Here is a 232,897-nt window from a genome sequence, read left to right as displayed (position 1 = left end):
CCTTTCCCAGTAGACATTGGGACTTACCAGTTTGCAGTCATTAATTTCTCATGGCTCTGTGAAGAAGCTGGGCTCCTCCAACACCAAGGACTTCGTCAGTAACCTCATTTCCCAACTAATAATCAGGACTTTTGAATTTTTTTCCTAATCTATGATTTGTATCTACATATTCCTACAGATGTGAAATAAGATTTAATTTCATGACTCACACCTGTAATCCCAGCCCTTTGGGAGGCTGAAGCAGGCAGATCACTTGAGGTCAGGAGATTGAGGCCAGTCTGGCCAACATAGCAGAATCCCGTCTCTACCAAAAATACAAAAATTAGCTGAACCCGGGAGGCGGAGGTTGCAGTGAGCCGAGATAGCACCACTGCACTCCAGCCTGGGCGAGAAAGCGAGACTCCATCTGAAAAAAAAAAAAAAAGGTAATAAAACTGTTTTAAAGAAAATTCAGCTCTCTGTGCCATCACAAAGAAGATGAGGAGGAAAAAAAGCTCTCCATACAATTCAATTTTTAAAATTAAGATCGTCCTTTTCCTTAGTACCTATAATACTTTTTTTCCTTCTAATCATTCTTGATATTTACCTTCCCATAACCTGACTCCAGCAACTGAGTACCTTCCACGTGCCCAAATCCTTCCTTACCTTGCATTGGCAAAAAAGAGCTTCCGATGTTCAAGAGGATACGGTTTCTTATATGAGAAATTCCTTTAGAAGATTTATAAGAAAAGAACACAAGACTGGAAGCCAAGGAACATGATTTCGAGTCCTTCTTCTGTCCCTTAGAAAGTAATTTTAACTTTAGTCCAGCCAAATAGCAGTTCTTAAACTCCATGCCCCCGCCCTCACCTCTATTCACCTTACTCTTCTTTATGTTTCCCTACAGCACTTATTGCCGTTTAGTATTACTTCTGTACTTGTTGATTTCCCTATTGTCTTTGTCTACCAGAATGCTGAGCAACAGTGAAACCCTGTCTCTAAAAAAAAAATTTTTAATTAAACAAAAGAACTTCAGCTTATTCCCTTCCTGCTGTATCCCTGATTCCTAGAACAATTCCTGCTACATCTATTAAATACCTGTTGAATGAATGAATCTGAGGTGAGAGGCACCATACAAGTGTTAAGTCATTAATATTTATGTTTAAATGGCAAAAAAAAAAAAAAAAAAACTAACTTTAAGTATTGTCAATAGTTTCAGAATCCAGGAGAATGTATAAGCTTGCTTTTGAAAAGAGCCAGGTACAGTGGGTCACTCCTGTAATCCCAGTATTCTGGAAGCCGAGGAGGGTAGATCACCTGAGGTCAGGAGTTTGAGACCAGCCTGGCCAACATGGCGAAACCCCGTCTCTACTAAAAAATAACAAAATTAGCCAGATGTGGTGGTGGGCACCTGTAATTCCAGCTACTCGGGACACTGAGACAGGAGAATAACTTGAACCCGGGAGCAGAGGTCGCAGCACTGAACCCCAGCCTGGACAACAGAGGGAGTCTCCATCTCGAGAGGGGATACAGGAGAGGAAGAAAAGAGATAGCATATGAACTGTTTCTTGAAATTCTTGAAGGAGTAGGGTGGAGGCAGTGACTCTCTAGCCTCAGGAGTTCATGTTGCATCCACCTGTTATTTACACCTAATATAGCTGGCAGTTGATAAGTGTTAATTAAAATGTTTATTATTATAATACAGATGTAATTCATGATTTGGGGCTTTTTTCCTTGAATTTACATAATGAGCCCTCTGTGCCTTATTAGAGGAAAGTGCATAACAATTAGAGCATCCTGGCAGCCCAAATGGAAAAAGTGTAGTCCTTACAGAAGGGGCACCGTCTTTGGCAGGTGGGGGTGGTACAGGGAGGAGAAGATCCAGCTGTTTAACCTAAATTCTCAGCCCAGAGAAGCAGATAGAGGAAGAGAACATCTACTCTGGGTCAGGGCTCTATACACAACATCTGTATTGGGTTGGTAGACACCGTATTCCCAGCACTTAGTGATGGAATTCAAACCTGAGAATCTAAAAGCTGTACCCCTCCTCCTCTGCTGTGCTGGCAGGCCCCTGACTGCCCATCGTCCAGCTCATTGTCACACCTACATCCTGCCTGACTTGTGACTGGAAAGTACAGCCACCGTTCTTGTCTACGGAGTCAGTGATCCTGGCTCCCTGACCTGCCCCAGGGGCCTGGGAACACGGGTAGTGGCAGGAGGAAAATGCTACAGGAGACAGCTGGGGCTTCCTGAAAAGTTGGTACCTTTACAAGCTCAGACACCACCAGGCAGATGGGACATCTTCAAAATCAGGCCGTCTGCTTCAATGGCTTAGCATTATAGCAAAGACTACCTGAGGGAGCAAGATGAATGAAGCTGGGGCCACTAACTGGGTTCAATCTGTGTGTAGTGGGTGTCCTCCAGTTAGCATTCAATGGCCTCTATCATCTGACCTCACCCTCCTAATCCAGTCCTATCTCATTTCACTGAGGCTGCTGGGTGCCAATCTCTTTAGGGACGAAGCCTTTCCTGACCCTGCATTCCGCATTCCACCCCTCATCTCCCCTCCACAGATTCCTCTCAGAGCATCCATTAAGCTTCCCTGCACTCATTGGATCACAGGTCTGCCTCCTACTCTGGGACTTAAGTCCCTCAAAGACCAGGCCTTCTGAATCTCCCCTACTCCCCCAAGCAGGAGCACCTAACAGAAGGTTGCTATCCCACTCACATTTTCGACAAATACAGACTGAACCTTCTCTACTAAGGGACTCTGCCTTGAGTTATTCTCTGTCCCTTCAGTCCCACCTCCCCTCCCAGGTCCACCTGAGACAGGCAGAGTGGAAGCAACTGGGGGAAGGCACCTAAAAAAAAAGGCATCTAAAAAATGCACAATGAGCATCCTCTTGGGGCTAGAATGTGGGATGAAGTAAGGGAGGTGAGTTAGAAAGGATGACTGAGGCTAGGCAATGAAAGAACCACAGTGTTATAGCTGGGAGTCAGGCTTAGTTCTGTGGGCAGAGGGAAGGCTCAAGAGTTAAGTAATCAGATTTCTGCAGTGGCAGCATCTAAAATCAGCCATTTTCCCACTTAGTTGGGAGAGTGGCAGTGACTTTCCCATCCCACCCAAAGGCCCCCAAAGGTCCCCTTGAGAACAATAGACACTTTTCTTGCTCTGCATGTTCATGCCTATTTATTTAGTTAACACATGTATTTGGTGTTTCCTTAACAACTGGCAAGTTCTTCCTTATTGTCACTGAGCCTTTTTTGAAGAAGAGAGGAGGAGGGTGTTGTATACCTCTTTGAGAATCGGCTGAGAGGTATGGCTTAGCTTTTCCAGAAGAAAATGCACTTATGCCCATCCACAAACAACTTTACCTGCACTTTCTGGGGGGCCTCAACGTTGGCTGTACAATGGGATCACCTAGGGAATTTTATCAACTTCTTTTTTTGAGACAGAGTTTTACTATGTCACTCAGGCAGGAGTACAGTGGCACATCTCAGCTCACTGTAATCTCCGCCTCCTGAGTTCAAGTGATTCTTCTGCCTCAGCCTCCTGAGTAGTTGGGATTACAGGTACATGCCACTATGCCTAGCTAATTTTTTTTTTTTTTTTTTTGGTAATTTTAGTAGAGATGGGGTTTCACCATGTTGGCCAGGCTGGTCTCAAACTCCTGACTTCAAGTGATCTGCCTGCCTTGGCCTCCCAAAGTGCTGGGATTACAGGCATGCATCACCATACCCGGCTCATTTTGTAGAGATGGGGGTTTTGCCATGTTGGGCACGCTAGTCTCAAACTCCTGACCTCTAGTGATCCACCTGCCTCAGCCTCCTAAAGTGCTAGGATTACAGGCATAGCCCAGGCTGCACCCGGCCATAAACTCTTTATGCCTGTTTCTCACCCCCAGTGTTTCTAATTTAATTTATCTGGGTGCAGGCCAGGTGCAGCAGTTCATGCCTCTAATCTCAGCACTTTGGGAGGCTGAGGTGGGAAGATCTCTAGAGGTCAGGTGTTCAAGACCAGCCTGGGCAACATAGTGAGCCCCCGCCCCTATTTTTGTTAAAAAAAAAAAATCAGAATAATTTATCTGAGTGTAGTCTGGACTTTGAGTTTTCTAAACTCCTCAGGATATTCTAACGTATGCCAAGATTGTAAAATACTGGGATTCATGGACAGGTTAAACCCCCTGTCAAACGCTCTTCAGTTCCAGGTGTGCTCAACTCACTCCACTTGGTGAGCAGCACCTATCTGGGTAGGGAGAGGAGAGGACAAAGTGGCCAGTTTGAAAGAATGAGGAAGTCTTGAAGTTGTAAGCCAAGAGAGGAGGTGTTCACATACATTCCAGAAAGCTGTAGAACCCACAAAAAGAAGAGGTTCTGAATAGAAGACCCAAAGCAGGAAACTTAATTGCCTTCCTGAAAGATGAATGCAAGTCCAGCAGACAATACCCTTCCCACCCACATACCTCACCTGCCCCAAGAAGAGACGCAAACAGCATCAAAAGGCTGACAGCATTGGGCTTTGGGGGAGAGTCAACCAGTTAAACATGTGGCTTGATTGGTCAGTGACAGGGGTAGGGAGAGGATGGCATTTGTGGGAGTCCAGCACCTGTGAGGGTGTGGCGCTTTAGAGGTAATGGGCAGCAACTGTCGGCTGGAGGAGGGAAAAAGGTTTGTGTCTTGGTCAGGGAGAGGCATTCCTGCGGTGGGTGAGAGCGGGGCTGCAAGGCCTTGCAGAGAGGAACTGCGCATGCGCCGGAGGCAGCCGCGTATTGCCAGGCACGTGACACTGGGCAAGCCCCGCCTCAGTTTCTGATCTGGGACTTGTGTTGTAACTTCGGAGGCGCCCACAATCTCAGGTGATGATCGTCAGATCATTCCTAAGTCTTTTTCCTTTGCGATGTCACAGGAACCTGAGAGGATTTTAGTCCTCCTAAAACTCTGATATTTTCAAACATGATACCCGTGAGAATCACCTGGGGTGCCCACGGCCAGATAACATGATTCAGTGGGTGGAGAATGGGGGGCGGCTAGGGGCACTTTGTAACGCTCACCGGTGCTCCTGATGTTCCGTGTTCCTTGAGAGTCATTGTTCTAGATCACTGTTTCTCAGCACCTGGGGATGGAGTTGAAGGGCAGACTCTGAGCCAGTGGTCTGAAGTGAGGCCTGAGATTCTGCACCTCTAACAAGCTCTTTGATGCTGCCAGCTGTACATCCTGACTACTAAAGTGTCATCCAGACCAGGCGCGGTGGCTCACGCCTGTAATCACAGCACTTCGGGAGGTCGAGGCAGGCAGATCACTTGAGGTCAGGAATTGAAGACCAGCCTGGCCAACACGGTGAAACCCCGTCTCTACTAAAAATACAAAAATTAGCCAGACGTGGTGGCATGCGCCCGTACTCTCAGCTACTCGGGAGGCTAAGGCAGGAGAATCGCTTGAACCCAGAGCCCGAGGCTGCAGGAAGCCAAGATTGCACCACTGCACTCCAGGCTCTGCGACAGAGCCAGATTCCGTCCCCAAAATAAAATAAAGTGCAATCCAGGCAGCATCCCTAGCAGCAACGCAATATTATTTGGGAGCTTGTTAGGAATGTTGAATTTCAGGTCCCACCCCAGACCTACTGAATGAGAATCTTTTTTTTTTTTTTTTTTTTCCAGACAGGGTCTCACTCTGTCACCCAAGCTGCAGTGCAGTAGTGCAATCTTGGTTCACTGCAGCCTTGAACTCCTGTGCTCAAGCAATCCTCCTGTCTCAGCCTCCCGAGTGCCTGGGACCACAGGCATTTGCCACCATGTCCAGCTAATTTTTGTATTTTTTGTAGAGATGGGCTTTTGCTATACTGCCCAGGCTGGTCTCCAACTCCTGGGGGCTCAAGCAATCCTCCCACCTTGGCCTCCCAAAGTGCTGGAATTACACGCGTGAGTCACTGTCCCCAGCCAGAATCTGCATTTTAACAAGATCCCCAGATGATTTGTATTCACATTAAAGTTTGAGAAACATCGTTATGGAAGAAGTGACTTATGATTGGAGAACCAAGACTGAAACTTGGCAATGAGAGAACAAGATTCAGTTCCCTAAAATAGAGTAGAATTTAAAGAAGGGCAGACATCTTTTTTTTTTTTTCCTTGAGACGGAGTCTTGCTTTGTCACCAGGCTGAAGTACAGTGGTGCAATCTCAGCTCACTGCAACCTCCACCTCCTGGGTTCAAGTGATTCCCCTGCCTCAGCCTCCCGAGTAGCTGGGACTACAGATGCCCGCCACCACACCCAGCTAATTTTGTTTTCTTCTTTTCTTTTTCTTTCTTTTCACTCTTGTTGCCCAGGCTGGAGTGCAATGGCGCCATCTTGGCTCACCACAACCTCCGCCTCCCAGGTTCAAGCAATTCTCCTGTCTCAGCCTCCCGAGTAGCTGAGATTACAGGCATACACCACCACACCCGGCTAATTTTGTATTTTTAGTAGAGACGGGGCTTCACCATGTTGGTCAAGCTGTTCTCAAACTCCGCACCTCAGGTGATCCGCCTGCCTCAGCCTCCTGAAGTGCTGGGATTACAGGCATGAGACTTCGCACCTGGCAATTTTTTGTATTTTAGTAGAGACGGGATTTCAACATGTTGGTCAAGATGGTCTCGATCTCCTGACCTCATGATCCACCCGCCTCGGCCTCCCAAAGTGCTGGGATTACAGGCATGAGCCACTGCGCCTGGCCGGGCAGACATTTTTATCTCTTTTAGTTAGTGCTCTACTTGTAGGCCTAGTACAGTGTCTGACATACAATAGATGCTCAATAAATATTTCTCAAATGAATGGATGAAGTAAGAGTCCAGTTTCTAGAGCCAGAGCATGAGGCCAGCCTGGGGCTGGCCACTACCATGACTTGATGCTAACTACTAGGGCAAAGGTCTTTTTAGCCCCCCTGTCCAAGACAAGATTGGTCCTGATGCTGGCACACAACAGAACTCATGGCCATGTGAGGCAGCAGTGTGTTAAGTTGTCTCATGTGTGAATATTAAAAGGCTGTATAGAAATGTAGCCAAGAAGATACACTGGCCTCTCAGGAAGGTCTTCTAAGGACCAGGGGCTGAGCCAACCAGTGGGGAGGCGGGCGCCCAGAGAAGCCCCAGGCCCAGAAATAACTCATCTGGTCTATAAGAGTGATCCCATGAGCTGCCTCAAACACGGCTTATAGTGGGTAGAATTTAATTCACCCAGTATCCATTCTAGTACTCCATTCTTCCCTCCATTCAAAATAGATGTCAGTAAGCCCTATCCCAGGGTCAAAGGCAACCAGTGTGTGTCTTGTGGGTTCAGTCCAAATTCCATGTGCTATAAGCAGGTTGGGCAAATGTTAGATACTACAAAGAACAAACAATGTTAGTTATTAACTAGCCTTAGAGGAATGGATCACTCACTCATATGTGAAGTGATTATTATTCCTAAGTCTCAGGGGTGCCAGTCTAGGAAAGAAAAAAAAAAATCTGTTCGTTTTTCCTATATGTAGCTTAGCCAGACTTTCTGAGTAGCCCTGAGAGTTGAAGTTAGAATTTCAGCCAAAATATACCCATTTTCATCATCCCCTAGGAACAAATTGGGCTGAAGATTTCTGACATTCTTCACATTGCCAGGCCCTCTTTCCTAATAATTATTTTAAATGCACTGTGAACATGACAGAGTGCTTCTTAAGGCAGTGTTGTTTTTCTCATCAGGCAATTTCATTTGCTTGATTCCCACAGTGAACTGAATGAATAGTAATTGTGCATTCCCAAGGATTCATCTACTTCTGCCTTGGGCTGGATCCCATGTTTAAGGAAAAATGACCACATTCGGAGCCACACCAGCCATGGCAAAATTCCCAAGAATTATTTCAGAGGAGTAATAATTTTCGATTACTCTTTCCTCTGCACTGATCCTGATCCTCAACCTCATTTTTTCTTTTTTCTTTTTTCTTTTTTTTTTTTTTTTTTGAGAAGGAGTCTCTGTCACCCAGCCTGTTCCTCTGTCACCCAGGCTGGAGTGCAGTGGCACGATCTTGGCTCACTGCAACCTCCACCTCCCGAGTTCAAGCAATTCTTCTGCCTCAACCTCATGAGTAGCTAGGACTACAGGGGTGTGCCACCACGACTGGCTAATTTTTTGTATTTTTAATAGAGACAGGGTTTCAGCATGCTGGCCAGGCTGGTCTCGAACTCCTGACCTCAAGCAATCCACCCACCTCAGCCTCCCAAAGTGCTGGGATTACAGGCTGAGTCACCGCGCCTGGCGCGTCCACCTCATTTCTAACTGTCCCAGAGAGACTGTCCTAGAGAGGGATGATCCTGTGAGTGCCTCTGCAGCTTTTCCAGGGGCTTTGAAAGATGGTTCCTGCCCAGTGTGCAGTTCCCCCAAAGATGCCAGCTGCATGTGAATAGGGAACAAGAATCTGACATTGTACTCCCTGGGGGATAAGTGATTTAAACTCCTTGTACTCAATGTTCCTGCTATAGAGAGTATAAATGTCCTCTAGCACCTCTGTTGGCTTGTGGAAGGGAATGGCTAATTAACTTTCTTGGTTGCTTTGGAATGGCACTCAATGGCAACAATAATCATGCACGTTCTTAGTTTTTTTGTTGTTGTTTGTTCGTTTGTTTGTTTGAGACAGAGTTTCACTCTTGTTGCCCAAGCTGGAGTGCAATGGTGTGATCTGGTCTCACTGCAACCTCCACCTCCCGGGTTCGAGAGATTCTCCTGCCTCAATCTCCCCAGTAACTGGAATTACAGGTGTCCATCACCACGCCTGGCTAAATTTTTTTATTTTTAGGAGAGACGGAGTTTCACCATGTTGGTTAGGCTGGTCTCAAACCCCTGACCTCAGGAGATCCACCCACCTCGGCCTCCCAGGGTGCTGGGATTACAAGCATGAGCCACCACGCCCGGCCACGTTCTTAGTCTTTTAAGGCCATTTTCAAATGGATCTGTGTCTCTTTTTGTTGACCTAGAGAGACAGCAAGTTGTCATGTTCACAAGAATGACCTAACTTGAGCTTCTGTGGTTTGGGATCCTGCCTGCCTGTATTTCACCCTGTTTTGCCTCCAAGGCAGGAGCTAGGTCTCAGAGCCAGGAGATTGTGGTTAGTTTCCTGGCCTCCAATCTGAGGTGGGGACACACCTGCACCCCTGAGGGAGGGAGAGTCTGTGGAGGGTCCATGAGGCCAGGGCTGAGTCACTCAGCAGGAGACATGTCAAAAGGCATTAGAACATCAGCTTGGCATTTAAGGAGCAAGAACCCACACAAAAATTCCTCTGATTGTTAACAATCTAGTCCATTTTCAAACTAAATCCAAGAAAGAAATTAAAGTTTGGTGTCCCCTGATACTGGGACTTGTTCTTCATGCAAAATCAGGCCCAAAAGAAACTTTAGCTTCACTCACATGTCCAGTGGAGGTGAAGCCCCCCATCTGATAAGACTGCACCCCACAGGCCTCTGCTTCCTACACTTTACAGTCCTGTTCTAAGAACATGAGAATTCAGAAAACCCCACTGTAAGTCATCATCTTAGGGGTTTCTACCCAAACCCCTTTCCTCCATCAGGAAATTATTTGAAATGTAAGTTGAATAAGCCTGAGCCTTCTTCCTCCCTTAAGAAGGTTCATCTTTTGTGGTGTCCTATTCCAAAGAAACTAAGTTGAACTCCAAATGCCCTAAAAACAATGTAAGTCTTTACTAAGCGTCTTGGACAGGTGGCCATTTTTCTTACCCAAAGTCCACGCAGCAACTGCACCCAGCCCATTATCCATCCAGAAAGTAGCTTTATGCCCTGTCTTAGGTAAATTAATTAGCCTGTTAGATTTCTCTCATCATTTCATCCTAGCCATTACTTTTTTTTTTTTTTTTTTTTTTTTTTTGAGACATAGTCTTGCTCTGTTGCCCAGGCTGGAGTGCAGTGGTGCAATCTCAGGCTCACTGCAACCTCCACCTCCCAAGTTCAAACAATTCTCCTGCCTCAGCCTCCCAAGTAGCTGGGATTACAGGTGTGTGCCACCATATCTGACTAATTTTTGTATTTTTAGTAGAGACAAGGTTTCATCATGTTGGCCAGGCTGGTCTCGAAGTCCCGACCTCAAGTGATCCACCCACCTCGGCCTCCCAAAGTTCTGGGATAACAGGCGTAAGCCACCACGCCTGGCCCTAGCCATTACTTTAATTCAGCCACAAGAAACGGGGAGCCAAGAAGTTCAAAATCCTCCCATCAGAAGGCTGGAAAGAGAAGAAAGGCTGTGTCTACTTAGGCTTCAGGGTCTGGGTCTTTGTCACCGTTTTGTGAGGGCTTCTATCCCAGAAATAAGAACAGGGAATTGAAAACAAAAGGATGCCTATAGGTCTATGAGTGCCAAGGAACTATCTCCATTTTCAAGATGGCAGCCTCCTGAACAATCTGGGTCCCAGCATGGCTCCCTGCAGGTGAAAGGTCAGCAGTGCTATCCTTAGGGTGACACCCTTCATAGGGTCCTGGGACAGCTTTGCCCAAACAGGAATAATCACACCGATCTGCATATATGTGTCTCTTTGTGAAGCAAGAGCTTTTGAAGCATTCAGATGGTTTTAACACAATATGGCATGCAGCTAGAAAAGGAAATCTGGGTTTTCATCAAGTATGATATTCATCCCAGCGATCCATTTGAAATGAAGGAGGCAAAGTCTTTCAAAAGATGTCTTCCATGATTTGGAATAATTGGGTCCAGTTTAATTTGGTGCATGGCGAAGTTAAAGAGCTACATGATTGCTTCAAGTGTGTTTTGCAGTTCCCAGAGCCACTAATTAGCTCTATGACTTAAAGGTTAATGAGATAAAACATCTATAAATCAAGTTGATGGCTAATGCAAGAAGAATGCCCCCAACTCCCGCTCTACCACACCAACACTATAATCTCATTCTTTCAGGCTGTCCATTTGATTCAATTTGATTATGCATGAATATATACAAACAAGTGTGTAATTAGAAGATTCATACTTAAATTATAAACCACCTTGCCTAGGCTTCTTTCTAAATGTGGTTATTCAATACCAATAAGAAAATAATCATTCATTATTAACAGAATTAATCATATCAGAATTAACCGACTGGGTGAAAGGTTTAGATGTGTGCCTTCCCACAAAGCAAAAATCCATATGTTGCATTCAAAATGTATGTTCCTTAAAACAAATTTCAGAAAATAAAATTATGGGCTGGGCACAGTGGCTCACACCTGTAACCTCAGCACTTTGGGAGGACAAGGTGGGCGGATCACTTGAGGTCAGGAGTTTAAGACCAGCCTGGCCAACATGGTGAAACCTCATCTCTACTAAAAATACAAAAACTAGCCGGGCATGGTGGCACATGCCTTTAATCCCAGCTGCTTGAGAGGCTGTGGCAGGAGAATTGCTTGAACCCAGGAGGTAGAGGTTGCAGTGAGCCAAGATGGCACCACTGCACTCCAGGCTGGGCAACAGAGCAAGATTCTATCTCAAAATAAATTTAAAAAGAGAAAATTATGGTGGTTTTTTTGTTTGTTTGTTTGAGACAAGGTCCCACTTTGCTGTCTAGGCTGGAGTGCAGTGGTGCCATCTTGGCTCACTGCAGCCTTGAACTCCTGGGCTCAAGCAATCCTCCTATCTCAGCCTCCCAAGGAGCTGGGACTGCAGGCATGTGCCACCACACCCAGCTAACTTTAAAAAAATTTTTTTGTAGAGACAGGGCCTAACTATGTTGCCTAGACTGGTCTTGAACTCTGGGCTCAAGTGACCCTCCTAGCTTGGCCTCCCAAAGTGTTAAAATTACAGGCGTAAGCCACACTGCGCCCAGCCATAGGTCTTATTTACTGAAATTATGGGGGAATTTGGGGTTTAGAGAACATTCTAGCAAACCTTTTGTATTTTTAAGGATTCTATCCCCCTAAATTCTGTATTTGTGTATGTGAAGTTTTCAGCTGGTTATGAGCACAGGCTCCAAATCAGGCAAACCAGCTCAATACCATGGCTCCATCACTTACTATCTCTGTGTCCTTGGACAAGTTGTTTTTGTTTTGTTTTGTTCTGTTCTGTTCTGTTCTGTTTTGAGATGGAGTCTCACTCTGTCGCCAGGCTAGAGTGCAGTGGCACAAGCCCGGCTCACTGCAAACTCTGCTTCCCTGATTCAAGCAATTCTCCTGCCTCAGCCTCCCAAGTAGCTGGGATTATAGGTGCGTGCCACCACACCTGGCTAATTTTTGTATTTTTAGTAGAGATGGGGTTTCCCCATGTTGGCCAGGCTGGTCTCCATCTCTTGACCTCGTGATCTGCCTGCCTCGGTCTCCCAAAGTGCTGGGATTATAGGCATGAGCTACAGTGCCCTGCCTGGACAAGTTATTTAAACCTCTGTGCCTCAGAGAATCACTTGGGCCAGGGAGGAAGAGGTTGCAGTGAGCTGAGATCGTGCCACTGCACTCCAGCCTGGGCAATGCAGCAAGACTCTGTTTCAAAACAAAAAAAAAACCCTCTGTGCCTCAGCGTCTCTATCTGTAAAATTGGGATAATAATAGATTCAGTCTCATAGGGTTCTTGTGAGGATGAAATATGATAATTCAGGGGGCCGGGCGCGGTGGCTCAAGCCTGTAATCCCAGCACTTTGGGAGGCCGAGATGGGTGGATCACGAGGTCAGGAGATCGAGACCATCCTGGCTAACACCGTGAAACCCCGTCTCTACTAAAAATACAAAAAACTAGCTGGGCGAGGTGGCAGGCGCCTGTAGTCCCAGCTACTCGGGAGGCTGAGGCAGGAGAATGGCGTGAACCCGGGAGGCGGAGCTTGCAGTGAGCGGAGATCCGGCCACTGTACTCCAGCCGGGGCGGAAAAAAAAAACCCCCACAAAAAAAAAAAAAAAAAAAAAAAAAAAAAAAAAAGAAATATGATAATTCATTTAAGTCACCTAGTACAGGGCCTGACACATGATAAGTGTTCAGTAAATTATGATGATTATAACTGATGTGGGGGTCTAAATATACTTGGCTTTTCCTTATAAAGCCTTTTGAGTGAATATACAGTGTTGAAGTATGGATTTAGTATGACAAAGTTCTTTGCAACTTATGATGAAGGTACAGTTGTTCATTATCAAGCTAGTTTGAGTGTAATATTTAGCAAATTTCCTTTTGTCAAGGACTTGATGTGCCTTCTCTTTTCCCCCTTATAGAATCTTTTTTTTTTTTTTTCTTTGACTGGGTCTCACTCTGTTGTCCAGGCTGGAGTGCAGTAGTGCAATGATGGCTCACTGCAGCCTCAATCTCCCTATCTCCCTGGGCTCAGATGATCCTCTCACCTCAGCCTCCCAAGTAACTGGGACTATAGGCATGAAACACCACACCCAGCTGTTGTTGTGTGTGTGGTTTTTTTTTTTTTTTTTTTTTTTTGAGAGATAGGGTCTTACTATGTTGTCCAGGCTGGTCTCCAACTCCTAGCGTCAAGTGATCTGCCCACCTCGGCCTCCCAAACTGCTGGGATTACAGGAGTGAACCACTGCACCTGTCCCAGAATCTTTTTTTTTTTTTTTTTTTAACTTAGAAGATTAAAAGAATTGTTGTGTTCTAGGCATCCAAATCCCTGGGAGATGGGAAAGTAGCCTAGAGTCCCATTTCTATTTGATGGATGGAGCCCTGAATAGAAATGGCATTCCCCAGAATAGAATGGCATATTTTGAGGCTTTGGCCCTACAGAGGAAGTTTCCAGATCTTCTGACACTCTCTGATCCTTCTGGCTGGATCCATTTCCTCTTGGAAGAGCACACAGAAAGTATGGTCTGGTGGGAGCAGAGTCTCAGAACAACCCACACCTGGGTGCCCTCACTGCACGCGTTCCAGCAGCCAAGGACATCTTCTTTTGTCTTTGGCTGCAGGTTAAAGAGCAACACAAGTGGATAGTTGTGGGTAAATTCTAACACAAAGTATCAGCCGCTGGCTCTGGTGCTCTGAGAAAGAACCCCATTTAAATTATTAGGAGAGAGTCAAGGAGAGAAGAGGAAGCTGAAACCCTGCAAAGAGCAGGGCCTGCAGCTGCAGCCCAAGTTGGCCCAGCTCTGTTGACCTTGGCTTTGCCTTTGAGGAACACACGCTTGTGTCTGCCTATTTCATCAGCTGTCCCCCATCTGCCCTTTCCTTTCCCACCCTGGGAAGTGGTGAGGAGGGTTAAGTGACAGCCTGTGAGGCAACCACTCAAGCACAGGGGGAGTCTGAGGGAGGCTGTCTCACTCTTTCTAGCCAGGACCCACCCAACAGGCTCTCCTCAAATCCAAGTCGATGAAGGAAAAGTACTCCTCTGCCCCAGGGTCTTCCCCACTGTCCTAATACTACATGGACTCTATCCTATATCCTCACGGCCATGTGTGGGGTGATGTGCAGCACCTCTGAACCTGTTTTGGCCAGGGTGACCCCCAGAATCTCAGAATTTTAGAGGTGGAAGATCTCAGAGGGCATCTAAAGCAACATTCCCATTTTACAGATGATAAAACTGAGGCCCAGAGAAGTAAAATGACCTGTGGAAGGGCCCACAACTAGATTGCATCAGTATGCTGAGACTACAGCCCATGTCTCCTCACTCCTGCACAACAGAGAGCTAAAGGACCAGCATGTTCAGATGTGGCCACTCTGTGAGTAGAAGACAGCACCAGAGATGAGTGCTCAGTGTCTGTGAAGTCATAGGGGCTTGGCAGTGGGAGGCTTAGGAGACTCTAAGGAGTTGAAATACATTTTGAATATATGCAGAAGAATTTTTCGATCCAAGTCTTGGAGGAAAGCAGGCCAGTTTCAGGCTGAGATGGGACAGGCGCTGACTGTGGGGAGGGGGAGAGGCCCATTCTGGAGCAGTCCAGGAATCCTAATCCACACCTGGGTGGTCCCCAGGCTTCCAAGCCCCCTGGGATCCTGGGAAGTTCCAAGACTGCTGAGGTAGGTCAGCAGATTGCCAGGCCCACTTTGGGGTGCTCAGAATGGGTCAAGAAAGCAGCCATCAGCAGAAGGTGTTGACATGGGACTCCAGGGTACTAGGTTGAGACAATGTGTATTGATTTAACAGGCATAGAAACCATAACTGCACACAACTTTACACATATATTCTCTTTTTTTTTTTTTTTTTTTTTTTTTTTTTGAGACGGAGTCTTGCTCTGTCACAGGCTGGAGTGCAGTGGTGCGATCTTGGCTCACTGAAACCTCCACCTCCCGGGTTCACGCCATTCTCCTGCCTCAGCCTCCTGAGTAGCTGGGACTACAGGCTCCCGCCACCTCGCCCGGCTAATTTTTTGTATTTTTAGTAGAGACGGGGTTTCATCGTGTTCGTCAGGATGGTCTCGATCTCCTGACCTCGCGATCCGCCCGTCTCGGCCTCCCAAAGTGCTGGGATTACAGGCGTGAGCCACCGCGCCCGGCCTCTGCACACATGTTCTTATTAACATGTTGTTCCACTGATCATCTAAGGGGTGGCCAGCTTCCCTGGGTCACTTGCAGCTAAGAAATGCAGCCTCAGTGACCTTCAACTGAGGAGGAGTCGACATTGGCTTCCAGTCTTCCCAGAGCCCTTGTTTAAGAACTACCTTCTTTGGTTTTTCACCCCAGGGTTGCTGGGGACACCTGATTTTTAGGCTTTTCCTGGCTTCTGAAAACCTTGTCCTGAAAGTCTCTCTGAGAGCAATACAGATTGAACAGACACTCGGGTTGTTTGACATGTGTGGTTTTGCCAAAGGCAACATGTTCTTTGACCAACTTCTGAAACTCCCCAGTTCTCCTAGTCCCTCTGGACTTGAGTATCAGCCATGTTCTTATGTTGATACCAAGCACCTGGGTAATAACAATTCTTCTAACCACCTTTCTGATTCAGGGCTCTACTTTGACAACACAATTGCTTTTTTGGGATTTTTGTAAACATCTCAAAAGGGCAAGAAACATTCTTCCTTCCTTTTAGCCCAATGTAGACCCGAGGTTTTTCAGCTGTCAGCTGAATGCTGGGCCCCACCAGTGCCTTGTAAGTACAGTCCCATCCACTGTGGGGTGGGCTCCAGGGAGGGCCCTTGGGTCCATGTGAAGACATTAGGAGGGGCCATGTGAAACCAGTGTCTGCGGGGCTCCCCATGAGGCCACCAAGCCCCTGTCAAACCTAGTAAGTCACCCTGACACCGGCCCCACCTTCCTCAGAAGAACAGTGAATAAACAAGAGCCTGTGAATTGGCAACCCCAGGTGGGGGAACAGGGAAAGTGCTCAGGCTCACGGAGGTGATCGAGAGGGGCTGGTAGAGTCACAGCGGGGAAGCAGGGGAAGGAGATGGGTCAATGAGAGAGCTCATATGGGGGAGCCTCCAGACAGTGGAGGAGGGTCCAAACCAACATTTTCTATTCTTTGCCCAGTAAAGTTTCATGAGTGAACTCAGATGTCTCTCATCTCACCTTCTGCCCCTGAGGAGGAAGGTGGGGGATAGCTGGTCCAAGGATTTGGACTTTGGGGCTCTCCATTTCTAAGTAAGGAAAAAGTCAAAATGAGCCATCATACTCTGTCTTCATTTCATCCTTGGCACAGACAACATATTATTCCGAAGGAGAGCTGATAACAGAATTTAAAGGGAAATTAGAGATGAGAACATTTAGTCATCATCCTCATTTTGCAGATAAGAAAACTGAGGCCCAGGGAGGTTAAACATTAAATAATGTGCTCCAAATCACCCAACCAATAATTGCAGAACTTGCAGGACTAGAATTTGCCACCTAATTCCCAGTTCATGCATTTTCTTGCCTTCTGCCGTGCCTGACAGGTTCCCAGCGGTGAAAGTTGGCCTTGGAGCGCCCTCCCATGGCTATGGACAGCTACTGGAGCAGCTGTGGCACAGGCCACAGAGCCCTTAAACAAGGGCTCTGTCTCAAACTTGAGGACAGAATGACCTGCAGGGTTGGTTAAAACAGATTGCTGGGCCCCACCCTTGGAGTTTTGGATTTTCTAACAAGTCCTCAGGGGATGCTGACCTACTGATTCCAAGACCACTTACTGAGACTCTCAGATGTAGATAAAAGTTTTGCAGCCAGAATACCTGGTTTCAGGTCCCAGCTCCACCATCCAAGTGCTGATACCTTGAACATGGTACTTAATCTCTTGGCATCTCGATCTCTTTATTTTATGATGGTAACAATAACAACCACCCATAGGGTTAATGTGTAAAATAAATAAATCAGATGTAAAATACCTGAGACATGACATACTGATGCTGTGTGAATACACAGACTTACAAATATGTGACCTTTGTCTGGAGAGATGCCACTGGAGGCTAGGGAATGTCCACAGTGACAAAAGCATTTTCTTAATGCTACTCAAAAATACAACAAATCCAGAAGAAATTGTGTTTATCCTGCCACAAATATTGGCTGAGGAATTACCAGGGCCTGGCACTGTGCTGTATACCACATTTGCAAAGGTGAATGACAGTCCCTGCCCTGGAGGAACTACTAGAAGGAAGATAAACATGCAAATTGTAATAATTACCCTAATCCAAAATGAGCCGGGGAAGGAACCCTGTGCCTAGAGCACAGAGCATCCAACCCTGTCTGGGAAGTCAAGCAAGGCTTTGAAAAAGAACCTGACTTTTGAGTAGGGTCTTGAAGGATGAATAGGAGTTCTTTAAGAAGAGAAGTGGTAGGGGGCACTCCAGGCAAAGGAAACAGCATATGCAAAGTAGTCACAAAAGCATGAAAATGCATAACATGTTCAAGGAAATCGCACATGGTTCTACGTAACTGGAGCTCAGTGGGTCTGGGAAGAGGATTAGCAAAAAAGGCTAAGAAGTTTGGGCCTGATTGTGATCTGGTGGGGAAACCATTGGAAGACACCCGACGAGGATTCCTTGGAAAGAATTCTTAATGAGTCCCCAAAGGCGAAGATTTCCAAGCCAAGGGCTTCACCACATACCCTTAGTGGCCCCAATGCCTGACAGCCTCCCCTGCCAGGAAGCCTAGCCCGGAAACGCCTCCCAAAACGGGTAGTGGCGCTGGGGAAGAAGCTTCCCTGGAAGGCACAAGCAGTAAACGGGCAACCTCTTACCTCTTACCTTCATCAGATACTGGCGGGAAGCACCCTCCTGGCAGGTTTCTTCATCCCCCTCTCCTTCTGTGGGTGTGGAGTCACTGGGAGAACAAAGGGATGTTATCTGTAGCTAATAAGTTATGGGAGGGGGAGAGAGCTGTAGGCGCCTGTGGGGGTGGGGAAATGAGTCCTGAGCAGCTCTGATGCAATCCAGGAAGAGACAGGTGGAAGCCTGCACCTGGGGAGCAAACCCCCTGCCTCTCCAAAGTACATAGAGATTTGAAGCTGGAAGAGGCACCTCCAAGACTTGCCCGTGATCCCACAGCTAGCTGACGCCTGGCCCCCTCTCCCCACATCTGACTCCAAGATAAAAGGTCTCAGTCTTGGAAAAACTGGCGGTTGCTGTGTTCATTGACCTCACTCCCTCTTCCTGAGTCTCTCCTGCAGCCTTCCTTTCCCAGCCCAGTCCCTGACCCTCTTTCAGACAGCCTTTGGTTTCCAAACAGGCATAGAATGTGGTGTGCAAAAAATGGCCTCCGCTATTTTTGAAAAAAGCAATGGCAAGAAAAAAAGAGCAAACTGCTATTCTGAGCTACATGGGCTTGGGGTTTTGATTCCAATTTCTTTGTCTCCGGTGGAGGTGGAAGCAACTTGCTCTTGTGGGAATAATCCCTTTTGTTTTTAGGAAAAGATTTTAATAGGTCTTTGGGTTATGCAAGGATAAAACGTGAACCTTTTCTGGAAAGGAGACAGTGCAATGCAGGACAATGTGAGGCCACAGGCTCCTCTTAATCACTGTAAAAGGTGGCTTTCTTTGAGAAAGAATGGCATCTCTGCAGGAGTTATGGGGAGTTTTGTTAAAGCTGTCCTTGGGGAATTTAAGAGAGGGGCCTGGGCTGGGCATGGTGGCTCACACCTGTAATCCCAACACTTTGGGAGGCCGAGGCGGGCCGATCGCTTGAGGTCAGGAGTTCAAGACCAGCCTGGCCAATATGGTGAAACTCTCTCTGTACTAAAAATACAAAAAATTAGCTGGGTGTGGTGGCAGGAGCTTGTAATCTTAGCTACTTGGGAGACTGAGGCAGAAGAATCGCTTTAACCCAGGAGCAAGAGGTGGCAGTGAGCTGAGAATGGCTCCACTGCACTCCAGCCTGGGTAACAGAGTAAGACTTCATCTCAAAAAAAAAAAAAAAAAGAGAGAGAGGGCTCTGTTTCTGCAGTGGGCACCAGCAGGACTGAGCTGGTGACTGGCAGGGAGGACACCCAGGATATGTATGAATTCTCAAGAGTCCTTGCAAACAAGGGGAGAGGAAATCCACGCAGGGCTGAGCTGTGCTTTTCCCATTTGGTGACTTAAGGGACTGATTGTGAAGGCAGGTGACAGGAGGCTGGGTGGGGATTGTGTCCTATTCCTGTCTCTGGCAGAGCTACCAAGGGCATCCATGCCAGTTCAACAACCCACTGAGCTCTTCCTAAAAGGACTACAAAGTCAGGTCAAACAGGCACGGCCACCCCTGGTTCCCCTGCCACAGCTGGCCTGGAGTCAGAGCCCCTCCTGAGAACAGAGCCCCACCCATCTTTCCACCCTCTGTGCTGTGAGGAGGCCTGAGGTCTAATGGGGCGCCAGTGTAACCTCTTAGCTCCTAAATGTTTTACTTTGAAATGTTTCTTTTTGCTAAATACCTGACTTTGAAAAGGTAAAATGCTTTCTTTTGAAAAAGTTGTTATAGGAAACCGGATTAAGGAGTTGGGTTTAAAACTGGAACCAAGGGAAGGAATAATTGGGCATCTGGGGCTTAAAGCCCATTATATTAATGTAAAAATTACATGAATCTATTATTTATATAATAATATATTAACATAAACATATATTATGGTACATATTTATATTATTATATAATGTATTATTTAAAAAATTTTTTTTCGAGACTGAGTTTTGCTCTTTTTGCCCAGGTTGGAGTGTAATGGTGCCACCTTCGTTCACTGCAACCTCCACCCCCAGGGTTCAAGTGATCCACCCTCCTCGGCCTCCCAAGTAGCTGGGATTACAGGCATGCACCACCATGCCTGGCTAATTTTGTATTTTTAGTAGAGATGGGGTTTCACTACGTTGGTCAGGCTGGTCTTGAATTCCTGACCTCAGGTGATCCACCCACCTCGGCCTCCCAGAGTGCTGGGATTACAGGCATGAGCCACAGCGCCCAGCCTAAAATATTTTTAAAATAATAATTTTTAACATCAAAATCCATTTTGGCTTGGCGCAATGGCTCACTCCTGTAATCCCAGCACTCTGGGAGGCCGAGGTGGGTGGATCACTTGAGGCCAGAAGTTCGAGACCAGCCTAGCTAATGTGGTGAAACCCTGTCTCTACTAAAAATGCAAAATTTAGCCAGGCATGGTGGCACCCGCCTGTAATCCCCACTACTTGGGAGGCTGAGGCAAGAGACTCACTTGAACCCAGGAGGTAGGGCTGCAGTGAGCTGAGATCGCACCACTTCACTCCAGCCTGGGTGACAGAGTGAGACTCTGTCTCAAAAAAAAAAAAAATATTCTGGCAGGGCGCGGTGGCTCATGCCTATCATTTCAGCACTTTGGGAGGCTGAGGTGGGCAAATCACTTGAGGCGAGGAGTTAGAGACCAGCCTGGCCAACATGACAAAACCCCATCTCTATTAAAAATACAAAAAAAATTAGCCAAGTGTGGAGGTGCACACCTGTAATCCCAGCTACTCTGGAGGAGGAGGCATGAGAATCGCTTGAACCTGGGAGGCAGAGGCTGCAGTGAGCTGAGATTGCACCACTGTACTCCAGCCTGGACGACAGAATGAGAGTCTGTCTCAGAAAAATAAAAGAAAGAAAAAAATCTATTTTAATATAAATATAATAAATTTGTAGAAAATATAAATAATATGTAAATGTGCAAAAACCATAGATGTCATCATTATCCCACCACCAAAAATTCATTGATGTCAATATTTTAAGATACTTCTTTCTGATCTTAATGCATATAAACAAACAGGCAAACATACAAATAATCTAATATACTGAACATCCACCTACACTTATTCTACAATCCTGACGGAGAAAGAACACGCTTCTTTTCTAAGAGTTCTAGCAAAAATCTCAGGACCCACTCACATTGGCCCAGAATGGGTCACATGCCAATTTCTGAGTGAATCTCTCTGATGAATTGTCAGGCCTGAGTGATATACCCAGTCCCATCCAATCACATGGACTGAAAGTTGGGTGTGGAGAAATAGCTCCCCTGAGGAAAATCAGTGAATTAATACTCAAAAAAGGAGGATTCTTTGTTGGGTGGTAACAATTCCCATGTCTGCTACAGGGATGCCACCCTTGGTTTGTCCATATTAAACTATTAACCGTGCCTTCATGTGTTTGTTCATCACATTCTCTGCAAAAATGCCCTACGCTACCTTTTCTGCTGGACAGATCCCACGTCAAAGTTCTGGTCTATGAACCGTTCCTTTGCAATCCCTCACTGAACCCTTCCTTTGCCATCCCTCACTGAATCTTTCCTTTGCGATCCCTCACTGAACCCTTCCTTTGCGATCCCTCACTGAATCCTTCCTTTGCAATCCCTCACTGAATCTTTCCTTTGCAATCCCTCGGCAGAATCGGGTACTCTCTTCTTAGACCCACTCGTTGTGGGCAGGAGTATCCCTGCACTACTCATCTTTACCTTCACCTCGGCACTCAGCACCACAGCTGGCTCAGAGGAGACTCACCATCAACCCCTGTGGAATGAGTCCTCCCTTTTCAGAGAAATCAAGCTGTGCCTTCGTCTACTCAGGCAGCCCTGAACTTCTACACGGTGTATGTTTCCATTTATAAATCATTGTTTGAAACTTGGAGCAAATTTCTCCGAAAGAAAGTCATAGATGATCATTATAATTAAGTTCTAGAACTGAACCCATAGATTGAACCCATAACGTAGTTTATAGGGACTAAGTGTGTACTTTTTTGTGTTGTTACACATAGTGAATGAAACCATGCATGTGGAAATTCTTGACAAATGCAAGTAATTATTATAATAATTAATTACAAACCTTATTATGAATATTATCGCCATCCTTTCCCCATCGTCCTTCTTGTTTTGTCTGTTTTTTTTTTTTTTTTGGCTTTCTCCTCTTTTCCACCAAGTCTCCCTTACATCTGGGTTTACTAGAATGTGATGGACTGGTGAGGAGCCCACGTGCTAATTATAGCAGTGTTCCCTTGGGCAATGTGGTGCGTGGTGATGTGAGAACACACCATTTAAGGGATACTTCCTTGAAGCCAAAGTGACTTCTGAGAACTTTGTCCACAGTGAAGAAGAATGTGGAGAACACACTCTCCCACCAAAGGCAAGCCCTGTCTTTTACCCTGCCTAGGCAACCACTTAGGGCAGAGATATTTGTAGAAGAGGATTCCGTCACCCAGGGAATACCTGGGATGCCTGCATCTCTTGTCAGAGGACCTCCAGAAGGACAACTGAAGGGAGGCCAGAGAAAAAGAACCAGAGAACCCGGAGCCTGGCCAGGACATCAACATGAGAACTGAGGTTTTAGTTTGGCAAAGTGAAGGCCGGGAATAGATCAAGACTTGTAAGGAGAGGGTGACATAAAGATTTTTATGAAATCTTGGATGCTTGAATTACATGTTTAGGGAACATTTAAAATAAATTCCTACTTTAGAGAGTAGAATGGTGGTTACTAGAGGCTGGGAAGGCAAGGAAGAAGGAGAAACAAAGGGTACGAAGTTTAAGTTAGACAGGAGAAAAAGTTTTCCAGGTCTGTTCAATAGCATGATGACCATAGTTAATAATCATGTAGTGTACATTTTGAATCGCTAAAAGAATTGATTGTAAATGTCCTCACTACAAAAAATAAGTTTGTGAGGTGATGAATGTGTTAATCAGCTTGATATAATCATTCCACAACGTGTGGGTATGTGTACAGTACTTGTATATACATGTATTGTACTATATATATACACACACACATGCACACACACATTGTACTTGAGGGGTACAATGTGATATATATATACACACACACATATATATAAACATATGTATAAACTATATATATAAATCACATTGTACCCCTTAAGTATATATGATTATTTGTCAATTTAAAAATAAAAATGTAAATTAAAAAATAAATTCTGTTTTAAAAGTGGGTGGCTCACAACACGTGATGTCAGAGATACTGGAGATAACAAATTGACTATACATCTTAATCTCCTTTTTCTCCAAAGACCCACAAAAGTTTTTAAAGCATAAACCCGTGAGAATTCTGAGAATGGGAGTGAGGACCTCAGTGGACAGAAGAACTTAGCAAATTTGGAGATGATAAAAAGTGGCTGCCATGGGGTAACTGACTTGAAAGGGCCCGAGGATGGCACTGATGATGAGGACTGAGCAGATGCTCCCAGAGAGCCCTGAGAGCTGGGAACTTGGAGGCAGCAGGTTCTGCAGGAAGTGAGTTTGAAGCATAGGCTAAACCCTAGGGAAGCAGTTGAAAGACTTATATGAAGAAATTACAACTCCAGATCCCCTTCCAATCCCAAATAGTCAGGCAACTACATCCCTGCACTTGATTGCAGGGTTTTTTCTCTAGAGAAATAGAACCACAGCACCCCCAAGTTTGGGGATCCCAGCAACAGTACAGCAGGTGTCTGGCTGAGACCGGAGGATTATGTTTAAGTCTACATGTTAATAGTGGACCCCAATGCCAGGCTCCTTCCCTTACCCCATTCCCAGAAAAGGACTATCGGGTATATGTTCCCTGGCTAGAAGACTGGAGGATTCTTCACTGGAAAAAAATTGTTAGCCCCAGAGAAAAGTCCCCTTAAGATTGACTTTATGTATATGTGTACACATTGGGTTTTATTGTAACAAAGCAACTTGTGTACTGTTAAGTTTGAAACTGAGCATCATCTTTCTTTTCCAGTGAAACACAAATAAAATTTAAAAATAAATAGGAAAGAATTTACAATAGAGAATGTCAATTACAAATGAGATCCTACAGGCTCTGCTGAATCTCCCATTGAGTGACAGGGCCCAAGTCATCATTGGGGGATAATTTATTTTAAAAGTGTCGGCTTTGACTACAAGGATGTCTGTCAAACATCACAATTAAACATGCCAAAGGAGGATCCATGCTGTCAAAATGCTCCCCCACCCAAACATCTCACACCTACCCTTCGCTGACCTTAAGGATATACTTTTATGGTCTCCCAATGAAATAGTCTGAGATTGAGACCTGCCAGTCAAATATTTGCCCATAAAACAGAGTTGCCAATTGTTGAGATGCTTCACTATTACATATGACTGGATAGCCCAGGATCACCAGAAATTTGCAAAAAGTATCCCACATGAAAGAGAGAGACCAAAACAAACAAACGGAAAAAAAAAGAACTCAAAGGAAATAGAGGTGATGTAAAAAGAAACTTAAAAAAAAATTTATGTGTATTTTTAACTGATAGTCGCAGAGATTTAAAAGAAGATACATATCCATGAAAAAGGGCAGGATGATGTGAAGTAGAAATAATCAGAGGATGATAAAGAGCTCTTACAAATTAAAAATGTGGTCACTGCTGGGTGCAGTGGCTCATACCTGTAATCCCAGCACTTTGGCAGGCTAAGGCAGGAGGATCACTTCAGCCCAGGAGTTTGAGGCTACAGTGAGCTATGAGCATGCCACTGCACTCCACCCTAGGTGACAGAGTGAGACTCTGTCTCTAAAAGAAGGAAAAAAAAGTGGTTAAAAGAGTAGGAAAATAAAGTTGAAGAAACCTCCCAGAAAGTAGAATAAAACAAATGAAAGCTAGGAGAAGAAAACAGTGTTAAAAGAATATTCAAAAAGTTTCAAAAGTTTTATTCAGCTTTGAAACAGAGAAAACAAAGGATAGAATGAATAGATGATTGATTGATAGATAGATGGATAGATGATTGATAGATAGATAGATAGATAGATAGATAGATAGATAGATAGATAATTTTCCCAGAAGTGAAGGACATAAATCTCCAAATTGAAAGTGTCCACTAAATGTGTCCATTAGAATGGGGGAAAATTCCAAGGCAATAATTTTAAATTTCAGAATTCCAGGAAAATGGGAATAAGCTAATAACCTCTAGCAAGAAAATCATGTCACGTATGAAGGAGTACAACAGCAGTGCAGGAGGAGAGTAGTGTTGGGCACCCAAAGTTCTGAGTGAAAATTATTTTTATCCTGGCATTCTATACTTAGCCAAATAAAGGATAACTGTGGAATAAAGACATTTCCAGATATGTAAGAACTCAAAATTTTTACCTCCTACACACCTTTTCTTAGGAAGATAGTGAAGGATATGATTCAGTGAAATGAAAGACGAAGCCAAGAACAAGGAACAAAGGGATTCGGAAAACAGAGAAGCAATGCAAAGGAGAAGACTGATGATAAGAAGTCCTAAGATGACACCTGAGCCCCAGGTGTAAAGCGTAATACGTCCAAATTGTAGCAAGATGACAGGGCAAAGAAGGGAGATCTCTGGCAGTAGAGGAAGGGATAGTGACCAATTATTTCATACACTTGGACATTCGGAAAAAAAGCATTGCTAGATGTTTAACAGATATACATAGAACATTTGGAAAATATTAGCAATAGGTATTTTTTAAAACTAAGCCAAAGAAAAACTATGGCAACTCTTAACTGCAGGAAAAACACAAAGCTGGAGGGAATGTCATTATGCAATACCATGTTCAGTAGAGCCATAATAATATAAACATTGACTACTGACTTAATTTTTTAAAAATCATACTACATTTATATGAGGGAGGGAAAATGTAAGAAAACTAAAACCTTAATTATCATACAAGAAATCAATAGATCATGTCTGTCAAGCTTGTGCCTACAAGACAAGGCAAGGCCAAGACCTGACTGATTCAATCAACAAAGATACAATGAACCACTTTGGATTTAGATAGTTTATTATTTATATAGAGACAGAAAAAATAAAAAGAAGCCAAAAGTGCTAGCCCCCTGTGATCCTTTTCTCACACATCAAAAAGGATGACACAAAAGGGGCCAATGACCAAAATGTGAGTTGTTGGATACCTATTGCTGAGGAATCAATCTTAGACTGCGGCTAAGTAGTTATATTCTTCAGCTCTATTCTGAGGTATGGGGGCTTTAGTGATTGTATTCTTTTTGGGTTTTTTCCTTTTTTTCTTTTATCTTTAGTGATCTGAAAAATCAAAGTGAGAAAGTCTTCTAGATCATAGCCAGAAAGATAAAAGAGACAAGATTTTTTAAATGTGTCAAGATTCCTATAATAAGAATTCTGGGAGAGAGTGGACTGGATGACAAAAAGTCTTTTTTTTTTTTTGAGACAGAGTCTTGCTCTGGAGTGCAGTGACATGATCTCGACTCACTGCAACCTCCACCTCCTGGGTTCAAGCGATTCTCCTGCCTCAGCCTCCCGAGTAGCTGGGATTACAGGCACACGCCACCACACCCAGCTAATTTTTGTATTTTTAGTAGAGACAGGGTTTTACCATGTTGGCCAGGATGGTCTCGATCTCTTGACCTCATGATCCACCCACTTCGGGCAGGCATGAGCCACCGCGTCCAGCCAAAAAGTCATTTTCTTTTCTTTTCTTTTCTTTTTTTTGAGATGGAATCTCACTCCGTCGCCCAGGCTGGAGTGCAATGGTGCGATTTCGGCTCATGGCAACCTCCGCCTCCTGGGTTCAAGCAATTCTCCTGCCTCAGCCTCCTGAGTAGCTGGGATTACAGGCGCCAGCCACCACACCTGACTAATTTTTTTTATTTTTAGTAGATACAGGGTTTCACCATCTTGGCCAGGCTGGTCTTGAACTCCTGACCTCGTGATCCACCCACCTCGGCCTCCCAAAGTGCTGGCATTACAGGCATGAGTCACCGCGCCCAGTTTTTTTTTGTTTGTTTGTTTGTTTGTTTTTTTTGAGACAGGGTCTTACTCTCTCACCCAGGCTGGAGGGCAGTGGCACCACCTTGGCTCACTGTAAGCTACGCCTTCCCGGTTCAAGTGATTCTCCTGCCTCAACCTCCTGAGTAGCTGGGACTACAGGCATTTGCCACCATGCCTGGCTAATTTCTGTATTTTTAGTAGAGATGGGGTTTCACCACATTGGTCGGGCTGGTCTTGAACTCCTGACCTCAGGTGATTCACCTGCCTTGGCCTCCCAAAGTGCTGGGATTATAGGCTTGAGCCACCGCCCCTGGCCCAAAAAGTCATTTTCTCAAAGAGATCATGGTTGAAAATTTTCCAGAAATGAGGAAATATAAAAACATTATCGTGAAACTAGAGAACATCAAAAATAAATGGGGCGGGGAGGGAGGATTAAGAGAAGCTATTAACGGGCATAAGTACACAGTTTGGTAGAAGAAATAAGACCTAGTGTTAGATCAGAAGGGTAACTATAGTTGATGATAATCTGTTGCACACCTCAAAATAGCTAGGAGAGGCCAGGCGCAGTGGCTCACGCCTGTCATCCCAGCACTTGGGAGATGGGTGGATCACCTGAGGTCAGGAGTTCGAGACCAGCCTACTAGTCAACATGGTGAAACCCCATCTCTACCAAACAACACAAACAATGACCGGGCACAGTGGCTCACGCCTGTAATCCCAGCACTTTGGGAGGTCAAGGCAGGTGGATCACAAGGTCAGGAGATCGAGACCATCCTGGCTAACATAGTGAAACCCCGTCTCTACTAAAAAATACAAAAAAAATTAGCCGGGCACAGTGACGGGCACCTGTAGTCCCAGCTACTCGGGAGGCTGAGGCAGGAGAATGGCATGAACCCGGGAGGCAGAGCTTGCAGTGAGCTGAGATCACGCTACTGCACTCCAGCCTGGGCGACAGAGTAAGACTCCGTCTCAAAAAAACAAACAAACAAACAAATAAACCACAAAATTCGCTGAGCATGGTCGTATGCATCTGTAGTCCCAGCTACTAAGCAAGCTGAGGCACGAGAATTGCTCAGACCCGGGAGGTGGAGGTTGCAGTGAGCTGAGATTGCACCGCTGCACTCCAGCCTGGGAGACAAAGTGAGACTCTGTCTCAAAAACAAACAAATAAACAAAATAGCCAGGAGAGAATAATTCAAATGTTTCTAAAATGAAGAACTGATAAACACGTAAGCTGACTGATGCTCCAAGTACACTCATCTGATATTTACAAACTATGAGTGTATTATCACATGTACCCCGAAACTATGTATATCTATTACACATCAATTAAAAATTGTTTTGAAAAAGAATAAATTAAAAATTTTCAAAGCCAAGAAAGAAAAAGAACAGATGACCTAAAGTGGGGAGGGGACAAGGCAGAAAGCCACATACCTCCTCAGAACCCAGAAGGCAATAAATAACTGTCTTATGACAGCCTCCCAGGGGAGCTAAGAGGTGGATGGAAAATGGTTTCTTAGCAGCTCTTTACAAGTCTCCCGTACTGTCTTGTGTTCTGAGAGGACTGCAGGCATTCTGCCAAGACTCGTATTCATTGTGGTTCAAGCCTTTGCCTTGGTGTCCTATTTGGATATATGCAAGGTCACCAGGTGCCATGGCAGAGCTGTGTCCCTACAGTATCAAGAAATAATAGTATAAGCATATCACTTAAAAATAAGGAGATGTTGGGAATGGTGGCTCTTGCTTGTAATCCCAGCACTTTAGGAGGCCCAGTTGGGTGGATTGCTTGAGCCCAGGAGTTTGAGACCAGCCTTGGCAACACAGCTAAACCCTATCCCTCAAAAAAAAAAGTCAGGAATGGTGGCATGTGCTTGTAGTCCCATCTAATGAAGAGGCTGAGGTGAGAGGACTGCTTGAGTTGAGCCTGGAAGGTGGATGCTGCAGTGAGCCGAGATCATGCCACTGCACTCCAGCCCTGGCGACAGAGCGAGACCGTGTCTCAAAAAATAAAGAAAAACAACAACAACAACAAATAAATTATCAGGGGAAAAACCAGCTAGAAGATTTGAAGTAATAATCTCTTGGGAGGGAGACTGCAGGGAGGGAGTGAGGGGTAGATGGACATTCGCATTCACTGCATATCTTGGCTACTGTGAATAATGCTGCAATCAATTATTATTCTATTCATGCCTAATTATCCCATTTTTGGCCTCTTCAAGTCAATGTTGCTCTTCTTTTGACAAGACTCTCTCTGGCAACTTCCTTCTATCTGAGTTGAGAAATTTGTATCCTCTAACACACAGGTTAGGATAATGTACAAGACACACATGGAAAATTTTTCCCAAGGAGACTTGGTCCTTTTAATGGAACATGGTAGTTAGAAATCACAATCTGGGGTCCAGAGGTGCTCATTATTATTGGATTGATTATTGCTTCTAGGCCTTCTCAGTTGACTCTGCTAGGAAGTAGATTATTTTAAATTAATCATAAGTCCATACTTAACAATAGTTCCTATTCAGGCTGGGAGCAGTGGCTCACACCTGTAATACCAGCACTTTGGGAGGCCGAGGCAGGTGGATCACTAGGTCAGGAGTTCGAGACCAACTGGCCAATATGGTGAAACCCCATCTCCACTAAAAATACAAAAATCAGCCGGGCGTAGTGGTGGGAGCCTATAGTCTCAGCTACTCGGGAGGCTGAGGCAGGAGAATCGCTTGAACCCAGGAGGCAGAGGTTGCAGTGAGCCAAGATCATGCCACAGGACTCCAGCCTGGGCGACAGAGTGAGACTCTATCTCAAAAAAAAAAAAAAAAATTGTTTCTATTCAAATTTAGAATTTTTGTTTAACATATTTCATTTTTATGTTTGTGTTTCTGTTCTATTATACTGAAAATCTTGGATCCTAATGTTAACATAGTTGCTTATTTGCTTCATCCTACCTATGTATAATGTATAATAGTTTCAGAATAATAGTATCAATTATATTACTAACAATATGATTACCAGAGGGAGTTTATTTTCGCAGAGTGTTCTGCTATTGTTGCCTACATAGAGTATATCTCTCAGTAGTCATACTGTTAAATGCTATATTTTAGAGTCTCTTGAAATAATTCTGTGAGCTTTGCCACCAAACTGATACATAGTTGTTATCATTTGTCTTGTTTTAAGAAGTGCTTTCTCCATTTTAATTTTGTTTTATAACTATGTATAATATTTACATTCCAAAATCAAATCTAGCAAGTTGTCTATTCAGAGAAGCCATGCTTCTATTCCTGACCCGTCTGCCCAGTCTCTCCCTCTCCCAAAGGGAATATTTTTATTTATTTTTACTTTATTTTATTTTTATGAGGATTTTTTCTTTTTCTGTTTCACAGGACTTTATTTGACATATAATTGACAAATAAAAATTGTATGTATATAAGGTATACAATGTGATGATCTGATACATGTATACATTATGAAATGATTACCACAATCAAATTAACACATTACCTCATATCACTGTCATTTTTGTGTGTGTGACAAAAACATTTAAGATCTACTATCTTAGCAAATTTCAAATATATAATGCAATGATATTAACTATAGTCACCATGTTGTACATTAGCTCTCCAGAACTTTTTCATCTTAAAACTGAAAGTTTGCACCCTTTGACAAACATCTATCCCTTTCTACCCCATTTTATTAATTTACTTTTGATGGAATGACTTATTTTTCTGCCTTTTTTTTTTCTTTTTTCATTTTTTGAGACGGAGTCTCACTCTGTTGCCCAAGCTGGAGTGCAGTGGCGCGATCTTGGCTCACTGCAAGCTCCACCTCCCGGGTTCATGCCATTCTCCTGCCTCAGTCTCCAAATAGCTGGGACTACAGGCGCTCACCACCACAACCGGCTAATTTTTTTTGTATTTTTAGTAGAGACAGGGTTTCACTGTATTAGCCAGGACGGTCTCAATCTCCTGACCTCGTGATCCGCCTGCTTTGGCCTCCCAAAGTGCTCGGATGCAGTGAGCCACCGCACCCAGCCATATTTTTCTGCATTTTAATATATAAGCAAACATACGCACACACGGATGAATACTTCTCTTTCTTAAACTGTAGCAAACGATACGTATTTTCTCCTTCCTACTTTTCCATCTTCACAATATATCCTGGAAATCACTCCATAACAGCACCTAAAGATGGCCCTCATTATTTTTCACAACTACATAGTACTTTATTGTGAGGATATACCATAATTGATTCAACTAGTCCCCTAGTGATGGGCAGAATAAAATAGAATTTGAGGTAAAAAGTTACAAGGGTCAAAGAGGGATGGGCATTCCATACTGATAAAATCAACAATTCATTAAGAAGATACAATAATAATTCAATATAGTTAACAACACAGCCTTGAAATAGATGAAGCAGATCAGAGAGAGGCCTGCTGGCCTCGGGCCTTTTCTTTCTCCCTCTAGACTGAGTTCCTGAAAGGCCAGGATTGCAGCAGTTTTTCACTCCTGCCTCCCTAGGGCCTACCACATGCCTGGCATGGAGAGAGCCCCAATAAATGTCAGTTAAATAATGCATAGGTGCTAGAGATCAGAATGTTACAAGCTTTATGTTACTGGGAAAGAACAGAAGCCCAAAGATGGTCAAGAAGCAAGTGAGTATCAGATGGAGATAGGCTCCCTTTCAGCCAGGACTCTGACCTCATGGACCCGTAATGAGCTGTCAAAAGCAAATAAAACTGACCATGTTCCTCACACATAAAAAGCAAGTGATCCCTGGGAGTTCGCTAAGGAAAACAGTACGAATGGGGGGCTGCTTGGAGTTCTTCATTCGAGGCGTGGGTCAGACCAGAGCTGGCGGCCAGAGCATGTGGGGTGGTGGGAGATAACTGTGCCACTGGCTCCTCCCTCCTGGGCTTCCACCTGATACGCCACACTCCGCTTGTGTTCAGATGACCCTGCTAAGGGGTTTATGCTTTCCATTCCTCTCCATGTTGCCCTGCAGAGTGAAAGCTGGCTTTTGGTGCAGAATGCTCCATCATGGGATAGGGAGCAGGGAGGGAAAAAAAAAAGAGGGTGCTGGGGAGAGAAAGGACAGTGCAGAAGGGCAGGGGGATAACAGATGAGGCTAAATTAATTTTGGAAACCATTAAATCTTTGAAAAGAGAGCGTGTTTTCAGCAGGGACAGTGAATCACTGTGATTTGCAGAAACAGGCACAAAGCAATTAGCCATCTGGATGCTGTGGCTTCCAGCCCCCCAGCGGAAACTTGAAGCAAGCGGAAGGCTGGTCATTACACAGCCCAGGCCCAGTACTCCAGGCCCCACAGATAACTCTGTGCCTCCAGCCGGCTGGGAGCCCAGAGGCCTAGGACAAAGGGCAACTTGGCAAGAGATACAAAAAAATAGGCAGGAAACGCAACACCAGCCACAGGGGGCCGGTACAACTTCCTTCTTCCTACAAGCTTCCTTCAGAATTCATCATGACTAAGTGAATAGTTCACTCACTTGATAAGCATTTATTAATCACCTACTATCTCCCAGGCCTTGTGCTGTACATAAATGATGTCATTTCATCCTCACAACATGTATGTGAGGAGTTCTGCACATTGCACAATCCCAAGAGGACCCATCACGTGGCATTCAATGTGAATAGCACTCCCAGGAGTTAGAAAGCAGAGTAGCTTTGCCTGAAAATACCTTAAAAAGAGAGTATTACCTTGTTTTTTCATCAATGAGGAAATCAAAACAGAAAAAGACGAAGGGAATTTGCTCAAGGTAAGTTTGCAAATTGCTCCTCTGTACAGCTCTAAAGTTGTATGAACCAAAGGAATACACAAGAGTGTGAAAGAGTTTTATAAACTGTAGAGTACCATATACAGCTGAACTATTCTTAGAAGGCAGTTACCTTAGCTTCCTCCTTCCTCCAACCCCCTGTGACCGTAAGGTACTGCCCTTTGATTTTCATTTCTAGAAATTGCTAGAAATCTTGGACAAGCCTGATCAGGAAAAGAGTTAGCAAACCTTTCCGGGGGAGAAGGCACAACCGAGCAGAAAGAGCTTTGCTCAAGGAAGGCTGACTGTAATGTACTGTGATTTATGCACTAAGAAAGTCTTGGTGCTAGTCTCCATCAATTGCCCCCATGTGGGGCAAGAAAGCCACATGGAGCAAAACACTGGCAGAGGGAGCCCACTTCCAGCAAAGAGAGAGAAGCAAAGAAGAAAGAGCACCCCCTAATTGACTAGAGGCCAACACCCCCACACAGAGGTGCCCATGTCCTTTCGCCTGCCTGAGTTTACTGTGGGACCATGACCAACCCACCCTGCTCCTCACTTCGGTGGCGCCACTCCAGAGCCCCAGCCAAGAGCTGTGTAGCCCAGCTCAGCACTCTGTGGTGGCCTAGAAGGCCCCAGACTACCATGGCCAATGGCTTTCCATTTGCTGTCTACATCTGCCGTCCACCCAGCTGCTGCTGAAGACACCACATCTCCTACAAGGAAACAGCACAGGAGAGTGAAGAGAGCATCAACCAGGGAGCAGATAATCTGGGGGAGAATCCCAGCCCTACCTCTCCCTGGCTATGACCTTGGGCGGCTGACCTCTCACCTTGCTTTCTTCCTGTACAAAATGGAATCAGCTCCCGCCTCACAGGGTGTGGTGAGGATTGAGTGAGCTCACACGTGCCCTTGGGGAAGAGGCAAGTAATGGAGCTAGTGTAGAAAGTTTAAACAATAAGAAGGGGTGGGTGTGGCCACTGCCAGCTCCAGGGAAGGCTCCTGATTCAGCCCTGGCTGCCACAGGAATGCAAGCTCGGTGTTGGCAGATCTTTTTATTTGTCAAGAAAAATCAGATATCTGGATTTTTATGTGAACTTTTCCAATTTTCAAAAGCCTGTGAGGACAGAACAAAGCATGTCTGCAGATTGTCAGGGTGCAGGCTCGGATGACTACGACGTTCCTGCAACGCTCTTGGCCTGGCCCCTGCCTGGTCCCTTCCTCCTCTCCCCATTCTACCTCTTCCTGGCTAGCTCCCTAAGGCCTTGCCTTTCCCTCTGGTGTCTCTCACCCTCATTGTAAAGTGGGCAGAGGCCAGCTCAGCCCTGGAGTGGCCAGAATTCAAGGCCCTCGGGCTGAGGGAGAGCAGGTCGGCTGGCATTATGAGGATAGGTGTTCTCAGCAGAAGCGGGGTAGGTACAGGACTGTTACCTGGAAGCCCTACCGAGCCTCTTCCCCGACAGGGATGGGGAAAGGTGAGGAGCAGGCAGATACCTGCAGCCACAAAATGAATGAATGAACGAACAACGAACAGCCCAACCACCGATGCCTCAGGTGGAATTTGGCAGCTGTGCGGTAGGATGGGAGATTCTCTGGGGCTCTTCTCAATAATGTTGAGGGAGCACCCAGAAAAGTCCTCCTGCAAAAATTGGTGGAGCCTTTGGGAGTCACAGCCCAGCAAACCGGCTCAGGGCCAGGGCCCAGTGAAGCCGGCTGCCTCCCAGCACCCAATCTCCATCTTGGGCCTTGGATTAGAATCAGCCACCCCCTCTCCGCGCCTTCCCGAGAGCCCCGCCGGGGCTGCCGGAAGCGGGGGTGCAGGGCGCGGGCACGGGGGTGGGCCCTTGCATCAAGGCCCTTCCCAGAAGGGGCAGCGCCTTCCCAGCACCGGCCTGCTGGTCTCCCCCGCGCCCGCCCTTCCCGGATATCCCGGCGACGCGCGCTGCAGCCTTTCCCGGGCGGCTCGGGTCGGCGAGGTCCGGGAGCCCTCGGTGCCGCGATGGGAAGTGCCTGCCCACGGCCCGGCCTGGGGACACACTCCAGCGCCCTCCACGCCCCTGAGCTGTTCCTGGGAAAGGGTGTGGACGAAGCCCCCGCACAACCCCTTTCTTTCTCTTGGCACTTCCCAGTAAACCCTCCAGGTGTCCGGGTGGGGCACTTTCAACGGCCGGGCCCCGCCCTGGGTCCGGGTCTGCGGCCCGCACCTTCGCTGCAGAGCGCGGTGCAATCGCGGTGGGGTTGGAAGGGGTCAGGGCTCCTGCCGAGCCAAGTCTCCTCCTCTGCCTGGGCCTCAGTGCCCACCACATGGACAAGCCTTGAAACTCATCCATCCAAACATCAGATAAACCTAAACTGAGGGACATTTCACAAAACTACAGAAAGATGAAGGGCTGAGGAACTGCACCAGACGGAAGCAAAGGAAAGAGACAGAACAACTAGATGCAGTGCGTGATCCCAGCTTGTATCTTGGTGGGGGGAAAACTGCTGTTAAGGACATAATTGGTAAAATTTGCATGTGGATTATATAACAGTAATATTGTATCAATGTTAAATTTCCTGAATTGGATCACTGAAACGTGGTTATGAAAAAGAATGTCCTTGGTTTGGCTTCTCTGAGGTATTTAGGGATAAAGGGACATGTCTGCAACTTCACCTCAAAATGGTTCAGAAATAAAATATAAGTACATTATTATTCCCAAACAATTAAGCATATGGTTATTGTATGGCCCAGAAATTCCACTCCTAGGTATATGTCCCAGAGAAATGAAACATATGTCCACACAAAAACTTGTACGGGAATGTTCATAGCAGCATTATTCATAATAGGCAAAATACAGAAACAACCCAATGTCCATCAAGTGATGAATGGATAGCCACAATGTGATACTTCCCTATATTGGACTGTAATAAAGCCATAAAAACGAATGAAGGGCTGATACGTGCTACAGTGGACGAATCTTGAAAACATGATGCTAAGTGAAAAAAGTGAGTCACTAAAGACTACAGATTATATGACTCTGTTTATATACAATGTCCAGAATAGACATTGTAGTCTATTCTGCCTGTATAGAGACTACATATTATAGTCTCTATAAAGATGGAGAGTAGGTTAGTGGTTGCTTAGGGCTGAGGTGAATTGGGTTTAGGGAGGTGATAGCTAAAACAGGTACAGGGTTTTGTTTTTTGATTTGTTTTTCTGTTTTTGGGATAGGGTCTCACTCTGTCAGGCTGGAATGCGGTGGTGCAATCATAGCTCACTGCAGCCTCAACCTCCTGGGATCCTCCTGTCTCAGCCTCCCCAGGAGATGGGACCAAAGGCACATGCTACCACACCTGGCTAATTTATTTTTTATAAAGATAGGGTCTTGCCTTGTTGCCTAGGCTGGTCTCGAACTCCTGGGCTCAAAGAATTCCCCCCACCTTGACCTCCCAAAGTGCTGGGATGATTACAGGTATAAGCCACCACCACGCCTGGCCCAGAGTTTCTTTTTTAGGTGATGAAAATATTCTAAAATTGGCTGTGTGGTAATGGTTGCATATATGGTATATGACTTGTATCTCAACGAAGCTGTTATAATAATATGTATTTATGTAGACAGACAAAAAAAAGAAAGTGGTTGATAAAGCAAATGTGGCAAAATGTTAATGACTATTGAAACTGGGGGAAGGATATTCAGAAATTAATTGTAGTATTCTTGTATCTGTCCTGAGTGATATGGTTTGTCCCCACCCAAATCTCATCTTGAATTGTAGTTCCCATAATCCCCACATATCATGGGAGAGACCCCGTGGGAGGCAATTTAATCATGGGGGCGGTTACCCTCATGCTGTTCTCATGGTAGTGAGTGAGTTCTCACGAGATCTGATGGTTTTATAAGGGGCTTTTCCCCCTTTTGGTTGGCACTTCTCTCGCTGCCGCCATGTGAAGAAGGACGTGTTTGCTTCCCCTTCCGCCATGATTATAAGTTTCCTGAGGCCTCCCCAGCCATGCTGAACTGTGAGTCAATTAAACCTCTTTCCTTTATAAATTTCCTGCTCTCAGGTATGTCTTCATTAGAAGCATGAGAATGGACTAATACACTGAGATTGAAATTACTTCAAAGTTTTAAAAGTTTATTATTTTATTATTATTATTATTATTTTGAGATGGAATCTCACTCCATTGCCCAGGCTGGAGTACAGTGGCAAGATCTCAGCTCACTGCCACCTCCCGCTCCCTGGTTCAAGTGATTCTCCTGCCTTAGCCTCCTGAATATCTGGGATTACAGGCATGCACCAGGATGCCCGGCTACCTTTTTTTTTTTTTTTTTTTTTTTTTGAGACTAAGTCTCACTCTTGTCCCCCAGGCTGGAGTGCAATGGCACGATCTCGGCTCACAGCAACCTCTGCCTTCCAGGTTCAAGCGATTCTCCTGCCTCAGACTCCCGGGTAGCTGGGATTACAGGCGTCTGCCACCATGCCCAGCTAATTTTTGTATTTTTAGTAGAGACGGGGTTTCACCATGTTGGCCAGGCTGGTCTTGAACTCCTGACCTCGGGTGATCCACCCACCTCGGCCTCCCGAAGTGCTGGGATTACAGGTGTAAGCCTCTGCGCCTGGCCTAAAAGTTGATTTTTTAAAAACAGAGAAATTTACCTATCTACCCACCTTCCATCTACAGGCTGGTCATGGAAAGGTTGCAGTACAGGTTCAGGAGCATGACAATCTGGACTCCAAGCTCAACTCCATTGTTTTCTCAATTGCATTACCTTGAGTTAGTTACCTGACTGCCCTGGGTCTCAGTTTCCTTGTCTGTAAAATGGTAATGACACCAATAGTACCTACGACAGAGAGCTTACAAAGGATTAGAGATAGTATACATGAAGCTGTTAACTTTTCTCATGTGGTAAGTGCTTAATAAATGTTAGCTATTATTGTTCATTTGAAACAATTTTAAGGCTGGGAGCAGTGGCTCATGCCCACTGCTTTGAGTGCTTTGAGAGACTGAAACAGGAGGATCACTGGAGGCCAGGAGTTCAAGACTGGCCTGGGCAACAAAGTGAGACCCCCCCCATCTCTACAAAAAAATTGAAAAATTATCCAGGCATGGTGGCGTGTGCCTTTAGCCTCAGCTACATAGGAGGATCTCTTGAACCCAGGGGTTTGAGGTTACAGTGAGTGAGCTGTGATCATATGACTGCACTCCAGTCTGGGTGACACAGTGAGACCCTGTTTAAAAATACACACACACACAAACACAAACAATTTTAAAATAATTTGTCATTTCCTTTTGTTATTACAAAAGTAATACTTTTTTATTTATTTATTTTTTTTGAGACAGAGTCTCGCTCTGTCACCAGGCTGGAGTGCAATGGCGTGATCTCAGCTCACTGCAACCGCCTCCCGGGTTCAAGTGATTCTCCTGCCTCAGCCTCCCGAGTAGCTGAGACTACAGGCACACACCACCACACCCAGCTAATTTTTACATTTTTAGTAGAGATGAGGTTTCACCAGGTTGACCAGGATGGTCTTGATCTCCTGACCTTGTGATCTGCCTACCTTGGCTTCCCAAAGTGCTGGGATTATAGGCATAAGCCACTGCGCCTGGCCCTACAAAAGTAATACATGTTCATTATGGAAATTTTGGAAAATGCAGATATACAAACAAGGAAATAAAAATCACTATGCCCCCAAATTCTGTGAAAATTGCTGTTAACACTTTGGCATGTACCCTTCTGGGCTGTGATATATTTACAGTATATGTAATACAATGTTTAGCATATTGTACATATTATTTTATAACTTGCTTTGTGCACTGTACATGACAGACATTTACTATTTACCACATGCCAGGTGCTCAACTTAGTGCTAAGGGTTCTGACACGAATAGGACAGTCACCTAGCTCTTGGGAGCGAGTGAAATCTAGAAGTAGGAGAGACTTATTAGCCAATAATTACAGGGGACAATTTGATAGAACGTACTTTGATGAAAAGAAGGGTTTGCTCAGTTCAGCTTGAGATGTTGAAATGGCTTTTCAGAGGTTCTCAGTGGGTAAAGAGACATTTCAGACAGAGAAATGGGGAAGTCCTACTTGGGCAGAGGAAACGCTGTGCAGACCAGCTGGGGCATGTTTATGGCCTGTTTCAGGAACTGGATCATAGCAGGAGGCAGGATGGAATAGCAGCATGGCTGGGACCAGATCCTAAGGGGCCTTCAATGGCATGCCAATGTTTCTGAGTACTGCGCAGTCTTCAAGGGTTAGAACAGATCGCCAACCTTCCAGTGCTTCCTCTCATAACACAGTATTTAGATTCCCAGACGTTGGAGCTAGATCGGCTGAGTTCAAACCCTTGTCTGTGCAACTACCAGCTGTGTGACCTTGGGCAAGTTACTTAACCTCTCTGAACCTTGATTCCGCCTGCAAACGATGGGAAAAATAATAGAACCAATCTCTCTGGGTTGCTGTAAAGATTAAATTAATTTACAGTGCATATAACATGCTTACAGCAATGTCTGGCACACAGTAAGCACTAAGTGTTTGTTGTCCTCTACCATCACCTCAACTCTTTCTTCTAGCAGCTGAATCTTCTGTAATTTAACCCCAAGGATGTCTACGAGCAAGGTTTACCTAGAGCCCTGGTTTGCAGGAGCAGGTTGTCAGAGCTGGAGCTGGGGAGCTTCCAGCCAAACCCTGAGACGTGGGGAGCGGTCAAGAAAGGAGCTTCCTTACCAACCACTTCTGGGGAGACCCTAACTAACATCTCGTCCCTCCTCCCCACTGTCAGGAAGGCATCCCCAGGGCTGGGACCGGGCACATACAGCGGCCTTCTCTCTTGAGGAGAAAGCTGTGATGGAAACCCTTTTCTCTAGGGAGGAAATGGGCAGGAATGACATTTGTGTCCCCACCAGTATGCAAATCATCTTGTGAGACAAATGATTTTGCAGGAAAACACATCCTATTTCCTCTAGAACATTTCCCTTGATGTCTTAGGGGAACGGGTTGGGATGGTCAGAGTGAGAGCAAGTGTCCAGAAAGCTCCTGACCACTGGCCCCTGTCCCAGAGAAGCCAGGGGGTGGTAGAGAAGGGACTAGGCTTGGCAGCCCTAGGTTTGGCAGCTGAAAAGGAAACTGGCCCCAGGCACACAAGCTCCCTCGCCAGGTTTTCCCAGATGACAAGGGTGCAGGGAGGCCTAGTGGAGCAGCATCTGGGGAGCCAGGGGTCCCGGCTTCTAGGGCTAGCTCAGCCCCTCACAGGGAGGCCTGGTGGAACAGTGTCTGGGGAGCCAGGGGTCCTGGCTTCTAGGACTAGCTCAGCCCCTCACCCACAGCATGACCTTTGACAAGTCATTTCCCTCTGTAGGCCTGAGTTTCCTTATCTGTAATATGAGAGGGTTAAATGAAATCAAGTGTTTATAACTTGGGGTACATAGATCCCTAAATCATCAATGGGCTTCAAGGGATTGCTGCCACCCCTCAAGTGTATGCAAATATACAACTGTGCATGTGTATATTTTTCTGCAGAGGTGTGCAAAGCTGTCATCAGTTCACAGAGGGATCTATTATCCAGACAAAAGTTTAGGTGGTCTCTGGGCTCCTTTGAGCTGGATGCTGGGCAGATGGAAGTTTCTCAAGGCCAAGGATATGCCTTTAACACCAGCAAGGCATGGTATCTGGCACACTGTAGAGGCTCAATGTTTGTTAAATGAATGAATGAATGACACTCATCAAATGCTGGGTCATGAGCACAGCAAAGGGCGGAGATGGATATTGGCGCAGGGTCTCAGCTTTGGGAGTAAAGTGGGCCAGCGAGAAGGCTAGTAAGGGGTCAGGGTTGGGGGAGAACAGGAGAGGTATCAGAATGTATCCTGAATCTGCTCAGTCCAGGGTCTGTCTGGCTTGGGTTTCTAGTCACTACCAGGCGTGCACACCTCTCATTCCCCTTTGTTCCTTATGGAAGACTCAGCCAAGCCAAACCCAGCCCCAGGTTCAGCAACTAAATCAGTTTGTTTGCAGCAATTAAAATTCTCAAGCTTCTCCAACCAGAAAATCCATCAAACTTGAAGAATGTAGCCTGGTCTCCAGGGGTCACTGGAACTGGTATGGAAGTGAAAGTAAAAGCAGGAGTCAGCCTGTCTGCCTGCCAAAGATACCTACAGCCCTAACAGCCCCCTATACCCTTCATTCGGACGCTGCCCCCACTTGGACTTTTGGCTGAACTCTGTCACCCTCTAGTACCTTTGAGCTTTTCCTGTCCACTCATACCTTCTGTTGGCCTACAAATATGCACTGGTTTCTACGCTGGTCTCTCTTGTCCTTAAAATGCCTTCACCAGTTTTTTTATGATCTGGGAAAATGCTTGTGATTTGATGATTAGGATACACACATACACACACACACACACACACACACACACACACAAAATTGTATATCTATAGTAGTCTCAACCCCAAAATATAAAACATGTAGAAATACATATACACAAACATAATGTTTTGATGTTTGCGCTATATTAAGACCATTCTGTTTCTCCCCTTCTGTTATAAAGGAAATGTGCTCAGATGAGAGGGATTCTGAGAACTCAATAGCAGAGGCGGCACAGGGCCTGAGGGCATCTGTGTGGCAGGGGAGGCCCCCCAGGGAGGACAACTGCATGGTCCAAGACCCAGAGGCCCCCAGGCAGGTACAGGCCTGGCTAAAGGAAGCTCATGTAGTTCCCTGGGAAGGCCAAGCTTGGGAAAAACGGTTTCAGCTGCTCATGCCCTTTGAGGTAGGACCTCAGCCCATTGGAAGGAGTAGGGGGATGGGGTGGGTACACGACCTAGCAGAATCCATTCTCTTGGAGACGGCTGGCAAGGGCTGGGGCCAGGCCTGGAGTTCCTGACTAAGCCTGCTCTGCCTGGAGAACTGAGGCAGACCAGCTTTCCCCCAGGCAGAGGCCAGTACAGGGGAGGCAGATGAGAGATGGTAGGGATTCCCAGTTAGTCTCCCCAGGCCCCACCTCAGCAGGCTAGATAACTAGTCAGGGAAGTCAAGCATGGGGGAAATGCCTCCTCTCATTTCTCAAGGGAGAACTGGAAGCTGTTTCCCCCTTTGCACTTTTCAGTCTGGCTTCCAGCCTCATCTGTTTTCTGGAACCATCCTCTTTCCAGAGCCCCAGAGGCCTCCATCCAATAGAAGTAGTGTTAACATTGCCAGTGCCCCCTTCCTGGAACCCTCTGCATCCTTGGCCTTTCTGGCCTCAAGTTCCCCATTGTTCTTCCCCTCAGGTCACCCCTTCCTCCTTTACTGTGCCCTTTACAAGCCCTTCCTTCCCTGCTGTGGGAACCCCCAATGCTCAGGCCTTGGGATTCTGCTCTTCCTTCTCTACGGTGGGCTCCCTTAGAAAAGTTAGCTCTCTCCAGGTTTCGACTGATGCTTCCACATCAATGACATAATGGACAGTAGAAAGACATGGTCACTACTGGATAGGGGATAGATTTTTAAAAAAATAATATCCTCCATTTTGGGAGGCCGTAGGCAGATCACCTGAGTTCAGGAGTTCAAGAACAGCCTGGACAACATGGCGAAACCCCATCTCTACTAAATATACAAAATTTAGCCAGGCATGGTGGCACATTCCTCCCAGCTACTCAGGAGGCTGAGGCAGGAGAATCGCTTGAATCCAGGAGGCGGAGGCTGCAGTGAGCTATGGCGGCACCATTGCACTCTAGCCTGGGCAACAGAGCAAGACTCTGTCTCAAAATAATAATAATGATAATAATAATAGTAATAATATTCTCACTTTGCAGAGAGGAAAGGATTCAGATGAGTTAGGACACCCACCTGAGGCAACCACCCTTTTTACCACCTTCTCTTCCGTCATGGCCCCATCTCCCACAGCGACCTGTGAGGCTGTAACACCACAGAAGGAAGCCTCGCTTAATCAAGAGTGGCGGGGCCAACTCCTCCTTCCCAACCCCATGCCACGGCCAGATCATTGTCAAGCTGTCCAGGCATGTGTCATGGCCACTCCCTGACCTGACTTGAACATCGGCCTTGGGAGGAATGTAGAGCTGTCAGTCTGACTTCCTCTTCCTTTCTCCCCTCTGTCCCTGCTGAGAGCATTAAGGGAGGAGTCATAGTTCTCTTTGTTTCCAGAATAAGTATTAAAATAATAATAGGCAGCTAGGTGCAGTGGCTCACGCCTGTAGTCCTAGCACTTTGGGAGGCCCAGGCAAACAGAGACCTGAGGTCAGGAGTTCCAGACCATCCTGGCCAACATGGCAAAACCCTGTCTCTACTAAAAATACAAAAATTAGCCGGGCATGGTGGCGCATACCTGTAATCCCAGCTACTCAGGAGGCTGAGGCAGGAGAATCACTTGAACACAGGAGGCAGAAGTGGCAGTGAGCTGAGAGTACACCATTGCACTCCAGCCTGGGTGACAGAGCAAGATTCCAACTCAAAAAAATGTCATAGGCTATAATAGTGCTGTTGCCATTTGACCAGTGTCTATTACACTGAACATCTACTATATACCCAGAACTTTCCTGGCTTCTAGGGATATGGCAATGAGCAGAAAATTTTCTTTTTTTTTTTTTTTTTTGAGACAGAATCTCACTCTGCACCTAGGCTGGAGTGCAGTGGTGCAATCTCAGCTCACTGCAACCTCTACCTCCTGGGTTCAAGTGATTTTCGTGCCTCAGCCACCCAAGTAGCTGGGATTACAGCCATGCTTCACCACACACAGCTAATTTTTTTTGTATTTTTTAGTAGAGATGGGGTTCACCATGTTGGTTAGGCTGGTCTCGAACTCCTGGCCTTAAGTGATCCACCCACCTCAGCCTCCCAAAGTGCTTGGATTACAAGCATGAGCCATTGCACCTGGCACAGAACAAATTTTTATCCTATATATTGTAATAGAACTGTATTGAAGGAAATATTTCAGTCTTGGATGACACATACTTAAACCCATAAAGATGATAAGGCCCAAACATTTTCACTATCGAGGAGACCTACTGTTTTGTCTGCCCAGAACAGCACCTCCCTTCTTTGGGGGGAACTGCTTCTTCACCAATTCAGCTGTAATTATGGAAGGAGCTGCCAATTATTGTGTATTGCTGCAGTGTTCACAGGAATGAGCGTGGAACCCAGGTTGGGCCAGTCACCGAACCCTAGGAGCCTCCTGGCCTCAGTGATTGGTCTAGGAAGAGTCACATGATGTGGGTTGAACAAATCAGAATGCTTCCCCATAGCTTTCTCTTTAAAATTTTTTGAGATCGAGTCTCGCTTCTGTCACCCAGGCTGGGAGGCAGTGGCCGGATCTCAGCTCACTCTAAGCTCCGGCCCCGGTTCACGCCATTCTCCTGCCTCAGCCTCCCGAGTAGCTGGGACTACAGGCGCTTCGCGACCTCAGCCTCGCTAAGTTTTGTATTTTTAGTAGAGACGAGGGTTTCACTGTGTTAGCTAGGATGGTCTCATCTCCTGACCTTGATCCGGCCTGCCTCGGCCTCCCAAAGTGCTGGGATTACAGGCTTGAGCCACTGCCTCGCTTTTTGAGACTGAGTCTGGCTCTCTGTGGCCTAGGTTGAGGCAGGGCTTCTGGATTTCAGCTTCACTGCAGCCCGCCTCCTGGGTTTACTTATTCTTTCCTGTTTCAGGGGCCTCGAGTAGCTGGGACCACAGGCTCTCGCCCACCTCAGCCCGCTGTTTTTGTATTTTTTTTTTTTTGAGACGGAGTCTCACAGCTTGTGTCACCCAGGCTGGCGTGCGGTATGCCAAGGTTTCTCGCTCACTGCAAGCCCGCCTCCCAGGTTCAGGCCATCTTCCTGCCTCAGCCTCCCGGTGAGCTGGGATCAGGCCTCGCCACCACGCCTCCGCTAGTTTTTGTATTTTTAGTAGAGACGGGTTTCACCATGTTAGCCAGGGATGGTCTCGGACCTCCTGACCTCGCGATCCGCCTCGGGCCGGGCCTCCCCCAAAGTGCTGGGATTACAGGCTTGAGCCACCGCCACCGCCTAGTTTTTGTATTTTAGTAGAGGCGGGTTTCAATTGTTAGCTAGATGGTCTCTGATTCTCTCGACCTTGTGATCCGCCCGTCTCAGCCTCCCAAAGTGCTGGGATTACAGGCTTGAGCCACCGCGCCCGGCTCCTTTAAAATTTTTAAAATTAATTTTAAGTACATAAATTATACATGAATATGTTATCATTGAAAAAGTTCAAACCTGATCATCTCCCTAAATCTCAACACCTAATCTTAGCTTCACCAGAGACAACTAAGGTAATTTAGACCTTTTTCTATGCTTTTTTTTTTTTTTTTTTTGAGACAGAGTCTTGCTCTGTAGCCCAGGCTGGAGTGCAGTGGCGTGATCTCGGCTCACTGCAACCTCCATCTGCCAGGTCCTGGTTCAAGCAATTCTCCTGCCTCAGCCTCCTGAGTAGCTGGGATTACAGGCACCTGCCACCACGCCCGGCTAATTTTTGTATTTTTAGTAGAGACGGGGTTTCACCATGTTGGCCAGGCTGGTCTTGAACTCCTGACCTTATGATCCACCCACCTTGGCCTCCCAAAGTGCTGAGATTACAGGCGTGAGCCACCATGCCCGGGCTTTCCATGCATTTTCATACATTTAGAAATATGTTATAAGCATATATAATTATTACTTCAAGGTTTTGTTTTGGTTTTGCTTTATGCTTGAGTGATACTGTAATGTACCTATATACTACAAATTACATTTTTCATTTACCAAGATGTTTTAGGGGTTTATGTCAGTACATACTTCATATTTTTTAATAGTTTCCAGATTTTCAGAGTATAAAATATACCATGGTTTAAAGATGGACACTTAGGGTATTCCTAATTTTGCATGACAAATAATTCTTCAAATAACACCCTGGCCTATGTTTCCTTGTGCATATATATGAGAGTTACTGGTCTGGATTTTGAGACATGGCATCATGAGATCCACGGTAACCACATTTCAAATTATAATAGATATTACCAAATTTCCCTCCAAAGAGACTGGGACAATTTATGTTCCCTGCAATAGTGTATCACAGCATTAGGGTCTCCGTTTTCCATTCCTTCGTCAGTCCTGGAGAAGAACCAAGTGTAACATTTTTGAACTGTGACGACTGCACACTGGTATGCTGCTGTTGCTGTCCTCTAGCCGGAGCTGGTATGGAAGACTGCTTTCCTCTCTGGCCAAGGGGCTGTGAGGATGGGTGCAGAGCCTCGCAGCCTTGAGAGCTGGTGGAAAAACCAACATCCAGAGGGGAGGGGGAAGTCCCAAGGATGTCCACTTCTTGAAGCCAGTTGTTGTATCCCCATCTCCACAGTAGTTTATGTAAGCCAACACCTTCGCCTTTGGGGCTCAAGCTAATTAGAATTTTGTTTCTGTTACTTTCAGCCGAAAGACTGAACTCATGATTAAAATGTATAAATGACCATTGTTTCTCTCATTCCTGGCCCTGAGATCACAAAGTTTACGCTGATTATTCTTTCTTACTGTTCTATTTCTCCTCTCCTCCCCGTTCCTTACTTTCCTCATGCCCACATTCCTCTCCCCAGGCACCTGTGGGGTCCTTTTCAGAGAGGGCAGAGGAGAGCAGGAAACAAAGCCCCCAGGGACAGGAGACGACAGGAAGGCCATGGGCCTGATTCCCCTGTGGAATCTTTCCAGAGTGAACACATGCACTCTCAGTTTCTGTGCCTCGGCCTTAGGCCAATGTCTCTGTTTCAACAGAAAAAGAAAAAAAGAAAGAAAAAGGAAAAGAGCAAAAAAAGCAAAATCTAAAAGACACAGTGGAAGAATCTGCCCTCCCTTTTTGTTTTGAATTATCATACCCCCCAGCACTGAGGGAAAACTCATTTTGTTAAAAATCGACATAGCAGTTGCAGCTTCTCAAACACAGACACAACATAAACACATAAACACAGGCTGTCAGTGTTCTTTTGATGGTATGTGTTTATTGTTTTATTTTATTAATAAAAGAGTGAGAACAGTGTGCTAAATTATACCCAATCCAAAATAAAAGGAGAGCAGTTCAATATTTACTCCCATAATGACGCCAGGCCCCCCATTTGTAGGACGCTGGGGCCTGGTTCAGAGCAAGATGCTGTCTCCAGTTGCCACGACCCAAGGTGCTAGAGAGTTCTGAGTGTAACCCTTCTCACATATGAGCTCATCTCACCCTGGAATGATTCTAAGAAGTAGGAATGGGATAGGGACAACATCCCCATTTCAGAAAGGAGGGGCCCTGGGGAAAGAGGCTGTGTCCTTCAGTGCCAAACAGTGAGAGAGGAATGGGACAAAAGCCTCCCCTCCCAAGACTACATGTCTGTGAGAAAACTGCTGGAGAAAGGCTAGCCAGGCAGGGAGCCTGGGTGCAGGAGGTGGAGGGAGGGTGGCGAGCCTCCAGCATGGCTGCATGGCCAGGAGAGCTGGGAGAAGGGTCATGTACCCTGAAATTCACAGAGGGGATGGCACAAGAGGATCCACTGCAGCCTCTCATTATGACCTAGTAAATCTTCAGTAAAAGCCTCTGCCCCGCCATGTTTGGCGGGAAAAAACCGTTTTCTGGAAGCTGCTAAGGGGGCTGAATTTTGCATTACATTGGCTGGGGTCAAAAGAATCAACTCACAAGTGAGTTGTCTACGAGACCCCTGTACGCGCATATTTGCTTTATTCACTGCTGTATCCCCGATGTCTACAACGGTGTCCGGCACACAGTGGATTGCTCAGAAAATTATTTGTGTAATAAACACATAGAACTCTTTACATCTGCAATCTCTGTCACACCCACCTCTGTGTCTCCCTTCTCCAAAGTCTGGCTTAACATTCACAGAGACTCTGCTGTGGCTGACCCACTCCGTGCCCAGCACTAAACCCTTGGTTCCCTCCGGGGACCTGAGAGGTCCCTGAGCTTCTGGAGCTGCCTTCTCAGTTATTGCAGGTTTCCTCCCAACCTAGAGTATGTGCAGCGCCCTGACCTGCTGCCCCAGCAGGTCCTCATTAGTACTCCACAGCCCACTCCAAGTGTGGGCCAGGGTAGAGTGAGGACGCTCTCCCAGCAGCACAGTGAGAGCTAGCAGCCTTGTCTTTTGCCTGTGGCCAGGGCAGGAATGTGAACTTTTCATCCCGGTTCTTCAAGCAAGGATTCAGGCTCGCCCCCTACTGTGGGAGTGGAGGAACTTCATCCAGAGCACAACTCTCGGGCTTAGAGTTCAGCATCCTTTATCACCTTTCTCTGAGCTAGGGCTGAAGCCTCAAGGTTCACTTGGGTTAGGATATGTGACTACAAGCAAAGCTTCACCTCTCTCAGCCTCAGTTCACTCATCATAAAGGGGTTAGGAAACAGCTGAAAATGCCATCCCTGTTCACCTGACAACAATATGGTGAGGATTAAATGAGGGCAGATGGCCGGGCATGGTGGCTCACACCTGTAATCTCAGCACTTTGGGAGGCAGAGGCGGGCAGATCACTCAAGGTCAGGAGTTCAAGACCAGACTGGTCAACATGGTGAAACCCTGTCTCTACCAAAATACAAAAATTAGTCAGGCGTGGTGGCGGATGCCTGTAATCCCAGTTACTTGGGCTGAGGCAGGAGAATCACTGGAACCTGGGATGCAGAGGTTGAAGGCGGCTAAGATCATGCCACTGCACTCCAGTCTGGGCAACAGAGGGAGACTCCATCTCCAAAATAATAATAATATAAATAAAATAAAAATACAAAAATCAGCTGCACACGGTGGCTCAGGCCTGTAATCCCAGCACTTTGAAAGGCTGAGGCGGGTAGATCACTTGAGGCCAGGAGTTCAAGACCAGCCTGGCCAACATGGCGAAGCCCTATCTCTACTAAAAATAGAAAAATTAGTGGGGTACAGTGGTGCACATCTGTAATGCCAGCTATTTGGGAGGCTGAGGCAGGAGAATCACTTGAACCCAGGAGGTGGAGGTTGCAGTGAGCCGAGATCACGCCACTGCACTCCAACCTGGGTGACAGAGTGAGTGAGACTCCTTCTCAAAACAACAGCAACAACAAGAAAAAACTACAAATTAGGGCAGACGTGACAATTCCTTGCCTTTGTCAGGCTCTGCAAAGCTGTGGGGTTGCTGTTTCCTAACAGTAGGCCAGTGAACAAACAATAAATATCCATACCTTCGTTGCCCAGACCCAAGGCAGAGCAGGGGCCTTTTCCTCCATACGCCTTAGCCCAGGCTGCTCTGTGTAAGCTCTTGCTGACTGAAGGCTGCAGGCTCCTGGGCTATCTAAAGGACCTGGATATGACACCCTGGCAGATCCTGCTGGCTAGAGATGGGGAGCCCTGGTCCCCTCCATTCTTAGGTCTCGTGATCAGAGGCAGCAGCTATTCATCTATCCAAATGGGGAGCCATTGGCATGTGGAAGGCCATAGAAACTCGGGTTAGACGCCTGCTGGGCTGAGACAGAAGCTGAAAGGCCATCAGGGACAGAGCTTGTCTCCCCACACAATCCTGAGCCCCACATGAGGACCCAGGGCAAGTGTGGGGTGCAGAGGCTGCTTCTCACTGTGGTCTCAGACAAAGGAAAATCCCCAAGGCCCTGGCAGGAGTAGTGAGGCACCCCTTGTGGGTTGCCAAATTTAGCAAATAAAAATACAAGACAGGGCCGGGCGCGGTGGCTCAAGCCTGTAATCCCAGCACTTTGGGAGGCCGAGACGGGCGGATCACGAGGTCAGGAGATCGAGACCATCCTGGCTAACACGGTGAAACCCCGTCTCTACTAAAAATACAAAAAAAAAACTAGCCGGGTGAGGTGGCGGGCGCCTGTAGTCCCAGCTACTCGGGAGGCTGAGGCAGGAGAATGGCATAAACCTGGGAGACAGAGCTTGCAGTGAGCTGAGATCCAGCCACTGTACTCCAGCCTGGGTGACAGAGCGAGACTCCGTCTCAAAAAAAAAAAAAAAAAAAATACAAGACAGATGTGCCACTTAGATGTGAATTTCAGATAAGCATCAAGTACTTTTAAAATATAAGTATGTCCCATGGAATATTTGAGATATACTTATACCAAACATTATTTGTAATTTATCTGAAATTCAAATTTAACTGGGCATCCCATATTTTATCTGGAAACCCTCCAGACCCTCCAGGGCTCGGGGGGCCCAGCCCCTTCCCACAGCCCGCAGCCGCACCCCACAGGAGGTTCTGGACACTCTCGCAAGAGGATGCTTCCTGCTGCCTGCCAGATGGTGACCCCAGCAGCCCAGCATGGGTGGAAAGAGGAAAGGGAACACAGCAGTCCCCTTAGATTTCACCCTTGAGTCTCTGTGAGGTGAGTCACTTATCACCTTCACAGGGCCTTGTCCATATCAAAGGAGGTCATGGTGGCGAAGTGCTTTCACATTACAAATGTCCTTCCCCTGCGTGGGGTGTTGTGGCAGGGCCTCCACTTGCCTTTGCTTAGCTCTTAAGGGTTGGCGTCCCTGGTGACCCTCCCTTTTCCCTGAGTCATCTCACCCACTGCCTGGCTCCAGTCACATCTATAAGTGGATGGCAACCCACTTAGCACTCCGGCCCCCTTTACAGTAGAATAAATATACACCACTTCTTCAGGGGAAACAGCCTCAGACCCCTATTTTCATGTGCCTACTGGACACCCTCCTGGGAGCCTTTCTGTCCCCGTCCCGCCCCCTCTGCCGCTGCCCACAGGCGGACTCTGCCAGCTCTTCTCTGAATAACGGAGGCGGCCCCCAGCTTGCCCTGCCCCAGTTCCCTGCCCACATCACACCCAGGGGTGAGTTTCTAAAATCCAATCTGACCGTGGCGCTCCTCTGCGTAAGACCCTTCCATGGCTTCCTCTTGGTCTTGGGATAAAGTCAAAACACCTTGTCTGTCTTCTGCTCTCATACAGACATATTTCTTGTCATGTCATCAACTGGCCAGCGCTGTCACTCTTCTCCAGCCCACTGTCCCACTAAATGCCTCCAGGCCACTGTCCCACTGTCCCTGCCCAGCCTGCCCTTCCCAGCATTCCTTGGCCCCTCAATGCCCTTCACTTCCTTTCCTTTACTAGTGAAAGGATTACTGGAGCTCCCACGTCCATCCCTGAAGAATGGGGATATTTGCCTTCCTCCCAGACTTCCTAGGGTCTGGGAGAGAATCAAATAAGAAAGGGGATGTAAAACTATTTTGTAAACTGAAAAAGGTAAGAGATGAAGAAGAATAAAATGACCAATGGTCTGGGAGAGCCTTGTAAGCTTCCTTATCAGCTGACCTCAGAGGTCCACAAGAAGCACAGGGGACAACCATGTGAGGGGACTGGGGAAACTGTGGCATTTGAGCTGGGAAGCGTGATTGGTGGGTAATGCTTTGGGTTGGGATGAGAGCGTCATTCATTACTGCAGCAGCCATAACCTACTTGTGAGGTCTGTGTTTGCATGAGAACCCCTAGGGAGACAGGGGTGGTTATGAGGGGGTGCAGGATGGTGGGGCTTCAGCCCCTTCCTTCCAGCTTAGCCAGGTGAGTCATCCGGAGGTGCCGGCCCAAATCTCACCTCCTCCACTTGAGGCTGAGCTGAAATGGTCCAGAGGATGTGCCCAGAGGATGGAGACAGTAATACAGTGAATGAGTCATACAGCTGAGTCAGAGCCCACTCAGCCCCTTTCAGGGCTCTGACGAAGGCTGTGCCAGCACAGAGGCATTCTTCCAGCCTTGCCCCTTCCCTGCAAACACACACACCCACACACATACACACACGCCCCCCTACAGACCAGTGACCTCACAACATGCTTCTCTGACTGCTAGCCTTACTTACTTCACAGGTTCAGTGAAATCCTACTGAGTCTCCCATGTAACAGGCTTTCTTCATGCTCACACTCATTCATCCATTCACTGTTCAGGTACTGGAATAAAAACCCAGTCCTTGTCTTCAAAGAGCTCTCCACCCAGCAGAGGAAATAGTCTCCAAACATGCCTTGTCACTGTAGAGGGAGCAACGCACGGCCATGGGAGAGCCTCACACACCATCAGTATCCGGGCTGATAGAGGAGGGAATGAGGGACACAGCCCCTCAAAGTGGGATGGGTCAAGAAGTCACTGTTCTAAACATCTGGTCCCAGGACTCCCAAGCCTGGTAGCCTCTACTTCCCAGTGGGAACACCAAGCCTAAAGGTGCAGCTACACAGATTCAAACAACATTGTTTCCGTTTTCTTCCAATTAATGTGGATACTTTGACATATGTAGGAATAGCCTAAGCTAATGGTCACAGAACAGGTTCTGGTCTGATCTGTTTTCAATGTGAAGACTGAATTTTGGCTTTGAATCAGCAGCAGAGCCACCTGATTATATAAGAAAACATACAATATCAAAACTGGGATAACTTAGAAGTCATCTAATTCCAGGCTCAGTGCTTCATTTCATAGGAGTAGAAACTCAAATCCAGAGAGGAATAAAGGAAGCAGAGTCTTCTGATAATTTCCATCTATTTTCTAGTTCTTAAGTAAATATAATTTTTACTACAAAAATAAACCACATTAGAGGCCAGGCGTGGTGGCTCATACCTGTAATCCCAGCACTTTGGGAGGCCAAGGTGGGCAGATCACATATGGTGAAATCCCCTCTCTACTAAAAATACAAAAAATTAGCTGGGGGTGGTGGCGGGCGCCTGTAATCCCAGCACTTTGGGAGGCCAAGGTGGGCAGATCACAAGGTCAGGAGTTCGAGACCAGCCTGGCCAATATGGTGAAATCCCCTCTCTACTAAAAATACAAAAAATTAGCTGGGAGTGGTGGCGGGCGCCTGTAATCCCAGCTACTCAGTAGGCTGAGGCAGGAGAATCATTTGAACCTGGGAGGTGGAGGTTGCAGTGAGCCAAGATCGCACCACTGTACTCCAGCCTGGGTGACAGAGTGAGACTCCGTCTCAAAAATAAAAACAAACAAACAAACCATATTAGAGAATAAAAAAGAAAAACCAGGCTAGGCGCGGTGGCTCACGCCTATAATAGCACTCTGGGAGGCCAAGGTGGGCGGATCACGAAGTCAGGAGATCGAGACCATCCTGGCTAACATGGTGAAACCCTGTTTCTACTAAAACTACAAAAAAATTAGCTGGGCCTGGTGGCGGGTGCCTGTAATACCAGCTACTCGGGAGGCTAAGGCAGGAGAATGGCAAGAACCCGGGAGGCAGAGCTTGCAGTGAGCAGAGATCTTGCCACTGCACTCCAGCCTGGGCGACAGAGCGAAACTCTGTCTCAAAAAAAAAAAAAAAAAGAAAGAAAAACCAGCTGGGCACCATGGCTCATGCCTGTAATCCCAGCACTCTGGGAGGCCAAGGCAGGCGGATCACCTGAGGTCAGGAGGTCGAGACCAGACTGGCCAACATGGTGAAACCCTGTCTCTACTAAAAATACAAAAATTAGCTGGGCGTGCTATTGGACTACAGTAGCACCTGTAGTCCAAGCTACTCAGGAGGCTGAGGCAGTTGTATCTCTTGAACCCAGGAGGCAGAGGTTGTAGTGAGCCAATATTGCACCAATGCACTCCAGCCTGGGTGACAGAGAGAGACTCTGTCTCAGAAAAAAAAAAAAAAAAGAAAAAGAAAAACCACATTAATCTCAATACACTAACATAACCATTGACATCATTTTGCTACTATTTCTTTACAATTTCTGTTCACACAGCTGTAATCATAGAATATATACAATTTTGTATATTACTGTTTAAATTTGACTTTACATTCTAAGAACTTCCACGTTTTTGCAGTTCATAACCATAATTTTAATCACTATATAATATTCCAGCAAGGAAATGTTCTTAATTTTTTTCATGACTTACTTAACTATTTCTTTATTGGAGGACATTTAAGTGATGCCCCAAATATGGCTATCATAATGCTAAATATTGCTGTTTTCATTTATTTATTTCTCTGGGATAGAGAGACTTCTATAAATGGAATTGCTATGGGGTAAAAGGTGTGAACATTTTAAAGTCTCTTGGTACATGTTAACAAATTGCTTTAGGACTGTACTAATTAGGCCGAGCACAGTGGCTCACGGCTGTAATCCCAGCACTTTGGGAGGCCAAGGTGGGCAGATCGCTTGAGATCAGGAGTTCGAGACTATCCTGGCCAACATGGTGAAACCCCGTCTCTATTAAAAATATAAAAATTAGGTGGCACGCGCCTGTAATTCCAGCTACTCCGGAGGCTGAAGAAGGAGAATCGCTTGAACCCGGGAGGGGGAGTTCGCAGTGAGTCAAGATCACGCCACTGCAGTCCAGCCTGGGCAACAGTATATGATGGCTTTAAATAAAACAGTAACTTCTCCATTTCAACATGTGACCAAAATGTTTATACCTTCTGACCCACCAATTCCATTGCTAGAATTCTGGAAATAATCATCAGGTGTGCCCTGACATGTCAGGATATCCACTAAAGAATATGATGGTATGATATCAGATATCTTAAAATGTATACATGTATTAAAATCTATGAAGAGGGGGCTTATGGGAGAGACTTGTATATTTTATTATATATACTTCTGTGTTGTTTTCATGTTCACAATGAACACCTATTACTTTCATAGTTTGCCAAATGACAAAGATATTTCCATTCTGGAGACAAACACAGAAACCATAACACCATTTTTCATTTGCAGTGAGCATACTGGTAAAGTGCACCAGAATCTCAGCTCTAAACCTTACATGACCCTGAGTTTTCTGTCAAATGCTGATGATATCAATGTCATAGGGTTATTGTGTCACTTAACTGAAATAATTCCTGGAAAATACTTAGCACAAAGCTTTGCATTTAGTAAGTATTCATGAATATTAGCTATATTATTATTTTATTCTGACATTTCTTTTAGTCTGTGGAGGCCTCTACTCCCCTACTCACAATCTCAGCCACTATTTCTTACTGCTTATCCCAACAACAAGCGGCCTCCAGGAAGCCAAGCCTGCGTGATGCCACATCAGCCACACACCTCTCCTTACGATTCTGTTTGGCAAGTTAGCTGTTAGCCCCAGGGCAACACAGAGGCAGGAGGCAGGAGGGAAGGAGGGCAGCACATATGTGTGTGGGCAGGGCCCTGGAGCACGAACGAATGCGATGAGGACGCACAGCACTGGGAACCGGCAAAAACGAGCGAGACAGTTTTCAGGAGAGCAACAGCTGGCGGGGGAAACACCCAGAGAAGTAAAAATGAGACTATCAGAATTTTAAAAACTGAAAATCTCCAAGCACCTGAAATGCTTCATGCTTACTTTCAGAAAAAACAAAAACAAACAAACAAAAAAGATGAAACTCACTTTTAAGAAAGAAGAGCCGGGTGGAAGAGCACTAAGCTGAGAGGCAGTGGCTGGTGAGGAGTAAGAAGAGCCGCGACGCTGCAGACAGGGTCTGGGTCTGGATTCTGGCTTTTCCACACTCTGGCTCTGTGAACACGGCCAAGCTGATTCATCTTTTGTGTCTCAGTTTTGTCATCTGTAATACGGAGATAATAAAAGTGCATAGCTTACGGAGTTGTGAGGCTTGAAGGAGCTAATAATGCACATATACACGCTCTGTAAGGGCCGCCCTTTATCATTTAAGTACATGGCTGTTTGCCCTTGACGGGGCTGTGTAGCAGGGCGCCCAGCTGGACGAATCTCCTGGCCAGTTGGGGAGCCCCTCTGAGGGTCATCCTTGCGGATGTGGCCGTCGGGAGGACCAACCCGGTTTGCAGACCAAGATTTTGCTTCCTCTCATCCCTCCTGAGGGAGACCCTGGGAAAGGAACGCCCCTCCTGCGGGCCCTTTCTCAGACACCAGGCAAATGTGTGGGGAAGATACAGAGGTGGGTGGTGAGGAGGGGCCCCTGCGGTAAGCCAGGGCGAGGCTGACCTCCAGGGCTGCAGCTGCTGGGGGGGCCTTTGGCCGGGTTGACCAGGAAGGCAATGAGGGCTCCCAGGAAGCTTATTGTGTGGGGCCCGACCCCAGCATAGGGGCAGGGCCTGGTCAGGGGCTGGAATGGGAGAAAACAGAGGGGCCTTTGGGGAGGAAGGGGCCCAAGGAGGGAGGCAGTAGGGTAAGTAGGGGGCTGTGAGGAGGCAGGGGCAGGAGGCTGTAGGGGAGGGGGGAGACTAAAGGGGGGCGGGGCGGAGGAGAAAGAGGGATTACAAGGAGGTGGAAAGGAGAGTGGGACGTGGGGAAGAGGAGGAAGGAGGACTAAGGGCAGGGGGGTGGGTACACGGGAGGGGTGTAGGAGGAAAGGGGGTGAAGTTGAGATAAAGGGGTGGGGAGGAGGGGAAGGGGGCAGGGAGGGAGCAGGGAGGGGTGGAAGGGGCAGGAGCAGCCCAGTTATGTGGGGAGTGGGGCAGGGGGAGGGAGGGGAGAGTTGAGGGGGTGTGGGAGAGGAGTGGATGGGGGAGGACCAGCCCAGGTGTAGGGGAAGCGGGTCAGGGGGAGGGAGGAGGAGGTGGGGGGCGTAGGGGAGGGAAAGAGAGGAGGAGGGAAGGGGTGTGGGGAGCAGGGGAGGGGGCGGGGGGGCGGAGGGGCGGTGCCCTGCTCTCAGCCTCCTACCGCCCTGCGCCGCCGGGGCCTCTCGGCCCCTCTGGCCGGGCGCCACCCGCGCGCCTCTGACGCCGCGTCAGGCAGCCGCTGGGGAGGACGCGGCGGGAGCCTCAGATGCCACCTACTCCCCGGCCTCTCTCCCAGTTGATGCTTCTATTTTAGGCAGCACATTATTTCCTGCTGTGATTTTTTCAGCCTTCTAATTTGGGCTCTGAGGTAAGCCGTGACATCCGCCGCGCGCCCGCAGCCCCCTCCCGGCCCGGCGGCGGCGCGATCCTGCCCGAGCCCCGCGCCCTCCGGCCGCGCCTGCGTCTTAGAGGAGCCACTCGGCCAGGCCGGCCCCCAGACAGGCTCCCGAGGAGGGCTTCTCCCCGTGCAGGGTGAAAGAGTCCAGCCACGCGGGATTTCTAGGCAAGGATTTAGAAAAAGTGACGGGGACGGGGGATACATTGCACCATAGCGTCCCGGATCGGGGCAGGGGACTGCAGATGCTTCCATATCGGAGGTTTAACACGGTTTTTTTTCTGGACACGGGCCCCTTTGAGAATCTGATGAAAGTGTCCAGAGCAAGCCTTCGGCCCACACAGACACTAGGATTCTGCCTGTAGCTTCAGGCCCGTCACCTCCTGACACCCTAGGGGCGCCAGGACCCCAGGCTAAAAGCCCAGCTCCGAGGTCGAATACTGTGTGTATCTGCCTGCTCCTGCCAGTTTCATCCCAAACCGACTCACTGCTCCCTATGTCTGGGTCCCCTCTCCCTCTATCGGCCTCATTACCTTTTTTTCTTTTTTTTTTTTTTTTTGAGACAGAGTCTTGCTCTGTCGCCCAGTCTGGAGTGCAGTGGCGCGATCTCGGCTCACTGCAACCTCTGCCTCCCGGGTTCAAGCGATTCTCCTGCCTCAGACTCCCAAGTAGCTGGGACTACAGGTACCCACCACCACACCCAGCTAATTTTTAAATTTTTAGTAGAGACAGGATTTCACCATGTTGGCCAGGCTGGTCTCAAACTCCTGACCTCAAGCTATCCGCCCTCCTTGACCTCCCAAAGTGTTGGGATTACAGGCATGAGCCAGCCTGCCCCAGCCCCAGGCTCGTTACATTTAATCAATGTTTTTAAAACTGTCTTTGTATGGGTAAGGATCTCACCCCCACGTGGGCAGATGGAGGTCACATTGGTAGCTGTCCTGCTCTTTAGGTCTCTGGCCTAGTTCATTACCTGGGTCCTGCAGGCATCTAGTAGTGGAAAGGACACTGCATTTGGATTCCAGGAGACTTGGGTTCCAATTACATACTTAGTAGTTTCATTCGCTTGGCCTCCCTGAGCCCCAGCTTCATCTGTGCAATGGGGAACTGTAATAAAGCTTCCCTCACAAGACTAAGTGAGTCAGTGCACAGGGAGGCACCTTTCACATGCACCTCCCTGTCAAAGAAGAAGGCCTAATTTACTTCTTTTGAGTAACTCACACTTGTCTGTTGCCCCTCAGGGTGGGCAGCATCCAATAAAGTTTTGTGGTTTTTAAACTAAAGATGGGTAAACTGCGACTGGGCACCTGTAATCCCAGCACTTTGGGAGGCTGAGGCGGGCAGATCACTTGAGGTCAGGAGTTCAAGAATAGCCTGGCCAACATGGTGAAACCCTGTCTCTACTAAAAATACAAAAATTAGCCAGGTGTGGTGGCACATGCAGGTAATACCAGCTACTCAGGAGGCTGAGACATGAGAATTGCTTGAAGCCAGGAGATGGAGGTTGCAGTGAGCCAAGATGGCACCACTGCAGTCCAGCCTGGGCGACAGAGCAAGACTTATCTCAAAAAAATAAATAAATAAAAAATAAAGATGGGTAAACTGACTCCAAAATAAAGCAGTGATGTGAGAAAAGCCATCCTATCTCCCGAATAATGAGTGAGCAGTAAGAGACCACCCCAGGCAGATGCAGAACAGCTAGCTTGGCAGTCAACCTCGGAGGCCAGCCTGCTCTTCAGTCCGCAGCCCCTTTTCCCACAGGTGTTAAAAAGGGTTCCTCAGTCTCATCCACCCCACGGACTCCATCACTACCACCTGCAAACTCGCCTTCCTCCGTCTTTATTAGAGTTTGCATTTTCTCTGGCGCACCCTCTGGTTACTGTCCTAATGCCTTCTCCCCGCCCTGGGAGATGTCTGCAGTTTTACTCCAGCTTGGTTCTCTTCCTGCCCCTCTGATTGCTCCTTCTCTAGTGCTGGCTCCTTTTCCTTTCCTGAGCTTTATTTTATTATTATTATTTTTTAAGATGGAGTCCTGCTCTCTCAGGCTGAAGTGCAGTGGCATAGCTCACTGCAGCCTCCACCTTCCATGTTCAAGTGATTCTGCTGCCCCTCAGCCTCCCAAGTAGCTGGGATTACAGGTGGTGCATGCACCACCAGTGCCGGCTAATTTTTGCATTTTTAGTAGAGACAGGATTTTGCCATGTTAGCCAGGCTGGTCTCGAACTCCTGACCTCAAGTGATCTGCCCACCTTGGCCTCCCAAAGTGCTGGGACTACAGGTGTGAGCCATCGTGCCCAGTCCTGGGCTTTCTTTTTTTTTTTTTCTCAAGGGTGCCTATTATCCAGCATTTATCATGCTGCCTTCAGTTCCCTGTTCCCGGCCTCCTGCCTCTGGGAGAGGAACCTCATTGCTTTTGGTGGTTCCAGTTGTCTCCTCTAGGTTACCAGCTCTGACCTCCTGATTCCCAGTCCCAATTTCAGCTGCCCATTGGACAACTCTAAACTTAAGCCCTGTTGTCATCTCAAACTCAACATATCTAAAAATGAGTTCCTCATCTTCCCCCAAAGCAGCTTTCCCAGCTGGTTTCCCTTTTCTGTTTGGTACATGACCATTCTCACCCAGGCACAAAGCTTTCATCAACTTTGGCTCTTCTCCTTTCCTCTTCTACCTGCATGTAGGCACCAAACCCTATGCATGCCTCCTTTGGGGTGTTGCTCTGGTATCCAACTCTTCCTTCCTTTTCCCATCTCTAGTCATCTATTCCTAGCCCTCAGGTCCAACGGTCCCAGGAGCTCCGTGGCTGTTTTCTCTGCCCATAGTCTCTCCATCCTCTAAAATGGTTGATATCTGAACCAAGACCCACCTCCATTAGAGACTTCCTTTGAACATAGACCCTTTGAGCTGCGTTAGCACATCTTGCCTGTTCCATTCACTCTGCCAATTCCCCCAGTCTTGCCAAGTGACATCCCTCCTATGGTTATTTAACTTTTCATATTTTTTACCCAAATGAGAAGCTCCTAGAGGTCTTTCCCAGCCCCTGATCTGAGCTTGCTCAGGGCCAGCTGGGACCCCTGTTGCTACAGCCTGGCACTTAACACAAGTGTTTCTGATTCCTCATGGTGTCCCCTATTTTTCAATCTGGCTCACTTGAGCTCTCCTTTTAAAAATTAACCAAGGAGCACCCTTCACCCAGAAGCAGAGAGCCCACATTCCAGTGCCTGCAGGGTCCAGGCAGGTCGTGACATGGGTGAGGCAGGGCAGGTGCATAGTGATAGGGAGTGGCAGGACATGGCGTCTAGACTCCAGGTCCCCAGTCTAGAGGATTTGTTACTACTTAGGCCCCCTTTATTGATATCAGGCCCAGTGTGTCCAGAGTTTCCTTTTTTTTTTTTTTTTTAAGAAATACCAAATTTGGATTTTAGATTAAAATTGCCAACTTCTAAAATACTGTGCAAACCAAACAAAATACCACTGCAGGCTAAGTTTAGCCTGCAGGTAACCCTGGATATAAAGATTTCCTGCTTTGTGATAACTCTTAGGTGACAGAAAGCGCTTTGGATTGGGAGTTTCTAGTTCTGGTTATACCAGTAATGAGCTAAATAATCTTCAATAAGTTATATCCCTTCTCTGGGACCTCAGTTTCCTCATCTGTACAATGAAGGATCCCATTAAATGATCCCCAAGGCCTTTTTAAAAAACTTGGTAATTCTGTGGTTCTGTGGCTTATTCTAAATGGTGGGGAAATCCTGTTTAATTGAATTGTCTGATGAATGAGAATTACCATAAATACACACTGTATGTGGATTACTACATTTCAGAGAACTAGAATACAATAAGTCTTTGGTTAACTGAAATTCTCCAGGGTTAACTGGAAAATCCCCTTTTAATCAAGGTTATTGTTGAGAGGCTTTCTAAAATACCAGAGTTCAGTTTCCTGCCTTTCTAAGCACAGGAGATGTAGCAATACTGGGCAAGGGGAACTGATGAGTCACTGTCTGGGGATGGCTCTGCCACCTGAGCTGAAGGCGTCAACAGCGGAGTAACCCAAGAGGCTCTCCCAGCCACGGCGCTGCTCACAGAGCAGAGTTATCTGTAAGGACCACCTGGCTGGTGCCACAGATAACTATACTGAGGACCTCACCAGTCTTTTGCAAGACTTGGACACCCAGGTTTGACATCCACTTTTGGAACATACCTCATTTCTAAGATGAGGAATAGTTGAAAACTGGCATTACCTGGAATGTGTATCAAGGCTGACTGCCACCCAGAGCTCCTTCCCACTGAAAACAGCGAGCACTCTGGAACCCAGCAGATCTTGATTTGAATCGAGTCTTACACTTCCCAGCTGTGCGACTTTAGGCACGTGCCTTAACCTTGCTGAGTCTTAGTTTCCTCATCTGTAAATTGGAGACAATATGCTCTCATAGAGTTGTTATGAGGACTAAGTAAAATCATGTACACTAAATGGCTGATGTGATGTTTGAGATTTAGTAAGTGCTGGGTAGGTAAATGGAAATCCTTCCATTAGGAATTAATACCTTTTATCATGTAAAATCCTATCTGATTCTCCAGAGTTTTACTTAGTAAATAAGGTCAGAAAGTCAGCAGCAGTCACCTTCCACCTCAATAGCCATTTGAGAAACACACTGTGTGCCTAATTAGATCTCCTGCTCCATCTGCCCTTCCATTCCACCCTATCGTCTTGCAATAGAGACACCAGACTGAAAACCAGAACCAAGGTCTTGATTTAGGGCCAGGTGTGGTGGCTTACACCTCTAATCCCAGCACTTTGGGAGGATGAGGCGGGAGGATCATCTGGGCCCAGGCCTTTTGAGGTTACAGTGAGCTATGATCGCGCCACTCCAGCCTGAGCAACAACGTGAGGTCCTCTCTCTCTCTAAAAACAAAACAAAACAAAAGCTCTATTTTGCAACTGTCATAGTAATAATTGATTCAGTCAAGAATCATTAAAGGATGCAAGTTTGATAAGGACAAGATAGTCACAGACGTAAATATCCCCCCCATTACTTATTAATTATAAAAGGAAAAAATAATAACTTTTCTGTGGAGAAACTTGGCAAATATCTTCTTAACCACGAGATCAGAGTTAACATCACCAGGCCTGGGACAAACAGACATCACATGGCTCCTGATAGGATGTACTGAGGCCCCAGCACCACTTCTGTGAGATTCCTGCCAGCAAATGCCTAACCTGGGTCTAATTATAAGCACACATCAGACTAGCCCAAATTGAGGGGCATTCTATAAAACAACTGGCCTATACTCTCGAAAAATATCAATGTCATGAAAGACAAAGAAGGGCTGAGAACTCTTCTAAATTAAAAATTAAAGAGAGACAATGACTACGTGGAATGTATGATCTGGATTGGATTCTGGGCGAGAAAAAAATCTCTATTAAGGGCATTATTTGAAGAATTGGATAAATTTTAATATTAAGTATATATTAAATAATAGTTTTAAATGGTGCTCATGCCTGTAATCCCAGCACTTTGGGAGGTCAAGGTGGCTGGATTGCTTGAAGCCAGGAGTTTGAGACCAGCCTGGGCAACAGAGCATGACCCTGTCTCTACAAAAAAAATTTAAGAATTAGCCGGGCACTGTGGTGTGCACTTATAGTCCCAGCTACTCAGGAGGCTGAGGCAGGAGAATTGCTTGATTGCCCAGGAGGAGTTTGAGGCCACGGTGAGCTATGATCACACTACTGCACTCCTGCCTGGGTGACAGAGCAAGACCCTGTCTCCAAAAATAAAATAAAATAAAATAAAATAAGTATTATATCGATGTTAAATTCCCTGATTATGTAATAGAATGTCTGTGTTCTTGAGAAAGTATTTAAGGGTAAAAGGTATAGTGTCTGCAGCTTACTCTCAAATGGTTCAAAAAAAGAAAATAAGTAAAAACAGGTATGTACACACTCAGAATATTAAAATGTAGCAAAGTGTTAACATTTGGCGAAACTGAGTGAAGGATTTCTATGCACCAGCCTTGCAGTTTTTCAGTAAATTAAAATTATTTCAAAGAAAAAGTTAAAAAAGAAAAAAAGAGCCAAGGCGCCATGCCCAGAGCCTGGTGTCCTCTGCCCCCACACCATGGCGAAGTAGAAAGAGCCCTGACTTAGACACAGGTTCAAATCCAGGCTCCCAACTGCAAGATATTTCATCCCTAGGCTTCTGTCTCCTCACCCTAAAAGGAAGATAGTAATACAATGTCTCTCTCTTAGGGATGTTAAGGGGACTTAAATGAGGTAGTCTATGTAGAAACCCTGGCACCTGCCAAAAAATTATTCACATACTCTCCAAGTATATGCTGCTAATTGCCCAGAAGTGATAAATACAAACAGAATTCTTACTCTCACGTAGCTTATCTTCTAGTCAGAAGATGGAAAATAAATGACTAAATAAGCAGGCAGGCATAATTCCAAACAGTATAAATTCTGTGAGGGGAATGGAGTGTGGCAGTAGAGATGGGAGAGATGGGGGGGGCGGGCCCGCCCTATACAGGGTGCTCAGGGAAAGCCTTCCAAGGAAATAACATTTAAGCTGGCCCTGAAGAACAAGAAGGAGGGAGAGGTTGACAATCTAGGTGGTGGAATAGCAGGAACAAAGGCCCCGGGGTGGGCAGGGCCTCGGTGCATGCAAGGAACTGTCTGTCCCTTCTCTCCTCTGCTAGACCACCTCATAACTCCATGTGTGCTCCTTGAGGGAAGGGGCAGCAGAGCACCCAGCACTGGATACCCAGTGTTGGATGAGTGAACAAGCAAATGGCTGACGTCTGGTTTCAATTTTTGCCTAGGAGGAGATGCACCCTGCTCCCAGCTCTTAGCCTCACCATGCAGTGGGAGGGAAGGAGGCTTCTGAACTGGCAGCTTTGCATTCTTCCCCTCTCTGTGCAACTTGTTTCGGTCACAGAACTGGAAGAGACTCCAAAACTCCCATTATCCCACCCCTCCGATTAGAGAGGAAGAAACAGAGGCCCAGACTCAACAGACTTGCCGAAACCCATGGACCTGGTTGGGGGCCCGCTTCCAGTGCTTTCCCCAGCCTCACAGCCTGCCTTGTTTATTTGTTCAGCGGTTTTTGTTTCGCCATGGCACAGCTTGTTCCGACTCTGGAACATTTATGAGATGAGCCAATTTTTAAAAATCATAGAAAATAAATGGTTTGTTCTTGGAGCTGAAGGGCGGGGCAGCCAGGGTGGGAGACAGGTTCCAGGCCAGTTCTGGGGCAGAATTTTGGTTTATCCTTTGCTGTGTTCTTTTCTCCTCCTGCCTTGGGAACCAAGAGGACTTCAGTGGGATTCCCTGCCTCGATTTCTCTAGGACTATGATATGGAAAGACTAGAACATTCAACTATACACTTTCTGGTTCTCACCTCCACCATCATGAGTTCCATTCCAAACTCTGGCTCCTACCCATTGAGTTCAAGCCACAGCTTGATTCAGTTGATCAACCTGGGGATGGAGGTATCAGGACTAGCACCTGGACCATTCTGCCTCCTCTGCCTGTAACATCCTCTCGCTCTGCTTGTGAACTCTTCTCCTTCAAAACCCAGCGGTTATGTCACCGCTTCTAAAACCTTGAACTGATTCCCCATGTAGTCGGCCAGCTACTTTTTAAATTTAAAAAAGCCCAACCAGAATAAACAGGATAGCGAAAACGCTGAATTTCTTTGCTTTTTTCTGACTGGATATTAACTCAGTGTACTAATATTAGCTATTATCTTGTGTTATTTGATCAGAATTTATTTGCAGATATGTAAATATGTGATTACCAAAAACTTGGAAATGAATAGTTACTAAATTCAATTTTTTTGGCCAACAAAATAATTTGTTTAAATCTTAATTATGTCCAGGATGGTAGAGGGAGTGGGATAAGGATGACAGAAGGACTCCTGCTGGTAAAAAGGTGACTCAAAGGTCCTGTCTAGCCTTTTGATACAATATGGCTGCCTCATTTCCCCAAAAGGCCTGGTACATAGTAGGTGCTCAAAAAATATATGCATTAAATGTATGAGTGCGTGAGGACGATTACATTCTCTGGCCCTGGGGTCAATGAAGCCTCTGTCAACCCCAGTTGAGTGTCCCATGAGGGGCCAGGCTAAGAATCCATTCAAGAGTTGCCCTAGGCCAGGTGCGGTGGCTCACACCTATAATCCCAGCACTTTGGGAGGCCGAGGCAGGCAGATCACCTGAGGTCGGGAGTTTAAGACCAGCTTGGCCAACATGGTGAAACCGCATCTCTACTAAAAATACAAAAATTAGTCAGACATGGTGGCGGGCACCTGCAATCCCAGCTACTTGGGAGGCTGAGGCATGAGAATCACTTGAACCAGGAGGTGGAGATTGCAGTAAGTCAAAAATCACTCCACTGCACTCAAGCCTGGGCAACAGAGTGAGACTCTCAAAAAAAAAAAAAAAAAAAAAAGCTGTCCTAGCCTCAGACTTTTTCTCTCTAACTGGGCGACATGCTCATTCTTAGCATTCTTAGAACTAAGATTGGTGAGATCCTGGGGATGGATAGGGCAGTGTGTTCTGAAACCCTTTCAAGGAGCAGGGGCAGCAGCCTGGGTTCTGATGCCCATTCCAGCTCCCTCTGCCCCTTTGCTCAAGGCAGTTCCCCAAGCAGCAGTCTGGCCAGCTGTGGGAGGTGCTGTTCACCACTTCCAAGATTAGCTCAGACCTTAAAAATCACAGCCCAGCTCCTGCTCTTCTCGTGCCAAGGAAAACAGTAGATGTCAGAAGCCTCCTTAGGTATCTGGAAGGGAACAGCTCCTTCTGCTCCCTCCCTTCCTTGTATGAGGTCATTGAATCAGGATGACAAAGCAAACAGTGACATGTGTTGGGACTTGTTCCCAGACTGATTCCAGGATTTCTCTAGCCCCTCCCGCCTCAGAATGGCAGGCCCAGGTGTGGACAACAAACTAAACAGAACTCGGTCCTTGGGATCCTGGGAACTAGGGGCCACTTGGGAGGCACTGTCTGGAGTGGTGGAGAGGAAGCCCTGGATGGACTTTGGTAAAAGAGGAAATTGGGATATCAGCCCCACGGGCTATTTGCACGGTGTGTTCCGGGCTTCAGCATGCTTCTACGTATTTTAATGTGACTTTAGGAGGGTAGGTGTTCTTTTTCAACTTCACAGATGAGGAAACAGGCTCATTTAAGGTCAGCAGTTTAATCAGGGTTACATGGCTTAAGTGTGACAGAGCCAGACTTGAAGTGAGTTTTGTGACTAATGAGTTTTGTTACATTTTCCCACCTCACCACAATTCCTTGAACTTGTCATTGGTATACCTGCTTCAGGCTTTCTGCCTTGTTGCATACCACCATACTATTATTTACGTAATATTTTTCTTAAATAAACACAATTTAAAAGTTAACCCCATTCTGGCCATTATTCTAAGTTAAGTAACTCAGGAATGGAAAACCAAACATTATATGTTCTCACTTATAAGTAGGAGCTAAGCCATGAGGATGCAAAGGCATGAATTCTATAATGGATTTTGGGGACTTGACTGGGGAAGGCTGGGAGGATGGTGAAGGATAAAATACTATGTATTGGGTACATTGTACACTGCTCAGGTGATGGGTACACTGAAATCTCTTTAGAAATCACCACTAAAGAACTTATCCACGGGATGGGTATGGTGGCTCACACCTGTAATCCCAGCCCTTTGGGAGGCTAAGGGGGGCGGTTCTCAAGCCTAGGAGTTCAAGGTCAGCTTGGGCAACATATCGAGACCCCATCTCTATTAAAAAAAAAAAAGAATTTACCCATGTAACCAGAAACTTACCTGTACCCTAAAATCTGTTAAAATAAAAAAGTTAACTTCATTCTAAGCTACAATACATATGTGTGTATATATTTATACATATATATTTTAGTATATGTAATGTGACACATTACATTTATACTGTTTATATGTATTTATATGTGTAGCTACTAAAATTAAACATTTTCATCCTCATCCCCTAAAGTCGACTCTCGTGACACCAGGGACACTCATGCACACTTTGGAAAACTGTCTCACACCCTCCCTGTATTACGAAGGACACAGCCAAGTGGCTGCCCTTGTTGAAATGCTCAGCCAGTAGGATCACTCATAGACACCACTGTCTTTGTTAGGGCTGTGCCTGAAAATCACAGAATTATTCATGGAGGATAAGAGATAGATCATGGACTCTAACTCTGGAAAAGGTGTTATACAACACACCCAGCCATAGCCCTAAAGATTAAGGGGCACCTTTCAGGGATATAAAGAGGAATCAGATACGGTCCTTGCTCTTAAAAACTCACTAAGCTTACAAACATAAACAATTGAAAACTAGAAGGAATAAGCAAAGAAACATAAATGAAAGAAACTCACATGTGGATTTGGTTCCACCACAAACTCGGTGTGCCTTTGAGCAAGTCACTTCATGTGTCTAGCCTCGGTTTCTTTTTTTCTTTTTTTTTTTTTTTTGAGACGGAGACTCACTGCAATGCCCAGGCTGGAGTGCAGTGATGCAATCTGGGCTCACTGCAACCTCTGCTTCCTGGGTTCAAGCGATTCTCCTGCCTCAGCCTGAGTAGCTGGGACTACAGGCAGGGGCCACCACACCTGGCTCATTTTTGTATTTTTAGTAGAGACGATGTTTCACCATATTGGCCAGGCTGGTATCGAACTCCTGACCTCAGGCGATCCACCCACCTCAGCCTCCCAAAATGCTGCGATTACAGGCGTGAATGAGTCACCATGCTGAACGCCTCAGTTTCTTTAAACAGAGGTAATTAACATCCCTTTTTACCTTTTAAGTTTAATAGGGGATTCAGTTTTTTTTAACAGGTGTGAAAAAATCCTCTGTAAACTGTAAAGCTGCAATACAGTGTGTAAGGAATAAATAGGCAATGCCCAAAGTCCTCCATAGAATATTGGCATTATAAATGGAGAGCGACTTTCTCTAGGTGAAACTAAGCACTGGAAAAGAATTTGGGAGGAGAGTTGGGAGCACCATTTGGGCCTGACCAGTGTCCCTGGCTAACTTGCTGCTGCCAGGTCTTGGGCCCAGGAATGTCGGTGAGCGAAACCAGCTTGCTGCTCCTAACTCTTTCACAATCCTCCCTTTTTTCTGATTCTTACTCTTTCTTCTGCTTTGAAACCTTAATCTTCTTTCAGTCCCGTGCGCAAGTTGACCGCATTGTAATGGGTCTATACTGCCCTCTTGTGGTCACTCCCTGCCATGGTTGCATTAACTTCCGACGGGGTGTGCGTGACAAACGCAGACCTGAGGAAACCCAACCAACCCCAGCTGAATGCACCTAGCCCTGGACGATCCAAATTAAAACCAGCTGCTGGAGTGCAGAGCTCCTTGATGGGAAGTAGTTCCTGCCTGATTTTGCCCCAAGTAGGACATTAAATCCAGCCCTCTGTCTGGATTAAACTTGCTGAAATGGTCAGTTCCTAGATTGTCCAGCTTGTCTGAAGCAAGGTCCTGAAACTGAAGGTGGCTGGAAGGTATCCCTTCTCTGACAGAAAAACCGAAGGATAGGAAGGGCTGGGGCTAAGACCTGCCCTTCAGCCCTCCGCCCATTGAAACCATCAGTTAACTAACTGAGCACCAATTTGTGAACTGCTACTTGCCATGGATGGGGTACAAGATATGTAGTTCCTGTCCTCAAGAACACATAAGTGACAAGCGTAAGTAACCCAAGCACACATATCAGTAATGAATATCAAGTCGTTGGAATAAGGGCTATAATAGAAGTAGAAATAAAGTGCTACAGCACTAGTGGGGAAGGAAGGATTAGTGATAGCCGCCGCAATCAGGGAGACCTCCTGAAGGTAGTTCGAGGCAAACTGGGTTAAAAATGAGTCGGGCCTGGGGAAGGGAGGGAGGAATGGGCGGAGCACAGAGAAAGATTTTTAGGGCTATGAAACCATCTTTGTCTGTATACTGTAATGGATACGTGACATTATACATTTCTCCAAACCCAGAGAATGTACAATACCAAGAGTGAGCCCTAATGTTAACTGTGGACTTTGGGTGATATCGATGTATCAATATAAGTTCATCATTTATAACAAATTTACCACTCTGGTGGGGAATGTTGATAGTGGAGAAGGCTGTGTATGAGAGGACTGGGGACAATGGAAAATCTCTGTATCTTTTGCTCAATTTTGCTGTGAACCTAAAACTGCTCTGAAAAATAAAGTCTTAAAAAAAAAAAAAAGTAGTACCTTACTTACCAAACATGAGCAAGGAAGACAACAATGATACTCATAATAACTACATGGGGTGGGGGGAGGTGATTATGTGTTGCACATGACTAAAAGTTTATATTTGTTACTTAATCTCTGCAACAATACTGTTGGGTGGGTATTATTTTCTCTATTTAATAGATAAGGAAACTGAGGCCTATGCAGAAAGGCTTGATAGAAAATATAGGGAGAGGAAAAAGCAAAGGTGTGTTTGGGGCAATAACCTGTTATTTCTAGAGTAGCAGGTATGCCTTGTTGGGTGGCAGAAAGGGAGAGACAAGGGCAGGTGTGGGGTCATGATGATCAAAAAGCACAGGAACCCTATGATAAGGCTTTTAAAGCCTCAAAGGAATTTGGACCCTCACGCTTTGGACATTGGAAAACCTTTTGAGATTTCAGAGCAAGGGACCCTGCTCAGGGATGTATTTGACATATGTGGAGGAGAACTGATACGGCAGAGATGAGAGGGAGACCTGTGGAGTCATGAGGTGAAGGGAGCTTAGATTAGGGCGGTGGGCAATGCAAAGGCATAGATCCTAAAACCTCCACATGGAGAAATTAAAATGGGCTAGGGGAATAAAGAAGGCAGAGGTACCCTTGATGGGAAACACTACAGTCACATGCTGAGCCCTCCAACCTGCCTCATCAATGCCAGGTCCTATGGTGGGGGTGGGGGCAGATTTCCAGAATCCTACTGAATAGAAGTCTTGGTTCCACCCTGGACTATGATGTGCCAAACCTCTAAAACCAAAGCAGGGCAAAGTCTTCTCAGAGACCAGCAGTGAAATCCTGAAAATTGTTCTCAATGCCCACATCAAGTGAGGAATCTCAGAATCAGAGTGGCCTGTCACAAGAAGACTATACCAGTTTGATGCTGGACCCACTCCTCAAAGGTCAAAGAGTTTTGTCATTTCCCAGCAGTCAAGAATCTGGTTGGACCAAACCCTGTATGGGAACGCGGCTCCCCCTCCCCCACAGAGGCTTTGATTCTGGCTTTTGATTGCCACAGGGCTGGCGGGCTTCCCTCTGGCTCCCACTCTCTCAGGAAGCCATCCACAGCTGCTGGCCACTTGTCACACCCTATCTGGGAGGTGGCAGCATTTCAGTGGTAAAGCAACAGATCCTCAGGCTGTGGCTAACGGCTTCAATGTTTGTTGGGAATTGTGTCATCTTTCCCGAAAGGGCCAACTCCATCTAGTCTTGGTAGAACAGTGTTCTTTCCTGCACAATACAATGAACTCTCAATGCCCAACTGAAATAAACAGAATCATAATAGTGGTCATGTTATGGTGATGCTGAGATGCTTAGGCATTTAATTTTTTTATTTTTATTTGCTTTTGAGACAGGGGCTTGTTCTGTCTTCCAGGCTAGGTGTAGTGACATGATCATGGCTCACTGCAGCCTCAACTTCCGAGGCTCAAGTGATCCTCCCACCTCAGCTTCCCAAGTAGCTGGGACTACAGGTGCTACCACTACACCCAGTCAATTTTTTAATTTTTTGTAGAGATGGGGTCTCACTATGTTGCCCAGGCTGGTCTTGAACTCCTAGCTTCAAGCAATCATCTTGCCTCGGCCTCTCAAAGTGTTGGGATTACAGGCATGAGCCACAACACCCAGCCGGCATTTAATTTTTTTTACCCATGCTTCATTTTTTCCCTTTTCTCTAAATATCTTTAAAATTACTATACTGCTTTAAATATTTTCCTCCTCTCAAAATATCCTTAATTTTAGAAATAAAAGAGTTTTAGTAATAAAAAGTTAGGCTAGGTGAGGTGGCTCATGCTTGTAATCCCAGCACTTTTGGAGGCCAAGGCAGGGGAGGATCCCTAAGGCTAGGAGTTCAAGACCAGCCTGGGCAACATAGTGAGACCCCCATCCATACAAAAAATTTAAAACTTAGCTGGGCATGGTGATTTACGTCTGTAGTCCCAGCTACTTGGGAACCTGAGGTGGAAGGATCCCTTGAGCCCATGAATTCGAGGCTGCAGTGAGCTACGATGGTGCCACTACATTCCAGCCTGGGCAACAAAGCAAGACCTTGTCTCCAAAAAAAAAAAAAAAGGCAATATCCAACCATATGACATTATGACATTCTGGAAAATATAAAACTATGGAAACAATAAAAAGATCAGTGGCTCCTAGGGCTGAGAGGGGAGAGGAGGATGAATAGGCAGAGCACACAGGACTTTTAGGGCAGTGAGACTGCTCTGTATGATACTATACTGGTGAATACATGTCATTATATATTTGTCAAAACCCACAGAATGTACATTAAGAGTAAATCCTAATGTAAACTGTAGTTTGTTTGATAACATGTCAATTCAGGTTTAATTGTAAAAAATGTACCACTCTGGTACAGGACTTTGCTAGTACAAGAGACTGTGTGTGGGGGGGTGGGGGGGTGGGTAAATGGGAACTCCTTGTATTACACTTTTTGTTCAATTTTGCTGTAAATCTAAACTTGCTCTTAAAAAGTCTATTTTTAAAAATTAAAGCAATATACTGGGGGTTAAAAGTTAGACTCAGAAACTGGATTGCTTGTGCTCCAGTCCAATTCATTGACTAAGTGGCCTTAAACCGGGGTGTTTTAACTTTCAAGTCTTCAGTTTCCTCAGCTGTATAACTGAAGGAAGTAATAGTACCTACCTCACTGAACAATTTGGAAGATTAAATGAGAATCCATACAAAGCAGTTAGCATAGTGCCTGGCACATTGAGGGCATTAAATAAATCTTAGCTATTATTATTATTATTATTATTACTATTTTAGTCGGAGTCTCGCTCTGTCGCCCAGGCTGGAGTGCAGTGGCGCAATCTTGGCTCACTGCAACCTCTGCCCCCTGGGTTCAAGTGATTCTCCTGCCTCAGCCTCCTGAGTAGCTGGGACTATAGGTGCCTGCCACCATGCCCGACTAATTTTTGTATTTTTAGTAGAGACAGGGTTTTGCCATGTTGACCAGCCTGGTCTCGGAACTCCTGACCTCAGGTGATCCACCCGCCTTGGCCTGCCAAAGTGCTAGGATTACAGGCATGAGCCATCGTATCCAGCCTATTTTTTTTTTTTTTTTTTTTTGAGACGGAGTCTCGCTCTGTCGCCCAGGCTGGAGTGCAGTGGCCGGATCTCGGCTCACTGCAAGCTCCGCCTCCCGGGTTCACGCCATTCTCCGGCCTCAGCCTCCCGAGTAGCTGGGACTACAGACGCCCGCCACCTCGCCCGGCTAGTTTTTTTGTATTTTTTAGTAGAGACGGGGTTTCACCGTGTTAGCCAGGATGGTCTTGATCTCCTGACCTCGTGATCCGCCCGTCTCGGCCTCCCAAAGTGCTGGGATTACAGGGTTGAGCCACCTCTTTTTTTTTTTTGAGACGAAGTCTTGCTCTTGTCCCCCAGGCTGGAGTGCAATGGTGCAATCTTGGCTCACTGCAACCTCCGCCTCCCAGGTTCAAGCAATTCTCCTGCCTTGGCCTCCCGAGTAGCTGGGATTACAGGCACCTACCACCACATCTGGCTGATTTTTGTATTTTTAGTAGAGATGGGGTTTCACCATGTTGGCCAGGCTGGTCTTGAACTCCTAATCTCAGGTGATCTGCCGGCCTCGGCCTCCCAAAGTGCTGGGATTACAGGTGTGAGCCACTGCACCTGGCCTATTTTTCCTTTTTCTTAGTAGAGATAGGGTCCCACTGTATTATCCAGGCAGGTGTCAAACTCCTAGCTCAAGGGATCCTCCCACCTCAGCCTCCCAAAGTGTTGAGATTACAGGTGTGAGCCACCACATTTGGCCTTACCTATTATTATTACTATTGGAAATTTTAAATACAAAATAGTTAATAAAGTTTTGGCTTTCTAGACGTGTTTTTAGGTCCCTTGAAAATTCTTAAAGTGGCTGGGCGCAGTGGCTCACGCCTGAAATCCCAGCATTTTGGGAAGCCAAGGCAGGAGGATCACTTGAGGTCAGGAGTTTGAGACCAGCTTGGCCAACATGGTAAAACCCTGTTTCTACTAAAAATATAAAAAATTATCTGGGTGTGGTGGTGCGCACCTGTAATCCCAGCTACTCAGGACTCTGAGGCAGGAGAATCACTTGAAGCCGGGAGGCGGAGGTTGCAGTGAGCCGAGACTGTGCCACTACACTCCAGCCTGGGCGACAGAGTGAGACTCTTTTTCAAAAAAAGAAAATTTTTAAAGTGGACAGAGACTTGTTTTAATGTTAAATACATATGCCTGACTTTTTCTGTTCAAAACGCTGCTTACTCTGATACACATATTTCACTTTTTCCCCCAACAAATGAGTACCCAAATCCAGGAAAAGTTTTGTTCCTTGTACCAAAGATAGGGAGATCCAGCTGTCCAAGACTGAAGTCTGCTTTCAAAACTCCTGTCACCTAGTCTTTAACCTCACCTACTAGTACCTGCCATCCAACCCTACCCGCCCACAACTGTTCTTCAGGTCTCTCTTCTGAGATCCAGACGTATGTATCCAACCAACTGCTTTTTTGACATCTTTACTTGGGTGTCTCAAAGGAACATCAAGCTCAACTTGTTCCCCTTACCTCAATGAATGGCCTATCACCCATTGAGATGTACAAGCCAGCAATCTGGGACACATGCTCAATTCCTTCCCTTTTACCCCCAGACAATCCCATCACTCAGTCTTAGCCATTCTACTTTTTAAAATATTGTTGGGCTCCATTTACCTCTTTCCATCTCAGTCTTCACTTAATTTAGTCCACCATGATCTTTCACTTGGACTTCTGCAGACTTCTAACTTGTTTTTCCTGCATCCTCCTGCCTTCTTCCATCCTTCTTCCACACTGTAGCTTGAGTCTTCTTTTAAAAATCCAAACCTGGCCAGGCATGGTGGCTCATGCCTGTAATACCAGCACTTTGGGAGGCCGAGGCGGGCAGATCACAAGGTCAGGAGTTCGAGATCAGCCTCGCCAACATGGTGAAACCCCGTCTCTACTAAAAATATAAAAATTAGCCAGACGTGGTGGCGGGCACCTGTAATCTCAGCTTCTCAGGAGGCTGAGGCAGGAGAATCGCTTGAACCTGGGAGGTGGAGGTTGCAATGAGCCGAGATCGTGCCACTGTACTCCAGCCTGGGCAACCAGCGTGAGACTCTGGCTCAAGAAAAAAAAAAATCCAAACCCAATCATTTCACCATCACTAACAATCCAATGGCTTCCCATTGCTCTTTAAATATAGAGGCAGATATAATACAGAACTCGCAGGGAGGCCAGGACGGCAGACCAGGGACAGCTTGCTTACAGTTAACTCTTTGTGTTCCTGCTGTAACAGCGTATTTTATTTCATGACTAATAACCTTTTGTTTCTGAGAAAAGGAGACAGGATTACTTTGAAATCTGGTACCCATAAAACTGTAGCCCATATAGTTCAGAGATAATTAGCCTTCGAATAGAAACTTTCAAATATCCATGAACTGAGATATACATTTTCAAAAGATGTCATAAAGAAAATTTTTAGCCAGGTAAGACCTTAAAGATGAATTAATGTAGAGCAGGGGTTGGCCATCTACAGTCTGTGGGCCAAATCCAGCCTGCCATTTGTTTTGATAAACAAACACTTAATGGAACACAGTCACACTCATTCATTTGTGTATTGCCAATGCTGTCTGCATAAAGCAGTAGAGTTGAGTGTTACACCAGACTATATGGCTTGCAAAGCCTAAAATATCTGACCCTAAACAGAAAAGGATTGTTATAGAAAACAGTGCTCTAGAGGTTTCCCACCATGGGCTCCACATTAGAGTCACCTGGAGTACTTGTGAAAGGGATCACCTCGCCAGATGTGGTGGCTCACGCCTGTCATCCCAGCACTTTGGGAGGCTGAGGTGGGCAGACTGCTTGAGCCCAGGAGTTTGAGACCACCTGGGCAACACAGTGAAACCTCATCTCTATAAAAAAATATAAAAATTAGCTGGGCATGGTGGCATGTACCTGTAGTCCCAGTTATTTGAGAGGGTAAGGTGGGAGGATAGCTTGAGGACAGGAGGCAGAGGCTGCCGTGAGCCGTGATAACACCACTGTATTCCAGCCTGAGTGACAGAGCGAGACTCTGCCTCAAGAAAAAAAAAAAAAGGATCACCTCAGAGATTCTGATTAAATCTGTCTGAGGTGGGAAGCAAATATTGCAATTAAAAAATTTTACATTTCTCCAGGTGATTCTAATATGTAGCCACAGTTGAGAATCACTGATCTAATCCTATCTCCTCTTTCACTGATGAGGAAAGTTAGGCCCAGATGTTAGGATCTATTCCCCCTTTGTAATAACAACTATTAACATCTATAAAACCCTGTAAATTATATTCACCTACATTATCTCATTTGATCCTTAGAACAATCTGAGGTTCCAAGAGCAGGAAGCATTACTGTCCCTGCTTCACAGATGACAGAACTGAGACTTGAAGAATTTAAGACATCTGCCTACAATTCCTCAGGGTCATTGTGAGGGTAGGGGGAGGAGTGGGGTGGGGTGGGGTGGGGTGGGTGGGTGTGTGTGTGTGTGTGTGTGTGTGTCTCCAATCCCTTTGCCTTCACTTCAACCACAGCAGATATATTTTTACTTGTTCAAGTATTAGGGTCCCATATACAATTTTGTTTGAATAGAGTTTCACCTCTGAAGATCATTGATCTAGCTCAGACTTTTTTGTTCAGTGTTTTAATCCAAAATGGCATAGTCATTCTGTACCCAAATTCCTGTCATTTCTTACATCATCAACCAGTTTTTCCTTGTTGGTCTACATGAAGTCCAAAATAATAGTTTCTCATAATACCAACATTCCTTTTTGAGAGATGAAGAACTTATCACTTTTAGCAGACCAGACTTCCCACATCTGTCAGGATAACTGAAGTTGCTCATTATTGCTTCCTGCCTACCTCCGTGCATACTGTGTAATCCATTTTAGGAAAGCATCAGCCTCATTCACTCTCTAGCTCAGGCAGCATTTTTCCTCCCCGCTGCTTATGTCTGCCTCAGCCTACCCCAAATGCTCTCCACTTTGCTTCACTCTTGGGCTTTCCTTTCTATGGAAGTGAAGCACTAATGATGGGGAGGGTGAGGGGAGGATATAAGACATCTTCTTGCATTTCTTCCTGTTCCCAGAGAAATTCTTCCTATTCCCCTCTCCGCAGAGGTGAGAAGCCCCACAATGGGCAGAACACATGCAGCTTTTCATTCCATGGCCTTATCTACACCCTTCCACAAGAGAAGGAATGACTGATTGGTCAGAGTTCTGGACATTCAGCAGGCTGAGTTTTCATCAGCACTAGTGCCTGAATGCACAAGGTGGTGCCATAGTTAACTTTGTCCTGATAAGTCAGGGTCTATTCTCAAACCTGGTAGGACGATTATAGTTGAAGGTTGTAGGAAGCCCCCACTGTGAACCTACTTTTAGTACCAAGAATGACAGGGACACCCAGAATCACACCCATAGCATAACCTCATATTTCAACAGTTATTTGAGGAGGCAATATCAGTGAGTTCTGCAACCGAACCACCAGAAGCACCCTATTGCTCAGGAAAAGCATAGTCCTTAAGTCATAATGAAAGAGGCTGTGACCTTTAATCAACGTAAGGTCCCAACATTAGGTCCCGGAGGCAGTGGCCTGTAATCCTAGCACTTTAGGAGGCTGAGGAGAGCGGGATTGCTTGAGCCCAGGAGTTTGAGACCAGCCTGGGCAACATGGCGAGACCCCATCTCTATAAATATAAAAATGAGCCAGGCACAGTGGCATGTACCTGTAGTCCCAGCTACTCAGGAGGCTGAGGCAGGAGAATCACTTGAGCCTGGGAAGTTGGGACTGCAGTAAGCTGTGATCATGCCACTGCACTCACTCTAGGCAACAGAGTGAGACCCTGTCTCAGAAAAAAAGAAAAAAAAATTAGGTCCCAGTGCTTTGGGAGGTTGAGGTAGGAGGATCACTTGAGGCCAGGAGTTCAAGACCAGCCTGGGCAACATGACAAGACTTCATCTCTCCAAAAACTTTAAACAAAATAATTAGCCAGGTGTGGTGGTGGTACATGCCTATAGTCCCAGGTACTTGGGAGGCTGAGGTGGGAAGATTGCTTGAGCCCAGGAGTTCAAGGCTACAGTGAGCTAGGATTGCACCACTGTACCCCAGCCTAGGTGACAGAGTAAGACCCTCTTAAAAAAAAAAAAAAAAAAAATTATGAACATTTTTGTCTTCTGATTTTAATAGGATCATGTCTCTCACTTTACAAATTCTCAAAACATATGGTTCCCTTTTTACATATATATATAAACACTTTTAAACATAAATATCAAATGCATGAGAATCATATGGGCAGATAAATTTAGGAAGCCAAGAACACAGAAGGAAAGGCCAGTCACCAGATCTTACAAATGATCATCTAAACTTCTCTGGCTATTTGATTTTGATACATTATCCCAAATATTCCATGTCACATGGTCCACAAGTTCTTTTTTTGGGATTCTGAAGCAATCAATAGCCATACTTGTCATTAAGATGGGTTCTGCCATCTCCACTTTGACCTAGATCAGAATATAAAAAAAGAAATACATTATTTACTTTTCCAAAGTCAGGAGAGAAAAGATATTCAGATATCAGTAGGCCAAAAAGTAAAATAGACAAAAAGGTTTATTCTTTGATAGAAATTTTACTTTTTGTATGAAATTTCAAAATACAGCCTTCTTTTCACTTCTACCCTAACATTTGTTAGCACAGAAAAAGTAGACATCTCTAGTAACTAAATTCTATTAGTTACTAATATGTTAGAAATCTCAAGCTGTGATGAACATATGAGGAAGTAAGTATCTCATACATTGCTTTAAGGGTGTGTGTATGAGCATAAAACTGGTACAATCTCTATAGAATGCAATTTATATTATCTTCAAAATGTTTATACCTTTGATCCAGAAGGTTAACTTTTATGAATTTTTTTCTACAGATGCTCCTCTGTACTTAGCATTTTATATATAAGTATCCATAAGAAACTAACAACAATTGGTTGTCTTGTGAGGAAAACAACTGAGTAGCTGAGGCACAGCCAGAATTGTTTTCCTTTCTTTTGACTTGGTAAAACCCAGATAACATTACATCTGTAAACACTTCTGTATATATTCCTAGAAGACAAGGACTTTTTCCGAAAAACATAACTCAACATCATTCACACTTTAAAAAAATCAACAATTTCTTAGTATCGTCAAATATCCAGGTAGTGTTCAAAATTATCTGACTGGCTAATAATTTTTTTAAAGAGTTGTTTGTTTGAATAAGGATCCAAACATGGTGTACAAATTACCACTACATACTCTTGTAACTTTCTTATTTTGCACCTTAAATCTATATTACCTATTCAAAAATATAAATAAATGAACCTTAGAGGAAAAAAAAGTAAAAACAATCTACCTTCAGGTGGGACCCACACACAGTAGTCTGGGTCATCTTCAGGATATTTGGAAGAAAGTGTTGGTGGAAGCTAAAAAGAAAAGATGGATTGTTTTATTCACAAGAATTTCTCTCCAGAAACCTTACAACTGCAGAAGGGATTGGGGTCCTATTGTTAGCCTCCTTAAGCAGAATAAACGTTAGCCAAGAATTTTGTATCCAGCAAAACTAAGTTTCATGAATGAAAAAGAAATAAAGTCTTTTTCAGACAAGCAAATGCTAAGGGAATTTGTCACTACCAGACCAGACCTACAAGAAATACTAAAAGGAGTTCTAAATCTTAAAACAAAAGGTTGACATGCACCAGACTAGAATCTCTTGAAAGCATAAAACTCACAGGGCCTATAAAAAAATAATACAATGAAGGAAGAAAAATAGCTAGTTAACAATCAACATGATGACTGGAACAGCACCTCACATCTCAATATTAACATTGAATGTAAATGGTCTAAATGCTCTACTTAAAAAAAAAAGTCACAGGCTGGGCGCAGTAGTTCACACCTGTAATCCCAGCACTTTGGGAGGCTGAGGTGGGTGGATCACCTGAGGTCAGGAGCTTGAGACCAGTCTGGCTAATGTTGCGAAACTCCATCTCTACTAAAAATACAAAAATTAGCTGAGTGTGGTGGTGCGTGCCTGTAGTCCCAGCTACTTGAGAGGCTGAGGCAGGAGAATCACTTGAACCCGGGAGGCGGAGGTTACAGTGAGCTGAGGTCATACCACTGCACTCCAGCCTGAGCGACAGAGCAAGATTCCATCTCAAAAATAAATTAAATAAATAAATAAATAAATAAAACCAAATATCTGCCGTCTTCAAGAGACTCACTTAACATGCGAGGTTTCTTATAGACTGAAGGTAAAGGGGTGGAAAAAGATATTCCACAGAAATGGAAGTCAAATGCAAGCAGGAGTAGCTATTCTTATATCAAATAAAACAGAATTTAAAGCAACAACACTAAAAAAAAGACAAAGAAGGCCATTATATAATTATAAAAGGATCAACCCAACAAGAAGATATTATAATCCTAAATATATATGCACCTAAAACTGGAGCTCCCAGATTCATAAAACTACTACCAGATCTAAGAAAAGAGAAAGACAGCAACACAATAATAGTGGAAGACTTACACACTCCACTGACAACAGTAAACAGATCATCAAGGCAGAAAGTCAACAAATACTGGACCTATACTACACTCCAGAACAAATCGACTAACATAGTTACAGAACATTCTACTCAAGAACTGCAGAATATACAATCTTCTCATCAGTGCATGGAATATTCTCCAAGATAGACCATATGATAGACCACAAAACAAATCTCAAATTAAAAAAAAATAGAAACCAACTTGAAAGGAACCCTCAAAACTACACAAATACATGGAAATTAAACAATCTGCTTCTAAATGATTTTTGAGTTAACAATGAACTCACTGGAAATTTAAAAATTCTTCAAAATAAATAATAGTGACACAACTTATCAAAACCTCTGGGATACAGCAAAAGCGGTGCTAAGAGGAAAAATTTATAGTGCTAAATGCCTACATCAAAAAATCTTAAGCCAGGCATGGTGATTCACGCCTATAACCCCAGCACTTTGAAAGGCCAAGGCAGGAGGATTGCTTGAGCTCAGGAGTTCAAGACCAGCCAAGGCAGGAGGATTGCTTGAGCTCAGGAGTTCAAGACCAGCCTGGATAACATAGTGAGACCTCATCTCTATTTAGAGAGAGAGAGAGAAAGTCTGAAAGATCACAAATTGACAACCTAATGTCACACCTCAAGGAACTGGAGGAACAAGAACAGACCAAACCAGGCTGGGCGCAGTGGCTCATGCCTATAATCCCAGCACTTTGGGAGGCTAGTGTGGGTAGATTGCTTGAGTCCAGGAGTTTGAGACAAGCCTGGCCAACATCGTGAAATCTCATTTCTAACAAAATAAAAAAATTAGCTGGGCTTGGTGGTGCTGCCTGTAATCCTAGCTATTCAGGAGGGCTGAGGCAGGAAAATTGCTTGAACCCGGGAGGCAGAGGTTGTAGTGAGCTGAGATTGCACCACTGTACTCCCTGGGCAACAGAATGAGACTCTGTCTCGGGGGAAAAAAAAAAAAAAAAAAAAAACAGATTAAATCCAAAGCTAGCATAAAAGAAATAACAAAGATCAGAGCAGAACTAAATGAAATTGAAACAAAAGAAATTGCAAAAGATCAATGAAAAAAAAAGGGGTTTTTGAAAAGATAAACTAAATTGATAGATCATTAGCTAGATTAGACAAGAAAAGAATATTCTATATTAGTTCAATTAGAAATGAAAATGGAGACATTACAACCAACACCACAGAAATACAAAAGATCATTTGAGACTACTATGAACACCTCTATGCACACAAACTAGAACATCTAGTGGAAATGGATAAATTCCTGGAAACATACAACTCTCCTAGATTCAATCAGGAAGAAACAGAAATCCTGAACAGACCAATAACAAGCAGTGAGATTGAGTCAATAATAAAATATATTACCACCAACAACAAAAAAAAGCCCAGGACCAGATGGATTCACAGTCAGATTCTACCAGACATTCAAGGAAGAACCAATCTTACTGAAAGTATTCCAAAAGATTGAGAAAGAAGGAATCCTCCCTAACTCATTCTGTGACGCCAATATTGCCCTGATACAAAAACTAGGAAAGGACATCACATAAAAAAGAAAATTAGAAACCCATATCCCTAGTGAACACAGATGCAAAAATCCTCAATGAAAGACTAGTAAACTGAATCCAACAGCATATCAGAAAGATAATACACCCTATTCAATACACCATGATCAAGTGGGTTTCATCCTAGGGATGCTGGGATGGTTTAACATATGCAAGTCAATAAATACGACACATCACAGAATCAGAATTAAAAACAAAAACCATATGATCATCTCAATAGATGCAGAAAAAGCATTCAATAAAAGCCAGCATCTCAGGATCATTGCAAGCTAGGAGTTTGAGACCAGCCCGGGCAACAAAACAAGATGTATTTCTACACAAAAACCCACAAAAATTAGCCGGGCATTGTGGCACACAACTGTAGTCCCAGCTACTCAGGAGGCTGAGGTGGGAGGATCACTTGAGTCCAAGAGCTTGAAGGTTGCAGTGAGCCATGATCACACCACTGCACTCCAGCCTGGGTGACAGAGCAAGATCCTGTCTCAAAAAAAAAAAAACAAAAAAACATAAAAAATAAATTTTTTTTACAGCAACTTGGAGGTAGAGGCCATTATTTTAAGTAAAGTAACTTAGGAGTGGAAAACCAACTACCATATGTTCTCACTTATAAGTGGGAGCTAAGCTATGGGTATGCAAAGGCATACAGAGTGGTATGATGGACTTTGGAGACTCAGAGGAAGGAGGCTGGGAAGGGGATGAGGAATAAAAAATTGCATATTGGGTACAATGTACACTACTTGGGTGACAGGTGCACTAAAATCTCAGACTCCATCACTATATGATTCATCTATGTAACCAAAGAACCACTTGTAACCCAAAAGCTATTTTTGAAAAATTACATACAGGTATAATTTTAACTCTAAGAATTATTGTCCTTATGCCTGTTAGCAAACAAAAACTAAGAGAGAACAGTTTCTATTAATGATCTTGACATAAGTAACCTACTTGGGGGAATATTTTCTCTGAACCTTTTTTCCATAAAGCATCGCAAGCTGATTTTCAGCCAGTGAGTTATGTGACACTCTTTAAAAGGGGCAGTTAACACACTGCAGGTATGACTGCTAAATGGTATAGCCCCCAGAGAGGGAAATTCGGCATTTACCTTTTGGCCAAGGTTTAGAAAAGTTAACAGAGCAAACCTGACTATCCTTTGAAAACCTGTTTGCAGGGTTTGCCCTTGGCTGGCATTTGGGAATCTGGAATTTGGGAAGGTTTCTACCATCCTAACTGACAAGAATGACTTACTGTGCCTAAACTGTTTGTGCAAACAACATGATTCATGCTGAACACCTGCTTTCCTTCTGGAAGTCTGAATTTTGGTAGATGCCAGGCAGGGAATGCCTACGCGATCAGTCCCCAATAAAAACCCTGGGCACTGAGTCTCTAATGAGCTTCCCTAGTTAGCAACATTTCACAAGTGTTGCCACAACTTGTTCTTAGGGGAATAAAGCATGTCCTGTGTCACTCTACTGGAAGACATCCTTGGAAGCCTGTGCCAGGTTTCCACCATATTTTGCCCCATGTTCCCTTTCCCTTTGCTGATGGTGCCTGGTATCCTTTTGCTGTAGTATATCATAGAGGCAAGTACAATCATACGCTGAGATCTGAGTCCTCTTATGAATTACCTAACCTGTGAGTGGTCTTGGGGACCTCCTGACACAACCTGGCACTTCTGGGAGCTTACTATTTCCACACAAAATTATATATATACAAGACTGTTCATTATAGTATTATTGTAATAAAAGACTAAAAACAACCCAAGTGTCCTTCTATAAGGAACTGGTTAGATAAGGTCCTCCATATGGTGAGAAACTCTCAATATACTGATACAAAATAATTTCCATGGGTGGTTTAAATAAATAAATAAATAAAACATACAAAAAACAGATGTAGAGTGGAGTACGTTACATCCTACCTTTTGTGTAATAAAAGGAGGAAAATAAGAGTATGTTATTCAAATGTCTTTATATGGCATAATAGGATATAAAGAAAGATTCATAAACTAATAAAAGAGATGCTTGTATATGAGCAGTTATAGGGAAGAGAGTGATAAAGACAACAGAAAATTCAAAAATAAAAATCAAAGAATCTAGATTTCTAGGAGAGGGGATAAGGCTGCTGCGAACTGTGTTAAGTCAGTCTCCAAAGATTCACTCTTCTGGATGTGGTCCATGACAAGGGGATTCATTTTTACTCCAAGACAAGTGAAATACTTACTTTGCCTGGACCAGGCGCTTTCTTTTTCTTCAATTCATCTCTGCTTTTCTCATATTCATTCTTTGATGCTAATTTAAGAAAAACAAAAAACAAACAAAAAACTGGCCATAGCTATTTTCAGTATAAGTAAAAAGGAAAAATTCTTCCTAAAAGAACATTACAATTATTGACAAAAAGATGCTCATGACAATGCAATTCTCAACAATTCCTTCTACTACTGTAAAAACTACATTAAGAGAAAATTTTTCCTGGATGAATAACCCTAGTTTTTAAACCCTAAGGCTGTTCCACAAGCTTGAATATAACCACATTATGTGAACAAGTTAAAAAAAAAATGAAGCTGATTTTACTAGTCCACAGTTTAACCATGACAGGTAAAACCAGAGTAAAGCAGTCCTTTTAACAATTTCTTTTAAGATAGTTTTGGAATCACTCCCATAATAGGTACATATTTGACTTTGGGAGATGTAAAATTGTGGAGAGCTTTGCACAGCCGGAGGGAAGCATCAAAGCATTAGGTGCTTTGTGGGGCAGGGAGAGGGAACCCCAGAAGGTAGAAGAGGAGTAAAAGAAAGGCAAATGGGATGGCACCAAATACAAACCTCTCTTATATTCCAACTTTGTCCAGGGGCCTAGTGGCAGCATAACTGAAGGACCATTCTCTGTGCTGCCTTCAGGTCAGCTGCCAACCCCTCCCTTATGAAACTAGTCAGCCACCTGTGTGCAGAGCAGCAACGAAGGCTGCTGTACTACTTGCCTGAGGGTCCCTCGCACAATGAAGTGGTCTCGCTACTGTCTTGATAATCTTTATTCTGTTCTTCCTCACTAAGTTGAGACATGTTTTCTATAAAAAGCAGTATCAAAGCATATTGTCATTATTTAATTCATGGTGGAAAGCCAAACAAACAAAAACAAGAGAAACAGAAGCTAAGTACACAATCATCCAGTTTTATTATCATCAGCTTCAACTAATCTTAAGGTTTTAAATAAATATTTCCAAATATATTACAGACGACTGCCGATTTTCCACTTAAAACACTAACTAACGTTGAGGTGAAACTTTTTAGCAATACTTACCAAAGGCCTCAAAAATGTACATACTCCTTGGCCTAGAAATTCTACTCCCAAAACATATTTTTTTAAAAATCAGAGATGAACACCAAAATGTATTATTATTTTAGAAACAGGGTTTTTCTCTGTTGCCCAAGCTGGAGTGCAGTGGTGCAATCATAGCTCACTGCTGCCTTGAATTCCTGGGCTACAGAGATCCTCCTGCCTCAGCCTCTAGAGTAGCTAGGACTACAGGCATGTACCACCATGCCCAGCCAATTTTCTTTTTTTTTTGTAGAGATAGAGTTTCACCATCTTGCCCAGGTTGGTTTCAAACTCCTGGGCTCAAGTGATTCTCCTACTTTGGCCTCCCAAAATGTTGGGATTACAAGTGTGAGTCACCCAGCCTGGACCCAAAATTTATTATATGTATGTTTGTAATAGCAAAAATTGAGAAATAACCTACATGTTTAATAATTGAGATCTGACTAAATATATTATGGCATATGCATGTGATGAACCACTATGCTCCTTCTCCAAAACCACATTTTAAAAAGAATAGTTTAAGGCATAGGAAAAAAAAAAACTAGGTTATAAAATAGCAATATATAAGCTGGGCATGGTGGCTTACGCCTATAATCCCAGCACTTTGGGAGGCTGAGGTGAGAGGACTGCTGGAGGCCAGGAGTTTGAGACCAGCCTGGGCAACATAGGGAGACCCTATGACTCTATTTTCTCTACAGGTATGTGCCTTGGGAGGTCAAGGCTATAGTGAGCCAAGATCACACCACAGTACTCCAACCTGGGTAACAGAGTAAGACCCTGTCTCAATAAAAGTAAAAATTAAAGTAAAAATAAAAATAAACCACAGGAAAAAAGGGCTAGGGTAATCCCTCATCACTGCAAATTTACTAATTATTTAATTTTTTTTGTTTTGTTTCTGAGACAGAGTCTCACTCTATCACCCAGGCTGGAGTGCGGTGGTATGATCTCAATTCACTGCAACTTGTGTCTGCTGATTTCAAGCAATTCTCCTGCCTGCCTCAGAGCCCTCCCGAGTAGCTGTGATTACAGGCATGCACCACCACGCCCAGCTAATTTTTTTTGTATTTTTAGTTGAGACGGGGGTCTCACCATGTTGGCGAGCCTGGTCTCGAACTCCTGACCTCAGGTGATCCGCCCGCCTCGGCCTCCCAAAGTGCAGGGATTACAGGCGTGAGCCACTGTGCCTGGCCAAATTTACTAATTATTTAATCTTATAAACCAAGTTTCAAAATCTAAGCTATTTTTACACATACATATTTACTTTGGTCTGTTAAACAAAAAAATTGTAATACTTATTGCTCCCTTCCTGCTGAACTGTTTATATCCACCCTCACAATACATGGCTCAAAGACCAAGCTCATGTAAGCACCTTTTTGAAAAGGGGAATGCAGATACAGAATACTTAACTCTCACAGATGAGGAAACAGTAACTTTTCTGTTTCCCAGACAAATGAAGGTGATTCAAGAGAAGGGCTACGTACCAGGCCTGGCATTTTTACATAGCCAAGTCTGGTTTGTTTTGGAAGTAGACACACATGCATTCCCATATATTCAGTGCCAGTTTTTATTGTTTCTCCTCATACTCCTTATTTTCTGAGATCTTTATCTTGCTAACCAGTTTGGCCAACCAGCAGGAAAATAACCCCTGCAGTTGACAAGGGATGAAGGATACTAAGAAAATAAACAATGATCTTTAGGGGTGGGATTGTGGGGATTTCTTTTTTTCCCTTTGGACTTTCATGTATGATCTATAGTTTCTAAAATGAACATATAATCCTTTGCAATTAGAATATATATATATATATTCTGTATATATAGAAAAGACAGAATTGATGTATATATCTATATCTATATGAATATCAATCTATTCTGTCTTTCAACATTTTTCATCAACTATTTGCTGAGGCAGGTGGATATGTGTCAGGTTTTCTGCTAGGTTACAAACACAAAAAGATGAAGCAAGATCCTTCTTGAGAACTTTAGTCCAATGGGTACAATTATGTTTTGGCCTCTGTTTTAGGGATGGAGGAAAAAATGAGTAGGGGTTGACTTATCCTGAGACCACCTGATCAGGCTCCATCATCTACCCTATTCCACTGCCCTCCAACTCACACAGTGGCAGCAGCTCAGCATTATTCCACAGCAGCTATGGTTTCAGATTCCATAGCCTTCAATTTTCTATAATTCTGGAATGGATTGGAAATAACTGCCCTTAATTTGCAATGAGGACAAATAATGACTGGCAGTCAAAGAAAGAAGACCAAGAAAGTATGTTTCCTTACTACAGAGTCAGTATATCACATACAAAGTCAAATGCGCAGATAAGAACTGGCCTTGCTTTTTAAAACCTATCCACAATCAATGTAATTGCCCACTGAACAACACAGGAAGGAGAAGAAAGATATTACCATGGGTTTGGGTTTCTTTAAAATGTGTGAGATCTGTGGGATGCCTCATTTCCTGCACTGCTGCTTCTGGCTCTATCTCTGGCTGTGGCCTACTGAGGCTTCCATCCTCCAGTTTTTTCTTTTCATGCTCCTCCTTTTCTTTCTCTTCTTCCTCTTCCTCTTCCTCCTCCTCTTCTACTTCAGGCTCATCTTTCATTCTCATTAGAGTTGGAGGGAGTTCTGGACGCTTGGGGGGTAACTTCTAAGAGGGAAACAAAACCATGAACAAGTAGTTCTACTTAATGACAACAAGAGATAAATCTTTTCAAGGAGGTCAGTCTAAATGTGTTGAATGTTTACCCTCTTTAGGTTGATGAACTACACAGAAGTCTGCTAGCGGTGGGACTTTCACCCCTAGCAGGGGGGGAAATTTTACCCCTCTACAGACCCTAAACAAGTGTTTTTATTATTTCCTAGAGTCAAAGATTACTAAATTCAAAACACTTGAAAATAGCTTGTAGGGAACTAAAATAGTTATTTCAGATGAGTGCCAGCTACAGGAATTCTGTCCTGTTATAACTCATGATACTAAAGAATCTCAATTGATTACAAAATCTTCTAAGGAATAAATCAGACAATCAGAAATAAGTCATTTGTGCTGCTTTTTCATTTTAGACTTAGAGTAATTTCAAGGGAACGGCATGTAAATCAGTCAAACAGATCCTGAAGAAAAGGAGGAAGACATTTCTCAAAGAATAAAGCTAAATATTCTAATCAAAGCCATTCAATAAAAGTACTTATTAGAAAAAGCTGATCACGGTTATGGAATAGAGGGAAGGAACCAAAGCGTATCTTGGTTGTATCTTTTTTTTTTTGAGACACAGTCTTGCTCTGTGGCCTAGGCTGGAGTGCAGTGGTGTGATCTCAGCTCACTGCAACCTTTACCTCCCCGGTTCAAGCGATTCTCCTACCTCAGCCTCCTCAGTAGCTGGGGTTTTAGGCACGTGGGCCACCGTGCCCAGCTAATTTTTGTATTTTTAGTAGAGACGGGGTTTCACCATGTTGCCCAGGCTGGTCTCGACTAGTGAGCTCAAGCAATCCGCCCACCTCAGCCTCCCAAAGTGCTGGGATAACAGGTATGAGCCACCACGCCCGGCCTATATTATCTTTTAAATATAGGACTTAGTTCTAACATCCTCTAAGGAGGGCTTTTTAGTAAAAAGTTTTCTACTTAAAACCTAAGTCCCCACCACAACAGATTGAAAAGCCTCCTTGTTAGGTAAACCATTACTCATTCAGAATACATAGTGAGGCCAAGGCGGGTGAATCACGAGATGAGGAGTTCGAGACCAGCCTGGCCATGGTGAAACCCTGTCTCTACTAAAAAAAAAAATACAAAAAATTAGTTGGGTGTGGTAGCGGGTGCCTGCAATTCCAGCTAGTTGGGAAGCTGAGGTGGGAGAATCGCTTGAATCCGGGAGGAGGAGGTTGCAGTGAGCTGAGATCGCCACTGCACTGCAGCCTGGGCGACAGTGTGAGACTGTGTCTCAAAACAAACGAGAATACATAGCTGGGACTTCAGACCTCTGCCACCAGAGGGCAGTATACCCTAATTCAGGGTGTTTTGGACGAATTGTGCCCCCTGCCGCCCAAATTCTTGTTTGAAGTCCCAACCCTCAGTACCTCAGAATATGACTGTAAATTAAATTAAATTGAATTAAAATAACACTGTTAGGGTGGGGCCCTAACTCAGTATGACTCGCGTCCTTAGAAGAAGAAGAAGAGACACCAGGGGTGCAAGTGCACAGAGGGATGGCCATCTGAAGAGCCAGCAAGGGGGCAGCCATTGGTAAGCAGAGGAGAGGCCTTAGAGGAAACCAACCCTGCTGGCAACTGTGAGCAAATAAATTGATGTTGTTTAAGCTGCCCAATCCCTAGTATTTTGTTATGGTGGCCCTAGCAAACTACTCAAGGTTCAGCTCTTAGGGGTAATGAAAACCTTTTAAAAACTGAATCCATGAATAGGAATATAGATAAAGCAAAAACATACAGACATATATTGGAGGATAGCAGGGAAATCATAAAGCTCAAGAGACAGACCTAGATCTGATTACCAGCTTAGTTACATAATGCTGGTGTGATCTGGTATTTAACTTCTCTGACTCTATTTCCTCATTTGTAAGAGGTAATAATTCCCACACAGCACAAGGTGTTGGAAGGATTAAATGAAGAAAAAAAAATCATCTGGCAGAGGCAGGTGCACACATTATGTTCTTAACAAATGTTGGTGAGTCTGAATACTATATCTATCCACCTGGGGAAAAGCATTTAATGCAGGAGACCAATTCTTAAATGCAACATTCATGAGAAATTAATAAACTAGTATTCTAATTTACAAACCATTTACTTGCACATTGATTGGCATAAATTAATTCATCAATTCTTGATAACCCTAAGCTGAGAAAAAGAATCCACGAACCAGCCAGGCACAGTGGCTCACGCCTATAATCCCAGCATTTTGGGAGGCCAAGGCAGGTGGATGACGAGGTCAAGAGATTGAGACCATCCTGGCCAATATGGTGAAATCCCATCTCTACTAAAAATACAAAAATTAGCTGGGCGTGGTGCAGCGCGCCTGTAGTCCCAGCTACTCGAGAGGCTGAGGCAGGAGAATTGCTTGAACTCGGGAGGTGGAGGTTGCAGTCAGCCGAGATCACACCACTGCACTCCACCCTGGTGACAGAGCGAGACTCTGTCTCCAAAAAAAAAAAAAAAAAAGAATCCAAGAACCATGTTCTGGGAAAGATGTGATCATACCAAGCCCACAGCCCTTTCTCACATTACTATGGAATGAGTCATTTGTAGTTTCAAAAAAGAAAAGAGAAAAATTAGCTCAGGGATAACTCAAGGGCTAAAAGTTTAACACCCTGACTCACAACTTACCCCTACTGTTCCAGTTTTTAATTTGAATTTGCTTCCTCCTTTCATGGCACCAAACAGAGGCAATGTAAGCTTTTTAGCTTTGTTTTCTGCACCTGTAGTCTGACTTTCAGTCCTAGGAAGAAAGAATAATTATACACATCTATTCCAGTGAGTCCAAAGTTTTATCTAAAAATACCATGACACTGACAAAGAAACCTCTGGCAAAATAAAAATTACCACAAAATGAATATCTAAGCATATAACAACAAGAAAGAGGTATTCAGACCAACAGTTTTTGAATGGACAAGAACAATGCTGACTGTCACAGACACAGAGCTATTAAGGGCCTGATGAGGCTGCTCCTTAGTCAAGTAATTTACAACATGCTACATGACTTCACACCCATGAAATGACTACAGTACAAAGGTCACTTGCAAAGGAGAACATGTAAGCAGCAGGAGATGGATCCATGATGTAAAGCCCTATTTCCCACCAACCTCTGAAGGTGTCTTACTTATCTGGAGCTCCCACTTAACTGCAATAGCTCTGAGCGCTTAAAAAAAAAAAAAAAAAAGTGTGCATGGGGATGGGGGTAGAGTATGCAGGATACCCAGTGTAGTAATGACAAAGATTTAGTGAGAGGCTGCAGCTGCTGAGACTGTCAGCATTCTCAATGGCTGGAGAGAGTTATAAAAGCTAAGCCCACTAGGGCAAAGCTGAGGAAGGGTATAAAGAAAAGACAGTAGAAATTAGAAAGGCAGGGGGAGAACAGAGCAAAAACAAAAGGGATGGCAGTTGAGTTGAAAAGATACTCAGAGCAGGCAGAGGTGACAGTGACAATATGGCATGAGGAGACAGAGGAAACCCCAGAATAACCATACTAGACCGAAAACAAAGCCCTATGCTTTCTTCACATTGACCATGTGACAGCCCTGCAAACTGGAATATAAGGACAGTACTGACACTCGACTCACAGTCACCCATACCAGATGCTGGCTACCTGGCCCTCCCTGAAGCCCTCCTTGCTACTACTGCCTTCTTTTACCTAAGTCTTACCCCCTTAGTAGCACTCTTAGGTCCAGCCTCAACCCCCTTTCTCCCTACCAAGATAAAACCCATTCCCTTGCTAAGGCCACCAGAAGAATGCTGCCTGCCTGGCTGTGAAGGACATTTCGTCAAATCATTATCCTTCACACCCTTCCCCACAGGCCTCAGGAAGGCTCTGGCATAGAAAGACAGAAGCAACAGCAACAGAGATGTTTTCAGCTACATTAAAAAGCTGGGCTGGCCTAGAGGATAAGCTAAGACTGGCTCAAAGGAGATGAAAAAGCGGAAGATGGAATCACAATCAAGATTGCTTGCAGGGGTTAGGGTAGGAGGCAGAAAGTATGGAAGTTCAACCCTTAAGTGAAAAGAGGAGGAAGAAGATACACATCTAGGCCAGTATCCAAAATAAGAAAGGGAAGAAAAACCAGGCAAGCACACAGACTGATAGTAGGAAAGGAGGCTCTGGAGGAAGCTGAGACGTATTTCGTTTTCATTTTATTATTATTATTATTATTGCCCCAAAAGTTGTTGTTGTTTTCCAAAGCAGAGATTTGCTTTTTTTGTTGTTGTTGTTTTTGTTTGTTTGAGATAGGGTCTTGAAACCTCACTCTCCCAGGCTCAAGTGATACCTCAGCCTCCCAAGTAGCAGGGATTACAGATGAGCACCACCATACCCAGCTAAGTTTTTATTTTTTTATTTTATTTTATTTTTTATCTTATTATTTTTTTGAGATGGAGCCTCGCTCTGTCACCCTGGCTGGAGTGCAGTGGCACGATCTCGGCTCACTGAAAGCTCTACCTCCCGGGTTCCCGCCATTCTCCTGCCTTAGCCTCCCGAGTAGCTGGGACTACAGGCGCCCGCCACCACGCCTGGCTAATTTTTTGTATTTTTAGTAGAGACGGGGTTTCACCGTGTTAGCCAGGATGGTCTCGATCTCCTGACCTCGTGATCCGCCCGTCTCAGCCTCCCAAAGTGCTGGGATTATAGGCGTGAGCCACCGCGCCCGGCAGTTTTTATTTTTTGTAGAGACAGGGTCTCACTATGTTGCCCAGGCTGGTCTCAAACTCCTGGACTCAAGTCATCCTCCCACCTCACTCATTCTCCTAAAGTGCTAGGACTACAGATGTGAGCCACTGTCCCCAGCCACTTTATTAACAAATAGTTTTACTCTAACAAAATTATTATATGATTCTTACTTTTTCCAGTTATTTGTTATTTAAAACTAGAACTGCAACTATATTACAGTAAATTTAGACCTAAGGTGGTATGGCTATTTGGTATAGGATTTTCTTTTCAAAATTCAGTATATCTGAATAGAATAGAAAGTATATTCACATGTTTGAAACTCAAGTATAAAGCACATATACTGTGAAAAGTCTCCCTCCCATTGCTGTCCCCCAGCCACCCAGTTGCCTTCCCCATTGGCAATCAGTATTACTAGTTTTTAACTAATCTTTCCAGAGATACAGTAGCAGGTGCTATCCCTCCCAGATTCCCTTTATCAGGCCAAACAGCTACAGCAGACATCGGCTGCTAAAGGTTTACATCTGCACCCTTCCCAGAATTACTGTGGGTCCCTCCCACCCCCAAGTCATGGGCAGCCTATGACCAATGAAGGGTTGGGAGGACGGGGTATGAAAACCCAAGCCCCTTGCCTCCATGGCATCTGTGGTGCCATTCAGGCTCTCCTGAAACCATATCTTAGTCCAGCTTCTTCTCCTGCCCTCTCCTGCTTCCCTCACTCCCATATAGATTTCTCCAGAGAGCACTCTCTTAATAAATCACTTGCAGATGAATCTCCGATTCAGTCTGTTTTTAGGGAACCTGACCTAAACAGATATTATGAACATAAGCAATGGCCTACTTACCTATGTATTCTTCCCCCGCCATCATTTTTACAGACAGTGTCTGTTATACACACCGTTCTGCACCTTGCTTTTGTTACTCATCTTGATAGTGTTTCATATCTTACATATAGTTGCCTCTTTTTTTAACAGCTATATGGTGTTCTATTGTATATCTATATTATAAATAATTTAATCCATCCCCTTTGATAAACATTTAGGGGATTTCTAATCTTTTACTATTATTAATATAAACAATGCTGTACATCATTTCCTAAGTATGTGAGGGACAAATTCCTAGAAATGAAATAGATCAAAGGGCATGTGCATTTGTAATCAGGATAGAGAATGTAACTAATTTGTCCTTCAATGAGCAATATAAGAAAGTGCCTTTTTGTCAGCCTCATCAGCACAGTATAAAATCATAATTAATCTTAATCAAATTCATATATAAAAATGGTATTAAGGCCAGGTGTAGTGGCTCACACCTGCAATCCCAGCACTTTGGGAGGCTGAAGTTGGCAGATCGCTTGAGGCCAGAAGTTCAAGACCAGCTTGGGCAACATGGCAAGACCCCATCTCTACAAAAAATTAAAAATCAGCCAGGTATGGTGGGGCATGCCTGTGGTCCCAGCTACTTGGGAGGCTGAGGCAGGAGGATCACTTGGTCCCAGAAGGTCAAGGCTGCAGTGAGCTGTCACTGTGCCACTGCACTCCAGTCTGGGTGACAGAGTGAGACCCTATCTCAAAAAAAAAAAAAAAAAAAAAAAGGTATTAGGTTGTAGTATTGTATTTCTCTCATGATCATGAAGTTGAGCGTCTTTGTATAAAAGATGCTATTTGTATTTCTTTTTCTGTGGTCTGTGAGTACACATCCTTTACCGATTTTTCTCCTCTGTCACCCATGCTGGAGTACAATGGCACGATCACAGCTCACTGTAGCCTCGAACTCCTGGGCTCAAGCAATCCTCCTACCTCGGCTTTCCCAAGTAGGTGGGACCACAGGTATGCTCCAACATGGCTGGCTAATGTTTTTATTTTTTGTAGAGATAGGGTTGGGCCGTATCACTCAGGCTGGTCTTGAAAGTGATCTGCCTGCTTCAACCTCCCAAAGTGCTAGGATTACAGGCGTGAGCCACTACACTCAGCCTCAGAGGTCTTTTCATATTAGATAAATTAGCTTTTTGTGCATGATGCTTTTTAAAGGAGTTTATTCCACACTAAAAGATTAAAAAAAAACCTTCAGAACCTTCCAATGTATCAGAAATCAACATAGTTTTGTCAGAAAATCCTCTATCAGACTGTATTTCACAAATATGAAACAGGTTTTCAGTTATTCTATGAAACCACTGCCTTCTGTGCTTTAAAGGGTTTCTTGTATTACATTTGTATTATATAATGATTATTTAAGAAGATAAAGCAATAATTGAAAATGTTATCTACGTTACCATACTTATTTAGAATTCCAAATATAACTAAGACTTACTTTTTTAGTTCTGGAATCTCTGCTGGCTTTACAATTTTTATTAACCCTTTAAGTCTCTGTTGTTCTTTTCTCAGTTCAAAAGTTCTCAGGTGAAGTTTCTTCCGGGACACACCATCTAATGTACTGCCTGATTTCATTTCTGACATGAACGCATCTAAAGAATCCTGAGACGGAGACTCTGATAGAACTGTCCAAGAAAAAAAATAACACATGTTTAGAAAGATGATCCCAAATATTTTAAAATTCAGCCAAAGTTTCCATAAAAAAGTCACTAACATAAAACTGGAAAGAGGACATCACTAGTAATAGGAATAAGGAACAGGTTATAGCCATGAGACTTTGGGAAGTCATTTTGTCTCAATGGGTTTCATTCCCCTCAACTATTAAATAAAGAGGTTAAACCAAATTATTTACAATGTTCTTTCTAGTTCTAAAACAGTATGTTGCTCCTTTGAAAGGCTCCATATTCTGTATGGTATTTCTTATTAACTAATGTAGCCCCAGTGCCTAGCACAGAGCACTATATATAGTATAATAATAAATATTTGATGAAAAACTTACCTTGGCTTGAGGCTTTCAATCTCTCAGAAATTTCAGAAAGCTCCCTTTCAGCATCGTTTAATTTTGCAACCTGTAACACCCAAATCAACAGGGTTAAAAAGTTTTTCTTCTTTCAAACTTTTTCCTTATCATCCTCCTGTTTTCATTATTGTTACTAGAAGTTTTAAGAAGAATAACTCAAAAGTCCAGTTAAACTGCTACTTATGGAGTTAACGCTTTATTTTTTTTTTCAGATGGAATCTCGCTCTGTCGCCACACTAGAGTGCAATGGTGCAATCTCGGCTCACTGCCACCTCTGCCTCCCGAGTTCAAGTGATTCTCCTGCCTCAGCCTCCTGAGTAGCTGGGACTACAGGTGCGTGCCACCACACTCAAATAATTTTTGTATTTTTAGTAGAGACAGGGTTTCACCATGTTGGCCAGGATGGTCTCAATCTCTTGACCTCGTGATCAGCCTGCCTCAGCCTCTCAAAGTGCTGGGATTACAGGTGTGAGCCACTACACTTGGCCCGAGTTAATGCTTTTTTTTTTTTTTTTGGAGACGGAGTCTCGCACTGTCACTCAGGCTGGAGTGCAATGGCATGATCTCAACTCACTGCAACCTCTCTGCCTCCCACGTTCAAGCAATTCTCCTGTCTCGGCCTCCAGAGTAGCTGGGACTACAGGCGCACGCCACCACACCTGTCTAATTTTTGTATTTTTTTTTAGTAGAGACGGGGTTTCACCATATTGGTCAGGCTGGTCTTGAACTCCTGACCTCAGGTGATCCACCTGCCTCGGCCTCCCAAAGTGCTGGGATTACGCGTGAGCCACCACGCCTGGCCTGGAGTTAACACTTTTTATGTGTTAAATCCAAATTTAATTTATTTCTGAATTTAAAAACACAGAATTAAACAGAATGAATAACTCAGACTTTATTTTACTCAGAAGAAAGAGCTCAAGGTATTGGTTTTCACATAAGTCGAAAGGATAGATGTTGGGTAATGTTTTAAGTTCTGAATCCTACTATAAATTAATACCTGTAAGAAATTCCTTGAAGTGCAACTGCTGAATCAATACATTTCTAATGTTGACAGATGTCACAGGATTGATCACTTAAAAGGCTGTATTGTACATTCCCACCAATTGAGTCCACTTCCCCATATTCTGGTCAAGCTCTGCATTATTAATCTTATGTTTTTTTCTAGTCAAATAGGAAGCCTATTACCTACCTATTATTGTTTGTTACCTACCCGTTAGCACATGTCACCTTGTGATAATTTCCTGATAATATACTGTTTCAGACTACATATTACCATACTACATTCTTCAAAATTCCTTTGACTTCTCTTGACTGCCAGGAGGCTAAAGTCAATTTCACCTCAGAATGCCCTAACTTGGAACTTTTTCCTTTCTCTTTGAGAGAGGTACTATCATATCCAAAGAATGTTAATTAATGGATCAATATCCTGGAGGAAAGTATCTAGCAGCAAGCCAAATCTTTTTCAAACAACTTGGATAAGACTAGTTGTTTGTTACCATTAAATTAACAGACCACAAAAGTTGTACTTCAGTATCAGATTTCAATGCTACTACTTTAAAAATTATAATTATCATAAAACATATTTAAATAATACATTATTTTATTAAAAATTAAACTATTAAATACCACAGCTACTTCCATAAATAAAACTTGCCAATGATTCAAAGGTCTCTGGCTTCTCATCAATCTTGCCAGCCTTCTTCATTCTGTTCAGACGCTTCTTCTCGACCAGGCCAGTCCGATCAAGAAATGTGTCATCGTCACTGTCATAAAAGTCTTCATCTTCCCAGTTCTTGGCTTTCCTTTTCCGAGATACTAGAGGTAGACAAAATGATGAATAAATAAGTTTTTAAAAAAGAAAATAGAAAGAAAGAAGGCAAGTAGGCAAGGAGCTTAAAATGTCACCAACAACTACTGAAAGAGAGGTTCTACAAGCTGCCAAACTACGTATAAAAACAAAGGGCTAAACCTTGAAGACATTATACTAACTGAAATAAGCCAGACATCAAAGGACACTTACTGCATTATATGAGGTACCTAAAGTAGTCAAATTCATAGAGACAGAAAAGTAGAATGGTGGTTGCCAGAAGCTGGGAAGGAGGGAGAATGAAGTTAGTGTTTAACAGGTACAGAATTTCAGTATGGAATGATAAAAAAAGTTCCGAAATGAACAGTGTTGATGGTTCCATAACATTGTGAATGTACTTAATGCCACTGAGTGGTACTCTTAAAAAGGTTAAAATGGTACACTTTTCTATTATGTTTATTTTTCCACAATTTCTTATTAAATAATTTTTCATTAAAGCAAACAGTTAATTTATTTAATGAGCAAACAGCTTTTAAAAATCAATGAGGATGGCCAGGCGTGGTAATCCCAGCACTTTGGGAGGCCAAAGAGGGGTGGATCGCCTGAGGTCAAGACCAGCCTGACCAACATGGTGAAACCCCATCTCTACTAAAAATACAAAAATTAGATGGGCATGGTGGCAGGCACCTATAATCCCAGCTACTCAGGAGGCTGAGGCAGGAGAATTGCTTGAACCTGGGAGGTAGAGGTTGCAGTTAGCCAAGAAAGCGCCATTGTACTGCAGCCTGGGCAACAAGAGAGAAACTCTATCTCAAAAAAAAAAAAAAAAAATCAATGAGGAAAAAGGAAAACAAGAAATTAGAAAAAGGCCAATAACCCAAAAGAAAATTTGAAAAAGAATAATGAAAGCAGTTCACAGAAAAATACAATAAATATTTTAAAAGATGTTACCTTAAAAAAAAGTACAAATTTAAAAATTAGATACTTCTCATCTATTAAACTAGAAAAACATAAAAATATTAATAATTGGTGGGAATGTACATTGATACAACCTTTTTGATGGTCAAGCCTACAATATCTGCCATTAAAAATGCACTGATCCAGCAATTTCACTTCTAGAAATTTATTCTATAAATATCAATGCAATAGTATTTATAACAGTGAATATGTAGAGAGTCCATCAATAAGAGACTATGACAGCTACTACTTGTTTGTCCACCCTACAACATTCTACTCCCTCTGTTCTGATAAAAGTACCTCTTTCCCTAGAAAATTCCTCCCCCATTTTATCTGGTTTAGGGATAGTTACAGGACCAAAGCCAAATCAGTAAGACTCTTTCCCTCATATTTATATTTAGAGATGGGGTAAAGAGGTTCTCTTTACAATGAGGTTATTAAAGTGACAGACTGTAAGTTCAGAGCTGTAAGCAATCAGCTTTTCAGCACAGGGTAAGAATTTGTCTGCAAAGTTTAAAAACGTACTCATGAGACAGACTCACTCACAGAGACACACACACATACAGCTTGTATATGTCCTGGTGATGTGAGTCCAGTTTGGTAGTACCAAACTTGAGGTTCTGGTTCATGTAGTTGGTCCTTCATTCCTGTTCCTTCATCCTGAGCTATTCTTCCCAGCTTCTGCAGCCAATAACCTTTCCCCAAGCTAGTTTGAATTGGACTTCTCTTATTTGCAAGCAAAATAGTCCTTATTAACATAAGCCTAATTTCCAGGTTAAGATGGTACATTAAACACACATACCTAATTTCCCTCTTTTCCTAAACTCCACTAAACCATAGTAAAGAGATGTTTTTTAAGTATAGTTATCCAAGCCTGGGCAATATAGCAAGACCTTGTCTTTATTAAAAATATATAATCCCAGCACTTTGGGAGGCCGAGGTGGGCGGATCACGAGGTCAGGAGATCGAGACCATCCTGGTTAACACGTGAAACCCCATCTCTACTAAAAATGCAAAAAATTAGCCGGGTGTGGCGGCGGGAGCCTGTAGTCCCAGCTACTTGGGAGGCTGAGGCAGGAGAATGGCGTGAACCCAGGAGGCGGAGCTTGTAGTGAGCCGAGATCGCGCCACTGCACTCCAGCCTGGGCGACTGAGCAAGACTCCGTCTCAAAAAAAAAAAAAGAAAGAAAGAAATTCACAAAGATCTAAATTTTAGAAAACTAGAAAGTAGACCTATGAGTAGAAACTAACTTAGCAGAACTTAAAAAGATAAATCCTAAACAGTGGGGAAAGCTGAGAGCCAAAGTGATTATACTGCAGAATCCTCAAATGCATCTGTAACTGGGGATGGATAGTACGGTCATGGAGGACTAAGTAAAAACTGATTGAGAAATAGATCTTCCTCCCTGCCTACTCATCTCCTTTCCATCTGCAGTAGAAATCCAGAGGTTAATCTCTGGAAAGGGTAAAACAGAAAGCCTTTGGATTATGAGTTGACTAGTAAAGTTGAAGGCATGGGCACTATAATCTAAAAATAGTACTGTCCTGAAAACTGCTAAATGAGAAGCTACTCAGCCACCTTCTACCACGTAGCTCTAGGAATGCTGGCAGCCAGTCTTTTCCTTTCAGGCAGGAGATTGGAAGAGCACTTTCTGGGGGAATCTTGCTCACAGAGGAGGAAAACTAAAAGGATACTTACATCAAGGTTTCCCCAACAAAAGGCTGACCCACATCATTCAACAGTACTGCTCAAAGTCAACAAACCCCACTTATATATTCCAAACTGTCAATCACCTTTTACATACCCAAATTAAAAAACTACAATGAAGAATTACATGACACCTAAGAAAAGTCTTTAACATGCAAAACAGAGACCACATAAAAAGAAAAATAACATGGAGAAAACAGAAAGGAGATATTTACAACCCACGAAACAACAGGATATTATGTTTTAAAAAGGACAATTCAAAAACCAAAAACGAACTTTTAGAAATTAAAACCTTGGAGTCTTTGAGCCTTCTCTGGCATGAAAGACTGCCTGATTTTAAAACCTTAAAAAAAAGAGAAAGAAATTAAAACTTTGATGGCAAAATAGAGAAGGCAGAAAGATAAAGGTGCAGAAATCTCTCAGAAAGAATGAAAAGACATACAAATGAAAAAAAGAAGAAAAAAAACTTAAATGGTCTGTCCAAGAGGTCCAAAGTCTGAATAATAAAATTCCATAGAAAACAGACGGATGAAACAATTAATGGCATAATTGCAGAAAACTTCCTGAACAGCCAAGATTTCCAGATCAAAAGGATCCCACAAGAAAAATGAACAAAAATAGACCCACAGAAAAGTACTTCATAGTTAAGTTTTAGAACCTTTAGAACAAAGGGAAACTCTTACAAACTCTGGCAAGGGGAAAAGAAGATGACATACAATGTGATCAAAATCTGAACAGTTTAGGATTTCTCAAAAGCAACATTGAATGTAAAATAAGGAAAACTTTTTCCAACTTAGAATTGTATTCCCAGCCAAACTATTAATCAGGAGTGAAGCTACAATAATTATATTTTCAGAAGAGAAGGGTTAATAAAGTATATTTCCTATACATGCTTTCTCTGATATCTACTAGAGTATGTCTACCAAAACAAGAGAGTAGACCAAGAAAAGGAAAGATGTGAAATTCATTGAAGACTATCATCACCCATGCCCTCTAGTGTTGTACCAGCTTTTTATCTGCTAAAAGTACAGAAGGATGTACTACTGTGCAAGGAAATAAACCAAGAAATATGAGAATATGAGAATCAAGAAACAGAAAAGTCAACCCTGGAGAAAAGACAAGGGAATCTCAAGGATGATAGGAAAGTTAAGTCCCAGGTGACAGTTCTATAGCAGATCTGCAGAGCAATAAGCCCTGAAAGAAAAATAGTGCTCTTCAGAAAAAGTGTCTCCAAAAAAAAAAATCAGAACTGATAAATTACTTAATCATTAAGTTGTTTGATATGGTGAGGCTCCTGAAAGGTGTGGGAGGAATGAGCAAGAAATACAAAAAAGCCCCAAACACATGAAAAGTAAACACAATTATTACCCTTAGGAAAAACAAAAAGAAATAAAACTGCTCAGTTATGACTAATATTGGCATAAGCATAATCATGTAAATACTAAATACTAATTTAGCAGAGTCGACATATAATGTCTAAAATAAATGACTCAAATTGTAACAGCATAGTCTTGTTCTTAGAAATACAGGTGTTTTTAGGCCGGGTGCAGTGGCTCACACCTTTAATCCCAGCAGGAGGCCAGTGGTGGATCATGAGGCCAGGAGTTGAGACCAGCCTGGCCAATATATGGTGAAACCCTGTCTCTACTAAAAATGCAAAAAGTGGCTGGATGTGGTGTACCTTCTGTAGTCCCAGCTGCACCGGGGCTGAAGCAGAAGAATCGCTTGAGCCGGAAGCAGAGGTTGCAGTGAGTGAGGATCATGCCACTGCACTCTCTAGTCTAGGCGACAGGCGAGACTCCACCTCAAAAAAGAAAGACAGTTGTTTTATTTTTTTAAAATTTTGTTATTTATTTAGAGATGGAGTCTTTGTCTCTGTTGCTTGAAGCTGAAGTCTGTTCTTCTGATCTTGGCTCACTGCAACTGCCTCCCTCTCAGGTTCACACCGTCTCACCTGCCTCAGCCTCCCAGTGCTGAGACTGAGCCCTGCCACTGCGCCCGGCTAATTTTTGAGGCCAGTCTGGCTCTGTCGCCAGGCTGGAGTGCAGTGATCTCAGCTCTGCAAGCTCTGCCTCCGGGTTCACGCTCATTCTCCGGCCTCAGCCTCCCGGTAGCTGGGACCACAGGCCGCCACCTGCAGCCCGACTGGTGCTGTAATAGAGCCGGGGTTTCACCGTGTTAGCAGGATGGTCTGATCTCCTGACCTCGTGATCCCAGCCCGTCTACGGCCTCCCAAAGTGCTGGGATTACAGGCTTGAATTGCAGCGCCCGGCCTTTTTTCTATTTTAGTAGAGATGGGGTTTCACCGGTGGCCCAGCCAGGATAGTCTCTCAATCCTGACCTGAAGTGATCTGCCTGCCTTGGCCTCCCAAAGTGCTGGGATTACAGGCGTGAGCCACTCTTTAACCAAAAGAAAATACAAGTTTTTAAATTTTAGAATAAATAACTGAAGAACTAGAAGCAGGGAAGAAGGCTGAGGGAGGGGTAAGACAGGGAACAAGTATATTTTATTATAAGCTTTTGGTAGTTTTGAACCAGACAAGTTATTTGCAATAATAAAAATATAATATAAGCCTTACTAATAAATAATGCTCTACTCAGACTTTAAAAAAAAAAAACCAAAATACATAATTAACATATTGATACATACTAAATGTATTGATGCTTAATATTCTGATACTGCCAGGCAGAGTGGCTCCTACCTGTAATCCCAGCACTTTGGGAGGCCAAGGCGGGCAGATCACCTGAGGTCAGGAGTTCGAGACCAGCCTGACCAACATGGTGAAACTTCATCTCTATTAAAAATACAAAAATTGGCCAGGTGCGGTGGCTCATGCCTATAATCCCAGCACTTTGGGAGGCCGAGGCAGGTGGATCACCTGAGGTTGGGAGCTCGAGACCAGCCTGACCAACATGGAGAAACCCGGTTTCTACTAAAAATACAAAATTAGCCAGGCATGGTGGTGCATGCCTGTAATTCCAGCTACTCGGGAGGATGAGGCAGGAGAATTGCTTGAACCCAGGAGGCAGAGGTTGCAGTGAGGCAAGATCACGCCATTGCACTCCAGCCTGGGCAACAAGAGCAAAGCTCCGTCTCAAAATAAATAAATAAATAAATACAAAAATTAGTTGTGCATGGTGGTGTGTGCCTATAGTCCCAGCTACTAGTGAGGCTGAGGTGGGAGGATGGCTTGAACCTGGGAGGTGGAGGTTGCAGTGAGCCGAGATCATGCCACTGCACTCCAGCCTGGGTGACAGAGTGAGACTCCATCTCAAAAATAATAATAATAATAATGATAATAATATCCATGATATATTCTTATGTTAAAAAAGTGAGTCACAAAAGATTGTAATTAATATGACTACATTTGTGTATGAGTGTTTGTTTTTTGTTAAGGGATCTAGTTCTCAGCACACATCTATATATGCATGGAAAATGTCTGGGAGAACATAAACAGTGGCCACCTTAGGGTATTGAGAATTTTTTTCTTTTCACTTCAAAAAATTCTGTACAATTTATATATTCCCCCATAAAGAAGTTTTATTACCATTCGTGTCGAATTTTCCTTTTTTTTTCCTAGAAAAAAAGGGCTCCTATATACTGACCTGCTTCCTGCCGAAGCAATCCCAAAGTGTCAAGAATCCGACAAGCTTCCAATGAGCACTGGATCATTGCTTCTTTTTTCTTTCCTGAGTGAATGGCCTCAGCCACCAGTTGTTTTCCAGTTGAATCATCCACAGGTAATCTTCATTGGGTTGGTGGGAATTACAGCACAGCATTAAGCTCCAATTCTCATGAAAACAACTACTATGCTATGATAATAGTCATTTTTTTTAGATGGCCTTTTAGTCTTTGAATCCATCTTCTTTTATCTTGCCAATGTTGGATTTAAAATCTTTTCTTTCTATTTCTTACCCATTCCACCCCACTCTCCAATAATATAAGGGTTACTAAACTATGAAGGTTCAAATTTAGAAATAGCTTAAAATTAGATGAAAGCTACTTTTTGGTTGTTATCTATAACCATACATTAAACCTGAAATTGGCCATTTTCCAGAAATGAACATTAATAAGAAAAAAACATACCTCACCCTGCAGAGCCAAGTGCTATGTCCCTGTTCATCAAATTCATATTCTAATTCTTCTCCTGTGGGAGAAAGACAGACAAAACAATTTTAATAGAATCCAAAAATTACTAGTTGATACAATGAGAAATGAGAACAAATGTTAAATAAGAACAAGTTCCTATCCTAACACTTTGGGAGGCTGAGGCAGGATGACAGCTTGAGTTTAGGAGAGCGAGACCAGTCTGTGCAACATGGCAAACCCCCATCTCTACAAAAAAATACAAAAATTAGCCAGGCATAATGGTACATGCCTTTTGTCCCAGTTACTATGGGTGCTAAGGCCGGAGGATAGCTTAAACCCAGGAGGTTAAGATTGCAGTGAGCCAAGATTGCACCATTGCACTCCAGCCTGGGCGACAGAGTGAGACCCTGTCAAAAAAAGAACAAGTTCCCATATTACACTCAGTAAATTTCAATGCATTTCACTTCTCATTCCTAGGGATTATCGTCTGATAATAAAATTAGAGTAAGTCTGAGGCAGAGAAAAAAGCAAACTCAAAGTAATCAATTCTCCATACATAGCTTTGTTCACTGTATAGTACCTTTCACTTTTGTAAGTTGTAGACTTAAGTGGTTATTTTAACACAGTTGCCTGGTTTTTAGAACCACAGATATTAAGTGTACAGCTGTTTCATATTTTATATATACATATAAAATATTTACACATACACATACATATACATAGATATTCTCTCAAAGTATTTCTACCAAAACAATCCTCTATAGAAAAAAATTTTAAATCATATAATATAAAGTCAAAACCCATGTTAAGAATTACAAAAGATCAGGTGAATTTGGAATTTAAAAATTACAGGAAGTTGGCTCAATTTCCCCACCACCAAAGTCCAGGATCTTTTGAGAAGAATGAGATGAGTCAGGAAAAAGTACTTCTTTTTTTTAAGATAAGAAGAAAGACTAACAAGATTTTTATGATTTTTTTCCCTCTGCTATACTAATGAGGAATAATTTTCAAAATAAACATAAAGCAACTGACCACAAGAGTAAAAAGTGAACAAGAAGGACAGCAATAAAATTACAGCATATCTTAGTATAAAGCTCAACCTGAAGCTCTAGAAAACCATACTGCTCTGGATACATTTTAGTGGTAGGGTCAGAATCTGTTTACATACCTTCTCGGTCAAAAAAGCCTTGGAGGGCCTTTTTGGGATCCTTTATATAAAAGGCCTCCCTTTCCTGCTGAAACTCTAAGACAATAGGGTTCTCTTCAGCATCATCCTCTACTGCATCTTCTCCTACAGGATATGGGAAAGAAAGAAAAGACAATCAGACATGAGAAGAGACTATTTGAATGATACCCACTATTCTTTCAGGCTGCATAAAGACATAGTTTAGGCTGGGCATGGTGGCTCACACCTGTAATCCCAGCAACTTGGGAGGCCGAGGCAGGTGGATCACAAGGTCAGGAGTTCGAGACCAGCTTGGCCAACATGGTGAAATCCCATCTCTACTAAAAATACAAAAAATTAGGCCGGATGTGGTGGCTCACGCCTGTAATCCCAGCACTTTGGGAGGCCAAGGCGGGCGGATCATGAGGTCAGGAGATCGAGACCATCCTGGCTAACACGGTGAAACCCCATCTCCACCAAAAATACAAAAATTCTCCAGGCATGGTGGCGGGTGCCTGTAGTCCCAGTTACTCCGGAGGCTGAAGCAGGAGAATGACGTGAGCCCGGGAGGCAGAGTTTGCAGTAAGCCGAGATGGCACCACTGCACTCCAGCCTGGGCAACACAGCGAGACTCCGTCTCAAAAAAAAATACAAAAAATTAGCTGGGCATAGTGGTGGGTGCCTGTAATCCCACCTACTCGGGAGGCTGAGGCAGGAGAACTGCTTGAACCTGGGAGGAAGAGGTTGTAGTGAACCAAGATCGTGCTACTGCACTCCAGCCCCAGCCCGGGCGACAGAGTGAGACTCTGTCTCCAAAAAAAAAAAAAAGATGTAGTTTATCTGTGATGAAAAATAATATATACTTGCAGGGACAACGGGTGGAACAAACGCAACCCACCAGTATGAGCATATTCAGGTTTTCTAAATTGTGTGACAAATCAAAACTTGTTTTCATGGCACCTTAATTTTTTTTCCTCCATTATTATATTTTAAAAGTAAAATTACCTACCACATTGTGGAAAAAAATTTGAGCTCCTCAGTCTGGCATTCTTGTTCTCTCACACTCATATCTAACTTTCATTTCCAATATAATTTCCTAATACTTCTTATATCTGCCAAATAGACTGGTCTACTCACAACTTCCTTAAAATCATCAATCCCTACCCTGAATACCAATCCCAATACTCAGCTTCATAAGGCTTTTCCTTTCCTTCAAGTTCCAGCTCAAAAATCCTTATGCTTATAAAGTTTCCCTGCTGGGTGCAGTGGTTCATGCCTGTAATCCCAACACTTTGGAAGGCCAAGCGGGGGAGAGGAGGGTGGATCACAAGGTCAGGAGTTCAAGACCAGCCTGGCCAATATGGCGAAACCCCGTCTTTACTAAAATAAAAAAACTAAAGTTTCCCAAAGATCTAAGTCAATGCTGTCCAACGGAAATATAATGAAAGCTGTATGTATAATCTTAAATTTTCTATTAGCCACATTACAAAATAAAAGAAACAGATAAAATTGTCATTTCAGCATGTCATCAGTATAAAAATACCATGAAAGAGATATTTTACATTCTTTTTTTCAGACTAAGTCTTTGAAATTCAGTGTGTATTTTGCATTTACAGCACACGTCAATTGGGACTAGCCACACTGCAAGTGCTCAGTAACCACATGTGGCTAGTGGCTACCGTATTAGACAACACAGGTCTAAGTCCCCAGTGATTGTTCTCTCTTCTCCAAACTTTCACTCTAGCTTATTTATGGTTCTAGCTTTTGTTTGGCACTTAGCACAAGTAATTTTGTAACTTCTCCTGTCTTCCCAACTATATATTAAGGCCATCTTCTACCTTTTTATACTCCCATCTCCTGAATATCCATTTTCTAAAATATCTAGTGTTAAAGAAAGTTTATTATTTTGGCTAAGGGACTAGCTTTCTCTGATTAGATATTCCACATTTCAGGATATTTTCACAAAGTACAAAAAATTCAAGAGAATATCCTATATTGAATAACATCCCATTTATTTGATTGAATAGAGTTCCACCCCCTCCAATGATAATCACATAGCACAAGGTCAGTACTTAATAAATATAAAATTTTAGAATTGTAAAAATAATAATTTTATGCCTAGGACAAGTTTTGAACAATAGTGTGCATTAAAAACAATTTTTTAAAAAATCCAAAGTGCCTATAAGTCAATTTCTTTACATCAGTAAAGTTAATGAATCACTCCAGGTTTTGGTTACCTCATGTGACCCATGAAAAGCTGTATGATTTAGAAAAACATTTAAGGGTACCACTAGTAATGAACGTAAAATATTAACCTCCGGCAGCAATTTTAATTTCTTACCCATTCCCCAGGTGCAACCCATCTCATCATCTTGGCTACCAGCATTTATCTTCCTTTCAGAGGTATCCATTTCCTTTTCTTCATCTGAGTCTTCTCCTAGCATCTTCTTCTCCAACAATATTTGTTGCTGCTTGCGCAATTCCTTCAACTGTGTTACTGTTAACTCGGATTCTGCCTCTCGGTCTTCCTCTGGTCCCTGATGAACCAAGGAAAAAAAGGTTATTTATTTATTTAGAGACAGGGTCTTGCTCTGTCGCCTAGGCTGCACTGGAGTGCAGTGGCTGGAATACGCCTCACTGCAGCCTTGACCTCCTGGCTCAGGTGATCCTCCCATCTCAGCCTCCCGAGTAGCTGGGACCATGATGCCTGGCTAATTAATTTTTTTTTTTTTTTTTTAGAGACAGGGTCTTGCCATGTTGCCCAGCCTCCTCTCAAACTCCTGGGCTAAAGGGATCCTCCCGCCTGGGCCTCCCAAAGTGTTGGGATTACAGGCCCGTGCCACCGCACCTGGCCAAAAATCAAACAAACAAACAAAAAAAAACTATTTTAGAGTTCGGGATTGTGAACATGACTTTCAGAAATACGGCAAAGTGTACAGCACTCTGGAGATGATAGGCCAGACTTGATTCCTTCACTTTTGTAATCGCTGAATGGGAGATTCTTCTTCCTCATCAAAAGCTTAAGAAGCACAAGAACGCAGCCCAATGAGCCCGAGATTTCAATTCTAGGTTTTTCTACCTACCTGCAGGATAAAGAGCCGGGTGCTGCCTCCGAAGCGAACAACATGTCCAACGTGGACTCGACAGTAGGTGCGAGGTGGGATGCGAGTTTTGTTGAGAAAAGTGCCATGGGTGCTTCCCAGATCGTAAAGGTAGAAGCCCGGCCCGTTGCTGTCGCATTCTCCGTCAGGGCCGGACGCCCTGTGCTGCAGTACTGCGTGGTACCGAGACACCGAAGGGTGCTCCAGGCACACGTCGCAGCCAGACAGCCTCCCGAAAAGGCAGTAACTCGTCCCTTTCAAGCTACGGGTGCCAAGGATAGCGCCGCCCTTCAGGGTCTCTAAGCTGTAGGGGGCTGTGGCAGGGCCACCCCATGGAGGCTCCTGGTAGGGGGGAGCCCGGGCTGGACCGCCAGAGGAAGAAACCGCTGTCGGGGGGCGCGACTGCTCCTCCTGTAGACTCCTAAAATCCCCGCAGTCCGGCTGAGGAGGAGGGACGTCGGGCTCCCCAGAACTGGGGTCCTGCAACGCAGTGGGCCCTTCCTTCTGCACCTCCTCAGGGTTTGAAGAACTGGTGGCCGGGGCCTTACTCCGCGCCGCTGCGGGCACCGGCAGAGCTGGCTTCTTGAAGTCCCCACTGAGCTCTTGCGATGCCAGCGGCTCTGACTGAGAGAGAGTGTCAGCCATCCTCAATCAGTGCAACCTCGAAATCCGCTCCTTCGAAACCTCACCCTTCGGTCTTTACGTTCCTGTACACGTCCCACTCCCCCAAGCTCCCAGTGGCGTCTGCAGGCGGCGGTGGTGAAGTTGCTCCTTCACGACCTGGAGAGTTGCAAATTGGTGCTAACACGAGAAGGTCATAATACGAGAAAAAACGGTTATCGGGATGCTGTGCAGAACGGGGACATCTTTAGAGGTTACAACGAGATCGTAATGACTTCCTGTTGCATAGCTTGAGTGAGAAGAAGCGCTTCCGGCGGTCTTAGCTCACTAATCAACAAACCAGCTTTTGGGGCTTGACGCGACCCTTGCCTCAGGCCTCTCGGGGTCCAGACAGCCGCCCAGCCCGCTCTGTGAGGCAGCAGTGAGTAGTGTGGTACCTCCTTGTCTCGGTTCAGGTCCAGACCTCCCCTTTTTCCGGCTGCTCTGGACAGCAGGCGACCTCAGGACCCCTCTGATTGGCGCCTGCGCCGGCGGACCGTGACCGAGAAAACCCCTGGAGGGACTTGGGCATTCCTTGGGCTCAGTGCCTGTTCTTCCTGCTCCTTTCGGTAAAGTCAGGGAAGAGGGCGACTTTTTTTTTTTAAATTTCGTTCATTCATTTATTTTTTTCTGAAATTAATTATTAAGGCAGAATAGTTTAGTGGTTAAGAGTGCAGACTCTGGAGACTCGATTTTCGACCTCGCCATTTGTGACATTGGGCAAGACACTAGGCCTCAGCCCTCACTCTGAAAAATGGGGATAAGATTATTAGCTTCATAGGGTTGTTGGAAGAATTGAATTAAACAATAAATGTCAGCCGGAACGGTGGCTCATGCCTGTAATCCCAACATTTCGGGAGGCTGAGGCGGGAGGGTTGCTTGAGCCCAGGAGTTCCAGAGGAGGCTGGGCAACATGGCGAGACCCTGTCTCGCCAAAAAAAAAAAAGAGACTGGCGCACGGCTGTAGTCCCAGCTACTCGAGAGGCTGAGATGGGAGAATTTCTTGGGCCCAGGAGGTTGAGGCTGCAGTGAACTATGATTGTACCACTGCACTCCAGCCTGGGCTACAGAGTGAGACCCTGTCTCAAAAAAGAAACAAACAAAAAAGGTGAAGTCTGGTATACAGTAAACATTCAACAAATGCCAGATAGATATTTCTCTGTGCCTGGCCCTGTAACAAGACCATGGCCATAAGAAATAGATGGGAGGAAAAAATCTATTGTGATAAGTACTAATTAAAATCCAAAGATAAATGCTGTGACGTAGACATGCAAAGCACTGTGAGAATAGAGAAAGGGAGATGCACTGGGGAAGTGACAGAGGGTGGGGACTTATGCTGTATGTACTTAAAAATGAATATGAGTCTGCCAGTGATGTGCAGGGTTGGCAGAGCATTTCTGGCAGAGTTCACAGCTGGAAGTGTCAACTGTGGAAATGGACAGCATTCTCAAGAAACTGAGTAGTATAACGTTGTTAGAACAAAGGTAGTCATTTCACCCAGGGAGTTCCTCCTTTGTGCTTCCACTACCCCAGGTCCATATACCTCTAGAACAGTACTTACCACGTACTTTCATATTGAAATATTCTGCTTCTGTTTCTCTTCCTCACCTCAGGGCAAGGATCTCACATTATCAGTCTTTGACCTGCCCATAATGCCAGGCATTTGATAAATGTTTGTTGAACTTGAAGAGACATATGGACAATGAATCTGCAAAGGTGAGTTGAAACCAGATTGTGAATTTTGTTGAATCATAAGCCAAGGAATTCTGACTTTTTCCAGTAGGCAATGGGAAGCCATTAGATTTAAGTTTTAAAAAGAGTAAGTCTAGCAGCAGTGTGGAGAATAGATTACATACAAAGAGAGATTGGAGGAAGGGATACCAATTAGGAGGCAGCAGAAATCTCTCACATTCCTCACATTCTATATTGCAAAAGTTGAAAGCATAATGCCATTTATATTAGTGGTTCATAAATTTTTCCAGCAGGACCATGCCTAAGATACACATAATAAGAACCACTTCTTACTATCTTTAACGCTACTTGCTTTTCTCGTATTGATCCAGCACAGATGTATCAAGATACTTTATCAGGCCTTGCTTATTGTTCAGGATTGAGCATGATGGTAGTTCTGGTAATGAGTTAGTGAGTGAGATGGAAATAGGGATACTAGAGCTCCAGATGCTGTTGTAGCTATTGGTCTACTAATGACCCAAATTCTACCCTTTGGTTCAGTGTAGTAGGAATTGTCATAGTATGACAATAACCAGCATCTAACAGTTACATTTCTCTTGTTTAGGGAGAACATCTTTGGTCCTACAGTTTTGCTGACACTGACATTTTTCTAAGTGGTCACAAATAGCCTGCTGTTTACATAAATAACTGGCTAGACCTCGTATTTTTCACTACAGAAGCCTATAATCTAAAGTTGCCAGGATTTAAACACATTACTTTTAGGTTATCATCTACATTTATCCTGAGACCTCTTCTCTTCTTATTCCAAAATGTTGAGATACTGGGGAGAGATACCAATATCATCAAGCCAGACCAACAGAAGTTCCTTTGATTTGCTCCCACGGGAGTTCCGTCTGGTGGAAGTCCATGACCCACCCCTGCACCAACCCTCAGCCAACAAGCCGAAGCCGCCCACTATGCTGGACATCCCCTCAGAGCCATGTAGTCTCACCATCCATACGATTCAGTTGATTCAGCACAACCGACGACTTCGCAACCTTATTGCCACAGCGCAGGCCCAGAATCAGCAGCAGACAGAAGGTGTAAAAACTGAAGAGAGTGAACCTCTTCCCTCGTGCCCTGGGTCACCTCCTCTCCCTGATGACCTCCTGCCTTTAGATTGTAAAAATCCCAATGCACCATTCCAGATCCGGCACAGTGACCCAGAGAGTGACTTTTATCGGTAAGGCAAGGCTTTGCTGTATCTTACTTTTCTCAAGTCATCTTCCCAACAACCCTGTTAAGCTTGTAATAGCATTTCCATTTCCACGCGAGGAAAATGAGGATAAGAGTAATTGACTTGGCCAAGGTTTCTCAGGTAATTAGTGAGATGTCTAAGTTTTGAATGCCAGTCTTCAGAATTCAGGGTCTGTATTTTTTAATTTTTTGAGTGCTTACTATGTGCCAAGCACTTTACTAGGAGCAGGGTAATACACTGGTATGTAAAAAAGGCCATGGCCTCATAGTTCTTAGGATCTAGTCTTTCTCTTTAATATAAAAAATATATTATGGGTTTAACTCGGTGTCTTCAAATTGGGATTCATGGACTTATTCTGGTATTTTTAGGAATCCACAAGTCTATACAAAAATCTTTAAATTGTGTGTTTTCATTTTGATAACATAGTTTAAGAAATAATAATATAAGCTGAGCACAGTGGCTCAAGCCTGTAATCCCAACACTTTAGGAAGCCAAGGTGGGTGGATCACTTGAGGCCAGGAGTTCAAAATCAGCCTGGCCAACATGGGGAAACCCCATCTCTACTAAAAATACAAAAATTAATCAGGTGTAGTGGCTGAGGCACGAGAATCACTTGAACCCAGGGGAGGCAGAGATTGCAGATCGCTCCACTGCACTCCAGTCTGGGTGACTGAGACCCTGTCGGGAAAAAAAAAAAAAAGAATAATATAAAAATATTATTGATCCCTGCTACTCAATATCTGATCCAAGATCTGCAGCATCAACATCACCTGGGAGGTTTTTAGAAATGCAGAATCTCAGGCCTCATCCAGTCCTGCTGAATCAGAATCTGCATTTTAACAAGATCTCCAGGAGATTTGTATGTGCATTTAAGTTTGAGAAGCCCTGCTCCACATCCTCTGAAGGGGACTGCCTTATAACCTAGAGCTGCTACTAGATGTCAGTGTGCAAGTTATATTTCATGCCAAACAATTACTTTTTTTCTTTTCATTTTGAAATTTGCCAAACCTACAGAAATGTGTAAGTTGTAGTCAACAAACATCCAAATACCCTTCACCATGATTCACCAATGTTTAACATTTTGCCACATTTACTTTCTCACATGTGTGTGTATACACATATATACACACATACACATACATATATGCATACTTGTATATGCACACATTTTCCCCCAAACATTTTAAAGGAAGTTGCAGACATCGCCATATTTCACCCCTAAATTCCTCAGCATGCATATCCTAATAAGGAAATTTTCCTGAATAATCATAATACCATCAACACACCAAAGTAAATGAACATTAAATACTACTTAATAAGTTCATATTCACATTCTTCCAATTATCTTTTGTAAATATCTTCCCCGGCCCCGAGTCCAGGACCTAACAAAGATTCATGCGTTGTATCTGGTTGTTATGCCTCTTTAGAGTCTTATGAGTTCAGGTCACTTGTAGAATGTCACAATTACTGGATTTGCTGATTATCTCCTCAAGATTAGATTCAGATTAAATATGTTTGGCAAGAATACTACAGAAGTGATATTATATGTTATTTATTACATCTACCTGTTGCCAATAATACTATTTTTTTTTTTTTTGAGACGAAGTCTTGCTCTGTCACCCAGGCTGGAGTGTAGTGGCCGGATCTCAGCTCACTGCAAGCTCCTCCTCTCGGGTTCACACCTTCTCCTGCCTCAGCCTCCCAAGTAGCTGGGACTACAGGCACCCGCCACTTCGCTCGGCTAGTTTTTTGTATTTTTTAGTAGAGACGGAGTTTCACCGTGTTAGCCAGGATGGTCTCGATCTCCTGACCTCGTGATCAGCCCATCTCGGCCTCCCAAAGTGCTGGGATTACAGGCTTGAGCCACCGCGCCCGGCCACCAATAATACTATTTTAATGGTTCCCAAACTAACGAGAAAAGTACAGAAATAGACTAAATACATAAGGGTTGCATTGCAGTTGGGCCAGGTGAAGGCCAGATTATATCAAGGTCCACTGTAATAAAAAGTTCTGAAGTCACTGGAATAATGAAAAGGGGAGGCATAACTGTTATTACATACACAGCAAATATATGCTAGCATAGACATGCCCAACTCAAAAAACTTGCTCTGTGGTGATCAATACTGTATTCACATACTGAGGGCAATTTAATTTCAACAACATAATGTTATCTATCATATTAAATTGATACTGTTATTTATTCATTTTTAGTTTTGTATCAAATTTATAGTGTTAGTAAGAGCCATAACCATCAAAAGTTTTTACATGGTTTTATTTTATACATATTTAAGAAACTGTATAACAAAAATAATTCACATCAGCTATGAGGGCACCAAAAAATTATTTTCCTTTGAAAGAGGTCCACATATTATTCTAGGAAAGTGATATTGGTTTAGTTGTCTCTGTTTATTAGGTACCTCTGAGGCCTTTAGCTTTGGCCCAGAGACACTGGCCATAGAAATGATGACGATAGTAAATGAAGTTACTTGGCAATTAATTGTCTTATTCTCAAAACTATTATGTAAACTGCAATAGTTGCTATTGAACAGGTCAGGGTTTAGTGGGTGGATAACCCCTCAGGTACTTTTGTACAGTGCGTGATGACACATGCCAAGTATGAACCAGGGAAATATGATTTTCTGTGCTCTATTTTATTTTTATTGGTAAAATAAATTCCTTTGTCAGGGATAGGCAGAAGCCAATAGGAAATTTCAAGAGATGGGTAAATTATTAAAAGCTTCTTAAGTTATTTTTAGATCAAATAGCTTTCTTAAATTTTTTCTTAGAAATATTAAGATTTCTGTAGTGGTGATTGGGGCAAAATGGTGTATTATGAAGGATACGGTTTCTGGAGTCAGAAGCTTTACCACTTATTAATAACATGTAAACAAATTTTGGCAAGTCAGCTCTTCCGAACCTGTTTCCTCTCCTGGCAAATAGAAATAATAATAATGCAGACCCTACCCATTGCACAACACAGGATAGGATGAAAATGCTTTATAAGCTATATACGTTTTAAATTGCTTTTATAAAATTGAGTTGCCTTACCTGTTTTGAAATGGTCCCTTGTAATTTTATAAGAATCTAAGAATCTTAAACTCCTGGCAAGCTGTGAAGAATCTCTTTATTGGAACTGCGAATTTCTAAAAGTTTGTATTAATATATTGCCCAGCATGTATGAAAACTAGGTTGTGGTAAAATAATTAGAGCATCACTGAGCAGTGTCAGGGCTATACTGTTAAACTTAATCCTAAAAGTGATCAAAATTTAACAGTTGCTAGAAGGAAACTTTCTTTTCACTAGATATCCTTTTGGACTGTGTATTACAGACATGTATTGCCTATTCAAACTATGTCTTTGGAGGAGCTCAAAGATATGACCATGGGTTGCTAAGACATGTCCTGATAGCAGCAGGATGAAACTGAGCTATGTAACTTGGATAGAATTTCCCTGGAAAGCTAGGCTAGTGGCTTGACTGGAATTGTAAAACTCCTGGGGAGACAGGTGAGGTCACCCCTTTGCAAGAACATTAATAACACCATCATATCTCCACTTTCAGTGGGAAAGGGGAACCTGTGACTGAACTCAGCTGGCACTCCTGTCGGCAGCTCCTTTACCAGGCAGTGGCCACAATCCTGGCCCACGCAGGCTTTGACTGTGCTAATGAAAGTGTCCTGGAGACCCTAACTGATGTGGCACATGAGTATTGCCTTAAGTTTACCAAGTTGTTGCGTTTTGCTGTGGACCGGGAGGCCCGGCTGGGACAGACTCCTTTTCCAGATGTGATGGAGCAGGTATTCCATGAAGTGGGTATCGGCAGTGTGCTCTCCCTCCAGAAGTTCTGGCAGCACCGCATCAAGGACTATCACAGTTACATGCTACAGGTGAGGCGACCCTGTTGAAAAGTGGGCACAGATGTCTGTGCAATCTAGGAGTGTTCAGCAGGATCCCACAACACTTGGTCTAGAGTGCAGAGCACAGAGTCTTGGAACCGAGTGAACTTAACATACTTTTATGATGGCCCTAGCGATGTTCCTGGCCAAATGGGTCTCCTTTAGTCAATGAATGGCCACATTCACAGATACTTCCTCTGGAAGAAACTATCCACAAATATATGGAATCTGAGAGAATGCAGGTAGTCTGACTTTATTCATCAAGTATTTATTGAGTGCCTGTTGAGAGTCAAGCATTGTGGGATTCAGCAGTTACTAAGTTACCTGAGCGTACATTGTTTTTGAAGGGAAACAAACACAAGTCAACAAAAAATGATCAAAACAATTTCAGGAGCTGGGCATGATGGCACATGCCTGTAATCCCAGCTACTTGGGAAGCTGAGGTGGGAGGATTGCTTGAGGCCAGGAGTTCAAGATCAGCCTGGACAATATAGTGAGACCCCCATCTCTATAGAAAATTTAAAAATAAAAATTAGCTGGACATGGTGGCTCATGCCTGTGGTCTAAGCTACGCGGGAGTGTGAGGTGAGATCACTTGAGACCAGGAAGTTAAGGCTGCTGCGAGCCATGATTGTGCCATTGCACTCCAACCTGGGTGACAGAGCAAGACCCTGTCTGAAAAAAAAAAAAGAAAACATAGATCTCCTACTGGCAATCCTCCCGCCTCAGCCTCCCAAGCAGCTAATATAATGGTTTGACTAGAATTGTAATATATATCTCTAATATAGCTGCTTGGGAGGCTGAGGTGGGAGGATTGTTTGAGGCCAGAAGTTTAAGGCCAGCCTGGGCAATATAGCAAGACTTAGCTGTCTCTAAGCACATACTTACAAAAATACAATTTTGTATAATGTTAAGTGCCATGAAAAAAAGTAAAATGATATTGCCTGGAGGATGGGTTGGTGAGGGGTGATTTTGGTTGGAACCAGCTAACCTCTTCAGCCCTTGTGCTCTTAAGTCATTTGTTCACTGTTTCAGTCTCTGCAGGTCTAAAATATTTAACACCCAAGAAAAGTCTTTGCTAAGTGATCCAGATTTCCCACACCATTGATTATTCACCTAGGATACATATGTCAATTTGTTTTTCCTTTTTTTAGACAGGGTTGCCTGGGCTGGAGTGCAGTGGCACAATCACAGCTCACTACAGCCTTAACCTGCTAGGCTCAAGTGATCGTTCCACCTCAGCCTCCCAAGTAGCTAAGACCACAGATGTGAACCACCATGCCCAGCTCTTTTTTTTTTTTGTAGAGATAGGATCTCACTAGATGTTGCCCAAGCTGGTCTCAGACTCCTAGGCTCAAGTGGTCCTCCCGCCTTGGCCTCCCAAAGTACCGGGATGACAGGTGTGAATGACTGTGCCCAGCCTCCTGTTAATTTTTATAGCCAAAAAAAAATGTAATCTTTTGTCCCAGTTCTGTTTTAACACTTTTTTTTTTTACCTTTATGTTACTTTTTTTTTTTTTTGAGACGGAGTTTTGCTCTTGTCACCCAGGCTGGAGTGCAGTGGCGCAATCTTGGCTCACCACAACCTCCGCCTCCTGGGTTCAAGCAATTCTCCTGCCTCAGCCTCTCAAGTAGCTGGGATTACAGGCATGTGCCACCATACCCGGCTAGTTTTGTATTTTTAGTAGAGATGGGGTTTCTCCATATTGGTCAGGCTGGTCTTGAAATCCCGACCTCAGGTGATCCACCCGCCTCATCCTCCCAAAGTGCTGGGATTACAGGTGTGAGCCATCACGCCCGGCTACCTTTATGTTACTTTTAATTAATGACATACACATTCTCTGCCAAACCAATTTTCTTTACATATCTCTATCACTCATAAATGCAAACTCAACACCTTAAACAAATCCCTACCATTGGCAGTGAATGTTTTAAAATTCTGTTATTCATGTTCTGTTGGCTTCTCCATGGGATGTCACAAGCTGACTATATAACTTGCTTTTAACATTTCCTTGGAAAATTGACTCTTGCTTGCCAACAGATTAGTAAGCAACTCTCTGAAGAATATGAAAGGATTGTCAATCCTGAGAAGGCCACAGAGGACATGAAACCTGTGAAGATCAAGGAGGAACCTGTGAGCGACATCACCTTTCCTGTCAGTGAGGAGCTGGAGGCTGACCTTGCTTCTGGAGACCAGTCACTGCCTATGGGAGTGCTTGGGGCTCAGAGTGAACGCTTCCCATCTAACCTGGAGGTTGAAGCTTCACCACAGGCTTCAAGTAAGACAAATAAACTTACTCATTTTGATTCTGGGAGATCTGCCAATTTCAGTACTTTTCGCTTTTTGGAATCAAGCTCAAGAAGTAGAAGAACAAAAGCAGCAGTGGACACAATGGAAAGTCCTAAAATGAATACAGTTTCACCTATCTAGAGATCTCAGCATTCTTCTCTTTCTAATTAGTGAAGAGAGGATTAGCAGCTTTACAGGCATTCTTTAAAATAATCCCTAGTTAAGATGTAGATGCAATATGTGTTGTCCTGTTGATTACCAAGGCTGATTCAGCTGATCCAGCTAGTTGGGAAGCTACCCCCTTCCTCCTTCAGTATTTTTTTTTTAGTATTCTGTATTGGTCCTTCCTGATGCTTGTACTTCATTGAATAAGACAGCTGCCAGATAGATGGGAGAGTGGTAATTGCTCAAGGATGTTCTCAGAGTTTTGGTTCCCTGCTAAAGTACTCTAACAAATGGAAGATGAAAGACACTGAAATAGGGCGTCCGGCCAGGTGTGGTCGCTCATGCCTGTAATCCCAGCACTTTGGGAGGCTGAGGCAGGCGGATCACGAGGTCAGGAGATCGAGACCATCCTGGCTAACATGGTGAAACCCCGTCTCTACTAAAAATACAAAAAATTTGCCAGGCATGATGGTGGGCACCTGTAGTCCCAGCTACTCGGGAGGCTGAGGCAGGAGAATGGCGTGAACCCCGGAGGCTGAGCTTGCAATGAGCCGAGATCGTGCCACTGCACTCCAGCCTGGGCGACAGAGCAAGACTCCGTCTCAAAACAAAAAAAAAGGCTTCCCAGTTAGAGGTATCTGGCTTCTTTTTCCAGGCTCTGTGATTACCTTAGGAGCCAGGACAACTAACTGGTTATGTGTCAGTTAGGTTGCCAATTAGCCTGGGCACTCAGTTATTTACACATATAAATTGTCATTTCATCAATGCACAAATGACTCAAATAGCAAATCCTCAAATGCGGTCTAAATGGAATTAGGTCGTACTTTTAAAAGTGTTGGGCAGACAGCCTTTCACTGTGGAAGAATAACCATAAGAGAGCAGCATTGCTAGAACACATAGAGAGATGGGAGAGCCAAAGAGAAATTGTTACGGACTTCGGGACCATGTCTCTTCAAAGGACACCAGGTAGAGAACTGTTGTTAGCATTGTGTAGTGACCGTTACCTTTTCATAATGTGAGAGATGACCAGAGACCCAAACAAAAGGCAGGAAAACAAGATGGCCCCATAAAAGAAGGAAGGACAGGCAAACTAAAGAGCTGAACAAGGCCTGTGGTTGTGCATGTCTTTGGGCTGTGAGACAGGGGATCTTTCCACCTGCCTAGTTTCACTTCCCTGGTTTAGGGAAAATGGGAGTGGGTGAGGTAGAGGAAGGAAAGGTAGAAGAAATGGAAAAGAAGATAATCAGAGCTGGTAATTTTTTGTGATGGTTAACTTTTTGAAGCAGAGAATAACAACCATATTCTCCTGACAAGTACAGAATCAGAGTGAAAACTGAGCTCAAAGAATATTAGTTGGTCCTGAGTGATATATTTACTCTACTTCGTTCTACACTTGGCTTACCACAAGGTGTATGTCCACCTTTCCTCTCTTTCTAGGTGCAGAGGTAAATGCTTCTCCTCTTTGGAATCTGGCCCATGTGAAAATGGAGCCTCAAGAGAGTGAAGAAGGCAATGTCTCTGGGCATGGTGTGCTGGGCAGCGATGTCTTCGAGGAGCCCATGTCAGGCATGAGTGAAGCTGGGATTCCTCAGAGCCCTGATGACTCAGATAGCAGCTATGGTTCCCACTCCACTGACAGCCTTATGGGGTCCTCCCCTGTTTTCAACCAGCGCTGCAAGAAGAGGATGAGGAAAATATAAAAGGAAAAGAGGGAGATTTTTTGTCCAGACCTACTAGACCCAACAGAAAAAGTTTTTGTATTAGAATCTGTTTCCATAAAAATTGATTTGACTCCTGTTCTTAAACACAAGTGGTTTTTCCTTATTCCAGAGGACCTGGACATCACCAAACAAGGTTGCATTTTACTTTTGCATCCAGTTTTTATAGTTTTCCACAACCAAGCCACCTTTCACAGATGAAATGATGCTGGCATGGCAATCAAAGCAAAGCACCGTCCTCGACTGTTGTCTTAACTATGACTAGACATGTTACTTAGCTTCTCTACAGCCATTTCTCTTGTACAACTGAGAATCATACTACTTTGACCTACCTTGCAGAGATGTGAGGATTTAGGTGTTTGCTAACTTCAAAACTGTGCTTGAATAGACTCATAATATATGCTCATATCAGATGTCAGTTTTCATTTAACTTGATTCATTTTTGGCTCAGGTCGTTGGGAATCCATTACTAATACCTAACAGGAAATAGCGAAACACAACATACCTTATCTGTTAGTCACCTTCTTAAAACTGTTTTTGCTGCTTTTGAAGTGTCTTATTTATAAGATCAGAGGTCTACAGTGACAGCCTTTTTGCTTATTCAGACAGCTCTCTCCTATCATCCACATATTCTTCTCTAGATTTATTCCATCTATCCTCATCCTTTTGGCCTTTGTTATTTCTGCTCAGACTCACATATTTTCACCATATACATATTTTCAGTTGTTTCTTTCATTTTCTCCTTTGTGAGCAAAGCAAACAAGTACTGTCCAAGGACAACCTTGTGCATATTTCATTTGTTGCATTTGCTTGGTCATCGGAGGACAGCAGTCCATTAAGCACACTTTGCTTCTGCTACTGTAAAGGCAGCCTTTAAAGCATAGTAATATGCACCTTTCAACTTTATATCATTGTCCTGAACAACGTAACTGTGGTTACTCATCCATCAGACTATCTGTACATTTAAGTACCAAATCAGTATTTATTAAGTAAATGTTGTAGCACTGTAGTGATTAGGAATGATTAGCAAATGTGTTGCTTCATGCCTTGGTAATGGATGCCAACATGTAAAACTGCTGAAGTTTGGTTTTCTGATGCAGAATACATCTGGTAAAATTTAGACCACTTCTTTAATATAGACCAAAATAAGGCACAGCTTTAATTCATTATTGAATGCCTTAAATGTCCCAGGTATTATTGAGAATGAATATGATAGAACTAAAATGAGGTTATAGTTTAACATATAATTTATACATTTGCCAGTTGTAACTCTTTAGCACATTTATCTAAACCCTTTCTGTCACAGTCTTTTTAAAAAATTATTTATTTATTTTTGAGATGGAGTCTTGCTCTGTCACCCAGGTTGGAGTGCAATGGTGCAGTCTTGGCTCACTGCAGCCTCTGCCTTCCGGGTTCAAGCTACTCTCCTGCCTCAGCCTCCTGAGTAGCTGGGATTACACACACATGCCACCACACCCAGCTAATTTTTGTATTTTTAGTAGAAATGGGGTTCCACCATGTTGGCCAGGCTGGTCTCAAACTCCTGACCTCAAGTGATCTGCCCGCCTCAGGCTCCCAGAGTGCTAGGATTCCAGGCGTGAGCCACTGCGCCTGGCCTCTGTTGCAGTCTTACCTTCATTTTCCTTTGTTTATAATGAAAGTGGCCATTAGGCAGTTTCCATAAAGTAGCCAACTGGGAATTTATTTCATCTAGCAAACATTGAGTACCAATTATTTGCTAGGTCCTGTGCAAGGGATACAAAGATGATTAACACTCCTTACCCTTTTGGAGCTTAAAGCATAAGGAAGACAAGTTATTCTGTAAGGAAGATAAAGCATTCAAAAGTACTACAGAGAAAAACCAAGTATGCCTAAGTTTTGCTTTGCGAATGTTCTCCTCTTAAAGAATAGTTTCAAATTTTGAGACCAGTGGTTCCCCCTAAGTATAGAGCATTGAAATTAATATTGTTGGGGAGCCTGAAAGTTTGGCATCTTCAGTTGGGAGGCCGAATGGAGGATCATTTAGGTCAGAGATCGAGAGACTGAGCCCTGGTCGACGGTGAAATTGCCTTCACTAAAACACAAATCTGTTGGCGGTGAGGGAGTGCCAGTCCAGCTACTGGGAGGCTGAGGTGAGACGAACCCGGCATGGAGCAGTAGTGAGCCGAGATCCCGCCACCCACTCCAGCCTGGGCCACAGAGCCAGACTTGAAGTCTTCAAAAAAAAAAAAAAAAAAAGAAATTAATACTTTATAATAAAACACTTATTGTTGCAGAATGTTAAAACTGCAGAACAGGCACCAGATGGTCAAGACAAGGGTGATGTGAGGATTAGTATCTGAGATTCACCTAGTCTGGAATTGTCATGGGCTACTATGCATCAGAATCACATGGAGGGCTTTCTAAAACAGACTGCTCAGCCCCACCCCCAGGGTTTCTGAGTTCATAGGTTTTAAGAGGTGAGTTGAACAATTCCCCAGGTGATACTGATGTCCCTGGTCCACACTGTGAGAACCACTAAGTTTGAGTACTGACTCACAGAGAAAATTCCTTAAAAGAAATGTACTGTTTTAAGATACTGGAAAATGTGGAGGCAGGGCAAACCTTTATAAGGGCTGTTATGTATGAAATGTGTCTCTGACCCAAATCCATGGCCTTTTGTGTGTAAACTACCCATGAGACTTCTTGGCTGGTTCAGAGTACAATACAACCACAGAGTTTCCAGATTACTCAGTATGTGCACGTGAGAAACTTTAGTAAAATATCACCTCCTTATTGAGACAAGTTTGGACATGTGGCCTTAAGCCTCTGTTGAACAGGAGAAGTGAAGCTATTTGCAGTTATATAATTTTCTTTTTTTTTTTTTTGAGACGGAGTCTCGCTTGTCGCCTAGGCTGAGGCAGTGGCCGGATCTCAGCTCACGGTGCCTCACCCCGGTTCACGCCATTCCGCTCTCTCAGCCTCCCCAGTAGCTGGGACCACAGGCGCTCAGCCACCTCGGCCCGGCTAATTTTTTGCATTTTTTTAGTAGAGACGGGTTTCACCAGGAAAGTTAGCCAGCATTTTGTCTCTGGATTCCTGACTCCTGCGGATCCTGCCTCCCATCTGCTCCCAAAGTGCTTGGACACAGGCCGAGCCATCATACTGCCCAGTTATATAATTTTCTAATTTGAAATCATGACAAGCAGTCTTACAACAAATTTAAAATTAAAAACTCTTTATCCAAGTCACCAATGAAACAGGATTCTGATTCATTAATCATGTCTTGCCCATTTTCTTCAACAAACCTGATGTCCTATAGTGAGCTTATACAGTGTGAGGCATATTTCGTAGCAACGTTGGTTGATTGCCAAGGAGACTCTGCTGCTGTTCTGGATAAGCTCATGTTTCCCTTTTCCCTAGCTGCTAATAGAAGGGCAACTCACGGTGCAGGGTCAAGGGCAAGAAGCTGGGGGAGTAAAGGCTACACATCTAGCCTAATAATAGAGATCTGAGGTGGTCATGAGGAGACTATGTTCTTTTGATTCCATTCCTCAGCAGCAAAAGTACTTGAGTTCAGATAATAAACTTGAAGTTGTAGGCTTGGAAGAGTATCAGCTCAGTATATCCTTCCTTGCATAAATACAAGGGAAAGGCCAAGGGATAATCAGTGTTAACCTGCCAGGTCCAAGGATCTTTTATCCCTGACTTCATCTGAGTCACAAGATTTCTCTAATAAGAGAAACTCTGCTACTCTGAGGAAAATTGTCCCTTATGGGAGCCCCCAGTCAGAGGTAAGGATAGTTCTTTCACGTGGAGGTCCAAAATTCTGGACTTCTAGAAACAAGTGAAGTGTCCTAAAGTCTCCTATTTATTGTTTCTCTTCCAGTATTGTGCCATCGATTCTTGCATAAAATTCTGGAATGCTGGCTCTTCATGGCTTTCCTCTGTAACTGCAAGGAAAAAGGGCAATTCTTTTTCAACTCTTTCATTAGATAAACTGATTAGAGCCCCTGTCACCCATCCATCAGAAAACAGTACGTTACTTCTAAGAAACTAAGTACTCACTTCCCTCAAAAAGGAAATGTCTCCTAGAAGCATGCTCTATCATGCTGCCCAAAATGTAGTTTCTTTATAAGTAGAAAGAATACCTCCCTCATAGTAACTAAAATAAGGTCCCACTTGTAGGTATTTTTAACCAAGAGAAATGAAAACATATGTCTACACAAAGATCTATTTGGAAATGTTTATAGTTGCTTTACTCATAATAGCTAAAATCTACCCAAACATCAATCCACTGGGGAATGGATAAACTGTGGTACATCCACAATAATGGAGTATCACTCAGCAAAAAAAAAGAATATACTACTGCTACATGCAACAACACGGAGAGACTACACTGCTGAGTCAAAAAAGGCAAATGCAAAAGGCTAAATACTGTGATTCTATTTCTACGGCATTCTGGAAAAGGAAAGATCAAAGGAACAGAAATCAGTCAGTGGTTGCCAGGCACTAGGTGTTCAGGATGGGGACTGAAAAAAAGGGGGCATGAGGAAGTTCTGGGGGGCGAGGGAAATGTTCTACATTCCAATTGTGATGGTGGTTACAAGAAAGTATATATTTGTTAAAGCTCATCAAACTATATACTCAAAAAGGTGAGTTCTACTGTTGGTAAATTACATCTTAACAAACCTGATTAAATGAGGCAATTTACATGTAAAACCCAGCCAAAGAATAACGAGGTTTGCTCTTGGCCATAGCTAAGACCTAAATCCTATGGTTGGTTTTTTTTTGTTTGTTTTTTTTTTTTTGAGACGGAGTCTTGCTCTGTCGCCCAGGCTGGAGTGCAGTGGCACAATCTCGGCTCACTGCAAGCTCCGCCTCCCAGGTTCATGCCATTCTCCTGCCTCAGCCTCCTGAGCAGCTAGGACTACAGGTGCCCGCCACCACGCCCGGCTAATTTTTTTGTATTTTTAGTAGAGACGGGGTTTCACTGTGTTAGCCAGGATGGTCTCGATCTCCTGACCTCGTGATCCACCCACCTCGGCCTCCCAAAGTGCTGGGATTACAGGCGTGAGCCACCGCGCCCGGCCTTTTTTTTTTTTTTTTTGAGACCAAGTTTCGCTCTTGTTACCCAGGCTTGAGTGCAATGATGAGCTCTCAGCTCACTGCAGCCTACGCCTCCAGGTTCAAGTAATCCTCCTGCCTCAGCCTCCCAAGTAGCTGGGATTACAGGTGCCCACCACCAAGCCCAGCTAATTTTTTGTACTTTTAGTAGAGATGGGGTTTCGCCATGTTGGCCAAGCTGGTCTCAAACTCCTGGCCTCAGGTGATCTGCCCACCTCGGGCTCCCAGAGTGCTGGGATTATAGGCGTGAGCCACCGCGCCCAGCCGATGGTTGTTTCAAGAATCAGATTCTGGCAGGGCGCGGTGGCTCACGCCTGTAATCCCAGCACTTTGGGAGGCCGAGGTGGGCGGATCGCTTCAGGCCAGGAGTTCCAGACCAGCCTGGCCAACATGGCGAAACCCCATCTCTACTAAAAGTATAAAAAATTAAGCAGCTATGATGGCGTGTGCCTGTGGTCCCAGCTACTCGGGAGGCTGAAGTGGGAGAATTGCTTGAACCTGGGAGGCAGAAGTGGGAGAATCGCTTGAACCCAAGAGGCAGAGGTTGCAGTCAGCCGAGATCATGTCACTGCACTCCAGCCTAGGCAACAAAGTAAGACCCTGTCTCAAAAAATAATAGTAACAATTAGATTCTGCTCACAGGTCATAAAACTATGCCAAGTGGAATTTGGGTTTCCAGAGCCAATCTATCCTTACTGTTTTAGTCCATACCACCTTATGTATTCTTTTTGTTTGTTTTTGAGACGGTCTTGCTCTGTCGCCCAGCCTAGAGTGCTGTGGCACAATCATAGCTCACGATAGCCTCAAACTTCTGGGCTCAAGCAACCCACCCACCTCAGCCTCCCAAGCAGCTTGGACTACAGGTGTGAGTAACCACGCCCAGCTATTTTTTTCTTTTTTGTGGAGACTGAGACTCACTATGTTGCCCAGGCTTGTCCAGAACTCCTGGTCTCAAGCAATCCTCCTGTCTTGGCCTCCCAAAGCGGTGGGATTACAGGCATGAGCCACCACACCCAGCCCTTACATATTCTTAAAACAAAATACGAATAACAACAAACAAAAGTCCTGGATCCCTCAAATCAAGTTAGGACCTAAAGATAAGAAGACATAAGACCAACAAAAGGCCTGTAATCAGCTCAGTATTAACCAGCCAGTAAGCAGGACAGGAACTCTCAATATAGGAAACTCTTTTCTGGTGCTGTATCCTTTACCATCTCCTCTCCCCCACTATTACTGGCTACATGCTTAACAATAATGGGCAAACAATGTGAGGATAAGCAGATGCTCTGTTGCCATGGGCCACCTCAGCCACCTCTCACCTCTGTGGTCAATGTCATCAGTATCGCTGTCTGCTTCCTCATCCTCTTCATCCAAGGTTCCTCGAGTCAGGATCAAATCAGAAGGGTGCAGCACAGGAGATACGCTGTCTACAGTGAAAACACCTATCAGTGCATATGCCTCCTTAAAAAGGTGATTTTGAATCACTGAGTAACTATGATCATAAACTGGCAGGATGAAAGTGCTCACGATACATATAAATGCAGGATCTTACCTCTTCTAAATGTATTGTTAATACCACTTAACATTTCTATAATAGCTTAGTTCACAAAGTGCTTTCATAAGGCAAATAGCTCTAGGAGTACCATATAAGCTGAGGGAAATAGTTTTCAAGAAACTTGTCTTAGTAGTAGCATCATTCTTTCTTACTGGCTCATAGCTTGGAAGGGGTGATGGTTTTTCCTATGAAAGCTAACAACATTTGAGCAGATCCAGTGTGCTGGTGAGTCACAGTGAAAGTGTGGAGTGCTAAGGAAGCCTCCTGGTGGAAATGTAAGTTCAGAGAAGGTCTGCAGAAAATACAGGGTGAAATGATATTGAGGAGCCAGGGTATTATTTAAGAGGAGGAGGGAGGGGAAAAATAGAAAATCAAATACACTAATAGAAGTAAAATTCCTTATTCAGAAAAACTAGTACGGGCTGAGCTCCAGTAATCAGAAAGGAGTCTAATCAAGTCACTACTGCCATGGCAGGACATGGCCACTCTCTCTTACAGGAGCCTATGAGGCTTGCGAGAGCTCAGCTAGAGAATAAGGGTGGCCAGAGACAGCAGTATCAACTGGCACAAATCTCAAGGGGCCCGTGGGCCTCAAAAAGGAGGAGGACAGGACATGCTGACAGTAAATGCTTCATTCTGTGCCCAACTAACAATTATGCAACTATACTTGTGACTTTCCTGAAATGATTGACTTAAAACTCTCTCAACCTTTAACAGGTTAGCTGATTACAGCAGACCCTTTGCAGCAGTAGTTTTAACATTCACTTCACATATTCAGAAGTGATTCTAAAGGACTGTGGCACATAGGAATGTATTTTGCTGAGCTATGCAACAGGATGGCACAAGTGAGTTCACTTAACTGGTAAACCCGGTCCATTACTAGCTTTGCTGTTCTCTACTAAACACAGAGCAGTAACTTTCATGAACAGAAACATCACTCCTTTAAGAAAGATGTCCCAGGCCGGGCGCGGTGGCTCAAGCCTGTAATCCCAGCACTTTGGGAGGCCGAGACGGGCGGATCACGAGGTCAGGAGATCAAGACCATCCTGGCTAACACGGTGAAACCCCGTCTCTACTAAAAAGTACAAAAAACCAGCCGGGCGAGGTGGCGGGCGCCTGTAGTCCCAGCTACTCGGGAGGCTGAGGCAGGAGAATGGCGTAAACCCGGGAGGCGGAGCTTGCTAGTGTAGCTGAGATGAGAAGAAAAAATAAATGTACAATTTATTACAATAAATAAATAAATGGAGCTTTTCTTTTAAGTACAGTCAATTTGGTTGCAGGATCCCACTAAGCTGCAACAGACTTGCACCTGAATCTTGAGGGCAGTCCCTCAATATACAGGGTTGGGGATGGAAGGTGGGCTGTAAATGAAAACTAACCTAAAAACCCCTGGAGAGCCAATGATAAAACTAACTAAAAAAATTTTTAAAATTCAGTAAATGGGCCGGGCGCGGTGGCTCAAGCCTGTAATCCCAGCACTTTGGGAGGCCGAGACGGGCGGATCACGAGGTCAGGAGATCGAGACCATCCTGGCTAACACAGTGAAACCCCGTCTCTATTAAGAAATACAAAAAACTAGCCGGGCGAGGTGGCGGGCGCCTGTAGTCCCAGCTACTCGGGAGGCTGAGGCCGGAGAATGGCGTGAACCCAGGAGGCGGAGCTTGCAGTGAGCTGAGATCCGGCCACTGCAGTCCAGCCTGGGTGACAGAGCGAGACTCCATCTCAAAAAAAAAAAAAAAAAAAAAAAAATTCAGTAAAGTAGCAGAATAAAAGATGAATATACAGAAATCAAAAGCCTTCATACATACAAACATAAACCAGTTATAAGATACAATGGTTCAGAAAATCCCATTTTTAACAGTAATGAAGAAGGTTAAATACTTAGAATAAATTTCAAGCTGGGGCCAGGCATGGTGGCTCATGCCTGTAATCCCAACACTTTGGGAGGCTGAAATGGGCAGATCACCTAAGGTCAGGAGTTCAAGACCAGCCTGGCCAACATGGCGAAACCTTGTCTCTACTAAAAACGCAAAAATTAGCTGGATGTGGTGGCACGTGCCTATAGTCCCAGCTACACAGGAGGCTGAGGCACAACAATTGCTTGAACCCAGGAGGCAGAGGTTGCAGTGAGCCAAGATTGTGCCATTGCACTCCAGCCTGGGTGACAGAGCAAGACTCCGCCTCAAAAATACATACATGCATACATACATACATTTCAAGCTGGGTGTAGTGGTTCACACCTGTAATCCCAGCACTCTGGGTGGCTGAGGCGGGCAGATCTCTTGAGCCCAGAGTTCGAGACCAGCCTGGGCAACATGGCAAAACCTCATCTCCACTAAAAATACAAAATTTAGCCAGGCATGGTGGCAGGCGCCTCTAGTTCCAGCTACTTGGGAGGCTGAGGCAGGAGAACAGCTTGAACCCAGGAGGCAGAGGCTGCAGAGAGCCAAGATCACACCACTGCACTCCAGTCGGGGTGACAGAGCAAGACCCTGTCTCAAAATAAACACATAAACATGATTTGTTTTTAAAAAAAATTTAAAAGAAACAGGCAAAAACTCTTGTTCAAAAAGGTTGGCTAAAATAACAAAAATATTTTGAAAAGAAATAAGAAAAATCTACATGTGGAAAACTATAAACACTCCTGAAAGACACAAGTAGAACTGACAAATACAAAGACACTCTGTGGTCTTGGGTAGCAAGACTGAACATCATAGAGATGTCACTTCTCCCTAAATTAATTATGAATATAATGTAATCCCAACAAAAATAGCAAAAAGCTTTTTTAAGGGAACTAGATAAAGCTGATACTCAGTTCATGTGGAAGAACATGTAAGGACAGCCAAATAAAAATTAGGAGGAGAATCTGATCTAGCAGATATTGGAACATAATTACATAATTAAAAGAACACGGTACAGGCATAAAAGTAAATAATCCTTGCTTATCAAAGCAAGTTAAAAGAAAAAATAGTTGGCTGGGGATGGTGGCTCATGCCTATGATCCCAACACTTTGGGAGGCCAAGGCAGGAGGACTGCTTGAGGCCAAGAGTTCAAGACCAGCCTGGGCAACATTGTGAGACCTTGTCTTTATTAAAAATTTCCTTAAAACTAGCCAGACGTGGTGGCACACACCTGTAGATCTAGCTACTCCGGAGGCTGAGGCAGGAGAAATGCTTGAGCCCAGGAGTTCAAGGCTGCAGGGAGCTACGATTGCACCACTACACTCCAGCCTGGGTGACAGAGTGAGAAACTACCTCAAAAATAAATAAATAAATAAAAAGGAAATGGTCCAGTGAAATAATATAGAAATATATTCAAGTACGCATGGAACTTTAGTATATTATACACACAGAATCTCAAAACGCTGTTACAAGCCAGGTGTAGTGGCATACACCTATCCGAGCTAGTTGGCAGGCTGACATGGAAAAATCGCTTGAGCCCAGGAGTTCCAGACCAGCCTCAGACCTCATCTCTTAAAAAAAAAAAAAAAAAAAAAAAACTACCCCCCCAAAAACAAACAAACAAACAAACAAACAAAAAACTCACTAAGGCAAAGGCAGACTTTTAAATAGATCATACAGATACAACTATTTATGAAAAAAATAACACCAACCTATATACCTCATACTATACCCAGGAATAAACTCGAATCGGGGATCTAAATTTAGAAAATAAAACCAGACAAATCTACAAACAAACATAGGTGAACTCCTCTTTAACACAGATGTATATAGAGGCTTCCTAACTGTGACTTAAAATCCCAGATCCAATAAAAGATAGATCAATTTGACTACATCAAAACAAAATAAGAACTTTTGCATGGCAAAATAACATCATGAACAAAGTCAAAGGATAACTGATAGGGAGAAAATATTAAATATTTGCAACATATAATCACAGAAAAATTGATATTCCTATTATATCAATGGATATTAAAACTAATGGATGAACCTTAGAAAATTAAAAGGGTATTTATAGTCTCAAAGCATCACCTCACAAAATTCTTATTTCAAAGAGAAAAACAGCCATATTTTAAAATAGTAATTTTTGTTGTTGTTTTTAAGACGGAGGGAGTCTCACTCTGTCACCCAGGCTGGAGGGCAGTGGTGCGATCTTTGCTCACTGCAACTTCCACCTCCCGGGTTCAAGAGATTCTCCAGCCTTAGTGAGTAGCTGGGAATACAGGCATGTGCCACCACGCCCGGCTAATTTTTTGTATTTTTAGTAGAGATGGGGTTTCACCATGTTGGCCAGGCTGGTCTCGAATTCCTGACCTCAAGTGATCCACCCACCTGGGCTTCCCAAAGTGCTGGGATTACAGGCATGAGCCACTGCGCCCGGCCTAAAAATAATAATTCTTTATGAAAAATGTAGCATACACCACTTTATAAAAATATTCAAAGTTAACATCACCAGTAACGGGACAAATCAACATCATGTGCCTCCCGATGTGACTCCCTGAAAAAACACAACTTCTGTAAAGTTCTGCCAAAAATTAGTCACCCAAATCAAATCACAAGGAAACATGAGACAAATCTAAATTGAAGGATGCTCTATAAAATAACTGTCCTACATGCTTAAAAAATATCAGTCATGAAATACAAAAACAGACTAAGGAACTGTTCCAGATTCTAAAGGAGTATAAGGCATGTGAGAATTGAATACAACACACATCCAGGATTTTCTCCTGCTATCATGGGGAAATGGCTACATCTGAATAAGATCTATATGTTAGCTAATATTATAGTATTATGTCAATGCTAATTTCCTGATTTCTGATAACTGCACTGAGGTTATATAAAATTATATCCTTGTTTTTATGAAAAAGACACTGAATTATTCAAGGTAAAAGAGTATTATATCTGTAACTTACTCAAATGATTCAGGAAAAATATATATTTATATAACATATAAAGTCATATACAGATAGAGAAAAGAATAAAGTAAACATAGAATGTTAACATTTTGGGAATCTGATTGAAGATTTATGGCAATTATTTGTATTATTCATGTAACTTTTCTGTAAATCTGAAATTAAGGTTAAACCATAAAGAAAAAAAAAATTATAAAAAAAATTGAGGAGGGTTAAAAGTGTTAGAAACAAACAAAAAAAAACCACAGCAGACATCAAGCATATTGCCAAAGTAAAGCAAAAACTTCCTGAAAGAGGAATCCAAAGTGATATAGCTATATATAACTTCCAGTTGTTTGCCTTTCCAAATCCTTTATTTTTTAATATATGTAAGCATATGCGTGTGTTGTGTGTGTATATATGTGTGTGTATGTGTGTGTGTGTGTATATATATAAAACCACATTTCCTTTATCTTTTTCTCTTTATCTCTCTCATATATAAATAGAATTCTGCTGAGTAGAAATAAGTGTAACCGGCCAGGCGTGGTGGCTCATGCCTGTAATCTCAGCACTTTGGGAGGCCCAGGTGGGCAGATCATCTGAGGTCGGGAGTTTGAGATCAGCCTGATCAACATGGAAAAACCCCATCTCTACTAAAAATACAAAATTAGGGGCCGGGCGCGGTTGCTCAAGCCTGTAATCCCAGCACTTTAGGAGGCCGAAATGGGTGGATCACGAGGTCAGGAGATCGAGACCATCCTGGCTAACACGGGGAAACCCAGTCTCCACTAAAAAATACAAAAAACTAGCCGGGCGAGGTGGCGGGCGCCTGTAGTCCCAGCTACTCGGGAGACTGAGGCAGGAGAATAGCTCGAACCCGGGAGGCGGAGCTTGCAGTGAGCTGAGATCCAACCACTGCACTCCAGCCTGGGCCACAGAGCGAGACTCCGTCTCAAAAAAATAAATAAATAAATAAATAAAAATTAGCCAGGGGTGGCGGCGCATGCCTGTAATCCCAGCTACTCAGGAAGGCTGAGGCAGGAGAATCACTCGAACCTGGGAAGCAGAGGTTGCGGTGAGCTGAGACTCCAGCCTGGGCAACAAGAGCGAAACTCGGTCTCAAAAAAAAAAAAAAAAAAGAAATAAGTAAGTGTAACCTTTTTTTAGTTCCTAACACCAAGAAACCCTCCAATACCTTTGGCAGTCCCTGCATCCAAGGCTACAGAACCCATATCTTTTCGAAGGCGTTCCAGTTGTTCTCTCTGCTGTTGGCTCTCTGCACTGGCCTGTATATATAGAGAAAAATGTCATCATATTCAAAAAGGAGTCCCAAATTAGATGCCAGACTTCTCAGTGGAGATGAAGAACTATACAAATACTAGAGGCTACATCAAAACTGATGCAGATAAGGGACGTCCGGTATAGGGACAGAAACACTAAGTAGCGTGGGCCTGGGTTACAGCAGAAGTTCACACTAGAGAGCTCTGCAGACTGATTTAAAGGATTCAGAAACTGAACACAAAAAGATTTCAAAAGAACCCTCAATTCCGAAGTGTTGAGTTCAGTCCAGGGTGGATCTCCTGCTCTGTTAATTAAACTGGAACATTTCAACTGGTTAGGCAAAATGCCTAGATAGAAAGCATTACTCTTTTTATTTATCCCCAGCCTACAAAATGAAAAAACAAAAGATATAATAAAATGTATTATATGGGAAAAAAACACAAAAACCTGAAGTAGACATAGCAGGAAGGCTCAAAGACAAGGGATCCAATGAGCCTATGGAAGCAGGACACTCAATCATTTGGGATAAGAGAAGGCTGGGCATGGTGGCTCAGCCTGTAATCCTAGTACTACAGGAGGCCCAGCAGGGAGGATCGCAGGAGCTCAGGAATTTGAGACCAGCCTGGAAAACATAGTGAGACCTTGTCTGTACAAAAATTTACAAAATAAAATTAGCCAGGCATGTGGTATATACATGTTGTCCTAGCTACTCGGGTGGCTGAGATGGGAGGATCGCTTAAGCTTTTCAAAAGGTTGAGGCTGCAGTGAGCCGTGATCATGCCACTGCACTCTGGCCTGGGTGACAGAGTGAGACCCTTTCTCAACAACGAAAAAAGGAGTTGTGAATCACCACCATACTCTATACAAAATTCTACAACTAGTTTTAAATTGACCTCTGAAAGGGAAGAAACATTAAGGAGCCTTTCTGCACCCAGACAACATATATACAAATGTACAAATTTAAATTAACAAGTATTTAGAAGATACACTGAAATTTCATTAGTCAATTGTACCTCAATAAAGCTACAAAAAACTTTTTTAATTAAATAAAAGATACATTAATAACCAAAACAAAAGCACTTATGTCATCAGGATTGAGCTGGGTTTTTTTAATGGCCCTTCTAAAATATACAAACAGCCTCCCTTCTTACCAGTGATTTTTTCAGACGTTCATATTCAGGACGATACTCCCTGTAAAGAGAAACACTTTCTAAATTCCTTTGCTTAATCATCTATCCTACTCACTCTCCACATCCCTTATGTCCTCTGTTTTCCTAAGACTCTGACAATAATAAAATATCTGACTTCATTCAACATCAGATGTAACAAATCCTAGTCACTGATAGAGTCTACCCAATGGAATTAAAAGCCAAGGTGCCCGCTCCCACCTTGGAACCAGGAGACACAATCCTGACTGCTGGGCTGGAAAGATTAATACTGGTGAGAACATGACTGATGAACTCATCATTCATTTGAGATAAAAGGCTGAGATAAGTAAAAGATAAGCCTGTTGAGCTCAGGATATGCAACATACAATTATGTGCTTTACTTGAACACCAACAGTGAAAGGATACAGAGAAGAGTCTATCCTAAGGTTTTGATAACACCCCTGTGTCTAATGAATCAAAATCAAAATAACGTGTCTGAAAACCAAAACATGGTTGTTAGGATCTTGCAAAATATGAAGCCAAAGACACACGCTAATAAGCCGGCTATCGTGCCACAGGCCTAAGGAAAGTGCACAGGACTCTGACTCCACTTTCCTTTAGTTAAATGGAATTCCAGTATTAACAATGACAACAGTTATAACATTTATTATAAAATATGCTTACTATATGTCAGCAATTGTGATAAGTGCTGTATACATGTTTTCTCAGTCTTCACAACAACCTTAGTGCCAAATCCAGCCTACTGCCTGTTTTCATAAATGATGTTTTACTGTAACCCACGCCCATTCATTTACGAATTGTCTAAGGACGCTTTTGTCCTACAATGGCAGACTTCAGCAGTTGCAACAGAGACTGTATGGTCCACAAAGCCTGAGATATCTATTATTTAGCTCTTTACAGAAAAGTCTGATGATCCCTGCTCTTAATCACTCAATACAATGAAGATTTATACTTCCATTAAAAAAAAAAAAAGTTAAAGGGAACTTGTTACCCCTACGTGTGATCTGATTCAATACAGATATGCAAGGCAAATATAATACATCCATCATGAAAACTTAACGCTTCTCCTGGAAAAACTGCTTTCATATCAGAATTGTAGGTTATTAAGAATGTCATCAATAGAATTTTCCTCTATCCTCACCTTTCATATTCTTCGGCAGCACTGGTAACTTGCACAAAGAGTTCATCTAATCCAGTGCCCAGAACAGCAGAGACACCCACCACCTGCCAAAAAGCATCATAAATGCCACATATTTTTTAATGAAGTATATTAACTTGTTCAAATGTCATAAAATCTTAGTAAGAGAGGTTTATGCTTTGAGAAGTCTTTGGCAAAAAGCCAGGCTAAAAAAGAACAGCACACCTAGTCAAAAGTCACAGAAATAAGTCCATGGAAAATAAAAAAATTGAAAAAGAAAGATATGGCCTGAGTGCAGTGGCCCATGCCTGTACTCCCAGTACTTTGGGAGACTGAGGCAGGAGATACACTTGAGGCCAAGCATTCAAGACCAGCCTGGGGAACATAGCGAGATCCCAGTCTCTACAAAATGTAAAAAATTAGCTGGGTATGGTATACCGCACATGCCTATAGTCTTAGCTGCTTGGTAGCTGAGTCAGGAGGATCCCTTGAGACCAGAAGGTCAAGGCTGCAGTGAGCTGTGATCCTGTCACTACACTCTGGCCTGGGTAAAACAAAGCAAGATCCTCTCTCCAAAAGGAAAAAAGAAGAAAAAAAAAAAAGATATAATTAGGACTGAACAATTAACAGGACTTATTATCTATTCCCTAACAAACCAAACCAAATCACTTTCTGCTTTGTCTATGCCTTTGCTTGGGCAATTAACCCACTCTGCATTTGCCTACATAAATCTTACCCTTCTTCAAAGCATACCTCTAATGCTATATCCTCCAAAATCTGTCATTTCGATCTGCCGCCCAACTTCCAATCTTTCTTAAGGTACTTACTATATCATCTGTTTTAATTCTGTGTGTAGCCTTCTCTCCCAAATAGACTATAAACTCTGAAGTTGGGGTCCCTATCTTATTCTTCTTGTACATTCCACAATTTTTAATAAGCAATGCTTTAAAAGTTACTTTTCAGTAGGTAATAAGCTTCCTTTCTCAGCCAGGTTCAAAGCCAGTCCTATGGGTTAACAGGTTATCTGGAGAGGCTGTCAGTGTGAGCAGGAGAGAAAATTTACCCTGAGTGAGCTGTAAAACTCATCTAACACCAGGCTCATTGAACGAGTCAGGTTACTGACATATGTAGTCTCTTGATTTAAGGCATCTTGGAAAGCCTCAAAATCCTGCATCCATTCCACTGCAAAGCTGTGGTCAATGATGTCAGTCTGTACCAGAGAGAAGTCAATTATGAGCAACCAGAGACAACAAACACAAAATTTATTCTTTTAATTAAGTGGTGACAGCAAAGAGCGTATCATCCATATATTTTCTTTCTCTGCTTCTATTTCCCCCTCCACTGCAACAAGCCACAAAGAACCACGATCATTGTGTAGTCCGTGTAACTAAATGAAGATATATATTCTCTTGGTTCACCCTCTACCATCCACTGCCAAGTAACCAGGGCCAGAATGGACACCAGCACATTCTAGGCTCTGAAGTCAAAATGTCTCCTGCATCCTAGCCATCAACCAACAGAGAAGTTTAGTGTTTTTTAATTTGCCACTTCCAGTACACTAGCTGTCCCTCTCGTAATTACACAGTCTTGACTCTGAGGGATAATCTACACACTATGGTTGAAGTGCTACTCTACCTAGCCTAAAATAATTTTAGACAAGAGTTGGTAATAACTGCTCATTCAATTTGGTTGATTCATTTTCTCGAAGTGCCTATGAATTTGTTTCAGTAAAGCCTGAATCTGGTCTCCAGCATCTGAAAAAATCTTTCTCACCCACCCAAACCTTCCAACCACAAGGTTCTGATGAAAAATGGTGAATCACAACAGGAAGAATACACTTACTTTATTCATGACCACAATGAAAGGCAGCTTGGTTTTGTACAAGATGCTGAAAAACCAAACATTGAGAAGTTATTAGTAAAAGCACATAAGCTCTTGCTTGTCCAGTGTCAGTATGTCGGGCTAAGAGAAGGGGAATGAGTTCAGAATCTAAAAAGTAGTCATCCATTTTTACATAACACTCATATAGTCTCTCCCAACAGGAAAACCACCACCACCCAGAAACAACACACGAACTCTCACTCTCGTTTGAAGTAATAATGCCTTAATATTGAACTTGTTTTTGTTTTGCTTTTTACCAAACTGGCATTTTTCAGAGAAGGAAATGAACATTTATTGAATATGAACATTTATTGAATATGAAATGAACATTTATTGAATATGTATTACAGGTTGAGAATTTCTTATCTGAAATACTTGGGACCAGAAGTGTTTTCAATTTCAGATTTTGGAACATTTGTAAATACTTATTGGTTGAGCATCCCAAATCCGAAAATCCAAAATCCTCCAATAACCATTTCCTCTGAGTGTCATGTCAGTGTTCAAAAAGTCTCAGATTTTGGAGCATTTCAGATTTCAAATTTTTGGATATGGGATGCTCAATCTGTATAGTCTAGGCACTGTGCTAATAAGCACCTTTATATGTATTATCTTCTCTATTCTTTACAAATAACATGTAAATATATACAATTTTTATTTGTCAATTGTACTTCAGTAAGGTGGGAAAAGAACATGAAAACTTTTTTCAATCTGTAAAGTAACATTTAAAAATGTTTCTACCCCCACCTTTATTGAGGTATGGTTGACAAATAAAAATTATATGTATATTTAAGATGTACAAAGGGATATTTTGATACACAGTTGACCCTTAAACAACATAGGTTTGAACTGTGAGATTTACTTTTCTTCCACCTCATGGTGCCCAGGCTAGTCTCTGCCACCCCGAGACAGCAAAACCAACTCCTACTCTTAGACTACTCAAAGTGAAGATGATTAGGATGACGAGTTTTATGATGAGCCACTTCACTTAATGAATAGTTAATATATCTTCCCCTTATTTTCTCTAGCTTATTATATGAATACAGCATATAATACATATAATATATATAATGTGTGCTAATTTACTGTTTACGTTACCAGCAAGGTTTCCAAACAGCAGACCTTTAGTAATGAAGTTTGGGGGGAGTCAAAGTTATAGTCAGGTCTTCCACTCCGCAGGGGTTGGCTCCTCTAACCCCCAAATTGTTCAAGGGTCAACTGTATGTTTACATCACGAAATGATTACCAGCTGGGGGTGTTGGCTCATGCCTGTAATCCCAGCACTTTGGGAGGCCAAGCTGGGAGGACTGCCTGAGCCCACAAGTTCAAAACCAGTCTAGGCAACGTGGCGAGACCCCACCTCTAAAAATAAATACATAAATAATATATATTTTTGTAAAGAAATGATTACCACCATCAGGCAAATCAAATAATTTTCTTTTAAACAATAAATATGAAAATGGGCCAGGCACAGTGGCTCATGCCTGTATTCCCAGCTCTTTGGGAGGCCAAGGCGGGCAGATCACTTGAGGTCAGGAGTTTGAGACCAGCCTGGCCAACACGGTGAAACCCCGACTCTACTAAAAATACAAAATTAGCTAAGCATAGTGACTACTCGGGAGGCTGAGGCAGGAGAATCACCTGAGCCCAGAAGGTGGAAATGGCAGTAAGGTGAGATCGTGCCATTGTACTCAAGCCTGGGTGACAGAGCAAGACTCTGTCTCAAAAAAATATAAATAAACAAACAATTAATATGAAAATGAAATAATGCTGTCAATCTTCAGATTTCTATTTGGATCAAGATTTCTTGCATCCAACAAAAAGGGACATCCCTTGTCATATCAGAAGAGACAAATGTTGGTGATGACATTTGTGCACCCTCAAAATTAAATTCTCTCAGCTTTAATAACTGTCTGCCTTGCCTTGCTCCTCAGTCTTTTTTTTTTTTGAGACAGAGTCTAGCTCTGTCGCCCAGGCTGGAGTGCAGTGGTGTGATCTCGGCTCACTGCAAGCTCCACCTCCTGGGTTCATGCCATTCTCCTGCCTCAGCGTCCCTAGCAGCTGAGACTACAGGCGCCCACCACCCCGCCCGGCTAATTTTTTGTATTTTTAGTAGAGACGGGGTTTCACCATGGTCTCGATCTCCTGACCTCATGATCCCCCCACCTCGGCCTCCCAAAGTGCTGGGATTACAGGTGTGAGCCACCGCGCCTGGCCACTCCTCAGTCTTAATGCACTAATATAATCCAGTGAGGCATGCCCTTCCTCTGCGGGGCAAACCTGTGCCTTTTATTTTTTTGAGACAGGGTCTCACTCTGTTGCCCAGGCTGGAGTGCAGTGACATCATCACAGCTCTGCAGCCTTGGTCTCCCAGGCTCAAGCAATCCTCCCACCTCTGCCTCCCAGGTAGCTGGGATTACAGGCACACACCACCATGCCTGGCTAATGTTTTGTATATTTTGTAGAGATGGGGTTTGACCATGGTGCCCAGGCTAGTCTCAAACTCCTGGGCTCAGGCAATCCTTCCACCACAGCCTCCCCAAGTGCTGGGATTATAGGCATGAGCTACCATGCCTGGCCACCTGTGCATTTTAGAATTATGGATAAATCTTCTTATTCATGGTATCTCCTCATGTTACAATTTCACTCTACCAGCATCATCATTTAGGCTAGAGGACTCTATTCTTTTTTTTTTTTTTTTTTTTTTTTTTTTTTGAGACAGGTTCTTGTTGCCCCAGGCTGGAGTGCAATGGCACAATCTGGCTCAATACAGCCTCAACCACCTGAGCTCAAGCAATCCTCCCGCATCAGCCTCCCAAGTAGCTGGGACTACAGGGGCATGCCACCACGCTGGCTAATTTTTTAAATTTTTTTATAGAGACAGAGTCTTGCTATGTTGCCCAGCCTGGTCTCAAATTCCCAAGCTCAAACGATCCTCCCACTTTGGCCTCCCAAGTGTTGGGACGACAGACTCAGCCCAGAGGACTTTATTATCTTTAGACTTGGATTTTATTCAACTGGGAACAACTATCAGACAGCTCATATTCATACATCACCTTTTTGTAACAACAAGGGGCCGGGCGTGGTGGCTCACGCCTGTAATCCCAGCACTTTGGGAGGCCGAGGTGGGTGGATCACGAGGTCAGGAGATCGAGACCATCCTGGCTAACACGGTGAAACCCCATCTCTACTAAAAAATACAAAAAAACTAGCCGGGCGAGGTGGTGGGCGCCTGTAGTCCCAGCTACTCGGGAGGCTGAGGCAGGAGAATGGCGTAAACCCAGGAGGTGGAGCTTGCAGTGAGCTGAGATTCGGCCACTGCACTCCAGCCTGGGTGACAGAGCAAGACTCCGTCTCAAAAAAAAAAAAAAAAAAAAAAAAAAAAAAAAAAGGGAGGAAGATCAGAGGGTACTGAGAGAGAATGCCAATAGCACATGTGCATCTTTTCTCCTCTGACCTTCCCCAACTCACAGCCACTCAACTGAAGAGCAAATCTGAATGAGCACAAACGCAGGGGTAAGCAATCAGATTTTTAAAAAATTTTAAAAGAGGAAGAAGAGGAGAAAAAGGCCTTATACCTTGATGGAACACTGTCCCCACCAATAATCAATTACCTGCAGGCATAGAGCATGTTGGACATGAAGGTCACTGGGTTGGTACTTCTCGATGTGTCCATTACATAGATGACAACTGTTGGAAATGAGGATGCCTAAAGCCACAAAAATCAAAGCCTTGGTCAGAGGGCTCATGACCTGTTCTCAAACTTTTTCCACCATCCTTAACAAGGGGAAACCACTTTAGTCAGGGTGTGCAACTCCCTCCCATATAAAGTCCAAGGCAATTAGAAATAAATGCTCATCCAGTCTAGCCCCTCTAGCTATTCTCAGTAACAAGTCCTAGAATACTCACAAGGGCCTCAGTGATAATTGTCCCAGAAGCTGACCAAGTGAATACTTCAATCTGTCCGGGTGTGTCAATCAACACATATCTATGTCAAGAAAGATCATTAAAGAGGTGTTACATTTGTGTTATGCTGAAGGATATTCCATCATATAAGACAATAAACATCTGGTTATCCAAGACTGGAATAACCTCTGCACACTGCGCCAAATCTAACTTCCTCATATTGCCCTTAAACTGCACATGATGATCCCTTAGACTTTGTTCAATGACCAATATTCACACTAATGGGCAGGAACAGCAGACCATGAGTTGCTGCAAATGATCACAGGGGAAACTTTTATAGAAACACAATGCATTTAAAATGAAAGACACAAAACCAGAATGTAAATCTCTTGGGAAACATCTGGTTGCTTAGGGCTGGGGTAAGTGTGGAACAGAGGAAGAAGAATGGGAGGAATGGTTTCATCTCCATCTATATCCTTTCAGAGGCTGATGGTATCCCAGATCCTCCATGAAGCCTAGAAATATGTCAACTACAGAGAAATAAATGGGTGTTACTGAAATCACTTACTTAGACATGTTCTGGGCCTTCTCAATAAATTTCATCACCTAAAAGAAAAAGATATTAATGACAACAAATTCTGATTTCAACACAAAATCACAGAGCCCTCTCCAGGGTGGCATACCTCACAGGCACTATCACCTACTGAATCCTTCAATCACCTACTGAACGTTTGCAATCTTAGGACAACAAGGAATAAACAGACTGAGCTAAAGCAACACAGCCACATCAGCAGCACTCCAATACCACCTTGGGGCACAATCCAAGGACCTGAGAAGCAGAAGACTTTGATCTGTCAATGTCAAGTAGTATCTCTTGTCAAAATGTTAACAGCCTGTCTCATGGCTTAACATCAGAGTGAAAAAAACAATGATTATAAAACACTCTTATAGAAATAGGTGACAAAGAAAACCTAAAGAATGACAAATATTTATCACAAGTAAAATGCCCCATCATTTTTCCATTCCATGACTGCTAGTCCATCCCACTCCAAAATATCCCCATCCCAGCTTCAGGGTAATACCACAAGCAAAGAACATGTCAAGAAAATAACCCAGGTCTTTTAGATTTTTGTTAGCTGTTACAAATATTAAATGTGAAGTGTCTGACAATACTGATCACCTTCTCATAGTCTACTTCTCTGTCTGACAAAATGTCTACTTATTTTCTGTATTTATGTTCAGGTTTGCTGCTTTTATCAATGTGATCAAGCTAAGGAATTTAAGAGTCACAGATTTTTACACAGCCATATTGATATATTAAAGACAGACATACCTGATCAAATCTGGTAGCAAAGAGATTGAGTGAGGTCACTATGCCGCCATTGGGTCCAAGTCCATATCTAGACACCAAGTTGAGGACTGAAATCGCTTATAGATTAGATTATAAAGTTCACACCCAGGCTATCATTCACACAAACAGCATTATGAAATTAGTGTTCCATTAATGAATACTGGCAACCTAATCCGTGACTACCACACAACCTTAACCACACAGGGAAACATTCAGTATCAAGGTCTGGCTCACTCATTTATGACTTTAGGAATGGCCAGGCAAAATGAAGAAAGCAAAGTGACCAAAATGTAATACAGGTGCATCAGGCAGTGACAGCTCACTAGCACTGGCCATGAAGGCCACCTGTATAACACCTCCGGCTCTGATCCTCATAAACAAATTAAGCAGAGTACACATTTCACACAGCAATTTACTAAGAGTTAATCCAACTAAACCCACTCATTTCTGAGTTTCCCAGTCTAAAGAGGTGGTGACCAACAGATGATCCTCCAAGGCAAAATACTACCTTGTGGGACCCAGGTAGCTGTCAGTTATCCTATCCTACTCTCTGCTCTTTAATTACAACAGCCTGCCATCTGGGGAGACAGTAAAAAAACTAAAATCTCAAGCTGAAATAATATTTCTGATCACCTACCTCTGCCACAATCAGCTTCCATCCTTTTGCTTGTATATTTCACAGGGAAAAGGCAAAAACACTCTTTCAAGCCACAAAATACACAGAAACGAAGCCAGGAATGAGTCAAGACCAAAGTAGATGGAAAAGGATACTGTTTCATGACTTCTTTATACTTCACAGTGTCACGAATATCTGAGGAGAAAGAAAAGAATTAACTGGAAGGTAATACATGCACATTCCCTACCAGCAGGAAAGTGAAACTGGCCTTCTAGCCTTCTCTTGTCAGCATTCTCTTCTACCACCTCCACTTTCACACTGGTTTCCTTCCTTACAAAGAATAAATGTCAAGTAATTCATGAAGAATGTTAGGCCTAGGAGCTCTAAAGTTATGGTAGAGAGTTTTGTCTCCACAAAATGAGAAGTTTCACACAAGTTAAACACGCCTAGAAAAAGGGAGGCAAAAATCAAGGGGAAAAAAAAAGCTTCTTACTAATTGCCTATTACTAACAAACGCAATGCAAAGGCAATGCAGACATGATTTTTAAAAAGGAATTAGGCTGGGCATAGTGGCTCACACCTGTAATCCCAGCATTTTGGGAGGCCAAGGCAGGAGGATCACTTGAGCCCAGGAGTTCAAGACCAGCCTGGGCAACATAGAGAGGCCTTGTCTCTTCAAACAAAACAAAACTAGCCCAGCATGGTGGCAGGAGGCTGAGGTGGGAGGATCACTTGAGCCTGGGATGTTGAGGCTGCAGTGAGCTGTGAATCACGCCACTGCACTCTGGCCTGGGTGACAGAGACTCTATTAAAAAAAAAAACAACAACAAAATAAAAAGCCTAAGCTGTTTAGGAACTCAAGCAAATCCAAAGGAAATGAAAGTAGATAGTTTAGAAAACATCAAAAAAGAAGGCACTGAAGACTGGCAGGCTGGAGAGTCTGACTCTATTGCCTAGGCTGGAGTGCAGTGGTGCTATCTTAGCTCACTACAACCTCTGCCACCCGGATTCAAGCAATTCTCCTGCCTCAGCCTCCCCAGTAGCGGGAATTACAGGCATCTGCCACCGCGCCTGGCTAATTTTTTGTATTTTTAGTAGAGATGGGGTTTCACCATCTTGGCCAGGCTGGTCTTGAACTCCTGACCTCTTCATCTACCTGCCTCGACCTCCCAAAGTGCTGGGATTACAGGGGTGAGCCACTGCGCCCGGCCTTTTCCATTCTCTTTAAAGCACTTCACACAAGTTTTGTTACCGGTTTACTCACCAATATTGGCAGGAAAGGGAACTTCATGTACTGCTGGATCCAGGTTGATCACATAAGGTGGAGTGCCTTGGGCATGCAGGTGTCCTGTGAGCCTCTGCAGAGATATGGGGAGAAGGTTGGAAGGAGACAAAGAGGGGACAAGAGAGAACTTCCTTTACCACCCATGCCTTAAGAGTTTTACACTTAGATTTTCTTTTACCTGAAATATCCACCCACTATATCCACCACCAAGATACAACTCTCAGTTCAAATGCTACCTTTCTTCATCATCCATCTAACAAAACTTCCCCTACTCATAGTCACTTGTTTACTTGTTTTGATTCTTCGTATGTGGGTTTTCTCTATCTCCTCCATTAAATATTTAGCCCCATGAATGAATCTTGTCAACCTAATTTTCGCTATATCCCCCCAGTGAATGGTACATGACAGGCGTGCAAGAAATAATTCTTCGGCAAATCTTCACCAAAACCTGTGTGCTAGCACTGTATTAATCTCTAAAGTTACTTGTAAGCCCCTGCCTTCGAGAAACTGGCAATTTTATCAGCAAGACAATTCCTGTACAACGTGGTAAGCTGACCGAGTATGCACTGAAGGTGCGCAGAAGAGAGCCTTAATTAACCTGGCTAGGGCCCAAGGAGGCTTTGCCGGGGAAGGAACTAAAGTTGATGGGAAACGACCGAAACCCATGCGCCGATACCCTCCAAATCCTCGGAGACCTCCCTCCCTTTCTCCCTGGCCTTCCGCCTGTCGGAGGCAACCTTTTGCGCTCCCCTACTACACCCACGCTGTGTACGTCACCTGTACAAAGGTGGTTTTCCCGGATCCCGCCATTCCCAACACCAACAGACACACTGGGTGCCGCGGACCCCCAGAAGCCTGGGGCTCAGCTGCAGCTGCGGGCGCCGCCATCTTCCTCCTGGCCCCGCCCACCTGACCATAGAGACACTGCATGGCTAGAGAAACTTCCGCGATGTTCTGGGCAGCGAACGAAAACAGAACCAAAGCGTCAGAAAGGAGCGGGTGAAGGGGCGCGGTAGTTGCCAGGGCATCTTCTTAGTATCGGGCAGGGCTGGTGAGCCAACTAGTGACAGTGGCGAGGAAGTGGGGGCGCTGAGCAAGCGAGAGGAAGGCTGAAGGGAGCTAGGAAAGGGCGCTGATCTCTGCAGCCGGGGAGGGCTTTTGTCCCCAGGGGGAAGGCGAGAAGAGATGGGGTCCCGAGGGCAGGACTCACACAGCAAGAAAACGAGGCGCATGCCTCTCATTTCGAGCCCGCAGAGAGCGGGGAGCGGAGCCACTGGAGGACCGGCTGCTCGGGTTTATTCGGTAGCCGAGGCGGTTAAACAGTTCAGGGCTGGACCAGCCAGGACTGGAGCAGGGTGCAGCCTCCAGGGTTGCTGGGTAGCACCGAGACCCTTTGAGCACCGAACGGATAAACTACGGGAGTTTTCCGCACTTGCACGTTGTTTTCGCGACTTGCAGGCGCAGGTTCCTGATGCTAGCGCTCATTCCTTGGTAATCACCCTCGGTGAACTACGCAGTTGCCGTGACCTTCAGGATGAATGCTTGGATTCCAGGTGCGAATAGGTACTGGAGGGGAGCTTCCTTCTCACTGAAGGGCTCTCAGAAACTCAGGAAAGATGATGAAAGAGCTTAGAAAAGCATTTCTACTCGCAACCACCCAGTCTGTTTCTGTGGCCCTTTGTAGCTGCTAACAGTGTTCAGTAAGTCATAAGATCTGGCTTTCATACCCAGGCTCTGCCACTTGCTAGTGGTGTGAGTCAGGGGCAATTCACTTAAACTCTCTGAACCTGTTTTCTCTTTTTAAAACTGAGATAGTACCTCCCAGGGTTGTGGTGAACGCACGTTGTAAATGATGAGCTAAATCCGTCATCTTTTACCACTAGCTGGATTCCCCTCACCTTGCATAATGTCTGGAACATTCTGGGTGCTCAGAAATATTCTCCTATATAAATAAAGGACAGTTGTGCACTTCCTAAAGTTTCATTAACTGAGAGAGGAATGTCTCATTTGTTCTTTCAGGTTTGCTGAGGGCCCCAGAAGGCTCCTTCCACCGTATCATAGGCTAATAAATAATTTTGTCAAGCCAGAGAAGCTAACAAAGGTGGAGACAATCCTTAAAGAAAAGATAGTGGCGGAAATGACGGTTCTGAACAAGCATATAAAACAAGCTCAAATCCAGCGGGAACAGCTACTGGAGGAATACAGGGAGCTATACCAAGAAAAGTTACTTGTCCAGGCTGAAAACAGGTTCTTTCTGGAATACCTGACTAACAAAACTGAAGAGTACACAAAGCAACCTGAGAAGGTATGGAACAGCTATTTACAACAAAGTGGAGAGATTGAACGAAGAAGACAAGAATCAGCCTCCGGATATGCAGAACAAATTTCAGTGCTTAAAACAGCGCTCTTGCAAAAGGAAAATATCCTATCCAGTTTGAAGCGGAAGTTGCAGGCAATGAGGGACATTGCTATATTAAAGGAAAAGCAGGAGAAAGAAATACAGACATTACAGGAGGAGAAAAAGAAAGTCCAAGCTGAGACAGCTGCAAAGACACGTGAAGTACAGGCCCAGCTCCTCCAGGAGAAAAGATTACTGGAGAAACAACTGAGCGAGCCAGACAGGAGGCTACTGGGAAAGAGAAAAAGAAGAGAGCTTAATAAGAAAGCCCGGGCCTTGAAGTTGGCAGCAGAGCGGTCTATTTTTGAATACTCCTGTGGCCTCAAAAGAGAGAACCAGCAGTTCAAGAAGGAATTACTGCAGCTAATTGAGCAAGCCCAGAAACTAACGGCTACTCAAAGCCACTTAGAAAACAGGAAGCAGCAGCTGCAGCAGGAACAGTGGTATCTGGAGTCCTTAATCCGGGGGAGGCAGAGATTGCAAGGAAGTCATAATCAGTGCCTAAATAGACAGGATGTTCCAAAGACCACACCCAGTCTTCCCCAAGGCACCAAATCAAGGATTAATCCAAAGTAACTCCTCCTAAAATAACACTGATTAGATAACTGGAGCAAGTACTCTTAAGTGCTACATTAACCTGGTTAGGAAGGCTTTTGGATTCCAGATTGTTATTGTAACATCTCCATCATGAGTGTTAGAGTGAAGATTAGATGGTTTTATCCAACAGTCCTACTAGATATTTGGTAACCAGCTTCCCTTAACTAGTTTTTTCTTTAAATACTCTCGTTAATAAGATACTCCACAAACCTCTAGTTAACCTAACACATGACCCTAACCTAGCCATTTACCATACATCAAACTAGCTAAAGGAAACCAACCCAAGGAAGTGAAAACAGTTGTGATTTATTTCATCTAACTAAATTAGATTTCTTTATAGAGAAAAAGTACCTTTAAGGATAGCATTCCAAATAGACTGAATAGCGTTCTGCTCAGTAAATAACCAGTATCAGTTTATCCTCATTCCTTTTGACCGACTTAGCAGACAAAAGCAGTTTTTATAAGGTTTTTGTAAGTTTGTGCCAGTGACCAGGTAGCTCCTAGTTTTCTCATGAGCGAAAAAGCATTCTGATAACAGCAAGTCCAGTAAGTGCTAGGCAGAGTGACCTTTCATCTGATGTGAAGCCCCTACAAGTTTAGCTTTAAGTAAATTGAGAAGGTAAGAGAAGATGAAGGAGACATCTATTAGGTCAGCTCTTACATTTGAAAATGTTTTCTTTGAAGAAACACATGTAGCATGGAGGTGATTGAATGCCTCCGCTTATTTCAGGAAAATGTATCCAAAAAAAGTTGAAATATTTGGACTTTTTAAAAAGTGTCATCCATTTCCCTAGCAGCATTCTAAAAGATAGAAGTAAAATGATGTTTATTATCCTAAGTGCTTTAGTTTTAGGTCATTTATTAATTTTCTTACAGGTGCACTTTCTAGTACATGAAGTATCTTTTGTAATTAACGCGTGCCATATGTTTATTCCCATTTAGTAGAACTATATATTTTAAAGTATATATTTTTAGGATAGTTATATATTTTGGGGGGGTTCTGTGACATTGAAGTTGGGACTAGTTATTTGAATGCTGAATCCCAGTATAGGAATATAATCTCACATTTTAATATGGGTCCTCTATGGGAAAATAGGATCAACTTTGTTTCCCAGAAATTGTTAGTGATGAAAAACTTCAAAATAATTTTCCTGAATTTTCAGCTTTATTTACATGTAAAGTGAATTCCCTTAAAATTGGATTTAAAAAGGATTCTCCTTCAATATGTCCTTACCTTCTAGCTTTAACAACTTTTCTGTTAAATATGTAGTTTATTAAACGTTATTAAATAAAAACATTTATCCACTGATTTTATTACTGTTCCAATGTAACACATTTTCTGCTTCATCACTCTATTACCACGCTTAAATGTCTTACACGTGCAAATAATAAAAACTAGTTTTAATGCAGAAATTAGGATTTTAGCATGCAGGTGCTTTAAATTAAATCTCAATTCGTGAGCTGAAAATACAGAAACACGGAACAAGGAAAGCATGGTATCCAAGACAAACTTGAAGGCTTATTCTCTGTGGATGTAAAAACCCTAAGACAATATATTTCTAAGGCTGATAAAAAGTTGCAAAGTAGGAAGCATATTAGTTCTTCTGTTAATTCCCCTCCTGCCACTGGTGTCCTGATTATCTGATTCAGGAGTGGGTAACTTCCACCTGATCTCAGTTCATTTTTACTTCTTATCATCCCAGATAATGGATATGGTATACTGCTTGTGGCTGTCCCTTCCAGAGCGAAGGCTTGAAGACATTAAAAGTTGAATGATAACTGATTTCATACCTTGAAATCCATACCTCTAAGTGAGCAGCAAGTTGGCCAACTAAGATTTCAATCTACATTTTGTCTGCTTTGCTATTTAGAAAATTACACAGGGTTAAGAAAGTGAATTTAGATGGAAAATACCTCTGAGGTGAAATTTAAGACCTGCTATGATTGCTAAAATCAAGCTTACAATTGAAATGAAGCCCCTGCAAAAACTGGGGAAGAAACTATTCTAGGCAGAGGCAACAGTGAATGCAAATGCCTTAAAATGGCAATAAGCTTGGTAGGTTCAAGGATAGAAAGGTGTGTGTAAAGTATAGTTGGGGAATGGTCATAGAACATGGGTGGAGGAAAGGAAGATGAGGCTATTAAGGCTAGCAGGAGTTATGAGCACAGAGACGTAGACCGAGGGCCTTTAGCAGGTGAATGACGTCTGATTTACAATGTTAAAAACTACAGCTATTAGGTGGAGTGTATCCAAGCCAGAAGAAAGTGGAAGGAAACCAATTAGGAAGATACTGTAGTCTAGCCAAGAGGTAATGATGGCTTAGATTGGAATGGCAGAAGTACAGTGAACAGATTCAAAATGTAGTTGGTGGTAGACAGGACTTGCTAATGGGTTTGCTATGAGAAGAGAGAGAGGAATCAAGATGAAGCAAGAGTAAATTTCTAAAATGTTCTCTTTTAAGGAGATGTGCAGAATTTTTTTTTTTTTAATATTTTTTGAGACAGTCACTGTGTCACACAGGCTGGAGTGCAGTAGCATGATCACAGCTCATGGCAGCATCTCGATCTCCTGGACCCAAGCAGTCCTCCCATCTTAGCCTCCCAAGTAGCTGGGACTATAGGTGCACACCACAATGTCCAGCTAATTTATTTTTTGTAGAGATGAGATTTCACCACATTGCCCAGGTTAGTCTAGAACTCCTGAGCTCAAGCGATCCTCCAGCCTCAACCTCCCAAAATGTTAGGATGACAGGTGTGAGCCACCATGCCCGGCCCCAGACATTGAGACATACTCATGATGATACAAGAAACCCTACTCAATTTTGTAGCTTGTATTCTACTGTATGACTATATCGCAATTTATCCATTCTGATAATGGATAATTATTGTGTATTAGAGCAGGCTGACAAGAGACCCAAGAATGTATAATGTCTCAAGTAACAGACATTTATTTCTTGCTCACTTAATAGTCTCAGATACATGTTCCTGGTTGGCAAGCAAGTAGCTCTCCTTCAAGAGGTGATTCAGGGAGTCAAGATCCCTTCCATTTTGTGTTCTTCCATCTCCTAGGGCCCCATCAGCACCTGCATTTAGTTGGAAGAAGGGCAAAGAAAGCTTGGAGGTACACCCACTCAAAGTTCTAACCTGCAAGTGGCATTCATCACTCCACTCACATTCCATGGGAAAGGAGTTAGCTGGCTCTCCTTCACTAGAGAGAGTGGAGGGATGGGGGATAACTGGGAAATACAGTCTAGTCATTTGTTCTATAATCCCGTAACTTGCAGAGATGAAAGTAGTTCTCTGATACATGTTTTCAGTATTTCTCTCTTGTAAACTGTACTGCAATAATCATTCTTTTTTGTGTCTCTTTGTATGCCTGGACAAGAGGAGTTTCTCTGTGTATGCCCAGGAGATAAACTGTTAAGTCTTCGGGTACCTATCTTCAACTTTGCTAGCTATTGCCAAATCACTTTTGAAGTGACTGTACCAATTTGCATTCCAAACCATGTATGAAAGTTCATAATACTGTCAAACTTAGTTTATGTTAGTCTAATGAATTTTTTAAAAAAAACTTTAAAACTCAATACTGTAATTAGAATAGTCTTACTGAGTCTTGCTGATCCCTGGTCTTGGTCAGGAAAAAGAAAAGGAATGCCTGCAAGGGGTCCCTGGATGAGACCAGGCAAGTTTCCTATACGAATCCACTTTAATCTCAAACTACTCATTTTAACCAGCATAACTCAGGTTAAATTAAAGATAAAATTTTAACCAGCATAATTCAGGTTAAAATTCAGGTTAACTAAAGAACTACTGAGACAACTGCATGTGGAATTTATTTCAAACTCACCCCCATCTCTAGTCATCTTCTTACCCCCATACAGTGTCAAGGAGTCATGCGGCAGGTCGGCGTCAAAGAACACTGGAAACATCTTTCTGAGAGTCATTTATTTCTTTTGTCATTGCCAAACATTCCCCAGGTCTTACTCACCAGAAATTAACATAGCTTCTTCATTTCTCCTCCCTGACAACCCTCATCTACTGAAAGGGCTTTAAATGCACACTGCCCATGAAAATGCAGAGTGCACATACCATGTCCTTAACTTGTTTCAAAACTACCTATTCTGGCAGTAACCAATTCAGGTTTCGGTGCTCCCTTGTTTGAAAGTGGTCTTCACAAAAGCCCACATTTTAAAGCTATTTGGAGGAGCACAGAGAGTTAAAGTGGTAATAGCCTTTCAGAATTTGAAAAGGTAGTACTTGTCTGTATCAGGGTTCATTTTTTATGTGGCATATGCCACAAAATAGGCAAGAATATATAAGACCAATATTTACGCAAAACGGGGAAGAGAATCCAGAAACACGACAACAAAGCTGCTCTAACCAATGTTCCAGACAAAGTCACCCTCAAAGAGAAATAACCCATTAAACATTACCAGGTAGGCATGAGGTACAGAAAAAGAATTTTTCTTTCCAGCTCCAGATAAATATCTACATCTGGTGTCAAAGTCTCAGGATATAAAGAGGATAGAACTCCATATATAAAAGAGGACAGGACAATATTCTCAGAAAATTCAAAAAGACAGAGGTTGGCTAAGGGGATGGGTGAAAACAGTGGGGTGTAAACTAACAAGTGAGGTAAAGTCCAGGGAGAAGGAATGCACACCTTGGTTTTCCCTCAGTGGCACTACCAGGAGCACTAGGAGACTGTCAAAATATCAGGGGCAATGTGATATTTCTCAATTCTTAAAACCAAAGCAGCAAAAATAAGCTTCAGAAGGCAAGTGATCATAGCTATGGATGAGGCCTCAGGCTCCAGGAAAGTTGGGGCAATATTTATTGCTGCTTCTACTTTCTCTTTCCTGTCATTTTAATGTTTGGGTCACGTTACTCCTAAGGCTGCTTTTCATGTCTGTGGGTCTAGTCACTGCTACTTGGTACAAAGCATTTCCCAGTATAAACAGCATAGGGTAGTTCTAGATTTTTCATCCTAAATGCATTTTCTTATTTTCAGTCTTAAAACCATATTGAGAGGACAAACAGCCTCCATAAAGTTTGTTTCCCAAGGAGACAGAGTAAGCTTATTATATGAATGACAACAGTTCTAGCTTCTAGACTTGTTATATCACAAATACAAAATGACAAATCAGTTATGGTTTTAAAAAATTAATCTGGAATGGTTTCACAAGCTAGATGATGGAGCAGCTACTAAATCAATGGAGCTTCCAAGAACATTCTATACCCCAGGAAGGAAAGGACAACCAAAGAGGTTTCTTAGTTTTGTACAGGGCAAGAGGAGCCTATAGTTGGCCTTGAGAGGGAGCTCTTTGGGAAGATAAGAAAAAAACAAGAGGACTTGAGGAGGAATAGCAGGAAAACCTACTAAAAGGGGAGGGGGGAATCAAAGTGTAAAAAGGGAAGACAGTGAAATTTACACAGGAGGAAGGAGCTGAGAAAGTCACAGCCTTATACAAACAGCTGAAAGAATCTTCACTCAGTCCTCCCAGCACAGGTCCCCGTGACAACAGCATCACATCTGCTTTCCTAGGAGCGTTTTTACACTGACTGCCTATTTCCTTCCTCGTTTATGATTAGTCTTTGGGGGCTTTACTTTCTGGAACTGTGCTGGCACTGGCTCCTGCTCTGGTTCCTTACAGGAGGCTGACACTACCAGTTCCTCATTTCTCCTCTGATCCTTCCCTACTCTAAGACTCAGCTCTGTCTCAGGAAGCTCAATGCCAGGCTGCTGCCGCCTTCTTAGAGACCTTCTGCTCCTGTGCTGCTGCCTCCGCTTTTCTTCTTCTTGCTGCCGCTGCTTTATCTTCATCAGCTTTTCAAAGCTTTTGGTTGTTGTTGGGTTTACAACAAACCAGTCCTAGAGAGGCAAAATAGAAATGTCATCCAGTTGAAACTATAGTGAAGAACATAAAGGTGGAGGAAGAATGGAAAAAGGCATGATTAGGGCAGAACACAGTAAGAAGGAAACAGATATGGAACCATACCTCAGGATTCTATATTTTAAGATGGAGAAATCCAATACAGAGCAGCTATTATAAGCACATATTTTGTAAGGCATAATTCTAGGGACTTTAATAAATGATCTATAAAGTCTGTTTACTTAGCATCATCCCACTCTTATATCTCCTGAGTATAAATCTCATCGTGAGACGTAACACACTGAGCCATAGGAGATTTTTATTCCATGATGGCATCGTAACTAAGAGTATCAATTTTGCAGCCAAGACCTCCTGGGTGCAAATCCCAGCTCTGTTTCTAGATACATGACCATGGGCAAATTACTTAACATTTTCGAGGCTCAGTTTAAAAAATTAAGGGGTAGGGGACATGAAATCCAATTATAAAGTATTTTTGCCAAAAACCAAAGAACTTCAATCTTATCAAGTGATCTGTTCAATCTTCTAAATCTACCAATTCATAGGAAAAGTCAGGATAGGGAGTTGAGCCCAATCTCTCTGCCCCACTGCAAGACTCCACTGCAGTGGTCCCTGTACGTCAAAAACAAACAATAACAACAACAAAAAGCAAAAGAGGAAATAGCCAGGATAGAGGAATACTACCATAGAGTGCAATCAGCAAAATTCCAGAATGTGGGTACATGTATGTGACAAGTGATCCGGTTTCTTCAATAAATGGCAAATGTGTAAAAAGGAAGAGGAAGCTTTTAGTCTTGCACCATGTAATGAGATAGCCACTAGCCACGTGTGGTAAGTGATGTGTTTAAATGTAAGTAAAACAAATTAAGATATGCTTTCATGTAAAATATACACCAAATTTCAAAGACTTGGTATGAAAAAAATGTAAAATATCTCAATAATTTATTGATTTACATGTTAAAAATAACTTTAGATATATTGGGCTTAATAAATTATTAACATTAGTTTCATCTTTTTAAAATACTTTTTTAATGTGGCTACTAGAAAATTTTAAATTATATACATGGCTCACAGTACATTTTTTTTGGATAGTACTGCTCTAGATTAAAACAAACAAATGCAATACTTGGACTTTGTTTTAGATCCCAATTTGAATAAATCAACTCTGAAAAAACATTATAAGATAATCAGGGAAATTTAAATAACAACTGGATATATGATAATATTAAAATTCTTAACTTTTTAAGGTATAATGATGTTTGTGGTCATATGTTTTCAAAAGTCATCTCTTACAGATACATATTGAAAGAAGCACTTACAGGTGAAATTATATGTGGAATTTGCTTTAAAGTAAGCCTTTAAGGGAGGAGAAAAGTGAGGTTATAAATGACACAAGATTGGCCATACACTGATGGTTGCTGAGGATGGCTGACAGCACACTGGGTTCATTATGCTACTTTCTCTACTTTCGTGTGTTTGAAATTTTCTGTTAAAAAAAAAAAAAGTAGTGTAAGAAAATGTGATGGAGGGAGGAAGAAACAGGGTAAAGATGTTTTTACCACCCACAAAATTCATAAATAGAGGCATAAATCAATAAACAAATGCCTGGGAGCATGCCCCAAACCAAATGAAATCTGTTGGTTCCAACTCCATTGGTTTTAACTTTTTAGGAAGAAAATGGACAAACCAGTTAACTATATAAAGGCCAGATTTTGTCAGGAGATAATTACCTTTTTTTTTTTGAACAGAGTCTTGCTCTTTCGCCCAGGTTGGAGTGCAGTGGCGCAATCTCGGCTCACTGCAACCTCCGTCTCCCGGGTTCAAGCAAATCTTCTGCCTCAGCCTCCCAAGTAGCTGGGATTACAGGTGCCTGCCACCATGCCAGCTAACTTTTTAGTAGAGATGGGGTTTCACCATGATGGCCAGGCTGGTCTCAAACTCCTGACCTCAGGTGATCTGCCCGCCTCGGCCTCCCAAAGTGCTGGGATTACATGCGTCAACCACAGTGCCCCGCCGATATTTACCTTTTAAATACTCCCTGAAGCAAAAAAAGATATGCTATTATGACTAAAAAGATATGACTGCCTTCAGAAGACATCTCAGATTTTGGTCAGGGATTCTGAAAGCTTATGCCAGTAAAGCAACAGAAACCAAACTTTATGGAAGTAATTAAGACTCACATTGTTAAGTACTATCAAATTTGAGGGCAGAGAATAAATAAAGGTGTTCCCTTTATTTTTCCACATCAGGCAGCAATAGTTTCTGCAGTAAGATATTCCAAAGAGAATGCACATTGTATTCCTAAGCTGTTGTAGTAGGAGTATGTAATTATATCATAAACAATTTCTCTGTTCACCTGTATTACTAAAAAACCTTCCCCAAGAGAAAATCTTTGACCTTCTGAACTTTAAAGCATTTTAATATACAATTTTTAAATTTTTTTATTTTGAAAAATTACAAACCTTCAGAAAAGTTGTAACAGTTCAATGAACAATCAAATTTACCATTGTTAATCTCTTTCCTTCCTCTCTTCCTTCTTCCCTCCTTCTTTCTTTTGTTGAACGATGTGCAAGTTACTTGCAGACATCATAATACTTCATCCCTAAACACTTCAGCATATATCTGCCTAAGGGCATTTTCCTGCATGACTACAACTATCACCTTTGGGAATGTCAACACTGACACAATACTATTATTTAATATAGTCAGCATTCAAATTTCCCCAACTGTCTCAATAATGTCCTTTATAGTTGTTTTATCCAGTATTTTAAACAGCATTAAAAATGGGTTGCTGGAAGACATCAGAATGCTAGAAGGCGTGAATGTATAGAGATCACTGTGAAACAAGAATTTCGAACATGTAAATTCAACCTGGTTCCCAAATGTTTAACTTAATTGGATTTAAAGGAATTAGAAGAGTTCAGGCTGGGCACGGTGGCTCACACCTGTAATGCTAGCACTTTGGGAGGCCGAGGCAAGTGGATCACCTGAGATCAGGAGTTGAAGACCAGCCTGGCCAACATGGCAAAACCCCGTCTCTACTGAAAATACAAAAATTAGCCAGGTGTGGTGGCAGATGCCTGTAATCCCAACTACTCAGGGAGTATTGCTTGAACCCGAGAGCTGGAGGTTGTAATAAGCCCTCCAGACTGGGCAACAGAGCGAGACTCTGTCTAAAAAAAAAAAAAGGAAGAAGAGTTCAAGGATGCTTACAGTCACAGTGATTTTTTTTTTGAGTCAGGATCTCTGTTGCCTAGGCTGGAGGGCAGTGGCGCAATCAGCTCACTGCTGCCTCAAAACTCTTGGGTTCAGGTGATCCTCCTGCCTTGGCCTCCCAAAGTGCTGAGATTACAGGCATGAGCCACCCCACCCACCCATCAGAGTGTCTTCAAATACTTTCACAGAAAAATACAATTATATATCTAAGTTTAGAGAACATTTTAACTCTAATGTCTCTCGTAACCACTTTAGAGTTACTTTCCTTGAGAGCCTTAATCTGTAACAACAGGGAGAAAGTCTACCTCTCTTGTGGCTTACATATCAGGTCCACAGGATTACAAAAACCTCACCTCAGCATGGACAGAGTTGATGTGATACTTGACACCACTCTCTGACACAAATTCTTTCTGACATAGAAGACATTTGTATTTTCCAGCCACAAAGTTTCCCTATTTCCAAGAGAGAAACAAAAAGAATTATTGGTAAATTTAGAAACACATACCTGGGTTATGTGTAGGGACTGTTAGAGATGAAAAGAGGGAATTCTATTTCAGCAAAGGTTAAGAAGGAAAAAGATCAAATATAGTAATAGATTTAGGCAAACCAGCTTGGATGGATGATTACCAACATAAATCCATCCTAGTGCAATTCTGTTCCAATCACCCACCCTACTTCAACACAACCTGAAAGTCTCCTACTTTTTCTCAGGTAACATGCCACATCTTTCTAGCTTCCTATGTTGCTTTAACTTCACTTCCAGGTTGTCTTGGTTCCTCCCCCAAAATGATCAAATGCCCAAAATTCACCAGAGGCACCAATGTACAATTCTTCCCACTATGATCCACTGTTGCAAAAAGTGCCTTCAAAATCCAGAATTAGAAGAGTACCATCCATAATACCTAGTTTAAGGACTCAGAAACTAGGATCAAGATGACAAACTCCTAAGCATTCCTGGACAGATCTGGTTTAGATGCCTACAACTCCCTTGTTGCCTTGAACTGAGACTTCTCTCCCCTCCTGAAGCTTCAGGTTTCCATGGTGCTCATTTTGTGTGAGGAGATTGGAAAATGGCAGCAATTCCCATGGCTGGTAGGTTGTAGGACACCTGGGTCAACATGGAAAAGATTCAGTGAGGTGAATCGCTGTTAGCCTGACACCCTATCCCACCTCCCATCCCCAGAGGCCAGTATGGTTCAGATGGGTATAGAGGATCTTTACCAATCCAGATAAGCACATATAAGGTGATTCTACAGTGTTTCAGGCCCACCCAAACAGGGCAGGCCCAGTGTAGGAGACGCTCAAATGCAAGGAGCTGAATCTCTTAGAATTCAGGGATAGGAACTCAGGGTAGGAACTCAGAACAAATATATTTTTCTCTGAATTCCTTTAACTTGATAATGACTTTGTGACTATGGTGATCTTTTCTAAGCCTTGGACATGCCCTGGCATCCCACCCAATACCAGACCAATAATCTTTGAGACATAAAAAACTAAAGCAGCCTCTGAAGATAATGGTAAACAGGACAACTAGCTGTTCACCTAAACTGAATTCTCTTCCATGTCAGACTATTTTAGAGGACATGTTAAGATATTAAGTTTAAAAAGTTACAAACCAATGTACAAGAGCCCAGGTGAGCTTTAAGGCCAGATACACTACTGTAGACAGCCTCACAGCCCTGAAAAAGAGAAGAAATAGTGTGAAGACTATGCCAAATAGCTCCCTTCTCTGAACAATCTAGCCATTTACGCTGACCAACTCCACATTTGAAGGAAGAAAACCAATAATCTGTGCCACAAACTAAACGAAAAAAGAATATACGTGCAAGCCACAAAAGCAAGAAGAAAAGCCAAGGAAAGGTAAAAAGAAAAGAAACAGAAGGTGAACAAGTTTTTTAGGAAAGATTAAGCCATTTCCTTCCCTTGGTACCTTCTCTGACACTTAAGAGAAACATGGAAAATTATATAGTTAGTTTTTTTTAAAATCTGCTTTATTTAGTGCAAATGTGTTCCCTCTTCTTTTATATTTACTCCTCTGCAAAGTACTGAATCTACTATAGCTGTGATGGTTTAAAGATGGCTCTCTCCCTCATCTTGACTCTAGAAAATAAAAATATTTTTAGAATCGTAAAAATAAAGATGGCTGCAAATTATCTTCCACTCTTGCCATCAAGAAGTGGAGTCTAGTTACCCTTCCTGTGAATCTGGGTTAGTCCCATGATTCCTTTGATCAATAAAACACCATGGAAGTGATGCTGGCAAATTCTGAAGCTAGATTTTAAGAGATGTGCAGCCCTGCTTTCATGTTCTCAAAATATTCTCTGAAAAGTCAGTCACCGTGTACCCTGCTGGTAGCCCAACTACTCTGCTAGAGAAAGAGGCCATATGGACAGCCAAGCTCCCAGATAAATGCAGCTGCACAGAAACCATCTTGAACATTCCAGTCTCACTGAGTTTCCAGCTGAACGCACTCTCATGAGTGATTCCAGCTGATGCTACATACCGCCGGAGAACTGCCCTGCTGAGCCTTTACAGAATTACTGCTCTACAGAATTGTGAACAAATAAAATAACTGTTTTAAGCCACTGAGGCTCAGGTGTTTTGTCATGAAGGAATAAATAACAGAAGCATGCTTGATAAACATTTACTGAATAAATGAATGAGAAAGAACCACCTGGTTAGGACACTGAATACGATGATATTTCTTGATATCTGTCTTCCATTTATGTAGTACTTCCTGGCTGAAGGTTGGCAGCCCTGGGCGAGTATATTTTAACTACAAGACAAGACAACCAGAAACATTAGATAAATCCAACTCCCAACCAAAATATCCCAAAAGTTTCACACCCAACTCTTTAGGTTATATAATTCTGAAATCTATACTTTTGAATACAAAAAAACTGTAAGATATAAGACCCTGTAAAGTACCTGAAACTGGTAAGTATACTGGTCTATTGTTTGTCTTAGAAAAGTTTGATTTTTAACAGAGGACAAGAGACTCAGATATATTTCACCTACAGTTTAAAAAGAAAAAAAAGCTACAGAGTACTACACAGAATTAAAATATGTGTTAAAAAAGAACGATTCATAGGTTCTAATGATTAGGAAAGAAAAAAATAAATTTAAAAAATGTTAAAAGAGAGAGAGGGATACGGGCCGGGCGCGGTGGCTCAAGCCTGTAATCCCAGCTCTTTGGGAGGCCGAGACGGGCGGATCACAAGGTCAGGAGATCGAGACCATCCTGGCTAACACGGTGAAACCCCGTCTCTACTGAAAAATACAAAAAACTAGCCGGGCGAGGTGGCAGGCGCCTGTAGTCCCAGCTACTCGGGAGGCTGAGGCAGGAGAATGGCGTAAACCCGGGAGGCGGAGCTTGCAGTGAGCTGAGATCCGGCCACTGCACTCCAGCCTGGGCCACAGAGCGAGACTCCGTCTCAAAAAAAAAAAGAGAGAGAGGGATACAAATTTGCATTCGTATACTCATCGTAAATGTAGATGAGTAAAAGGTTAGAAGTGTATAAATCAAAATAGTAACAGTGGTATTCTCTGGTAGAATTTTTTTTTTTTTTTGAGACAGAGTCTCGCTCTGTCGCCCAGGCTGGAGTGCAATGGCGCGATCTCGGCTCACTGCAAGCTCCGCCTCCTGGGTTCACGCCATTCTCCTGCCTCAGCCTCCCGAGTAGCTGGGACTACATCTCTGGTAGAATTTTGAATCATTTTAATACTTTTTCCTACCTATCTGCATTTCTAATTTTTCTTCAATTATAACATGCTAATTTTGGTATTTTTAAAATTCTAAAACAAAAAAATTAAGGTTCAAGATGAAACAGGGATATGAGAGAAATCAGGGAACAGAATATATAATATTTGCTTATACTTCAAAAGTAGAATTATTTCTAGCACTTCTTTTTACAGGCTTTGACTTGAGTTGATCTCTCCTTACAACTACAACTAGAGTTTCCAGAGAGGAGAGAGCAACCTGCACAGACAATTCTTGCAAAGTCCACCATGGGTAAATAGTTGTATTTCTGGTGAGTAAACAATCTTCCTGCTTTGACAATGGAAGTGTCTGAAAAGAAGCTGATTTCTCTGCGACAAAAAAAACATACCCAAAGCCCATAAAGGTAATGGAGGAAGTAAGGAAGGTAGCCCAAAGAACCTCTGGTAAATCTTTGAAAGAATAGAGTACACAGTACTTTCATAGAGTACAGAGGTGGCTTTATTTATAAGCATTTAGTCTCCTCTGAAGCTAGTGTAAATGGGCCTATCTAAAATCTTTTTTACAGCTCCATAGTACATAGTTTATATAAATACAGTTATAAATGTATCATAAATATGATAGTAATAAACTATCATATTTATGGAAATGAAGTACTATCCAGCTATAAAAAAAGATGAGGATGATTTCTATAAACACATGTGGAGTAATTTCCAGGATAAACAGTTGACCCTTGAACAACATGGGTTTGAACTGTGCAGGTCTTATATGTGGATTTTTGCAACCAAAGACCAAAAATACTGTATTTTCAATACACAAAACCCATCTACATAGAAGACCACTTATATGAAATACACAGGTTTGGCAGGGCTGACTGTGGAACTTAAGCATGCACAAATTTGGGTATTCACAGAGGTCCTGGAACCAATGTCCAATATATACTGAGGGACAATTGTGTGTGTGTGTGTGTGTGTGTGTGTGTGTATATATATATGTTTGTCTGTTTTATTTTTTTTTTTTTTGAGATGGAGTCTCGCTCTGTTGCCCGGGCTGGAGTCTAGTGTTGCTATCTTGGCTCACTGCAACCTCCGCCTTCTAGGTTCAAGCGATTCTCCTGTTTCAGTCTTCCAAGTAGCTAGGACTACAGGCGTGCGCCACCATGCCCAGCTAATTTTTGTATTTTTAGTAGAGACAGGGTTTCACCATGTTGGCCAGGATGGTCTCAATCTCTTGACCTCGTGATCTGCCTGCCTGGGCCTCCCAAAGTGCTGGGATTACAGGCATGAGCCACCACATCCGGCCACAACTATACTATTAAGTGAAACAAAGCAGAGTACCAAAACAATTATCTGTAGTAAGAAAGAAGGGAATATAAGAAAATATACATGTATCTGATGATCCATCACATAAAAATACAGGAAGGATAAACTAAAAATGAATGAGTTTGGTTATCTTTGGAGGTAGATGGGAACACAGTAGAAAGAAAAGGGGAATGGGAATGGAATAGTTGGGATGAGGAGTAGTGACTCAGAACATATCTCTTTGAATATGTCTGATTTAGAACCATGGTGGTTTCATATACTCCCAAAATAAATGACTAGTTACATTAAATAGGATGCAGGGGAAACCCAAAACTTAATAAGAATAACACATGAATCTATTACAAATAAGTGACACAATGATGGGGACAGGAAAGAAAAAACCAACCTCAGTAACTTTGGAAAATACTATTTTCACTATATACTGTAAGGCTCAAGATGAAAAGAAGTATATATAAATACAGAAAATTTGTTTTTTACAGGGGAATGAGTTGGTAATTCTGAAACTATTTTATGTACTACTAGAATTGAGCAAATAAGTAAATATACTGTGGATAATGAGAACCAGGTTTCTCACTGCTGGAGAAAGAAGTTACAAATAAGGAAAAAGGAAGACTAGAAGGAAACTTGTGGTGTTGGATTGGAAATGAAGGTCTCATGGCTTTTAATATACATACAGATAGCCATAAAAATAAATATGGATGTGTACGTGTGCATGTATGACTATACATGCATTTATATCCTAACTCTTATCTACCAAGAAGGCACAGAAACAATGACACTCCAGTAGAACAAGGACTAAAATATATTTTAGAACAAGGACTTCTAAACATATTCTTTAATAAAAGGAACCAGGATTCCTTAGAGAAATAGTTGATTCCAGGGCTGGGGCCGGAAAAATGGAAGATAAGCCTACGGCCTGTCTTATCATGTCATAAAGTAAAAAATGTTCTCAAAAAAAGATAGGGGATGTCAAAAAGACATAGGAGCCCACTTGAAAGAGCTCTCAACTGCCAAATCTGGGACATGTTAAGCAGCAAAATAAATAATAATGGCACTGGATTATAACCCATGGAATAAAATAAATATCATTGAGTCTTTACTTACACAAATAAATAGAGAAAAACAACAGATCTTTTCACAGTAGAGTTCTAATCAATAATTATAGAAAAAATCATGGAAACTGAAAACCATTATGTAAACATCACAGGCATAACTGTTGCAGGTGGCCAGGCGCAGTGGTTCATGCCTGTAATCCCAGCACTCTGGGAGGCCGAGGGGGGGTGGATCACAAGGTCAGGATTTCGAGATCAGCCTGGCCAATATGGTGAAACCCCGTCTCTACTATAACTACAAAAATTAGCCAGGTGTGGTGGTGCGCACCTGTAGTCCCAGCTACTCGGGAAGTTGATGTAGAAGAATCACTTGAACCCGGGAGGCGGAGGTTGCAATGGGCCGAGACCACGCCACTGCGTTCCAGCCTGGATGACAAAGTAAGACTCCGTCTCAAAAAAAAAAACCAAAAAAAAAAAAAAAAAACCTGTCACTGGCAAATATCGTCAATGGATGCTAATCTAAGTAGGCAACAGTATAAGAAACAGGATATGTGCATATTCCATCTCCCCACAAAATATTCACTAATTACAAATGGGAAGATTGTAGTTTTGCCATTGAGATACTTAGAAAACACACCATAAGCAACTGATCAAAGTTATCATCATCAGTAAGAGACAAATCAACATCATATACCTTTTGATATGATACATGGAGAAGGGCCAACATTGCTTCAGTGGTATTCTTGTCAAACACACATAGAACTCTCAACCTAATCTTGAGAAAATATCATGCAAATCCATATTGGGGAACATTCTAAAAAATAACCAGCCAGTTCTCTTCAACAGCATCAAAGACATAAAAGACAAAGCCAGGGGAACTATAACAGATTGGAAGAGACTAAGGAGACATAGAAATGAAATAAAATGTGGTATCCTGATAATATCCTAAGGTATGGTTATGTAAGGCATTAGGAGAAGCTAGGTGAAGAGCATTTGGAAACTCTGCTAACTAGTCTAAAATTATTTCAAAGTTAGAAGTTTTTTAAAAAGAATATACATTGCTTATATATACATCAAGAAACAGTGGAAAGATGCACAAAAAGCTGATAAAAATGGTTAACCATGGGGACAGGACAGAACAAGGACGTAGTGGGAGTGGGCTAATTCAATGTTTAGCATCATTTCGAGTTTTTTAACCATTTGAAGAATATGTTATCTACTCAAAAAGATAAAATTTTTATATTTAAGAAAGAATAATGCCTTTTACCTATACGCTGTCAAAAATATAAACCAGGCCATGCACAGTGGCTCACGCCTGTAATCCTAGCGCTTCAGGAGGCCGAGGCGGGCAGATTGCCTGAGCTCAGGAGTTTGAGACCAGTCTGGGCAACATGGTAAAACCCATCTCTGCAAAAATTAGCTGGGCGTGGTTGTACATGCCCGTAATCCCAGCTACTTGGGAGGCTGAGGCACGAGAATCGCTTGAACCTGGGAGGCGGAGGATGCAGTAAGCCAAGATCGAGCCATTGCACTTCAGCCTGGGTGACAGAGCAAGACGCTGTCTCAAAAAAAAAAAAAAAAAAAAAAAATATATATATATATATATATATATATAACCTATTTGATGATTTTAGGAAAGCATCTGCTGGATGAGAATACTCAACTTTATCAATGAGTTAACAAATATTTATTTATTTATCTATTTATTTTTTGAGATGGAGTCTCACTCTGTCACCCAGGCTGAAGTGAAGCACAATCTCGGCTCACTGCAACCTCTGCCTCCCAGGTTCAAGTGAATCTCCTGCCTCAGCCTCCCGAGTAGCTGCGAGTACAGGCAAGCACCACCATGCCCAGCTAATTTTTTGTATTTTTAGTAGAGATGGGGTTTCACCGTGGTAGCCAGGATGGTCTTGATCTCCTGACCTCGTGATCCGCCTGCCTTGGACTCCCAAAGTGCTGCGATTACAGGCATGAGCCACTGCGCTTGGCAACAAATTTATTTATTTTATTTTATTTATTTTATTTTTATTTTTATTTTTATTTTATTTTTTGAGATGAAGTCTTGCTCTGTGGCCCAGGCTAGATTGCAGTGGCATGATCTTGGCTCACTGCAACCTCTGCCTCCCAGGTTCAAACTATTCTCCTGCCTCAGCCTCCCCAGTACCTGAGACTACAGCTGGGACTACAGGTGTGTCCCACCTGGCTAATTTTTTTTTTTGAGACAGATTTCTGCTCTTGTCGCCCAAGCTGGAGTGCAATGGCATGATCTCGGCTCACTGCAATCTCTGCTTCCCAGGTTCAAGTGATTCTCCTGCCTCAGCCTCCCAAGTAGCTGGGATTACGGGCGCCCGCCTCCATGTCCAGCTAATTTTTGTATTTTTAGTAGAGAAGGGGTTTTGTCATGTTAGCCAGGCTGGTCTCGAACTGCTGACCTAAGGTGATCAGCCTGCCACGGCCTCCTAAAGTGCTGGGATTACAGGTGTGAGCCACTGTAGGCCCAGCCACTAATTTTTAAAACATTTTTAGTAGAGATGGGGTTTCATCATGTTGACGAGGCTGGTCTCGAACTCCTGACCTCGTGATTCGCCCACCTCGGCCTCCCAAAGTGCTGGGATTACTTTACAGGCGTGAGCCACTGCGCCCGGCCAGTTAGCAAATATTTAAATTTCCTTATGATATCCTATGCACAGTGAAACCTGACTGTAATATCATGAGATAACTATCCCTGTGCAAAACCCACATTTAAATTGGATTTAGATAGCCATGTACTTTAGCCTGTAGCAGGAAAAAAAAAAAAAAAAAAAAGTAGAAATAAGTCCAAAACAAGAAAGTATACTCTAATATTCAAAAATACAATCCAATTCCTTGAACACCAGGAGCATCCACCAGGAGTGCACACCTACCACCCTGGACTGATTTTTAGACCAAAAAAAGACATAAGTGTTAGAAAACTAGGGTGTGACCTTACTTTCCTTTCTTTTCCTTTTTTTTTTGGAGACAAAGTTTCACTCTGCCGCCCAGGCTGGAGTGCAGTGGTGCAATCTCAGCTCACTGCAACCTCCACCTCCCGGGTTCAAGCGATTCTCCTGCCTCAGCCTCCTGAGTAGCTGCAACTACAGGTGCCCACCACCACACCTGGCTAATTTTTGTATTTTTAGTAGAGATGGGGTTTCACCATGTTGGCCAGGATGGTCTCAATCTCCTGACCTCATGATCCACCCACCTCAGCCTCCCAAAGTACTGGAATTTCAGCCTTGAGCCACTGCGCCCAGCCTTACTTTCTTGTAAGACATAACATTCCTCTCACATAGGTCAGAGCCCTATGCCAAATGTGAACTTCTTGATACCCTGGAGAATAAGAGCCCTTTGCTCCTCTCTTACTCCTTATTACGTATCCCTTCGACCTGCTCCCAAGACAATCCCATAGTCATATATCCTTGTCTCCTTTTGGCTAAATAATGCCCCTTCTTCTGTGATCTATTCTAATAGATTCTAATAGATCCAAGGGCTTCCAAACAGGTTCTGCACCCCTCAGAAGTATGCTTGGGGCCGTGTAGGGGAACAATAAAAGGATCAAGAAGAAGAAGGCCAAGTAGACAACGCTTTGGGCTCACTACTCACAGCTACTCAGAGCAAATCTGTTTTTAAGTTATTTTATATACTGGTGTTTTGCATAGGATTTTATTTTGAAAAAAGCGGGGGAGAGGAGTTCTGTTACTACAAAACAAACTGAAATCACTTATCTCAACTAAATATAAACTACTACATATGAACTAGCAAAACAAAAACACATTAAACAAAAATCTAATCTGGGAATTCAGGTTCCCTCTGGAAGTAGTCCAGAATTAAGAGGGCTCTTTAAGGAATTTACGAAACAGACTGTCGCTGTAGAACCTAACTGAATCCAAATACCGAAGCTAGATCAGATGTACTCTATCTCCAAGGATAAACAACAAAATACTGCCTGTCACGTACTCATTCAAGTGCATTTACTTCTCTGTGTACAGTAGGCACAACGTTAGACATAATGGTTCCCAAATTGATACATGCTTCTGCCTTACCTTTCGATCATCAGGTACCAGGTCCTGAAGCACCTTCCTCTTGGGCCATTCCTTGGCCAGTTCAGCAGAGGCCAGCTCCTGCAGGTGGTATACAGCTATCTTGGCAGAACGTCTCTGAACTCGGCCCCCACTCTTTGACTCTAAGTTCATCTCCTTTAAGCACTCTGGCTGTCCTGACTCTGGAAAGAAGGATATCTGCAAGAACGAAACACAGCAAAACATAGGCCTGAGAAGTGGCATCTATCACAGCCAGTGATTAAAGGCTGAGCTTCCTGCTCTAAATATCAAAAGAGTTATGTAGTAGAGATTGCTAACCACTAGCATCAAGTTCCACCATATTAATGTATATTTTACTAGTAAAAAAAAAAAGCTTCTTGGGGCCAGGCGTGGTGGCTCACGCCTGTAATCCCAGCACTTTGGGAGACCAAGGCGAGTGGATCATCTGAGGTCAGGAGTTCGAGACCAGCCTGGCTAATATGGTAAAACCCTGTCTCTACTAAAAATATAAAAATTAGCTGGACGTGGTGGCATGCGCCTGTAGTCCCAGCTACTCGGCAGGCTGAGGCAGAAGAATCGCTTGAACTACGGAGGTGGAGGCTGCAGTGAGCCAAGATGGCGCCATTGTACTCCAGCCTGGGTGACAATGAAACTCTGTCTCAAAAAAAAAAGGCTTCTTAGTAGTTAAAAGACACATTCGTATGCAAAGAAACAAATCTTAACCCATCCCTCACACTATATATACAAATTAACTCAAAATGGACCATAGCCCTAAATGTAAAACATAAAACTATAAAATTTCTAGAAGAGAGCAAGGGAGAAAATGTGTGTGATCCTGTGTATGATGGTTTTTTGATGTGCCAAGTTGGCTGGGATACAGTCATCAGTTAGTCAATCAAACATAAATCTAAGTGTGTTGATGTGAAGGTATTTTGCAGATGTGATGAAAGTCTACAGTTGACTTTAAGTAAGAGAGATCCAGCAGAAGAGGCAGGAGAGATTCAAAGCATGAGAGACATCCAACCTGCTGTCTCTGACTTGAAGACAGCCATGAGCCAGGGAATGCAGGTGGCCTTTGGAAACTAAGAACTCTTAGCCCACAGCAAATAAGGAAAGGAGCTCCTGCAACTGCACGGAACCGAATTCTTGAACAATCTGAATGAGTCTGGAAACATATTCTCCCACTAGAGCCTCTAAAAAACAACAGCCCTACCGACACTGATTCCAGCCTGGTGAGACTCTAAGCGAAGGAACGAGCTGAGGCATCCTGTAACTGGATTTCTGACCTAAAGAACGGTGAGATAATAAATTTGTGTTGCTTTAAGCCATTCAGTTTGTGGTGATTCACAGTAGCAACAGAAAATTATACACTGAGGGCCAGGCACAGTGGCTCACACCTATAATCCCAGAACTTTGGGAGGCCGAGGCAGGCGGATCACCTGAGGTCAGGAGTTTGAGACCAGCCTGGCCAACATGGTGAAACCCCATCTCTACTAAAAATACAAAAATTAGCCAGGTGCGCTCATGGGCACCTGTAATCACAGCTACTCAGGAGGCTGAGGCAGGAGAATCACTTGAGCCCGGGAGGCGGAGGTTCCAGTGAGCTGAGATCACACCACTGCACTCCAGCCTGGGCAACAGAGCAAGGCTCTATCCAAGAAAAAAAAAGGAAAGAAAATTATACATTGAGTTAAGCAAAGATTTCTTAGATACGACAAAAGCATTTTCCATAAATGAAAAAATATATAAATTGAACTATATCAAAATTTAAAACTCTATTCTTCAAAAGACAATGTTAAAAAAAAGATAAAGAACTTGTATCCGGAATGATAAAAAACCCAGAATATATCCCAAACTTAATAAGACAACAAAAATCCTCCCCCCAAAAATGAACAAAGAATTTGAACAGACACTTCATTAAAGACATACAAATCACCAGTAAGCACATGCAAAGATGGTCAACAGGCCGGGCGCGGTGGCTCAAGCCTGTAATCCCAGCACTTTGGGAGGCCGAGATGGGCGGATCACGAGGTCAGGAGATCGAGACCATCCTGGCTAACACGGTGAAACCCCGTCTCTACTAAGAAATACAAAAAATAGCCGGGCGAGGTGGCGGGCGCCTGTAGTCCCAGCTACTCGGGAGGCTGAGGCCGGAGAATGGCGTGAACCCGGGAGGCGGAGCTTGCAGTGAGCTGAGATCCGGCCACTGCACTCCAGCCTGGGCTACAGAGCGAGACTCCGTCTCAAAAAAAAAAAAAAAAGATGGTCAACAACATTAAGCATTGTTAGTCATTAGGGAAATGAAAATTTAAACCACAGTAAAGTACTACTACATACCTATTAGAATGGATCAAAAAATAAAATTGACAATAATAAATGTAGACAAGGATGCAAAGCAACTGGAGTTCTCATACTTCGTCGGTGGGAATGCAAAATGGCACAGCCACTTTGGGAAACAATGCAGCAGTTTCTTATGAGTTAAATATACATTAATCATATGACCCAGAAATCTCATTCCTAAGTATTTACCCAAGGGAAATTAAAATTTATTTTCACATAAAAACCTTTTTTGCCAGGTGCAGTGGTTCACGCCTGTAATCCCAGCACTCTGGGAGGCCGAGGCAGGTGGATCACTTGAGCCCAGGAGTTCAAGATCAGCCTGGCCAACATGGCGAACACCCATCTCTACTATAAATACAAAAATTGGCTGGGCGTGGTGGCACTCGCCTGTAATCCCAGCTACTTGGGAGGCTGAGGTGGGAGGATAGCTTGAGCCCAGGAGGCAGAGGTAGCAGTGAGCCAAGGTGGCTCCAGCCTGGGCAAAAAAGCAAGACCCTGTTTCAAAAAAAACAAAACAAAACACAACAATCCTTTTGTTTTTTGTTTTTGAGTCAGGTTCTTGCTCTGTCACCCAGGTTGGAGTGCAGTGGCACCATCTCAGCTCACTGCAACCTTCGCCTCCTGGGCTCAAGGCATCCTCCCACCTTAATCTCCCAAATAGCTGGGACTACAGGCGTGTGCCACCCGCACCCAGCTAATGTTTGTATTTTCTATAGAGATGGGGTTTCACCATGTTGCCCAGCTGGTCTCGAACTCCTGAGCTCAAGCAATCCACCTGCATCAGCCTCCCAAAGTGCTAGGATTACAGGCATGAGTCACTGTGCCCAGCCCAAAACCCTCTGTGAATGTTTATAGCAGCTTTATTCATAATTGTCAAAAACTAGAAACAACCAAATGTTCTTCAACCGGTAAGTAGATAAACAACAAACTTGAAACATCCATACAATGAAATCTTAGTCAGGGAAAAAAAAGGAATAAACTAGTGATATATGCAACACATGGATGAATCGCAAATGGATTATGGTAAATGAAAGAAGTTAGACTCAAAGGCTACAGGCTGTATGATTCAATTTACAGGACATTCTGAAAAGGGTAAAACTATAGGATCAGAAAATAGATCAGTGGTTGCCAGGGGCTGCAGCTGGAGGAAAAGGCTGACTAAAGGAACACAAGTCAATTTCAGGAGGTGACAGAATTATAAAACATCTTTTTTTTGTTTGTTTTGAGACAAGGTCTCACTCTGTTACCCAGGCTGGCATGCAGTGGTATAATCACAGCTCTGCAGCCTCAACCTTCTGGGCTCAAGTGATCATCCTACCTCAGTTTCCCAAGTACTTGGGACTACAGGTGTACACCACCATGCCTGGCTTATTTTTTCACTTTTTGTAGAGACAGGGTCTCACTATGTAGCCCAACCTGGTCTCAAACTCCTGGGCTCAGGCAATCCGCCCACCTCAGCTACCCAAAGTGCTGGGATTACAGGTGTGAGCTAAGGAACCCTGACTAGTCTATGTGTTGAGTGTGATAGTGGTTACATGACTATATACATGTGTCAAAATTCTTACTAATTATGCACTAAAATGGTAAACATTATCATATGTAAATTACATCTTAACAAATGACTCTAAAAAAAAAAAATAAACCACAGGGTAGGAAACCTTGGAAATGTAATCAGAAAAAAAAAAAAAAAATTAAACCAAAAAAATGAAAGAGGAACCAGCTGGACAGATGCTCATAAAAGCTCTAGCTATGGGGGAATGCCTTCAGTTTTAAAAGGATAACAATGGGGCTGGGTACAGTGGCTCACGCCTGTAATCCCAGCACTTTGGGAGGCCGAGGTGGGCAGATCACCTGAGATCGGGAGTTCGAGACCAGCTTGGCCAACATGGTGAAACCCCATCTCTACTAAAAATACAAAAATTAGCTGGGCGTGGTGGCACGCGCCTATAATCCCAGCTACTTGGGAAGCTGAGGTGGGAGAATCACTTGAACTCGGGAGGCAGAGGTTGCAGTGAGCCAAGATTGCTCTACAGCACTCCAGCATGGGTAACGGAGAGAAAGTTCGTCTCAAAAATATATAAATACATAAATTAATTAAGTAATGGGCTGGGCACAGTGGCTCACACCTATAATCCCAGCACTTTGGGAGGTCAAGATAAGAGGATCGCTTGAGGCCAGGAGTTCGAGACTGGTCTGTGCTACATAATGAGACACCTGTCTCTACAAAAAATGAAAAACAAAAAAATTAGCTGGGCATGTGGCGCAAGCCTGTAGTCCTAGCTACTTAGGAGCCTAAGGCAAGAAGATGGCTTGAGCCCAAGAGTTCGAGGCTGCAGTGAGCTATGATCCCACCACTGCACTCAAGTCTGAGACAGCAAGATCTTGTCTCTTAAAGAAAAAAAAAAATTTATATATAATATATATATACTATATAAAAATATATGATATAAAATATATAATAATGAGTTTACTTCTGCCTGGACTATACTTTGAATTTTGACTTATCTAATCTAATAATGTTCAAAAGGCAGAAATAAGAAAAGGACAAAGAAAGAACAAAGAAGAGCGAACACAAGCATTCAGAGATTAAAAGAGGATACAAATGAGGAACCAAACACATATGGGAAGATAGAGGGCTAAGGACTCACCACCAAATACATCCCCATGCAGGGTATAGAAAGGAATCAGTACTCACAGGCCCATGCTCTGACCTCAGGTGATACGCAAGTCCAGCCTTCGACCTATATGGTTTTCCACAGTGGTGACATTTCAGGGTCATCTTTTCCAGCTCTGCAGCCCCTTTGCCACATTTTCTAACATGGTAGAGATATCCCATGATGCTGGTGAAGCTACTGGAGCAACTCTGAACACAGGAGAGAAGCCTAAACTATAATCTTACATCTTTTGACATGATCCCTAAATTTCTAAACAGCCATAAAGCATGCACCACCACAAAATACAAATAGACCCTCTGATTTCAGTAGACACTTTCCAACATCTCCCATCAGCACAACCCTTCCTTGTCTCTGGCCATCCTACTCTGATCAACCATGATTTTCAATCAGCTTAGTAGCCCTTGATAAACTACAACTGTGCATCTACTCTATGTCACAGCTTTCTCTTTGGTCTGTGATTCAACCCCATCCCAATATCAAATACCCAGCAATTTATACCAAAGTTCAGCACAGTGAGGGGTCACTGGGATCCTCTTCATCACATTAAAAAACGGATGGTAAGGAAACCCCATCAAACAAAGGGAAGGGGAATAAAAATAATTTTTTGGAAATGAGGAAGAAAATAAAGAACTATTAATGATTCAAGAGACCAAGATAGTGCAGAACTAGGAAGTCAACAATGAGGAAGAGAAGAAATGGAAAGAACAGAAGATGTTGACCTGAGAATTCAGGGAGAAGGAACTGCTGTCCTTGGGCCCTTACCTCACGCATGCACCTGAGCTTTCCCAGTCTCTTTAGAACTGTTCGAAGCCTTTCCCTCTCAGTTGGCTCATCTATTTCATCTCCGGCTTTCAAAATGGGCTAGAAATCAAGAGAAGCAAACAAGAAGATGATTCATGGAAAAGATAATATCAGATAATATCAGGGAAAAAATATCAGAGGAGAATCAAGGATTGGACTGGCAGCTAAGCTGGTGCTAATGAAGCCCAAGTTATCTGACTCCTGGCTTTCTCCATCTTCTCCTGAACAAAGGAAGTGAATATAATGGAAATAAGAGTTCTGAGCCTCTACCTCCCAGGATATGAACCTTTGGAGCCAACCTAAACACACAAATATTTATGGATTCACGCAAAGGTTTCATTGTGCATTAATTCTTTTATCAAAAGGCTCTTCTTACTCACACACTTATAAAATCCCAGAGCCATCTGTACTGAGATATCTACACTTACGTAAGTAAAAGACATCCAGGCTGGGCACAGTAGCTCACGCCTGTAATCCCAGCACTTCGGCAGGCCAAGGAGGGTGGATCACCTGAGGTCAGGAGTTCGAGACCAGCCTGGCCAACGTGGTGAAACTCAGTCTCTACTAAAAATACAAAAAATTGCTGGGCGCGGTAGCTCACACCTGTAATCCCAGCACTTTGGGAGGCCAAGGCAGGCAGATCACCTGCGGTCGGGAGGTCAAGACCAGCCTGACCAACATGGAGAAACCCCCATCTCTACTAAAAATACAAAATCAGCCAAGTGTGGTGGCGCATGCCTGTAATCCCAGCTACTTGGGAGGCTGAGGCAGGACAATAGTTTGAACCCAGGAGTTGGAGGTTGCAGTAAGCCGAGATCGTGCCACTGCACTCCAGTCTGGGTGACAGAGTGAGACTCCATCTCAAAAAAAAAAAAAAAAGACATCCAAACACTCACAAAAGACAGAAGACACTCTTACCAGACTATTATGATTTGCCATGACGTGATACTTCATCCCTGCCAGTGAACGAAGTTGTTTCCCACAATGATGACAAGTAAACATTTCCTAGAAGGAAAAATACTGCTCAGTGCTAGGTTGTTCCACAGAGAAACAGAATGTCACAAAGTCCTACTAAAATGCTTTCATCTATGTCTCCTTTATTTCTCAAACTCAATAGTCACTGTATCTCAAAATCCCAGAAACTCAGTGTCATGTCTTCAAGGGCAAAATACAGGCAATTCACTTATAAAATAATAAGAATTACCATTAACTGAATGCCAATATTTGCCAAGTAATGGGCTAGGCACTTAGCCCTGTGTTACTTCTTTCTTATCCTCTCATGGACTACATAAGGTTTTTGTTACTTTGTATTTATTATTTTTTCTCTATTTTACAAATGAAACTGAAGTCTACATATAAAAAGCTAAATGTCACACTAGTATGTGGCTAAGAGAAGATTCAAACCTAACTCTGTCAGATCCAAAGCCTATGTTTCCTTTATTATACAATGCTGCTTTTCATCCATTATAACCAGCATATCCAACACAGCAAAAGAGGTCTAAAGTTTGGGTAAAAATATCGTAACAGTTATGAAACGCCAAAATATCTAACCTGCTTGCAGTTTTCCATGTGTTTCTTTAAACCCTCTATGGTCTTCCTCCCCACTGCCTGGCAGGTAGGGCAGGAGACACTGCCTTTATCAACGATTTCTAAGTACCATTGCTCCTCCAAACTGCCTACAAAGGAGAGAAAGAAACACTTTGTAATCTGCAGTATTCTCCAGAAACAAAAAGCATGATCCCACGATTTAGGAAAAGTATTATAAAATGGTTTTTCCTTTTCCTGGCAGACTATAATGAAGAGACTCTTGTTGGGTATAACTTCTAAAAGTAGTATTTTTTTAGACAGTGAAGAGTTTCTGAAAACTCCTACTCATTTCACCATGATAAAAACCACCTGAGAACCACTCCAAAGCTCAGTGGCTTCAAGAATTAGGCAGCAACATTTTTCACCACAGGATATAACAATAGGATACTGCGAAATGTCACAGCCTGTCTGCTGAGTGTTTCTTGTGTGCCTGAGACTATGCTAAATGTTTTTATCCATTTAATTTTCACAACAATTCTGACTGCCTTTATTACCCCTATTCATAGACAGGGAAACTGAGGCAAGAGGAAGTTAAACAAATTAAGGCAGGTCACAAAGTTAATGAAGAGCCAAAACTTGAGCAAAAGTCTGTCTGACTCCAAACTCGGGCCCTTAGTAACTGCCTCCTTAAAGAAATGCTTTAGCACCTCATTCCTTCACAGACAACACCAACAACAAATCAGAATGTGAGAACTACATCCCACAAAACTTCCAAAAGAAAACATACCTGCTGCATAAACTGGTGGTTCCTTCCGAATACGACGGGCCTGGGATTTAGGATTGGGCTGAGTTTTAGGCCGTTGCTTCCTCCCTGACACAAGACAGAAACTTGAAGCCCAGCACATCACCCTTGCTAATACCAAAATCTCTTCCCTCTCCTTCTCTTCAACACCCTATTTCCCAGTCCCTCAACCGACTGACTGCCTAAGTCATGACAGAATGAAAGGGTATAACAAGGCAGGATGGAGGCCATTCCCTCCCAAACAATTCAAAGGGCTCAGAGGTCACTGAAGGGCTCAAACTAAGGCTTCTCTTTCCTTTATCCTCAAAGAATAAAGCTCAGTCACCCAGGGAAAAAGAAGTAGAAAAGTTACTGCCTTACCATAAAGCTTATGCTTCTTCTGAGGAAATTCTCGATAGTCTTCATCTTCTTCCTGCCTGGGTTTCCTTTTTCCCTTGGCTGATACTCCACCTGACCCTGAAGTACCATACAAAAACAAAACAAAAACTCAGCACACTTTGTAAATGAACATCTAGACCTGTGTTCAGAACATCACTCACAAGACCATCAGAGGGAAAGATCGTCAGTGAACACAGGCCTCAGAGAAATGTCTATAACGTTTTTAGGGAAGTTGGTGTAACTTCTCATTAACTGACCCACTCCCTCTGTCTTTTTATATTGTTATCTATCCCAAATCATCCATTGTTCCTTATGAATAATACGGGCATTCAAGCAATGTGTTTTGCTTAATCTTGATTTGAGGCTAACAAGAGGATAAGAATTGCTCAACATAGGACTAGCTACCAAGGACTCTTGAGAGTGTGACCATCTAGAATACTCTCCCCTGAATAACCCTTACACCAGCCCCTAAATCATCAACAGAGAATCAAACTAGAAGAAAAGGGGGGCCGGGCGCCGTGGCTCACGTCTGTAATCCCAGCACTCTGGGGGGCCGAAGTGGGAGGATTACCTGAGGTTGCGAGTTCAAGACTGGCCTGATGAACATGGAGAAACCCATCTCTACTAAAAATACAAAATTAGCCAGGCGTGTGGCGGCACATGCCTGTAATTCCAGCTACTCAGGAGGCTGAGGCAGGAGAATTGCTTGAACCCAGGAGGCGGAGGGTGCGGTGAGCCGAGATTGAGTCATTTCACTCTAGCCTGGGCAACAAGAGTGAAACTCCGTCTCAAAAAAAAAAAAGAAAGAAAAAGAAAAAAAGAAGAAGAAGAAGGAGAAGGAGAAGAAGAAGAAGAGAAAGTTCAAATCCTACAAAGAAGAAAATCAAATGCTAAGTATAACCTAGAGGAGTAAGATTAGCAGAATTTCACTCTATCACATAGCAGTTCATGAAGCTAATGGGACAGGATGCAATAGCCTAACACCTTAAATTTTTTTAAATCATGAATGAGAAACAAATATGTGGCATTTAATACTCTTTTTTTTTTTTTGAGACGGAGCCTTGCTCTGTCGCCCAGGCTGGAGTGGAGTGGTGCAATCTTGGCTCACTGCAAGCTCCGCCTCCCGGGTTTACCCCATTCTCCTGCCTCAGCCTCCCAAGTAGCTGGGACTACAGGCGCCCGCCACCCGGCCCGGCTAATTTTTTGTATTTTTAGTAGATATGGGGTTTCACCATGTTAGCCAGGATGGTCTCGATCTCCTGACCTCATGATCCGCCTAACTCAGCCTCCTAAAGTACTGGGATTACAGGCATAAGCCACCACACCCGGCCGGCATTTAATACTCTTAAGAGGTATTTACAATAATCTCAAATTATAACTTTAGGAAGTGACCTGTCTTCGGATTAAAACACTGATATTGATACCTTCGACATGAGAAGTAGCAGCTGGCTTGATCCTTCTCATCTTCATCCAGTAGGTAGATTTTCGGAAAGATGCTGGAAAATCACTCACTGGTTCACACGAAGAGGCAGACGATGAACCACTTAAAGAGTCATCATGAGGGATAGTGTACTGGAAACTATTATCCTTTATGGAGCACTGGGTCCTGCTACTAATACAACATAAAAATATATACCACAAAGGAAGGTCTGGAGCAAAATTTCTATACATTCTTTTATATTATAACCAAGTTGGTTACCTGTGCAGAAAACTAAGAAGCCTGCTATAAAAACACAATGTAAGTTGTAATCACCTAACAATAACAATAGTTGATCTAACACAACATGTACAATTATTATCACACTTCATTGTAATCAGAAAGAGTAAGCAGTACATACAAATGATCACTTTGCAGCCCAACTAGACATCCTTCCTAGATTTATCTAAGAAAAGAAAGTAGGTGAAGCAATAAAGTGTTCTGTGACCCTTCGGAAGACTCCCTGGATTTGTAACCTGGTATGTCCCAGCCTCTCTCTTTCTCTGACAGAGGGATGGTAACTAAAGGGTATCTCTAAGGAAAAAGAATAGTCTGTAGGCCCTAATCTGACCCATCTTCCTTCTCCCTCAGCATTCTCCCTAAAACCTGATGCCCTATCTTATTTAGGCAACATGATACTTAGCTTCCACAGCTAAAGGATGGAGGCTATCTTGCATGAATTAATCTGGCCAGAGATTTTTGGTATACAGCTGAATCCAGATTCCAAAATCTAAGACCAGTCAGTATGACAGTTAAAAAACATTACTCTCTAACTACAAAGCATCAGACACTCTTCTAGGTGGCTCAAGATGCAGTAGAGCAGCAGTTCTCCAAGAGTGGTCTATGGACTCCTAGAACCTCCCTTTTCCAGCTAAATACCTGTGAGGCCTACTTTAGATTTACGGTTCAGAAAGATCCTTCTGGCTGCTCTATGGAGACAGACCATGGGAGAAAGAGTAAACAAAAGGAAAAAAGTTACCTTGAATTGGCAGATTCAAGATAACACTTTAGATGTAGAGCTAATAAGAATTACACATAGAGAGGTTTGTTTGTGACAGCAGGGAGTTGGAAGTAACACAGTGACCATCCTTGTAAAATGTGATAGATGCCTACTACGGAATACTATGTTGCTGTTAGAAGCAATAAAGCAATTCTACACATAGAGACATGAACATAACTAAAAAAGATACTGTTGAATGAAAAAAGAAACAAAACAGTATCTCTAGCACAATGTCAGTTCAGCAAGCTAAAAACAAATCCACACATAAAGTAGCTTATTTTAAAGCTTATTTTTAAAGGAGTCATAAATATTTAAGGGCAAACATCACACTTGTTTATACAGTTTCCTCTAGAAGGGAGGGGATGGAAATGGGGATGAATAAACACAACAGAGACTGGTTATGTCAGTATGTTACAGACAGGGAAGAATGAGTTTCGGCTCTCCACACATGAGGTCCAATAACACAAATTTAATACACAGAAGTCCTGGCTCTGGAAGGGCAGCTAAGCCCACTAAGGCCCACCCCTCCTGCTCACTGGACTCTGTAAAGCAAACAAAAACAAGTAAATTGCGCAGGGGAGTCAAAGTTGGGAGAAGTGACCCAAATGGGGTGAGTTTTCCAGTTCTGTCCTTTTCCCTTAAGTATGAATTTGCAATGACGAACCCCACTTTCAGAGCAGCATGGGCAGCTTTCATTCTAGAAACTCCCTTCTTTCTGACCAGGTAAATCAGGAAAAAAGGTCCCTGCGGACCAGAATTGGGGGTCTGGGGGTGGGGGGAATGCTGGAGAGAAAACAGGCAAAAAAGAGAATCCCTTAATTCAGTGTATAAATCCACACAAGTCACAACTTAACCTTAGCCATGAATGTGTAGCATATATCCATACGTACCAGCCTAGCAAAGACTTTGAAAACCAAAATAAGATTTGAACTGTAATGTGACCCAAACCAAAGCAGCAAAAGCCTGGAGAACTGAAACAAGATTGGAAACACCTGCAGAAGTCACAGACCAGCCCCTGAGCTATTCACGTTTGGGACAGCCCAAATCATCATAGCAAAGACATAAAGAACAGAACTGAGATTTTAACCAATGCCTCCAAAAGCAAGACAGAAGTTCTGGCCTGAACCTGAAGCAGGGTTGCCTGCTAAAAACAGAAATAGCAACATTCCCCAGAATTATTATAATAGGACCCAAAATCTACACAAGAAGTATTCACAACGATGAGGATAAATTCCAAAATTATGCAACACACAAAGAACCAGGAAAATGTGAGCAATTTTCAAAGGAACAGATGACCAAACCCTGCCAACCCCAAGGTGATCCAGATGTTGGGACTATCAAATACTTTCAATAAAAAAGAAATACTTTCTTATAAAGAAAACACACAAGAAATGAAGGAAAAGGTAGGAATCATCAGCAGAAAAAGAAACCATAAAAAAGAACCAAATGAAGTCTTAGAACTGAAAAATACAGTATCTGAAATACAAACTCATCAGATAGGTTCAGTAATAGAATGGAGATGACAGAGGAAAGAGTCCGTGAACTTGAAGACCGTTCAATAGAAATGACCCAGTCTCCACCAGGTACGGTGGCTCCCGCCTGTAATCCCAGCACTTTGGGAGGCCGATGCAGGCAGATCACAAAGTCAGGAGTTCGAGACCAGCCTGACCAACCTAGTGGAACCCTGTCTCTACTAAAAATACAAAAAAATTAGCTGGGCCTGGTGGCAGGTGCCTGTAATCTCAGCTACTCAGGAGGCAGGAGAATGGCTTGAACCTAGGAGGTGGAGGTTGCAGTGAGCAGAGATCGCACCACTGCACTCCAGCCTGGGTGATAGTGCGAGACTCCGTTTCAAAAAAATAAAAAATAATAATTTTAAAAAAAAAAGTCTGAAGAACAAAGAGAAAAAAAGATTGAAAAACAGTCCACAGAACCCTAATACCAAAAGTTTTAACTTAAGTGTAGTTGTAATCCCAGAGGAGAGGCAAAAGATACTAAGGCAGAAAAATACATTTGAAAAAAAAAATGGTGGAAAATCCCCCACATTTGGTCAGATACAGATTCAAGGAGCTCAACAAACACCAAATAGGATAACTCAGAGAAAAACATACTAAGACACATCTTTTTGTTTTGTTTTGAAACACAGTCTCATTCTGTTCTACAGGCCAGAGTGCAGTGGCACATGGCTCACTGCAGCTTGGACCTCTCTGGCTCAAGTGATCCTCCCACTTCACCATACCTGAGTAGCTGGGACCACAGGTGCACACCATCATATCCACTAAATTCTGTGTTTTTTCATAGAGACAGGGTCTTGTTCTGTTGCCCAGGTTGGTCCAAAGCACTTTTTTCTTTTTTTTTTCTTTTGAGACAGGGTCTCACTCTGTCACTCAGGCTGAAGTGTAGTGGCTCAAGCACAGCCTCCACCTCCCAGGCTTAAACAATCCTCCAACTTCAGCCTCCTGAGTAGCTGAGACCACAAGTGTGTGCCACGGTACCCAGCTCACTCTTTTTCGTGTGTGTGTAGAGACGGGGTCTCACTTTGTTGTCCAGGCTGGTCTTAAACTCCTGGGCTCAAGCAATCTTCCTACCTCAGCCTCCCAAAGTGCTGGGATTACAGGCATGAGCCACGGTACCCAACCAAGACACATCTTAATGAAACTATTCAGCCAGGAAGGGGAGAGGAGAGATGGGGGAGTGAAAAGAGGAAAAAAAGAAAAAGAATATAAATATATTGGCTGGGCGTGGTGGCTCACGCCTATAATCCCAGCACTTTGGGAGGCCGAGGCAGGTGGATCACCTGAGGTCGGGAGTTCAAGACCAGCTTGACCAACATGCAGAAACCCCGTCTCTACTAAAAATACAAAATTAGCTGGGCATGGTGGCACATGCTGTAATCCCAGCTACTAGGTAGGCTGAGGCAGAAGAAACACTTGAACCTGGGAGGCGGAGGTTGTGGTGAGCCAAGATCGTGCCATTTGTACTCCAGCCTGGGCAACAAGCGAAACTCTGTTTCAAAAAAAAAAAAAAAAAAAAAGGTAAACATGATAAATTATGTAAGTATACTTTACGGCCGGGCGCAGTGGCTCAGGCCTGTAATCCCAGCACTTTGGGAGGCCGAGACGGGCGGATCACGAGGTCAGGATATCGAGACCATCCTGGCTAACACGGTGAAACCCCGTCTCTACTAAAAAATACAAAAAAAAAAAAAAAAAAAAAAAACTAGCCGGGCGAAGTGGCGGGCGCCTGTAGTCCCAGCTACTCGGGAGGCTGAGACAGGAAAATGGCTAAACCCGGGAGGCGGAGCTTGCAGTGAGCTGAGATCCGGCCACCACACTCCAGCCTGGGTGACAGAGCGAGACTCCGTCTCAAAAAAAAAAAAAAAAAAGTATACTTTACTTCAATAAAAAATAAACTAGGCCAGGTGTTGTGGCTCACACCTGTAATCCCAGCACTTTGGGAGGCCAAGGCAGGCAGATCACTCGAGGTCAGCAGTTGGAGACCAGCCTGGCCAACGTGGTGAAACCCCACCTCTACTAAAATACAAAAATTAGCTGGGTATGGTGGTGGGTGCCTGTAGTCCCAGCTACTTGGGAGGCTGAGACAGGAGAATCACTTGAACCTGGGAAGCAGAGGATGCAGTGAGCCGAGATCATGCCACTGCACTCCAGCCGCCCTGGGCGACAGAGCGAGACTCCATCTCAAAAAAACAAAAAAATTAAAAATAAAAATAAAAAAACTAAGCTGGGTGCAATGGCTCAAGCCTGTAATCCCAGCACTTTAGGAGGCTGACGCAGGCAGATCCCTTGAGCCCAGGAATTCAAGACCAGCCTGGGCAACATGGCAAAACCCTATCTCTATTAAAAATACAAAAAATTAGCCAGTTGTGGTGGGGGGCACCTATAGTCCCAGCTACTCAGCAGGCTGAGGTAGGAGAATCACCTGAGCCCAGGAGGATGAGGCTGCAGTGAGCAGAGGTTGCACCACTGCACTCCAGCCTGGGCAACGGGAGTTAGATCCTGTCTCAAAATAACTTTTTTAAATAAATAAGAAACGATTCAAAGCCAAAGATTTTGTTTTAAACTAGAAAGCTTCAGAAAAGTGACATACTACATTACAGGAAATGATTTAAATGACCATGGGTTTCTCAACAGAAACCAAGAATGCCAGAAGACAGTAGAGTATCTTTAAAATCGGACCAGTGTAATGGCTCACACTTGTAATCCCAGCACTTTGGGAGGCCAAGGCAGGGAGACTGTTTGAGCCCATGAGTTCAAGACCAGCTTAGGCAACATAGCAAGACCTTGTCTCTACAAAAAATAATTTTAAGGCTGGACGTGGTGGCTCATGCCTGTAATCCCAGAACTTTGGGAGGCCGAGGCAGGCGGATCACAAGGTCAAGAGATCAAGACCATCCTGGCCAACATAGTGAAACCCCGTTTCTACTAAAAATACAAAAATTAGCTGGGCATGGTGGCGTGTGCCTGTAGTCCCAGCTACTTGGAAGGCTGGGACAGGAGAAATGCTTGCACCTGGGAGGCAGAGGTTGCAGTGAGCCGAGATACGCCACTGTGCTCCAGCCTGGTGACAGAGTGAGACTCCGTCTCAAAAAATAGTAATAATTTTAAGAACTTAATTGTACATTTTAAAATAAGTAAAAGAGTGTAACTGGACTGTCTATAACACAAAGGATAAATGCTTGAGGGGATGGATATCCTATTCCCCATGATGTGATTTCACATTGTATGCCTGTATCAAAATATCTCATGTACCACATAAATATATATCCTTACTATGTACCCACAAAAAAATAAAAATAAACAAAATTTAAAGCAATTATCCAGGTGTGGTGCCATGCAACTATAGTCCCAGCTACTCAGGAGGCTAAAGTGGGAGGATCCCTTGAGCTGAGGAATTTGAGGCTTCAGTGAGCTATCACTGCGCCACTGCACTTCAGCCGTGGCAACAGAGTGAGACCCTGTCTCCAAAAAGAAAAAGGAAAAGGAAAAAGAAATATCTTTAAAATCTTGAGAGAAAAAATTTGTGAATTCAGAATTCTATATTCAGTGAAAATGTTCTCAGAAATAAAACTAAGAGAATTCGTTGTAAGCAAGCCTGCTCCATAAGAAATGCTAAAACAAATGATTCCAGCTGAAGAAAAATAATGAGAGAGAGAAAATTGGATTTTTAAGAATGAAGAAAGAGTAATAGAAATGGTAAACAGGCCGGGCACGGTGGCTCAAGCCTGTAATCCCAGCACTTTGGGAGGCCGAGACGGGCGGATCACAAGGTCAGGAGATCGAGACCATCCTGGCTAACACGGTGAAACCCTGTCTCTACTAAAAAATACAAAAACCTAGCCGGGCGAGGTGGCGGGCGTCTGTAGTCCCAGCTACTCGGGAGGCTGAGGCAGGAGAATGGTGTGAACCTGGGAGGCGGAGCTTGCAGTGAGCTGAGATCCGGCCACTGCACTCCAGTCTGGGCGACAAAGCGAGACTCTGTCTCAACAACAACAACAACAAAAAGAAATGGTAAACAGGCTGGGGTAGATGGCTCACACCTCTGTAATGTCAGCTACTTGGGAGGCTGAGGTGGGAGGATCACTTGAGCCCAGTAAGCAATGAATGTGCCACCAACTCCAGCCTGGGCAACAGAGCAAGACACTGTCTCTTAAAAATACAAGAGGAGGGGCAGACACGCAGCATTCAAATAATCCAAAAGAAGAAACTCAGGAACAAAAAACAAGAGATAAACAGAGAACAAAAAATAAAAGGGTAGACTATCCAACCATATCAATAATTAATTTAAATGTTTACAGTCTAAACACTCCAGTTAAAAGTCAGCAATTGACAGAGTAAATTAAAAAGTGATACCCTACTACATGCTACCTACAAGAAGCACACTCTAAAATACAAAGACATCTATAGATTGAAAGTGAACGGATGAAAAAAATTGTATCATACAATCAGCAAACATAAGGCTGGAATGACTATTTTAATATCAGATAAAACAGACTTCAAGACAAAGAGTACTGCCAGAGATAAAAAGAGACACTTCATAATGACAAAACTGTCAAATCATTGGGAAGACATAATTACCCACCGTATGTGCCTAATAATAGAGCCTCAAAGTACACAAAGCGAAAACTGACAGAATTACAGGGAAAAATAGACAATTCCACAATCCTAGCAGAAAATTTAAGACCTCCCCCTTTCAGCAATTGATACTAGACAAAAATTCAGTGAAAGATGAAAATTATCTGAACTGCACTATTAGCCACCTTGCTCTAGTTAACATTTACACAACACTACATCTAACAACTGCAGGATATATATTCTTTTCAAGTGCACATTGTGCATTCATTAAGCTAGATCTTATGCTGGGCCATCAACTTTAACTTTTATTAAAAGGATGAGAATTACACAGTGTATTCTCTGACCACATTGGTATCAACTTAGGAATCAATAATAGGAAGATATCTAAAAACAAAAAACACAAAAAATCCAAATATCTGCAAATTAAATGATCTACTTCTAAATAATTCATAGGTCCAAAATGAAATCACAAATGAAATTTGAAAATATTTTACACTGGAAAAACAACAAAAATATGCATATCAACATTTGTAGGATGCAACTAAAACAATACTTAGAAAGAAACTTAAAGCTCTAAATGCTTATTCTTGAAAAGATCTAAAATCAATGACTTAAGATTTCACCTTAAGATACCTTAAAAGGAAAAGCAAAGTAAACCAAAGAAAAGGTAAGAAAAGAAACCCATGAACTAGAAAACAGACAACAGGGGAAATGTGGTTCTTTGAAATGATCACAAAATTGACAACCCTGTAGCTAGACTGATCAACAAAAAAAGATACTACAAATAACCAGTGTCAGAAATGAAAGAGGGGTTATCGCAGATTATGTAGACATTAAGTAATAATATACTTTGAATAACTTCATGCTAATCTATGGAAAAATTACAATGAACAAATTTCTTTAAAAATACTACTTACCAAAACTGACACAAGAAGAAACTGGAAATCTAAGTAGCCCTGTATCTATTAAATAAACTGAATTTATGAAATCCTTCCCAAAGTGAAAACTCCAGGCCCACGTAGTTTCACTGCTGAATGCTGTTGCAATAGTTTAAAACAAGATCAAAAGGAAAAAAGCAAAACTGTCTCTACTTGCAGATTATATGATTGCTTACAAAATAAATCCCAAGGAATCTACAAAACAATTACTAGAACTAATAAATTAATTTATAAAGTGTCAGGATACAAGGATAGCATACAAAGTCAACTGAGTACTTATACACTAGCAACAATCAACTAGAAAATGACATTATAAAAATAATACCATTTACAATTACATCAGAATAAGATAATATACCTGGGAACAAACCTAACAAAAGATGTTCAAGACTTTTACAATGAAACTACAACACATTGCTGAGAGTAATTAAGAAGACTTAAATAAAGGGGAAAATATAGCATGTTCATAAATCAGAAAACTCAATATTGTAAAAATAGCAATTTTCCCCAAAGGAATCTATAGATTCAATATAATACCAATCAATACTCAGCAAGCTTCTTTCAACAGATATTGGCAACCCAATTCTATACTTTTTATAAAAACGCAAAGAACTGAGAATAACCAAAACAATTTTGAAAAAGAACACTAAAGTTAGAGGACTTACTGATTTCAAGAGTCTAAATAAACACCAACAGAACAGAATAAGGAGAGTCCAGAAACAGACCTATGCATATACATGTCCAAGTGAAGTTTGATAAAGGTGCCAAGGCAATTCAGTAGAGAAAGAAAACTCTTTCCAACAACTGGGTATACAAATAGAAAAAAAAGCCAACACTGACCCTTACCATATAACATTCACAGAAATTAACTCTAAATGAGTCACAGACCTAAATATAAAACCTATAAAACTTCTAGAAGAAAAGACCAGAGAAAATCTTTGCAATTAGGGAGGCAAAAGTTCCTTTTTGACGGAATCTCGCTCTGTTGCCCAGGCTGGAGTGCAGTGGCGCCACCTCGACTCGCTACAACCTCCAGGGAGGCAAAGGTTTCTTAAATAGGATACAGAAAAGCATGAAACGTAAGAAAAAATGATAAACTTAAACCTTTTGCTCTTCAAAAGACATCATTAAGAAAATGAAAAACAAACCAGACTATAAGGAAATATAATAGACAAAGGAGTTGTATTCAGGACAGATTTTTTTTTAAATACCACAATCCAGTAAGATAAACCACTTTTTTTAAGGGACAAAAATGTAAACTGACACTTTACAAAAGATACACAAATGGCCAATAAGAACACGAACAGATGAAGGCCGGGCACGGTGGCTCACATCGTTAACCCCACCACTTTGGGAGGCAAAGGTGGGCAGATCACCTGAGGTCGGGAGTTCGAGACCAGCCTGACCAACATGGAGAAACCCTGTCTCTACTAAAAACACAAAATTAGCCGGGTGTGATGGTGCATGCCTGTAATCCCAGCTACTCAGGAGGCTGAGGCAGAAGAATCGCTTGAACCGGAGAGGCGGAGGTTGCGGTGAGCCGAGATCGTACCATTGCACTCCAGCCTGGGCAACAAGAGCGAAACTCTGTCTCAAAAAAATAAAAAATAAAAAAGAATATGAACAGATGCAAAAAAAACTTTTTTTAAAAGAATACGAACAGATGCTCAACATTATTATTCATATATGATGAATTAAAAACCACAAATTAGGCCAGGTGCGGTGGCTCAACCCTGTAACCCCAGCACTTTGGCAGGCCAAGGCGGGCAGAGCACTTGAGGTCAGGAGTTCAAGACCAGCCTGGCCAACATGGAGAAATCTCATCTCTACTAAAAATACCAAAATTATTCAGGCACGGTAGTGAACACCTGTAATCCCAAGCTACTCAGGAAGCTAAGGCAGGAGAATCAATTGAACCCAGGAGGCAAAGGCTTCAGTGAGCCGAGATCGGGCCACTGCACTCCAGGCTGGGTGACAGAGGGAGACCCTGTTTAAAAAAAAAAACAAAACAAAACACAAAAACCCACGAATTAAACCCACAGTGAGACACCACTATACACCCATTAAATTAGCTAAAATTGAAAAGACTGACTCTCACACATTGCTGGTAGGAATGCAAAATAATACCACTTTGGAAAGCAGGTAGTTTCTTAAAAAGCTAAACATACTCCTGCCATATGAATCAACTAACCTATGATGGTAAATACTACCTTAGATATTTATCCAAAGAAATGAAAGCATTTGTCCACACAAGACTTGTACATGAATGTTCACAGCAGCCTTATTGTTTGACCCCCTAAAACTGAAAATAACTCAAATGTCCATCAAGGTAGATGGCTAAACAAATTATGCTATCCATAATGGAATTCTACTCAGCAATAAAAACTACTTTTCATCTTAAAATCATTATTCTGAGTGAAAGAAATCATGAAAAAAGTGAGAACATACTGTGTGACTTCACTTATATAAAATTCTAGAATATGCAAACCACTGTACAGTGGTGCCTGTGGACAGGAGTGGAGGAAGAATGGCAAAAAGACATGAACAAACTTTTGAGAGAGATGAAAACGTTTATTATCTTGATTGTGGCAATGGTTTCATGGGTACAGACATAGGTCAAAGCTGACCATGGTGTACGCTTTAAATATGTGCAGTCTATTGTACTCTAATTACACCTCAATAAAGGTATTTTTAAATTTTAATGGATTGGCAGCCCTCTAAGGCCAAAACCTACTATCCCAAACAATGCTAGAAAGACTTGATGGGGCAGGCGCAGTGGTTCATGCCTGCAATCCTAGCACTTTGGGAGGCCAAGGTGGGCGAACTGCCTGAGCTCAGGAGTTCAAGACCAGCCTGGGCAACACGGCGAAACCCGTCTCTACTAAAATACAAAAACTTAGCTGGGCACGGTGGTGTGTGCCTGTAATCCCAGCTACTCAGGAGGCCAAGGCAGGAAAATTGCTTGAACCCGGGAGGCGGAGGTTGTGGTGAGCCGAGATCATGCCACTGCACTCCAGCCTAGGAGAGCAAGACTTCATCTCCAACAACAACAACAAAAAGACCTGATGGTACCAACGGACCATTAAGAGCCAAGTCCCATATAACAACTCTTAGGAAACTCTCCATGTAGGAATTTCTTACTATCAGTGTAGGACTCAGAAATACAGAACCCATATACCTTCTTATGAATAAGCAAAAGCATACTGAAAAGGCAATAGTTCATATGATCATCATAATTGACTCTTGGAGATTAAGTCAACGTGGTTAGGGAATCCCTCCTCCAGGTCTCGTGTTTTATTTTTAAAGGACTCAACAAAAACAATTTTCAAGTATTTTACAGTATCTACCCATCAATCCCAGGACATTTGATTATTTGTAAAAAACCAGATTAAGCTCAAACTTCCCTTTCCATACATATAACAAGAAAAAGTTTTGTTGCGATACAATGGCTACCATAATTGTATTTATTTTATAATTTGTTGTCACCAATGTGGCAACTCTCAGCTTCTGATCACAAACATAAAAAGTTTAGCCTATTTTCAACTCCTTTCTGATCTAGCAAAAAATTTTAAAAGCCCCAGCTCATTCTTCTACATGCAAATATTTAGATTTCATTAGAAGAGTACTTTAGTTCATCTTGTTATTCTTTGTAAACTTATGTAATTCTACCCAGTCTTTAAAAGCCGGTGTTCTCCATGCTCTACTCTTCTCTGGTCTCACTTCTCACCATTGACTCTCAAATGCCACAATCTCCTAGGAAGCTAGTTAAAAATAAAGATTTCCACGCCCTAAACCCAATGATTCCAAATCTGGTTAATGCATAGGGACTTAATAATCTTATTTTTTAACAATTATCTCTAGGTGACCAAGGTTCATACTGAGAAACATCGCTCTAACCACTTTAACTAGAAGAGCCCATTAAAACTCTCAGCTTGTGGAGGAAAACATCATGTTTCCAATTATTTTTTACAGCTGATGATTCCCAACTCTGTATTTCAGACCAGCCGTTCATCTGAGGTCCAAACCTATTTGATTTTGTTCCAAATGTTGCTCCTCATTCAGAAATTCCTAGTTCTGTGAATTACACCAAAATTCACCTGATGGCCAAAGCCAGAAACCCATAGACATCCTATCTTCCTTCTCTTATTCACTTATCATCACAACCTGTACGCTCCCCATACGTTGTTCCCTATGTATTCCCTATGTATTGTTCCCACCACAGGCTGCATGTTCTTTATTAATCTGTTAGGCTATCATAATAACCTCTGAACCAGTTTCCCAGTACCCTTCCAAATCCATCCTTCATAATGCTGCCAGAGTGGCCTAAGACCAATTATCTGGCTATGTCATTCCCTCATTATCTCCTCCAGGATAAAATCCAAACACTTTAGTATGCCATAACAGGTCCTTCATGGTCTAGCCCCTACTAACCTCTCTAAACGCTCTCCCTGCAATCCCTCATCCTCCATCCCACACAGAACTACTTACTATCCCATTAACTTTTTCCACACGTTCACATACTGTTCTCTGTTCTGAAAAACCTTTCTCCTTCTCACTAACTGTATGATTCAACTTTCAGGTTTCTACTTAGGAGTGACCTGCTCTGATAATACTTCCCTTCCAAACTATCATTCCCTTTCCCCAAAGGCTAAATTAAATTCCCATTTAAAAATATTTACTTATTACAATGAACTGTGTTGATCTACTTGCCTATCTCCCCTTCTAGACTGCTAGTTGTTTTTCATGCCTGTATACCTAACCTACTACAGAACTGGCACACAGCAAACATGTAGTAAATGTCACCTGAATGAATGAATCCATTTAATGTCTAGTTAACAAGAATGTTTTCTTTTGTATTAACCATGGAAAAACTAAGCACCTTCAGGGTACTAAATAACAAACCAGTCTTACAGCCAAGTAGTTTAAAAATACAAGGATTTCTTACGGCCATTTTTTTAAATCATCCATCCCAAGTTCATCACTGTATTTATGTGCACGAAATTGATGTCTGGAGAAATACGGAATTACCACTGAGTCACTGGTTCCATTTTTATTATAATTTGTACTCTTTTTATGCAAGCTAGGTTTTTCTCCCACACACCAGACTTAGACCTACACTGTCCAATCCGATAGCCACTAGCTACAGGTGGCTATTTAAAGTTAGTTAAAATTAAATACAATTTAAAATTCAACCCCTCAGTCGCACTAGCCACATTTCAAGCGCTCAAAAGCTGTACAGGGCTAGTAGTTATGATACTAGACAGTGAAGATACAGAACATTTTCGTCACAAGAAGTTCTACTGGACAGCGCTGGCCACAAAATCCCAAAAGAACCTTAGAAACCTAACTTACTTAGCAAATAAAATTTAAAATTCAGTCCCTCATTTGCACTAGCCACATTTCAACTACTCAAAATCCACACAGGGTTAGTGGCTATGATACTGGACAATGCAGATACAGAACATTTTCATCACAGGAAGAAGTTCTACTGGACAGCGCTGCCGACACAATCATAAAAGGACCTTAGAAAACCTCACTTACTTCTTAGCTCCCACGATCCTCGTGCTCCTCTGCTGCTTAAAGGTTGTGGGTCCCGAAGTCTAGCAAATCACAAGCACACGAGTGAGTGCTAGGGACCTCTGAACCTCGACCACAAAAAGACGAATTCCCCTATGCCCAGAAGAAATGAAGCTCTCCCGGGGCAACCACCTCAAACACAAGAAGGCAACACCTTTTAGGAAAAATATGCTGTCCTATCTTCCAGCAGTGCAAAGGCGGGTAACAATACCAGAGCCTTCGTCTTCCCCCATTCTCAAAGCCCTGTCCCAGGCTCTAAAAGGGAGGCCAAAAGAAAAGACAACGGATATGAGAGACATTGGGGATGTAAAAGGAATAGAAACTAATGGCAATGTGGCGAGGAATTAAATTCAAGGAGGTGGGGTACAGGCAGCAGAACGTGGGTAAAGAAAAAGGGGACAGGTGATCTGATCTAGAAGGGTGGGGCCTACGATGGCCTCTGATAAAACCAACTCTGAGCATGGGACAAAAGCGAGGGACCGCGTGTTCCGGGCTCGACAGCGCTACCTCTAAAGCATAACGGTCAAACCAAGAAACTCACGGCGGGTACAGCACCGAGTCTGGAAGACATCACTCCCTCTCCACGCCTAACAATTTCACCCAAGGGCTCCGGCCAGACCAACGCCACTTCCGCTCTCCTCGCCTCTCCCGGATGTGGGTTCGGCTCCGCCTAGCCCTCTTCTGAACTTCTACTTCCGCCTAGCAGCTTCCGAGGGGGCTGCGGCCGGAGCGAGTCACGTGACGAGTCACCCTCCGATTCCTCTGAGACCCCGCCCCACTGGGATTGCGACGCGGGACCCGGGAACTTATGGGTGGGATCTGGAGCGAAGGGGCGGAGCTTGGAGCCTCGACCGGGCCTCAAAACCCCTGGCTCTCATTCCGAACCTTTGCACAACTCCTCGTGTCCTTCCAGCCTGCCTTCCCCACCCACCCGCCCAGTGGTCTCAGTCCAGATGCACAGGGAGATCATGTACTGCCCCTTTATTGATCTTAGAGAAATTACAGACCCATTCTCACACGCCTCCCCCCGGTAGAGAGACATGGAAGCCTTTCCATGCTGGGGGCGCAGGAATTGGAGGCAGTGGCTGAGCAGGAAAGAAGCCTGGAAAGGGCAGCACGATGAAGACTTAGGACAATGAATAATAGGGGCGGGCCCCGCCTCATCGAGTAGCTTCAGGCATCCACACTTGTCCTGCTTTGGGATTTTTATGTGTGGTGCCGAGGAGACTTGTCTGATTCTTGAAATCTCTAGACAAACTATGGCTGGGCCTCTCCCCAGGGGAACTGTACTTGAGTCCCTCCTTAAGGGGACTGCGTCGGCTCCTCTCAGAGGGACTGTGATGGTTCCTCCCAGAGGGCCTCCCTGGCCTCATCTCAGAGGGACTGTGACGGGTTCTCTCACAGGAACGGCGATGGCTCCTCTCAGAGGGCCTCCCTTGCCTCATCCCAGAGGGACTGCGATGGCTTCTCTCAGAGGGACTGTGACAGGCTTTCCCAGAGGAACTGTGTCCTCTCCTCTCAGAGGGACTGCAACGGCTTCTTTCCAAGGGACTGAGGGGGCTCTTCTCTGAGGGACTGTGACTTCTCTCAGAAATCCTACGATGGCTCCTCTCAAAGGACCTGTGAGATCTCCTCTCAGAGGGACTGCGATGGCTCCTCTCCGAGAGACTGCGATGGCTCCTCTCAGAGAGACTGTGACGGCTCCTCTCCAAGGGACTGTGATGTCTTCTCTCAGAGGGACTGTGATGTCTTCTCTCATAGGGACTGCGATGTCTTCTCTCAGAGGAACTGCGATGGCTTCTCTCTGAGGGACTGCAGATGTCTTCTCTGAGAGGGACTGCGATGGCTCCTCTGAGAGGGACTGCGATGTCTTCTCTCAGAGGGACTGCGATGTCTTCTCTCAGAGAGACTGTGACAGCTTCTTTCTGAGGGACTGCAGTGATTCCTCCAAGAGAGACTGCAACGGCTTCTCTCAGAGGGACTGGAATGGTTTTTCCGAGAGGGACTACGGTGGCTCTTCTGAGAGGGACTGTGTTGTCTTCTCTCCGAGGGACTGTGATGTCTTCTCTCCGAGGGTCTGCGTTGGCTTCTCTCAGAGGGACTGCAATGGTTTCTCCAAGAGGGGTTATGACGGGTTCTCTCGGAAGGACTGCGTGGGGTTCTCTCCTTATAGAAGCTGGGGTGGTGCTCCTTGTGTGTGAGTTTCTCTTTAAGGTGTCGGTGCCAGGTTCTCTTCACAGGGGAACCAGGTAGGATTCTTCCTCGGGCCTGAACTCTGGTTCCCGGTGTGGACAAGTTCTTAGACTCCTGGCTTGAGGTTTCATTTCTATAGAAGTTTTTCTTTGATCTGCTACTACTGTCCTTTTGAACACTTCCCAGAGGCTGCCCCACAGAGGCAGTTTGGAAAGCAATACCACTTTGGGAATCTGTAGGCTTGGGCAGTCGAAGAGGTCTGGGTTGGAAAGAGTGAGCTCTTCTTTGCTGTTGAGTTGATCTGCACTGGCCCGTTCCTCCCCACAATATGTCCTCCTGCTTAATGGTTGAGCCTGCTGGTGTTAGCTTGTCAGCTGACCTCTTGTCTCTTTTGATACTGCTTGGTAAGCAATAGTCCCTGGTGTTTTGTTTTGGATAATAGTTTTTGCTTCCCCACAAATTGTCTGGCCTTGTCCTGTCCACAGGCTTCCGCCCAACAAAAGCTATAACTCTGTGTGCTGTTTGGAATGCCCGCTTTAGGCTCTGAAAAAGCAGTTGCATGAACTTGGGCTGGGAAGGTTTCTTAGGTTGTCTTTTTAAAGAGGCAGTACTTGTCTGAGTTGCTCCAATCCTCTTCCTTCTTAAATGGGCTGGTAATTCCCTAGAGGGACTCTCTATTGTGGTTCTGCTGTTTTTGTAGAACTTTCTGTGTTTTCTAAGTCCCTTGGTGATTCTCTTCATTGGATATTTTGAATCAGAGGTCTTTTTGGTTCTCACTTTAGCCCGTTTTTCATTCTGGGTGCTTTCAGAGTCACTCTCTGGTAGGTTGTGAACTTGAGTGAATTCATAGTGCCCAGGTACTCTAATTTTTGTCTTTTCTACTAGGTCAGGGCTGCTGCGTTGTCCTCGCCTGATGTAGAATTGTACAGGAGCAGGGGACTGGGAAGGCCCAGACTGCAAATCTATTGTGGAAGCAGGACTCTTGGAAGCTTGAGTATAGATTTTAGCTTTCCTTCGTGATGGTGATATAGGGCTTCTCCGTATGATGGTTCTATCTCTTTCACGATACTTTGAGATTTGGGGTCTTTTCCCAATTCGCAGCCTAAAGCCAAGATGCAACCGAATCTCACCATGGCCTTCAGAAGTGCGTACAAGATGGAGCTGTGGATAGATAAGAAGATAAGGCCCCGAAGTGGTCTGTAATTTATGATGGCAGTTAAGTCCTGAACATCGGCCACACTGTAGGCAGATAGGGTATTTTAGGACTAGACCTGAAGCTAGAGGTGGAGGCACATCAGGGGGTATTTGACTCCTTAAGAGTTTTGCTGCTATTTTTAGCTGCAGATCTTGTAGCAGCTGGAACTGTTCTGAGAAGTCAGTCTTAGCCTGGGAAAGAAAATTTGGCTTGAGGGAGTGTTGGGACTCAGAAATCCTTGTCCGGGAATCACTCTGTGAGTCCTCACTTTCTTCCATTGGAACAAGATCTTCTCTATCATAAAATATGCTGAGGGAAGACTCTGACTTTACCAGGACAGGAAGCTGGCCCCCTGCACATGAGACAGGCATATGCTGAATGACTTCTTGGGATATACCACTGAACCTTGAATTTGTCTTTTTTATTCCCACTCTAGTCCCAGAATATTGCTGTATTATGGAAGATGTGGAGCCACGTGTCCATATCCTTAAGGCCATTCTTTTCTTATGACCATGATAAAAAGTATGTCTCTGAATGTAGTTTTTGACCACGGAAGGCTGAGAAATAGTAACTGGACCCTTCTCTGGCAGGCTCTGAGAAGCTTCCATCAGTTCAGCTGGAATCCCAAATAAATTCTGAATAGATTGACAGGTATCTGCAGTGGCTCTTTCTGCTAAAGATGTTTGAGAACAAAGTTTCCTTTCCATAGTGGTCCCTAAAATATTACCCAGCATTAGCATAGTGGAGAGATATTTTCTTGGTAGTCGCTGCCTCCAGGCATGACTCTCCCAGACATTGTGTTGTCTACCCAGGAAAGACTTGATGAGACCTTTTTGAACCCCTGATTCTGCCCGGAATGTCCTAGATAGTGATCTCCAGCTTTGTAGTAGATGTCTCTGAAGTGAGTTCTCTAGCTCCTCCATTTGCTTCCTCTTAGTTGTCTCTTTAGATATGACATCCACTCCTGGAATCTCAGGACATGGGTTTTCCACAGTGTTAGCTGTCTTATCACAGCTTTGATTATGAAGGGCCAAGGGAAGAATTAAAGATTGTATCATAGTAGGGTCTATATAGGTCTCTTCAGGCTGTAAAATATCTGTCCCAGGGTTTTTTATATCCAAAGCTCTGTATACTTCCTGTATCCCAGAATCCCAAAGTCCTCCTAATTCAGATGCTGTTCTGACAGAGCTTGAAATGAGTGTGGTTGAAGAGCTTTGTAGGAACCTAGAGAAGTCAGTCCCTACTTGTAACTCTTCTGATGTTAACTTCTCACAGTCCCTATTCTGACACACCTGTCCTAGATTCAAATCCTTAGTTTCCATAACTTTAGGAGGCTCCGTTTTTATCACTGTAGATTTCACAGCCTGAAGCCCTTGTTTATGAGTCAATATCATATGTTTCTCAAATGGAGATGTTTGCGGTGAGGTTAATTCTTCAGATTTCACTTGAATACGTGGCCTTGGAGTTAATTCTGCAGGTACTATAAGTTCTTGAAGATGTGGCCTTGGAAGTAAATCCACACAATTTATTGCTTCAATTCCTGATTCTAGGGCTACTCCTATTGGTTCTACAACCTGAGGAATTGGTCCTGGTGCTAATTCCTCAGATTTTACGATTTGAAGGGATGGCCCTGGGATTAGCATAGTTTTTACAATTTGAAACCCTGTCAACTCCATTGTTTCCAAAATCTGGTGTTTTGGCTTTATGATTAATTTCGTAGATTTCACGTCTTGCAAACATGGCCCTGAGTGGTGCTCTGAAGGTCTCACATGTTGCAGTTTTGGAGTCAACTCAATATATTCTACCATTTGAGGGGTTGGCCTTGGTATTGTCACAGACTTTACAATTTGAAATGGTGGTCCAGGGGTCACTTTCACAGATTGAACAACTTTTGGGACATCTACGAGGATTACCTCTTCAGACTGAGCAACATGAAGCTGTGTCCTTGCAGATTCTGTGACTTGATCTAGTGGCTCTGGACTAATCCTCATAAATTCTACAATTCTACCCAGTGGTCCTGGGGTTGTCCTTGGAGATTTCATACTTTGATTCTTTGACTTTGTTAGCCCCATTGATACCTCCCTGTGCTGCCGTGCCTCAGAGGTGAGCTCTACAGATTCTTCATGTCCTATAACTTGACTTGTTTGCTTCAGGGGCACCTCTAAAGATTCCTCCCTTTGTAGCCATTGCTTACAGGTCAGATTTACAGATTCTGGGACTTGATGTCCTAACCCTAATATTATCCCTGGAGATACCACATGATGCTGTGGTTTGGGGGTTAATTGCAAAGTTTTCTCTACCTGCACTCCTGACTCAGAAGTCAACTCCACAGATTCAGAAACTCGATGTCCTAACCCAGGTGTCATCCCTAAAGCAGAATCTGGGACGTGATGTAATGACTTTGGAATCAATACCACAGATTCTTCCCTTTGCAGTCTTTTCTCAGAGATCGCCTCCACACATTCTAAGTTTTGAGTACAGAGCCTTGGGGATCTCTCTGCAAATCCAGTAGCTTGACTTGTTGGCTTTGGGGTCATTCCAAAGAATTCATTTGCATGTATCCTTGCCTCAGTGGTCAACTTCATAGCTTCTGTAAAGTAATGCTTGAGTTCCGGAGTAATCCCTTCATATTCCACAGTTTGCTGCAGTGGCTTCATATATAACTCCCCCAAATCCTTGACTCGGGCCCGTGGCCGAGAGAGCAATTCCATAGTTTCTAGGATTTGGTAGCTTTTCTCTGGAGTTAATCCTAAGAATTTTGAGCCTTGATCCCTTACCATTGGAGTCAGATCAACAAATTTTGGTACCTGAAGATCTGGCTGCAGCAGCATCCCTAAGGATTCAATGGCTCTACCTGTTATCTTTGGGGTCAACCCCACAGATTTCTCTACAGTATCTATGCCTTTATGTGCCAATCCTTGCACTATTTCTGAAGATTCTGTGGCATGATAAATTGGTATTGAAATCAAATTTGCAGATTTAGGGACTTGATACATTGGCTGTGGGATCATCTCTGCATATTTTGTAAACTGATGCCCTGGTCTAGGGATTATTTCAGAGGATTCCATGATTTGATAATTTGTTTTTGGAGTTTGCTCCCCATATTTCACTCTTTGAAGCAGTGACTCTGGTGCTAATTCCACAGATTTTATAGCTTCCTGCAGAGACACTGAAGATAATTTAACATGTTTTATGCTTTGCGACTTTGGCTCTAGAGTAAACTCCAAAGATTTCACACCTTGTTGCTGTGATTCTGGAGACAAATTTGAAAATCTGACACTAGTCAACAGTGGTCCTGATGGGAACTTCCTAGTTGACTCTGGTGCCAACATCATTGATTCATCATCTTGCCATCCTGAAGTCAACTCTTGATAATTTATACCTTGCTGTTGGGCCCCTGGTGTCAGCTCCATAGGTTTTACATCTTGAGAACATGGCTCTGATGCAAAGGCCGCAGATTTAACACATTGTGACCCAAAGCATGATGTCAACCCTGAAGAATTTACACTTTGAGGTTGTGGCCATAGAGTTGACTTCACAGATTTCACATCTTGAGAACATGGCTCTGGTACAAATACCACAGATCTCATACTATGCTGCCTGAGGTGTGAATGCAACTCCTCAGAATTCATACCTTGAGGATACGGTTCTGGTTTTAACTCCACAGATGTCACTTTTTGAAAACATGGCTCTAATGTAAATACCTCATATTTTATGTCCGGCAGCTCAGAGGCTGAAATCATTTTTGCAGAATTTGCATCATAAAGCAATGGCTGTTTATTTATCTCCATGGACTTTACATCGTTAAGCAGTGGCTCTGGTAAAAATACCACGGATTTCATACCATTTTTCTGAGGACCCAAAGTGAACACAGGTTGTACAACTTGCTGTGAGCCAAGGTGCTTCTCCAAAAATTGGACTCCTTGAAACTTAGTTCCTGGAGTTAACTCAGAAGATTTCTTACCTTGCAAGTGTGGTCCAGGATTGAACAGAATAGATTTTGTACTTTGAGATTCTGACCCAGGGTTCAGTTCAGAGGGTTTCATGCTTTGTATCTGTGGCCCTGGATTAAAGTTGATAGAATTTATGCATTGAAATTTTGACTCTGAATTCAACTCAGAAGAATTCATACCTTGCAGCTGTGGGCCAGAGTTGAACTCTTTTGGTGTTATATCTTGGAATTTTGTCCCTGGAGTCAGTTCATATTTTACATCTTGTAAATGTTGCACAGAGTTGAACACAACAGATTTTATACCTTGAAGCTCTGGCCCTGGATGCAACTCAGAAGATTTCATAACTTGAAATTTTGTCCCTGATTTTACACCTTGCAAGTGTGGCTCAAGTTTGCACTCCCTAGAATTTATACATTGTAATTTTAGCCCTGGATTCAACTCAGAAGAATTCACATACTGCACCTGTGGCCCAGGGTTACATTCCATAGGTGCTGCACATAGAAACTTTGACCCTGGAGTCAATTCAGATTTTAAACCTTGCAAATGTGGTATAGGGTTGAATATCATAGGTGTCTCACTTTGAATTTCTGTCCCTGGGTTCAATTCAGAACAATTCATACCTTGAAGTTTTGAAACTGGAGTTAATTCAGGCGATTTCATACCTTGTAAATATGGCTCTGGGTTGCACCCAATAGAATTTATACACTGAGCATGTGACTGTGGAATGAATGCAGAATTCATACTTTGCAAATGTGGCCCCGGGCTGCACCCAGTAGAATTTACACATGGAAGTGGTGGCTCTGGAATGGATGCAGAAGAATTCACGCCTCGCAAATTTGACCCAGGGTTGCACCCACTAGAATTTACACACTGAAGTTTGGGACCTAGAATGGATGCAGAATAATTCACACTTTGTGGATGTGGCCCAGAATTATACTCAATAGAATTTACACACTGAAGTGGTGGCTCAGGAATAGATGCAGAAGAATTCACACCTCGCAAATTTGGCCCAGGGATGCACCCATTAGAACTTATACACTGAAGTTTAGGTGCTAGAATGGATGCAGAATTTACACCTTGCAAAGGTAGCCCAGGGTTGCACCCAGTAGAATTTACACACTGAAGTGGTGGCTCTGGAATGGATACAGAAGAATTCACATCTTGCAAACATGGTCCAAGGCAGAACACCTTAGATTTTATACCTTGAAGCTCAGGCCCAGGAGTCAACTTGGCACATTTTAATCCTTGCAATTGTGGTCCAGGGTTGAAATCTAAAGATTGTGTACCTTGAAGCCTTGTTCCTAGGCACAACTCAGAAGATTTCACACCCTGCAACTGTTGCTGAAGATTGAATTTCATAGATTTTACATCTTGAAGCTGTGTCCCTGTGCATAATTCTGAAGATTTTCTATGTTGCAGATGTGACTCAGGATTGAACACCATAAAGTTTACACTTTGAAGGTCTGGCCATGGATTCAATTTATGAGATTTTTCATCTTGCTGCTGCTTTTCAGCATTGAACTCAGAAGGTGCCACACTATGAATCTTTGATTCCAAGGCCAACTTAGAGAGTTTTGCAACCTGCAATTCTGGGTCATGGTTGCCCTCTGTAGAGTTCACTGTCTGAAGCTTTATCAACCCAGATTTCATATCTTCCAACTTTGCCCCAGGATTGAATTCTACAGATTTCACATCTTGAAGGTGTATCCCTGGTGTCAACATAGATAATTTTCTATCTTGTAACTGTGAAGTTGAGTTTAACCCCAAAGATATTGTATCCTGTACCTTTGTACCTAGAGTCAATTCAGAAGATTTCACATCTTGCCCCATTGGCCTAGGCATGAGCACAGATTTCACTTTTTGAAGCTTTGTCACTGGGATCACTTCAGAAGATTTTATACCTTGCAAGTGTGATCCAGAACTGAACTCCATAGATTTTACATCTTGAAGCTCTGTCCCCATGATTGAGTTAGAATATTTTGTATCTTGCCACTGTGGGCCTGAGTTGAACTCCACAGATTCCCCACCTTGAAGTTTTGTCTCTGGTGTTAACTCAGAAGATGTCACACCTTGTAACTTTGGACCATGGTGGAATTCTACAGATTTTACATCTTGATGGTTTGTTCCCTGAATCAACTCAGAAGATTTTTCACTTTGTATCTGTTGTCCAGAATTGAAATCCATTGATTTCATACTTTGAAACCTTGTCCCTGAGGTTACCTCAGAAGATTTTATACCTTGAAAGTGTTGTCCAGAACTGAACTTCATAGATTTTACATCTTGAAGCTTTATACCCATGATCAGATCAGAAGATTTTATGTCTTGTAACTGTGGGCCTGATTCCAGCTCTACAGATTTCACACCTGGAAACTTCCTCCCCAGGGTCAAATCAGATTTCTCACTTTGTAACTTTGGACTAGGTTTGAATTCTACCGATTTCCCACCCTGAAGCTTTTCCCCTGGAATCACTTCAGAAGATTTCACACTCTGTAAGTGTGGTGCAGAACTGAGATCCATAGATTTAATGTCTTGAAGCTCTATACCTATGATCAACCTAGAAGATTTCAAATCTTGCAACCATGGGCCTAGGTTGCATTCCATTAATTTCATTTCTTGAAGCTTTGTCTTCAGTATCGACTCAGAAGATTTCACTCCTTGCAACTGTGGCCCAGGTTTGAAGTCTGTAGATTTGACACCCTGAATCTTGGTCTTTGTGGTCAAATCAGAATATGGGATATCTTTCAATTGTGAACTGGGCTTTAACTCTATAAACTTCATGTCTTGGGACTTTGTCTTAGGGTTCAACTTAGAAGATTTGACACATTGCCATTGTGGCCCAGAGTTGAACTCCTCAGATTTCATACCTGGAAGCTTTGTCTGATAAGCCAATTCAGATGATTTCATGCTTTTCAAGTGTAGTAAGAAGTTTGGCGCTACAGTTTTATCACTTTGTAATTGTAACTCTTGGCTTAATACTCCAGATTTCACCCCTGAAAACTGTGGCTCTTGTGTAAACACTGGAGACTTCACATCTTGCCGCTGTGTTCCTGGGTATGCCTCCACGGGTTTCACTTTGTGCAACTGTGGTCTTGGGGTCAACTCAGAAGATTTCACATCTTGTGAATGAAGCCCAGGTTTGAATGCCACAGATTTAATATCACACAGCTTTGATGTTGAAATCGGGCCACATGATTTCACACTTCTCAACTGTAGCCCAGATTTCAAATCAAAAGGTTTGAGCCGTGGCAACTGATGTTCCTGGAGTGATGTCAAGGGTTGTATACTTTGGAGCTTTGGCCTTGGAATCGACTCAGATGACTTCACATCTCTTAATTGTATTGAAGGTTTCAATTCTACAGTTGTGACAACTCGAGATTGTGAACCACATTTTAGCACAGATTTCACACCTTGGAACTCAGGTCCTGGTATCCACTGCACAGAGCTCATACTTCCAAGCTGTGAGTCTTGGTTTAACTCCACATCTTTTACACCTCGAAGCTGTGGCTCTGAGGTTGACACCAGAATTTTCCTGTTCTGCAACTGTGGTCCTTGGGACATCTTAGGAGTTTTCACACATTGCAACTGTGGCCCAAAGCTAAACACAGATTTTGCACCTTGAAGTTTTGGTCCTAGAGTCAGTTCAGATGATTTTACACCTCTCGACTCTGTGGAGGATTTCAACTGTGCAGGCTTGACACCTCGAGACTGTGAACCAAGATTCAACCCTACAGTTTTTACACCTTGGAACTCAGGTCCTGATATCCACTGCACAGATTTCGCACTTCCAAGCTTTGAGTCTTGGTTTAACTCCACAGTTTTCACACCTTGAAAATATGGCTGTGAGGTCGATGCTGGAATTTTCTCTTTTTGCAGCTGTGGTCCTTGGGACAACTCAGGAGCTTTCACAAAGTGCAACTGTGACCCAAGGTTAAACTCCATAGATGTTGTACTTTGAAGTTTTGGCCCTAGAGTCAGTTGAGATGACTTTACACCTCCTGACTCTATGGAAGATTTCAACTCTCCAGGTTTGACACCTTGAGATTGTGAACCAAGATTTAACCCCATAGTTTTTACACCTTGGAACTCAGGTCCTGGTATCCACTGCACAGATTTCACACTTCCAAGCTGTGAGTCTTGGTTTAGCTCCACAGTTTTCACACCTTGAAGTTGTGGCTCTGAGGTTGATGCCAGCATTTTCCCTTTTTGCAGCTGTGGTCCTGAAGACAACTCAGAGGTTTTTACACACTGCAACTGTGGCCCACGGTTAAACTCCATAGGTTTTGCACCTTGAAGTTTTGGGTCTAGAACCAATTTAGATGCTATCATATCTCCCAACTGTATGGAAAGTTTCAATTCTGCGGGTTTGACACTTCGAGATTGTGACCCAAGATTTAACCCTACAGATTTTAGACCTTGGAACTCAGGTCTTGTTATCCACTGAACAGATTTCATTCTTCCAAGCTCTAGGTCTTTGTTTAATTCCAGAATTTTCACACTTTGAATCTGTGGCTCTACAGTTGAGCCCAAGGGTTTCACTTGGTGCAACTGTGGTCCTGGGGTCAACTTGGGATATTTCATACTTTGCAACTGTGGTTCATGTTTAAACTCTTTATTTTTTACATCTTGCATATTTGATTCTAGAGTCAATTCAGATGATTTTACACCTTTCAACTGTAGGTCAGACTTTGGCTCTGGAATTAACTCCGAAGACATTACACCTTCTGACTCAGACCCTTTCTTTACTTGCTCAAAATTCACACATTGCTGCTCCTGTGAGTTTACAGATATCTGACCATCCTGTTCAGGCTCAAGGGTTACATCCACAGGTGCCATCCCTTGAAACTGTTGCTTTAGCACTAAATCCGCAGAATTTACTTCTTCAAACTCTTCTCCTCTGGTTACATTCACAAATTTTACTACCTGCCTCTTTTGCCATGGGGTCAACTTTACAGATTTTACACATTGCAGATGTGGATCTTGAGTCTCCTTTATAGATTTTAAACTTCGAAGCTTTAAACATGGAGTAATCTCCCCAAATTTCATGTGGGACTGCATTTGTGGGACTGAAGTCAGTTCTTCAGGTTTCACGCTTTGTAGCTGAGGCCCTTGAAGCATCTCCGTAGATTTAACCCCTTGAAGCAACGGCCCTGGTGCAAAAGCCATAGACTTCTCACCTTGCATCTTTAGCCCGAGTTTTAATTTTCCAGTTTTCATATCTTGCAGCTGTGTACCTAGGATCAAATCCTCAGTTTTTACATCTTGAATTCTTGAACATGGAGTCAACTCCACAGATTTTACACCTTGAAGCTCGGAATCAGGGGTGAATTCCACAGATTTGACATCTTCTGTCTGTGACCCTAAGGTTATCGCCACAGATTTCCCACCTTCCAGCTGTGGACTTGGAATTATCTCCATAGATTTCATGCTTTCCAGGCATGGTCCTGGGGTTAAGGTCACAGATTTCATATCTTCCAGTCCTGAGCTCAGCAACTCAGATTGAAGCTTTGAGCCTGGGGTTACCTCCTCAGGTTTTACACCGCCTGCCTGTGGCTCTGGGGTTAACGTCATATATTTGACATCTTCCAATTCTGGCTCTGGTGTTAACTGCATAGTTTTCACATCTCTCAAATGTGGCCCTGGGATTAATTCTGCAGATTTTATATCTTCTAATAGTGGCTCTGGGGTTAGCTTTTCAGATTTGAAACCTTGAAGTTTTAAGATTGGGCTCCACTCCACAGGATTTATGTCTTGTAACTGTGGTCTTTGCATCAGTTCAGAAGATTTCATGCTTTGTAACTGTGGTTGTCTGGTCAACTCAGAATGATTTACACTGGGCAACTGTGGCCCAGGAGTCCACTCCATGGATTCTGCATCTGGCATTTGTGGTTCTGAGACTAATTTATAGGAAACTTCAGCTTCAAGGCTTGGTTCTTGGTTGCCTGCTACATATTTTACACCTTGAAACAGTGGCTCTGGTACTAACAACTCAGGCTTAACCCCTTCCCCCTCTGGCCCTGGAGCCATTGCCACAGGTGGTACACCTTGCATCTTTGGCCCTGGGGTCATCTCTAAAAATTTTACACGTTGTAGCTGTGGCCCTGAGTTTAAGTCTAAAGATTTCACACCTTGAGGTTGAGTTCCTGGTAGTAAATCAAAAAATTTGACATCTTGTAGCTGCAGCTCTGGGTTAAGCTCTACCTGTTTCATACTTTGAGTTCCTGGAAATATCTTTGCTAATTTGGAATCTTGCAGCCCTAACTCTGGAACCACCTCTACAGAATTCACACTATGAAACATTGATCCTGGGGTTTGATCCCCAAATTTGACACCTTGCAGCTTTGGCCTTGAAGTCAATTCAGAAAATTTGATATCTTGCTGCCATGGCCCTAGGTTTACTTCCCCAGATTTTACACTTTGAAATGGTAGTTCTGAGGTCGATTTCACAGATTTCATGCTGTGAAACTGTGGTCCTTCAGTAGACAGAACAGATTTCATATCTTCAATGTGTGGCCCTTGGCTTGACTGCAAAGATGACTCTGGTACAAAACCTAGAGACTTTGTATCTTCGAGCTGAGCTCCTGGTATCAACTGCATATGTTTGAAACTTTGATGCTTTGGCTCTGGGATCAAATCAGAAAATTTGACATCTTGCAAGCATAGTCCTGGGCTTAGTTCCACAAATTTCACATCTTGAGGTTGTGATTCTGGAGTCAGCTGAACAAATTTGACACTTTGATGTGTTGGCTCTTGGGTAAAATCTGACAATTTGATGTCCTGAACTGGGGAATCTGAGGTCAATTCATCAGATTTCACACCATAATGTGGGAGTTGTGAGATTAAATCTACAGGTTTTTCGCCTTGAAGAAGTGGTCCTGGAAATACCCTTGAAAATCTTACACTTGGCAACTGTGGCCCTGGGGTCAATCCAGAAGATTTGACACGTGGCTGAAATGGGCCTAGATTTAAATCCACATATTTTACACCTTGGAGCTCTTCCATCTTAGTCAAATCCTCCAGTGGCATACTTTGTAGCAGTAGCTCTGGCATCATCTCCTCAGATTCTACCACTCCTGTAGTTGACTGTTGGATTAGATTCACATATTTCATATCTTGCAACTGTGACTCTAGATCCAGCTGCTTAGACTTTTCTCCCTGGAGCTGTGGCCCTGGGGTCAGGTCCATAACATGTGATTTTGGTTCTGTAATTAAATTTTTAGATCCTATCACTAATGGAGATGACTCACTGGTTAACTCCATAGATTGCAAATTTTGCAGTAGTGGCTCTGATTTCTCATATTGCATGCCTGGTCCTAGAGTCAACTCCAAAAATCCTGTTTCTGCATGTGGTGGTACTGGGATGACCCCCTGGGTCTTATCAACTTGAGGCAATGCCAACCCCACAGTTTCTTTATATTCTGACATGGGGGGTATCTCTGACAATTCAGTAACTTCTGAACATGGCCCTAGATTGCAGTGAACAAACTTCATATCATGGGGCTGTGGCTCTGTGGTCAACACCTCTGATTTCACACTTTGCATTTCTGATCCTGGTATCAAATCCAGAGATTCTTTTGTTGTGTGTTGTGATACTGGAGTTTCCCCCATTGCTTTTCCAAGTTGGTGCATCGTCTTAAGAGTGTCTTGGAATGACTTTGAGCTCATCTCCACAGATTCTGAAGTTTGGCTTAGTGGCCCTGGGGTAGTTCCTAAAGATGGTTGTGTCAACCCAGTACATTTTTCTACTTGGTGACAGGTGTCAGAGGTTAACTTTGCTTCTTTTCCTTGATATCCTGGTCCTGAGATCATCTCTAAAGATTCTGAGGCTTGATGCCATGGGGTCAATCTTTCAGGCTCTGTGGCTTCACTGGGGCTCATCTCTGCAGCTTTTACTTCCTTAAATTGTGTCCCTTTGGTCAGTTCCCCATATTTCATCTCTTGCACCTGTGTCTCAGGAATTAACCTCCTACATTCTACCATTTGAGGAGTTTTCACATCTTCAAGCAATAGTACTGGGGCTACCTTCTCAGATCTGACATCTTGTAACCATGGCTTTGGGGCCAAATCTGCAGATTTTGTATCTTCTGTTGATGGTCTTAGGGCCAACTCCACAGTGTTTATATCTTGAAACTCTGGTGGTAGGACCAGATGAACAGATCTCCTACCTTGCAATTGTGAACTTGGGGTCAAGCCCCCAGATTCTATAACATGTGGCTGTGCTGGTGGAATTATCCCCCTGAAATCCATGGCTTGTAATAGTGCCACTGGAATTACTTTCGCATAACCCATGACTTGATGTAATGGTGCTGAGATCATGTCCAGTGATTTTGTGTCTTGACATATTAGCCCTGGAGTAGCCTTTCCTTGTTCCATGACTTGACTTTGTGACCCTGAGGTCATGCCCACTGATTCCATGACTTTATGCTGTGGTCCTGGCATCATTTCCACAGTTTCCATAACTGCGTGTTGTGGCCTTAGATTCATCTTTTCTGGTTTTGTGGCTTGATGGTTCAACAATGTGTTCATCTTTACTGACTCTATGACTTGATATTGTGGCGTTGGAGTCGTTCCCACTGATTCTGTATGTGGATGTGATTTGTTAATCATCCCCATAGAATCCATAACTTGAAGCAGTGCTACAGGAGTTACTTTCTTATTATCTGTGACTTGATTCAGTAATCTTGTGGCCATCCTCTCTGATTCCGTAACTTGGTGCTGAGACCTTGGGGCTGCCTCCATTGACTGAATGACTTGATTTGATGGTTTGGGGGTTATGCTCCCTGTTTCCGTGGTTTCCATTGGTTTCACAACTTGACTTGGCAGCTGTGGGAACAAACCCGCAAATTCTGAATGTGATTCTGGGATCATCCCCATTGAATCCATGACCTGAAGTAATGCCAGTGGAGTTACCTTTATGCTGTCTTTGACTTGATATGATAGCCTTGGGGTCAACTCCACATTAGTCACTTGTGTCTTGTGCTGCTGTATCCTTTTTTCTGGAAAATCTATGACCCTCTTCTCTATACTAAGCTCTAGCACGTGTTTTCGATCATTCTTCAGTAAAGGAGTTTCCTCTTGAATTACATTAACTTCTAAACTTCTTGGAGGTAGAGTGCCTATTGATGTAACTAAAGGCTTGGATCCAAGGATTTGGGGGCCATCCCCAGGTTGGAACTGCTTATCTGAGATAAGTGACTGTGAAAGTTTTGTTTCTGTGCTATTTGATCCAGATCCCACTCCAGCATTCACATGGAGCTGAAATGATGGAAGGTCTGAGAATTTGTTGTTGATATTTTGCTCAGTGTTTTGATGAATGGGCATAGATAACTGAGTTTGGGGTTTTTCTGATTCAGCAACTCCTCCTTGTACTTCAGTCATATAATTCAGCATTGCCCATGACTTCCTCAAAGGTAAAGGTGCTGTTTGTTGCTGCAATGCAAAAACCTTCCGAGACATATGTCCTTCTAGCTCCCTTCTAACTGAAGGAGAGAGCTTGAATGTAGCCCACCTTGGAAGTCGTGGTCTCTTCTTGGAAAGAGAATTTGGCTCATGATCTGATGTCAAATGACTCTTGCTCATTCTCTCATCATTTTTTTTCCTTTTTTGTTTGCAGATATTTAGGGGTTCAGAAATAGAGCTGATAAAAGAGTTCTGAGGTTGTAAGGGTGAAAGATCTGCCAAATTCTGAAAAAGTTTTGATTTCTGGGGCTCTGAGAGCCGAAAAGGAGGCAGGGTTTTGCCTTGGTTCCTGAACACAGATGATTGCTTTTTGTTGGAAATAGGTAAACTATGGCTCCGGAATTCCCAAGTTGTTCCTTCAGAGAAGACAGGAAGATAAGACAGACTGGAGTCATTGCATGATGAACTAAAGGAGATGCTGTGGTCAGTAGAATGTTTTGCTTTCTTATAGTCACAACAGCATAGAACAGTCTTCTGAGCCACAAGAACAGAGGTGGTAGAGGAAGAAATCATATCTTGTGATTCAGGCAAATCCTGTTCCATAAGCCTTGATCTAAGAAATAAAGAGAAATGTTTCAGTTTGCATTGAAATAGGAAAAGGAAAAAAAGTGGCCATTTCAAATGCAAAATATTTTTGGCCTGAAGGAGAATTTGGAAAAAAAAAAAAAAAGTTTCTTTCCCCAACATCAATTACTTATAGAAAGAATTCCTCCACCAGGACAAAGGGAGGAAACTGTTCCCATTCCACCCAGAAATGATCCTTCGACCAGTTTGAACCCAGGACTTCCCCCACAGACAAAACGAACTCTCTCTTCTCCCTCTCTCCCTCCCTCCTTCATTCCCTTCCTTCCTTCTTTTTAAAACCTCTACCACCTTCAATCCCCACCCAGAAATTACATTGCCTGACCTTGTGCTTTCTAGGTATCGGAAGATCTGTTGAAGACTCCGCTCCATTGACCAGAGTATATATTCCTGGGTCCAGCCCACAGGGAGTTCTGAAACACTGAATGCAACAGTGTATGTCAATGTAACTGAAGTTTCATTAAAGTACCAGTAAGGAAAACAATAAGAGAGATTTAACTTAGAAAGGAGAACGCTATCATAGTGAAGGAACTAAAACAGAGTCCAGGTACTTTACTTCTAACTTTCACAAAGTTTATCAGTAGAATAGGCTGAAGAAAGGCTTTACTCACCCTGTCAGGTTAGCTTCAGTGCAAGCCATCCTGAGGTTTTCTTCCCACTGTGGATCTGGGAGAAGAGGTGAAGAATCTATCAGCATCATGACTATTGATTATTCGTCCAACCCCCTCTTTTTGCAAACAAGGAAACGAAGATGAAGTTATGCCCAAGATCATAAAGCTAATTAGTGGTAGATCTCAGACTTTACCCGTCTCAAGATTTTTCAAAAAGCTATACTATGCTGCCTTCATCATACAGTGGATGTAAGCTATATACATTGGGAAGAATATGAATAATCATAGTAATAAGCAGTGAGAGTAGGGGAAACAGAGGTCATGATACATATCTTTTCCTCCAAAGGAGTCTATCCAGGATCTATGGTAGGGGGAAAAAGATAGGGAAACTTCCCACACCAAACTCTTGGTAGTTACCCTTTGTCCATTCTAAATCTCACCAAGTTTCCTTCCCAATACCTTGGACTTTGCACAAAAGGAGCTGAGGGAAGGAAACATGAGGAAAGAAACCATGGAAAGAATTATGGAGCCATATACACATATCTTTAGACATGGAGATGCTAGAAAGAAGAGGCACACTTCTTCCATTTACATCCTCTTTTTCAACCTCCCTCCACCTGCTATTTAAGGCTAGAGTCATAAGGCAGACCCACAATTGGTCTGTTATTAACCTTGAGCTGAAGAGTAAAGGATAGGGTGTCTCTGACCTGTTAACTTCTGGATCTTTTTCAATCTATGCTGCTTTGAAGTCTAGAGAAGCACAAAAAGAAAAAAGAAAATCAGATTATGTTCTAGGTTAGAGACTTTATTGACAGCACTTGTCACCTTTTAGATATCAGATATTGATACATCTCATGCATCAGATATTGATACAGTTGGCATCCATAACCACATGTAAATGCTGTAACAAACATATAAATATCAGGGAATATAGAGGACAGTGATTAACTTTCTAAGAGAGAAAGGAAGAATTATTCAAGAAGTTGCATTTGTACTGGAGTTTAAAGAATCAGCACAAGACTTTTAGGTGAAGAAAGAGTATTTCAGGCAAGTGGGAACATCACTGAGATCAGCATGTCATGATTGTCAGGTGCACTTTTGCTAAGTAGTGGGAGATGCTAGGCTGACAAGGTAGATGGAAGCCAGGTTATGCCTAATGGTAGAATTTTAATTTTATTCTGTAGTCAGAAAACTCCTGGGATTTTTTCAAAGTGCTCCAGGTCATTTTAAAGGCAGTAATGACATTTGTTACGATTTCAAATAAAACAATTTTTTTTTTTTTTTGAGATGGAGTTTCACTCTGTCGCCCAGGCTGGAGTGCAGTGGCGCCATCTCGGCTCACTGCAACCTCCACCTCCTGGGTTCAAGTGATGCTCCTGCCTCAGCCTCCCTAGTAGCTGAGCCACCATGCCCAACTAATTCTTGTAATTTTAGTAGAGACGGGGTTTTGCCACGTTGGCCAGGCTGGTCTCAAACTCCCGACCTCAGGTGATCTGCCCAACCTTGGCTTCCCAAAGTGCTAGAGTTACAGGTGTGAGCCACCACGCCCAGCCCAGCATCCTTTTAAATGCTGAATTAAGCTCCTCAAAAAAGAGTAAGGGAAATCCTTACAGGCCAAAATTAAGGAGAAAACTGAAAAACATGAGCAGAAAATAATCTGATACTTCAACGCCCTATATAATTTGTAGCGTCAGTCAGAAGGGATTTGGGTTAACAACAAGGTAGGAGCAAAAGACAAGACCCATGTGAAGTGTGTATTTGGAATGGAGACCCTGGGAAAAAGCCAGAATTCTAAAAATGCTACATGTTTAGTGGAAAAGTGGCTAGGAAAGAAATCTGCCCACCACAAGAAAATTTGTACTCTAGGTAGAGGGAAAAAAAAAAAACCAAAAAACACCTTATCTGAGAATTTTAACCATAAGTCTATCCTCATACTGGCTTGGAGTTCTAATTTATACCCACTGTGTAGCCAGGAACCCTCAAATTGAAAATAAAAGTGGAGCGATCCTGGGGTGGTAATGCTTTAGGGCAAAAGATGAAAGTAAATGTAAATCTCCTTGGAAATTAAAAAGAAGTAGAATTGGTCAGGTGCAGTGGCTTGTGCCTGTAATCCCAGCACTTTGGGAGGCTAGGCAGGAGGATCACTTGTGCCCAGGAGTTTGAGACCACCCTGGACAACATAGTGAGACCCTGTATCTACAAAAAATAAAAAATAATTTTAAAAAATTAGCTTGGGCAGCCAGGCATGGTGGCTCATGCCTGTAATCCCAGCACTTTGGGAGGCCGAGGCAGACAGATCACTTGGGGCTGGGAGTTTGAGACCAGCCTGGCCAACATGGTGAAACTCCATCTCTACTAAAAATACAAAAAATTAGCCAGGCATGGTGGTGTGCACCTGTAATCCCAGCTACTTGGGAGGCTGAGGCAGGAGAATCATTTCAACCCAGGAGGTGGAGGTTGCAGTGAGCTGAGATCATGCCACTGAACTCCAGCCTGGGCAAACAGAGCAAGACTCAGTCTCAAAAAAAAAAAAAAAAAAATTAGCTGGGTGCGGTGGTGTGTGCCTGTGGTCCCAGATGTTTGGGTGGCTGAGGTAGGAGGATCTCTTGAGCCTGGGAGGTCAAGGCTGCAGTGAGCTGTGATCCTGCCACTGCACTTTCCAGCCTGGGTGATACAGCAAGACCCTGTCTCCAAAAAATAAATAAATAAATAAAAGAAAAGAAAAAAAGAAGTAGAAGAGGAAGAAGAAGAAAACAGTTTAAATAACTACACATTAATGAATGTGAAAACGCTGATAAAATAGTTAAATTCCTAGAAAAAAATATAAGATACCAAAACTGGCCAAAAAGAAATAGATCATTTGAGTAGACCAGTAAGTATGAAAGCAATTGAAATGATAATCAGACATTCTACATCAGACATAATAAAATAATTCATCAAGGTTTCTGAATACCAGAACTACTTACAAATATCAGTAGCATTTCTCTACTACAGTAAAAACTATAAAAATATAATTTAATAAAAGATATTCTTCACAATAGCAATAAAATGATAAAAGTATAAAGGTATTAAGTAAACCAAGAATACAGCAGACTTCCATGTAGAAAACTATAAAATTCTAATAAAAGACATAGAAGATGATCTGAATAAATGCAGGGATAGTCCAAGTTCTTGGTTGGAATAACTTGAAATTACGAAGATGTCAGTACTCCCCAAATTAATTTTTTTTTTTGAGATGGAGTCTTGCTGTGTTGCCCAGGCTGGAGTGCAGTGGCACGATCTCAGCTCACTGCAACCTCCACCTCCCAGGTTCAAGCAATTCTCCTGCCTCAGCCTCCTGAGTAGCTGGGACTACACGTGCGCACCACCAGGCCCAGCTAATTTTTATATTTTTAGTAGAGACGGGGTTTCACCATGCTGGCCAGGCTGGTCTCGAACTCAAACTCCTGACCTTGTGATCCACCCGCCTCAGCCTCCCAAAGTGCTAGGATTACAGGCGTGAGCCACCGCACCCAGCCAAATTAAATTATATATATATATATATATATATATATATAATTACATATATGTGTCTATATATAGACACAGACATATGTGTGTGTGTGTCTGTATACAGACACACTTTTTTTTTTAACTTTTTTTTTTTTCCCCGAGACAGGGTCTCGTTGTATTGCCTAGGCTGGAGTGCGGTGGCACGATCATGGCTTACCACAGCCTCAACATCCTGGGCTCAAGTAATTCTCAGCCTCCCAAGTAGCTGGGACTAGGTGCAATACCCCACACCTGGTTAATTTTTTTATTTTTTTGTAGAGACGGGGTCTCATTATGTTGCCCAGGCTTAAATTATATTTTAATGCATTCCCAATTCATATTTCATTTGAAATGTTTCAAGAACTTGTTAAATGCTCTGAAATCAATATGACAAATAAAGGTCTACTGATAGCTAAATCAACCTTAAAAAGAAAAGCAAAGGAGGGACTTGCTGTACCAAACTCTAAGACACACTACAAAGTTGTAGGAAATAAAAACAGGAACAAATAGACCAATGAAACAGAGAGCTCAGAGACAGGCATATGTATATATGGCCACTTATTATAATAAAGGGAGTTCCATAAATCAATGGGAAAATGATTGTTTAGCAAATGGTGATGGGAGTCAGGCACAGTGACTCACGCCTGTAATCCCAGCACTTTGGGAGGCCAAGGCGGGCAGATTGCTTGAGCTCAGGAGTTCGAGACCAGCCTGGGCAATGTGACGAAACCCCATCTCTAAACAAATACAAAAAGTTAGCTGGGCGTGGTGGCACACGCCTGTGGTCCCAGCTATTCAGGAGGCTGAGGTAGGAAGATCACTTGAGCCCAGGAGGTGGTTACAGTGAGCCGAGATCACACCATTGCACTCCAACTTGAGTGAAAGAGCGAAACCCTGTCTCAAAAAAAGAAAAAAAAAATGGTTATGGGAAAACTGGCTCACTATAGAGAAAAATAAAATTGTATCACTTCCTAATACCACATATAGAGGTGGACTCCAAGTATATTAAAAACTAAAATGTGAAATGTAAGACTGGAACATAGAAAAAAGGTAGGAGAAACTCTTTGTGGCCTAGAGCAGAGAACTTCTTAAGGAAAACTTCAGAAAAATAAACCATAGGCGTAATTGCTAGGAGAGAAGATTTTAAATGTTTCCGCCACACACAAAAAAAGGTAAGTGAGATGATGGATATGTTAATTCACTTAATTTAATCAACCCACAATGTAAACGTGCAACAAACCATCACATTATACACCATAAATATATACGTTGGTATGTCTCAAATTAATTTTTTCTTTTGAGACAGAGTTTCCTTCTGTCACCCAGCCTGGAGTGCAGTAGCTCAAAGTTCACGGCACCCTCTGCCTCCTGGGCTCAAGCAATTCACACGCCTCAGCCTCCTGGGGAAGCTGGGATTACAGGCATGCACCACCATGCCCCGCTCATTTTTATATTTTTCATAGCGACAGGGTTTTATCATATTGGCCAGGCTGGTCTCAAACTCCTGACCTCAAGTGATCCACCCTTCTCGGTCTCCCGAAATGCATGAGCCACCATGCCTGGCCTCTCAAAAAAATGTTAATCCAGTAGAAGACTTACCCACATTCAAATGGAACCTCAAAATGACAAATCTACCACTCACTCCTAACCTCAGGTAACTGCAAAGAAAGTTGCCTTCACACTGAGAATTCCAGGGGTGGCGGTGAAGTCTCTGAGAAGTCATAACCACAGGCTAACTTCTGTATATTTGGCAGCTCAAGTTCACATTATCTGGATTGTCCCAAAAAACCTTCAAGCCATGAATTTAAAGTGGTCCTGGACTGATGGTGCCAGAGTCAAAAGTAAATGAAATGCTCTTTGAGGAAAATCTTTATCCTAGGCTTCAAAATCCTCACAAATATCGTATTTTATTAAATTTAAGATGCTATTGATTATAAAATGTGCCATCAATTTATATGCTAGTAGAATGAAAAAAATACACTGTCAATTAATTAAATACCATCAATTGTAAGACACACCTCAATTTCAGAAGTGTTAACTATTAAAAAATAAGCACAAGTGGAGAAACAAACCTGCAAAGATGTCAGGTATTGTGATTTTCAGAGGTAGATTAGAAAACACCTGTGCATATTGTATTTAAAGAAGTAAAATGCCAGGCACTGTGGCACACGCCTGTGATCCCAGCACTTTGGGAGGCTGAGGTGGGCGGTTCATGAGGTCAAGAGATCAAAACCATCCTGGCCAACATGGTGAAACCCTGTCTCTACTAAAAATACGAAAATTAGCCAGGCGTGGTGGCATGTGCCTGTAGTCCCAGCTACTCGCGAGGCTGAGGCAGGAGAATTACTCGAACTCGGGAGACGGAGGTTGCAGTGAGCTGAGATCACACCACTGCACTCCAGCCTGGGCAACCAAGTGAGACTCCATCTCAAAAAGAAAAAGAAAAAAAAAAAGAAAGAAAGGAAAAAGAAAAAAAAAAGAAAGAAAATATAAGTATAAATAAATCTGTAAGAAACACAAACCCATAAACAGTGATCTAGCAGATTTGAAAACAGAATCAAATCTTACTTCCAGAAATTAATAAGAATGCAAAGTACTGAAATGGATTGGCTTACTAGCATTGATAAAATATTTCTGAATAAAGAATGGATAAGTACATATATTTAAATCTGAGGAGTAACCACTAAAAGAATAGAAACAGAGTTCATAACTTCCAAGCCAGTAGAAAGGGAAAAAATGGAAAGAAAAAAAGCACCAGTTTGGGATTTCAATTTATAGTAATGGTTTGAACCCTCCAAATGAAAACAATAAAAGTTGGACAAAATATGTTTTAAAATATCCATTTAAAGTCATTAGAGACCTATCAAGGGGTCAAAAACCAGAGGAGCCAAGATCCTAGAGAAAAAGGAAGTGGAGGGAAATAAGCCCAGCTAAACTGAAATTTCACAGTTTTATGGGAATACATGAACAAAAAGATGAGTTGAGAACCCCTAATATCTCAGGCTTTCAGTTGGAATCCCCAAAGGGCTATACCTAGGAGTAAGAATCAATCTGAAATAAACCAGGCTCAAAAATGGAAGCTCAGCCTCTGATAAATTCAATCCTTTATTGGATTGAGATGATCCCTTTATTGGATTGAGATAATCTAAATGACTAAAAAGTGAAAATAGCGCCCTCTGGAGGAAAGTAACTTTATCCAGAAGCTTGAATTTTCTCTTCAAAATTATATATAAAATCTCTGATATTAAATCAAAAATTGCCATGCTTACTAGAAGACAAGACCGACTGATTGAAGACTAAGAGATAAACATGGGGAATAAAAACAAATCCATAGACAATCCAGATATTGAAGTAATAAAACATGGATTTTAAAATATATGTGCTTTATATATACAAGAAATTAGATGACAAGATGGACAATTTTGGCCAAGAACTAAAAACTAAAAACTGAAAAAAAAAAAACTAATGGAAATTCTAGAACAGGAGAAATAAAGAACTCAGTGAGGGGTACAGATTAGACACAACTGAAGAAATGTCTGAAGAAAATATTCATAATGAAGCATGGAAATAAAATAAATAAAAGAGCCAATAGACATATGGGACACAGTAATAGGAGTCCCAGAAGGAAAGGGGAGACAGAATAGGAGTCCCAGACATAAATGCAAGCAGAAACAACATTTGAAAGTTAACAGTGCAGGGAGTATATGGTAACTCTCTGTACTTTCTGCTCAATTTTGCTGTAAACCTAAAAACTGCTTTAAAGTGTAGTCTTTTTTTTTTTTTTTAAAAAGGGAATAGCTAAGAACTTTCCAAAATGCAAGCCTTAGATGCAAGAAGTGTTATGAAGCAGCATGAAGACAAAGAAAACCTAAACCTAAACTTAAGTACACTACAGAATGCTGAATACCAACACAATAAATCTTTCTTTTTTTTTTTGGTGAGATGGAGTCTTGTCCAGCTTGTCACCATGCTGGAGTGCAGTGGCACAATCTCGGCTCACTGCAACCTCCTCCTCCCCAGTTCAAGCACTTCTTCTGCCTCAGCTTCCCAAGTAGCTGGGGCTACAGGCACGTGCCACCACGCCCAGCTAATTTTTGTATTTTTAGTAGAGACGGTGTTTCACCATGTTGGCCAGGATGGTCTCGATCTCTTGACCTCATGATCCACTTGCCTCAGCTTCCCAAAGTGCTGGGATTACAGGCGTGAGCCATGGCACCCAGCCCTAACACAATGAGTCTTAATAGGCAAAAATAAAAGACGCATTATATTCAAAAGAGGAATAAGATGAATAGTTGATATCTTTTAGAAATATTGGAAGCCAGGAAACAATAGAATAAAGTCTTTTAATGTGCTAAAAGAAAATAAGTGCCTACCTAGATTTTTTTTCTTTTCCTTTTAAGACCAGGTCTCTCTGTTGCCCAAGCTGCAGTGCAGTGGCACAACCATAGCTCACTGTAACCTCAAACTCTTGGGCTCAAGCAATCATCGTGTCTCAGTCTCCTGAGTAGCTAGGACTACAGGTGCACACCACCACACCCAGCCATTTTTTTTTTTTTTTTTTTTTTTCGATTTTTGGAGAGACAGGATCTTACTGTGTTTCCCAGGCTGGTCGCAAACTGCTGGCCTCAAGTGATCCTCCTGTCTTGGCCTCTCAAAGTGCTGGGATTATAGGCATGAACCATAGCACATGGCTCTTAGACTTTTACACTTAATGAAACCACCCTTCAAAATTTAAAGTGAAATAGAGAAATTTTCAGTCAAAGAAAAACAAACTATTTGTAGTATGCCTAATTGGTCTGCCTAGGACTTTCAAACAATGTTGAATAGAAGTAGTGAAAACAGGATTTATCCCAAGAATGCAAAGATTTTTCAACACAAGAAAATAAATCACTGTAATATACCACATTTACAACATAAAGAAGAAAAACTCACATGATCATATAAATTGATACAGAAAAAAGCATTTGACATAATCCTACAATGATTTATAATAAAAACACTCAACTAAATAGCAATAGAAGGAGACTTCCTTAGCATGATAAAGGACATTGCAATGGGCCCAATGTTTATGTCCCCCGCAGAATTCATATGTTGAAATCCTCACTCTCAATGTAATGTATTAGTAGATGGAGCCTTTGGGAGGTGATTAGGTCATGAGGGGTTTCCCTCTTGAATGGGATTAGTGTCCTTACAAAAAATTCTCCAGAGGACTGGGCATGGTGGCTCACACCTGTAATCCCAGCACTTTGGGAAGCTGAGGCAGGTGGATCACTTAAGGCCAGGAGTTTGAGACCAGCCTGGCCAACATGGCGAAACCCTGTCTCTACTAAAAACACAAAAATTAGCCGGGCATGATGGCACATGCCTGTAATCCCAGCTACTCAAATGGCTGAGGCATGAGAATTGCTTGAACCCAGAAGGAGGAGGTTCCAGTGAGCTGAGATCAAGCCACTGCATTCCAGCCTTGGCAACAGAGCAAGACTCTGTCTCAAAAAAAAAAAAAAAAAAAAAAAAAACCTCCAGAGATATCTCTCACTCTTTCCACCATGTAAAAACACAGTGAGAAGTTGCCAGTCTGCAACCCAGAAGAAGTACCTCACCAGAATCTGACCATGCTGGCACCCCAATCCTGGACTTCCCAGCCTCTAGAGCTATAAGAAAACAGTTTCTGTTGTTTATAAGCCACCCAGTTTATGATATTTTGTTACAGAAACCTGAATGGACTAAGATAGAAATTGAAACCAAGAAGTGAGGGTGCTGTTGCCACAAACACCAAAAAATGGGTAATGAGGAAAGGGTGGAAAAGCTTTGAGGTGCATGCTAGAAAAAGCCTACATTGCCAAAAATGAACTATTAAGGGTGATGTTGCTGAGGGCTCAGAAAGAAAAGAGGATAGTTGTAGAGAAAGCTTGCATCTTCTTAGAGAATATCTAAGTAATCACGAACGCAATGTTGGTAGAAATATGCACAGTAAAGGCCATTCTGACGAGGTCTCATAAAGAAATAAGGAACATATTATTGGAAACAGAGAAATGGTGATCCTTGTAAAGTGGCCAAGAACTTAGCAGAATTATGTTCATGTTCTAGTGTTCTATGGAAAGTAGAACTTGTGAGTCATGAAACTGGGTATTTAGCTAATGAGATTTCTTTTTTTTTTCTTTTTATTTTACTTTTTTTTTTTCTTTTGAGACAGAGTTTTGCTCTTGTTGCCCAGGCTGAAGTGCAGTGGCGTGATCTCGGCTCACCACAACCTCCACCTCCCGGGTTCAAGCGATTCTGCTGCCTTAGCCTCCCAAGTAGCTGGCATTACAGGAACCTGCCACCACACCCTGCTAATTTTTGTATTTTTAGTAGAGACAGGGTTTCACCATGTTGGCCAGGCTGGTCTCGAACTCCTGACCTCAGGTGATCTGCCTGCCCCAGCCTCCCAAAGTGCTGGGATTACAGGCACAAGCCACCATGCCCGGCTAGCTAATGAGATTTCTAAGTAAAGTTCTGAAGAAGTGCCTTGGTTCTCCTGACTGTTTATAGTAAAATGAGAGAGGAGAGAATTGACTTGAAGATGGAATTATTGAGCAAAAAGGAACTAGAATTTAAGGATATGAAAAGTTCTCAGCCTATCCCTATTGCAAAAAATGAGAAAGTCTATTCAAAGAGAAAACTAAAGGTGTGACCAAGTGACCCTTTGATAAGGAGATCAGTATATGTGTGAAACGTGGACTTAATCAGCCACCACAGCAGGAAAACTGCCAGGTTGAACTGAAGGAGCAGGAGATGGGAGGGAATGAGGAAAGGCTGTTGGTCTTCTTGAATTTTATAATTTGGGACCATAGAGCTCTTCAGCCACAAACATACACTATTCTGGAAGACAAGGAAAGAATAACCTGGAAGGTGATTCAGAGATCATCGGGGCTGCCACCTCAGTTTCAAAAAGGGGGACCATTGCTTCACTTTCAACAGGTTAGACAACCTCTATCCAAAGCTGTGTGGGCAGGGCCACCTGGCAAAGCCCTGGGGGTGCAACTCCTGCCAGGTAGAGCCACTGGAGCAGGTCCTTCACCCCGGTGGGTCTAGAAGTCAGCACTATTGCCCCAGTGACGCCTCATCTGTTTAAAATTGTACAGAAGTTCTAACCAGGGCGATTAGGCAAGGAAAAGAAAAGCCATGCAAAGGAGAAAAGAACAAGTAAAACTGTATTCACAGATGACATATCTTACATACAGAATATCGGAAAGAAACCAGAAGAAACCTATTAGAGCTAATAAAAGCAACTCCATTCTTAGCATCCAAAACAATAAAATACTCAGGAATAAATTTAAACAAGGAGGTGCAAGATTGTACACTGATAAGTTCAAAGCATTGTTGAAAAACTAAAGAAGACCTAAATAAATGGAAAGACATCCCTTGTTCATGGATTGGAATATTTAATATTGTTAAAATGGTAATATTCCCCAAAGCAATCTACAGATTCAGTATAATCCCTCTCAAAATCCCAATAGCCTTTTTTACAGAAATGAAAAAGCTGGTCCCAAAATTCATATGGAATTACAAAGGTCCCTGAATAGCCAAAAAATCTTGAAAAAGAACAAAGTTGGAGGACTCATACTTCCTGATGTTAAAACTTACAAAGCTGTAGTAATCAAAACAGTGTGGTACTGGCATAAGGATAAACATATAGATCTATGAAATCAAATTGAGTCTAGAAATAAATCCATATATCTACAAATCAATTGATTTTCTATAAGGGTAACAAGACCATTTGATAGGAAAAGAATAGTCTCTTCAACAAATGGTGCTGGGACAACTAGATAGCCACATGCAAAAGAATGAAGTTGGACTCTTAATTCACACCATCTACAAAAATTAATTCAAAATGACGCAAAGACCTAAATGTAAGAGCTGTAAAACTATAAAACTCTCAGAAGAAAACATAGGATTGTGATGGTTAATTTCATGTGAACTTAGCTAAGCTATGTCCCCAGTTGTTTGTTCAAAAGCTAGTCTAGGACTGGGCACGGTGGCTCACACCTGTAATCCCAGCACTTTGGGAGGCCAAGGTGGGCAGATCACGAGGTCAAGAGATCAAAACCATCCTGGCCAACATGGTGAAACCTCATCTCTACTAAAAATACAAAACTTAGCTGGACGTGGCGGCACACGCCTGTAGTCCCAGCTACTCGGGAGGCTGAGGAAGGAGAATTGCTTGAACCCAGGAGGCAGAGGTTACAGTGAGCTGAGTTGGCACCACTGCACTCCAGAGGGAGACTCCATCTAAAAATAAAATAAAATAATTAAAAATTTTTTAAAAAGCTAGTCTAGATGTTGCTTGTTGCTGTGAAAGTAGTTTTCAGATGTGCTTAACATTTAGAATTAGTACACCTTAAAGCTGATTAATGTCCATAATGTGGGTGGGCATCACCTAATCAGTTGAAGGCCTTGAGAGCAGAGACTGAGGTTTCCTGAAGAGGAAGGTATTCTGCCTCAAGACTGCAATGGGAAATCCTTGCCTGAGTTTCTAGCCTGGGCTATGCTGATTTTGGACTCAACACTACAACATCAACTCGAGTTTCTGGTATGCCCTGTGGATTTCCGATTTGTTAAGCCCTGACAATTTTGTGAGCCGATTTCTTAAAATCTCTCTCTCCCTGTCTCTTTTTTATATATGTGTATTTGTTATAATAAAGAATAATCTGGTTTTGTTCCAGGTGCCTAGCATAAAACAACAGAAACCTTTAGAATTTTGTGTTAGGGGTGTCTCTCATATAATGAGGTGAAAAAGAGAAATAATTTATCCTTCTATGTTAGGAGGCAGGGATAACCTTGATTCTAAAATCTAATAAGGACGATATTAGAAAGAAAAATCATAAGCCAATCTCTTTCATGAACATAGATGCAAAAGTCCTAAACAAAATATCAGCAAAGTGAATCCAATAATATGTGAAAAGCATCTGCCAGGCACAGTGGCTTACACCTGTAATCCCAGCACTTTGGCAGGCCAAGGCAGGTGGATCACTTGAGGTCAGGAGTTTGAGACCAGCATATCCAATATGATGAAACCCCGTCTCTACTAAAAATACAACAAATTAGCTGAGTACGGTGGCAGGTGCCTTAGTCCCAGCTACTAGGAAGGCTGAGGCAGGAGAATCACTTGAAGCCGGGAGGCAGAGGTTGCAGTGAGCTGAGATCATACCACTGCACTCCAACCTGGGTGACGGAGCGAGACTCCATCTCAAAAAAAAAAAAAAAAAGAAAGAAAAGCATCAAGAACATATTATATTTATTCCAAGAATTCACAGTTGTTTTATTTTCAAAACTCAGTGTAATTCAGCACATTAATAGGATAAACAAGAAAACCATATAACCATCTCACATAGAGACATGAAAATCACTTGATAAAATTTATCACCCGGCCAGGCGCAGTGACTCATGCTTGTAAATCTCAGCACTTTGGGATGTCAAGGTGGGTGGATCACCTGAGGTCAGGAGTTTCAGACCAGCCTAAACAAAATGGTGAAACCCCATCTCTACTAAAAATACAAAAATTAGCCAGGCATGGTGGCACTTGCCTGTAATCCCAGCTACTCAGGAGGCTGAGGCACAAGAATCGCTTGAACCCGAGAGGTGGAGGTTGCAGCGAGCCGAGATCGCACCACTGCACTCCAGCCAGGGCAACAGAGTGAGACTCTGTCTCAAAAAAAAAAAAAAAAAAATTAACACCCATTCATACTAAAACTATTTGCAGACTGGAAATAAAAGGGAACTTCCTGAATTTGTTCGAGTATTTGCAAAAACCATATAGCAAACATTATACATAAATGATGAATTATTGCAAACTATCCTCTACATAAAAAAAAAAAGAATCCCCACTATACCATCTCCATTGAACATTGTAGAGGAAGTCCTAATCAATGCAATAAAACAAGAAAAAGAAAAGGTGTAAGAATCAGAAAGAAATAAATAAAATTATTATTTGCAGACAATATAGCTGTGTAGAATATCCAAAACATCTATAGATAAATAATTAGAATTGATAAGCAAATTTAGCAAAGTCTCTAGGTAGAAAGTCAATATATAAAAATCTATTGTGTTTTCAAGTATCAGGATCATTTAGAAAATGATATTTAAGGCTGGGTATGGTTGCTCACACCTGTAATCCCAGCACTTTGGGAGACCAAGATGAGAGGATTGCTTGAAGCCAGGAATTAAAGACCAGCCTGGGCAATATAGTGAGACCCCATCTCCACAAAAAAAATTTTTTTTATTTTTATTTTTATTTTTTGAGGCGGAGTCTTGCTCTGTCACCCAGGTTGGAGTGCAGTGGCGCGATCTTAGCTCACTGCAACCTCCACCTCCCAAGCTCAAGTGATTCTCCTACCTCAGTCTCCCAAGTAGCTGAGACTACAGGCACACTATCATGCCAGACTAATTTTTTGTACTTTTAGTAGAGATGGGGTTTCACCATGTTGGCTAGGCTGGTCTTAAACTCCTGACCTCAGGTGATCCCACCTGGCTAAGTTTCCCAAAGTGCTGGGATTACAGGTGTGAGCCACCGCGCCTGGCCTCCACAGAGGAAATTTTAAAAATTAGCCAGGTGTGGTGCACATTCCTTTAGTCGTAACTACTCAGGAGGCTGAGGTGGTAGGATCACTTAAGCCCAAAAGTTCAAGGCTGCAGTGACTATGATTGTGCCACTGCACTTCAGCCTGGGCAACACAAAGAGATCCTATCTCTTAAAAAAAAAAAAAAGTAAGTAAAAGAAAATGACATTTAAAATACCACACCAAACCAGACATTATGTGCCTCTTGATGATTATCATCACCTATGAAATATCTTCTTCCCCTCCTCAAAAAATATTAATTCTGATAAGTCTTAGATCCAACTTCCCCATTTACAAAACATACAGGAGATAAGGGAACATGTTAAATGAAAATATGGACATTTAATAAGCAAAATGTTAACTGCAAAATCTAGAGGACAAATAACTTATTTCTTTTCTTTTCTTTTTTATTCCTTTTTTTTTTTTTTGAGACAGAGTCTCACTCTGTCGCTCAGGCTGGAGTGCAGTGGCACGATCTCAGCTCACTGCAACCTCTGCCTCCTGGGTTCAAGCAATTCTCCTGCCTCAGCCTCCCCAGTAGCTGGGATTACAGGCACACGCCACCATGCCTGGTGAATTTTTTATATTTTTAGTAGAGGTGGAGTTTCACCACGTTGGCCAGGCTGGTCTTGAACTCCTGACCTCAAGTGATCCACCTGCCTCGGCCTCCCAAAGTGCTGGAATTACATGCGTGAGCCACCGCACCCGGCCCCATTTCTTCAAAACATAAATGGATAGAATAAAAGAGAGAAATGAAGATGGAGAATTTACAGATTAGAAGACACTTAAGAGACACACAAATCCATTTCAATCAGTGAACTTGAATCAAATAAACAGACTATAAATAATAATTTATATCACTTAGGAGACAATTGGAATTTTGCTTTGTGTTTTGTTTTTGTTTTTGTTTTTTTGTTTTTTTGTTTTTGAAGCAGGGCCTGGCTCCATCACCCAAGGTGGAGTACTGTGGAGCAATCTTGGCTCACTGCAACCTCCTCCCCCAAGGCTCAAGTGATCCTCCCACCTCAGCCTCCTGAGTAGCTGGGACCACAGGCGCATACCACCACACCAGCTAATTTTTATATTGTTAGTAGAGACAGGGTTTCACTATGTTGCCCAGGCTGATCTCCAACTCCTGAGCTCAAGCAGTCCTCCTGCCTCAGTCTCCCAAAGTGCTGGAATTATAGACGTGAGCCACCCCACCCAGCCCATAATTGGAATTTGAATGCTGAAGGGTATTTGATGGTATTAAGAAATTATTGTCAAATTTTTGGGCATGATAATCGTATTGTGTTTAACTATTTTTAAAGAGTTCTTATGTTTTAGATATCTATACTAAAATATTTACAAATGAAATTCTATCATCTGAGATTTGCTTCAAAATAATGAGGTAAGAGAGTTGAAGCTGGGTGATGGATCCATGAAGATTCATGACACATTTCCATATATTTTCAATTTGTTTAAAATTTCCTTAATAAAAATGAAAAAGTATTACTATAGCTTCAAACAACCCCTCTATATTGAAAACTAAATATTATTGAGATAAATTAAGAAGGTCTAAATAAACAAGACAGGAACACATTCATGGATCAGAAGACTTATTATTTTGAGGATGTCAGTTATCTCCAATCTCAACTATAAATCCAATACTTTCTCAATCAAAACCCTGCGTGTTTTTTGTGACAATTAACAAGATGATTCACAGATATATATGGAAATGTCAATGACCTAGAATAGTGTAAGACAACTTCAAAGGTCAAAGTTGGGACCAGGCCTGGTGGCTCACACCTGCAATCCCAGCACATTGGGAGGCCAAGGTGAGCAGATCATCTGAGGTCAAGAGTTCAAGACCAGTCTAGCCAACATAGTGAAACCCTATCTCTACTAAAAAATACAAAAATTAAGGCCGGGCGCAGTGGCTCAAGCCTGTAATCCCAGCACTTTGGGAGGCCGAGATGGGCGGATCACGAGGTCAGGAGATCAAGACCATCCTGGCTAACCCGGTGAAACCCTGTCTCTACTAAAAAATACAAAAAATTAGCCGGGCGAGGTGGAGGGCGCCTGTAGTTCCAGCTACTCGGGAGGCTGAGGCAGGGGAATGGCGTGAACCCGGGAGGCGGAGCTTGCAGTGAGCTGAGATCCGGCCACTGCACTCCAGCCTGGGCGGCAGAGCAAGACTCCGTCTCAAAAAAAAAAAAAAAAATTAGCTGGGCATGGTGGTGTGCACCTGTAATCCCAGCTACTCGGGAGGCTGAGGCAGGAGAATCACTTGAACCTGGGAGGCAGAGGTTGCAGTGAGCCGAGACCACCTCAGTGCCCTCTATCCTGGGTGACAGAGTGAGACTCCGTCTCAAAAAAAAAAAAAATCAAAGTTGGAAGACTTACACTACCAAATTTTACAACACTACAAAGTTACATTATTGAAGATAGCAAGATATTGGTGTGAGGATAGGCAGACCAATGTAACAAAACACAGAGTCCTGAAATAGACCCACACATATACATTTACCTGATTTATGACAGGGTCACCAATAAAATTCATTGAGAATAGGATGGTCTTTTCAATAAATGGTGCTGGAGGAAAGGACAGGGATTACAGTGAAGTGGTGAGAAAGAGTCGTGAAAGTGTAGGATCAGATTTTAAATTCTGATATTTTGTTCATCATGGAATTTTTGCATTAATTTTTATTTTTTAATAACATTGCATTAGGCCAGGCATGGTGGCTTATGCCTGTAATCCTACACATTGGGAGGCCAAGGCAGGCAGATTACTTGAACTCAGGAGTTCAAGACCAGACTGGGCAACATGGCAAAACCCCATCTCCACAAAAAAAAACACAAAAATTAGCCAGGTTTGGTGAAGCACGTCTCTGGTCCCAGCTACTTGGGAGGTCGAGGTGGGAGTATCACTTGAGCCCAAGAGGTTGAGGCTGCAGTAAGCTGTAATCACACTACTGTACTTCAGCCTGGGCAACAGAACAAAACCTAGTCTCAGTAAGAAAAAGAGTAAGAATGTTTCATTAAATATCTCGATTATTAAGTTTTTTGGTGCTCCTTACATTTTGTGTTCAAGGTGAGTACCTCACTCATTTTTACCCTAGTTCCTGCCCTACTGGAAGAATTAGATATCTATATGGGGAGGAGGGGAGTGTTGACCTCTATCTCACACCATACACAAAAAGTAATTTGAGATGGATCATAGAGCTAAATGTGAAAGAAAAAAAAATAAGGCTTCTAGAAGAAATATAGAAGGGTAACTTCACGGCCTAGTGGTAAGCAACGGTTTCTTGCACTGGGGGTAGGGGTAAGGAGGGGAATACTAATCTTAAGAACATAACTTCATAAATTGGATTTCATTAAAATTTAGAACTTTTGGTCATTAAGACACCATTGTAAATGAAAAAGTGAGTCACAGAGTGGTAGAATTTATTTTAAATACCTGTATGTGACAAAGGACTCATGTCCATAGTATTCAAAGAATTCCTACAAATCAGTTAAGTAAAAGAAACACTGGTAACCCAATTATTAAAAACACACAAAAGATTCAAACAGACAGTTCACAAAAGAGAATTTCCAAATGGCCAATAAACATGAGAAGTTGTACATTATCTTTAGCCATTAGGGAAGTGCACATTAAAACCACAATACAATACCACACAGACTTACCAGGTGACTAAAATGAGAAAGATGGACTGGGCAAAATGGCTCACACCTGTAATCTCAGTACTTTGGGAGGCCGAGGGGGGCAGATCACCTGAGGTCAGGAGTTCAAGACCAGCCTGGCCAACACGGTGAAACACCATCTAAAAAATCAGCCAGGCATGGTGGTGCAGGAGAATCACTTGATCTCCATGAGGCAAGAGAATCACTTGATCTCAGGAGGCAGAGGTTACAGTGAACCAAGACAGCACCACTGCATTTTAGGCTGGGCGACAGAGCAAGACTCTGTCTCAAAAAAAAAAAAAAAAAAAAGAAAGAGAAAAAGAAAGAAAAAAGAAAAAGATGGACAATGCCAAGTGTTGGCAAGAAGGTGGAGCAACTAGAATTCTCAGATGCTATTCTTGGTATAATCACTTTAGAAAACTGGTATCATCTACTAAAGTTAAACATATATACCACATGACCAAGCAATTCCTCTCCTATTGGAGGTAAGAAACCCACCAACAATGCGTTATGTGTAATTAAAATCCTGAAACCTTTTTTTTATCATATAGACATAACTTTTTTAACTACAAAAAATAAACAGGCCAGGTGCAGTGACTCACGCCTGTAATCCCAGCACTTTGGGAGGCCAAGGCAGGCAGATCACCTGAGGTCAGGAGTTCAAAATTAGTCTGGCCAACATGGCAAAATCCCATCTCTACTAAAACTACAAAAATTAACCAGGCATGGTGGTGCATGCCTGTAGTCCCAGCTACTTGGGAGGCTGAGACAGCAGAATCACTTGAACCCAGGAGATGGAGGGTGCAGTGAGCTGAGATCGAGCTACTGCACTCCAACCTGGGCAACAGAGTAAGATTCTGTCTCGAAAAAAAAATTGACTTTGAAATGCAATGTGCAAGAATTCCAAATATAGGATCACAGAGCCTTTTCTTGGCTATTTTTAATGCCATAATAGGTCGTTAAATTTCATTCTACATTTCAATATACCCTGGGTCCCCAAATTAACAAGCACAATATGGTATAATGTCACTTTGAAATTTGTTGTTGTCGACCGGACAAGACGGCTCACGCCTGTAATCCCAGCACTTTGGGTGGCCGAGGCGGGCAGATGACTAGGTCAGGAGATCGAGACCATCCTGGCGAACACGGTGAAACCCCGTCTCTACTAAAAATACAAAAAAATTAGCCAGGCGTGGTCGCAGGCACCTGTAGTCCCAGCTACTTGGGAGGCTGAGGTAGGAGAATGGCGTGAACCCAGGAGGCGACGGAGCTTGCAGTGAGCCGAGATCATGCCACTGCACTCCGGCCTGAGAGACAGAGCGAGACTCCGTCTCAAAAAAAAAAAAAATACAGAAGTTAGCCGGGCATGGTGGCACACACCTGTAATCCCAGCTACTTGGTAGGCTGAGCCAGGAGAATCGCTTGAATCTGGGAAGCAGAGGCTGCAGCGAACCAGGATTGCACCACCGTACTCCAGCCTGGGTGACAGAGCAAGACTCTGTCTCAGACAAAAAAAAAAAATTGTTGCCAACAACATGAATCTCAAACACATAATGCTTAGCAAAAGAAGTCAGATACACAAGAATATATACTGTATGATTCTATTTTTTGCAAGGTTCAAGAATAGGCAAAACTAATCCATGACAATAGAAATCAGAATAGAGGTTGTGTCTGAGCAGAGAGGAGGGCAGAGACTACAAACTAACATGAGGGAACTATTCAGGGTTTATGGCTATGCCTTAGCTTTATTAGGGCTTTAGATACATAGGTATATAAATTTATCAAAACTCATCACCCTATACATTTGATATCTGTGCATTTTATGGTATTCAATTGTACCTTAATAAAAATGTATTTGTTAACAAAAAAGCTCTTTATTACATAAATATGTAGTAAGAAATTGTATTGGTTGTTTTATGAAGCAGAGTGACTTCCTGAGTAATTTACACTGTATTTTTATTGCTGCGTCTTTCTGAGAAAGGAAGTAGATTCATGTTTTCCCATACCAAAGAAGGTAGCCAGGCCTTTGTTCATAGGGTTTTAGAACTCCTAATGCACAGCAGGGACTTAGTTTTTCAGGACTTAAAAAATTGTCAGGAACCTAAAACACAACCGTCAAATAAGTCTAGATCTGCGAAAATTTTAAATTGAAATGTGCCAGAGGGTTGAGACAGGAGGAAAGCTGGCCTCTTGAAATGGAAACAATGCTGAAGCCGCAGGTGCAGTAGACAGGAGGACCCTCAGTAGGGGGTCCCGGAGCCCTTCTGGTGTTAAGAGCCCAGGTGCAGCAGTTTAGGGACCTTAACAAAGACCCCTGAGACTGGCAGAGAGAGGTTGAGACACAGTTTTTTGACTTCAGATGGCTAAGAAGAAAAGCAAGAGCTATCCCTGTGGCTTAAGGCCCTGACTCACTTCTACTCTGGATAAACTGCAGACACTCTGGAGTTCTTACACAACACAAAGGTTGGAGAGGAAAAATGATACTGGACTTTTTTTTTTTTTTTTTGCCAACCTAGTTAAAGCGAGACTTAAGCCAGATTATATTTGATATAGACCAAAAAAAAAAAAAAGAAAGAAAGAAAAAAGCCCTTGCCATTTCTCATACCCAATTGTTGTGAAAATTCTCATACCTAATATAAAATCAATTAAATGTCATGCATCACTGGTTACAGAAGAAAAAGTAGACATACATCTTTTACTCTTAAAGATGATGTTAAAAATAACTTTGCAATTATAAAAAGATATTGTTTTAAAATAAAATTTATTTAAATAACTCATGAAAAATGGACAAAATGCTTTTTAAGTTCCTAAGGAGGTTGACAAAATTATGAGAATGAAAGAAGTTTGAGAGTCAAAAAAGTTTTGGAAATGCTGCTGCAGGCAATAGAGTACACAGAAATTTTGTGTGCTTAGTTACCTTTAGCAGAGCGACACAATTAGCTTTGGGGGTTTTGTGTGTGTTGTCTTTGTTTGTTTGTTTGTTTGTTTTGAGACAGTGTCTTGCTCCGTCATCCAGGCTGGAGTGCAGTGCAGTGGGACGATCTTGGCTCACTGCAATCTCCGCCTCCCAGGTTCAAACCATTGAACCTGGGAGCCTCTGGAGTAGCTGGGACTCCCTAGTAGCGGGGACTACAGGTGCACGCCACCATACCCAGCTGTATTTTCAGTAGAGACAGGGTGGTCTCGAACTCCTGACCTCAGGTGATCCGCCTGCCTCAGCCTCCCAAAGTGCTGGGATTACAGGGACAAGCCACCATGCCCAACCTGTGTGTTGTCTTTTTGTTTTGTAGAGGCAAGGTCTGTGCTCCAGGCTGGAAAAGTAGGAGACCAGTTGCAAGACTGTAAATACTTCAAGAGATGAAGTTTTAGTTAAGACGATCTAGATCTCGATTGCTGAATTTGAGAGATGTTTCTGATAAAATAAATGGAAAGGACCTTGTGACCCCCACATAACTATAGCCACATCTGTCTTCAAGATCTAGGTCTAGGCTGGCACTACCCAATAGAATTTTCTATGATGATGGAAATATTCTACATCTGTCCTATCCAATATGAGAGCCTCTAGTTACATGTGAGCACTTGAAATGTAGCTACTGCAATAGAGGAACTGAATTTTATTTATTTTTATTTTTATTTTTTGGAGACAGAGTCTTGCTCTGTTGCCCAGGCTGGAGTGCAGTGGTGCAATATCGGCTCACAGCAACTTCTGCCTCCCAGGTTCAAGCGGTTCTCCTGCCTCAGCCTCCTGAGTAGCTGGGACTACAGGCATGCGCCACCACGCCTGGCTAATTTTTGTATTTTTAGTAGAGATGGGTTTCACCATGTTTGCCAGGCTGGTCTCAAACTCCTGACCTCAAGTGATCCACCTGCCTCGGCCTCCCAAAGTGCCGGAATTATAGGCATGAGCCACCACGCCCAGCCAGAAACTGAATTTTAAATTTTATTTAATTTTAATTAACTTAAGGTCGGGTATGGTGACTCATGCCTGTAGTCCCAGCACTTTGGAAGGCTGAGGTGTGTGGATCGCTTGAGCCCAGGAGTTTGAGATCAGCTGGGCACCATGGCGATACCCTCTCTCTACCAAAAAATACAAAAATTAGCTAGGCATGGTGGCATGGGCCGGTAGTCTCAGCTAATCGGAAGACTGTGGTAGGAGAATCACTTCAGCTTGGGAGGTTGAGGTTGCAGTGAGCCGTGAGTTGCACTCCAGCCTGGGTGACAGAGTGAGACCTTGTCTCAAAAATAAATAATTTAAATGGTCACATATGACTAGCGGATACCATATTGAACATCACAAGTCTCGGCCATTAATTTGAGCTGCTTGATGAATATCTCCACATAAATTTTACAAGCACTTCCAACACGATAGTTCATATTCTGCCTCCCACCACATTCACAGCATTTCCTGTCTAATGTTGCCTATGTTGTTTAAAGCACCATCATCCTGTGAGTCATTCAGGGTTAAAACCGAGAAGTCGTTCGTTCATTTCACAAACAACTACGGAGTACTCACTATATGCCAGCCAGTATACAAGGCACTGGAAATACCATGATGAATATAGTCCTCATAGAAAATGATGATAATGTTTATAATTAACTCTGCATCAGGAAAAATAGACTCAGTCTCTTATCCCTCCTTTGCAAGGGAGTCTTGCAACACCTTCCACATCCAAACATTCACCCCAATACCTCCTCCACTTTCACATCCCTGATAGCAGATGTTTTTGTCTCTTCCACTTACTGCCGTATCAATAGTGCACAGAGGAGTTGAAATGGGGGTAGGAGTGGGTGATAAATAGTTGGGGAATTAATTTATGTTCTCTTTTCCTTTTTTTTTTTTTTTTTTTTTTGAGACAGAGTATTGCTCTGTCACCCAGGCTGGAGTGCAATGGTGTGGTCTCAGCTCATTGCCACCTCCACCTCCCGGGTTCAAGCGTTTCTCCTGCCTCAGCCTCCCCGGTAGCTAAGACTACAGGTACATGCCACCACGCCCAGCTAATTTAGTATTTTTAGTAGACACGGGGTTCCACCATGCTGGCCAGGCTGGTCTCGAACTCCTGACCTCGAGTGATCTGCCCACCTCTGCCTCCCAAAGTGCTGGGATTACAGGCATGAGCCACTGTACCCAGCTATGTTCTCTTTTTAACCGTACCGCTCTGATTTTTTTGTTTCCTCCCTTCTTCCCACTAAACCATGAAAATAGCCTAGCTATGCCAGAGAACTATCATATAAGCTTACTGGAAGTATTTAAAACCTCACTCTTAGTGTGTGGTCCTCAGTCCAAGGGCAGCAGCATCATCTGGGAGCTTGTTAGAACTGTAGAAACTCAGTCCTGACCCCAGACTTACTACATCAGAATCTGCTTTTTAACAAGACCCGCCAGGTGATTCATATGCATGTTAAAGTTTGAGAAGCACTTCTCAAAGCACAGATCTAAGCACATTTTTATCGGGCTTTAAAATCTTTGATGTCTTTCAAACTGCACAGAGTCATATTTATGCAAAGTATTCAGCCTGGCGTTCAAAGCTCTACAATGTGACCTCTGTCAACTTGTCAACTTTTTATCTGAGTCCCTACAGTCCTATGCTCCATCCAGACTGCTGACATCTCTCCTCAAACACATCCAATACTCTTCCCATTCCCACACCTTTTTTCCAATGTATTCCCTCTTTTTTGAAATGTTTCCACTGCCTTCCTCTATTCACCCCAACCACCTTCAAAATCCCACTCTTCCTCTGAAGCACACTCAAACCTGAGCTCTCCCAGGTGGCATTTTATAGACCCCCTAGTTCAAAATAATGTCTACCTCCCATGTCTTTAGCAACATTTATACCTCTATTAACTCTTATCACATTCTCTTTTCAGTTATGTGTATATCCGTCTCCCCCACTTCATCTCGAGCTCCTAGAGAGTGGGGATAGTCTTTTACTCTCCCTCAATGTCTACTACACTGCCATATATAACAGGTGCCCAAGGTCTGTTGAAATGAATTGAAGGAAAAAGGATTTATAGTGACCTATAGGAAGACATCCATGGGCACTGTCTCAGCTCCCCTCTCCCTGCATCCAGTTCCTCCCATGGCCCAAAGTATGGCAGTTTCTATGGCCTCAGGAGTGGGACCAGTTCGTTTCAAGGGAGGGCTACATCACATACCTCTGAGTTTATCTTGGCTGCCACCTGCTTCCGGCTCCGATTCCCAGAAAACAGCATCCAAAGCCCCCAAATAAAAAAAACAAATAGTAATAGAAGGCTGATATATGATGGCAGTGGGATGTCCATCCCCCAAATTGGTGCCATTTCTCAACCCCATGCTCTTCTCAGCCAAAGAGTTTTCTGCCTCAAGGCTGTGACTCCATATGACATCACAATGGGCATCCCAAGGTAAATCTGATGGCATCCAGCCAATGTGCATGCTACTTAGGTCTCTTCTCTGAGCCATACCCAGAGTACCATCTGCTGCCCCTTCCTGCAGTTGTCCACAGACTCTGCTCTGACAGCCAAATCTCAGGGAAGAACTCCTTTATGACTCTTCTAGCATTGGGCTAGACAGCTTGTCGTTAAGTAGGGAGTATGGAGGCAAGGTTTTAAAGAAGCAGGCCTCCCAAGTGGCCCGTTCTGCCCTACAAGCATTTTCTCTGGAGCCAGTCACTCCCCGGAAGTCCAGGTATGGTGTTAAATGTCCCAAACCACAAACTAGAATATAAGGTCAAGTAATTTTTTTTTCTTTTTTTTTTTTTTGAGCTGGAGTCTCACTCTGTCTCCAGGCTGGAGTGCAGTGGCACAATCTCAGCTCACTGCAACCTCTGCCTCCTGGGTTCAAGCCATTCTCCTGCCTCAGCCTCCCAAGTAGCTGGTATTACAGGCGCCCGCCACCACACCTAGCTAATTTTTGTATTTTTAGTAGAGAAGGGGTTTTGCCATGTTGACCAGGCCGGTCTTGAACTTCTAACCTCAAGTGATCCACCTGCCTTGGCCTCCCAAAGTGCTGGGATTACAGGCGAGCCACCACGCCCAGCCTGTTTTGATTTTTAGATCCCACAAGTAAGTGAGAACACGCAACAATTGTTTTTCTGTACCTGGCTTATTTCACCTAACATAATAAGTGAAATAAGTTCTATCCATGTTGTTGCAAATGACAGAATCTTATTTTTTTATGGATGAATAGTACTCCATTGTGTATATGTACCACATTTTCTTTACCTGTTCATCTGTTGATGGACACTTAGGTTGCTTCCAAATTTTGGCTATTGTGAACAGTGCTGCAACAAACATGGGAGTGCAGACATCTCTTCAATATACTGATTTCCTTTCTTTTGTCTTTATATCCAGCAGTAGTATTGCTCTCCATAGCGGCTATACTAATTTATATTCCCAACAGTATACGAGGGTTCCCTTTTCTACACATTCTCTCCAGCATTTGTTACTGCCTGTCTTTTGTATAAAAGCCATTTTAATTGGAGTGAGATAATATCTCATTGTAGTTTTGATTTGCATTTCTCTGATGATCAGTGATGTTGAGCACTTTTTCATATAATTGTTTGCCGTTTGTATGTCTTCTTTTGAGAAATGTCTATTCAAATCTTTTTTTTTTTTTTTTGAGATAGAGTCTTGCTCTGTAGCCCAGGCTGGAGTGCAATGGTACAATCTCGGCTCACTACAACCTCCACCTCCTGGGTCCTGGTTCAAGCAATTCTCCTGCCTTAACCTCCCTAGTAGCTGGGATTACAGGCACGTGCCACCATGCCCCGCTAATTTTTGTATTTTTAGTAGAGACGGGGTTTCACCATGTTGGCAAGGCTGTTCTTGAACTCCTGACCTCGTGATTCGCCCACCTCAGCCTCCCAAAGTACTGGGATTACAGGCATGAGCCACCGCACCCAGCCGTCTATTCGACTCTTTTGCCAATTTTTAAATTGGATTATTAGATTTATTCCTATAGAGTTGAGCTCCATATATACATATATATAGTTATTATCCCTTGTCATATGGGTAGTTTCTATACATTTTCTCCCATTCTGTGGATTGTCTCTTCACTTTGTTGATTATTTCCTTTGCTGTGCAAAAGCTTTTTAACTTAATGTGATCCTATTTGTCCATTTTTGCTTTGGTTTCCTGTGCTTATAGAAAATTACTCAAGAAACTTTTGCCCAAGGTACTGTCCTAGAGAGTTTCCCCCGATGTTTTCTGACAGT

The 232,897-nt window shown here is 43.0% G+C and overlaps 6 protein-coding genes, 1 long non-coding RNA gene and 1 other non-coding gene across 27 annotated transcripts; 3 read left to right on the top strand and 5 right to left on the bottom strand.

The window, feature by feature from the left end:
- Nucleotides 1-3,746: 3,746 nt before the first annotated feature.
- LOC116270343 lies at nt 3,747-55,864 on the bottom strand. 2 transcript variants are annotated; one of them, XR_004178382.1, is made up of 5 exons: nt 55,536-55,864; nt 54,963-55,137; nt 18,040-18,115; nt 16,394-16,547; nt 3,747-5,092 (listed from the first exon to the last, which is right to left on the bottom strand). It is a non-coding gene; the product is annotated as an uncharacterized LOC116270343 (long non-coding RNA). The 2 variants fall into 2 exon arrangements; XR_004178381.1 differs by lacking the exon at nt 3,747-5,092 and having other exon boundaries at nt 15,306-16,547.
- A 21,031-nt stretch (nt 55,865-76,895) lies between these two features.
- Nucleotides 76,896-108,073, bottom strand: SLC4A1AP (solute carrier family 4 member 1 adaptor protein). The gene is made up of 14 exons (XM_003908436.5): nt 107,254-108,073; nt 106,512-106,707; nt 104,174-104,296; nt 103,003-103,063; nt 102,522-102,661; nt 96,098-96,258; nt 94,423-94,492; nt 93,862-94,048; nt 89,505-89,616; nt 86,583-86,823; nt 83,837-83,923; nt 83,080-83,147; nt 78,110-78,179; nt 76,896-77,232 (listed from the first exon to the last, which is right to left on the bottom strand). The coding sequence occupies exons 1-14, from the start codon at nt 107,914-107,916 to the stop codon at nt 77,183-77,185; spliced, it is 2,229 nt and encodes a 742-aa protein (XP_003908485.2). The 5' UTR covers nt 107,917-108,073; the 3' UTR covers nt 76,896-77,182.
- A 91-nt stretch (nt 108,074-108,164) lies between these two features.
- SUPT7L (SPT7 like, STAGA complex gamma subunit) lies at nt 108,165-119,339 on the top strand. Of its 5 annotated transcripts, none has more exons than XM_009183899.2 (6): nt 108,165-108,313; nt 109,545-109,647; nt 110,441-110,845; nt 114,420-114,744; nt 116,795-117,032; nt 118,646-119,339. In XM_009183899.2, exons 2-6 carry the CDS (start codon nt 109,634-109,636, stop codon nt 118,906-118,908), a joined length of 1,245 nt encoding a protein of 414 aa, XP_009182163.1. In that variant the 5' UTR covers nt 108,165-108,313; nt 109,545-109,633; the 3' UTR covers nt 118,909-119,339. The 5 variants fall into 5 exon arrangements, with proteins under 5 accessions (XP_009182163.1, XP_009182165.1, XP_009182164.1 ...); XM_009183901.3 differs by having other exon boundaries at nt 108,189-108,500; nt 110,228-110,845; XM_009183900.3 differs by having other exon boundaries at nt 108,192-108,313; nt 110,228-110,845.
- A 2,787-nt stretch (nt 119,340-122,126) lies between these two features.
- On the bottom strand, nt 122,127-144,020 carry GPN1 (GPN-loop GTPase 1). Of its 2 annotated transcripts, XM_003908434.5 has the most exons (14): nt 143,842-144,020; nt 143,044-143,137; nt 141,935-141,974; nt 141,146-141,212; nt 140,381-140,418; nt 139,816-139,894; nt 139,521-139,615; nt 135,871-135,916; nt 135,092-135,238; nt 134,032-134,114; nt 132,873-132,912; nt 131,636-131,726; nt 125,352-125,459; nt 122,127-122,858 (listed from the first exon to the last, which is right to left on the bottom strand). In XM_003908434.5, the coding sequence occupies exons 1-14, from the start codon at nt 143,992-143,994 to the stop codon at nt 122,773-122,775; spliced, it is 1,167 nt and encodes a 388-aa protein (XP_003908483.1). In that variant the 5' UTR covers nt 143,995-144,020; the 3' UTR covers nt 122,127-122,772. The 2 variants fall into 2 exon arrangements, with proteins under 2 accessions (XP_003908483.1, XP_021780925.1); XM_021925233.2 differs by lacking the exon at nt 135,092-135,238.
- On the top strand, nt 131,986-132,114 carry LOC116270424. Its single transcript, XR_004178461.1, has one exon. It is a non-coding gene; the product is annotated as a small nucleolar RNA SNORA36 family (small nucleolar RNA).
- A 112-nt stretch (nt 144,021-144,132) lies between the features above and the next one.
- Nucleotides 144,133-147,373, top strand: CCDC121 (coiled-coil domain containing 121). 2 transcript variants are annotated; one of them, XM_031655511.1, is made up of 2 exons: nt 144,133-144,617; nt 145,084-147,373. In XM_031655511.1, exons 1-2 carry the CDS (start codon nt 144,250-144,252, stop codon nt 146,036-146,038), a joined length of 1,323 nt encoding a protein of 440 aa, XP_031511371.1. In that variant the 5' UTR covers nt 144,133-144,249; the 3' UTR covers nt 146,039-147,373. The 2 variants fall into 2 exon arrangements, with proteins under 2 accessions (XP_031511371.1, XP_031511372.1); XM_031655512.1 differs by having other exon boundaries at nt 144,506-144,627.
- Nucleotides 147,374-149,987: 2,614 nt separating this feature from the next.
- On the bottom strand, nt 149,988-189,638 carry ZNF512 (zinc finger protein 512). 13 transcript variants are annotated; one of them, XR_001893953.3, is made up of 15 exons: nt 189,465-189,638; nt 188,888-188,946; nt 175,264-175,451; nt 173,822-173,917; nt 173,447-173,530; nt 172,684-172,808; nt 172,051-172,137; nt 171,094-171,192; nt 170,352-170,519; nt 165,320-165,514; nt 157,841-157,942; nt 156,783-156,845; nt 155,520-155,618; nt 153,358-153,436; nt 151,820-151,931 (listed from the first exon to the last, which is right to left on the bottom strand). XR_001893953.3 is itself a non-coding variant. In XM_003908437.4 (14 exons), exons 1-14 carry the CDS (start codon nt 189,492-189,494, stop codon nt 151,626-151,628), a joined length of 1,701 nt encoding a protein of 566 aa, XP_003908486.1. In that variant the 5' UTR covers nt 189,495-189,638; the 3' UTR covers nt 149,988-151,625. The 13 variants fall into 13 exon arrangements, 9 of the variants coding, with proteins under 9 accessions (XP_003908486.1, XP_009182158.1, XP_021780922.1 ...); XR_001893952.3 differs by having other exon boundaries at nt 151,827-151,931; nt 153,270-153,436; XM_003908437.4 differs by lacking the exon at nt 153,358-153,436 and having other exon boundaries at nt 149,988-151,931.
- A 251-nt stretch (nt 189,639-189,889) lies between these two features.
- Nucleotides 189,890-231,447, bottom strand: C14H2orf16 (chromosome 14 C2orf16 homolog). The gene is given in 6 exon segments (XM_021925226.2): nt 189,890-190,741; nt 190,743-206,273; nt 206,628-206,723; nt 206,914-206,968; nt 207,621-207,663; nt 230,859-231,447. Coding segments are annotated over 6 exon segments (16,527 nt in total). The 5' UTR covers nt 231,003-231,447; the 3' UTR covers nt 189,890-190,083.
- Nucleotides 231,448-232,897: the final 1,450 nt, after the last annotated feature.

The sequence above is a fragment of the Papio anubis genome, chromosome 14 (genome assembly GCF_008728515.1).
Source record: "Papio anubis isolate 15944 chromosome 14, Panubis1.0, whole genome shotgun sequence".
Taxonomy (NCBI): domain Eukaryota; kingdom Metazoa; phylum Chordata; class Mammalia; order Primates; family Cercopithecidae; genus Papio; species Papio anubis.
The sequence above is the reverse complement of the archived record's forward strand: the minus strand, read 5'-3'. Positions and strand labels throughout refer to the sequence as shown.

Coding starts and splice junctions, on each gene's coding strand:
- GPN1 (XM_003908434.5), bottom strand. CDS start 143,994: ATGCAGTGTCTCTATGGTCAGGTGGGCGGGGCCAGGAGGAAGATGGCG. Junction 141,213..141,934: donor TATAAAGAAGTCATGAAACA/GTATCCTTTTCC, acceptor CTTGGTGTCTAG/ATATGGACTTGGACCCAATG. Junction 140,419..141,145: donor TTGCTACCAGATTTGATCAG/GTATGTCTGTCT, acceptor TTTTTCTTTTAG/GTGATGAAATTTATTGAGAA.
- CCDC121 (XM_031655511.1), top strand. CDS start 144,250: ATGGGGTCCCGAGGGCAGGACTCACACAGCAAGAAAACGAGGCGCATG. Junction 144,618..145,083: donor GATGAATGCTTGGATTCCAG/GTGCGAATAGGT, acceptor TTGTTCTTTCAG/GTTTGCTGAGGGCCCCAGAA.
- SUPT7L (XM_009183899.2), top strand. Junction 110,846..114,419: donor CCAGAGAGTGACTTTTATCG/GTAAGGCAAGGC, acceptor CTCCACTTTCAG/TGGGAAAGGGGAACCTGTGA. Junction 117,033..118,645: donor AGCTTCACCACAGGCTTCAA/GTAAGACAAATA, acceptor CTCTCTTTCTAG/GTGCAGAGGTAAATGCTTCT.
- ZNF512 (XM_003908437.4), bottom strand. CDS start 189,494: ATGTCTTCCAGACTCGGTGCTGTACCCGCC. Junction 173,531..173,821: donor GAAGAAGCATAAGCTTTATG/GTAAGGCAGTAA, acceptor GTCTTGTGTCAG/GGAGGAAGCAACGGCCTAAA. Junction 151,932..155,519: donor TCAACTCTGTCCATGCTGAG/GTGAGGTTTTTG, acceptor TTGCCTCTCTAG/GACTGGTTTGTTGTAAACCC.
- SLC4A1AP (XM_003908436.5), bottom strand. CDS start 107,916: ATGGCTGACACTCTCTCTCAGTCAGAGCCGCTGGCATCGCAAGAGCTC. Junction 96,259..102,521: donor ATTGCTTCGGCAGGAAGCAG/GTCAGTATATAG, acceptor GTCTACCTCTAG/TATCTCGGAAAAGGAAAGCC. Junction 83,924..86,582: donor TAAAGAAACCCAAACCCATG/GTAATATCTTTC, acceptor TGCTTTTTATAG/AAAACATGTCTCAACTTAGT.